At 43.8% G+C, this 285,702-nt stretch overlaps 7 protein-coding genes, 1 long non-coding RNA gene and 1 pseudogene across 24 annotated transcripts; 5 read left to right on the forward strand and 4 right to left on the reverse strand.

Moving 5' to 3' along the window:
- Positions 1–2,379: 2,379 nt before the first annotated feature.
- Positions 2,380–9,619, reverse strand: Rmi1 (RecQ mediated genome instability 1). 6 transcript variants are annotated; one of them, XM_021179971.2, is made up of 4 exons: positions 9,374–9,619; positions 7,802–7,889; positions 5,377–5,465; positions 2,380–4,562 (listed from the first exon to the last, which is right to left on the reverse strand). In XM_021179971.2, exon 4 carries the CDS (start codon positions 4,531–4,533, stop codon positions 2,683–2,685), a length of 1,851 nt encoding a protein of 616 aa, XP_021035630.1. In that variant the 5' UTR covers positions 4,534–4,562; positions 5,377–5,465; positions 7,802–7,889; positions 9,374–9,619; the 3' UTR covers positions 2,380–2,682. The 6 variants fall into 6 exon arrangements, with proteins under 6 accessions (XP_021035630.1, XP_029324203.1, XP_085687157.1 ...); XM_029468343.2 differs by having other exon boundaries at positions 7,802–7,892; XM_085831031.1 differs by lacking the exon at positions 9,374–9,619 and adding an exon at positions 9,138–9,338.
- A 38-nt stretch (positions 9,620–9,657) lies between these two features.
- Positions 9,658–20,907, forward strand: Hnrnpk (heterogeneous nuclear ribonucleoprotein K). 3 transcript variants are annotated; one of them, XM_021179974.3, is made up of 16 exons: positions 9,658–9,770; positions 11,734–11,818; positions 12,153–12,250; positions 12,942–12,998; positions 14,371–14,414; positions 15,269–15,341; positions 15,909–15,980; positions 16,482–16,595; positions 16,868–16,996; positions 17,376–17,683; positions 17,793–17,847; positions 17,996–18,079; positions 18,277–18,292; positions 18,371–18,453; positions 18,776–18,945; positions 19,665–20,907. In XM_021179974.3, the coding sequence occupies exons 2-16, from the start codon at positions 11,761–11,763 to the stop codon at positions 19,696–19,698; spliced, it is 1,395 nt and encodes a 464-aa protein (XP_021035633.1). In that variant the 5' UTR covers positions 9,658–9,770; positions 11,734–11,760; the 3' UTR covers positions 19,699–20,907. The 3 variants fall into 3 exon arrangements, with proteins under 3 accessions (XP_021035633.1, XP_021035635.1, XP_085687158.1); XM_021179976.3 differs by lacking the exon at positions 9,658–9,770 and adding an exon at positions 10,002–10,099; XM_085831032.1 differs by lacking the exon at positions 9,658–9,770 and adding an exon at positions 10,002–10,099 and having other exon boundaries at positions 19,725–20,907.
- Positions 20,908–27,299: 6,392 nt separating this feature from the next.
- Positions 27,300–31,476, forward strand: Qng1 (Q-nucleotide N-glycosylase 1). Its single transcript, XM_021180639.2, has 4 exons — positions 27,300–27,703; positions 28,115–28,374; positions 30,131–30,326; positions 30,704–31,476. The coding sequence occupies exons 1-4, from the start codon at positions 27,373–27,375 to the stop codon at positions 30,934–30,936; spliced, it is 1,020 nt and encodes a 339-aa protein (XP_021036298.1). The 5' UTR covers positions 27,300–27,372; the 3' UTR covers positions 30,937–31,476.
- Positions 31,477–55,639: 24,163 nt separating this feature from the next.
- Positions 55,640–134,421, forward strand: Kif27 (kinesin family member 27). Of its 5 annotated transcripts, XR_002379511.3 has the most exons (19): positions 55,640–55,813; positions 59,343–59,725; positions 64,950–65,150; positions 66,375–67,333; positions 73,211–73,354; positions 80,599–80,805; positions 84,253–84,422; positions 85,251–85,354; positions 87,217–87,372; positions 89,202–89,407; positions 92,512–92,709; positions 99,704–99,817; positions 101,684–101,860; positions 119,115–119,330; positions 127,224–127,430; positions 129,071–129,269; positions 131,106–131,270; positions 133,331–133,426; positions 133,958–134,014. XR_002379511.3 is itself a non-coding variant. In XM_021180420.3 (18 exons), the coding sequence occupies exons 2-18, from the start codon at positions 59,428–59,430 to the stop codon at positions 134,419–134,421; spliced, it is 4,185 nt and encodes a 1,394-aa protein (XP_021036079.1). In that variant the 5' UTR covers positions 55,640–55,813; positions 59,343–59,427. The 5 variants fall into 5 exon arrangements, 4 of the variants coding, with proteins under 4 accessions (XP_021036079.1, XP_021036080.1, XP_021036081.1 ...); XM_021180420.3 differs by lacking the exon at positions 133,331–133,426 and having other exon boundaries at positions 133,958–134,421; XM_021180421.2 differs by lacking the exons at positions 55,640–55,813; positions 133,331–133,426 and adding an exon at positions 55,841–56,153 and having other exon boundaries at positions 133,958–134,421.
- LOC115029118 (small nucleolar RNA SNORA42/SNORA80 family) lies at positions 87,907–88,044 on the reverse strand (annotated as a pseudogene).
- LOC110308079 (uncharacterized) lies at positions 120,701–141,517 on the reverse strand. Of its 2 annotated transcripts, none has more exons than XR_002379514.3 (7): positions 141,366–141,517; positions 138,626–138,721; positions 134,144–134,440; positions 133,903–134,035; positions 129,706–129,843; positions 126,194–126,240; positions 120,701–121,337 (listed from the first exon to the last, which is right to left on the reverse strand). It is a non-coding gene; the product is annotated as an uncharacterized LOC110308079 (long non-coding RNA). The 2 variants fall into 2 exon arrangements; XR_002379513.3 differs by lacking the exon at positions 120,701–121,337 and adding an exon at positions 125,755–125,967 and having other exon boundaries at positions 141,366–141,516.
- A 6,759-nt stretch (positions 141,518–148,276) lies between these two features.
- Gkap1 (G kinase anchoring protein 1) lies at positions 148,277–186,653 on the forward strand. Of its 2 annotated transcripts, XM_085831033.1 has the most exons (12): positions 148,280–148,546; positions 153,188–153,445; positions 153,992–154,135; positions 158,047–158,124; positions 161,613–161,736; positions 166,340–166,362; positions 174,926–175,078; positions 177,729–177,830; positions 180,776–180,839; positions 182,950–183,020; positions 183,438–183,515; positions 186,345–186,653. In XM_085831033.1, the coding sequence occupies exons 2-12, from the start codon at positions 153,230–153,232 to the stop codon at positions 186,390–186,392; spliced, it is 1,101 nt and encodes a 366-aa protein (XP_085687159.1). In that variant the 5' UTR covers positions 148,280–148,546; positions 153,188–153,229; the 3' UTR covers positions 186,393–186,653. The 2 variants fall into 2 exon arrangements, with proteins under 2 accessions (XP_021036055.1, XP_085687159.1); XM_021180396.3 differs by lacking the exon at positions 177,729–177,830 and having other exon boundaries at positions 148,277–148,546.
- A 17,152-nt stretch (positions 186,654–203,805) lies between these two features.
- Ubqln1 (ubiquilin 1) lies at positions 203,806–242,280 on the forward strand. 2 transcript variants are annotated; one of them, XM_021180090.2, is made up of 11 exons: positions 203,806–204,174; positions 221,390–221,541; positions 223,807–223,922; positions 226,514–226,776; positions 227,658–227,816; positions 227,939–228,182; positions 235,089–235,231; positions 237,503–237,586; positions 238,743–238,858; positions 239,031–239,196; positions 240,415–242,280. In XM_021180090.2, the coding sequence occupies exons 1-11, from the start codon at positions 204,022–204,024 to the stop codon at positions 240,565–240,567; spliced, it is 1,749 nt and encodes a 582-aa protein (XP_021035749.1). In that variant the 5' UTR covers positions 203,806–204,021; the 3' UTR covers positions 240,568–242,280. The 2 variants fall into 2 exon arrangements, with proteins under 2 accessions (XP_021035749.1, XP_021035750.1); XM_021180091.2 differs by lacking the exon at positions 237,503–237,586.
- A 17,674-nt stretch (positions 242,281–259,954) lies between these two features.
- Idnk (IDNK gluconokinase) lies at positions 259,955–267,229 on the reverse strand. Of its 3 annotated transcripts, none has more exons than XM_021180577.2 (5): positions 267,146–267,229; positions 265,001–265,031; positions 264,671–264,757; positions 261,827–261,870; positions 259,955–261,418 (listed from the first exon to the last, which is right to left on the reverse strand). In XM_021180577.2, exons 1-5 carry the CDS (start codon positions 267,193–267,195, stop codon positions 261,076–261,078), a joined length of 555 nt encoding a protein of 184 aa, XP_021036236.1. In that variant the 5' UTR covers positions 267,196–267,229; the 3' UTR covers positions 259,955–261,075. The 3 variants fall into 3 exon arrangements, with proteins under 3 accessions (XP_021036236.1, XP_085687160.1, XP_021036237.1); XM_085831034.1 differs by lacking the exon at positions 267,146–267,229 and adding an exon at positions 266,857–267,071; XM_021180578.2 differs by lacking the exon at positions 261,827–261,870 and having other exon boundaries at positions 261,091–261,418.
- Between the last annotated feature and the right edge of the window lie 18,473 nt (positions 267,230–285,702).

The following is a 285,702-nucleotide window of genomic DNA, read 5'->3' on the forward strand; positions in this document are numbered from 1 at the left end:
AAAATCAAAAAGCAGATGACATGCTTCCAACATATGACGACACAGGATACACATTACATTCCAAAATCAGAGGAGAGAGCAGATTGAGGAAATGCTGCGTAGAATCAAGACGGAAAGCCAGCGGGACAAAACCCAGACTCTACATTGCCATGTCTCACGTCAGAACACTCTTTACATCTCCAACTCTTCTCTGCTTTGTTGACTTGGTTGACTGTAACACACTTTTTTCTCATGGGCTGCTTCTACTCCCTGTTAGCAGCTCTCCTCAGCAGGTATTTCATGGTTTTGGCATCTCCAACATCTCAGGGTCTCCAAGACAATGCAAGTTTCACCTTCACAGCCTCACAATGACCTCTCTGAACCTCCATGCAAGGATACCCTTGACACAAACTGGTCTTCACAACTTTCCTTAGTCTTGGAGGGAGATTTTATAACCCTTTTCTTCTCTCCTTGACTCGAAAACCAGAACCACATGACCAAAACTACCAAGTTCTACTGCTTGCTGGGGCTGAAACATGGCCCCCTCATTCAATTACATTTCCACTAGCTTTCTGTTTTCCTTCACTATCTAAACTTGGCTGCCCTGGAACTTGATCTGTAGACCAGGCTGAACTTGAACTCGAGATTCTCCTGCCTCTGCCTCTGGAGTGCTGGAATTAAAGGCTTGTACCACCGCACCTGAACCTAAACTGTTAACTCCTTTTTACAACTCGGAAGTCTAACAGGGTGGGGTCTTCCTCTGAGCCACTACTCCCCTTATTTCCATTTAATTTCCGACTTTTCTTTAATCTGTTCATTTCCTTGAACTCAGTAGTTATCCTCATTCCTCCCCGTGTCCCTTTTCACTACAGACCTTTATAAGCATGGCACTAATAACCACAGGACACAGTCCACACTAGGCAGTTTAAAAACTCTACAAAAGCAATTAATCCAAAACTCCATTTACCTTCAGGCAGATTGGCTTTTTTTTTTCTTTCTTTCTTTCTTTCTTTCTTTCTTTTCTTTCTTTTTTTGACGAGGGCAAAAGGCAGCTACATTCTTTACTAAAATAACACAAGAAAGATCTCTAGGCAATATACTAAAATTTTTCTCTTCTGAAGCCTCTGGAGCCAGGAGCCCACAGCTCAAATCGCCCTCAGCCCACTGTCTTCCATACTTTTATTAGGATTGCCCAATAAGCAGCACTTGAAACATGGTACTGCTTTCCAAAGTCCACGTCCTCCAAACAAAACATGGCCAGGCCCAGTACAGCAACACCCCAGTCCCTAGTACCAACTGTCTCAGGGTTTCCAGGACCACGGCAACTCTTCTAAGGACATTTAATTGGGGATGGCTTATAGGTTCAGAGGTTCATTCCATTCATCAATCTCTACACACACACACACACACACACACACACACACACACTCACTTTTACAATCTTAAAAGTACATCTCCCAAACATAATCTAGTACAGCAAAAGGAACTAGTGTAGTCTCTTTAAAACAATAACACAAATAACTCATATGCAAAGCCAATTCAAAGGATCCTGGAAATGTATCAAGATACTATCTCAAAAGCCAGAGCCATTCCCACAGCTCAGCAGGTAAAGGGTGCAGCAAAGCCTGAGGATTTTACCCCATGAATCCACACAGCAGGAGAAAGCCAAGTGTCACAGGCTGCCCTCTGACCTATATACACAGTAAATGGAAGTTATCTAAATCACAGTACAATTTTTTTTAAATATTCAACTTATTAGAGGTAAAATTACCAATTTTCAATTTCTAACTTTCAGTAATATCTCACTGGGGAACATCAACTCTTTATTAAATTTTATTTCATTGTGTGTACCTTTATGTATGGGAGGGAGCACACACGTTTTGGCATGCAGGTGGAAATCAGAGGCCATCTTGTGGGAGTTTTCGCTTTCCAGCATGTGGTACCAGGAATAGCATCAGGTTGTCAGGCTCAGCAGCAAGCACCTTTACCCAACAAACTGCTGTCAGTCCATCACTATTCTTTATCAATTATAGGTTTATCCAATGACAAGTGGAAAACAAGTTTCTCAGCCAGAGTGGGTCAGCAAAATCCTTCAACAAGGACTGGGGATATCGCTCAGCTGGTAGAGCATTTGCCTAGCATGCACAGGTGAAAACGTACAACCCTAAATCTAGCAGTTGGGAGGTGAAGGCAAGAGACCAGAAACTCAAGGTCACTCTCAGCTATACAAGAGTTTGAGGACAGCCTGCGTATGAGATCCAGTTTCCAGGGAGGGAAAACAAAAAAATAAACAAGACAAACAAACATCCCAAGGATCTAGAGATGTAACTATGGTAGAAACTTGCTAGCATTACAAGACTCTGGGCCAGTATCACCAAAATAAAGACATTCTTTCACATATTTTGATTAAATATCTTTATTTTTAAATGTCATTTATTTAGTACGTGTGCGCGTCTGTCCCCTGCCACCTGCGTAGAGGACTACCAACAGATTCTGGAAGCAGGGTCTCGCTTTTTGCCTCAAGAGACCAGATGGCCAAACTCCGGTCACCACACTTGGCAGACAGTGTGTCTGTCAACCGCGGAGCTGCCCCAGCTTTAAACTCTGAAGCTTTTTCTTACAGAATTCCAAAACTGAGAATACACAAATTAGATTCCAAATATTTACCTGTTTTAAAGTGTGCTCCAAAAGCATTCTGGCAAATTATTTATTCAACCGTTTCTTTAGGTTCTCCACGTGTTCCATACCAACATCTTGCAATTCCAGTACCACCCCTTTACATGAAGAAGGATCGTATGAAATAGTCATCAGGCAACACAAATCGATCAGATCTCGCTGACATTTCTGTAACCCTTCTAGGAATGTTTTATATTTAAGAGGGTCCTTTCTTAATTGTTTCATTTCTGGTACTGAATACCCTATCATACTGGTAAGTATTTCATCTATAAAATCTACATCTAGATATGCAGTACCATCAGAAACTTTTGCAGTTACACCCCAAAAGCCACCAGAACTTGAGAGATTTCCAGTTAAAGTGACAATAAACGCTTTGACTGTCACAGTAGTAACTTCCTTTAGCTTTCTGGCTATTAGAACAGACAAATAGATAAAGGGTGGAGAATGTAAGTCCATGCCAATACATAGATAAGTATTATTCTCAAATGATCTTGAAGAACAAGCCTGGAAAGGGTGGCCATTTTCTTTAGAAATTTGTGAACTCTTTTCTGATAGGTCCAGCTTTCTGTTTAATATTTTATTACTTAAGCAATGTACATCTGAACTGCTGAGAGTCTGTTGTGCTGTATCATCTACTTCTGAAATCTTACTGTCATTTGTAAAATCATGAGCTGAGAATCTCTTATGATGCTTTCTAGTAGATGCACAATCAAAAAATTTGTCTTCATGAATCATTTGTTCAGATGTTTTTTCATCAAAATTGCTGTTTCCTTGTTTATGAAACAAAGCTGTGTGGTTCAGACTACTAGGTTTATGTGAAAAGACCTCCATACATTTACCCGTGTTTCCCTTCAAAGTTAGTGGCTGCGATGCTTTTGTTTCCATCTGTTCTTTCTGGACAGTCTCTTCCAAAAGCAAGGCCTCTTCCAGTGAAAAGTCATCAAATTCTCCATCAGTGAAATGCGTGGGCTGGTTTGGTGGTTTCTCCTTTGGCCTTGAAGGCATGTTACGTCCTGGCTCAAAACCAGCCGGAGTTGTGGGAGCAGTATCTGAGGAGGTGCCTGGGCTGAAACAGCTTCTTCCCACAGCCACCTCATTATTTGCTGCAGACTCTTCACTTTCATCAAGACTTGCCAAGAGTTCCTCATCTGAGGGCCCCAAAACAGCATCTAAACCCCCGGAAACTTTGGGCACGTTGTGACTGGAATTATTTGGAAGGACTGGAACTGTAGGATCAAGTTCCCCAATTAATCTTGCAAGCACTTTCTCTTGGGCATTTTCTTCTGAAAGACCATCTACCTCACCCCCTAGCACCTTCACATTTTCTGGTTTCAGTAAGAGAACACCAAGACGGAACAAAATGCATCCATGAACTAAAATTTTTGTACCTGGAGGAAGACCACTATGGAGAGCTGGGATAGACTGATACTCCATTCCCTGGATGTGTGTGACACCATCAGTGAGCTGTAGCATCAGCATCCGCGAAGGCCTCACTTCCCATGGTGTGGGAGCACTCTGCGTTTCAGCTGAGACGAGATCATTGGTTGTATTCTTTCCTCTCAGCTTCTGTATCTGTGAATACGCAGGCTGACTCACATCAACCAAAGAATTGATCTGTAGAGCATAAAACCCATTCAGTTCTCCCTTTGGCATTTCTAAAATGTCATCAGGTAAGAGAGGATGTTCCAAGTCTCTCAGGTCAGTAAGAAGCCATTGCTCCAACACTTGCTTATTTATTTGTGCCTGACTCAAAGTAGCATTATTATTTTCTTCTTGGATCCAGTTAACACAAGCTTCCAGCCACATTGGAGGCACCTTAACATGCCATGTTGCCAAAAGCCAGGTTTCAACTCTTAATACAGCACTAGCTACACTCATTTCTTTTAAGTAAGAGCATCCACATCTACCTGTAAACAAAAAGAAAAGAGACTCAATATATTTAGTTACACTCATTTCTTTTAAATAAGAGCATATGTGTTCCCTTGAAAACAACAAAAAAAGTGGGCACATTCTCTGAAAACAAAACGGAGGCCGATACTCAAAGCTACACTCATTTCTTTTAAATAAGTGTATATGTCCATCAAAACAAAAAGGTGACTCAATACACTAAACCCAGCGCCTGTAATTCTCAATACAAACAGGCTGAGTCACTACACCCTTTACACTTCTCTTTCCAGCATTAGAAAAATCCTTGACTCTCTACCTGGAAGCTACTCAAACCTTAGCTGAGACAGTATAATAAGAAAGACAAATGATTAAGTTAAGGTGCAAACTTCATGACCTAATGTCAATTCTTTAACTTCTCTAACTCAGTATTTTCATCAGCACCACCATCTACTTTACAGGGCTGCAGAAAAATTGATATGCATGATAAAGTGTAATGCCAGACCTCTGAAAGACACTGGGCTATTACTATATCTTATTATTTTAATAAAATGATACTCATATTCTGTGATTTAAATTTTACTTAATGTTCACTAGTTTCTTCTGACATCTATAATTAACTTTTTATATTTTAACCCTATTAGAATTTATATGACTATAGTCGGCCATCTTACTCTGGGATGAGAGAAGTCTTACTTGTTTACCTAAATATTCTCAACTGTGCTGTCAGGTATACTTAAATCTGATTCTCTCAGTATAACAAAGCAATAGCAAAATACTAAAGACAAATCAATTTAAATAGATATCTATGCTTAACATGTCCATAAGAAAACTTACCACTTAGCAGGCCAGCCTGTGATCTAGTGAAGGATTTCAAGCTGGATGGTCAGTACAGTACTCAAAGCCTCCTCTGCAGAGAAATGACCCTGAAACATAAGATAAGGGGCAGTGAAGATTCTAGAATGGCGCCACAGAAAGTCACTAGCTTATTCCCATGAGTGCAAAAGTAGGATGGTGTGGTTCTGGGGACAGTTAAGTAAAATAAAAACAATACCGGCTAAAAATGGAAATGTAGCTGGGCGGTGGTGGCATACACCTAGCACTGGGGAGGCAGAGGCAGCCTGTTTCCAGGGTAACAGTTAAACTAGAAGATAACTAAGGTAATTAACACAGTGTGTGACCAAGCAGTTCAGAGGAAACTCAGGTACCGGAGGACTTTTTTTTTGAAGCAGTGATATATACCATGGTACAACTTGCAGGACTTGGTTCTCTTTCCACCAGGTGGGTTCTAGGGATCAAAACTATGGTGTCAGACTTAGTGCCTTTAGCTGCTGAGGAAGGCAGCGTAGGAGATAGGGCAGCCTGGGACCGTTAGGCATAATACCCTCTCCCTTGTAAAAGTGTCTTACCACAGTCATGGCAGACAGCAAAGGGTCAGCTAGGACACACAATTTCCCATTTGCTGATAGACAAACAACAGTCCCCTCAGTACAAGAAAAACAACTTGGAAAAAGAGGTCTTTTAAATTGAACATTAAGTTTATATCCTGTAACACACATCTTTTACTTTCCAGAACCAATATTAAAAGATCAGAAATAAAGACAAAAACAAGGTGTATTTGCAGCCTTGGGCTCAATCTCCATGATTTAGGAGGAAAGAGGAGAAGGATGAGAGAAGAACAACAAGAGAAAAGACATTGGAATGCTTATCTGACAAAGCTTATCAATATTTATATATTTGAGGGGGTTTGAATGTTATCAAGCAAAAACATACATTATGTCTATGAAATAAAAGGCTGTGTAGTCTTCAGAGATTTTTAAACATGTTTAAGTGTTTGGGGTGGTATATATGTGGGGAGGTGGCGGCATGTGCACAAGTGCAGATGTTCAAGGAGGTGGGGGTCAGGTCCCCTGCAGTTGGCTGTTACACACTGCTGGGAGTTACTCCAGTCCTCTGGAAGAGCAGTGAAGTTCTTAGACCAGGACCCATCCCTCTAGACCTTCAAGTTTTGTTTTGTTTTGTTGAGACAGGGCCTCTCCTATTATGCGACTTTGGACCTCTCTATGCAGACCAGACTGGTCTCCACTGAGATCTATTCGAACCTGCCTCCCAAGTTCTGGGATTAAAGGAATATACCATCACACCCAGCTTTAACATTTTTTAGGGACTATTTAATGACGTGAAAAATATATTCGTATTTCCTTAGCATAATAGCAACATATAAAGTTATAAAACTTAATCCTCACCACTTTTGTAATAAGAAAAAATACTTTTATTAACCTTTATACCTGATATTTGGCTAATATTACATATTTACATTCTAAAAACTACTAAGACTTAAACAGAACCAAGCCAAGTAGGAAAATTCTGCTAATTACCACTAAGGTTTAGGCATACTTGGCTCAATGATTAATTTTCAATCAGATTCAGATTTTTTTTAATAGAACACCATTCTTAGATACTGTATGTGGCATTCAATCAATAGCTGAGATCTTAAATCAGTAACAAAGATTTATATCCATTTTATGTTTCTATTATTTTCCTTTAAAAAATAAGTTGGGCTAAGAAAGATGGCTTAGCAGGTAAAGGTACCTGTCACTAAATGGAACGATGAGTCTACTTCTATGGTCCAATAGGGTAGAAGAGAACTCTGCACAGGGCTGTCCCCTGGCTCCCACTTGCATGTACAGCATGTGTACACTTAGTCACACCACAAAATGTTTAAATAAATAGCACTTACTTCTAATACCATTTTAACTTGTTAAAGACACTAAGATGATTTTAGAGTTCTGGGAAGGTAATAAACCTTACCTTTTATAGGGATAAAACCGTTATATTACTGTTGACATAAGAAGTAGCCACAAAGCTTGGCTGGTGGCACACGCCTTTATTCCCAGCACTCAGAAGGCAGAGGCAAGCGAATCTCAGGGTTTGAGGACAGCCTGGGTCTACAGAAGAAGTTCCAGCCAGGGGGACACTGAGAAACCCTTATCTTGAGGAAAAAATAAATAAAAATAAAAGTAGAGAGAAAATCCCATTTAGGAGTCTCTAACCCAACTCTGTTCTGTCATCTTGAATATGGTTTCTATCCTCAATACTTTTTAAAACTTTTTTTCATTATATACACATGTGTGGAAGTTAGAGGTCAAGAGAATAAGGTGTGGTCTTCCCCCATCTTGGAGATGAAATTTACATCATCAGGCTTGGCCTTGGTGGCCAATACCTTCACCCACTACTCCATCTCACCTGTCTGCCCTCTTACCTTAGTTTTGTGTTTGTTTCTTGAGACAGTTTTGACTATGTAGCTCTGGCTGACCTGGAACTCACAGATTCACATCTCTGCTTCTCAGCTGCTATGATCAAAGGCATGAACCATCAGTTTATTCTACTTTTCAAAAAACTCCCTCATACATAAAACAAAACCCACAATGTATTCAAGGCACTGTAATAAGCATTGAATTATCAGCACAAGTGGCAAACAGGACAGAACTCGGGGTATGGTGCCTACAGTATTTCAATTATCCCAGCTTGCTACTGAACTGTTGAAATTATATTAAATCTCACAGCTAAGTCATACTGAACCCAAATTGATACTAAAGCACTAGGTTAAAAGGTTACCCAGGAGCCACTAAAGGAAACAAAGTGGCATGGGATTTGTTGTGACACCCAAATCCAGGGCCTCCACACTAAGTGTGCTACACCACTGAGCTACATATCCAGTCTGAGGTTTTAATAAGGAATTGAAAACCTCCAACTCTAAATAGAAAATGAAGGACGGACCAAAGACAGACTTTGATTACTCAAAGAGAAAACCTAAAAAAGTGAGAGAGAAGAAAACAAACGGGTATAACTGGGGGGTGGGGGTGGGGGAGAACAATCCTGCCATGGAATCTAGAGGAAGCAACTTCTCACTAGAGTCTAGTCAAGGCAATTTCTGTAGTTCCCTTTAGATTCCCACTTCTCATTTACAAAAAAGCTGTTAGCGGGGTGGTGGAGGTGGCTATGCAGGCAATAATCTCAGCACTCGAGAGGCAGAGACAGGGGGATCTCTGAGTTCCAGGCCAGCCAAGGTTACACGGAGAAACCTTGCCTCGGAAAAAAAAAAAAAAATGTTGTACTAGAAATACTGACTTGCGGGGCAGTGGTGACACACGCTTTTAATGCCAGTGTTTGAGAGGCAGAGGCGGGAGATCTACATGATCCCACGACAGCCAGGGCTACACTAGGCTGTCTCAGAACGAGACCCCCCTCACCGGATCCTCAAGCCCCAGTCTCTTCTGTCAGTTAGGTAAAGGATGGCTCGACCGCTCTGAGCGATTTACCGGGTGCTGGCCGGTGTGCACATTTTGGGATTATTCGAGGGAAAGGTAGGACAGGGTGCGCTCGCACGCACGCCTCGCTAACTGGAGGTCACCCCCACAGGAGGACATCCGGACATCGGCCAGAGTCTGGGGACCGTGGAGCTCTGCTGTGAGGATGAGGAGGGAGGGGAGCACCCGCAGTGACCCTCCCTTCCCCTGGTGGGCCAGTGGGCCTGCGAGCTTTCTCGGGGAGGGTCCCAGGGAGCGCAGCTGCCCGGACGCGCGGGCATTCCCTACTCGGCGTTCCCGGGGAGTCTGCACCGCAGCGGCCCAACACGGAAGTAAGCCCCGGGCTCCCTGGGAGCGGGCGCCGGTTCCAGCCCTCCCCCGCCCTCCCCGCCGAGCGAGCCGTTAGCACAGCGGGTTTCCCCGGCGCCGCGGAGGGGGCGCAGAGCCCGCAGCGCCTGGGAGGGAGGGGGCGAGCGAGACGCGACGACAGGCAGCTGCGGAACCCGGGCCGAGCACCGACCGACCTGGCCTTCCCGCCTCGCCTCGCACGGCAGCGTGATCCCAGGGCCGCGCGCGCCGCCCGCCGCTCTCCCTCTCCCGTTGCCAGCAGGGTTCTCTTTTCCCTCTTTCACTTCTTCCCGCCCAATCGGGCGCTCACGGGGTGTCCGTCCCTCCTCCAATCGCGCCAAACTCCCTCGGGACTCGAAAATCCCCCCGCGGCCGCCCCCTCCCGGCACACGTGAGCAGCGCCGCCGAAGTCTCGCGAGAGGTCTGTCACTACTCCCCTCCCCCTCACTACAGAGTGCGCGAACGAGAAAGGAGGAGGGCGCTACAGGCGACAGCGCTGCAGACGCCATTATCCTCTGCTTCTCCGCTGCACGGACGTCGCCGTCGTGCTCGTCTCCCACTCGATTGCGGCCTGTAGGTATCGGGGTGGGCTAGGGCTTCGGGGTAGCGAGTCCCCGGAGCGGGTTGGCGCCCCGGGATGGCGGCTTGGGCTATCCCCATGCCCGGGTTTTCTCAGGCCCGCGGCCTTCCAGCCCAAAGGGAGTCGCCGGCGGAAGGCGGGGTTCTCGGCGCCGTAATTGACGCGGCCTCGGGCCAATCGCTTCGCGCTCGCACCACCGCCGAAGCCTGGGCAGCCAATGGGGCGCGACGCTGAGGTGGGAGGGGGTTTGTCCTCGTTCTCTGTCTAGCAGTGACCGACCGTCGGAGGCGGCGCGGCCGGGAGGCAACGGCGGACTCGCGCGGTGAGCGGGGCCGGGCGAGTCGCGCTGGCGGGAGCGGGGTCGGACGCCGTACTCGGCTGTCCGGAGTGGCGTTCGGGATGGCCGTGGCCCGCCGGGGAACGTTGCCCGGGCTCCCCTCCCCCCACCGCCGCCATTTCCCCGAGCGTGCCCCTGCGGTTGGCGTGCCGGCGTTAGGTGGCTTGAGGGACCCGGGAAGGAGAGGCCTGTGGGTTTGCGACGCGGGCGCCCCGTGTGGAGGGAGCGCCGGGCGGTCCGGTGGGCTCGCGGGTGTGGTGTGTGTGCGCCCCTGCCGCCCTCTTTGTCCCTCCACGGCGTGGGCCTCCCTCCTCACCCCACCCCCGGGGTGGGGGGTGCTGCGCGGCGGGGCCGATGGGGCGGCCGCGGCGGCTTTGTCTCGGGCGGTGGGGGAGGTGCGGGGGACGGGCGCTCGCGAGCCCGCGTGCTGGGTGGGGGAGGGGGGTCTCGCGCGACTCCGCCTAGTCGCACGTAGTCGCCATTACGCGGGCCGCCATTTCCTGTCGGATCCGGGTGAGGAGAGGCTCGCCGCTCGGCGACGGTCGCTGGCCGCTGCTTGCCGGCCCGGCCCGTGGGCGGGAGGCGAGCGCGCGCGGTCGGTCTCGCTCGGCGGACCTGTTAGCACCCGCGCGCTGTGGGGACGGCGGCCGCGGGACGAGAGGGCTGGCTGGGCCTGTTTGTGTACGTAGACCGGGCTGATTTGCCTGAACTCGTTTACCCCCGCGGCCGGGGGTTTAGCGGAGTGGCCGGCGGGTCTCGGCATTTCAAGTGGTCTCCAGAGGGATCGGCGTTTGCTGTCGGCGTTTTGGAATAGGAGAAGGCATGAGGGCGATGCCTTAAGATCCTGTGCTGGTGCTTGCTTTGGTCGGACCAGGAGTTGACTGGACCAGTTGTGACGCTTTGGTTGCAGTCTTGGAGAGTTGGGATAGAGGCGAAATTGTTGGGAGATAGCCTTTTTAACGTTGCCTAAAATAATGGTGTTGATGATTAAAGATTCCGTGGCTTTGCTGAATAATTGTGGTCGTTTCCATCTGGTCCCTTAATCAGAATTTTAGATTTCTCTGTCTGAAAGTTTAACGTACCTTGTATTTGCCGCTAAGTTTTTAAAGTTGGCAGATTTCATTGATTAGTATTGTCAGTCACGACCAAAGGCGGGGGGGGGGGATTACTACTAGCCCTACTATAACACTAGTTTTGTGATAAGACGTGGTCTTTTCAAGAATTAGTCTCGTGAACAAAATTATATGTCGGCTAGCTTTTCTGTTGTAATGAAATGAAGCAAGTTGCTGAGGACGGAATTACTGGTCCCCCACCCCCCTTGGGGGAAAAAGGCTCTGGAGGTGGAGGTGGTCAGGGTGTGTTTCATTTGAGACAATCTAGTCTAAAAGAAGTCCATTATACCTGTCTCTCCTCAATTATAGTTTTTTAAAAACAGTTCACTTTTAGGAATATTTTAGTTTCCTCAAATCAGACCTTTTTTATAGACTACTGTAGCAGTAGGATGTCACTTGTGTGCGCTGGAAGCAGAATCTTTTTTTTTTTTTTTTTTTGAAGATTTTAAGCAAAAGAGTGTTTGCTTTCTGATAAGCCAATGTACTAGCTAGCTTCTTTTTCAACAGATTGGTGGATCCATTTAATTCAAGAAAATGGAGACCGAACAGCCAGAAGAAACCTTCCCCAACACCGAAACCAATGGTGAATTTGGTGAGAAGATACTTTAATTATAACCAATTATGTATTTTCTGTTCTGTTACTTTACCATAAATTTTTTTTTGATATGTTCCGTTTACTTCTTACATAGTTTCATTTTTTTCTAGTCTTGAGTTTGTCTGTTACTTCTTGGTTTTTATGAAAAGAAGTAACCTTGCACAGGTTAAAAAGCAGTACAGTTTTTCCACCCACCATTTTAATCCTTTGAAATACTTATTAAAATAAGGTCTTTGATATTAGGGAGACAAAGGCAGGGACTTACAAGGTGGCTTCAATTACCCTTTCTTGGGGGATGTTTCTAATTGAAAATTTAAACTTTAATTTCTAGGTAAACGCCCTGCAGAAGATATGGAAGAGGAGCAAGCCTTTAAAAGATCTAGAAATACTGATGAGATGGTTGAATTGCGCATTTTGCTTCAGAGCAAGGTATAAGCTCTTTAAATTTTGGAGGTTGGTTAGTAGTTAAATAGAAATTGATGGTTTTTCACTTTGAGCTCTGCTTTGGCTCTGGAAACCTTTCAGAATTTTATTACACATTGAATAAAAGTTTTCTAAAGGGTTCATTTGTTTTGAGACCCCTCACAGGTGAGGCTGGCCTTGAGCTCTTGATCCTCTGCCTTTGATTACTGGGATTCCGGGTGTGCACTATCACATTTAGTTGATGTTCTTAATGATAAGCAGATTTCAGAACTGCAGGTAGTGCTGAAATTTTGATGGTGAAAGCACTATTACCAGGGTCCACCACAGATCAGCTAGAGAGATGAGTGGAGTAACTGTAGACACAGGTTTTAGGTGTTGGTTGCATCTTATTTCCCCAGGAAACTAGTTTACTTAAGTCTACCCCATCACTTATTTCAAGTCAAATATAAAAGTAGTTGCTGTTTAGATTCTGTTTGTTTTTTTTTTTTTTTTTTACAAGAGGGCACTTGTAATCTGCGCTTTTTAGGAATTTTATAATCATGCCTGGTGTTCTGAATACTCCAAAGACCATAAAACTATTCATCTTGATTTTTTTTCTTTCTCAAGATTTTCAGTGCTGTGCAAACATAAAAAAGTTAAAAATATAGCTTAAAAATACTAATTTTCTAAATGCAAAATAATTTTTTGTCTATTCCAGAATGCTGGGGCAGTGATTGGAAAAGGAGGCAAGAATATTAAGGCTCTCCGTACAGACGTAAGTATTAAACTACTGAACAAGCAAGCGCATTCATTGTATGTTTCTAGAATTTTAAAGGTTCACATCTTAGAAATCACTGACTAGCTACAAACCATTTGTAATAATTAATGGTTATATAAATGACTTCTGCTTTTTTTTTAAAACCCTGATGAAGGTGGAACATAATTAAATCTTTCATATTTTAATAAGACCCTTCAAAATTAATTCATTTCAAATAAGATAAAACATCTTAATTAGGAATAGAGACAAAGTGTAAAAACCCTTAATTGTACCATTCCTCTTGTATGTGTAAGAGGGATATATAGTCATTTCTGAAAGCCATTGAATATGGCTGATAAAAACTTTATTTCCTTATTTTTTTTTTAAAATCATCTGTTCCACAGTTTGCAACATGGAGCTCATGCTGACTGATTTCTAAATATGGGTAATGAATAGATTAATCTTGGCAATCAGAACTGTTTGCCTAGGATTTGAGTCTTCATAATTTATAGTGGGTTGACTCTTGTGATTAGACACATTAAATGTTGGCAGCACCAGAAGTGTGTGTGTATTTCTAGAACTGATTACACCAAAATTTATTTTTTTTCCTCATACTATACACATTTCTTAATGTTTATCTTGGTAAAATTGAGGCAAATAACTTTGAGTACCTAACAGTATTTCATTTCTCTTGGTAACAGATCTTTGTGTTTCTCTTGATAAACTTTAGATTTTGTTGTAATTTTTATAAATCTGCTTATAAGATACAGGAATGTGTTTTATACCTTATGAAACCAAATCAGTCTTAATATTTGGGGGTTTGGTGTGGGAATTTTTGTTTTGTCTTTGAACCTCTTTCCTCTTAATCCAGATGTTCTGTATAATTATCTGGGTTATTTCCCCATTTTCCTCAATTTCAGTAAACTTTTGAGTCATGACAGGTTTTGTGTCTACCCTCACGAGCCAGCCTGCTACTGAAACATTAAAAAAACAAAACAAAACCTAGAACCATCATTTAAGGTCCTTAAATGTTAAGAAGCCACAGTCAGGTATAGAGAAGTCCATTATTGTGTTAGTCTTCAGAACAACTTAAGCTTGTTTCATTGAGAGTATGAGTATAGTTTGTATTAAATTAAAATTTATTGCTTTTCCCCCTTTTCCCTCTCCTTGTTTTTTTGGCCATATATCTCCGTTGCCCATGTACTGGATCGACTTACCCCTGCGTTGCCCACCATGACGTTGGCCCATCCGCCCCTGAACGCCCATGTGAAAACCCTGGTTGGCTATGCCCAAAAATGTGCTCGTTGCCAAACGGGTACAATACTTGACAACTTCTGATTGAATGCCCATGCCCAATGCCAACATCCACGAACGCCAATGACCAATGCAGTACAATGCCAGTGTTTCAGTCCCAGACAGCAGTGGCCCCGAGCGGTATGTCCCAACAGTTTATGCCTCACTGCCTGATTAGAAAGAGAGAAATGTATTTTATTACCTGCCTTTTATATAATTAAATAGTATCCCCTTAGACGGTGTATTGTTTTTCAAGTTTCTGTCTTATTTTCCCCATTAAGTCCTTTTGTCACTGAACTTTTACCGTGAGTTGCCCACCCAAACGATCCACTAATTTTATTTCGATGGAAGGAGCACAGCTTCAAGTGTTGCATATTTGCTGCATTGTAAATCAAACTGTTACCCAAATAGTCTCTCGCTCTGTCTTTGTGGCCCACCTTGCTTCCCAACATTGTCTGTTCATAATTTTTTCTGATGAAATGCTAACTGGTTCACTTTCCTTCACTTCTCATTTGTACTGTCTTTGTTTTGTCTTGCATTTGTATTTGTTTTCTTGCAGAGCCCATTAAGTAGTCTAATTTCTAACTGGTATTCATAACCTTACTCCAGATACAGTGTTCACCACTTGCATATTCCCCCAAATTACCCAAGAGAAGGTGTGCCAGTATTACCATAACAGCGAGGGTGTCCTTAACTTGGTGGCGGGGAACATGAGAATTCAACTCTGCTTCAATTCTGGTCGATTATTGCCACTTAATCTGAGCCCTTCCAGCAGCCCATTCTCTCTGTCTCTCTCAAAGTCTCCTAATAATGTTATGTCTGTATTGGGCAAAAAATAAAATGCATGTGTAAAATTCATAAATAGGCTACCTTAAATGGGGACTATTAAGTAATTATGATGTTACTTCTCTAAAAGGTTATATGATTACTGATGACAAAACTCATTTTTCTTTTCCACTTTTTTTTTGTATTCTGTGGTATTTGATATTTGGCAGCATACTGAGTATCAGTGCTGATATTGAGACGATTGGAGAAATTCTGAAGAAAATCATCCCTACCTTGGAAGAGGTAGGTTTCTTTTTAAAGTTTTTGGAAAGATGAGGGACGGTGTTTAAAGTTTTATTGGGGGGAGATGGGGGAGGGGAGAAAAAATAATGTATATGTGGCAGCATAATGTATATTTATCTTTAAAATTTAGGCTGGCCATTCCTGAAGTAGTAGATAGGAACTATTTGATCCTATATAAGAGAGTTTTCTTATGTTTGAGGAAGAGAGGGAAATTTAGATCTAATTAGGGAAGGTTAAGGTCTTACTTTTTTAATAGGAAGTTTATAGTTCAGTTCCAGGTTACTTCCATCTTAAGGCAGTTGCAGCTACAGGAGCTTGTCATAGTGTTTGTATAGACAGGAGGAAGCACTGGGCCTATGAGTTCTGCTGTTAGGCTTATTTTCTTTATTAACATTAAGAGTCCATAATCATTTACTGGGTATATGGAGAAAGGATGTTATTACTGTTATTAGCTGTTTTGTATTAACATAGATTTTAAAATATGTTGTAGTAGCTTTACCAATATATGCGACAATAGCCTGATCACGCTAGACACTTAACCTATTATTCTTATTTTTCTACTTTCAGGGCCTGCAGTTGCCATCACCCACTGCAACCAGCCAGCTCCCGCTCGAATCTGATGCTGTGGAATGCTTAAATGTATGTCATAGTGCCATTGAACCCCACTGAAGTATGGAGCCTGGCCCATAGGATCGATTTTCTTTTTAACATAGTGTGCTTTTCCCATCTCAATAGAAAAAGGCTTAAAAATATGATATATGGATGGTCTTACAACTCACTGTTGACCCTGCTCCATGCTGCAGTGGGAATTAACTACATTTGCAAAGTGCTTTGCAGTCATTTTTATTATAGTGTTATTTGAATGTTAATAATTTTGTGGTAACAGCGACATGCTAAATGGCTGCAGTGTGGGTATGGTGTTGCAGGACCTGAAAATAAAATAGTTTTTTAAGGTGGTGCAGATTGTCCTTTTTGGGCCTGGCTATTGAGGATAATAAGCACATAACTGGTAAAGTTATTGAGATAATAAATTCAGGTTGCTTACTGCAACAGTGCATTATGTTGTGCTTAAGCATAAGCTGATACAGTGCTGGGAAAATACTTGCAAGAGAGTAAAATTGTGTATTTCCCCCTCTACAGTACCAACATTATAAAGGAAGTGACTTTGATTGCGAGTTGAGACTGTTGATTCATCAGAGTCTGGCAGGAGGAATAATTGGTGTTAAAGGTGCTAAAATCAAAGAACTTCGAGAAGTAAGAAATTATTTTGTTCTGTTTGATTCAGTAGTTTCTCATACAGAGTTGGTTTTGTGGGTTACTTCCTCAGATCCCTCATCACTATTTAGTTGGGTCTTAAAGTAACAAATCTTAAGTTTTGTTAAATTCTCACCATTTCTAGGTCCTGTGTAGTTGACCACATTCTATATTGAGAGTAATTGGGTTCAAATGTCTGAACTTAGGAAGCCTTGATTTTATTTGATGTGCTAACAACTTCTAATGGGTTTTCTCTTTTGTAAATGTTATAGAACACTCAGACAACAATCAAGCTTTTCCAGGAGTGCTGCCCTCACTCTACTGACAGAGTTGTTCTTATTGGAGGAAAACCTGATAGGGTTGTAGAATGCATCAAGATCATCCTAGACCTTATATCTGAGGTATCTTTGGGATATTTTTATTTCATTCAATTTCATCTAACTACCAGAAATAAGACAGTATTCACAGCATTAATTTTGACATCTCCCTGCAAGTTTTATATTGCCTCCTTTAATATAGTGCCTTTGGTCCTTACTCAAAGATCCCTGTAGTGCCATGTTACCCACTTCTTACAGAGATATCTGGGGTAATGATCCTTCTGTCTCTGACCCACATCCACCTCCCCGCTCCCTGGTCAGTATGTTAGAAATCCTTTCCATCATTGCTTCATTCTGTCCCTGCCTCTGTTACCTTTTGAGATAATAATGGTTGAGGTGGGTTTATTGATAGGACCAGAGCTATTTTTCTTCAGGCTTTAAGGTGCTGTGTTTCTGTTTTTAGTCTCCCATCAAAGGACGTGCACAACCTTATGATCCCAACTTTTATGATGAGACCTATGATTATGGTGGTTTTACAATGATGTTTGATGACCGCCGAGGACGACCTGTGGGATTCCCCATGAGGGGAAGAGGTGGTTTTGACAGAATGCCTCCTGGTCGGGGTGGGCGTCCCATGCCTCCTTCTAGAAGAGATTATGATGATATGAGCCCTCGTCGAGGACCTCCTCCACCTCCTCCTGGTCGAGGTGGCCGGGGTGGCAGCAGAGCCCGGAATCTTCCTCTTCCTCCTCCACCACCACCCAGAGGGGGGTAAGTTTTTATCCAAACATTAACATTAATAAAAGAGGCTGCACTTAGCAGTGTGGGGGGGGCGGTGATTTTAATGTGACCATGTAAACATTGCAACATGTGCTTGCAGAGATCTAATGGCTTATGACAGAAGAGGAAGGCCTGGAGACCGCTATGATGGCATGGTAAGAATTTTGATTTATAAGGGCGGCATGTGTGTTTTTAGAGACCTTATAACCAAACATTTGTGTGAGACTGTAGTACTAAGAGCTTTTTTTAAATTGAAATTATTTTCACAGCCCTCTAAGTTTGGTATTTATGTATGTAATACAGGTTGGGTTCAGTGCTGATGAAACTTGGGACTCTGCAATTGACACATGGAGCCCATCAGAATGGCAAATGGCTTATGAACCACAGGTTGAGTATCATTAATGTTAATAATGTACATATTGGTAATTTACCTTGACTGTCCGTAATAATTGGTCTCCCCTCCCTACCCCTGTAATTTCTTGATTCATTTATTTCCTGGATAAACTGGGTATGGGAGGACTTTTTTTCTAAGCTTTGTGAGATTTTAGAAATATTAAGTAATTTTTTTTTTCTTTTCTTTTTAGGGTGGTTCTGGATATGGTAAGTTTCTTCTTTTTGAAATCAAACATTATTTCAATCTTATTTTTATGTGAACTTGCTGCTCATTATTTAAATCAGACTATTCTTATGCAGGGGGTCGTGGCTCATATGGTGATCTTGGCGGACCTATTATCACTACACAAGTAACTATTCCCAAAGATGTAAGTATTTTTAATTTAGAGTATGTTTAATTCGGGGAATTTACTTATTTGTAGTGGTTGCTGCTTCTTGAACAAAGACTTCCAGTTTAGGATTGAGATAATGTTTAAGAATTTAACGGGGGGGGGGGGGATTTTGAACCTTAGATCAAATGATACTTCGTGACACAGTTTGGGGTTCTTAAAATACACATATGTAAAATTTGTTTCAGGGATTTAAGACTTGATGTTCTAAATAAATTGCTATGAAGTTACTACTTTTGGTCATTGATAAAAGGGAGTAAAATTTCTTTCAAGTCATCATAAACACTTAAAATCTTTTCAGTTGGCTGGATCTATTATTGGCAAAGGTGGTCAGCGGATTAAACAAATTCGTCATGAATCTGGAGCATCAATCAAAATTGATGAACCTTTAGAAGGATCTGAAGATCGGATCATTACCATTACAGGAACACAGGACCAGATACAGAACGCACAGTATTTGCTGCAGAACAGGTCAGTTGACCCTTAGCTTTATGTTAGTGTACACATACTAAAACCTTTAAAAAACTTTTCTTCCCAATTGATTTTTCTTTTAGAAACCATGGTGTTTCCGTCACTTGGGGAATCTAACTTCTAAATATTCTAATTAATAGCTCTGCCTTAATTTTCTTCTGTTTTCTTACTAAAATGAAGACATTCAATACTAATCTTGCTGGAAGAAGCCTTAACCAAGCAAACTTCTCATTTCTCTGGTGAAAACTGCTGCCAAAACCACCACTTGTAATAATTTATACAGAGCCTGTAGAAAATGTAGAAGAGACATTGGATGTTGGCCTAGTTCTGTGTGGAAGACTAGTGATTTTGTTGTTTTTAGATAACTAAAACGACAACAAATCACAGTCTGCCATATGGCACAGGCCACCTCTACAGGACAGATAATGATGGTGCTGTCAGACGCAGCATTTCACACCTTCCTCACGCTTCTTTGTCTTTCCTACCGAGTATTAACAGCTTCCAGTTTCATTTTCTTAACCCTGCACTACTACTGTCTATTAACATTTTCTTGAGTTTTACATTGCTTTAATTTATAGTTGCTATTGCTCTTTAAAAGTTCTTCTAATTGTAATGGACATGTTTATCATTTTAATTTATCATTGAAATTGTCTTAATGTTGATTAAGATGTTTTGAACAAAAATTCTAATTCGTACTTTTTTTTTCTTTTCTTTTATAGTGTGAAGCAGTATGCAGATGTTGAAGGATTCTAATGCAAGATATTTTTTCTTTTTTATAGTGTGAAGCAGTATTCTGGAAAGTTTTTCTAAGACTAGTGAAGAACTGAAGGAGTCCTGCATCTTTTTTTTTTTATCTGCTTCTGTTTAAAAAGCCAACATTCCTCTGCTTCATAGGTGTTCTGCATTTGAGGTGTAGTGAAATCTTTGCTGTTCACCAGATGTAATGTTTTAGTTCCTTACAAACAGGGTTGGGGGGAGGGCATGCAAAAAACTAACATTGAAATTTTGAAACAGCAGCAGAGTGAGTGACTTTTATTTTTTGTTCATTGTTGGTGGTTTTAAAAAAAATTCCCCCCATGTAATTATTGTGAACACCTTGCTTTGTGGTCACTGTAACATTGGGGGGGTGGGACAGGGAGGAAAGTAATAGTCCACATGTCCCTGGCATTTGTTCAGAGCAGTGTGCAGAATGTAATGCTCTTTTGTAAGAAACGTTTTATGATTTTTAAAATAAATTTAGTGAATCTATTTTTGGTGGTCTTTTTTTTTTTTTAAGACAATTTCAAATGGTGGTTGAATTTTCCAGCCCACCCCTAAACTAAACACTAAGTTTGATTTTCAGCAGCTCCTCTGTTGGATATAAGTGCACCTCTTGGATATAGACAAAAGACATTGGCAAATTCAGTTTGGGTGACTTCTTAATGGTTGGAAAGACTTGGCTTGATAAATTTCCATCACATATTCATGCTTATAATAAGCTTGGGATTTTGTTTGTTTTTGCAAATGTTTGCCACTACTTTTCAACAGTTTTCTGTTAGTTGTGGAGAACTGCGGTGGGGAACAATACTACAAGAGTTACGCATCTTAAGTATATGCCAGAAGCCTGATGGGCAATGAGCTTTATTAACCAGAGTAACACTTGGTTATGGAAGTGGCTGATGCTGAATAAATCCTGGTTATTTTTGTTAGATAATTTCTCACCTATAGACTTAAAGCTGTCAACCTGCTAGCGTCTTGTTAGTTGAACTTTGTAAAAATATATATATATACTTGTTTTTCCATTGTATGCACAATGAAAGAAAAAAGATGTACCATTTCTCTGTTGTGTGTTGAATTATGTAGGAAATGTTTGTGAACGATTCAAAAAAAATGGAAAAAGTTCCTGTGGATGTTTTGTGTAGTAACTTGGCATCTGTATTGATAGTTCAAAATCCACATCTAAATAAAACTTCCATGATGTTAGTTATGACGTGTGCCCAATTTGAAAAGGGGTTGATTAATACATGTAAAGTTTGTTGAAGTGTTCCTCTTGTAAGGAAATACAGTAATCTTAAATTATGGGGTTTTTTGTGTGTGTGTGTGAAATGTTTTTTTTTTAGCACTTAGAGACAGTCTTGTTAAAGAAAGTACATAGAAAATTCAGGTAGTTATTTAGACAACCTGTTAGTGCTAAATCATTTTGAGTCATTATACAAGCCTCAAGTGTAATTTATTTTCTGCATTGGAGTGCAGTGAGCAATTAGCTGGTTCACACACGTTCTCAGAATTACCTGCCTTCAGCTCCAATAAGGTGGAGTCATGAATAAGACTGGTATAAGAATGAGCAGGTTTTTGTCAACCCATGCTAAGTATTGCATCCCAAGGGCTTTAGAGGTAATGGTGGCGTACTTAGTTTGTGAAAGAGCACATACTCTGCTAAAGACTAGGAATGCCACAGGGTTAAAGGAGGTGGCCTAATTGGTTGAGTGCTTGGGGCCTTTATGTTCAGCCCCCAGTACCAGGTCAACGAGGTAGGATTGTGCACACCTATAACTCCAAGAACTGCAGTGACAGGTGGGTCACTGGAGTTAAGTCAGCCAAGGAATATGTAGCAAGTCTTGAACAGGGAAATAAAGATGAATGCAATAACTAAAATGTATCTTCAAAGCAATTGTTATGATTTATTGAAGCTTTAAAGATGGAAAGATTAAAAAAATTGTGTGTGTCTTTTGGTGAGAGGTTACGTACACATGGAGTGTGGAGGCCAGAGATCTCCCTGATTTGCTTCACTTCACTAGAAACGAGCTGGCTAGTCTAACTGGCCAGCAAGTGTCTCAGTATCCTGCTTTCTGCCCTTAGCACAGATTGCAGGCTCATTCTGCACCTGGTTTATTGGGTGCTAGGAACTCTTTGAGTTTCACAGCAAGTACTTCTCACCAACTGAACTTTTCTACTAGCCTCTCAAGTATACTAACAGGGCTTTTGGGAAATCTAAACATCTACCAAATGATTCGTGTGGTTTGTTTGTTTGTTTTGGGTTTTTTTTTTTTTTTTTTTTTTTTGTGTGTGTGTGTGTGTGTGTGGTTTTTTGAGACAGGGTTTCTCTGTGTAGCCCTGGCTGTCCTGGAACTCACTTTGTAGACCAGGCTGGTCTCGAACTCAGAAATCCGCCTGCCTCTGCCTCCCGAGTGCTGGGATTAAATGCGTGCACCGCCACGCCCGGCTTTTTTTTTTTTTTTTTTTAAAGACAGGTTAGCTGTGTACCACCTCACCAATCCCCTTGACTGGCCTTTAACCTATGATCCTCAGGCTCCTGAATGCAGAGAATATAGTTTTGTACCCCACCACCAAGCCTGGCACAGTTATGAGATATTAGCAATATTGCAGTGGTTCTCAAGTTGCATTATTAGAACCAACAAAAATAAAGGTGCTAGTTAATCAAAACCATGGGCTAGCTGTCACTTGTCACACAAAGCCTCTGATCCTGAGTTCAGAACCCACAAATTTGTCCTCTGATCTCCACTTGTAGAGATGATCAGAGTGCTCACCCATGTCATACACATACAAAAAACTTAAATTGGTTTAACAAAAGTGAAATTTCAGTGTACATTTTAAAAGGTTTTAATACAAAGGTTTACTACATAGCACAGAAGAGGTAGGAACAGGAAGGAATTGGAAGACTAGCCATGGCTGCATGTGACCCCTTCAAATGAAGTAAATAAAAACTATATCTCAACTAAAGCAGTTAGTGTAGGGTGGAGGGGCTACATTCCTAGGTGTGATGATGAATATTGCCTATGGGAGATAGTCTACATTGGGTAAATTGACATGAGAAGACTCGGCTAAAATGCAAGTACCCCTTCCTATCAAGTCAGACTGAATAAAGAGAAAGTGAGCTGACCATAGTCATCTCTGCTTTCTGACTGCAGAGTTGAGTGGCTAGCTCAACCTCCTGCTGCCATGATAGACTGCAAACTAGGCCAAAATAAGTACTCCCAAGTTTTCTTGTCAGATGTTTCATGACACCCATAAGACAAGTAATGAACATGCTATTTCTCTCTCCCCACCCCCTGTGAGACTGAGTGAGGGCCTGACATGGAGGGCAAGGACTGTTCTGAAGTCTTTTTTTTTTTTTCTCCTTCCACCTGGTTTTTGAGGCAAGGTCTCTTCCTGTCTCTGTTGCTGCACTGTGTACTCCAGATGACTCATTATGTGTGTATATACGTTCTCAAGCATGTAGCTTGATCTCTATATAATATCTGGGGATATTTGGGACCCTAAACAGCAGTTAAAAATAGGCACTGTCAATTTCATTGTACAAACATGATTTCTTCAAGTTTAATAATTTCATTTAAGGAAAAAAAAAATCTGACCTGAAGACAAACTCAAACAATTATGTCCGAGAACTAGGTCCATGAGTACTGAGCTAGCCCCCAGCCCTCTCCTGGAGTGTATTTGGCCTATACTATTTGTTTTCTGAAAAGTTTCCTTACTACTTTACAGTATAAAATACAGTATAATAAATTTTTAAATGAGGAACTAGTCTGAGTTGGGGTGGCTATATTTGCAAATACATTGGAAAATATAAAATGTTCATAGGGTTGACTGATTTTGTCTGGGTGAAGAGATACTGAGATGGGTAAAACATACCCTTAGGATGTTCCTCTGGGGGACATTTCCAGAAACTAGAAGATAGGAAGACTAAATTAATGAAGTACTCAATGGCTTAATTCAGGAATGGACTCAGAATTTAAGTAGATACAGTGGTAAGGCTGTGGAAGATGATGGTTAGGTGGAAAAAGTTGGCTGCTTTGAGGGGAAGGAGAACATGTGTCTTCGAGTTTGGTTTGTAACCAAGATTGGCCTTGGCCATCCTGCTTTCACCTGTGAAACTTTCTTTTATCCTCTTGTTTCCTTTGTTTTGCATTTTTGAGACTGGATCTCTACCTAGCTGTGGCTGTCCTGGAACTCACTATGTAGAGCAGGCCGGCCTTGATACTACAGAGATTCACCTGTCTCCTGCCTTTCTAGTGCTGGGAGTAGAGGCATGTGCCACTACATGTGACTTCTAAACTATTGAAGTGCTTGCCATAGTCTATCATTACAAAAAATAGAAGCACTAGCAGTAATTGCCGTCAAGAGGTTGATGTTTAGAGTTTCTGAATGATGCCCATCTTTGATGAATGTCAGCTGAACTCCATAGCAAAACTTTCTTAAAAGCCAGTATAGAAGGCAGATAAAATCTTGATAACGTCTAGTGTGTTCTTGGTGCTTTACCCTCCCGAGCCAGAAGAGGGCAACATCACCCGGAGCTGCAGGTAGAAACAGTTGTGAGCCGCCATGTAGCCTTAGGAAGCTCGCTCAGGTTCTCTAGAAAAGCAGCCAGTGCTCTTAACTGCTGAGCCATCTTTCCAGCCACTTCTCAGGTTACTTGTCACTATAAACTTGGGAAACTTTCCTGGCTGTGTCCCAGAGGTTCCCACAAGTTGTGTTCTCCTTTTCACCTGTCTCTAGGAGGATTGTTTTGTTTTTAAAAATCTTCCTGATTCCTTGGATGATTCACTGTTCAAAAATACATTTTATAATACGGATTTTGTCATTGTTGTTGAGGCTTTGTCCTGTGATACTAATTTTAGAGAAGGTATCATATCCTGATGAGATTTTTTAAAATGTGTATTTTTGGTTTGTTGGGTGCGATGTCCTGTATATTTCTGTTAAGTTGCTCCATAATGTATTTTAGCTCTGATGTTTATTTGCTTAGTTTTTTATTTGGGAGATCTAACTGTAAAAGTAGGGCATTGAAGTTCCCACTATCCCTGTGTCAATCCCTATGAAGCACTGTATATACCTCAAATTATGTGCTTTATGAAACCAGGGATTACAACATTCAGCCTATGAAGTATTTCTCTTGATAAATCATTTGACATAATATGTGGTATCCCCCTTTTTATATTTTCTAGATAGCTTTGGTTTGACATTTACTTTATCTGATATTTGCTTTGTAATTTATTTTACAGTCTTTGATTTTTTTTTATCATTGCTAGCAAAATATGTTTTAGGACACAGTATATTACTGGCTTTTGTATTCTCTAATGAATTCTATCAAACTTTCAAGGATGATCTCATACCAGTTCTATTCCATAAAGTAGAAAGTGAATGGACACTACCAAGTTCATTCTACAAATATAGTATTATTCTCACACCAAAACCAGGCAAAGGAATAACAATTTAAAAGAAAACTACAGACATCTTCTCTTTAATGAACATAGACACAAAGATTCAACAAAATACTTGCAAACTGAATTTAGAAATGCATTTAAAAAGATCAAATATTATGACCAACTAGGGTGTTTTATGGAGAGGCAAGTTTGACTCAACACAGGTAAATGAATAAATGCAATACACTATATAAACAAACTTAAAAACAGAAACCACATACATAATCTCACTGATGAAAAGTCTTTTTGACAAAGTTCAACATGGCTTTGTGGTAAAAGTTCTGGAGGTGTTAGGATAGATTGGCTCATGCTTCAAACTAATAGAGGCTATATTACAACAAACCTATAGCCAAAATTAAGTGGAGAGAGCATCTCTTTTAAATTCAGGAATGAGACAAGGTTGCCCATCCTTAGTTTTTCAAGATACTCTTTGAAGTCTTAGCTATGGAAATAAGACCAAAGTAAGTGATAAAAAAGGAAATTGGAATAGAATCGAACTATTCCTATTTGCAAATGATGTGTTTCTATACTTATAAGACATTATAGAGGAGTTTGAGAGATGCCCTAAAAGTTAAGAGTACTGGCTGCTCTTCCAGTGGACCCAGGTCTGAACCCAGCACCCATATGGCTGTTCCCAATCTCTTGTGACTCCAGTTCCAGGGGCTCCAACACCCTCTTCTAGCCTCTACAGGCAGCAGGCACACACATGGTACACATATATGCGTGCAGGCAAAACACTCATACACAAAATAAAAATACTTTTTTCTAAAAAGACCTTTATGGAATCTACTAGGAAACTCTTTAATAAAAGCAAAACTTCAGGATAGAAAAATCAGTATTTAAAAGAAAAAACAAAGCCGGGTATGGTGGGCCTATGCCTTCAATCCTAGCACTGAGAAGATAGAGGCAGGTAGATCTATATGAGTTTGAGTCTAGCTGGTCTACATAGTAAATTCCAGGTGATCCAAGGCCACAGAGGCCTTGCCTCAGAACGACAATGAGAAACTCCCAGAGAATAAAAACATACTTTCATATAGGTTCTGCATCTCCAGGCATCTTTTCAACATTGACCAATGTATCTTAAGTATGTTAAGACCTGGGGGTTGGTTTGATACTTTATAATTCCTACTTTGTTCCAGGTAACCCTATAGAGATGACTAGTCACACAGTTTATAATCAATTGAAAGTCTATTCCAGCTGGCTGGGACCACACCCAGGTAGGTATTCAGAGACCTAGGAGGTGTGGTTCCAAGTGTCTAGATCAACAGTTTTTTAAAGGCAAGAAATCACATCCGGGTACTTTGCTTTGCAGCTGTACGAGGGCTTCCCAGAAAGCAAGACCTTTTAGCTAAGATAAGTTAGATGACCTTTGGGCTCCTTGAATACAGTTGGGTAATTACCCACGGGCCTCTTCATCAAGATCAGATTCTTTTTTTTTTTTTTTTTTTTTTTTTTGGTTTTTTTTTCGAGACAGGGTTTCTCTGTGTAGCTCTGGCTGTCCTGGAACTCACTTTGTAGACCAGGCTGGCCTCGAACTCAGAAATCCGCCTGCCTCTGCCTCCCGAGTGCTGGGATTAAAGGCGTGCGCCACCACGCCCAGCGACAAGATCAGATTCTAGTTAAACCTGGAACCGCCTCAGCAAGAGTACAACATGGAGGGACATTTGCACTATCTTGCTGTGACACACCTTGATGGTCAGAATGACTGGCGTTTGTGTCTGGTTCAGACAGTTCCCTTGATTTAGTCTGACAGGCAAACACAGGCATATATCTAGGCCATTGTTTGGTGGTGGGGAACCTCCTCCTGGAATCATTCCCCTTTCCTTGCAAACCTGGGATCACCATCACTCCTGTTGGATGCAAGGACGTCAGATGCAAGGTTTAACTGTGCTGTTCCCTCATGCAGTCAATGTTCCAGTGACTCCTAAACAGTCTCTGAAGTGTGGGGTGTGCTGAGCGGCCCCGTAGCCTGCGCGCCCGCTGCCCTCCGAGGCACCTAGCCTCGGGGTGGCGCCGGGCAGCAACCAGAGTCCCCACGCCCCGCGCGATCCCAAGCCTTCCTCAAAGACGGGAGTGCGACGGGGACGCGACGAGAAACACGACGGCCGAACACACTGAGTCCCTGAGGCCGGCCGGAAGCCTCCCGCGGGGCAACTTCCGGACCTCAGACCCGGAAGTGGGCTCAAGTCCTTGGCCGCGGCAGAGGCCGAGGCTCGGGATTCGAAGGAGCATGGGGCCACCGCTGTCGCCGCGCGAGTCGGCGAGGTTCGTGGCGGAGAACAGTCGCGACGTGCTCGTGGACCACGATGGCGTGCGCAGGGCGGCCGAGCTGCTGCTGCCCGCGGCCGCGGCGTGGCGCGTGGAGCAGTGGAAGTCCCTGCACGAGCTCAACCCGCGCGGGGCGGACGAGGCTGCGCTCGGCTGGGTGTTCCTGGTGGACTCGCTCAACTTCTCCTTCTGGGCCGAGCGGGAGGACAGCAAGTGTGCGGTGCGCTACGGCGGGACGCCCTACACCGGCTACTGGGCCCTGTGCGCCGCCGTCAACCGCGCGCTCGACCAAGGTAAGGTGGGTGCGAGCCTTAAACCTGGGTGGGTGCTGCGAGCCGCGGGAGGTGACCTCTGCCCAAAGCAGAAATCCGGACATAAAGAAGCAATGTATGCCAGTCAGCACAGGAGGCAAAGCCGGTTTTCTTAAAAAAAAAAATCATTAAAAAAAAAAAAAAAGATTTATTTGCCCGGCGGTGGTGGCGCACGCCTTTAATCCCAGCACTCTGGAGGCAGAGGCAGGCGGAGTAGTCCTGTTCTGTGTAGAATTCAGACTACACTAGCCTCGAACCCACATGGATCCCATCCAGCTGATGAGGCCAGCGCCACAACACTCTGCCTTCTTTAACATGAATTTGATTTCATATTTTTTGCTAATTGCAAAAAAATAAAAAATAAAAAAAATCTGTGGATTGCTCTCTTTAAAGGGATACCGATAACCAGTGCCTCCTACTACGCCACAGTGAGCCTCGAGCAGGTGCGGGATATATTTCGTTCAGACACAGCTGTGCCCATGCCTTTAATGGAAGAGAGACATCGGATTCTCAATGAAACTGGGAAAATCCTGCTGGAGAAGTTTGGAGGCTCTTTTCTTAACTGTGTCCAAAAAAGTGGAAGAAGCGCGCAGAAGTTAATGCAGCTGATTGTTGAGAACTTCCCTTCTTACAGGGACGAGGCAGAGTTTGAGGTGAGTTTGTTGCTGAGGGGGGGGGGGGTTTAGCAGGTATGATCATTCTGAGTTAATGCTTTTCCTTCCAAAGCCAGGTTTAAGGCCAGCAACTTAAAATTTAAAGTTTGTTCACTGTGGACAAGAAGCAACAACAAAATGTGCTTGAAATCTATCCCTTTTTATGTTTTCCAATCGGGGATTACCTTTATTTTTGCCTTTTATTCTGTTAAAATGTTTCAGCTTGTCACTCAAAGATGATGAAGCACAAAAAGTTGATAAAGTTGGATGAAAATCAGAATGTAAAATGTATACCAGTTTTCTCTAGGAAAAAAGTATTTCTTGAAAAGCTTGGGCTGGTCCTGGTGGCGCAGGCTGGTAGGATTTGCTGAAAGAGGCAGGAGGATCTGGAGTTGGAGGCTAGCCTAGGATACACATCTTTAGCCGGGCGTGGTGGCAGATGCCTTTCTTTCTTTTTTTTTTTTTTTTTTTTTTTTTTTTTTTTCTTCTTTTAATTCCTTTTTTTTTTTTTTGTCTTATTCTTTTTTTTATTATTATTATTATTTTTGTTCCTCTTAATTTTGATTGGCAGATGCCTTTAATCCCAGCACTCGGGAGGCAGAGGCAGGCAGATTTCTGAGTTCAAGGCCAGCCTGGTCTACAAAGTGAATTCCAGGACAGCCAGAGCTATACAGAGAAACCCTGTCTTGAAACAAACAAACAAACAAAAGAAAGAAAGAAAAGCTTGGTATGTGTTTTCTTTCTTATACACTGTTCTTTTATAATTTAAATTTTCATAATTTGTTTTATGGTACAAAAAATTTAAATGTATGTACTTTTTAAACAGTGAGCTTGGTTTTGATTTATTTATTTTATGTGTGTAAGCTGTGAGCTCTCAGCTTCCTGTACTGTACCTTTGGCCGTGCTCACTGTGTGTTGTGACTCCGTTCCCCTGGAACTGTAAACCCAGCTAAACTCTTCCTTTTCTAAGTTGCTCCTGCTCATGATGTTTTATCACAGCACACACAAAAACAGAGCAACACTCCCCCACCCGGGTTCATTTCTTTTTCAGATATGTTTATTTTTTGTATGAATGTTTGATTGTCTGTGTATATGTGCGCTATGTGCATGCCTAGAACCCAAGGAGTTCAGAAGAGGGTATTGGATACCCAGGAACAGGAGGTAGGACTGATTGTAAACCACCAGTGGGTATTGGTAGCCAGCCTCCTCCCTCCCCAAATTCCTTAGTTGCGGGTTTATGTTTTGTGCACTGGGGTTTAACTTGCATGTGTGAGTGTGAGGGCATCACATCACCTGGGACTGAGTCACAGACACTTGTGAGGTGCCATGTGGGGGCTGGGAATTGAACTTGGGTACCCTGAAAGAGCAGCCAGTGCTCTTAAGTATGTTTAGAAAAGGTAATTTTGAGGCTGGCAAGATGGCTCAGAGGGTAAGAGCACTGGACTGCTTTACCGAAGATCCTGAGTTCAACTCCCAGCAACCACATGGTGGCTCACAACCACCTGTAATGAGACCTGATGTCCTCTTCTGGTGTGTCTGAAGACAGCTACAGTGTACTTAGTTATAATAATAAATAAATCTTTAAAGAGAGAAAAAAAAAGTAATTTCCTAGAAGTAGATCTGGATTGATGGTAATGGGTAAACCTTAAGGTTAAGTAATCAGTTGCTGCTTCTTATGTTTTTATATGATATCATTTTCTGGGAGTTTAAAATTTACTTGAGTAAACCACAGTAACACGTTTTCTCTAATCACCAGGGGAAAAGGATCGCCTTTTACAAACGAGCACAGATCCTCGTGGCGGACACATGGAGTGTGCTGGAGGGCAAGGGAGATGGCTGCTTCGAGGACATCTCCAGCATCACCATGTTTGCTGACTACAGGCTGCCTCAGATTCTCGTGTACCTTGGAGCTCTGAAGTACTCAGATGAGCTACTAAAGAAGCTCCTCAAAGGTTTGCAGCCTCATGTCCCGTTTGCTGCCGTGCTTTACAGACAGCTCTCTTCTGCTTAGGAAGCAGAGCACAAACATGGGGGGAATGTGTGCTGGGTGCGGTGGTAGCTTCCAGCATTGAGGAGATGAAGCAGGAGGGTGGTGAGTTTGAGAGCAGCTTGGACTACAGAGGGAGATCTTGTTAAATTTAGGGCTAGTGCAGGTTTATTTGAGGAATTAGGAAATGCAGACGTAGTAAATGCAGAGTGCAGTACTATGCCCTGCGAGTACTGACACAAGCAAGCCAGACAGCCTCCGTTGCTGAATTTAACTTGTAATTGTATGTGAGTGGCTAGGTTTCTAAATGATTTTTTTTTCTTTCCCTCATAATTCTCGCAGGAGAGATGCTCTCGAATGGAGATAAACAGGAAGTAGAAATTAGAGGTTGCTCCATTTGGTGTGTCGAGCTGATCCGGGACCGTCTTCTGGAGCTTCTTGAAGAAAAGGGCAAAAACTCTCCTGTTGAGATCAACTCTGTTCTTCTGGACTATCACCTGTGGGACTATGCCCGCGAGCACAGGGAAGACATGAAGGGAATCCCATTTCATCGCACACGCTGCATCTACTACTGACCCTGAGCATAGTGACTCCAGTTGAAACCCTTGCAACTTTAGATCCTACAGTCACTTCTCAGTTCTGATTTGCTATAAAGATAGAAATTACCCGCCTGATGGTGGTGCACGCCTTTAGTCCGAGGCTGGTGGACCTCTGTGAGTTCAAGGAGAGCCTGGTCTACAGAGTGAGGGCAGCCAGGGCTACACAGAGGGAAAAAGGAAAAAGACAAGTAGAAGATAGAAATTACAGGAATGGGCAGTTGACTGTCCAGTCACCATTCATTTTTTCCCCTAGGCATAGAAATGTGTGTTCCTATAATCATACTGCGTAGCCTTCAGCGATCGTGTCCATGTCTTTGGTTGGTAGCTTTTCTCCACTGGTAATCTTAGTCGCTCTCTTTTCCTTTTTTTTTTTTTTTTTTTTTAGTGGTCCCGGGGATTAAGCCTATATAACCTTGTGTATGTCAGGCAAGTGCTGTACCACTGGGTCACACTCCCAGCTCAGTGATTTTCTATATGCTACAATAATTTAATATGAAATAGAGGTAGTCCTTGATATATGGACGGTTGCTTTTATAAAAATCAACTGTGAACACTTGGCATGGTGGCACATACCACCGTACATATGGAGGCTATGTAATCTGGGTACTCAGAAGATGGAAGATGGATGGTCATGAGTTCTAGGCCATCCTGACCACTCAGAAAGCAGAAGTAAAAAGACCTTCACCAGTGCAGAGCATTTGCTGCTTTCTGGTGGAGGGCATAAGTTTGGTTCCCAGCACGCACGTTGACTGTTGCTGCCACCTCCAACCAGCAGAAAAGAAGCAATGAAACCGATGTCCTTCTCAAGGCAGTTTATTCAGGAACTTAACAATGTACAGGAAAAAGAATGCCCCGACCTCTCTCGGCCATCCCCCTTTATCCCCTCTCATCCACTCCCATCACCCCAGTCCATGTAGGCACAGTTCATTGGCTCAGGACTACATCTGTCACATCATCCGATCTTACGTTGTGGTGTATGTGGCTATCTTGAGGGATATGAGGAAGTCAGGTGCCAGTCATAAGACTTGGCAGCAGTCCCAAGCGCCATCTTGGGGCTGTGGCCACACCCACTCCTCACATCTCCCCCTTATTCTTTAAATTGGCAGAGAGAATGCCTGTCTTAGGTTGCCCCCTACAACAATGCTCCTTACCCATCATTGGGAGAGAGACAGCAGTGGTCTGGTCCCTGTCTTAGGTTGGTAACTCATCCAGGGAGTCTTACCTGTCATTGACTACTTCTCTAGCATGCCAAGCCACACTTGAGATTGTCACATCTCCACAGCTGCAAAGGCTTGTATCGACAGAGCTTGAGCCCTGTGATGGCAATGTTGCATGCGGCAGATGCACCAAAAGGCCAGGATACTGATGAGCATGCAGCACAGTGCCAATCCACCAACACTGGCCCATTACTTTAGGTGTGACATAGCGGTGGCAATCCAATTTGCAAGTCCTTCAGCCATGGATACCACCACCGGAGTGGAATTGATATGGACTATCCCAAAATCTCTTTTGGGTCTAAACAAGGTCATAACTGAAGGGGCCTGCACGGGCCATGGTAACAATCTAGGCATTCTGGTCATAATAGCTAAAGAAAACAGAGAAAAATTCCAACCAACACATACTATCAAAACAACTATCCTCCTTACATTCTGCAACATCATCAAAATAACTACCATTATAAACTAAAAATACAAAGGAGGCCAAATGCATACAGGCGTGGCTTTAAAGAATACATTCTTCCCATAAGCAAATTGAATAACAGAAGACTCAAATAATACAGATCCATTCCAATAAAAGCTAGCATTTCCCCATGCCGCCCCACCCATCAACATACTCAAAGGAGAAAGATCTGTACAACTCTCAACTTATCCCACACAACAGCCAAACATTAAAGGGATTGCTTGCCCCTCTCTGGGCTGGATTTTGATACGCCCAATTAAACCCTGAAAATGTTTGATTATGATTGGTACTAATATAAGGGGAAAAGGTAAAATATTTTTTCACGGCCCACCCAGCTTTCCTGAACTGGCAGCTGGTCCATGGGGGCAGCGAATCTCGAATACCCCTACAAAAGGAGGCCCATCATAGATCTTCAGTCATCACTGCAGGCAGCATCATCACCCCCAGAAGCAGCTTCATCAGGGCACCTCCGTCCATCTTGAACTACCCTCATCAATCGCTCCGGAACCCACAGCGGCTGGTGATGATCCTGTGGAAACACACAAACAGACCCTCTTGCCCAGTCCAACACAGGATCCGGTCCATGCCATCGTCCACTCAGAACATCCTTCCACATGACTGTGCCTTTGTAGGATGCCTCGGGATTGGCAAACCGTTCCGCATCAGTCAAATCATTTTTATCTTTATTGAAAAAATTCAAGGTAAAGAGAGCAATGGCTTAATCTCTCCCTAGGAGTAGCGCCAGAAGCTACTCCCCCTTTCTGTTTTATTAGACACTCTTTCAGAGTGCGATGGGCTCTTTCAATGATGCCCTGGCCCTGAGGATTGTAGGGTATACCGTGCACCAAGCAGACACCCATCATTTTATTTTTTTATTTTTATTTTTTGATTTTTAATATTTTTATTACATATTTTCCTCAATTACATTTCCAATGCTATCCCAAAAGTCCCCCATAGCGCCCCCCACTTCCCTACCCACCCATTCCCATTCTTTTGGCCCTGGCATTCCCCTATATTGGGGCATATAAAGTTTGCAAGTCCAATGGGCCTCTCTTTCCATTGATGGCCGACTAGGCCATCTTTCGATACATATGCAGCTAGAGACAAGAGCTCCGGGGTTCTGGTTAGTACATCATGTTGTTCCAACAATAGGGTTGCAGATCCCTTTAGCTCCTTGGGTACTTTCTCTAGCTTCTCCATTGGGAGCCCTGTGATACATCCAATAGCTGACTGTGAACATCCACTCCTGTGTTTGCTAGGCCCCGGCATCGTCTCACAAGAGACAGCTATATTTGGGTCCTTTCAGCAAAATCTTGCTAGTGTATGCAATGGTGTCAGCGTTTAGAAGCTGATTATGGGACGGATCCCTGGATACAGCAGTCTCTAAATGGTCCATCCTTTCATCACAGCTACGAACTTTGTCTCTGTAACTCCTTCCCTGGGTGTTTTGTTCCCAATTCTAAGAAGGTGCACAGTGTCCACACTTTGGTCTTCATTCTTCTTGAGTTTCATGCGTTTATCAAATTGTATCTTATATCTTGGGTATCCTAAGTTTTGGGCTAATATCCACTTATCAATGAATACATATTGTGTGAGTTCTTTTGTGATTGTGTTACTTCACTCAAGATGATGCCCTCCAGGTCCATCCATTTGGCTAGGAATTTCATAAATTCATTCTTTTTAATAGCTGAGTAGTACTCCATTGTGTAAATGTACCATAATTTCTGTATCCATTCCTCTGTTGAGGGACATCTGGGTTCTTTCCAGCTTCTGGCTATTATAAATAGGGCTGCTATGAACATAGTGGAGCATGTGTCCTTTTTACCGGTTGGGACATCTTCTGGATATATGCCCAGGAGAGGTATTGCTGGATCCTCCGGTAGTACTATGTCCAATTTTCTGAGGAACCGCCAGACTGATTTCCAGAGTGGTTGTACAAGCTTGCAATCCCACCAACAATGGAGGAGTGTTCCTCTTTCTCCACATCCTCGCCAGCATCTGCTGTCACCTGAATTTTTGATCTTAGCCATTCTGACTGGTGTGAGGTGGAATCTCAGGGTTGTTTTGATTTGCATTTCCCTGATGATTAAGGATGTTGAACATTTTTTCAGGTGCTTCTCTGCCATTCGGTATTCCTCAGGTGAGAATTCTTTGTTCAGTTCTGAGCCCCATTTTTTAATGGGGTTATTTGACTTTCTGGAGTCCACCTTCTTGAGTTCTTTATATATATTGGATATTAGTCCCTTATCTGATTTAGGATAGGTGAAGATCCTTTCCCAATCTGTTGGTGGTTTTTTTGTCTTATTGATGGTGTCTTTAGCCTTGCAGAAGCTTTGTAGTTTCATGAGGTCCCACTTGTCAATTCTCGATCTTACAGCACAAGCCATTACTGTTCTATTCAGGAATTTTTCCCCTGTGCCCATATCTTCAAGGCTTTTCCCCACTTTCTCCTCTATAAGTTTCAGTGTCTCTGGTTTTATGTGAAGTTCCTTGATCCACTTAGACTTGACCTTAGTACAAGGAGATAGGAATGGATCGATTCGCATTCTTCTACATGTTAACAACCAGTTGTGCCAGCACCATTTGTTGAAAATGCTGTCTTTCTTCCACTGGATGTTTTTAGCTCCCTTGTCGAAGATCAAGTGACCATAGGTGTGTGGGTTCATTTCTGGGTCTTCAATTCTATTCCATTGGTCTATTTGTCTGTCACTATACCAGTACCATGCAGTTTTTATCACAATTGCTCTGTAGTAGAGCTTTAGGTCCGGCATGGTGATTCCACCAGAGGTTCTTTTATCCTTGAGAAGAGTTTTTGCTATCCTAGGTTTTTTGTTATTCCAGATGAATTTGCAGATTGCACTTTCTAATTCGTTGAAGAATTGATTTGGAATTTTGATGGGGATTGCATTGAATCTGTAGATTGCTTTTGGCAAGATAGCCATTTTTACAATGTTGATCCTGCCAATCCATGAGCATGGGAGATCTTTCCATCTTCTGAGATCTTCTATAATTTCTTTCTTCAGAGACTTGAAGTTTTTATTATACAGATCTTTCACTTCCTTAGTTAGAGTCACGCCAAGATATTTTATATTATTTGTGACTATTGAGAAGGGTGTTGTTTCCCTAATTTCTTTCTCAGCCTGTTTATTCTTTGTGTAGAGAAAGGCCATTGATTTGTTTGAGTTAATTTTATATCCAGCTACTTCACCGAAGCTGTTTATCAGGCTTAGGAGTTCTCTGGTGGAATTTTTAGGGTCACTTATATATACTATCATATCATCTGCAAAAAGTGATATTTTGACTTCATCTTTTCCAATTTGTATCCCTTTGATCTCCTTTTGTTGTCGAATTGCTCTGGCTAGGACTTCAAGTACAATGTTGAATAGGTATGGAGAAAGTGGACAGCCTTGTCTAGTCCCTGATTTTAGAGGGATTGCTTCAAGCTTCTGACCATTTACTTTGATGTTGGCTACTGGTTTGCTGTAGATTGCTTTTATCATGTTTAGGTATGGGCCTTGAATTCCTGATCTTTCCAAGACTTTTATCATGAATGGGTGTTGGATCTTGTCAAATGCTTTTTCCGCATCTAAGGAGATGACCATGTGGTTTTTGTCTTTGAGTTTGTTTATATACTGGATTACGTTGATGGATTTCCGTATATTGAACCATCCCTGCATCCCTGGGATGAAACCTACTTGGTCAGGATGGATGATTGTTTTGATGTGTTCTTGGATTCGGTTAGCAAGAACTTTATTGAGGATTTTTGCATCAATATTCATAAGGGATATTGGTCTGAAGTTTTCTATCTTTGTTGGGTCTTTTTGTGGTTTAGGTATCAGAGTAATTGTGGCTTCATAGAATGAGTTGGGTAGAGTACCTTCTGTTTCTATTTTGTGGAATAGTTTGTGAAGAACTGGGATTAGATCTTCTTTGAAGGTCTGATAGAACTCTGCACTAAACCCATCTGGTCCTGGGCTTTTTTTAGTTGGGAGACTATTAATGACTGCTTCTATTTCTTTGGGGGATATAGGGCTGTTTAGATCATTAACCTGATCTTGATTCAACTTTGGTACCTGGTATCTGTCTAGGAACTTCTCCATTTCATCCAGGTTCTCCAGTTTTGTTGAGTATAGCCTTTGGTAGAAGGATCTGATGGTGTTTTGGATGTCTTCAGGATCTGTTGTTATGTCTCCTTTTTCATTTCTGATTTTGTTAATTAGGATGCTTTCCCTGTGCCCTCTAGTGAGTCTGGCTAAGGGTTTATCTATCTTGTTGATTTTCTCAAAGAACCAGCTCCTTGATTGGTTGATTCTTTGAATAGTTTTTCTTGTTTCCACTTGGTTGATTTCACCCCTGAGTTTGATTATTTCCTGCCGTCTACTCCTCTTGGGTGAATTTGCTTCCTTTTGTTCTAGTGCTTTTAGGTGTGTTGTCAAGCTGCTAATGTGTGCTCTCTCTAGTTTCCTTTTGGAGGCACTCAGAGCTATGAGTTTTCCTCTTAGAAATGCTTTCATTGCGTCCCATAAGTTTGGGTATGTTGTGGCTTCATTTTCATTGAACTCTAAAAAGTCCTTAATTTCTTTCTTTATTCCTTCCTTGACCAAGGTATCATTGAGAAGAGTGTTGTTCAGTTTCCACGTGAAGGTTGGCTTTCTATTATTTATTTTGTTATTGAAGATCAGCCTTAGTCCATGGTGATCTGATAGGATGCATGGGACAATTTCAATATTTTTGTATCTGTTGAGGCCTGCTTTGTGACCAATTATGTGGTCAATTTTGGAGAAGGTACCATGAGGTGCTGAGAAGAAGGTATATCCTTTTGTTTTAGGATAGAATGTTCTGTAGATATCTGCCAGATCCATTTGATTCATAATTTCTCTTAGTTTCACTGTGTCCCTGTTTAGTTTCTGTTTCCATGATCTGTCCATTGGTGAAAGTGGTGTGTTGAAGTCTCCCACTATTATTGTATGAGGTGCAATGTGTGCTTTGAGATTTACTAAAGTTTCTTTAATGAATGTGGCTGCCTTTGTATTTGGAGCATAGATATTCAGGATTGATAGTTCCTCTTGGAGGATTTTACCTTTGATGAGTATGAAGTGTCCCTCCCTGTCTTTTTTAATGACTTTGGGTTGGAAGTCAATCTTATCAGATATTAGAATGGCTACTCCAGCTTGTTTCTTCATGCCATTTGCTTGGAGAATTGTTTTCCAGCCTTTCATTCTGAGGTAGTGTCTATCCTTTTCTCTGAGATGAGTTTCCTGTAAGCAGCAAAATGTTGGGTCTTGTTTGTGTAGCCAGTTTGTTAGTCTATGTCTTTTTATCGGGGAGTTGAGTCCATTGATATTAAGAGATATTAAGGAAAAGTAATTGTTGTTTCCTGTTATTTTTGTTGTTAAAGTTGGCATTTTGTTCTTGTGGCTGTCTTCTTTTAGGTTTGTTGAGGGATTACCTTCTTGTTGTTTCTAGGGCGTGGTTCCTGTCCTTGTATTGGTTTTTTTCTGTTATTATCCTTTGAAGGGCTGGATTCGTGGAGAGATAATGTGTGAATTTGGTTTTGTCGTGGAATACTTTGGTTTCTCCATCTATGTTAATTGAGAGTTTGGCTGGGTATAGTAGCCTGGGCTGGAATTTGTGTTCTTTTAGTGTCTGTATAACATCCGTCCAGGATCTTCTGGCTTTCATAGTCTCTGGTGAAAAATCTGGTGTAATTCTGATAGGCTTGCCTTTATATGTTACTTGGCCTTTTTCTCTTACTGCTTTTAGTATTCTATCTTTATTTAGAGCATTTGTTGTTCTGATTATAATGTGTCGGGAGGTATTTCTTTTCTGGTCCAGTCTATTTGGAGTTCTGTAGGCTTCTTGTATGTTCATGGGCATCTCTTTCTTTAGATTTGGGAAGTTTTCTTCTATAATTTTGTTGAAGATGTTTGCTGGTCCTTTGAGTTGAAAATCTTCATTCTCATCCACTCCTATTATCCGTAGGTTTGGTCTTCTCATTGTGTCCTGTATTTCTTGGATGTTTTGAGTTAGGATCTTTTTGCATTTTACATTTTCCTTGATTGTTGTGCCAATGTTCTCTATGGAATCTTCTGCACCTGAGATTCTCTCTTCCATCTCTTGTATTCTGTTGCTGATGCTCGTATCTATGGTTCCAGATTTCTTTCCTAGGGTTTCTATCTCCAGTGTTGCCTCATTTTGGGTTTTCTTTATTGTGTCTACTTCCCTTTTTAGGTCTAGTATGGTTTTGTTCATTTCCATCATCTGTTTGGATGTGTTTTCCTGTTTTTCATTAAGGACTTCTACCTGTTTGATTATGTTATCCTGTTTTTCTTTAAGGATTTGTAACTCTTTAGCAGTGTTCTCCTGCAATTCTTTAAGGGATTTTTGTGCTTCCTCTTTATTGTCTTCTGCCTGTTTAGCAGTGTTCTCCTGCATTTCTTTAAGTGTGTTATTAAAGTCCTTCTTGAAGTCCTCTATCATCATCAGGAGATATGCTTTTAAATCCGTGTCTAGCTTTTCCGGTGTGTTGGGGTGCCCTGGACTGGGCGAAGTGGGAGTGCTGGGTTCTGATGATGGTGAGTGGTCTTGGTTTCTGTTAGTAAGATTATTACGTTTACCTTTCGCCATCTGGTAATCTCTGGGGTTAGTTGTTATCGTTGTCACTGTTTAAAGATTGGAGCAGAAGCTGTGTTCCACTCACCAGCAGTCCCAAAATCCTGTGGCGGGGGTCGTGGGTAGCTGGCGGGTGTCAGGCAACCCTGCGCTCCCGCTACCCCGGCGCTGATCCGGCCGATGAGGCCTGTGGCCCTACTCAGGCCGGTTTCTGCTTCCCTAACTAATGTAGTCTCAGGTCCAGCGCAATTGGATTGGAGCAGAAGCTGTGCTCCACTCACCAGAAGTCTTAAGATCCTGTGGCGGGTGTTGTGGGTAGCTGGCGAGTGTCAGCCGACCCTGCGCCCCAGCTGCCCCGGTGCTTTTCTGACCGGAAGAGGGTTGTGGCCCTATGTAGGCCGGATTTCTCTCTCCCCAGCCAGAGCAGTCTCAGGTCCCGCGTGATTGGACTGGAGCAGAAGCTGTGTTCCACTCACCAGCAGTCCCAAAATCCTGCGGCGGGGGTCGTGGGTAGCTGGCGGGTGTCAGGCAACCCTGCGCTCCCCCCATCATTTTACAAAAGGAAACAAAAGAAGCTGAAGTATAAGCAGGTCCATTATCAGTCTTAAGCTCTCAGGGCTGACCCCATGCACCCCATGCCTCAAAGCAATGGGCAATGACATGGTGTGCTTTTTCACCAGTATGCAGGGAGGCAAACAACACCCCAGAGGCTGTATCTACAGAAACATGAACAAATTGCAGTTTACCAAATTCTGAAAAATGAGTCACATCCATTTGCCAAATGTGAAGGGGAAGCAGGCCACGAGGGTTTACTCTCACACTCGCCTGAGGCAATAGGGGGGCACAGACTTTGCAAGCCGTAACAATATCCCTTGCCTCTGCTCTAGTAATATGAAATCGAGAAGAAAGTGTTTTGAATTTCACATGAAACTGTGAATGAAATTCATGAGCCAGTTCTACAGGTATCTGAATCAAAAAGGCAGAAGCAGCTCTAGCAGCTTTACCAACCAAATCATTGCCCTCTGCTAAAGGGCCAGGCAAACCTGTATGACCTCGAATGTGTTGGACAAAAAAAATGGAGAACTTCTATTTAAAATTAAGGATTGCAATTTATTTAACAAATCCCCTGTAGTGGATCGAAAATTCACCTTCCCCACCACTTCCAGCACTGCTAACGAATTAACCACATACTGACTATCTGAAATTAAAAGATTCAGAATACAATTCAAAAACTTTTATAATTGCTTTATAATCTGCAACTCAATAACTTGGGGAGAAGCAGGGGGAAACTGTAAAGTTACTGGTGTAGAGCCATGGACCAAATATGCTCCACAGCCTGTCTTAGACCCATCTGTAAAAATTAAAGGGGCATCAGGCAATGGCATTCGAGAAGTAATTCGTGGAAAAACAACTGAATGAGCTTTAATCAGCTGCAAAATGGGATCCTTAGGGAAATGATTATCCATCTTCCCCATAAAGCTACATCTCAAAATTGCCCAATCATCGACAGTAGCTGATAATACTTCTATTTGCTTCATATTATATGGAACAATCAATTCCTGAGGGGGATTGCCAAAATATTGAATACATTGTTGTAGGCCAATCAAGGCCAATTGTGCTACTGAGGCAGGGTAATAAGACAAGATTTTTGCGGGTGAAATCTTGGGATGTATCCATAGCAAAGGGGCGCCCTGCCAGAGGTCTCCAGTAGGCTGGGTCTCTGAGGGTAGGATGCACAAAATAATAGGACTGAACAGATCTCTTTAATGCTGCTGTTTGAATACCCTTTTTGACCAAACTTAACGCTACGCAGGCAGAATCAGTAAGCTGTCAGGGAGAATTTAATTCTATATCTCCCGGTAAAATATCATGTAATGGTTGTAATTGTTTGTTGGTTGGGCCCAAATAGGGACGTACCCACTGTATATCCCCCAATAGCTTTTGAAAATCATTCAATGTCCTCAAATTATCTGTCCGAATCTGAATTTTCTGGGGAGATACTTGACTATCAAAAATTTTTGTTCCTAAATAATTCACCACTTTTCCTTTCTGAACCTTTTCTGGGGCTACAACCAATTGCTTTTCTTTTAATTTTTGGATCACTACACTATATGCGTGTTCCAACATCTCCTCTGTGGGTGCAACAAGAAGTATATCATCCATATAGTGATAACACTTCAACCTAGGAAATTGATCTCTTACCCCTTTAAGAGCAGAATCTACATAAAGTTGACACATGGTGGGGCTATTAGCCATGCCTTGAGGCAAAACAACCCATTCAAATCTCTCATCAGGCTCAACATGATTAATAGAGGGCCCTGTAAAAGCAAATCTGACTGCATCTTGGGGATGCACTGGAATGGAAAAAAAATAGTCCTTAATATCTAAAATAATTAAAGGCCAATTTCTAGATACGGCAGAAGGAAGGGGTAATCCCCTCTGTACAGATCCCATAATTACCATTTGTTTATTAATTTCTCTCAAATCATGTAATAACCTCCATTTCCCTACTTTTTCTTGATAATAAAAATCAGGGTATTCCAGGGGGAAGTAGAGGGTCTGATATAGCCAAGGTTCAACTGTTCCCTAACCAGCTCTTGTGCTGCTGTTAATTTCTCTGAGGATAGTGGCCACTGAGGAACCCACACTGGTTCCTCAGTCTTCCAAGTAATGGGTAGAGCTCCCTCAGTGGCCCCTAGGAAAAACCCAAACTGGCTCTGTCATTCTTCCTCTCAACCGGTATCAGGGATAGTCTACCTTGTAAATAGTGACCCAAACCTTTACCAGGCTTATATCCCGAATGCAACATCATTCACTGGGCTTGGGTGCCATATGGTCCTTCATTGGTCAGTTTAAAACCCATCTTTTTCATCAAGTCGCGCCCCCATAATGAATGAAATAGGGACGGGCAGCACATAGGGCTGGAAATGCCCCGAATGCCCTTCCTTGTCACGCCAACTTAGATGGCGAGAACTCATTTCTGGCATCTGAGCATATCCAAGTCCTCTCAGGGTTTGCTCTGATCGCTGACGTGGCCAACCAGAGGGCCAATCCTTGACGCTGATGATACTGCAATCTGCGCCAGTGTCCAACAGCCCAGAAATAGATTTTCCCTCTATGATAAGCTGCAATAAAGGTCTTTCATCTAAATCTAGGGAGCAAAAAAATGGCAGAAGTGCCAGTAGAGCCAAATCCCTTGTCCCCTCTTTCTTCCTCCTTAGCTGGGAACTGAGAATGACAACTGGGTAATAAAAGCAACTGAGCTATGCGATCTCTGGGGGAGATGGCTACTATGCCCCTAGGTGAAGAGACCATGATCTTGACTTGTCCTGTATAATCTGGCTGCACTTTTACTTTCACTTTTTCTAAACTGTCCGCTATGCTTTCAAGTCATCTTCAGACATGTCCCCTTCGCTAGAACTGCTTTTGGCATCAGACTTCTGTGATTTCTCCTCTCTTACTTGGTTCAAAGCCTCATTCCCCTTCTGCAGCTCAGCTCCACATCTTCCCTTGTCCTCTATACAGTTGCGAACTAACTTCCATACTGGTAGAAACCTTTTTTCGAGGATTCCCTGTTCCTCTGCAAACTTCAAATCTTTTCCTAACTTCTCCCAGCTCGGTCAGGTAAGGAACCGAGACTGGTAACCATGGGGCCACCTGATTCACTGCTTTCAGAAATTTTTCTAGGGTTTCCTTTTTCAGCCCAATTCCTTTCACCTTTAGGAGGTCTTTCTTTTTTTTTTTTTTTGGTTTTTCGAGACAGGGTTTCTCTGTATAGCCCTGGCTGTCCTGGAACTCACTTTGTAGACCAGGCTGGCCTCGAACTCAGAGATCCGCCTGCCTCTGCCTCCCGAGTGCTGGGATTAAAGGCGTGCGCCACCACCGCCTGGCTAGGAGGTCTTTCAAGGCCTGATGAACAGAATGTCCTGATATTGTATTTCCCATAGTGCCTGGTGTAACTTTAATTGTCTCACTCCGAGAACCTCAATAGTCCCTAATCCAGGAACCTAATAGTCTCTAACTGAGAACTTGAATCGTCCCACTTACCTGGGAGCTTACCAGCTGGCTACCCTGACTGCCAAGAGTTCTGGACTTGTCACGTCTCTCCGTGCGGGCCACCACTTGTCGCTACCGTCTCTGACCAGCAGAAAAGAAGCAACGAAACCGATGTCCTTCTCAAGGCAGTTTATTCAGGAACTTAACAATGTGCAGGAAAAAGAATGCCCCAACCTCTCTCGGCCATCCCCCTTTATCCCCTCTCGTCCACTCCCCATCACCCCAGTCCACGTAGGCACAGTTCATTGGCTCAGGACTACATTCTCACATCATCCGATCTTACATCGTGGTGCATCTGCACAATGCAGCTCAAAGTGGTTATCTTGAGGGATTTGAGGAAGTCAGGTGCCAGTCATAAGACTTGGCAGCAGTCCTGGGCGCCATCTTGGGGCCGCAGCCACACCCACTCCTCACAGTTGACCACTAACAGCTCCTGGTAACTCTACCTCCAAAAGAGTCAGTGCTCTCTGCTGGACTCCACTGCACATAAGTAATATAAAAAGTCTTTTTAGAATAGGGTCATGCAGGCAGTGCAGCTGGGGGGAGTGCTTGCCTACCATGCCAAAGGCCCTGAATTCAGTCTCCATCAATATGTGCAACAAGTGTGGGATGTCGCCTACCAGGAATCCCAGCACCGAAATGACAGTCAGGAAGGTCAGAAGTTTACTATCATCAGCCCCAGCCAAACTGGCCAGCCTAAAATACTTTAGGCCTTGTATTACTTTTAATACAGCATTTTAATTCATTGAGAATTTTTTTTACACAGCTTTGATCATATTTACTCTAACTCCTCCCAGATTCACCCTCACCTCACCAACCCCAAGACCTGGTCTTAGAAAAAAAATAAAATAAAAAGCTCAATCTTGGCATTTTATTCTGGGCTTTTTATTGGTAATGGTAGTGAGTGTTGAACATAATGGCTCTTCGGTTTTGAATATCTGTTAGCTTAAGTGTTTTTAGACTTCATTGGAATTCAGTTCAGATCTTTGAAACTTTGCTTAAACCTGGAATGAGATATATCATAGAATTTGCTACAGGGTGGTGGTGGCCCATGTCTTTAGTTCCAACACTCAGGAGGTAGAGGCAGGCAGGTCTCTGAGTTGAAGGCCAGCCTGGTCTACAGAGTGAGTTCCAGGATAGCCGGGGGCTACACAGAGAAACTGTGTAGAACAAAGTTAGACTTTGCCAAGAGTAGTTTGAAAGGGTTTACCACAGGATGATATACCCTGTCACAGAGGTGGGCTTAGTGCACAGATGAGCACCTGCTAACTTAGGTCCCGCTCCACCCCTCCCTTCTCGAGGCAGTTGGCTGAACCCACAGGTGCAGAGTGCAGGGATGGCTGACTTTACCTTTGAAACTTACTGTAACTGCATAAACCTGGAATAGGTGCTCTGTGTCTAAGCGCATTGCTGTCAGCTGCTGGAAACTTGTGACAGGGACTGCATGTGAGTAGCTGTGCCTGTCCCTCCTCAGCGGCATGTGACCCTATGCCCATCCAGAGGTTCGGTGGAACAGTATCAGCAAGTCACTGCCATCCTGTCTCCCTGCCAGTGATTGTCTTGGTAATGGGGGATGCAGCTTTGTCAGGAAGGACACAGGAAACCCCCTTCCTTTGAGGGATTTGCTGTCAAAGCATGACAGCTGGGACAACGGTACTCTTCGTTTTATTCCTTTCAATCTTAGGAACTGAACCCAGGGCCTCTAACATACTAAGCAAGCATTCTACCACAGAGCCACACCCTTACCCTGTTGTAGTCGATTTGAGAACCCAGCTCTGCTATGCCTGTGGTGCCTGTCCTGTGAACTTTGTGCTTGAGATAAGAACAGGATACATTTTTTGTGGGGCCATGAAAGGCAGCCTGTTTTGGTTGAATGAGGCTTGCTCCGGAGACCCAGTAGAAAACTCTACAAGGGATGGAACAGTGAGCCATGTTCCCAGAGACAGGTGCCTGACACCACAGAGCCCCCAACTCCATAATTCTGTGACTATCTGTCATGCAGAGAAAACCCCAAGCTCCTGGCATTCTGGCTAGACTCTACCCTCACAGTTACCTGACTATAGCCAGGTTTGCTCTGCCCCACACTTAACCTGGCAACTGCAAGATAGCCCAGCCCACAATAAAAGGAACTGCTTGGCCCCTCCTCACTCTCTTAAACTCTCACCTTTCTTACTCTAATCTCTAGCCCTCCTTCTCTCTCTCCTTTTCCCCTCTCTCCACATGGCCATGGCCAGCCTCTCTCCCTCTTTCTACCTTCTGTCTTTCCCCCTGGCTTTCTACAATAAAGCTCTAAAACCATGGACTGTCTCTGCTCATCAAGACCTAAAAAATGGGATAGGCTTTCCCCTTACCAGCCATGTGTAACCTCCCTCCGGAATGCCTTCCTGTGCTCCAGCCATAGACCGGACCAAGGACTCTCGTCTGCATGGGAACCACCCAGTGTCCCCTTTTCATTCCCTCTCCTCCTTTTGGTCCTGGAGATGACCAAGCTGCCCCCAGGGCCTCCATTTTGTTCTCAGCTCTTCTGCAGTGTCCAGTGGCATCTGGGATGCCTGAGACTGAGAACCTGTTATCTCTGGCCTCTGTGAGGCCCAGAGACCTCGGACTGCCCCTTGTCCACCTCCCCTGTGGGCTGGGTCCGTGGCTTCCCACAGCCAGACACCCACCCAGGGCCACGTGGAAAGCATGCGGCAGTCCTGAGTCTGCCCGCCCAGAGCACTGAAACTCCAGTAGGACATGGGTCTTCTCCCACTCCCTTTATTCCCCCACACCCGCTGCCCTACACATTTTCAGTTCATTTTCTTTCTTTTTTAAAGTTTTGTTACTTATGTATGTTTGCACACATACTCGTGCATGCCCTGGCACATGTGGAATTCAGAGTGTAGCTTGCAGGTGTTGATTCTCCTATCACCATGGCACTGACACTGGCCGAACCATCTTCCTGACCTTCAGTTTGTTTTCTGTAACTCGAAAGGATTTTAACTGATGGCTCTCAAGTTCATCTCTGTACTCTTTCTCTCTGAGACAGGAGCTCATTATATAGCCCTTGTCGGTAACTCACTGTATAGAGAAGGCTGGCTTCAAACTCAGAGCTCCATCTGCCTCTGCCTTCTGAATGCAGGGATTAAAGGTGTGCACCACTGTGCCCAGTATAAATATTTCTAAAGATTTAGCAAATTTGTGTGTGTGTGTGTGTGTATGCTCACCATGTGTACGCAGGTACTTGCAGAGGTCGGAGTTGCTAGACCGAGTTGCCTGTAACTGGAGTTACAGAAGGTAATGAGCTGCCTGATACAGGTGCTCAGAACCAAACCAAGGTCTTCTGAAAAGAAGCAAGCACTCCGAACTGCTCCAGCTCCAGCAGAACGGAGGCACACTGTATTCAGGCCACTGAAGTGGAAACTTAAGGGTTCTTTGGAAAGTCGGTTGGGTGGTGTTTTGCTGGGGGAAACACATGAAGGAACGTTTTGTTAAAGTGAACACAGGTGAAAGGCTAAGGCAGCCTCGTGAAGGAACGTTTCACTGAAACAGGCAGAGGAGAGAGGATTGTTCTGCTAAAGCAAGCACATAAAAGGACATGCGATGAAGGATTCTTTGCTAACAACACACATGTATTGGTCTGCCTTCCATTGCATAGTTGAGCTGCATTTGTCTGGACACCATAGAGAGAAACACCAAAAAGCTTCTGGTGGCGTGCTGCAGTTTGTTGCTGCTTCCAGGGATTTGGCCTGATTGGACGTAACATGCTGAGGCAAGGCACGTGGAGGACAGGTGATGTTTGGAGGGTATAAATAGGACTCTATGGAGTGACGGAGATAGAGCTTGGCTTGCTGGTACAGCTAGCTGTGCAACGCTTACGGGTTTTGTGTCTTCCCTGAACTTTGCTTCCCTGAGAGGCACAGCTAAGAACTTCTCCTGGAGTCCCTCCGGGTCCCTGCTGCTGACTTGAGCTGAGGCTGAGGCCTGGCTGTCTCTGCTAGGTCATGTCACCGCTGTTGCTAAACCAACTCTATCGAACTAGACTCCTGGTGTATCCATGATGTGTTTGTGAGTGGATCGAGCTGCTGCTGCCTGCTAACCTGTGAGCTGAACTGCCGATTTCCAGAAAACACAAATGGGAGTTGCTCCAAAGAACCTTTCTAAACAGGTCTACTTTCTCCCTACCCCATAGCCTTTCTTTTCCACTACTTCTGGTGGGTGGTGGGTTACAAAGAAGATTAAAGTGTTTAAGAACCATCATTAAAAACAAGATTTAGCCGGGCAGTGGTGGCACACGCCTTTAATCCCAGCACTTGGGAGGCAGAGGCAGGTGGATTTCTGATTTCAAGGCCAGCCTGGTCTACAGAGTGAGTTCCAGGACAGCTAGGACTGCACAGAGAAACCCTGTCTCGAAAAAACAAACAAAACAACAACAACAACAACAACAAAACAAGATTTAACAAAATTAAAGTTACAGACCACTTTCAGAAATTGTCTGTTTTCTCTAGACAGACTTTGAACTCTGTCATAGCAAATATGTAAGGCTATTTGTAACACGAAGTAGCCTGGCTTCCTTCCAAATCAACATTAAATTTGTAGCATTCAAAGTCTGTCAACAAGAAGACCATCTGTAGGAAGCCATGGTGGCTCATGGTTGCAGTCTCAGAATTCTACAGGCAGAGGCAGGAGGATGGCCATGAATTTGAGGTCAGTCTGTGTTATGTAATGAACTCTACTGTAATCCAGCCTGGTCCATGGTACAAGGCCCCATCCAATAGCGATGATGACAACATCAGTCAGCCTATGGGGACTGCAGGATTTCATGTCTCAGGCAGTAAACTCCAAGATTTTCCAACATAAACTGATTTTTATACTGTAACGAGCAGCTATGAGACCCACTGTTCTTTTCCCCATTCCACTGTTGTCAGGACAGGCTAAAGTTTAGTCGGCACAGAACTCTAACCACTATTCTTGTTACAGGGCTGAAATTCAAATGTCACAGTCTGATTGAGTTGTGTTCTTTGTTTTTGAAAGATGTATTTTACTTTACGCGTATGAATGTTTTGCCTGCTGGTAGGTACATGGACTATGTGTGGTCAGAAGAGAGCATTCATCTGGACAGCGGGAGACACCATGTGGGGGCTGGAATCAAACCCAGGTCCTCTGCAGGAGCAAGTACTCTTAACTGCTGAGCCAGCTCTCCAGCAGCCAGTTCATCAAGTTCCATGAAGCCTGGGTTAAAAGGAAGAAGGACGGGAAGTGATGGACTGGAGGCGTGGCTCAGCAGTTCCTGCACTGGCTGCTCTTGCACAGGAATTGGGCTCTATTTCCAGTACCGCGTGGTGGCTCTCAATCATCTGTGCCTCCAGATCTAGGGGATATGATAGCCTCGTCTGGCTTCCTGGGGCACAGGGCAAACATGGTGGACATATATATGCAAATGAATATCCACATACATACAAATAAATCTTTTAAAAATTAATAGGTGATCATGGTATGGTATCTGAGAAGCCTAGAAACTCTTACTTTGAGAACAAAACATAGTATTTGGAAAGCAAACAAACAAAAAATCTATAAATTCATAATTCACATACTCCAAGGAAAGAAACTATAACATTTGTTTTGGGGATGTTGGTAAGGACCAATTCCTCACCATCACAATTGATAAATAAAAGAGAGAGAAGAAGTATTGGTCCACCAATTCCTGTACAAACACCATTTTAGGTTAACTGTGTAGAGGGAAGCCTTTATTATAGAATAATTTGAGCTAATGAATGCAAATGACTCAAGTGGCAGTAGTGGCAGTTGCTGAAGCACATGCTTTTAATCCCAGCATGTAGGGGAAGGGGTGTGTGTGTGTGTGTGTGTGTGTTAGAACCAAATGGGTTTTTGTGAGTTCAAGGCTAGCCTGGTCTACAAGTGAATCTCAGGACAGCCAGAACTACATAATAAGACCCTGACTCAAAATCACCAAAAAAGAAAGAGGAAGAGGAAAGAAAGGAGGAGGAGGAGGAACAGGAGATGTTGGTCAAGAAAAGAAGCTCACATAACTCCAATCAGTGAGGTTTATTGTAATGAGAGGTCCTTGGGGCCAGAACTGGGCCTCCATGTGGGAGGGAAGCATTCAACACAAGTGTATAATATATAAAAGGAAGTGTTAGATGCAAGTATACAATACATGGAGAGACACATTAGACACAACTCTACCACATATGAAGGGGAAGATTAAGCATAAATCTACATTATATTAGGTACAACTATACATCTGGAGGCTGTAGTTGTATGAGTGAATAGGAGTGGCATTACTTGAAAGGACTGGGAGATGTGGCCTTGCTGGAGTAGGTGTGGCTTTGTTGGAGTGGGTGTGGCCTTGTTGAAGGAGGTGTGGCCTTGTTGGAAGAAGTATGTCAGGCTGGGTCAGGCTTTGAAGTTTCAGGTGTTCAAGCCAGGCCCAGTGTCACCCTCTCTTCCTCCTTCCTGCCTATTCAGATGTAGAACTCTCAGCTGCTCTGTAGTACCCAGTGTCCCTGCATACCACCATGCTTCCCCCGCATGATGACAGTAGACTAAACCTTTGAACTGTAGCTAGCCCCCAGTTGTATGTTTTCATTTATAAGAGTTGCTGTGGTCATTGTGTCATATCCTAGTGACAGAAACGTTAAGTAGGGAAGAAGGAGAGGGTTAGACTCAACTATACAATATTGGGAAATCCAAACATGATGGGGCCTTAAGGAGAAGGGTGGACTTCCCTCCCAAACCTGGAGAGGAGCTTCAATAAGAATGAGAAGGGGGGCTGGAGAGGTGGCTTAGCGGGTAAGAGCACTGACTACTCTTCAAAAGGTCCTGAGTTCAATTCCCAGCAACCACATGGTGGCTCACAACCATCTGTAATGGGATCCAATGCCCTCTTCTGGTGTGTCTGAAGACAGCTACAGTGTATTCATATAAATAAAAATAAATCTTTAAAAAGTAATAAAATAAAATTGATGTTATAAAGCAAAGGATTTACTAATAGACTTGCTCAGGAGACATTAAGTCACACTAGTGATATTTAGCTAAGGGAGCCCTGCATCCTAAACACCTGAAAGGTAAGGAGTGTGCTAACCAGGCCTGTTAGAGACTAGGGAACGTGGGGTGCAGGGAAATAAATGTTTATCAGCCAGGATTCACCAGTCATTAGGCCCTGGTTCCCATACTAAAGACATACCTCTAGGGCAACTTAGGTAGGGTCACCACTGTCCTAAAGTTCTGGTCTGCCATTAAGTTCCCTGTGTTCTTATCCGGGAAACATAATTCTGCCAGGTGAGCAAGATGAACCTTGGTAACAAGTATTCGAAAAGAGTAACATTGGTAATTGGTAATAATTGGTAATAATTCCAGTAATATGTAATATCTTTGCTGCATAAATCTCCTATCTGTCTGAGTGGCCAGACTTTTAGTGCTCTGTAAAATTATTCAAAAGTGTAACCTGGGGCCAGAATCTGAAAGAGATTTAAGATTCACAGTGTTTGTGGGATGTGTAAGCCTAGAGTGTATATAATTTAGTAAAATCTGTTGAACATGCAGCTCTTCCTTGGGTGTTAGCCTAGCCAACAAAGCACCACTAAAGAGATTTCCCTTAGTTAGTCTCTAAGTGTGTGCAATGATTTCTCAACAGGAAGATGTTGGGAGCAAGGAGGTAGATAATGCTCAGTCGGCATAACTAAAATTATATTTTATTATGCTGAAGGTCTTCACACGAGCTTCTCAATCCATGTGTCTAAGTACCATTCTAAGCCTGTCTCCCCATGGCTGCTCACCTGTGTGATATATGGAGCTTAGGTCCAGTCTCTAGTAATAATCTCTGTAATTTTATTTATTTATTTATTTATTTATTTATTTATTTATTTATTTATTTGGTTTTTCAAGACAGGGTTTCTCTGTATAGCCCTGGCTGTCCTGGAACTCACTTTGCAGGCAAAGCTGGCCTCAAACTCAGAAATCCGCCTGCCTCTGCCTCCCGAGTGCTGGGATTAAAAGCGTGCACCACCACGTCTGGCTTGTAATTTTAATTTTTTCAAGTCCTATTTTAAATGATGGTTCTTAAACTCTTTAACCTTCCTTTTATCCCACCTTCCACCAGAAGTAGTGGGAAAGAAAGGATATGAGGAAAGTGGGCCTTGTTTAAAAAGGTTTTGAGCAATTCTTGTCTGTGCTGTCTGGAAATCAGTAGTTCAGTTCACAAGTTAGCAGTAGCAGGCAGCTTTATTCACTCGCAAACACCTCATGGATACAACCAGCAGTCCAGTTCGGTAGACTGGGGATAGCAACAGCAGTGACATGATCTGGCAGAGACAGCCCGACCTCAGCCTTAGCTGGAGTCAGCAGGAGGGACAGCAAGAACACCAGAAGTGCTCAGATGTGCCTCTCTCAGGAAAGTGAAGATCAGCAAAGATGTGAGACCCACACTCACTGTACCAGCAAGCCAAACTCTGTCTCCAGTCACTCAACTGAGTCCTATTTATACCCTCCAAGCATCACGTGTCCTTCACGTGCCTTGCCTCAGCACGTGCAGCTAATCAGCCCAAATCCATGGAGTCCAACAAGTGCAACTCAACTTCACAGTGTAAGGCAGACCAATACATACATGTTGTTAGCAAAGAATCCTTTGTCATGTGTCCTTTCACGTGTTTGCTTTGGCTTAACATCCTCTCTCCTGTGTCTGCTTTAGTAAAACGAGTCTTATGGGGCAACGGGCTACATGCAGACAGCCTGGTTTCCAGGCGAGGCTAGATCTTGAACCCTGGGACCCGGTGGTGATAATTCACCTACATGGGACTGAAGGAGTTCTCTCATGTCTCCTGGACCCTGGCTCCTGTTGAAGTTACTGCCCCTACAACTCCCACAAGAAAGGCGTGGCTATCAGCCAGGTAGGAACAGCACCAAGCCTTCCCACATGCAAATAAGGTTTCCCCCAAACTCACAGTCCAAGCCAATGAGAGGTGCTTGCTGTCAAACCCTGAATCACCCCCAGAACTGTATATAAATTCATGCAGGGAATTAAAGATATGCTAGAACTATTCCTTCGTCTGAGTCTTTTGTTCCAAGAGCTGTATGTAACACTTGGGATGAGATCTTCTCTCCCGAAGAGCCACTGGAGGTCCTGCCGCACTCCTCACTGGATCACTGGATAGTCAGTTTTTTTGTCAGCCCAGCCAGACCCGACTCAGTTCAAAGCAGCTTGGAGTTACTGAGCAAGCAACCTGGAAGGAAGGCGTGGCAGAGACTTTGTCTCCCTGCCTGCACTCACTTCTCATGCTGGAACCTTCCCACCTGGCCTGGACAGAGATCTCCGTGGAAAACCTCTGGTACCCAGGCCCCCAGAGTCTGTCTTAGTCTTTCACCTGTGTCCACTTCAGGAAAACACTCCTTCCTGTGATTGCCCCAGCAAAACACCATCCAACACAACTGACTCTCCAAAGAACCAGTAAGTTTCCACTTCACCTCTCTGGTTCAAGGGTCAGAATCCCAGGACTGCCCTCTTCAGCAGCAGGGCAGATCAAGCTCCCATCTCTCCAGAGTCTCCAGCCATCCTGAAGAGGTGAAGAGAGGTTCATTGCTCTTGGTCTCTGTTTATGACAAGTGGGTGGGGGGAGTTTTCTGATAACCCCTCTGTCCCATGTGTACAAGACATTTAAGATGACTTTTACTTTGCGATTCTTTACAAAGTTCATGTGGTGTCTTTCACAGAGGTGGGTACTGTTGGCTCAGAGATTGGAGGGCCCAAGGTTTAGGGTCAAGAAGAATGGTTCTGAACCTTCCTCATGCTACATACGACCCTTTAATACAGTTCCTTATGTTGTGATGACCCCAAACCATAAGATTATTTTTGTTGGTGCTTCTTAGCTGTAATTTTGTTACTGTTAAGAATTATAATGTAAATAATATCTGATATGCAGGTTATCTGATATGTGACCCCTGTGAAAGGGTTGGTTGTTCAAGGGGTCGTGACCCACAGGCTGAGAACCACTGGTCCAGGGAGACTGAGACAAACATAATACCTGTGGGTATCAGGATTGGCCTGGCTCACTTGGGCCATTGTAAAGCACATGTGACTCACATCACTCATAAGGATGGATGCTAAGGTCTTGAAGTTTGTAATGCTCAAAGTTTTAGTGGTAAGGGGTGTGGGATAAGAAAAACACCAATTCTGGAAGATGTGGGCACAGACTGGCTCGACATACAGCAAAGGATTACTAGGTTGTAAACTGCATGCATTCCCAGCATTCCATGAGGCAGACAGATTAAACATCTCCTTCCTTTGAAGCATGCCTGTGAGTGTAACTTTCCTGACTTCTCCAGTGTTTATCTGTGTGCACAAGCGCATTCTGCCCTCTATAAGGTCCAGTCTCATCTTCCCTGCCTGCAACTTGGGGATCACGTGTGCTCCACTGCCGTGCCTGCCTGACACTGTGTCCCCTGCCACAATGGTAAGGGGCTAACCCTCTGAAACTGTAAGTAAGCCTCCAGTTAAATGCTTCCTTTTATAATTGCTTTAGCGGAAGTGTCTCTTCACAGCTATAGAACAGTAACAAGGACCAGCCCAAGATAAATAACTCACAGAGACCCATAGCAAGAGGAGTTTCCATTGGCTTGACATCTTACAGGCTTCAGTCCATAGCCAATTGTCGCCACTGCTGCTTTGAGCTGTGGTCAGGCAGCATGACACAGTAGCTAGTGCATATAGGAGCAAATTGTTTACCTCATGACCAGGAGGTAAAAGAAAAGGGTGAGGATGGCACCTCATTAGTTCTCCAAGGACAGACTAAATGGTTGATTGGCTGTTGTATAGGAAATTTCTTATCTGATCAGCTAGATTTCTACTGAAAACCAAAGCACACTACACTGCAGGCTGCATTCTACTGAGTTATGAAGTTGGTTGTCTAAAGAAGAAATCCTGGAAAGTGAACTCTGTGCCTTGTGCATTCTAAACACGTGCCCAATCACTATACCACACCCCTTTGTGCCAGTGCAATCGACTTAGGCAAAATCTGGGGATGGATAGATGGCTCAGTGGCTTAAAGCACGCAGAAGACTGGGGTTCCATTGCCCACAGCCACAGGTATAGCTCACAACTATCTGTAACTCCAGTTCCAGGGGACCCAGTGCTTGCTTCCGGCCTCTGAGAGCAGGCATGCATTGGTACACATATGTGCCAACATTAAGAAGTTAGACTAGAATAAGATCAGAACTACCGAGTGTTCATGAAATATGTTTTTTTTTTGTTTTGTTTTGTTTTTGTTGGTTTTTTTTTTTTTGTTTTGGGTTTTTTTTTTTTTTTTTGCTTTTTTGGTTTTTGGGTTTTTTTTTTTTTTTTTTGGTTTTTCGAGACAGGGTTTCTCTGTATAGCCCTGGCTGTCCTGGAACTTACTCTGTAGACCAGGCTGGCCTGGAACTCAGAAATCCACCTGCCTCTGCCTCCCAAGTGCTGAGAATAAAGGCCTGTGCCACCACCGCCTGGCTAACGTTTTTTGTTTTTGTTTTTAAATATTATTTACTTACTGTACATATGAGTACACTGTACATGTCTTCAGACACACCAGAAGAGGGCATCAGATCCCATTACAGATGGTTGCGTGTCACCATGTGGTTGCTGAGAATTGAACTCAGGACCTCTGGAAGAGCAGTCAGTGCTCCCAACCGTTGAGCCATCTCTCCAGCCCTCACGAAACGTTTGTTTTCATTTATGTAGTTATACATATATATTGATTCATATAGCAGCCTTTTTCCCCCTATACTGTCTCAGGCTTGAACCACTCTGTTGGCTTTTCAAATTTATGTCTGTTGAGGGATCAGGTCAAAGTTGAAAGCCATTGTCCCGCCCACACCCCTTTTTGTCCCTGAGAGGGTATCATTATGTACATCAGGCCTTGGTTTCAGGTTCCTGCACCATATAAGTAGTGTGGTGGCAAGTGCCTGGGGACCTCCAGAGAAGCAGGATTAGAGACACTCAAGTAGCCTGTGCTACATAAAACCTTGTTTCAAAACCGCACTACCTGAGGTAGTAGCGGAGTACCTAAACTCAACCTGTCGCACGTCCCGTGTGTGTTTCCTGGGATTTTCAGAGAAGGATCCTGGGGCAGGCTCAGCTAGGGACTCCACCAAAGGAAGGGTGGCCGCGGGGCGGAGCCTTGGGGCGGGGCGGAGCCTGGGGCGGGGCGCGTTGGAGGCGGAGAGTGCTGGCAGGTTTTGCGTGAACCTGGGCCTACGTAGGGCGGGGACGGCTTGGGGCGGAGCCAGCGGGGGGCGGGGTCGCTGAGAGGTGGCGGGAGGCGTGCTGCGCCGTTGCCTTGAGAACTGGTGACAACAAAAGGCGTGGGTGCGGAGGGCGGAGGAAGGCCGCGGCGTGGGGCGCTCGCCTGCGAAGACCTGGGCTGTCCGGAGCCGGTCGGTGCGCCCCGGGCCCGACGGGCGCGAAGCCGGCGGCACCCGGCCTGCGGCCCCGTTGAGGGTCGCGGACGCGGCGGACGGAGCGGGGCGTCCTGAGGTAGCAGCGGGGGGCCTGAGCGCGGGCCGGAGGGCAGCGGGGCACGCGGCTGCGGCGTGAGGAGGGCGCCGCCGTGAGCCTGTCCTCGCGAGGGAAGCCTCGGGCGGCGAGGCGCTGAGGGACGGTGCCTGCCGCCCGCCCGGGTCTGTTTCCCGGTTTTCTGGCTCACACTCAGGCTCCGTTATGCAGTCGTGAGTTGTTGCGAGCATCGTTTTTTGCTGGGACGCTTCTCAGGAAAGAAGTGACAACCCGTGGACCACAACTTCTAACTCCCGCCACCACGTCCGTGGAAGCCGGTAGTTGAAGACCTCATTACCTAGCAAATGACATTTACCAAATGGTAAATGCTTACCTTGCATTTGGTCACATTTTAAAAAACGTGTCCTCAAATATTACCAGCCAATCAGATTTCCCTGCTGATTTTTATTTATTTATTTTTATATTTGACAGTATACAGGACTACATTGAATCTGAAAAGTAACTGTCACAGGCTTTAAAAAATGGACTGCATGTTGTTTATGAGCCATATATGTATGCACCATATTACTTTTTATGATTATGGTAGGCAAATTCTGACCGCTTATATGGCCACACTGTTTATGTCAACATTACCTTCACAAAACCCAACGAAGTGGAAATACTCCAATTAGAACTCAGATCCTCCTGCCTCTGCCGCCTGAGTTCTGGGATTAAAGGCGTGCATCACCAACTCTGGGGCTAGTTGGTATTTTTAAATAAGCAATTTATCCAAAGAAGTTGGGATCAGCTTAACATAACCTTTTTAATAAGAATTTTTATGTGTGTATGAGTGTGAGCATGTGCAGGTCAGACAACAGTTTACAACTGTCAGTTCTTTCCCTGTACTATGTGGGGTCCAGAGATTGAGTCCAGATTACCAGGTAGGTGGCCACACATGCTGTGGTGCTGAGCCCTCTCATTAGCCCAGACAGCAACTTTTGCCTTACTAAGATGACATTAAAAAAAAAAAAAAAGTGACCTAATCTGTATGACTGTTGTGCAGACTGCATCCCAGAGGGGTTTTGTTTCTTTTAAGAGTGCTTTAGGACGTAAGGGTTTATGATACACACGAGTATTTTGTTGTTGTTATTGAAGATTTGTTAAGAATTATTGAAACTGCCAAGTTGTGCGTGTCTATCTGTGTCACCTCCCCAACTTCCATTAAAGATAGTTTGTTGACTCTGGGCTATTGAAGCCCAAGGGACCTGAGATTTTAGTGACATACAAGATTTTTGTTGTGAGCCTCTTCTGGCTGTTCATTTTTAGTGTAGCTGAGTTTTGTTTTGTTTTTTAAGGTTAGTGGATATTAATTTATCATGGTTACATTTCCAGAGCTGTTAATGTGTGGAAGCCCACACCTGTAGTGGCAATGCTGGAGAGGTGGAGGCAGCAGGACTGCTCTGAGATCCAAACCAGAGTGAGAAACTGTATAAAACCAAAGTGAATATTTCCATACCAAGTAGTTCAGGAAGTGTTATTTGCTGTCCAACAGCCTTCTAGATTGGTGATAATCTTAAAACCCACTTTTCCAAAGAATCTTTCCCCATCAGACTGGTTGTTTTCACCATGGTCATGAAACAAGTCCTCTGGAAACCAGAAGAGACGTCTTAACAGCCAGCCAAATAAACCAGGGCACCACTGCCAAACCAAGGGAGGCCTGAGCCTCACAAAGTCCTCGCTGCTACACACTTGAGTTACTGTGAGAACACTGGGCACAAACTGGGTGAAAGGAAGTCATCCCTGGGGTCCCATAGAAAGAAAGGCACCAGAAACTGTTGGTACAAAACACTTGTCACCTTGAGAAGGAATAAGAAATAGTTGTAGCCAAATATGTGTGACCATGGCACAATGTCAGAATCTAGACTTCTAAGGCACTTGTAGACGATTATCTTATGGTAGCTGATGTAAGGAATACTCATTCTGTTTTTACATATTTTTTACACATTGTGTGTGTGTACACATTTATGGAGGTCAGAGGACATCTGTGGATGTCTGTTCTTCCACCATGTGGATTCAGAGATCACATTCAGGTCCTCAGGTTTGGTAGCAAGTGCCTTTACAAACTGAGCCATTTGCTGTCCTGAGAGCCCCACCTTAGTTTTGGGAAGGACGGTTTCCTGCGGAGGGGATCCTGGCCTATCTAAAATGTGGGTGTCAGGCTGAGCAGAGGCAGCTTGCATCAATTGCTCTCTTCTGGCTGTGGATAGAACATGGTCAGTGGCGGCAAGCTGCTGCCTAAACTTCCTTCCACGATAGACTGCATTTGTTTGGGCTGTTTTAATCACAGTGCAGGAAAAGAAGCTAAGGCATTGTTTAGGAGTAGAAGACACCATTTGCCTGTTTCAACATTTTCAAAAGTTAAGTTCCCTGCATGCACCGGGCTTGGGAGTGAATGATAGAGCATGTGTGGAGGTCAGGACAACTTTGTGCAGGTGTTTTTCTCTTTCCACCTTCCCATGCTTCCCAGAGCTTATGTGGGGGAACCCTCTACCTGCTGAGCCATTTCTGTAGCCTGTAGTGATTGCTTTTAAACTAATTATTTTAAATTATACTGACAAAATTTCATCATTTAATTCTGATGTTTGCGAGATGAAATGCTATTTTCAATACCTTCAAGTATGATACAAATAATTTGCTTTAAATTTTATGTATTTATAAATTTTATTTCCCTCCTTCTCTTTCTTCCTTCCTCCCTTTCTTTCTTTCTTTCTTTCTTTCTTTCTTTCTTTCTTTCTTTCTTTCTTTCTTTCTTTCCTTCCTTCTTTCTTTCTTTTTTTCTTTCTGTTTTTCAAGACAGCTCTTGCTATCCTGGAACTCACTGTGTAGACCAGGTTGGCCTTAAACTTAGAGATCCACCTGTCTCTGCCTTCCAAGTGCTGGGATTAAAGGTGTGTGCCCCTGCTACCTGGCTAAAATGTATTTATGTATTATGTATATATATATATATTATGTATAGGTGTGTGCCTATATACATTTATGTGTACCATGTGTGTGCAGGAGCTGGAGCTGCAGGTATTTGTGAGTTGCCTGATGTGGGTGCAGGGAATTGAACCAGGTCCTCTGGAAGAACAGCCAGTGTTCTTAATCTCTGAGCCATCTCAACGCCTTCCCAAGTATTTACTTTTAACATGTTTATAACTCCTGAGTTCTCTCCTCACCTGGATTTCCTAACTAATTAATTATTCCTAACTGTAAATGTTCATTATTTAGATGAATGAACTAGGAAGCATCACACTCTGGACATAAACAGAGGAATTCTGTGTTTTTATCCTTTAACTTTATAATTAACCAATTCATAGTCCCCAGTCCCCGCAACTATTTTGAAGCAAACCTAAATGCTGAATATTTTCCTCATTAAATTCCTTAAGCATTTTACAAGTCAGATCAACTTTGTAATATAATTTGTACTGGTAAAGAATCTGCTCAAAATGACTCTGCTTTGAAACATGAATGGTTTTTATGGCATTAATGCAGCTAGTAATTAAACTATATCTTTTATTTTGATATGCAGGAGTTCAGATCTTACATAAAATGGATGTTTCTCACATGTTATTGAACACTAAGTGCATAATCTATTAAGTAAAACCCAAGCTGCCATGGAAGAAATACCAATAAAAGTGGCTGTCCGTATCAGACCTCTGCTCTGCAAAGAAGTTCTACATAATCATCAAGTCTGTGTGAGGGATATCCCAAACACCCAGCAGATTATCATTGGGAGAGATAGAGTTTTCACTTTTGATTTTGTTTTTGGCAAAAACTCCACTCAGGATGAAGTTTATAACACATGCATAAAGCCCCTAGTGCTGTCGCTCATCGAGGGCTATAATGCAACTGTTTTTGCATATGGACAAACTGGATCTGGGAAAACATATACCATCGGAGGAGGCCATGTTGGTAAGACTTTCAAACTCTCAGTGTTTTATAGCATGAATCAAGATTTCATTTCTTTTATGACTGAGCACTGGGCTGTTTACTTGACTTTGCCTTGCCTCCCGACTTAGCTGAGACAAACACTGGTGTACAGCCATCTGTTTGAGTCCATCATAGACCTTAACATTTTAAATCTTGTTTTGTTTTTATGGTACTGGAAATAGAACTAAGTTGCTGACTAAGCACCACAATACTGAGATACATCACTAGCCTTCTTTTTGCTTTTTTTTTTTGTTTGTTTGTTTCAAGGGAAAGAGTCACTCAGCTGCCTATGCTGGGCTTAAACTTACTCTGTAGCCCAGGTTGTCCTTGAAATTAGGATTCCTCCACCTCAGCCCTCCCTCATAGAGTTGGGTTTGCACTAGGCCCTCCCCTGTCATTGCCTTTTAAAGTTAATTTTTGAAGTTATCATAAAAGTAATAGGCTTGTTTCCTCATGGCCTCTTCATATAAATATGTCATTATGTTTTCCTCAGTGAGCCTTCCTCACTACCCTCTCTCATATCGCCATTGTCTTTAGTCAGTTCCACGTCTGCTTCTTACCACATGTTCCGTTGCATTAGTTCCAAACTCCAGAAACTGGAGTTTGAGGTAGTTGCCAGTGGATGCTACAGTCAAACTCACATCCTCTGGAAAGCAGCAGTGCTCCTAACCACTGAGCCAACTCTCTACCCTGTCGTTTGTTTCTTGATGGTGACCACTCTGACTGGGATGAAATGGAATCTCAATTTTAAAAAGAAATTTGTAATTAATTTTATTTCTTTGTGTGTGTGTGCACACGTGCGTACTTGCATGCATGCACCCACATGTGTGCAGGAGCCCATTCAGTCCAAAAACAGGGCATTGATCCTCTGAAACTGGAGTTGTAGGTGGTTGTAAGCTGCCATGTAGGTTCTGTGAATCAGACCTGAATCTTTGCAATACCATTAAATACCCTTAACTGCTGAGCCATCTCCAACCCCCACGCTTTTAAAGGGAGAGTCTCACTGTGCAACCTTAGGTGGCTTCTAACTCACAGAGATTCTCCTGCTTCTGCCTCCTGAGTGCTGGGACTACAGATATGCAACAACACACTCAGCTCAAGAAACTGTATTTCATCATTGGCTAAAGATGTATACTTTTTCAAATATTTATTGGCTATTTCAAATATCTTTTTTTTTTGTTGTTGTTGGTTTTTTGAGACAGGGTTTCTTTGTGTAGCCCTGGCTGTCCTGGCACTCACTTTGTAGACCAGGCTGGCCTTGAACTCAGAAATCCGCCTGCCTCTGCCTCCCAAGTGCTGGGATTAAAGGCATGCGCCACCACGCTCGGCTCAAATATCTTTTTAATATTTTATTTTATTGTGCTGGGATGTAGAAGACTATTTTCTTACAAGTATATAATGTAATTTGAGTGTATTCTCCCAACATCCTGCTACCCACCTCTCTTGCTCTTCTCCCTTCTCATCAATCCTCTTTATCCCTAGACAGTTTCACTTCTCCTTTCATGTCTTCTCTCTATATATGACACTGTGTATCTACATACATATATGACACTGTATGTATAAACCATGTTTGTTATCCATTCCTCTACTGATGGATACCTGGGTTGATTCCATAACTTAGCTATTGTAAATAATGCTGCAGTGACCCACGTTCAAGTGTCTCTGGAATCTGTTAACTTGGAATCTGTGGGTTAAACACTTAGAAGTGGTATGGCTGGGTCACATGGCAGGTCTGGTTTGCTTCTCAAGGGCCTTGCATTTTTCTGCTCTCCATGATGTTCAGACTAGTTTCATCCCACCAGCAGTTACAGGCAGGTATGTGCTGTCTGCACCCTCGCCAGCACTTCTTATTGTCTTGATGACTGCTGTTCCAGCAGGGACTTCTTTTGAGAGTGGTCTATTCTGTTCATTAGTCCATTCATTGATGGGATAAGTTTTGAGGCTTTTTGTGTATTTTAGATATTAATACCTATGTGCTGTATAGTTGAGGCAGATACTTTTTAATCCTGTACTCTATTAACTCAAGAAATTGTTTACTTAGCTGTATGATACAAATGTTAATTTTATGTAATCTGTCACTTTGGGGAATAATTTCTATGTCATAGTTCTTTATAGAAAAACTATGCCTATTTATATCCTTAAATTTTATTTATTATTGAGGGTGCATGCCATGGCATATGAATGGGGTCAGAGGACAACTTTCAGTGTGGTTAAGGATGATGTTGAACTTTTGATCCTCTTTTTCCACCTCCTGGTGCCCAAGTGCAGATGTGCACCCCTGTGTCCAATCCGTGTAGTGTTGGGGCTTGGATCCAGAGCTCCATGTACATCAGCAAACACTCTCCAGTGAATTGCATCCCCAGCCCATGGAAACTGATTTTTAAATTCATGTGCATCAGATATGAAACTGTCCTCTGGGACTGTCTATCCCCTCCCCCACTCTGTCTTGGAGTCATATATTCTGACTTCTATAGCCATTGAGATTCATCTGTTGAGATAATAATCTGTTGAGATAATCCTAAAGTCATCACTCTGCTAACTGCAGTGGTTGGTCTGCTCTTATTTCTTACCTCACTGGACCCATTAGCACATTCTCCACCTGGTTTCCAGTGACTGACCACATTCTTGGTCCTTCTCCTATGATGCTGGTCCCTCCTCAGGTGCTCTGGCAAATGAACTAGTATGAGAAGTGCTCTGGAGCTCAGGAGTTGGCTCTCCCCCAGGCACCTTTGTCTTTGAAAACATCTTGTCCTTAGTGGTCACAGCCAGGCTTAGTCCATTGCTTGCTGTCTGTACACAGATGGCTTCCAGTTATTTCCAGATAACTGTTAAAGCTCCGAGGACACAGATTCAACTGCCTGATTGTCTTAATAGGTTAGGAGAATGTGCTGCTGTCTCTTCCTCCAACCCACTAGAACCAATGGCAACTGCAGTGACTCTGGGCAAACCCTGCAGTCGTCTTGACCAGCACTTTCTCTCATGTCACATCCTGTCTGTCAGAAACTTTTCAGTCTGGTTTTTTTGTTTTTTTGTTTGTTTGTTTTTTTGTTTTTGTTTTGGTTTTTTTTTTTTTTTTTGAGACAGGGTTTCTCTGTGTAGCCCTGGCTGTCCTAGAACTCACTCTGTAGACCAGGCTAGGCTGGCCTTGAACTCAGAAATCCACCTGTCTCTGCCTCCCGAGTGCTGGGATTAAAGGCGTGCGCCACCAATGCCCGGCTTCAGTCTGATTTTTAAAAGATTATTTTCATGTGTATGCATGTTTTGCCTACATGTATGTGTGTGTACGAGTATGCCTATTGCCAGTGAAGACCAGAAGAGGGTATTTGATCCCCTGAGATTAGAGTTATAAATGAACCACCATCTAGGTGTTGGCAACTGAACCCGGGTCCTTTGGAAGAGCAGCAAATGCTTTTAACCAATGAGCCATCTCTCCACCTCCTCCGTCCTTCTGTTCCTTCCCCAACTCCACCACCCCTGCATGATAAGGCCTTACTTTGTAGCTTTGGCTGGCCTCAAACCCTTAATAATCCTGTCTCAGCTCCTAAACTGTAAGGTTGTAGGTATGTGATGTCACATGCAGTTGACAGAAAACCTTAATGACTTTTCAACATAAGTGCAGGTTCCATCTTGATACCATATCAGGATCTGTTAAATTTATCTTCCAAATCCCCCAGATAACAAATTGCTACAGTAGCCCCTGAAGTGGTCTTTCTACCCATACACCTGCAAAAGACAGTAGTGAGGACTGTCCTCCACTTATTTGTAAAATTTCAGACCATAATGTTACTGCTCTCTTTGTGACTCTGACCTCAGCCACAAGGAATCCAAGAGGGCAGCCATCCACCAGGATTTCCATGGTTTTCAGTGTGCCACCCCTCTGACCTCATCTCTTGTCTGTCTGTCCTTGCCCCTGATCCTGGCTGTGCTGACCTTTGACCTTGTTTGTGATCACATCATCTGGTGCTTTAACATGTGTTCTTCCACTCTCAAGTCCTGCCCTTGGCCTTAGTCTTTGAACTTGCAGTCATGGCTTCACACATGCTTTACCCCGCCCTCCACTCACTCTGCTTGTTTTTTGGATTCATCTGTGTCTGCTTTTGAGATCGCCTTGCTCTGTCCAGGTTGACTATGAGTTCTCAGCCCTCATATCTCAGTGCCCCAGTGGAATTTTAGGAGTCTATCACCATGTGTGGCTAGCATTTTAATATGCCATATAATTTATAGTTTTTATTCATTGTTACTGCATGTTTGTAGAATTCTACAACATTAGGGGATTTTCCCTTTATTTTTTTGGTTGTGCCAGAGCCCTAGAATGTTGTATTATATATAGTAAATACTAAACACATATTTGTTAAGTGGATAAATTCTTCATAAGGGATACCTGTGGACTATATGCATGGTGTGTGCATAGTAAGTGCACACACACACGCACACACACACACACACACGTATCTTTTTTGTCTGTGCAAGCACATGCAGAGGCTGGAGGAGGATGTGGATGTCCTGCTGTGTCACTCTCAACTCTGTTCCACTGAGACAGGGTCTCTCCCTGAATCTGGAGCTAGTAGACTGGTGACTATCCAACCTGGGATGCTCCTGACTTTCCCTTTGGAGTTACAGATGCCCTTGTGCCATGCTTGACTTTTTACATGGTTTGTGGAGCTCTCACCTCAGGTCCTCCTTCTACTGTATAGACAGAGCTCTTACCCAGTGAGCCATGCTCCCAGCCTGTTGCCTCTGGATTTTATAGTTGTGTGGTCTATCCCTGGATAAGTTCAATTAATAATATACTTTTTGAGATGCTGTCTTGCTATGCAACCCTGGCTGGAACTTAGTATGTAGCACAGTCTGTGGCACATGCCTCTCTGTGACAGCACACTCTGTGGCACATGCCCCTGGAGCCCAGGGTAAAAAGTGCTGCGGATGTAAAAGCACACTTGATCACACTCCATGTTGTTTTCTTGGGCATCATGCTGGTCTTTTTTGGTCACAGGTTTTAGTCCATTACAGAATCATCCATGGTTACTAATTGTGAACTGTGCCTCTGTCTCTTGAGTGCTAGAAGAAAAGGTATGTGCCACCATGCCTGTCCAAGTTTAACAATTCTTATAATAGAAATATAAGAAAAATATATTAAGCATAAATTCCAGATGTAGCCTTTGTTTATTTCAAGACTCAGATGTGCTTTCTATTTCTGAATTTTCAGCATCAGTTGTGGAGGGTCAAAAGGGTATCATTCCTCGAGCTATCCAAGAAATATTTCAGAGCATCTCTGAAAATCCTAGCATTGACTTTAAAATCAAAGTGTCGTATATAGAAGTGTATAAGGAAGACCTAAGAGATCTTCTAGAGTTGGAGACGTCTATGAAGGACCTTCACATCCGAGAAGATGAGAAGGGGAACACAGGTGAAGTAGCTCAGTGAAACTCTAGCATGCCTTGGTAAGACCCAGGCACCTGTCAGGATGCCAAGAATAAAGGATGAATTTGGTTTTCCTCTGTGCTCATAGTCTTGTTTTGCTATGCTGGAAATCCATCCAGGGCTAGGAAAGTGCCGTGCCACAGAATCCACATGAAGAAGCTTCCTTTTTTTTTTTTTTTTTTTTTTTGGTTTTTCAAGACAGGGTTTCTCTGTATAGCTCTGGCTGTCCTGGAACTCACTCTGTAGACCAGGCTGGCCTCGAACTCAGAAATCCGCCTGCCTCTGCCTCCCGAGTGCTGGGATTAAAGGCGTGCGCCACCACGCCCGGCGTTTGTTTTTAATTTTAAAATATTTGGGGACAGAGTATCATTATAAATTGCCTGTACTGGCCTTTAACTCACTTTCACAGACTGGCTTTGTTTGAACTTTGAATCCTCCTGCCTCAGCCTCATGAGTAGATTGGGTCACAGATCTGTGCCACCAGGCATGGCTCCTGTTTTCATAGAATAATTACAAATCAAAACACGGAAACAAAGCATTCTTTCTGTTTTGTTTCACTTTGTTTTTCTTGATTCTGGAGCTTGAGCCCAGGGCCTCACATGCACTTTGTACCCACTCTGCCTCTGAGCTCTGTAACTCTAGCCCCCCCACCCCGGCCCCAGAGGCTTTGATTTTTTTTTGTTTTTGTTTTTGTTTTTGGGTTTTTTTTTTTTTTTTTGGTTTTTTTTTTTTTTTTTTTTTTTTTTTTTTTTTTGTTTTTGTTTTTTTGAGACAGAGTTTCTCTTTATAGCCCTGGCTGTCCTGGAACTCACTTTGTAGACGAGGCTGGCCTCAAACTCAGAAATCCGCCTGCCTCTGCCTCCTGAGTGCTGGGATTATAGGCATGTGCCACCACACCCGGCCCCAGAGGCTTTTAATGTCATTCATTCTAAAGAATTCATTATGATGTTTGACCAAAAGCAAGAATTGGATCTTAACAAATAAAATACATCTTTTAGAGTTTAAATTTGAGTCCTATTTTAAAAATAATTTCTGTTGGAGTTTTTCTGCAATTATTTAATGATATTCACTGATGTTGTTATTTGAATCATTACTACTTTTTAAAAAAGGTTCTCTCTTTGGGTTACTTAGCAAAGGGTAACTGTTGTGGGATTAATTTAATTGTACTGGATTTTGATGAAACTTTGGTTTTAAAACTTTGTGTTTTAAGTGATTGTTGGGGCCAAGGAATGCCAAGTAGAGAGCGTGGAGGATGTGATGAGTCTCCTGCAGGTAGGGAATGCGGCCAGGCACACAGGCACCACCCAGATGAACGAGCACTCCAGTAGATCCCACGCCATTTTCACAATAAGCGTGTGCCAAGTTGAGAAGAACGCAGAGGCAGCTGAAAACGGAGAGTGGTACTCACATCGGCATATTGTCTCCAAATTCCACTTTGTGGATTTGGCTGGATCAGAAAGAGTGACCAAGACTGGGAACACTGGTGAACGATTCAAAGAGTCCATTCAAATCAACAGCGGGCTGCTCGCTCTAGGAAACGTAATAAGTGCCCTTGGAGACCCACGCAGGAAGAGCTCTCATATTCCATACAGGGATGCTAAGATTACCAGGCTTCTGAAAGACTCCCTGGGTGGTAGTGCCAAGACTGTCATGATCACGTGTGTCAGCCCTTCCTCCTCGGATTTCGATGAGTCCTTAAATTCTCTCAAATACGCGAACAGAGCACGGAACATTAGAAACAAACCTGCTTTAAACTTAAGTCCCCAGGCAGACCGAATGGATGAAATGGAATTTGAGATTAAGTTGCTTCGAGAAGCTTTGCAGAGCCATCAGGCCAGTATCAGCCAAGCTAGCCAGGCATCTTCAGAGAATGTTCCTGACCAGAATCGAATCCATTCTCTGGAGGAACAGGTAGCTCAGCTCCAGGAGGAATGTCTGGGGTACCAGGACTGCATAGAGCAAGCATTTGCCTTTCTGGTGGACTTAAAAGATGCTGTTAAACTAAACCAGAAACAGCAGCACAAGCTACAGGAGTGGTTTAGCAGGACTCAGGAAGTCAGGAAGGCTGTCCTCACCCCATTGCCTGGAAACCAGGGCATTGGGAACCTGGAAGAAGGACCCCAGCATCTGACAGTTCTCCAGCTGAAGAGAGAACTTAAGAAATACCAGGTACTTAGACATTACTAATTAATCACTGCATTTTTAAGACTGTGTCTTGCTATGTGACTAGGCTGGAACTCAGTGTGTAGACCAGTCAGGCTGACCTAGACTCTTTCTTTGTTTCTTGTGTGCTGGGATTATAGGAGGGTATGCTCTGACCTAAGAACCCCCATCCCACTCTGTTGACAATGGGATTAAGCACATAGCCTTCATATACTAGGAAAGTACTCTGCCTTCTGAGACATCCCTGATCTATTTTGTCTTCTTTGAAATAAGATCTTATTCTATTGCTTAGGCTGGTCTGGAACTTACGTGCCCAAGCTGGCTTTGAACTCGGGGCAGTCCTCTTGCCTCTGCTTCCTAAGTGTTGGAGTTATGGGTGTGTGCTTTCATACCTGGCTCACAGATAGGACTTGTTTAAGACTATGTTCATTTGGACAAGTACATTCTAAAAGTTATTTGGGAATTTCCAAAGTTCTAAATTTTTTAAAGAATGTTTATTTACATCTGTATGGGTGGAGTGTGAATGGCATGTGAGAAGTACAGGCATGTGATTGCAGAGGTCAGAGGACAGCTTTTGAGAGTGGTTTTCTCTTTTAAGAATTATAGAAAAATTAGGTGGTGTGTTGGTACATTTTTTTTAAATCCCACCACTAGGGAGGCAACCTCTGTGAGATCTAGGCCATCCTGGTCTATACAGTGAGTAAGGCTTATCTTTAAAAACACAAAAAAAGGCAATAAGTATATGAAAATCTCACTTGCTTTTCTTCTTAGCATCTCTGTGTGTCTCATTTCCTATTCTTTCTCAGATTTGTTCTTTGTTTACTTCTTTTCTCCTATGATGTGATCAAAGTACATTTTAAGGTACATTTATTAAATAGAACCTTGTGAACTTTCATACCAATTTAGAGGATCAAAGAAATATTTTTACAAACAAAATTAAGTTATATTGTACTGAGTTTTCTTCTTTTGTATGTGTGTGATTGCTGAAACCCAGGGCCTTGAACATGCTAGGTGCTCACTGTATCCCTGAGCTATGTATGCCCTTGGTCTTTTGTTGTTGTTCCTTCTCTCTTTTCTTTCTCTCTCAATCACTCTCTCTTTCTCTCTCTCTCTTTCTCTCTCTCCTTCTTTCTTTCTTTCTTTCTTTCTTTCTTTCTTTCTTTCTCTCTTCCCTCCTTCCTTCCTTCCTTCCTTCCTTCCTTCCTTCCTTCCTTCCTTCCTTCCCTCCCTCCCCTTCCCTCCTTCCTCCTCCTTTTCTTCTGCTTCCTTCTCTTCCTCCGTCTCCTTCTTCCTCACAGTCTCATATGATAGTGCAGACTTGCTAGGAACTCCCTCAATATTTTAGTCATGTCTAGAACTTTGAATGATCTCTGCCTCAGTCTCCCAAGACCTGGAATCACAGGGATGAGCCACCATGTCTGACTTTCAGGTCTGTGGTTGTTTTTGTTTTTGAGACAGGATTTCATATAGCCTAGGTTGGCGTCTAACCTGTTATACAGCTAAGGATGGCCTTCAGCTTCTCTTCTTCCTTTTTCTACCTTGCAGCTCTGGGATTAGATGAGTACATCAACTGCACCCAGTTTATTTAGTACTGGGAATCAAACTCCGGGCTTTATGCATGCTAGGCAGGCACTCTACCAACCGAGTTACATCCCTAGGGCACCACTGTTGTTCTTGAAAGAAGAAAATACTTTATCCCTTGAGTTTGGGTTATACACTTATTTATTATATTTATATATTCTTTATTTGGGGGGATTTTATTATTTGCTGGGATTAAAGGCGAGGTATGTGCCATATACCTCTCTATATACTTGATTTTTAAATAATGTGGGTGTATACATGAATAAATATATACTGTGTATATATTTAGTTGAAAATTACTTCCTCATATTTAAAAATTACATTTATTTGTGTGTGTTGCACATGCATGTGTATAGAAGTCAGAGGACAACTTACAGGAATCAGTTTTCTCCTTCCACCATGTAGTCCCAGGATTGAACTCACATCCTCAGGCTTAGTAGCGGTGCTTCACCCTTAAGCCATATCACTCACGTCTTTTTAAATGAACATTATGTATAGGAGCTAGTAGAGAACAAAACAAAGTCAGTTTGACTTTTGTGAATTTTTCCAGCAAAATCCCACAAGGGGGCCGTGAGTTGTTCCTTAAGTAACAGCGCTCTGCTTCCGTGGTATTACTGTTTACCTTTTACATTTTTTGTGTGTTTTTTCTTTGTTTTTAATTTCTTTATCCTTTTATATATGGGGGTATTTTGCCTGTAGGCGCTTGCGTGCGTGTGCGTGTGCGTGTGCGTGTGCGTGTGCGTGTGCGTGTGTGTGTGTGTGTGTGTGTGATGCCACAGAGGCGAGAAGAAGAAGGCATCAAATCCCCTGGAATTGAAGTTGCAGAAGTTCTGGGCTGCCTGGATGCTGGGGAGGGAAGCCATGTTCTTTAGAAGAGCAGCCACTAAGTCATCTCTCTCCAACCATGTTTTTGTTTTTTCCAAGGAAGGATCTCAAATAATACAAGATAGCCTTGAATTCTATACGTAGAACTCCAGTTCTAGAGGATCTGGAACCCTCAAAATGGCATGCATGCAGGCAAAAAACATCAGTGCACATAAAAATAAATAAATCTAAAGAGAGAGGCAGGAAGGGAGAGGGAGGGAGGGAGGAAGGAAGGAAGAAAACAAACAGAAGGAGCTGGTGCATGCCTGTCATCCCAGCACTTGGGAGGCAGAAGTGAGAGGATCATGAACTCCAGGCTAGCCTGCACTGCACAGTGAGTTCCAGGATAGTGTGGGGTACATACTGCCCTGTGCCACCATGCCCACTTTTTTTGTTTTTCAGCAGGAAACCATCATTTAAAACAGAACATTTTTAGTTACAGGTTTCAGCCAAATACATTTTTACATGATCCGGGAGAAAACCGTTTCACATGGGACATGTGGCAGGCACACACCTGCCATCCCAACACTCAGGAGGCTGAGGCAGGAGGGTCTAGGGCTGCTCATGGAGCCAGTCCGGAAACAAACGAACTAATGAGAGCTCTTCTTAAACTTTTTAAATTCAGAGTGTGTTTTCACTTTTAAAGTTTGAAATTTCCCAGCAGACCTTTCAAAACATGGACTGTGTATATAGCTTAGGGACAGGCACCTGCCTGTGATTCGTGAAGCCCTGGCTTTGATCTCAGCTCTGGGAACAGCTTAGTAGAGCTGCTTACATTTTTGATGTCTTTAGTGTATGGCTTAGTAGAAGACACTTCTGTTTTCTTGTGCTTTAGCAAGATCTTGTCAAAATTATAAGGAAATCTACCCTTATGTAGATTTATAATTTGCAGGCATGAGTATTTCAGTAACTTTTGAGATAAACCATGGGCATTCTTTCATACTACACCAAAACTTAATAAGTAAAAATTTTCTTTGTTGACAGGCAAGGAGTGATTGAAATTATTTTATTATATTATGATTTATAAAATAAAACTTACTGGTCTCTATCTTGACCTTTGAGTGATTCTTTTCTGCATATGATTTTGAATGATTATATAATTGTCATTTGGAAAATAATTTAGTGTAAATATTCCACATGTTTAAACACTTTCTACATTTCTTAATATCACCAGTGATTTCACTAGCAAAGTCTGTAGCATTTATTGGGAGCCATCAAGCTCACAGTGGTAGAAATGGTTTCTAAAATCTTAATTTTTTTTTCATGAAACTTGAACTTTATATTTTATAACAAATATATTAGTTACTTTTTTGTTACTGTGATAAAAAATATCTGCCAAAAGTAACTTTTAAAAGGCCAGTTTTCTCTTGGCTCAAGTTTGAAAGTATAGTCCATATAGCAGAAAAGGCATGACAGTAGGAACAGGAGGCCGCTGGTCACACGGGCCACCGTCGGGAACTGCAGAGAAGGTAATGTTGACTCTACTCATTTTGGTTTTTGTTTGTTTTTTATAAATTCTGGGATGGGTCTTCTTCCTTCGGTTAAACTTTTTATAAACACCCTCATAGACACATCTGCAGTTATATGTTTCCATGGTGATTATAAATTTCCTCTTGTTGACAATGAAGACCAACCATCACAATTCCATCCTTATTAATTTGATATCCATTATTTTAGGTCGTAACATTTCATCTCTATTTCTAGGTCTCATTTTCATCTCATAATACAAAATATATTTGGTTATCTCTAGACATCCCCACACTGCTCAAAAATCTGAAGTATCTTCTGAGCCTTGATGTCTTAACTGTCAGCTCCTACAATTCAGTATTTACAGAAGGGAGAAAGTGGTCAGAGACAGGAAACGGGACCAAAGCAAGACTGGAACCCAGCAAGGAAGACATAAAATCCTACAGCTTCATGTCCAGCATCTGGGCTTATGATGTGTCACCTGGGCTAGCAAGGGCCTCCGTACCACATCTCTCCAGCTCTGCTGCTTCAGTACAGACAGCTTCTCTCTTAACACCTGTCTCACTGTATGTCTGTTGCTTTCCTTAATCAGTGTCCCATGACCCTGGCATCCCCAGTATCCTGGGATTCCATTACAACTTAGCTTTTCTGACACCTGTCTACCTATTGACCACTCAGGGACCCCTTGCAGGGAATTGGATGGAGCTATACATTGAATGGCCTCAGTGACTTTCTAAAGCCTTGGTACGAGTCTCCATGACTTTCTTGCTCCTGTGTTTGTCATGCCTGTAAGATCAGTGTCTCCTGGATGCTGCTTCTAAGTCCTGCTGCTGCTGCCACCGCCGCCCGAGGTGTAGCCTCTGGTGCTGACCGTGATGAAACGGTTCCTAGGCGGTTGTTTTCAGAAGGGAACCACTTGAGCAGCAATCTCAGTGCTGGCTCTCTTCTCTCAAATGAATTTCCATTCTCAGAAGACGGAGCCTTTCTTAGGTAGAGTTGTGCCATCAAGGCACTTTCCCCCTGCCCCAGGGCCAAGCACTGTTGCTGATGGCGCTAAACTCCTTAACAGTGACAGCTGCCTTCCCTGCTGAGCAGTAAGTACAGTTTTCCAACAAGTGTGTGCTCTACTCGTTGCTTTCTCTCTCACTGTAGATCTGGATGAGAGTAAGGCGGGATAACTGTGCCATAGCCTGAATGCTATCCTGCTTTGACAAGTTTCTTCACTAAGCATATTAGTCCGTTGCCTTGAGTTCAGCCTCACTCAGGTTCCCATGACAGAATGCAGGCTGCACCTTTGTCAACTTGAAACAGTTCCCATTAGAGCCCTTGTTTCCCTTCAAAGTCTCGTAAACATGGTCTCCACTTGTCTGGGCCCACACTTCTTTGGCATTCTGGTCTACCAAACTGCTGCTGGGACATTCCAGATCTAAGTGTAGCATTCTAGGGTTCTCTACCTCAGTTTTCCAAACTCTCCCGTAGTCCTCTGGCAAACTAGGTCATGGGATGAGGTTCATCGCAGCAACTGGTGCTAAGATTTTCATCACACTTCTTAGTCCCAGTTACTTCTGTTAAGTAGTCTTCTTGTTGCGGGGACAAAATACCTACAATAGCAGTCCAAAGAGAGGAGGATTCATTTTGGCTAAAAGGTTTGAGGTCCGGGGCAGCCATGGTGGCAGAGCTGAGGCTACTGGTCAAGTTGCACCTGCAGTTAGGAAGAAGACAGATGATGTTGGTGTTCCCAGCGCTTCCTCGTTTCTATTCCCATGAAATGGTACCATTTGCACGTGGAATCAATTCCCATGCAGACACAGTGATAGGCACCTCTATTCTGCTTGTCTCAAAAAGAATCTAGAAAAAGCCAAGTAAGAAGGATAAGGAAACCTTGGCCGGTGTTGTCAAGCTATCAGTGGACCTTACACCGTTCTGTAGCACTCTCAGGATCTGCTGAACTCTGTCTTCTTCCCTTCCCAGTGTGCTCTGGCCGCCGACCAAGTGGTGTTCACGCAGAAGGATCTGGAGCTGGAGGAGCTAAGGACCCAAGTGCAGCTAATGGTGCAGGAGAACAAAGGGCATGCCGTGTCTCTGAAAGAAGCCCAGAAAGTGAATAGATTGCAGGTAGGCTCAGCGCATGTCGATCTATAAGTGTAGCCCTGCTGAGCAGACGGGCACTCAGACCATGAGCTGGTGCTTTACAGTGGTGCACTACAGATAGGGAACTGTGGACATGGCAGCTCAACTACTTGGCTGTTTGTTTGTATTTCCTCTGTCTGTGAAACAGAAGCCCAGCAAACAACAAAGCTGGTTTCCCGTTAAGGTTTAGGGTTTAAAAAACAAAGAAAATATCTAGGGACTTGATTGGCACGCCATGCATTAGTTATCTTTTCTCCAGACTTTTCATTCATTTTTGTCAAGTTACTAGGCAGTGTGGTATTAAGGACTGAAGGCAGGGCTGGCACTGTAGGACAGTGATGAATGCCTCACCTGGTATGTGTAAGACCAGGGGTTCAGTCCCCAGTGACAAACCCCAAGAAAATTGGAAGGTAATCACAGGATTTAATCTTTTTTTATTGTTTTAAGATTTAAGATAGGATTTCTCTGTGTAGCCCTGGCTGTTCTGGAACTAGCTGTGTAGTCCAGTCTGGCCTTGCCTCTTGAGAGCTGGTATTAAAGGTGTACACTGCCTCCACCTCCCACCCCCTCTAGAAACATTTAAACTTTTTAAATTTATTATAGAATATCCTCTTACACTACATGAGTGATTTGCTCTTCGATTTTAGTTAAGTCTTCCAGATTTTCTATGTTAGAATTACTATGAGTAACACAGATTGTTTGCCTAAGGCCAAGTATGGTGGTGCACTCCTTCAATCCCAGCACTCAGGGATCAGAGACTGGTGATCCCTGTGAAATAGAGGTGAGCCCAGTCTACATAGGAAGTTCCAGGACAGCCTGGTCTACATAGGGAGTTCTGACCAGCCAGGGCTACACAGTAAGACTCTGTCTCAAAAATGAAACAAAATAATTTGTTCAGACTAGTGTCCTAATATACTTCCCCTTTTTACTTTAATTTGATTTTTATATAGAAGAGACAGAGGTCCAGTTTCTTTCTTCTAAGTGTGAATGTCCAATTTCCTGAGCACAATTTACTGAAAATACTGTTCTTTCTCCAGTGTGTATTTTTACTGTTTGTCTTAGTTAGGGTTTCTATTACTGCAACAAAACATCGTGACCAAGAAGCAAACTGAGGAAGAAAGGGATTCATTGACTTAACACTTCCATATTGCCGTTCAGGATGAGTTCAGGATGAGTGGCAAGCCCGGCAGGCACCTGGGGGCAGGAGCTGATGCACAGGCCATGGAGGGGTGCTGCTTACTGGCTTGCTCCTCATGGCTGCTCAGCCTGCTCTCTTATAGAACCCAGGACCACCAGCCCAGGGATGACAGTGCCCACAATGGGCTGGGCCCTCCCCCAGCAATCACTAATTAGAAAATGCCCTATATGCTTGCCTTCAGCCTGTATCCTATGGAGGCATTTTCTCAGTAGAGGTTCCCGCCTACCAGATGACTCTAGCTTGTGTCCTGTTGGCATAGAGTAGGCAGCACCCTGACTGTAGGCACTCTGTTCCATTGTCCTGGGTAACTTACCCTACAGCAGCACCCTGAGTGTAAACACTGTTCCATTGTCCTGGGTAACTTACCCTACAGCAGCACCCTGAGTGTAAACACTGTTCCATTGTCCTGGGTAACTTACCCTACAGCAGCACCCTGACTGTAAACACTGTTCCATTGTCCTGGGTAACTTACCCTATAGTTTAAGTAAGCACATGTTCTGTGTCTTCATATTGTAGCATGACGTTGATTTGAAATTGGGTTTTTTAAATGTCTCTATCTTTGTTCCTGTGCTCACAATTACTTTAGTTATTCAGTCTTTATAGTCACATACAAATTTTAGTAGTGTTTCTTCTACCCTTATAAAGAATGCCACTGCTATTGGGATAGGAACTGCATTGAATATGTAGACTACTATGGGCACTGTGGTGTAGTAATTATTTTCTTCCAGTGCAGGACCGTGGAAGGCCATTTCATCATGGTTTTCCCCTTCAGTGCCTTTCACTGGACTCTTATCATTGTCACTGTAGAGGTTACTTATTCACTGTTTGGTGATATTTACATTTTTTGTAGTTACTATGAATAAGATTATTTTCATGACCTTTTCAGGTATTTTGTTTTTATAAGTTGATTTTGACAATTTTTTTGGTTGAGTGTTTAACTGGTTGTTTTTTGTTTTTTTTTGGGTTTGTTTTGGTTTTTTGAGACAGGGTTTCTCTGTGTAGCCCTGGCTGTCCTGGAACTCACTCTGTAGACCAGGCTGGCCTCAAACTCAGAGATCTGCCTGCCTCTGCCTCCCAAGTGCTGGGATTAAAGGCGTTTTTTTTTTAAATCATCATCAGGCTTATCAGTTAAGAGCTCCTCCTACTCTTGCAGAAGACCTGGGTTTGCTTCCCAGCACCCGAGTCAGGCAGCTTAGAACTGCCTGTGACTCCAGCTTCAGGGGATCTGATGCCCTTGAGCTCCCACAGGCTTCCCGCACCTAACTCATGCAGGCAAACATAGATGCACATACATCTTTAAAGATAAGCAGGAGTAGTGTGATCTCCACCTGTTCTTCTTTTTAACATTTTTATTTAATAATATTTTTACAATCATTTGTATAGACTGTATCGTGATCATATTCATTAGTCATCACCCTCTTAGCCCTTCCAACTCTTCCTGACACGTTTTCTCTCAACTATCCTCCTTCCTACTCCCCACCACCACCCTGTATTGTGTGTGTGTGTGCGCGTGCGCGTGCGCGAGTGCTGCTGTTCTATGCCGCGGCTGAGTGTGGTGTAGGATGCCTAATACAGTATGCCATAATGCTCCTCTACAGTCTCTGGCTCTTGCTATCTTTCCAACCCCTCGAGTGATGTCCCTGGGCCTAGGAGATGTCATTTTTGGGCTGAGAACTCAGCAGTCACTAGTCCTCAGCACCTTGACAGTTGTGAATCTCTGCATTGATTGTCACTCTCTGCAGAAAGAAGCTAATGTCTACAGGGCCGTTTGTCCATCTACAAAACATCAGCAGTATGTTCTCTCCTAAAGCCTTGACCTCCTCGGCCATGGCTGTTGGTCACGTTCACTATACTAAGAACTATTTTCTTCCTGTGGAGTGGGCCTCAGATCCAACTGTAAAGCAGATGGCTACCCCAAAACATACTTGCCTGGAAGGTCAGATTGTAGCCCAGAGGGCTCAGAGCCAGGAAAGACTGTGATGGCTCTTCTCCCGTAGCAGCATACGTAGCACCTTGTGGCACGGTGAGAGCTAGGTCTTAGGGTAAGGCATCCAGTTCACTTCTAGCTGGATTTCTCTGTGTTTGGCCAAGTGTGGTGCCTTCAGCATTAGGCTCCTCTCTCATTTTGATAAGTAGCTAAGAACAGTAGCAATGAGTCGTATCTGGGTAATAGCTCATAGTCTGGGAGCCCAGTATGTGCACAGTGACATTTGCTTACAAATCTGTGGTTGCTGGGGGCAACATCATTAGCTCTATTGAATACCTCCTCCAGTCATGCTTTTTTAAAAAATTGGTTATTTTATTTATTTACATTTTAAATGTTATCCCTCTTCCCAGTTTTTCCTCCGCAAACTCCATATTCCCTTCCCCTCCCCCCTTGCTTCTATGTGGGTGCTCCCCCACCCATCCACCCGCTCCCGCCTCACCGCCCTAGCATTTTCCTACGCTGGGGCATCGAACCTCCACAGAACCAAGGGTCTCCCCTCTCTTTGATGCCCGATAAGGCCATCCTCTGCTACATATGTAGCTGGAGCCATGTGTACTCTTTGGTTGGTGGTTTAGTCCCTGGGAGCTCTGGTTGGTTAGTATTGCTCTTCTTGTGGGGTTGCAAACCCCTTCAGCTCCTTCAGTCCTTCACCTAACTCCTCCATTGGGGTCCCCATGCTCAGTCTGATGGTTGGCTGTGAGCATCCGCATCTGTATTGATTAGGCTCTGGCAGAGCCTCTCCGGACAGCTATACCAGGCTCCTGTCACCAAGTGCTTCTTGGCATCAGTGTCTGGGTTTGGTGTCTGCAGATGGGATGGATCCCAACCCTAAGTGGGCAGTCTCTGGGTGGCCTTTCCTTCAGTCTCTGCTCCACTCTTTGTCCCTGCATTCCTAGGGGCAATTCTGGGTTAATATTTTTGATATGGGTGGGTGGCCCCATCCCTCAACCAGGGGCCGTGCCTATCCACTGGATATGGTCTCTACAGGTTCTCTCTCCCCTTTGTTGGGTAATTCAGCTAATGTCATACCTGTTGGGTCCTAGGAGCCTCTTGCTTTCCTGGCATCTGGGACTGTCTAGTGGCTACCCTCAGTTCCTCCTTGCGCACTTCTATATACCTCTGTTCAATTTCCTGACCCTCTGCACTTCCCCCCCCCCCGCCTCCTCCTACATCTTATCCTGCCCCCCTTTTTCCCTCCCCCTGCTCAATCCCTCCCAGGTCCCTCCTTCTCTCTGCCATCCGTGATTATTTTGTTCCCCCTTCTAAATAGGATTGAAACATCCATACTTCGGTCTTCCTTCTTTTTGAGCTTCATGTAGTCTGTGAGTTGTATCATGAATATTCTGAGCTTTTGGGTTAATATCCACTTATCAGTAAGTACATACCATGTGTTACATCCTGAGTGTTACCTCACTCGGGATGATATTTTCTAGTTCCATCCATTTGCCTGTGAATTTCATGACGTCTTTTTTTGTTTGTTTGGTTGGTTTTTTTGTTTTTTTTGTTTTTTTTTTTTTGAGACAGGGTTTCTCTGTGTAGCCCTGGCTGTCCTGGAACTCACTTTGTAGACCAGGCTGGCCTCGAACTCAGAAATCCGCCTGCCTCTGCCTCCCGAGTGCTGGGATTAAAGGTGTGCGCCACCACGCCCAGCTTATGAAGTCATTTTTTTAATAGTCGAGTAGTACTCCATTATGTAAATGTACCATATTTTCTATATCCATTCCCCTGTTAAGGGACTCCTGGGTTGTTTCCAGCTTCTGGCTATTATAAATAAGGCTGCTCTGAACATAGTGGAGCATGTGTCCTTGTTATACGTTGGAGCATATTTTGGGTGTATGCCCAAGAGAGGTATAGTTGGGTCCTCGGGTAATACTATGTCCAGTTTTCTGAGAAATTGCCAGACTGATTTTCAGAGTGGTTGTACCAGCTTGCAATCCCACCAGCAATGGGCAATGGAGGAGTGTTCCTCTTTCTCCACATTCTCACCAGCATCTGCTGTCACCTGAGTTTTTGATCTTAGCCATTCTGACTTGTGTGAGGTAGAATCTCAGGGTCATTTTGATTTGCATTTTCCTGATGACTAAGGATATTGAACATTTCTTTAGGTGCTTCTTGGTCATTTGAGATTCCTTCGTTGAGATTTCTTTGTTTAGGTCTATACTCTTTTTTTTTTTTTTTTTGCTTTTTTGAGACAGGGTTTCTCTGGCTATCCTGGAACTCACTTTGTAGACCAGGCTGGCCTCGAACTCAGAAATTCACCTGCCTCTGCCTCCCGAGTGCTGGGATTAAAGGCATGCACCACCACCGCCCAGCTTCTATACTCCATTTTTAATAGGGTTATTTGGTTCTCTGGAGTCTAACTTCTTGAGTTCTTTGTATATATTGGATATTAGCCCTCTATCAGTTGTAGGGTTGGTAAAGATCTTCTCCCAGTCTGTAGGTTGCCATATTGCCCTTTGCCTTACAGAAGCTTTTCAATTCTATGAGGTCCCATTTGTCAATTGTTGATTTTAGAGCCTGAGCATAAGCCATTGATGTTCTGTTCAGGAAAATTTCCCCTGTGCCCATGTGTTTGAGGCTCTTTCCTACTTTCTCCTCCTCCTCTTCTTCTTTTTCTTCTTTTAAAAGAATTATTTATTCATTTTATGTATATGAGTATGACTGTGTACTCACCAGAAGAAGGCATCAGATCCATTACAGGTGGTTGTGAGCCACCATGTGGTTGCTGGGAATTGAACTCAGGACCTATGGAAGGGCAGTCAGTGCTCTTAACTACTTAGCCATCTCTCCAGCTCCCCCACTTTCTCTTTTATTATATTCAGTGTGTCTGGTTTTATGTGGAGGTCCGTGATCCACTTGGACTTGAGCTTTGTACAAGGAGATAAGAATGGATCAATTTGCATTCTTCTACATGCCGACTGTCAGTTGAACCAGCACCATTTGTCGAATATGCTGTTTTTTTTCCAGTGGATGGATTAGGCTTCTTTGTCAAAGATTAGGTAACCATAGGTGTGTGGGTTTATATATGGATCTTCAATTCTATTCCATTGATCTACCTGCCGTCTCTGTACCAGTACCATGCAGTTTTTATCACTACTGCTCTGTAGTACTGCGTGGATTGGCAGGACCTTGACCTTCTGCTTCCACCACGCAAGTGTTGGGATTGTAGCCACATGCTAGGAAAGGTCTGTCAACTGAGCCAAAGCCCCAGCCTTGTTGGATACATTTTTGTTAACATGCTTTTTTGTGGTTTTGTTGTTGTTTTTAAGGCAGGGTCTTACTGTGTAGCTCTGACTGACTTGAAATTTGCTATGTAGACCAGGCTGGCCTCAAACGCAGAGAGATCCAGCTCCCTCTGCCTCCTGGGTTCTTGGATTAACACAGTGCCACACTGGTTGGTGCACCTTGTGCTTGTGAGACACATACTGAAGTCAGAGCTTTCTGAACTGGCCATGCTTCTAACTCAGATCAGCCACAGACCAGACACATTCTGTAAATGGCTCATCCACCTTCAGGTTCCAAATCCCCAGTCCTACCGCATCCGTTCACTGGCTCCTGTCTGTGCTTTGGGCTTTCTTTGTTACTTAAAGTTTCACTTTGCTAATTTCCCACTTTCTGTGTCCTTTGCTCTAATCTCCTAAGAGTAATACTTGTGCTTTTCCAGCTTTGTCTGGTTGGTCTTTATTTCAGTCATAAAGTTCAGACTTGTATACAAACAGCTAACTAAGTAGATAAAAATCACAGTGTCAGATTATCCAATCATAGCTAGTGGGGCATCATTATCATTTATTATTCAGCAAGTTTCTGTAGTTTGGGGATATAACTCAGTGGTACAGTCCTTGCCTAGTGTGCACAAGGCCCTGGGTCTCGGGCTGGCACTGAAGAAGAAGGTTCTTAGCAACTAGAGCAGTACTAGTTACTGATGGGCACCAAAGGGAAGCGCTGAGGTTCCATTAGACAGTTGTGACAATTTAACTTGGAGCTTTTTCATGATTGCATGTATATTGAGGTTCTCTGTTTCTCAAACACCTCTCTTCTACACAGAATGAGAAGATAATAGAACAGCAACTCCTTGTGGATCAGCTGAGTGCAGAACTAGCAAAACGCAGCTTGTCAGTGCCCACCCCAGCTAAGGAGAGCTGTGGGGACGGGCCTGATGCCAGGGCCTTGGAAAAGAGACCTCATACAGCTCCATTTGGGAGTCACTGGGGACACTATGTTTACATCCCATCAAGACAGGACTTCAAGAAGGTAAGTCAGGCCTGGCCTGAGTCCTTTGAGATGTGAAAGTTACAATACCAGAGTGTTTGTAAGTCTTAGATGAAGCCACTCTACACTTCCCAGCAGGTGTGTGCACACTTCTCACCATCGCCCCAGTGTTCTGCATTCCCTAAAGAAAGGCACACACACACAGCCTTATATTTTAAATACCTTAAACAGCTCAGTGGCTGGGCCACTCCCTAATTCCATGTGGCTAACATACCCTCCCCTCCGGTTCCTGAGTTAATACCTACTAAATCTATATAGATGTTCCTTGCTGTCCTGAACCCTGCTGGGCAGCCCTTCTGGGACTGCTTCCCCCCAACCCCCCTCGTACCTACATTTCAGCTGTCTCTCTTCCTGCACCCTTCCTGCATAGTTAAGTTCAATGGAGTTATGAGTTTGTCCTGTAACTTCTCAGATTGAAGTGAGGCCTGACTGGGAGATTGCTTATCTAACTTGTCTTTGTTTTCAGGGTGAAACTCTTGTGTGGTTTGGCATTCTGAGCGACAGTCAAGACAGCATAAGCATTATATGAAGTATAGATTTAGCTTTTATCTGTGAATATATACGTGCAAACCTATGTCTATGTAGGTTTATCTTGAAAATGTTTATTTTGTGTGTGTGGATGTTTTGGCTATGTATGTCTGTGTGTATCATATGCTTGCCTGGTGCTGTGTGGGCTGGAGAGGGCATCAGATCCCCTGGAACTGGAGTTCAGACGGTAGCTGCCATGCATGAGTTGGGAACCACATCCAGGTCTTCTGCAAGAGCAGCTGGTACTCTTGACCACCGCACAGCTCTCTGGCACCAAAGCAAACTTTTGTGGAATAAATCAACAAATGTACTATGAAAAAGACCAAATTATCAGACTGAGTTTTGTTTCTACTTACGAATGTTATGAGTGGAAGTAGTTTGTGTGAGATCTCTGTAGTAAGTTAGGGTGAGAAGTAGGTGAGGCGGCGGGTGCAGGGAGGGGAGGCTCTGTGTCAGGTAGGCTCTGCGTTAGGCAGGTGCAGATGGGGCTGAACCTGAGCCAGTGCAGCTCCTTAGAGAAGCGTGGGGACCCTCATGGGATGCGCAGAGTTTATGAGAGCACTGCGTCCAATAGCACTGCCCCACCGCATCCTCACCATAAACCCACAGTACCTGCTATGTCCCAGGCTCAGGTGACAGTGCCCACCACAGCACTACCCCATGGCATCCTCACCATATATCCATGACTCCTCTGTTATGTCCCAGGCTTGGGTGCTTCAAGGTCAGTAAGACAAATGCTATCCTTACTGGTAGCTTTTCAGGTTTAAATGCTTAGGTTTTATATTTTAAACCATTATAATCATTAATTTCAGTTTTGTTTTAGGAAGCTACTAACATTTTCTTTTTTCTTTTTTTAATTAGATATTTTCTTTATTTACATTTCAAATGCCTTCCCAAAAGTTCCCTATGCGCCCCCCCCCCCGCCCTGCTCCCCTACCCACCCACTCCCACTTCTTGGCCCTGGCATTCCCCTGTACTGGGGCATATAAAGTTTGCAATACCAAGGGGCCTCTCTTCCCTGTGATGGCCAACTAGGCCATCTTCTGCTACATATGCAGCTAGAGACATGAGCTCTGGGGGTACTGGTTAGTTCATATTGTTGTTCCACCTATAGGGTTGCAGACCCCTTCAGCTCCTTTTCTTTATGGTTGAATATGTAGTTAATTTCCATTGACTATTAGGCCTTTGTATTACTGTGACCAAAAACTAAGAAAAGCAACTCAAATGAGGAGAGCTTTATTTTGGCTTATGGGCTCCAGGGGTTTAGTCCTCAATTACTTGGCTTCTGGTTTCCAGGCTCTTTGTGAGGCAGAACATCATGGCCACTAGAGCATGTGGCAGAAGAGCTCCATTGCTTCAGTGGCTTGGAGACAGAGAGAAGGGAACTATACAGGAAGACCAGAGGGTCTCTCCCTTGTACCTCAATCCTCAGCACTAGGAGGCCGCCTAGAAACCTTTACTCCCTGTCCACCTCATTGTTGACAGTCACTAGGTGACCAACCATAGGAACACAGAAATCAGATGTAAGCGGATTGGTACCAAGCACACACTTTTGGAATGAGTATGTGAGGACTCAACTGTCAGCTAATTGAATTTTTAAGTTTTCAGTTTTCTTTGAAATTTCTACACATGAGTATAATAATGTCCATCCCTTTCTCTCCCTCTCCAACTCCCCCAGGACCCCTGTCACGTCTCCTTTCCAAGTACATGTCCTTCTATAATTATTTACTTACTTAATCTACTAAGTCTAGTTAGTGTTGCCCGAATGTGCATGGGCAGGGGCTCACCCACCGAGGTGTGTGGAACCTACCAGTGGCCACACACCTAAAAGAAATAGCCTCTCCCTCTCTTAGCATTCACTGTCTGCCGATGGCTCCTCGGTGAGGGAAAACTACTGTGATACCTGCACCCTGCTCTACATGACAGTTGTAATAGCTTATGCAGTGACTCGCCCTAACACTGAATGTCTTCTGAAGATTTCATTATTTACTTTGTTTTTGAGAAGTCATCCTGTTATTTTTTTATCGAGAGGTGAGGGACAAGGAAATAGAATCTAGAACAAAAGTATAAAAGCAGTTTCTACTCCGTGTTTCCAGAGTCATTTTGAGCACTTAAAATACATTTTCAGTAGAAACATTATAATATTAAGTATTCCAAGGTAGCCCATAAAATTTACTTATTGTATAATAACACTAAAATATCATTTGGAGCATTAATTTAGTAATGTCTGTCCTCCGCATGTATCAAGGATGATTGAATGTGTCTAATTTCCAGAGTTGGAATGTTGTCATAACAGGGAGAATGTAGATGTGAGATTTCCTGTGTTGGGATTTGGGATGGAGGGACTTCATATCCTGCAGTACACCTGCACTTCCCCATGGGTTTGATCTGGGACAGTTGAGTTATGCGCACTTCTGCTGGGGACCATAAGCCATTCCAGAGAGTAGGGGTGTCTTCATGCTTTTCTAGAGCTTTAGCTTGACTGCTGTCCTCCATAAAACCTTCACTGAAAGTAGAAGAGAAGGAGCTGTATGGTACCAGAAAGAAAAATGTATATCTGTGAAGTATAGTATTATGGAATTAATTTTGACATTTTGTAGGGAACATATTTTCTTGTTTTTGTTTTTGTTTTTCGAGACAGGGCTTCTCTGTGTAGCCCTGGCTGTCCTGGAACTCACTCTGTAGACCAGGCTGGCCTCAAACTCAGAAATCCACTTGCCTCTGCCTTCCAAGTGCTGGCATTAAAGGCGTGCGCCACCACTGACTGCCTGGCTGGGAACATATTTTCAGTGATTGAATACATAAGAGTACTTACCTATATCTCCCCCCAAAACAATGTACATCCTAAGATAAGAGTTGACATTAAAGGATTGCCTCTTTTGTTGTTTTGTTTCTTGCAAGGTCTGCTCAAGTCCTCCTGTATACTCTCTGGATCAAGTATTCGCTGGGTTCAGAACTCGAAGTCAGATGCTGATGGGTCACTTAGAAGACCAGGATGAAGTTCTCCACTGTCAGTTTTCTGACAACAGTGATGATGAGGACTCAGAGGGCCAGGAGAAGCCCAGAGTTAGGTATGTCGCAGAGGCTCTTGGTAAGCATTATCCTTATAATTGGTGGTTTCTTCATTGCAGTGGATAGTTTCCATTAAATCTTCTGTCATCTTCACTTATGAAGAAAATAGTATTTGAACAGACGTCTTTTTTTTTTTTAATTTTAAAAAAATTATTAACTCGGGGCCTGGAGAGATGGCTCAGCAGTTAAGAGCACTGACTGTTCTTACAGAGATCCTGAGTTCAATTCCCAGCAACTTCGTAGTGACTCACAATCATCTGTAATAGGATCTGATGCCCTCTACTGGTGTGTCTGAAGACAGCTACAGTGTACCCATATGCATAAAATGAATAAATAAATCTTTTTAAAATTTTTATTTGCTTTATTTTATTTGAATGTGTGTTTTACCCACTTGTATGTCTTTGTATCACCTGCCTGCCTGGTGCCTGAGGAGGCCAGAAGAGGGCTTCAGATTCTCTGGGTCTGGAGCTACAGTTGGTTGCTAGTGGCCATGTAGATGCTGGGAATTGAACCTGGGTTCTCTCTGAAAGAGCAACAAGTGCCCTTAACCACTGAGCCACTAGACATAAGCATTCAGAGAGGATTTTTTGTTGTTGTTTTGCTTTGTTGTTGTTTGATTTTTGTATTCTGCCACAGTGGCTGCAAACATTGAATCTGAGTTGGAGGTAATCCTTTTATTTTACAGAATATCAGTAAAATGTGCTTGTTCCATACAATTACCTTTAAACCCATTCTGTTCCCTTTTAGAGGATCTAATTTGAGAGCCTGGGGAATGCTAATGAGGAAGTTGCCTTTAATCCTAATATTCTAAAAATGTTCTTTTTTAGATCTAGAAGTCACTCATGGGCCAAAAAGCCAGGCTCTGTTTGCTCCCTTGTTGAACTGAGTGACACTCAGGCTGAGTCTCAGAGGTCCTACCTGGGGAATGGAGGTAGGTGTCCTCCGATAGCACAGGTGTAGGGGTTGGTTCTTCAGCGGCCATTTACAAAGCACCCAGGCTCCCTCAAAGCCAGACATGGGAGTAGAGCTTCCCCTGCTGCTGAAGCACATTTCACAGCCTCAGTTCCGCCTCCAGTTTTCCAACTTACTCAGTCCTTAATAATCTCCTTGGTTTGGTTTGGTTTCTAAAACCTGAGTGTATTTCTATACCTGCAGTCTCAGCACTCAGGACTCAAGGCAGTGAGAATTCAAAGTAACCCTGGATTACTTACCGAGCTCCTGTCTCAAAAACAAAAACAGGTTTCCACCAGTCAGCTGTGTAGAGACAGAAACTTTGGGGACAGAAATTTAGATCAGACTTGCTCTGATTTGTGCTGGGTTGCTGATTACTGTGAATGCCCTGTGGGCAGCCCACTAGGAGTCTGTCTCCTCGGGTCAGTGCTCCATCTTGCTTGAAGCCTAATTAGTGTCCTATATGCTAGTATTGTTTTTATTAAAAACAGTTATGTAATCAGTAGTAATCAAAGAAGAAGGAGCCATGAATTGGAGAGGCAGCAACAGGGGGCGTGGAAGGGGCTGAGTGGGGGAAGAAGGGAAGGCAGTGGGGAGGACAGTGAAGAAAGATCATAGCATTTTATTTTAATTCAAGTTTTAAAACTGAAAAGAAGTTTTTAAACTCATGTGTGTCTGTGTGCCAGTTTGTGCACATGTGCACAAATACCTGCAGAGACCAGGAGTGTTGATATTACAGTCGTGAGCCACGCTGTGTGGGTATGGGGAATCAAACTCGGGTCCTTTACCAGGGCAGCAGCGTGTGCGTTTCACTTCCAAGACACTTTGCCAGCAAACCTAATAAGATCTTTTAACTTTCACATTTTGACCTGTAAGGGGGTTAATGCACAAAAGTAAGATTATAGAGAATTTAATATTAAAAGTGTCAAATTATGAAAACATGCTTATAATATCTATCAAAATTAAACTAAAAATAAAACTAATGATAACTTTAGTATGTAAAAGCAATAAATGTAAGTGCTAGTCAAGTATCCATCCTTGAGGCATTTGTTACCAGTCTACAGTCACAAAAGAAACTCAGGCCAGAATGCATGTGCGTGCCAGACCAGTTAGGAAAGGAGTGAGCAGTCACAGTGGCGGGCTGTGCATGCTCGGACCCTGATACCCTCTACTGCAGCAGTCTTGAGGGGCAAGGTAGCAGCCTCCATATCTACCTCAGATAACTACCTAAAGGGAACTAAGGCTATTCTTCTAACCATATGAGGTATGATAAAATATATGCATAATATATATAAAGAGTATATTTTAAATTAAAAACTTAAACTAAAAACTTCCGGAAGCTGAAAGCTTAGGTGTCAATTGCCACACATGCTCCCTGTTTGATTCCCCTCCTGTTCTTCTCCTGCTACCCCTATGTGTTGGTTAGATGAGAACAGCCCCCCGTAGGCTTATTTCAGTACTTGGGCTCCAGTTGGTAGACTGTGTGGGAAGGATTAGGAGGGGAGACCTTGTTGAAAGAGGTGTGTCACTGGAGATAGGTTTTTAAAAACTCACACCATTACCACTGTGCTCTCTGCCTCATGGCTGTGGGTGAAGGTGTGAGCTCTTGGCAGTCCCTGCTGCCATGCCTTGGCTCTGCCATCAGGCCTCTAACCCTTTGAAGCTGTGAGCCAAATTCAATGGTGTCTTACATAAATTGCCACCGTCATGTGATGGTTTCTCACAGCAATAGAAACATAACTAAGATACTCTAGATTGGGTTTGTTCTGTTTTTAAATGTTCCAAAATTCTGCTTCAGTTAAATATTTTATACACTGAGAGCTTTGTGTTTTGGTTTTAAAGATTTGAAGATGGAATCTCTCCAGGAGAGTCAAGAGATAAATTTACAAAAATTAAGGACTTCAGAACTCATACTTAATAAAGCTAAACAAAAAATGAGAGAACTTACAATTAACATCAGGATGAAAGAAGATCTGATCAAAGAGTTAATAAAAACAGGTAACAGCATCTTATCCTTGTGTGAGAAGAAAGAGCGTCTGAGACTGCCTGTGATGTGGGATGTGCACTCCAGGTCTGCAGCTCATAGCTGTCCTCAAGGCCAGCGTGTGCAGGCGTCTGTGAGGCCAGGACTCACCTGTGAGCTGTTATAGCGAGTGTGAGCTACAGTGTGTTGGCTGAAACTTCATGGCACTTTATGTGTATACCTTAAGGGAACACTTTTTTTTCCTTTTTCCTGTAGAGCAGGGGATTAGACCCAGGAATTTAGCTGGGCCTCACCTCTGTAATCTCAGCACTTTAGAGGCCAAAGAGGAGGATTTCTGTGAGTTTAAGGCCAGTCTGAGCCAGGTAGTGAATTCAAGGACAGCCTGGGCTATAGAGTGGCATTCTCTCTGCAATACAACAACACTAATAGCAAAACCAAGGCAAAAGCAGTTTGTGTGTGCCGGACACTAACTGTGCCAAGTAAGCCAGGGCCTAAGAATAATCACTTTTAATTATTAGTCAGTGTTGGCTTAATTCATGTTTTCCCCCCACTGTGTGACCCACTGTAGTTCCAGCAGCCTGCAGGCACAGAGGCCAGGCAGTGGTTAAGAGCCACAGTTTGCTCTAGCATGGGACACTGTGAGAGGCCCAGGGGCCTTAGTTCAGTTTTAATTATTTTTTCCATATTGGGGATTGAACTCAGGGCTTTGAGCATACTACACAAGAACTCTACCAATGAGCTATCTCCTCAGCCTGATAGTTTATTGTTAACACTAAATGCTGTACTTTAGTTGTAGGTAATTTTTATTTGTCTGAAACTATAAAGATTTGTCCTTAAGAGTTCTTTTCTTTGGTAAACCAAGTTTTTGTCAGGCTGTGGTGGACCCAGGACTGTTGGTCTTGTCTTTCCCAGCAGTCTCAGTTGTATATATTAGTGTTAGATAGGGATAGAGTTTTAGAAGGAGATAGTTCACTATGTATTTAGGTTGAAAACTCCATTTAAACGATTTTAATGTCTGTTGCATGCATTGGTTCTACTAATTTAACCATCAGCTGGGATTTACTGAGAGAATAACAGAGTAGTTCACAGAGCTGGGAAGGCTAGAACACAGCCTGGAGACTTAGAAAGTGAGCATCTTCAGGGCCTGAGTTTAAATCCCAGGATCTACCTTATAGAAGGAAGAACTGACTCTTAAAGTTGTCCCCAGGCTTCCACTGGGGACATTTGGGACACACACACAAATAAGTAAGTAAATTTAAAAATATTTAACTATTTCAATGAAATGAAAAAGAATAGTTAGATCTGTATTAAAGGATGCTTTAAATTTTTAAAATTATATTTATTTGTTGTATATATGTATATACATGCCACAGTATTGATGTAGCATGTGTGTATACCACATGGAACTGGAGTTGTGAATGGTTGTGAGCCCCCATATGGGTATTGGGAAATGAGCTCAGGTTTTCTGAAGAGCAGCCAGTGCCCTTAACTGAGGAACCACCTCTCCAACCCCCTCATATCTTAGCTGCAGCTTGATGCCCACAAACCTCAGTTACAATCTGAGAGGGTGTAAACAGCTCACTGGGTAACTCACACCCATTTGTAACTCCAGCTTCAGAGGATCAGACGGCCTCTTCTGACCCCAGTGGGTACCACACACATGGGCATTGACACATAGATCTACACATACATTAAGAGGGCTGGTGGCAAGCTGGGTTTGCTGGAGAGCCTGGAGGTCAAAGGCCTGCTTAATGATATTGCTCAGTTGTAACCGCCACTAGTTTTAGAGTACAGGGTTGGAGTTGGAGTTTGTAATTCTTGTCCCTGCTGTGTCTCGGTGAAGGTAACAATGCCAAGTCTGTGAGCAGACAGTATTCTTTGAAAGTGACAAAGCTGGAGCATGAAGCTGAGCAGGCAAAAGTGGAGCTCACTGAAACCCGAAAGCAACTGCAGGAGCTGGAGAGCAAAGACCTTTCTGATGTTGCTTTGAAGGTAAAATTACAGAAAGAGTTCCGTAAAAAGATGGATGCTGCGAAGCTGAGAGTTCAGGTAATTTATAAAATACAACCCCGTAACCTCACAGAGCCACCTTACTCGTGTTTGTTTAGTTTAGTGTTTTTGAAATAGTCTCATTGTGTGCAGCCCTGGCTGTCCTGTCCAGGCTAGCTGTGAACTCAGAGAGTTCAAGTTTGCAGAGTGCTGGCTTTAAAGATGTGCTCCATCACTCCTGGCCAAACGATCCTTTCTTAACTCTGAATCCCGCTGGGCTAGGATGGAGTCAGTGGTAGAGGGCTTACCTAGTGTGTGAGAGACCCTGGTTTTGATCCCTGGCACCACAAAAGGAAAACAAGTCTCCCTTTGAGGATTCTTGTATTGAGAGAAATGGAATTCAATTTGTAATCATCAGAACTGTATGACATTTCCTCTCACCTAGAGTGTTCATTACTTAGTGTATTTTACAGTCTGGGGAGTGTATTTCTTTACTTAATAAACATTTAATCTTGGCATAAAATAATACCTATAATAAGACATAAATTTAGCAAAAATTGTGTCCTTTTCTGAAGGACACAAGAGAAACAGTTAAACAGCACATATACAGCATCAGGGACCAGGTGACACTTTGTAGACACTCTGCAGATATGAACTGTTTCCGTTTTTGAAACTGTAATTGGTTGGGTTAAAAGGTTAGTCACTTTCAGTCCTACAGCACAGACTTCACTTCCACATGCTTTGGGTTTAGCAATAACTTCAGAGTTACAACTTCTTTCCCAGGGTTGAGCAGTTCTTTAATAAGCATGTGTGAGACCCTAGGTTCAGTTCTGGGGAAACACACACACACATGCACGGTCTACTCAGTAGGAATATTCTATAGAGAAAGATTTTTGTGCAAGGAAGCCATTTTCAGATGTTTAGAATGTGCTTGCAGTTCTCTCTGTTTCTTTTGTTTTGTATTTTTTGAGACAGAATCTTCTCTGTAGCCAAGCCTGTCTTCCTTACCCTCCTCCTGCCTCAGCCTCTTGAGAGCTTGGATAAAAGGGGTATGCTTACCCTCCATTCTGTCTGTTCCTCTAGTGTCCCCATTGTAGGTAGAGTTAAGCTATGATTGACCTGTTCAGAGCTTTATTACTGTTTGGTTTTTTGTTTGGTGCTGTTTTATGGGTACTAGAAACATCAGAAGCGGGGGCTCTTTTGGTGTGCTCACCTCTGTCTCCCAAGAGTGAGAGGTCCTGGCACACCAGAGAAGTAGCAGCAGATGCTTATCTTGTTGCAAACAAATAAAATAAAAAGTAATAAAGCTCTGAATAGGCAAACATATTTTGCTTTTCCTGTTTATGCTTTTTTTGCTGATGATGCTACAAAGGGGGAAAAAAGACACAGAAGTAAACTTCACGGAAAAACATCTAATTGAGCAGAGGATTGAAACAAAGTGTGCCCTTTTAGAAGACATACTTCCATACATTACATTACTGGTTATCCAGTACCAGGCAGTCAAGTCTGAAATCATGTATACAAGTCACATTATACGGACTGAGCAGGTTATAGTTATAGATTTAGGAGTGTGTTTGTGTGTGTGTGTGTGTGTACATATTTATGCAACAGCAATTACAGAAATGAATGGAGACCATTAATTAGAGATCAAGAGGGAGTGCAAAGGAAGGATTGGAGGGAGGAAAGGAAGGGAGAAAATGATGTCATTATTTTAATTTTATACATACACACACACACACACACACACACACACACACACACACACACACATGAAAAAAATGCAAGGAGCCGGTATGGTGGTATACTCTTATAGTCCCAGCATCCAAGACAGTTGAGGATTATGAGCTCCAGCCCAACCTGGATTCCTCTGTCTGAAATAAACAAGATGTCCTGGAAATAATACTACCTCAGTCTACTCGATGCTTTGCAGTGCAGGCAACAGTCTCTGACTAATGGCGGTCCAAGATTTTCTTTAAATAAAACTGCCGTAAACTTTAATATTTGCATGGATATTTAAATTAAACCAAAATAGGTTTATGTTAGTAATCTATTTCTAAAATTAAGGTAATGATTACTTATGACCCACATAATGTATTAATATCTCCCTTAATTCTTTTTGCTTGTTTATCAGAGGCTTGCTATGTAACCTTAGGTATTCTAGAACTGGCTTTGTAGACTAGGCTGGACTTGAACATGTGGCCATCCTCCTGGTTTTGCCTTATAAAGCTAGGAGAGCCACCACTTCCTATCCCTTACCTGCTTACAGTCCACAGCACAAGTCTTGGATGTGTCATTTGTTTGCCTGGGAGTAATTTGTTACATGGTGATATTTAATACTACTATAAACACTTGGAAAATAGGAGTGTGCCTTTAGTGCTACTAACAGACCATCTTGAGTGTAGTGGACTTTCGGGGACATGACCAATTCTACTCAGCTTCTTCAGAGGATCAATGGCTCTGAGGATAAACGGGAGGGGATTCACTTACATGCACATGTCTCCTTATACCTGCCTAGCCCTGGTTCATGCATAACTGTGTCATGGGACAGGGTTTGGGCTCTGGAATAGCATCATTTTATATATAAACTCAGTTTTGTTCTCTAGTTTTCATCATATATTACATATACACCCATATATATTTCACCGTATATATAAATCATGCATGTGTATGTTTGAGACAGTGTCTCACTCTCTAGCCCAGGCTGTCCTGGAACTTGTGATTATCCTGCCTCAGCCTTTTCAGTGTCAAGATTATAGGTGTGAGCCACTGTGCGTGTGTGTGTGTGTGTGTGTTACAGAAGACACTGTAAGTGGATTGCAGATTAGGCAGTAACTAGAATACTTTATGCCACATATATTTTAAGTTAGAATTCTTCATAATAAAAGTGGTTGAGCTTCCTGATTATTAACATAAGTTTCATCATTTTTTGTTTATATGTCTGATGAACGTGCAATGTTTTCAATTACAAAATTAGAAATGAGAGCTCCTGTCTTAAAAATTAAAAAAAAACAAACTGTAGAGACGAAAACATGTGCTAGTGAACCTGTCAAAAATACATGTAAATGGGAGAAAATGGCTGCCCTTACTGCTGAATGAAAATATTGTGCCATTAGGAAATGAGAAAACAATTCCTTCTTATTCTGGAGTATTCTGTGTGGTCTCAGGTCTTACAAAAGAAGCAGCAAGACAGTAAGAAGTTGGCATCACTGTCCATCCAGAATGAGAAGCGGGCCAGTGAGCTGGAGCACAACGTGGATCACCTGAAATACCAGAAAGTGCAGCTGCAGAGACGGCTTCGAGAAGAGGGCGAGAAGAAGAAGCAGCTGGATGCAGAAATTAAGAGAGATCAACAAAAAATCAAAGTAATCTTGTCCATAGTTCCTGCTAAGCATTGTGTGAAACACTCGGGCCTGCGCTTGGCCGGCCTGTCCAGTGTCTCTTGCCTCCCGTTTCTCAGCACTGTCCTTACTCACGGAAAGCTTGGCTTAGCCACACAGTAAACGCTGTTCACTCAATTCTGAGTACTGTCGTGAAGGTTTGACACCACAGATAAGTTACAAGGATAGAAACTCAGGTCTTTAGTTAAGAATATCAAACTTTTAAGTTTATAAAGGTAACTTGTAAACAATGTTATTGGTAAAGGCCTGCTCATTTTCCAATTGCTTTAGCACTCAGCTCCTGCTGCTAACACAGGAGGTTCCAGTGTAGGCGCGGTCCCAGGCAGTGCGTGCACACCCAGTGTGTCTACGAGGTGGCTGATGGTAGGGACCTGTGTCAGCCTGGGTCTGGAGCAAGGCTGGCATTGTGTCTGCCCCATGCATGCATCTATGCTTGCATGAGATACGTGGGAAAGCTGTCAGCCTCTCTGTCGGTTCCTATCTAATGGGCCTTCATCACACTTTGCTCCCAGGACTCTCTGGAAAGGGATGATCCTAAAAGCACTTCCCACTCTGTGTGCCTGGCTTTGATTTGTTGAAACAGCAAACAGAGCCCAAAGCTGCAGCACAACTAGAACCTCCCTAGGACTTTTCAAATTAAGACTTCTTTCTAGAGTGGTTCTAGAGTCTTGGTGGAAAGAGGAAGATGCCATCTGTTCTTGCGACACAGCTCCCTCCACTGTCAGCAACCCAGAGTAGAAGTGGACCATTTGAAACACAACACAGAACCTAGTTGTGGAGCTTGAAAAGCATTCGCCCATTCTTACAGGTTTTTGTTATTATAAAATTTTTATTTGGATATAACTTCTTTACCATACAATGGATTTTATATCATTAAATTTTATTTTTCTTATTATTTTTCAATTTTAGTTTTTGCATTCATTTTTCTCTGTATGAAAATGTGGGTGTGCGTGGGCCACAGAATGCATGTGTAGGGGTCAGGAGCAGGTGCAGGGGTCTGCTCTTTCCTTCCACTCCCCTTACATGTGTCTTCAGGCTGGTGACAAGCACTGCATTTCCTGAGACAGCTTGTTAGCCTCACCAGTCTTAATAAAGTATGACATATATGCATAACACCTCTGACAATATGTACGATATAACACCTACAATATAAAACACCTCGGACTATATGTACAATATAACACCTCTGACAATATATGTATAATATAACACCTCTAACCCTTATCACTTCTTAATTCTGGGCATTAATTATATTCACAGTGAGGTACAGCCATCATATTTATTTTTAAAACTTTTTAGGGCTTCAAAAGGAAACTGCAACTATTTGTATAATTTACTTACTTGTATTTTATGTACACTGGCATTTTGCCTATGTGTTTACCTGTGTGAGGATGTCAAATTCCCTGGAACTGGCATTATAGACAGTTATGAGCTGCCATGTGGGTGCTGGCAATTGAACCCAGGTGCCCTGGAAGAACAGCCGGTACTCTTAACCACTGAGCCATCTTCTGGCCCCATGGAACTCTATGAATAACCCTCAGTCAGCACCTCCCTCAAGCTTGTCTCTGTGGACTTGAGTTTTCCATGTGTGTCTTGTAAGTGGGATAATGCATCCTTGGGTATCTGGCTCATTTACCTGGAGTGTTTCCAGGGTCCATTGTGTTTAGGATTGGTCAGAGTCTTGAGCTCCTCACTGTGAAACCAGGTGTAGTAACATCTGTACCCTAGCTCCTGAAGCTGAGACAGGGGCATTTCTTGCATCCAACAATTTGAAGACATCCTGGGAAGCCTAGCAAGACTATCTTAAAAACAAACAAACAAACAAACAAACAAACAGCTGCAACATTTTATTTTTCCTTTTTTTAAATTTTTTAAATTTTTTTTTGGCACAAGGTTTCCCTAGCTGTGCTGGAACTCAGTGTAGACCAGGCTGGCCTCAAACTCAGAAATCTTCCTGCCTCTGCCTCCTGAGTGCTGGGACTTAAAAGTATGTGCCCCACACCCAGCCTTGTCCATTTTTTAATTCTTGCCCATCCATGGACGCTTGGGTTGTAGTTTATAGTGTTGTGTGTAATGCGACCGAGAGCATTGACATGGTATTTACTCTCTTTTGAAGTTCTCAGCTGTTTGAGGAGCTGGCCTGGCTGGTTTCCATAGCAACAACAGCAGCAGCAGCAGCATTTTGTAATGCTGCTACCTACCAGTAATACACTACAGATTTTATTATGGCATTTTATTTATTTATCTTTATTCTTCTCCCATACATTACATCCTGACTGCAGTTTTACCTCCCTCCACTCTTCCCAGTTCTCCTTCCCCAGTCTCTCCTCCCCCACAGATCCACTCCTCCTTCATTTTCCTTCAGAAAAGAGCAGGGATATCAATGGAACAGGAAATAACAACTTACAATAAGACTAGGCACATACCTCGCATATATGAAGGGTGGACAAGGCAACTTAGTAGGAGAAAACAGTCCCAAGAGCAGGCAAAAGAGTCAGAGACATCCCCTCCACTCCCACTCTGAGGAGTCCCACAAGAACACCAAGCCACACAATCATAGGTATGTGCAGAGGACCCCGCTCAGGCCCACGTAGGGACAGTGCGTGTCACTTGAGTCTCTGTGAGCCTCTCAGAGCCCTGCTTAGTTGATTCTGTGGTGTTGTGTTATCCTCGACACCTCTGGCTCCTACAATCCTTTCTTTTCCTCTTCCAGGGGGTTTCCTAAGCTCTCCCTGATGTTTGTTGATGGGTCTCTGCATCTGCTCCCATCAGATGCTGGGGGAGGCCTCTCTGAGGATGCCTGGGCTAGGTGCTGATCTATGAGTGTATAGAGGAATACCATCAGGAAGCATTTTGTTGACTTTTTTTTTTCAGTCCTGTTTGGTTCTCTCCTAGGTCTTTGGGGTGTCCAGCCTCTGGTTCCTAGACATCCAGGCAGTGTCAGGCATGGGCTCTCTCTTGTGACATGGGCTGCTCAAGTTGAACTAGAAATTGGTTGACCACTCTGACAATTTCTGTGCCACCATTGCTCCAGCACATCTTGTAGGCAGGACAAATTGTAGGTTGAAGGTTTTGTGACTGAGCCCCACCGCTGGGAGCTTTGCCTGATTACAGAACATGGCCAGTTGAGGCTCTGTACTTCCCATTACTAGGAGCCCTCATTAAAGTCATCCTCATAGATTATAGGGAATTTCCACTGTACTAGGTTTCCACATTGCCTCCCCTTCCCAATGTTCCTGAATTCCAGTCATCTCTCCAAGTACTCTCTCTCTCCACCCCACCCCATCTATCCCTCCTATTCTTATCCCCACCTGCCCCCAGTCTACCCTCAAAATCTATTCCCCTTTCCCAGGGAGATCCATCCATCCCCAACTTGAACACCTGTTACTTAGCTTCTCTGGGTCTGGGGATTGTAGCATGATTATCCTTTACTTAACAGCTAAACCTACTTATAAATGAATACATACCATGCTTGTCTTTCTGGGTCTGGATTACCTCACTCAGGCTGACCTTTTCTAGTTCTATTTGCCTGCAAGGTTCATAATGTCATTTTTTTAAGAGTTGAGTAGTATTCCATTGTGTATATGTACATTTTCTTTATCCATTCTTTAGTTGAGGGACAACTAGGTTGTTTCCAGTGTTTGGCTATTATGAATAAAGCTGCTCTGAACATAGTTAAGCATGTGTCCTTGTGGTATGGTGGAGTATCCTCTGGGTGTATGCCCAGGAGTGATGTAGCTGGGTCTTAGGTAGGTTGAGTCTCAATCCTCTAAGGAACCACTATATTGATTTCCACAGTGGCTGTACAAGTTTGCTGTACAAGTTTCTCTTGTTCCAACATCCTTGCCAGCATGAGTTGTCACTTGTGTTTCTGATCTTTGCCATTCTGACAGGTGTAAGATGGAATCTCAAAGATATTTTGATTTTCATTTCCCTGATAGTTAAGGATGTTGAACTTTTCTTTAAGTGTTCTTAGCCATTTGAGATGCCTCTATTAAGAAATCTCTATTTAGATCTGCCTGCAACCATTTTTAATTGAATTATTTGGGTTTTTTTTTTCATCTAGTTTCTTGATTCATTTCTGTGTATTGGATGTTAGCCCTGTGTTAGATGTGGAGCTGGTGAACCTTCACCACCGTTTTGTGTTGTAACAGGCATTACAGTATAAGGTAAAGGCAGTTGTCTCTGTAAGGCACACCTAGGGGAGAGGGAAAGGCACTGCAGAGGTTCACTCCCCACAGTCAAGGAAGCTTCTTGCAGCATCCTGAGATTGCTGGGGGTACAGTAGGATAAATGATGACTGAATCAGAGCCCAAAGAGCCAAAGGTTCACTGACACAACTCAGCACATCATAGAAACTGGACTGGCTCTGCAGATGCGTTGTCTCTGTGAGTTCAGCTTTGTACCACCATCCATGCCACACTAATGCTGGAAACAACAGGGACTTACAGACACCCGTCCAATCAGAGCTTATGCGGAGACACAAACATCTCTCTTTTATAATTCTTAATTCTCTTGAATAAGAATGAAGTTCATGGGCTGGTGAGATGGCTCAGTGGGTAAGAGACCCGATTGCTCTTCTGAAGGTCCAGAGTTCAAATCCCAGCAACCACATGGTGGCTCACAACCATCTGTAAGGAGATCTGACTCCCTCTTCTGGAGTGTCTGAGGACAGCTACAGTGTACTTACATATAATAAATAAATAAATCTTTAAAAAAAAAAAAAAAGAATGAAGTTCATTAGATTTCCCCTGTATTTCTTGCCCTAGGATGGCATCTCTGTATCTGGTCATTGAGTGTGTAGATGTCTTTTGCTACCTCTAGAGTTGATGGTATTGCTGGCTAGAGTCCACCCACCTAATCCTGTTTAACCTTCGGCTCCTGGCAGTGGAGTGCTTGCTGGCATAACTTCCCCACTGCTCTGGCTTCTCATTGTGAGCATTGTGGGTGTTTCACCTTCCCTCAGTGGCCTGGCCACTTGTATCTTGTATCCTTGTTTATCTCAATGGCATGCCTGCATACTCTTCTGCTCAGAATCTCTACCCCTGTCTCTCTCCCAGCCTGCCTGTATGCTCCTTCACAGAGCTGAGCGCCCCCTGTGGATAAGGCTGTCACTCTGGGTTAGAGCCCCCTTTGCTCCCCCATCCCTCTCCTGCCCTATCTGTGCCAGAACTCAGGCGAGGACAGTTACAGTACAGATATTTGCTACTTCTGTTTGATTGTTTCATTAAGAGAATTGGGAAGTCTTGATCTTTTCTTTGACTTCTGTCCTGATAGCACTTCTGAAATTATCTCTGAGAAGCAGTCTTACTTCTACATTTGTCACTGCCCAGTGCTTTTGTAAAATGTAAACTAAGAGAATGAAGTAGAAGTTTACTAATAACCCCCCCCCCCCACACACACACACACACTTTCCATTGCTTTCTCTACTTATTTGTTTTTAATGGTAGGAACTCACTGTGGAGCCCAGACTGGCCTCAAATTCATGGTGAAAGGCAAGGGGCAGGTGTGTGCTGCCCCTCTGCCCAGTGTTCTTCTTAGACAAATTCTCTCTCTCTCTCTCTCTCTCTCTCTCTGTGTGTATTTTTTTCATTTCTACTTTATAACTGTAATTTTGTTACTGTTATGAATCATAGTGTAAAATTTTTGTGGATAGAGGTTTGCCAAAGAGGCCATGACCCATAGGTTGAGAGCCACTGTTTTAACTGATTGAAGTCGGTAGATATAAAATTATCAGATGGGATTGCTATCTAAGTATCTAAACACTTTCAAGTTCTATACTTACCCATCATCAATGAGTAACAAATAAACCCATGTTTAACTAAATATCTGTTCACATCTTACTCTGAGGTCATAAATAGTTCTTAGGCCTCTGGAATAAAAAGGCCAGGTCCCTTTGGTCTCTTCCTCCCTGTATTTCTTTTCTGAGTTACCATATATGTGATCCATCTTATCCTTGGCCTCCTCTGGCCCGTGCTTCCCTTCCTGATCTCCAGGTTAGTGGCAGGGACAGTGTGAGCATGGTTTAGTCCTTATGATGCCAAGGGAATCGATAGAGCTGGAGATTGCTCTCTTCAAGGCCTTGCTCTGTCCCGTCTCACAAGGCTCTGCAGGCTTCCATTAAAAACAATGCTTATTTTTAATTTCATAAAAGTGGGTGTGTGTCTTTGCGTATGCAGATGAACACGTCTGCCCACAGCACTCAGCATGTCTGATCCCCTGGAGCTGGAGTGACAGGTGCTGTGAGCCACCACCTGACTGACTTGGCTTCTGGGAACCAAACTCAGATCTGCAAGATCAGCACACACGCTTAAGCCAGAATTATTCTGCACTGGAAATGTGCATTCTACTAGAATAAGTTTAGCCACACCCAAGGCAGGTAGACAGCATGGGTGATTGTGAGGGTCACAGTCTAGGAACGTGCTGATTTGTAACACAAAGAATGAAAAAAGGGCTCGGGCTGGAGAAATGGCTCAGCAGTTGAGAGCACTGACTGCTTGTCCAGAGGTCCTGAGTTTGAATCCCAGCAACCACATGGTGACTCACAACCATCTGTAATAGGATCTGATACCCTCTTCTGGTGCATCTGAAGACAGCAACAGTGTACTCACATATGTAAAATAAATAAATAAATCTTTAAAAAAGAGAAAAAGAAAAAAGGGCTCAGTTGAATCAGCAAACCCTGACTTCATTGCCTCCAGTGTAAGATGACCTCACTCTGTGACTTATTTTCACTCTTGTAACAAGGCATGTGAATGCTAAGAAAACCACTCCAAGCCTGTGGGTGTAAATTCAACAGAACACACTTGGCTCACATGTGGCTCTGGGGTCTAACCTAGCACAGATAAGGAAAGGGAATGTGGGAGAGAGAAGAGGGGAGAAAAGAGAAAGATAATTTATCTGCATATGTACTGAGAGACAGCAAATCGAATACAGCATCTTATCTCTCTGTGTCCAGGAGCTGCAGCTAAAAGCAGGTCAGGGAGAAGGTCTGAACCCCAAGGCTGAGGACCAGGATGGATTTAACCTGAACAGAAGAAAAAGTCCTTTCAGAAGTGGGGACCAATTCCAGGTCAGTCGGCTCAGTTCAGTGTTGGTGAGTGTCTAGACACAGGTTAAAAATAGCAGATTTGTGTCTCTAGCAGAGATGTAGCACAGGATAGCCTAGTTGGCCATCAATGGGAGGAGAAGCCCCTTGGTCTTTTGAAGATCATATGCCCCAGTACAGGGGAACGCCAGGGCCAGGAAGCAGGAGTGGGTGGGTTGGAGAGCAGGGGTGGGGGTATAGGGGGCTTTGGGGATAGCATTTGAAATGTAAATGAAGAAAATATCTAATAAAAAATAAAGTTGCTTTTTTTAGCTTTGCAAAAAAAAAAATAGCAGATTCTGAGTAAACTCTTCAAACATTAGATTTTTTTTGCCTGCTTATAAAATGTCCTATATTTCTTTCAAAACACTTTATTAAATTATTTCTCATCCAGAAATGTGTTATCTTTATATGTTGGCATGATTTATTGGAATATTATATGAAATCCATGTTTACTAGATATATTTATTCCAATAGAGACAGGTGTATTTCTAAAATCCAGAGCTCTCCATTCAAACAGAACCAAATTGTGTATGTACTATAACATATGAAAGAGTTTTAGTGTCATATTTAAAAAAAAAAAACTATAACCCATTAACTAATTTCAAAGGTCAAAGAAATTAAAAATATTTGAGAAAAAGAATACTTAAAATTATAATTATATTCAGAATACAAACACATCTATTTAAGTTTTGAAAAACATTATTTAAACTTTATAAATTTTATTAGTGAAATTTAGAGTATGGGTATATACCATTTTGCACTCTGAAATACTTTCAATGACTATAACTGTCTTTTTTCTCCTGGGAACCCCACTCACAGTTGTGAAATTTATAAAGGCCTCTTACTAAGGCTAAACTCAAGTATTCGAGCATTAACCGTGCCACTCCTGGCAATCGCAGAGCTGCTGCTACCGCAGACTTGAGTGTTGCTTGGGTTGCTAGTCCGGACAGGATCACCATCACAGGTCTGATGGGCTTTGCATCTCAGGCATACTTGCTTCCTTGTCCTGTTGTTGCTCTGTGATGGGGTCTCAGGTAAGCTCAGGACACCCTGGAATGTCCTGAACTTCTGATCCTCATACTTGCACTGGAGTGCTGGGCCGCAGGATGGGATTCCCTGTGTGCTTCCTCAGCGTCTGAGCAGACATTTCTAGGATTCTTTCATGGGGCCATGGAGGACTGGAAATTAGTCCTAAGCTGACTTTCTATTTATCTGTTGTTTTCATGACTTAATGTCATTTCAGTGTGCTTGTGACTGAGTGGATCTCAGTCATGTTTTTATACTTATACTTGCTTGTGGTGTTTAATAACACAATACTAATATACACACTTCTTACATCCTTCTATCCTTGTACTTTATTTTATAGTATTTGAAGTTGACAAGCTACAGGGTGGATTTGTTTTTTCATGGAGTATTTATTCCAGTGTTGATAGACTAGGGTATTTATTTACTTACTCATATGACCTTGTATCAGATGCCATCTGCAGGCCAGGCAGTAGCACAGAGATTAGCCACAGGGAGCTGACCTGCAGCAGGCTGACTTGCAGGCTGGAGAGAGCCTCCAGTGGAATCCTGGGGGAAGCATGGCCTCTCCACGTGGAGGTGGGGTTCCCAACCTGAGTTAACAGAGTGCTTTGTCAGCACAAATAGCTCAAGTGTAACACAGTGGGGTAATACAGTTTAAGTCCCTATAAGACAACACGCAGCATGTTAGGCAGAAATACCAGTCAGATGGCAACATGAATTGCTCTGATAGTTTTACTGTTTATTTTAAAGATTTTAGCCAGTTAAATGATGTGATTTTTATGGTAAGAGGAGAAATAAGTCACAGTATTTCTTTAAACATAGAAATTGGATGAGCAAAGGAAGTGGTTAGATGAAGAGGTGGAGAAGGTCCTGAGCCAGCGCCAGGAACTGGAAATGCTGGAGGAAGACCTGAAGAAACGCGAGGCCATCGTCTCCAAGAAGGAAGCCCTGCTTCAGGAGAAGAGCCTCCTGGAAAACAAGAAGCTGCGATCTAGCCAGGTACGGTGTCTGTCACTTCATCCTCTCTAACAGGTAAATCTGGAGCCAGATAGATGGCTGAGTCCCAGCATACTCGGTGGCTTCCAACTCCCGTCCTAAGAGCACTCTGGCCTGCTTGGGCACCAAGCATACACATGGCCCACAGACATACACTCAGACAGAACGCCTCTAAACATAAAACACAGGGAAATTAAAAGGTAAATTATAAACTTAGTCATTTCCTAAAGGTAAGTAAGGGCCAGAGTTTATATCTCAAGAACCCACATAAAAGTGGGGTCCTGAGAAGGTGGGGTGCTGGCCAGCTGATCTGGCCAAATCACTGAGTTCCAGATTTAATGAGGGGCTCTGTCTCAAAACCTATGTGAAAAAGCCATTGAGGAAGACACCTGATATTGATCCCTGGCCTTGAAACACATGCACACATGCGCATGTGCACACACACATACACACGGATTGGGGGAGGGGGAAATTGTTCTTACTGTGCACTGCTCCTTTATCAAATGCCTATCATCAAAGTGTTGCTGGGCTGAAGTAACACATTCAATCTTCCTTCAAATGTGACTTTTCATTAACTTTATATTGTGGTAAAATATATAGAACATAAAGTTGACCTTTTTTGTCTTTTTCTTTACTAGTGCCTTTATATAGCCTGGTCTGGCTGTGAACGTGGGTCTCACTCAGTGTCTGGTGCTAGGATTATAGGGATGTACCTGTGGTCATGGTCACTTTAAACTTTACTTTGAAAACTTTTTTTTTTGAGTTTACAATTCAGTGGCATTAATACTACAGTGTTGTATGACTGTCACAACTATATATTTCCAAAACTCTATTTCCCAAAGAGAAAGTCTATAAGCTTACACAGTAACTCCACCTCCTCTGTCAGCCTCCATTAGTAACTTCCGGGAGATTTCAGGTATGTTGTACTATGTGATATCTGATAGTGGACTTTGAGCTGGAAAATGTCTTCTATATGTCACCACCACCCAAAATCAGGAGTTACAGGATTCATGTAAAAGAGAAATTTGTAGAATGAAGATTTATTTTAATTATAAAGACTTGAGAAACATCATAAACATCTGAAAGCCAGTTAATTAAGTAGTTTTATGAACAGGTTTGTCTCTGTTTCAATTTTTTAAAAAGGAATCGTTGTAGAAGCAAAAGTAGCAGGAACTATTTCTTGACTTATCTGCGTGTATTTTTCACTAATTGCATCTGAAAATGAAGCTGACTTGCTCAGACTTGAAGATACACTTTCACTTAGATCTGGTATCAGACCCAGGCTGAGTCCACACCCGGGTCAGAGAACAAAGGGCCAGTGCCTGCCAGTAAGCACCTGCTCCCGGGGCTCTGAGTGATGGCGGTGTGCTCAGAACACTGCTGCACTAGGAGCTATATTTGCCTGTGCTGTGTCACCCCGTTTCTCAGTTCAGCTGGTCACTGAGCACAGAGCTTGGGCGGCCCCTCTGGGGACCATGATTGCATATCTAGACATCTTGCTTAAACTGTCCCTCAAAACATGGAAAATATCAGCAAAAGGTTATCAAATCATAATTAATTACAAATGAATAATAGAAGAAGCAACCTAGCCCTTTACAGTACATTCCATGTCTCAAGAGAAAGAAGAAAATAAACGGGTGTGGAGGGAAGCATTTGCTTAAAATATGTTTATTGATGAGCTGGAAAAAGAGAAAGCATTAAAAAGCTGCTTTCTGATTTTAGACAGTCGTAATTTTTTTAAAAAAATTGTTTTTTTTTTAAATTAGATACATATGTATATATGTCTGTGTGAGGGGTATGTGCAAGGGGTGGACAGAGAAAGAAGGTGTTAGAGCCCCTGGAGGTAGATGTGGGTACTCAGAACTTGAATGGTTTTAAGCACTGAGCGTCTTTCCAGCCTTGGGCAATATAATTTTAAGAACCAGACACACCCTGAGATGAGCAGGAAGTATAAATGAATGGAAACCGGCATACAACCTGCCTACCCGTGAGCAAACACATCCGGAGCAGGGAGGTCAAACAAGGGGAGAGAAGTGTGCGGCTGTTATCCCACATAAACAGGCCCCAGCATTTCAGGAGGGACCTGTTCTTGGACAAGGGGACATCGGCCATGCTTTCCACAAAGCTGAGGGAGCCTTGAGCTTTGCTTCTGCCCATTGGAACACGGCAGAAACGGTGAGAATTGGTTGGGTGTGTGCTCTCCAGAACTTACTGGTCAATTAAACATGAGAGCAACATGCCCTGGCTGCAAGGAGAACAGATGAGCACTCTCATTACTGTACATACCTGACGGGACCTCTGCTTCCCCAACTGGAAGCCCTAGAGCAAAGAACTGCGCTTCTCTCTGATAGCTCCCACATCCACTAGTGATGGCGGCTCACCTCCCCAGGATTTGGCTCATCGCTAACTGGGTTTTCTTATCCTGGAGCACTCAGAACACATCCTTCTTGGGCTGCAGCACTTCCGGCTTCACCATCTGTGAAATGGGAGAACACCAGCTACCTCACAAGAAGTTATTGAGACTGAAACGACCATGAATGGGGTAAGCACCTCTGACACTCGTTCCTGTCAGGATGTACTGTGCCATCATAGGCCAAAGGCAAGAAAGCCAGCTGAGAAGCTAGTGGATGGAACTAGAAAATATCATCCTGAGTGAGGTGACTCAGACCGAAAAGCCATGCTTGGTATATATTCACTTATAAGTGGATATTAACCATAAAGTACAGGATACCCATGCTACAATCCACAGACCCAAAGAAGCTAAATAACAAGAAGGGCCCAAGGGAGGATGCTTGAATCTCACTCAGAAGGGGACAGATGCCTAGCATGACTGTCCTCTGAGAGGCTTCACCCTGCATCTGACCGAAACAGATGCAGAGACCCACAGCCAAACATTAGATGGAGCTCTGGAAGTCTTGGGGAAGAATTGGGGGAAGGATTGAGGGACCCAGAGGGAATAGCATCTTCACAGGAAGACTAACAGAATCAACTAACCTGGACCGTTGGGGGCTCCCACAGACTGAACCACCAACCGAAGAGCATACATGGGCTGGACCTAGCTCCACACCCCATAAAAGCAAACTGACTCAAAGGCTATAGAAGATAAAATGACAAGGCACAATGGAGAGAGGGCCAGAATTCTAGACAGGACAAGAGAAAAGAATTAAGGCAAAGAAACACTTGAGAAGATCAACTCAACAGTAAAGCATTGCTTAGTATGCATGAAGCCCTAGACTTATACCTAGCAGAGAGAAGACGATGATGGGAACTTACCTAAGACAATACAAATCAGGTATTGTATTCAGAGTAATGAAGTAACACATCCCAATTTGATTTCTAAGATATAATACAAAAATAGTAGTTAAATATACTGAGTACTTGAGACTTGGCACTACCCTGGGGTTGGGTTTTAGCTCAGTGTTAGAGCCTCTGACTAGCAAGGGCAAGGCCCTGGGTTTGGTCCTTAGCTCTGCAGGAAAAGAAAAGAGTTGGCACTATCCTAAGGATTATAAATTACATTGATCAAACCTCAAAGAAAAAAAAAAAAAAAAAAGAATGAAAACCACCGTAATTCCCTGAAAATTTTAACAAATTGCAGACCTTATCCATTTGATTCTTTCTAGAAAAGAGGGCATTAAACGATTTCATTTTTCTAGTGTTTGAGGACTATTCATGCGACTTTGTATGATTCAGACAAGGACCATCCCAGGTTGAATACCTCTCTAAGATGACAGAAAAGAAAAATACATGTGTACAGTTAACTCAAGCCAAGCATGGTGTCAGCACTTGCAAACCTGAGATAAGGAAAGACTGGGAGCTCTGGGCCCACCTGGGCTACACAGGAATACTCTGCCACAAAAATAAAATAAAATAAGGTACAAATAAATAAATACAATTGAAGTATATCTCAGACCTGTCAGTAAGAGCCTGGCTGCAACCATTTTATAGTATATATATATATATATATATATATATATATATATATATATATATATGTGCCCAGAGGCCAGAAGAGAGTGTTGGCTCACCTGGGGTTAGAGCTACAGATGGAGAGCCACCTGATGTGGGTGCTGGGAACCAAACCTCAGCCTCTGTCCCACAGGAAGTGCGCTTAACTGCTAACTCATCGCTCTGCCCACTTGTGTTGTGTCCGGCCAGCAGATCACAGCCTGGGTTCTAGCCTGGAAAGGCATTTTGGAAACCTGGAAGAGAAGAGGGGCTAGGCGGCGAGAGAAAGAAATGTAGCTAAGACAACATTCTGATCAAAGCTCCATTTTTACTATTTCCAGACACTCAGTTATAAAGGAAGGGGGAGGGAACCCGATTTCCCGCCAAACAATCTCGGGGTCCAGTAGCAGGACGAACACGTGTGTGCCTCCAAGCAACAAAGCGACGGGGTTCAGCAGTAGGCGTGGCAGGACGAATGAGCAGGAAGCTCCACCCTTGAGCAAGCAGGTTCAAGCAGGTGGGGGAAGGGAGACCACATCTCCTCCCATTAGTTAACAAAAAAATTAAAAAAAGAAAAGGCTGGCCTGAGGCAGAAAAATTATCTATGTTCAATAGTTCTGCCTGAGTTCTTAGGGCTAAAGAAAAAACCTGTTTCTGTGGGATTCCCTAACTTTTCTATGGTAAACTGTATCTGGCTAAGACTGTCCTTATTATCCTAGTAAACCACTAACAACAGAATAGTGCTGGGCTGTAGGCTCTGACTTTATAATGCTAATTAGTGCTGAATAGGTAACTACCTGGTTGCATTTTAAGTAGGGCGTTGGAACCCTGGCTAAAGAATAGCACTGAGTTGATATTCCTCCGCAATTTTGGATGACAGGCAGGGAAACAGGGAGAAGGGGTAAGACCAGCTGGCTCCTTAGTACAAGGCCAATTGGCTTTTTTATTTGGGTGGGAGGCAGTGAAGGGCTTGCCCTTTCGACAGTACGGTCTCCAACCTCTCTCCCCCCTATTAATTAAGTCTAAATAGGCAACGCTTAACTGAGGTGATCAAATGATTTTCTTATCCGTAGATGAGTGGGCCTTTAACCTTGACTTGGGTGGACATTGACCAGATTCCTCCCGTGGGTTTTATAACGACCCACATCTGTGGCTCTTGGTATCTTTTGGGGAGGGGAGGCAGAGCCTTAGGTATTTTTGGTTTTTAGCTGGATTTAGATACCAACCTCTTTTAAATCAAGTGTGTCGCACAGGGAACTCAGAAACGGTCAAGCTGGACCTTTCCCCGCAGTAATCTTTTGTGCCAAGCGGTAGCCATACTGTATTCGTAAGATCACGAATCAGTATGTGCAGGTCTGAGTTCTGCGCAGTCTCTATAGGAGACTTGTCAACCTCAGATTTAGCAAGGCCTAGACAAGAATTATGTCATTAATAACACCACGAATTGTGGCTAAAATAGGAGCTGGAAGTCTTTCCTCCTCATCTGTTATTCCCAATAGCCTGAGGAACTAAGGACACCTTGCAGTAACAGCAAGGGTGAAAAGCCAGAGGCCACCTAAGGGACTAAGCCCGTCTATCAAAATAAGAACTAATTTCTGTAAATATTAGAAATTTTTACTTTTCTAGCTCTCTTGGTAAATTTAAATTCTATCTCAGACTGAAAGCCACGTGCTGGAATGTCCTTGGAAGGGAGTTAGCAGTAGTCACCTGTGTGCTCTTGGGGGAGGGGAAGGCACGCCTGTAGGTCCAGCTGGAGAATGTAGATTGACCTACTTGAAAAAAGAAAGAGATCTAGACAACGAGAGAGTAGCAATGTAAATTTTTTTTTTGGAGAAGTCTAGGTACTTTATTCAGTTGCAAATTGTAAGGCTAAGGCTAGTCTCCGGCCTCCTGTGCAGGAGCTGGCTCAGAGAGTAGCAGGAAAACAGCTTTTTTGGGAGCTTTAGTTTTCAGCTGAATTTTAAGCAAAAGAGGAATTTTAGTCTTCAAGGTGATACTTATAAGTAGATTTGGAATGTGCGTTCATCTGACTAATTAATCTCTCTGGCAGCCACTGTGCTCTATCTTTATCTCTTGAAAAAACACAAACCGAGCCCCTTCCCCAGATTAGAACCTGATCCTTTTATTCGTTAGTTAGGGGTCTTTTCATTTTATTAATCGATAAGAATTAGAAGTAACTGGATGCCAGTGGCTATCCGCTGTAGACTGACCTTTAATATCAGTTTGTAAAAAGTTTAGGACAAATAAGGTGAAGGCAAGATGAGCCTTTGGTGACCTTGGGGGATATGTTCTGAATTAACTTTGCTAGGTAATTTAGAATATAGGAATCTCTAATAATTGGACTGAATATTAGACCAGTCTAAGATTGAGTTAGAATGGCTGGTCACACTGAAGAAAAGTGAAAAATCATTATGACTCTATTAAATGACTAATTTTACTAAGTCTGAATATACAGTCTCTGATGTACTATTGCCATAAAGTTAAAAGGCTAGAAGTTAGTCTAAACTGGAAAAATGACAAGCAAGGATGGATCTAAAACATGAATTTAGCCGGGCGTGGTGGCGCACACCTTTAATCCCAGCACTTGGGAGGCAGAGGCAGGCGGATTTCTTAGTTCGAGGCCAGCCTGGTCTACAAAGTGAGTGCCAGGACAGCCAGGGCTACACAGAGAAACCCTGTCTCGAAAAACCAAAAAAAAAAAAAAAAAAAACATGAATTTAATCTTTTAGTCTTTTTAATCAGGACACTGAGTTAACTTACCTGTCAGCTTGGCACACGAATTACTAATATGCTTTTGCAGCGTTCTGTGGAGAGAACCGGTTTTTTCCTTTTTTAATAAGGTAGCTGTTTTAGGATCAATCTATAAGCCAATAAGTAGATCCTTTTAAGATACTAAAAAGCATTTATTAAATTTGACATTTTAATCTCAAAATTTGAAAATAAAGGTATGTTTTAAATAGTGTGCATGGAAATGCACTAAATAGTATATATGGGGATACAATTTCTCTCTTTTGTCTTTTAAGAGGTTAAAGTTTAAAATTTTACAATATCTAACCTTTTGAATTAATAACTTGTTGGACAAAACATTTTAAATACTTGGCTGTAAAGGGGCAGTGACTAATTGCACTTTCAATCATTTTTTTAAGGAACGGTTGTAACTAGAAAGCTTGAAAAGTTATTAAGAGTCACACGTGCATAATTTATTTATTAATTAGAAATATGTATAAGCAATTGCAAATTTGAGAATTAATAGTATCTGAGGGACGAACAATTTTAAGTAATTATGAGCTCAGAGATATAGCATTGACTATTAATATACAAATTAAGGTTTGATTGTTTAGCAATTTAAAACACCATCTACAGCACACAACCAGATTATTTGTGCTGGGAACAGGGGCAACTGTGTGTCTTAAGACTTTGCCCCACAGCAGCTAGTTGGGCCCACGTGGGCCAACGATCGGCTGGGAGGATGAGAAAAATGACTTTACAATAATGTTTTTTCTGGCCAAAGAATTGTCTTGGGCACAACTAATTTTTTAATTACCAATTAACAACAATTATAAAAGCTTTTTTAATTTTTTGTAAAACCTTTTGTAGTAAACTAAAACACTAAGTAATAAAAGGATACTGTCTCTGAATCTTTTGGGTGAGAGCAAGGATTTAAGGTAAACTTCTCTTGAGAAGCATTAGTTAATAAAATATTTTCCACTTAGGAAACAATATATACTGAAAGATTAAAACTTTTGGCTTCTTGTAAAGAAGCAGAAACAATAAAAATTTATCTTACATAATGTAAAGCTATATTAGCCATACCTAGAGGCAAAATTTCCTAGTGATTACCAGTTTACTAGAAGCAAAGATCTTTGAATTTAAGCATTATTTTAAACATCTGAATAGATCTGTAACACTGTTAAAAAGAAATTTTTTTGAACACAGGGAAAAACTTTTTTAGGCATTGTTTGCAAAACAAAAGAAAGGACACAAGCCGCTCTGGGGCTGCCCAGAGCCCTGTATTGACTCAAAGGTAAAATACTTTTTAATCTGAGCATCAACCTTAAATTTGCAATCAAACTGCAAGCTGCAGTCAATGGAACAATGGCAGTTTTAACCATAATTTTAAAGTTTTTTTGTGCAAGGTTAGGATAATACCTACAACTTTGGGAAAGCAAAACCTAAGTTTAAAACAATTTATCATCTTTAAAATCAATATTAGAAGCATTACTATCATATTACGAAGTTTGGATGTCAATACCAATGAATACCTATTAAAGCAAGCTTTAATGCTTTAATAAAGAGGCATTGCTTTAAATCTTATCTTAAATTTTACTATTTAGGATAGGAACCACATTAATCATTATCTAAACTAGAAATATCTTAGAGACCCAGCCTCTAGGGCTGCCTTAGGCCACGTGTCAGAAGGACTCTAAACTTGAGTTATCAAATTTAACATTAAACATCTGTAGCAATGTAACAATTATTAATCTTAACCAACAACTTATGAGCTGAATGTGAAAACATGCAGAGCACATTTTCAATAAAAAAGAACCAAATGAAGCAGTTAATTTTAGGCCAATCAGAGAATATTAATTTTTTGTAGCTACAATCATAGAATAAAAAAAGCACTTTACCATTGTCAAACACATTAATCATGAACCATTTATCAGATTTTTTACTCCGAAACTAAGAGGCTGTGCACTCGCTGCTTTTTCCTAAAATGAATAGTTTTTCCAGCAGGGTCCCTCCTGTCACATGTCTGGTTTTTGGCTGAAACACGTGGCAGCTCTTGGCTTTGCAGATAAAGTTTTTTATACCATCTTTATTATCCAACATAAAACATAGAACATTCATTCATACAGACTGGACACGAACATACATGAATACGAGAACAGATTGGTGCACCAGACATTAAACAAGACACAAAAAGGGGGCAGAGTACTCCTGCTATTTGGGACAATTTCCTCCCTCATGATGCAGTTTTTATAACTGCGGCAATACGCCTGATTATTAATTTCCTTTTAATAAACCCTTTCCTTTCTCACACCTAACAATGTAGCTTTTTCGAGCCACGGCCTACCGCCTGTGCCTAGCTCCTCTTAAGCTTCACTGCTGAACCTAAGTGAACCAGCACTCGGGTTTAACGCTGTCTCAGCTTAGCCCATACCTTCTCCGGTATGAATTTCCTTTATCCTTTAATTATTCCATGGAGCTCCAAACCAGCAGTGTCTCTTCCAAAAATCCTTTGCCGTTTCTCAGCCCCTCGTTGGGCGCCAAATGTTGTGTCCGGCCAGCAGATCACAGCCTGGGTTCTAGCCTGGAAAGGCATTTTGGAAACCTGGAAGAGAAGAGGGGCTAGGCGGCGAGAGAAAGAAATGTAGCTAAGACAACATTCTGATCAAAGCTCCATTTTTACTATTTCCAGACACTCAGTTATAAAGGAAGGGGGAGGGAACCCGATTTCCCACCAAACAATCTCGGGGTCCAGTAGCAGGACGAACACGTGTGTGCCTCCAATCAACAAAGCGACAGGGTTCAGCAGTAGGCGTGGCAGGACGAATGAGCAGGAAGCTCCACCCTTGAGCAAACAGGTTCAAGCAGGTGGGGGAAGGGAGACCACACACTTGTAAGTTGTGATCTCTTGAATATTCCACCTAAAACACAGCAGAAAAAGGAAAAAAAAAACCCACATTAATAGTAAAGATATTTGAGCCTTAGAAAACAATCAGGAAGCCGGGCGTGGTGGCGCACGCCTTTAATCCCAGCACTCGGGAGGCAGAGGCAGGCGGATTTCTGAGTTCGAGGCCAGCCTGGTCTACAAAGTGAGTTCCAGGACAGCCAGAGCTATACAGAGAAACCCTGTCTCGAAAAAAAAAAAAAAACCAAAAAAAAAAAAAAAAAAAAGAAAACAATCAGGAAAGTGAAAAGATAGCTTAAGGAGTGCAGGAGACTACTTGGAAACTTTATCTGATAAGAGATTGAGACTCCAGAGAGTTAAGTTGTATAATAAAAGGATAGCCCGCCTGCTACTCTAGCACTCGGGAGGTTGAAACAGGAAGATTATATAGCACAAGTTTGTCTAAAAGAAAAACAAAATAAAAGGACCTAATTAAAGAGCAAAGGATCAGCCGGGCGTGGTGGCGCACACCTTTAATCCCAGTACTCCCGATCAGAATCGAGATCTCTGAGTTGGAGGCCAGCCTGGTCTACAGAACAAGTACCAGGACAGCCAGGGCTACACAGAGAGACCTTGTCTTGAAAAACAAAAAGTCATAAAGGGCAAAGGATCTGAAAAGACTTTTCTCCAAAGAATATATAACAGTGACCAGTGCCCATGTAAGAAGGCTCTCAGGGTAATCAATACAGAGCGAAACCTTACACAACCTCCTGCTCCTTGTGATGTCCGGCTGTAATTAGGAAGCCAGGTTAGAAGTGTTGCCAGGGGATGGGAACTGGTATTACCTTGGATGACTGTCTCGGAGTTCCTCCAGAGGGTAAATACTCAGATATGTTGTTAGCCAGCCATTCTTCAGGCATATATTCAAGAGAACTAAAAGTATATGCCCATATAAAAACCTCAAGGTTTATAAAACAGCTAAGTAATAATAACACCACAAGTGTTCATCAGCTGATAAATCAATAGACTGTGACATATTGGGGATTGGTATTAGAAAGCAATGGGTCATTGCTATCTGCTACAATATGAGGGGGCTTAAAAATGCATGGTAGTGAAATAAGCTAGTCACAGTATGCATTGTGTGACACCATCCTGAATAGGCAGGTCCAGAGGAAGCAGAAGAGCCTAGGCTTGGGAAGTGGGGTGAGGATGGGAAAATGGAGGGAGGGACTTAATGGGTTTCCAACGGGTGACAAAAAGACTCTAAAATTGATTATGGCTGTATAATTCTGAATATACTAAAACCCTTCACCATACTTTAAATAGATGAATTATATCACACATGAACTGTATCTTATTCAGAATAACTGTAAAGTCAGAACATGACCCAGCAGAGCCTAAGTGAGACCCCAAAATTCCTGAGCTGGAAACCAAGCAGGGGAGTGGTGTTGAGGCTGGAGAGTTCTATAGACGGTTAAGGACACGCCTTTACATGAAGGACAGCTGTGGTGACCTGCAGGTCACTTAGAACCTCATAAGGCAAGCAAGCGGGAAGCAGGAGGGAGGCCCAGGATGGAAGCAGGGCACCGTGGGCAGTTGTCTTTTCTCACAGGATGCTTTGTTTTCATGAGAGGGTAGGGATTAGTCAGAATGCCCCACATAAGGAATGCGTGGAGGTCCACATGCAGGCTCTGAGGCCTCTGTTTCCTAAGCCTGGCTTGGACACAGACCACATGCTGTCAGCCGCTTTACCTATCAGCCGTTTTCCAGCCTAGTGCATGACTCTTAAATGCTACCAACATTGCCTGGCATGGTGTTCCATGCCTTCTATCCCAGCACTGGGGAAGCAGAGTTCTGTGAGTTTAAGGCCAACTTGGTCTACATAGTGAGTTCCAGGCCAGCCATGGCTACATAGTTTTCTCAAAAATAAAAGCAAACTCACCAATGTTTAAAACAAACACTTCAACTGAAGGAAAAAAGGAACTGGCAGATATGAAGACTAGAATGTTGCGGCCTGCCCGCAGTCCACAACACGAACGGTTCAACTGAGAATGGCAGTTCGAGCTGAAAAGAGAGGAATCTAGACGGGGCGGAAGAAAGAATGGAGCTAAGACAACATTCTGATCAAAGCTCAATTTTACTATTTCCAGACACTCAGTTATAAAGGAAGGGGGAGGGAACCCAATTTCCCGCCAAGTAACTCAGGGTCCAGTAGCAGGACGAACACGTGTGTGCATCCAGGCAGCAAAGGCAGGGTCCAGCAGTAGGCGTGGCAGGACGAATGAGCAGGTAGCTCCACCCTTGAGCAAGCAGGTTCCAGGCTGGGGGAAGGGAGGCCACATCTCCTCCCATTAGTTAACAAAACAAACAAACAAACAAAAAAAGAGGCTGGACTGAGGCAGAAAAATTATTTATGTTCAATAGTTCTGCCTGAGTTCTTAGGGCTAAAGAAAAAACCTGTTTCCGTGGGATTCCCTAACTTTTCTAATGGTAAACTGTATTTGGCTAAGACTGTCTTTATTATCCTAGTAAACCACTAACAGAATAGGCTCTGACTTTATAATGCTAATTAGTGCTGAATAGGTAACTACCTGTTTGCATTTTAAGTAGGGCGTTGGAACCCTGGCTGAGTTTAACTAAACGAATTTAGAATAACACTGAGCTGATATTCCTCCGCAATTTTGGATGGCAGGCAGAGAAACAGGGAGAAGGGGGTAAGACTGGCTGGCTCCTAGTACAAGGCCAGTTGGCTTTTTTTTTTTTATTTGGGTGGGAGGCAGTGAAGGGCTTGCCCTTTCGACAGTAAGGTCTCCAACCTCTCTCCCCCCTATTAATTAAGTTTAAATAGGCAATGCTTAACAGAGGTGATCAAATGATTTTTTTCATCCATAGATGAGTGGGCCTTTAACCTTGACTTGGGTGGACATTGACCTGATTCCTCCCGTGAGCTTTATAACAACTCACATCTGTGGCTCTTGGTATCTTTTGGGGAGGGGAGGCAGAGCCTTAGGTATTTTTGGTTTTTAGCTGGAGTCAGATACCAACCTCCTTCAAATCAGGTGTGTCGCACAGGGAACTCAGAAACGGTCAAGCTGGACCTTCCCTCCACAGTAATCTCCTGCGCCAAGCGGTACCCATACTGTATTCATATGATTATGAATCAGTAGCGCAGTTCTGAGCGATGCGCGGTCTCTATATGAGACTTGTCAACCTCAGATTTAGCAAAGCCTAGACAAGAATTATGTCAGTATTAACACCATGGATTGTGGTTAAAATAGGAGCTGGAGGTCTTTTCTCCTCATCCCTGTTATTCCCTAGCCTGAGGAACTAAGGACACCTTGCAGTAACAGCAAGGGTGAAAAGCCAGAGGCCAGCTAAGGGACTAAGCCCATCTCTATCAAAATAAGAACTAATCTCTGTAAATATATGAAATTTCTACTTCCCTAGCTCTCTTGGTAAATCTAAATCTTATCTCAGACTGAAAGCCACATGCTGGGATGTCCTTGGAAGGGAGATTAGCAGTACCACCTGTTTGCTCTTAGGGGCGGAGAATGTGAATTGACCTGCTTGAGAAAAGAAAGAAATCTAAACAATGAGAGGGTAGCAATGTAAATTTTCTGTTTGGAGAAGTCAAGGTACTTTATTTAGATGCAAATTGTAAAGCTAAAGCTAATCTCCGGCTTCTTGTAGGGGAATTGGCTCAGAGGAAAACAGCGTTTCTGAGAGGTTCCACTCCCAGCTGAATTCTAAGCACAAGAGGAATTTTAGTCTTTAGAATGATACTTACGAGAAGAGACAGAATCTGTGTTTACCTGACGAATTAATCTCTCTGGTAGCCACCGTGCTCCATCTTCATCTCTTGAAAAAACACAAACCGAGCCTCTTCCCCAGATTAGAACTGGATCCGGACCCTTCCATTCATTAGTCAGGGTGTCCTTCCATTTTACCAATGCATAAGAATTAGAAGTAACTGGGTGCCAGTGGCGTTCCGCTGCAGACTGACCTTTAATGTCAGTTTGCAAAAAGTTTAGGACAAATAAGGTGAAGGCAAGATGAGCCTTTGGTGACCTTGGGGGATATAGATGCCCCTCTTTTGTTTTAAAAAGCCAATTCTTTAAGGTGCTATGAGCACGTTCAACTATTCCTTGTCCCATGGGGTTGTAAGGAATTCCAGTTTTATGTTTGATACCGAATTCTTTACAGAATGCAATAAAGATTTTACTAGAATAAGATGGCCCGTTATCTGTCTTAATAAGCTTAGGCAACCCCATGGTATTAAAGGCTTGTAGGCAATGATCAATTACGTTTTTTGAAGCCTCTGAAGCTTAATCTCAAACTCTAACTCGCTTAGCCGTGTGTCCCTATGAGTAGCACCTCCCGAAGTGGTGACTATAGGTGAAGCGGGAGATTCGCAAGAGGACCAATTCTCATTAAGGTAATGGGCAATTCCTCTATCTGAGTGATTTTTGTTAAAATTCAGTCCATCATCAGAGTTTCCACATTTATCAATTTTTGAGTTAAGAAGATCTTTTTCTGAGGAGGCCTTCTCTGATAGGCACTCCTCCTGAGATACCACAAGCTCCGCCTGAGGGCAATTTAGCCCTGGAGAAGTTGCATCTTTTATAGCATCATTTACAAGCGCCCAGAGGCCTAGGGTAAAATTATCTGTCTGAGCGATATTCAAGGCCTCACCAACTTTCTCCCAGGTTCCACAATCTATCATTTCTTCTTTCTTGAACCATGGACAACAGCTATCTATCTTATCTAAAAAAATTCTTACTAATTGTACTTCAAGCCTTACTCCTCTGGCCTGAAACAACTCCTGAAAACTAAAAACAACCGCCTGATCCATGACTTTAAACCCTTCCTTCTTCCACCTAAGCAGCTTTCTAAAAAGCTGCGGCACACCGCCTGTCTCCGTATCTAGTTCCGATTAACGAACTGCTGACCCAAGCAGAAACAGTGTTGGGTTAGCACTGATTCAAACTTGATTCGTATCCTACCGCATCCTCAGCAACACTTTACAAAACTGAAATTTTAGGCTAGCGCTAGCATGTGTACCTGTCCGTTGCTCCGATGCTCCGATACGAAGATCCTTTCCTTTCTTGTGGAGCTCCACACAGCAGTCGTTTCTCTTAGCATCCCTCTGCCATTCTTCAGGTCCCAGTTCTGGCGCCAACTAGAACAAGAAACTGAAAAAGAAAAAAAAGAAAAGAAAAAAGAAAACCTTGAGTAAAGACTTGTATCTTCAATGTGGTAAAAAAAAAAAAAAAAAAAAAAAGAAAGTTCTGTTGTCATGAAACAGGAAGTACAGGTCATTAATGACATAAAAGAACTATTAGGAATTGAAAGGGTAAACAGAAAAAAATTATTTGAGTGTAAATTAAAAGAAAACTCACTAGAAAATAAAAAGTGAAATATCTCAAATAAATCTGAAATTCTGAAATACAAATAGGAAATCCAGAATGAGAAAACAGGAGATATCAAACACATGGTGTAAAAAGTTTCCAGGCCTGGGGAGATGCTCAATAGTGAAGAAGCCGTGTGGATCTTGCAGAGGACTTGGGTTCCATTCCCAACAGCCACATGCTGGCTCACAGCCAGGGAACTTCCCTTCTAGGGCATCCTGTGCCCTTATCTAACCTCCTTAGGAACATAAATGCTACACACACAGGCAAAATACGAATTCACATAAAATAAAAATAAATCTTAAAAAGAAGAGCTTCTCAATACAGCACAAGAGTCTAGACTGAAAAAGCAATCAAGGGCCCCGCCCAGTGAGAGCCCAAGGCAAAGCACTGGGAAAGGTTTAGATGGAAAACCAGATCTTCAGTACCTCCAGATAGAAGGAACTGGGTCACTTATCAATCTAGGCACCAGAGCAGCACTAGTCTTCTGCTTCCTTCATTGAAAGTTAAAAGATCCGAAGCCGGGCTGGTGAGATGGCTCAGTGGGTAAGAGCACCCGACTGCTCTTCCGAAAGTCCAGAGTTCAAATCCCAGCAACCACATGGTGGCTCACAACCATAATGAGATCTGGCGCTGTCTTCTGGAGTGTCTGAAGACAGCTACAGTGTGCTTATGTATAATAAATAAATAAATCTTTAAAAAAAAAAAAGATCCGAAGCCATCTTCAGATTTATGAGGCAAATTATTTCAAGTAAAAATAAATAAATAAATAAAAGCCTCTTCTTAGCCCTAATTCATGTGAAAGCAGAGTATTTCCTGTGGAACCTGCCTCGGGAAACTGCTGGGGCATGTGCTTCAGGAGCCTGAGTGAGCACCACTCAGTCTGAAGCCGGGACAGCACGGGCATTCCCCATGAGCCCCCAGGAGAACGTCAGCTTGAGCAGGATCTGCAGTGCGGCAGCTCCAGGTGAGAGGTTTCAAGAAAGAAAGACACTGAAATGTCTCAGTGGGTGAGGATGCTTGTCACCAAATTCAGTGTGTCGCCCAGAGCTCACATGGTGGAGGTGGAGAAGGAAGTCTATAAGTTGTCCTCTAACTTTCATACTTACGATGTGGCATGTGCACGCATGCATGCACACACACTAAATAATGCTAAACTCAAAAGATTATTGAAAATGTTTATTGCTGACTTTGATTAAATGAACAAAGTATGAGATTTTACAGTTTTATTGGAGAAGAATTAGCTATCAGGTACAAAAAAGATGTATCAAGTAGAAGTATGATCATTTTTATAGATACATCAGCTGTGAAATCAATGGTTACACATTCATAATGAGCTAAATGACTACTGACTTAGCCAAAAGCTCTATGGTAGCTCACAGTGGGAAGACAGAGGAGGGGAGGGGCTCCCGCAGTACACAGTACCTGAGACTGAACCAACTCAAGTGGCTAAGGAGACTCGGCTTGGGGAATGGTTCTCCTCTTTATTATATAATAAACTTTATAATAGTTTACATGTGTGTTAGAAACCATATGGAAGTACATAACAATATTTTAAGTTATAATGAACATCTCCATAAGTCTGACCAGAATCTTGTATTTTCTGACCCTAATAAGAATAAAAAAACTATGCTGAAAAACACCAAATATTCTTAAGAAATTATAACAGTTTTACCATGTAATGAGTGAAGGAATAAAATAATAAGAGAAAAAAGAAAATTACCTCAAGGTTTTGAAAGAGTCTAAGTGTTTTACCTGCACTGTGTGTGTGCAGTGCCCAAGGAGGCCAGAAGGGCACCAGACCCTCTGGGACTGGAGTTAGACTATTGTGAGCTGCTGTGTGAGTGCTGGGAACGGAACCCTAGTGCTCTCAAGCACTGAGCCACCTGTCTGGTCCCCATAACTTCAAATAACATTTAAGATTTTAGTTAATGAACTCCTTTAGAAAGTTTTATAAAAGATAAAAATAGAAAAAGGAAATTTTTAGAAACTTTAGAACATCAATACATCAATAAAATACTAACTGGTTGTATTTTTTAGATATCTGAATTTCTTTTTTAAAGATTTATTTATTTATTATTTGTAAGTACACTGTAGCTGTCTTCAGACACTCCAGAAGAGGGCGCCAGATCTCGTTACGGATGGTTGTGAGCCACCATGTGGTTGCTGGGATTTGAACTCCGGACCTTCGGAAGAGCAGTCGGGTGCTCTTACCCACTGAGCCATCTCACCAGCCCGATATCTGAATTTCTTGTAACCATTTTCTATCTGGTGGGTTGTGTCTTTCTAGGCCTTAAGCACAGATGGTCTCAAAATATCGGCTCGCCTGAACTTGCTGGACCAAGAGTTATCTGAGAAGAGCTTGCAGCTTGAGAGCAGCCCGACTGAGGAGAAGGTGAAGATTTCAGAACAGGTCCAAGCGCTTCAGAAAGAAAGGGATCAGCTCCAGAGACAGAGGAACAGTGTGGACGAGAGGCTCAAGCATGGGCGAGTGCTGTCCCCCAAAGTAAGTCAGTATTCCCTGGAGCTGGAGCTGCTGTATGAGGACGAGTGATGGAGGGCAGTCACGTGATCATGAACCTGATAAACCTGATAATCCTTAAGACTTGGTCAGCTAATGAGTTCCTCTGGCATCTACCTGGTATTATAAGCCTTGGTTGATTAGACAGATCTCTTCCCACAGTGGCACCTGCATGTATCCTTCCTGACATTGCCAGCCACCTCCCTCCCGCCCCCCATCCCTTGAGCGTGGCCTCCTTAGCTGCTTCTCACCTGGAGTTGCAGATCACAGGAGTCTGAACAGCAGAGCACATAGCCTGTGCTCTCACACCTTGAGAGGGATACACATGTGCAAGCATGGATGGCCTCCCTTTTACCAGGTGGTACCCACCTGCTGAGCACCTCATCTGTCACCTCTGTATCTTTGGTAATGGGGCTAGGTGCATGTGACTTGCCTGTCTAGTGAAAAAGCTGGTGTTTTCAGCAGAAATTCTCCACCATCCAAACAAAACTATAAATCTCAGTTACAGTTTTCATGTGAGAGGGAATTAGCATTTCGATGATCCAGTCATCCCAGGAAGGGGAGCAGCTGGCAGCCTTGGGCCTCACTGAATCTTGTGTTTTATATCAGGCAAGAGAGAGGACATTAGAGGGGCTTGTGGAGAAACAGCAGAAAGATGTCACATATGTCTCCTGCTGAACCACCTGATGACTGTTGGCTGAAGGAACAGGCATCCTACATACCTGCTTCCCCAGTTCATGACTTAACTTGGGTCACTGTGCAGAGGCTCCTAAAGTGTTAATCTGGAGCCCTGAACTTTTAACGCTGAAGGGATAAGCACCTGATACACAGCACACTAGAGCAGTAAGGAACTCTGTCCACCCAGGACTGTTGCTAGGCCATGCAGGAAACAAACAAGTAAACAAAACTAAGTACTGCGCTCCCCTTGAGCTCTATGTATGACAGTGTTTACACAAAGTAATCAGAGTCACCTGGGAAGCTGTGCTAATGATCACAGTGAGCTGCAAGCAGAAGATAGACTTGAAAGCCTGATACAGCATGTGGGTAGGGCATTGTGAGATATGCCTCTTGGTACTGAGGTGGGCAGATTGCTGCAAGTTCCAGGTAGGTTCTACGCTAGCCAGACTTACATGGTGAGATCCTGTCGCAGAATACAGCTTGCATTTTATGTGGAGTTCTGTGGCAGATAACACTATGGACTTGTGGATACCACCATACATAGTACCTCCCTGGACAATACTGGACACAGTTGTGTTCTATTTAGTCTTGTGAGCATCTTTGGTTTTCTTTCTGCTCTTACCAAGAATAATATTCTCACTGGGCAATGGTGGTGGGCAATGGTGGTGCAGGCCTTTAATCCCAGCGGCAGGTGGATTTCCCTTCTGTTGCTGGGATAAAACACTTTTTAAAAGCAACTCATGAGAGGAGAAAGTTTATTTCACCTCCCAGGTCACAGTCCATTGCTGGGAGTCAGGGCAGGAACTTAAACAGAAAGCACGGTGGGTGCTGCTTGTGGCTCACTCTGGTTGGCTCTCTCTCTCTCAGTCCAGGGTGCACTGCCCACAGGATGATGCTCCTCGAAGGGAGCTGGGCCCCTCTGCATTGTTGACAGTTCCCCCAGGTTCGCTTACAGGACAGTCTGATGTACACAATCTGTAAACTGAGACTCACTCCCTTCTCAGGATGAGGATGTGTCAAATGGACAATCAAAGCAAAACTGCAACAGGACATCTCTTAGCAGCTTAACAAAACACACGCCAACTTTTAAAGTCCAGTCTAAAAAATTCCAGTGCTTTAAAAGTTCAAGGTCTTCTTTGAAAGTTAAGCCTCGTAGGCTGGAGCGCTGACTCGGTGGTTAGAGCACTGTCGCCTTCTAGAGGGCTGGAGTTTGGTTCCCAACACCCACTTCAGGTGGCTCACAACCACTTTTAACTCCAGTTCCAGGGAAATCGTCTTCTGGCCTCTGTGAGCACCTGCACACGTGTAGCATACCTACACATAGACATACACATACCTATTAAATTAAGATTAAAATAAAAAATCCAGAGTCTCTTAACAGTGAGCTCCTACAGAATAAAAGTTCCACACTTTCTTACCCCAGAAAGGAAACCGTGGGGCATATAAACAGTCAGCAGGGTAGATCCAGACCCTGTAGTTCAGCATCCGGCCCCTAAGACTCACTCAGTCACAGCCATTTTCCAGCTCTGAGCAGCTCCAACGGTCCTGTTTCTTCATCTCTGCCATCCGTGCACACGGGCTGCTCTGCTCACAGCTGTGACTATACTCAACAGCCATCCCACACACAGGCATGCCACACACAGGCATGGCACACACAGGCATGGCACACACAGGCATGGCACACACAGGCATGGCACACACAGGCATGGCACACACAGGCATGGCACACAGGCATGGCACACACAGGCATGGCACACAGGCATGGCACACAGGCATGGCACACAGGCATGGCACACAGGCATGGCACACAGGCATGGCATCTCTAACATCCTCCACTACACTGAGGATGCGCCTTCCCCAGTGGTCAGTCTCTCCTGGCCTTTCTTCAGGGACTTTGTGTCCCTGCCACATGGTACCAGGCTTCACCTACTCTCCATGTCCCCACAGTCTTGCATTTTTGTGCTTTCAAAACCAGCACTGTGTGGGAACTTTTACAAATTGCCAAGTTTGGCTGCCAGCTTGAGATGTAGTATTGTCCCCCTTTGGACCACAGCTTCTGTGTACTGACCCTATGCAAATATTTCTTTATTGCCCCAGTAGAACACATTTCATTCAGTGGTATTGATCTCTTATTAATCATAACTGATTCTCAGCCCCAACTGATCAGCATATTCTTTTCTTCTTTTTTCCGAGACAGGGTTTCTCTGTATGATCACTATATTCTCGTTCCATAATATCCCACAATGGCCCCATCCCACATTTTCACAGAATCTTGACTTCCCTGTGATCCTCACATCCCAGGCCTCCACTCTCTGCATTTCTCTTGTCATTCAGAGATTCCATGCAGCTTTTCCAGGCCACAGTGCCAAGGCCTTTACAGTCTTCTCCAGCCCCCACGGTGAGGCTCGGCACAGCACGCCACACTTCCTGGTGCAGTGCCTGTTATAGTCTCCTTTCTGCTGCTGTGATAATGCTGCGATGGGAGCTCAGAGGGAGGTACATTTCAGCTTTTGGTCACAGTTCATCTGTCACTGAGGGAAGTCAGGACAGGAACTCCACAGGGACAGACATCATGGAGGAACACTGCTTGTTGGCGTGTTTGCTGCCTTATACTCTGCCTGCTGCTCGAGACAGTGCCACACAGATCTGTTCTCAGGTCAGTCTCATCTGGGGACTCCCCCCACCCCCACCCCAGGTGACCTAGCTGTATCAGGTTGGAACTTAAATCTAACTGGAACCTGAGAACTGGACCCACCTACCTCACTGTACTGGGGGCCTGCTAACCTCCCGCTTGCCTGCTACCTGACTGCTTGTCTGCTCCCGACTTCAGGTTGGCTTTGTTATGTTGCTCAGGTTGAAATGCTTCACATCTTTCCTCGCTAGGCTCATTTCACTAACTCAGTGTGCTCTGTTTCTGTCCGTGCTGCTGCAGATGAGTTGTCTGTAGTAAGTGGTGTATAGGAAAAATGTAAGACCCTCTATTCTTATCTTTTACATTTTACTTCCATCGTCTATATTTAAACATTTGTTTATACAAAATATACATATAATGCAATTCTTGCTTGAAAGCTTTGTTAGTCTTTTGTTTCCCTTCTTTATTGAAAGGAATGTATGGTCTAAAACATTTAGAAACTACTGCCTTACACCCCGGTCTCTGGGAAGCCTATAGAAAAGTGATGTCAGGACCCACCCAGACCTGCTGTCTCAGAATTTAGAAGTAATGGCCATATGCTAGGAACTAGCATGAGTAAGAGAACTCAGCCATGCTGAGTAAGAGACACCCACAACCGTATGCAATGCTTCACTTTGACCACAACCGTATGCAATGCTTCACTTTGAGTTTTCACTCTTTTAAAATTTCATTGTGTGGAGTGTGTGTATGTACGTTTGCATATGTATGCATGCACATGCTTGTCTGCCACAGCACATGTATGGAGGGCAGTGGACAACTTGGGGGCACGCCTTCTTAGCTAGGGTTTCCATTGCTGTGAGGAGACAGTATGACCAAGGCAACTCTTACAAAGGAGAACATTTAATCGGGGCTGGCTTACATGTTCAGAGGTTCAGTCCATTATCATCATGACCAGAAAAATGCATGGAAGCAAGAGAGGTAACTGGAGAAGTAGCTGAAAGTTCTACATCTGCATAGACAGGAAGCAGGAAGAGAGGGTGACCTCAAAGCCCGCCCCCCAGTGACTCACTTCCTCCAACAGGGCCACACCTCCTAACAGAGCCGCTCCCCATGGGCCTGTGGGGGCCATTTTTATTCAAACCACCACATTCCACTCCCTGGCCCCCACAGACTTGTAGCAGGATTGTAATGCAGAAATCATTCAGTCCACCTCAACAGTCCCCAAAGTCAATTGGTCTCAACACTTTTTAAAAATCCTGAAGTCAAGCCGGGCGTGATGGCGCACGCCTTTAATCCGGCACCTGGGAGGCAGAGGCAGGTGGATTTCTGAGTTCAAGGCCAGCCTGGTCTACAGAGTGAGTTCCAGGACAGCCAGGGCTACACAGAGAAACCCTATCTCAAAAAAACTAACAAACAAACAAACAAACAAAAAGAAGTAGGAAAAATCCTGAAGTCAAAATATATTTAGAGACTTATGGCAGTCTCTTTAACTGTTACCTCCTGTAAAATCAAAATGAAAGGGCAGATCACATACTTCCTACATACAGAGACACAGGATATAATCACCATTGCAAATGAGAGGAAAGGGAGGAGAGTGGGAAAACATTGATCAAAGCAAGACGGAAAGCCAGCTGAGCAGACTCCAAACTCTGCATCTCCACGTCTGATGTCAAATCACTCCAGACTCCAACTCCTCTCTGCTTTGTTGACGTTATTGACTGTAACACACTTCACTCTCTTGGGCTGGTTCCACTCCCTGTTAGCAGCTCTCCTCAGCAGGTATCACACAGCTCTGGCATCTCCAATATTTCAGGGTCTCCAAGGCAACCCAGGCCTCACCTTCACAGCTTCACACAACGGCTCTCTAAGTTGGCAGCTTAGCTGGGCGGGGCCTTGCTCTGAGGTCACCGATCCCTCTATTCCACTTAGTATCAGGCTTGTCTTTAATCTGTTTACACTTCCTGGTGCCCCTTTCTCCTCAAAGTGGACATTTTGTATCGTCCCTTAATCCCCTTATTCCTTTTCATTACAGATCTGCATAAGACTGGCCACTGATAACCACACAACACAGATAGATTTTTTTATACAAATGCAGAAAGCAGCCAAAGGGCAAAATATTGAAAGAACAATTTTTAGGCCATATATTAATATTCTTATCCTCTGAAACCTCTTGAGCCAGGCCCCATAATTCAAATCCCCCTCAGCACCAGTCTTTGATGCTCCTATTAGAGCAGCCCATTAAGGCCCACTTAAAGCACTCACCTGCTTTTCTAGTCCAAAGTCCACATTCACCCAAACAAAAGCATGGTCAGGCCAATTACAACAATACCCCAGTCCCAGGTATCAACTTCTGTCTTAGTTAGGGCTTCTATTGCTGAAAGAGACACTATGACCATGGCAACTTCTATAAAGGAAAGCATTTAATCAGGGGTAGCTGACAGTTCAGAGGTTTAATCTGTTATCATCATGGCAGCAAGCATGGCAGCACACAGGCAAACACAGGAGGTGCTAGAGAGGTAGCTGAGAGTTCTACATCTGCATAAGCAGGCAGCAGGAAGAGAGAGTGACACTGTGGGCCTGGCTTGAGCATCTGAGACTTCAAAAGCCCGCCCTGCAGTGACAATCTTCTTCTAGCAAAGCCACACCCACTCCAGCAAGGTCATACCTAGTAATAGTGCCACTCCCTATGGGCCTACGGTGACCATTTTCATTCAGACCACTACAGGGGAGTCAGTTATTTACCCTTGTCTTGTGGATTCTAGGAAACAAACTTAGGTAGTCAGGCTTCACAGTAAAAAATTTTACCTACTGAGCCATCTCACTGTAGTGGGCAGTGCTCAGAGCTCTATAATAATACTGCTTTATCTCACTGGAGTGAGCAGTGCTCAGGGCTCTATGATAATACTGCTTTGTATTTTCTCAGCTGTTTCTTAACTTACATTTGAAACTGCAGAAACTAAAATTATACTTGAATTGTTCTCAGCCATGTTCTAAACTGTTCTCAGAAAACCTTTTATATTTATTTTTTATAGAATATAATAAGAGTATGAATTGAAAAGTCAGATGTAGTCTATTTAGATAACTCACTTCTATGTCTTGGCTCCTTTTATTCATTCATGGAAGTACCTTTCAAGAGTATTTAAAGTGGCTTTCTTCCCCTCCTCTTACAAATGTGATTATTAGGGCTGAAAGGGTGGTCTTCGTGGCTAGGGAGCTGAGTTCAGCTCCCAGCACCCATGTGTGGCCATGCACAGGCACCAGTAACTCCAGCTCCGTGACAGTCACTGTCCTCTTCTGGATTCTGCAAGGCACCTGTGCGCACCCATAAACAATGCACAATCATTTAAAATTACAAAACTTAATCTTTCGAAATATGATTGTTGTGTTTCTTTTGGGACAATTGGCATACAGTCAGAGGATGGTTAGCTACTGCACAGAGAAGTGGCTATTGCATGTCTCCCCCACTGTTCTTCCAGAAGATTTTATAAGATAACATTCTAAAGGAAGTATGCAACTTCCTGCTGGATGAAGTTATTACCTGTTTCGTGAACTGGAGAAGAGGAGGGCTGGAAGTCTAAACAACTCCTAGAAGTGGTGGGAAAAATAACAGACATATGGAAATAGTTTTGAATTTTTCATTAATTCGTTCAACAAATACTAAGTTTAAATATACAATAAACGCCATGCTAAGCAGTGAGGAGTACAGGCAAGGCCATCTCCCTGCCGAGGCTTGCTCTACACAGGCACAGGAACACAGAGCCACACCCAGATTTCCGTCTGTCCCCTTCCCATCTTCAGCTAGTATAACCTCGGACAGCTCGAAGAACCATTTGGTTTTCTGACACAAAGAGCATATTGGCTGATGTTATGTTGCAACCATTTGAAATAACCCTTCCTGGAAATATTTTTTGAAGGGGGTTAAACAGGGTTTCATCATGGAGCCCTTGAACTCTTGATTCTCCTGCCGTAGCCTTCTAAATACTGGAATTTTGGACACACACATCTATGTCTGGTTCATTTCATAGAACTCTTAAGAAATGTTGCAGCTCCCTAAGCCCTGGCTGCTTCTGTTCCCTCTGCTGCATTGTCCCACAGACTGTCCTTGTCACTAGTTCTCAGTGGGTTCCAAGCGTCCTCTCCTCCTTTCCCAGCCCTGTGCAGTTTTGCTAGGTCTTTGGGGGCGGTGTACAGCAGCTCTATGAGGCCTCATCAGGACAGACTCTGTGCTGCTCTAGGAGTATTGAGGGACAGTCTATGAGCTGAGGCTGTGTCCTTGTGCCTCCCTTGGATTAGGTAATCAGGGTGTGCTGCACAGCCATGGGACATCATAGAACTCGCCTAACTTTTGCATCTTCTATTTAGATATATGCTACTATGAAGACCTGATGGCCGTGTGTCATACATGCACTAACACGTGATACATCATATAGCTTAGCTAAATCTAAATACCATGTTCTTTCCATGTAGTGAGAGTTTAAACTCAATCACATGGTAAAGTCTGATCTAAGCGCATGGCAGAGGCCAGGTTTTATCTGTTCTTTAAGATGAATGTTTTTCATGACCTCTAGGAAGAACATCTTCTTTTTCAACTGGAAGAAGGAATAGAAGCCCTGGAAGCTGCGATTGAATTCAAGAATGAAAGCATCCAGAGTCGCCAGAACTCACTCAAGGCGTCATTCCAGAACCTCTCTCAAAGTGAGGCAAATGTTCTGGAAAAGCTAGTTTGCCTGAATATTACTGAGATTCGAGCTATTCTTTTCAAATATTTCAACAAGGTATGTTTCTAAGGAACACCACTTTTTTTAGGAAGGGTCAAGATGCCTTGTTTGTATTGAACTTTTAAAGGAAGTGACATTCCCAAAGATGTTATGGCCAATTAAATATAAGCACAGGTTCCCTTTATGGACCTGAGTGTTGTGAGGAAGTTTGTGAATTAACCAAATAAGCCTTAGCGTTGAGGTGTTAAACTGAAGGCCCCTTGTAGGAGGTCTAGAGATTTACCTGACTGCCTTCCTGGTCCTTCTTGATTCTCAATGTCAACACTAGTTAGGAAGTCCAGGGGCTGCAGTGCTGGGTTGCCTTCTGCCGTGCTGGTGAGTAGGGGATGTGTGCCACATTGGTGGCAATGACAGTATTAAGTTTTATTAGTTTGAATGTGCTTAAGTCAATCAGATTTTATTTTAAAATGGCAGTTTACTGTTAGAGGTATTTTGAAACATTGAGAACTATATTAATGTTTTCTCTAATATTTTTCCACTTGAAATTTATTTTATGAAGAATAGCTTTTCCCTAAAAATATAGTGAGTTAAAGAGAGTATCTGACAATTGATATTAACTAAAATAAAGACTTTTTCAAAGTCTAATTGTGTGAAATACAAAGTGAGTGAGAAGCTCAGCAAAGCAGCCACACCTGTAACCCCAGCACCAGGGGCGGAGCAGCAGGGGCTCTCTGTGGGTGTGAGGACAGCCTTGTCTGAAGGATGGCCAGAGGCTCAACAACAACAACAACAAAAGTGAACAAAATATTAAGCAGTCTCCTGAGGCTGGAGTAACCCGTCAGTAGTCAGCAGCTATTACTGATAGACTGTATGTAGTCGGCATGTGGCCTAGGCTTGGAGACAGTCTCTGATGGCATCCTGAGGGTTCTTAGCCAAGGGGTGTAGCTAAGGCCACATGAGTGTTGTTTTTAATGGGAGTCATTTGAGACTCCTGTCAGGATCTTCAGCACAGACCCTGTCTACAGTACTCTGCGTCCTTACCAACACAGCAGACCTCAACACACAAAATGCAGTGGCCTGAAGCAGAACTGCGGCATTAAAGGTTAAATTACTCTTTCACTTAAAGACAGAGTGATATGTAGATGTTGCAAGAATATAAACATTCCTCTATAGCTGTGTGGACTATAAAAATAGTTACAAAATTATAGAAAACCATGGTGGCATGTGTCTACAGACCCCGAGCACTTAGGAGGTGAGTTCAAAGCCAGCCAGAGATACATAGTAAAACCATGTCTCCAAAACAAAAGGAACCAGGAAAAAGAATCATGTCCTCTGAACTACAGAATCATGTCCTCTGAACTAGAGAATCATGTCCTCTGAACTACAGAATCATGCCATCTGAACAACAGAGCCTTATCTAAGACGCTTCGGAAGGGTGACTATTAGTTCAATACTGTATTGAAAATGAAAGTATTACTGATTCAGAATTCTGACAAACTCAAAAGGTTGTTGGCTATTATTTTGTAGTTATATTTAAAAGCATTTGCCTAGGCATCTATCCAGCACCTGTTAAAAGGCACTTACGATACTATTGAGGTTAAATAGCTTCACCTTCATGTAGTCCAAGAAAACTGGGCAATCTATTATTGTGTTAGGTACATAAGATACACTTAAAAGATTAAAAAAATCTTTGATAGGTAATTAATTTGCGAGAAACGGAACGTAAACAACAGTTGCAGAATAAAGAGATGAAAATGAAGGTTCTAGAACGGGATAATGTGGTCCATGAGTTGGAATCTGCGTTGGAGCAGCTGAGACTGCAGTGTGACCGGAGACTGACCCTCCAGCAAAAGGAGCACGAACAGAAGATGCAGCTGCTCTTACAGCATTTCAAAGGTAGCCCCTCCCCCTGCTGTCAGTTACTCAAGGGGTGGGGGGGAAGGGAGCAGGGCCACAGTGTGCCCCATGTCACTGTTCTGCTGTGCACAGTCACTGCTTACAGATGCTCTTGACCTTCACACACATGGCTACCGTGTTTCCTATCATTCTGATGTAAGATGGCTTATGTTTGAAGTGCCATCCCTTTGCCTGCTCCCAGACCCCCAAGAACTCCTGAAATCCTGTTGGTCTGTTGTTGGTCTGGCTTTTATGTGGAAATGTAAAACAACTTCTGGCATTTTCAAGTACAGATGAAGTGATAGGCTCTGCTGTAATTTTTTTAGTTGAGTATAAAATTCTATGCATTATAGGTCAAAATTGATAGGTTTGTAGCATTCTTAGCGATCAGAAGCCCAACAATAGAGGAGCTGCAGTCAGAGTCTCCTCACATTACCTGAGAGCACGCTAGTGCCCAGACAGAGGCAGCTCTCTCACTGCTGGCTGGCTCTGTTTCAGCTGCAGTGTAGCCGCTCAGCCTTGACGCTCAGGAACACAGAGCTGACGTGACCTAAGGCAGTTTAAAAGAAGCAACCTGAAGAAGCAGAAAATTGGAAAAGATAACTTTGGGTGTGGAGGAAATGACAATAAGTTAACTTTACAAAGTTAGTTAGCAACTGCTTTGCCTCGTGAGCAGAGTTCCCCTTGGTAGGACCCCACACCACTGCATTCCGACACGTCCCATTCTTTCTGTACTTGTGCTTAATGCTCTCTGAAAGTGATGATGGAGCAGAGCTGCTGTGAGCTTTAGATGACCAGGATCACATAATAGGAGCTCAGCTAGCAGAGTGCTCCCAGTGTGCGTGCAGCCTGAGTCCGTTCTAGCACTCTTACACCCATGATACTGTGTCTCTAAAAAGTCATTAAAAATTAAATTGTTTCTATAGCTACACATAAAGATTACACACACTAGTTAAAATTACTAACAGTTTGTGAGTTTTCTAATTTCAAGTGCATTGTATAGAAAATAAAGTTGTGTGCTTTGACTGGTTGGCCTTTTTGGTTTTGGTGCTGAAGATGAAACCCTGGGGCCTGGCACACGATAGTCATGCACTCAGTGAACCACTCAGATGCACTGGGCTTCACTTTAAAGCAATCTGATGGCTAAGTAAGAAATAAGAATAGCAAATGAGTGAAAACAATAGAGCCATTCTGTGTGTGTGGTCATACGAAGGAGGCCTAAGAGTGCCTGATACCAGATCATTACTGAACAAAGGTGCACACTCACAGATACTAACTACAAGTCTGACATTACCTGGAGCAACGATCAGAGCTCCCCAACCCACTCTGTAGTATTTTTCCTTGTGATTTAATCTTTCTAGACTCATTATTAATACCTTTTCAGTTTGTGGGGTTTTGATTGTATATTTCTTGGGTCTCTAAACTCAGATGTAAGACTTTCTATACATTCATAGTCCTAATACAAACTTAATGTAATCTTTGAACGTGGACGACTGGCTGAGCCTCACACAGGTTTGCTGTTTAAGAGGAAATGCCCATTCTTGGTAAGTAAGCCTCGTCAGCAGCAATGGCAAACCCCTGAGCTGGGAAGAGGAGGTGTCTGTCAGAGTGGGCAGAGAAGGAAGTGAGGGGGCAGTCCTGTTTAAAAAAAAAAAAAAAAAAAAAAAAAAAGCTTATAGGCAAAAGATTTCATACTGTGGCTGAAAAAGATCCCTTCAGGTAACAGAGATATGTAACATACTTGTGACCCTCCGGTGAGTCTGGAGCTATGCTAAAGTGAAATTTTGAAAATTCATTTAAAGTCAAAGTTAAATATAAATAAATGTTGCTTTGTAGACCAAGATGGAGACAGCATTATAGAAACACTAAAAAACTATGAAGATAAAATCCAACAGCTGGAAAAGGATCTCTACTTCTATAAGAAAACCAGCAGAGATCTCAAGAAGAGACTGAAAGACCCCGCCCAAGGAGCAGTGCAGTGGCAGCGCACACTGACCGAGCGTAAGGCTTCTGGTGTCCCTACCATCAGCTGAGACCCTCCCTGATTGTAGTGGAGCACTACCCAAGTACAAGGTTGTGAGGGTGAGGTGAACAGACAGTGTTCATGTGAGACAGAGCCCACAGACTGCTGGGAAAGTGAGGGTGAGGTGAACAGGCAGTTTTCATGTGAGACAGACAGAGCCCACAGACTGCTGGGAAAGTGACCACTGGGGTGGGAAGGGAATGCTTGTGGGTTTCTGTTTCTCTTTTCTTTTTGGTTTTCTGAGACAGGGTTTCCTCTGTGTAGCCCTGGCTGTCCTAGAACCTGTTCTGCAGACCAGGCTGGCCTTGAACTCAGAGCCTGCCTGTCTCCCGAGTGCTGGGACTAAAGGTGTGCACCTCCACGTGATCATTTTGTTTTCCCTGGGAAAAGCTTTACTTACTATGGAAAATATTAAGATCAAATTTGAAAATGAAGGTACAATATGGCTAAAGTATTGTTTCAAAGGATATACTAAAACCAAATAAAGGTTGTTTCAAATACTATCTTGGGGTAGTATACATGCCGGGCCTTGAACCTCTTCCCCTTTCCTAGGAGTTGGGCACTGCACCTCACCTGTGCCGGCAGCACTGTGCTGTTGTTTCCTCAGCTCAGACTTTGACTCTGCCCTGAGTTCTCAATGTAAACCATAGCTGTGCAGGGCTCGCTCACCTCAAGCTTAACACGGCTCTTGCTGCAGACTTGGTAACCTTGTCTTACCAACAGCTAAGGAGTATACTTGACTCTCAAATAGCAAAGATATGTAAAATGTCAATATATAAGCTACATTAAAATAATCATAAAACTGTAGAAAATGATCTACTATGTGCCAGTGGCTTTTGCTGCCTTTGACTCTTAACCTTTAAGGTCCTGTCTGATATTTTTCTATATCATAGGAATTAAGCCTTCTTATTACCAAGAGCAATTTTATGCAGGAGATGCCGCGAGGTTAGGAGCAATGGGGCCCACATGGCGCTCCCAGCCCCCTGTAACTCACTCCAGAGGGTCTTACACGTTGTGGCCTCACACAGACGCACACACATACACACAATACATAAATAAACCTTTATTCAACAAGATTTTTAAAAACTGTACAAAGAATAATAATACAAATGAAAGTAAAAGTATGTATTTCTAAAATCTGGCATGACTTCCAGAATTTAAAACACTTGATCAAATTCAATAATAATTAAATGTGCATATGTAAAATTAACCCCTTAATAAATAGAATGATTACCATGACAAAGTACTCTGCAAAACTCAGAAATTCCTGGAAGGTAATAATATATTGTTATCAACAATCAATATTTCTAAAATAACTTGACCCAAAATTTGAAAGTTAGAAAGTTATATAAAAGAAATACTTATTTCTAGCTGTTTTTAAAAATAATTTCTGGGGCTGGAGAGATGGCTCAGATGTTAAGAGCACTGACTGCTCTTCTGAAAGTCCTGAGTTCAATTCCCAGTAACCACATGGTGGATTACAACCATCTGTAATGAGAGCTGGTGCCCTCTTTGGCCTACAGGCATACGTACAGGCAGATCATAAATCTTTTAAAATTTTTTATACCTAGAGAAAATTAACATATAGACAAGCATATTCTAATTTATAATCCAGGGCTTAAAGCAACTGAGTTTAACCCCTGGTACTGGGGACACAAAGATGAATTTATTGAAACCCCTCCACACCAGAAAACATGAGCTAGCCGTAGATACAGATCTTCACCTGGAATTAGAACAGATACAAAGTTGCCCATAGGCAGTGACTGCTAACATTTGCCATCTATGCTAGTCACTGGGAAGCTTAGCTTAGCCTCTGGGCTGCCATTGGTGCCTGGGGAAGGCAGCCACATGTCAGACAGAGACAGACTCTCAGCCAAGGCTTGGGGAAGCCCACTAGACTCTGTCCATTGGTATTTATTGTGTGTGCGTTTATGTAGGGATGGGGGTCAGAGGACACAACATGCAGCGGTCAGTTCTCTCCTTCAGTGGTTGTAGGTCATTTTAAAGCCAAGCTCCAGCTTAGATTCTGTCTTCACAGGGCTGAAAGAGTACTGAGCACTTGGAGGGGATGTGACACCCTCTCCTTGCCCCTCAGGCACTCCTCACACATGGATTATACCCTTCATAAATGCAGGTAATATACATAAAAATAAATAACTCTTCAGGATAGAGAGCTGGCTTAGCAGTTAAAGGCAGAGCCTAGGCTTGGTGCCCAGCACCCACATGGCAGCTCTGAGTCGTCCGTAACTCTCGTCCCAAAGGGATAAGACACCTTTGCTCTCCGGGCATCTTGCATACACATTAGGTGCACAGACAGACATGCAGGCACACACCCATGTATAAAGCAAATAGTGAATTACATTAGACTTAGAAAGTAATAATTATTTCTTTAAAAAGATTTCAGAGACACACAGTGCTCATAGGTTTATAGAGAGTACCAAAATTATAGATGAGTTTTCAACTTTAATGGGTTAAAGATGTTTATAAGAGAATCAAGACTGCCCTTGAGGCACACGTCTGTCTGTCTGAGGAAATCATTAAGCAGGAGTTTGCAAGTACCACATCTTTAGTGAGAATGATGTAGTTTGTAGGGTGCTGTGGCAAAAATACCTGATTTTCAGAAGATGGTGTTCGCTTGTTTTGTCTTGTGTCCGGTTCTCTGTAGATCATGATGCTGGAGATGGAGTTCTGAATCCAGAAGAGACGACTGTGCTTTCTGAAGAACTAAAATGGGCATCTAGAACTGAAAATACAAAGTTGAATGGAAGCGAAAGAGAAGTAGACAATTCTTCAAGCAGCTTAAAAACCCAACCACTGACCCAGCAGATTCCAGAAGATGGCCCAGACTCACTTCCAGTCCATAGCTCGTTAGCGCCCTCTAGTGGCCAACTTCAGAGCATTGCCGATAAAACAGAGGCCCGTCCATTTACACACTCTCAGAGTCCACCACCACACCAGTTCCAGCCTGTGAGAAGTATAGGACCGCTTCAGGGGGTCAAGCCTGTCAAACTGTGTCGCAGAGAATTACGTCAGATTTCTGCCGTGGAGCTGTCTTTGCGGCGATGCAGTCTTGGAGCTGGGGGCCGGTCAATGACTGCTGATTCCCTTGAAGACCCCGAGGAAAGCTAGTGATTTCAAAGCACAGGCCCTGAACAATAAAACTTCTGATTTAGTAAATGTGTGGAACGATGCCTTTTCTGACTTACAGAACTAAACCTCAGGGTAGCGAGCTCTTTCCTGGGACACAGGAATGGGGTTGGCACCACTCCTGTGTACGACAGTGTATGTGGGGGCTTTGTTATTTCATAAATGCATTTTTGAGTGCTTGTACACTGAACGATTTCTACTTGTGTGTATAAGTTCCTTTCCTGACATACTTGCTTTATTTTTTATGTACATTTTAAGAACAAAATTAGACTAAAACACCCTTCGGATGTATATTATTCTATAATATAAAGACATATTATAGAAGTACATTATAACCCATAGTATTTGAATGTTAAAATGCAAGTGTGTTGCTATTTTTAAGCTGCAGATAAGCCCTGACTGTGCCAGAGTTACCTACCTAATGAAAATGTTTGCCAGAATTAAGCCTGTGGGCTGAGGTGCATTGCAATTGTTGGAACTTAGTGGGTCAGCCTTAACTCTAACATGGTAGCTTTTCATTTTTATAGTTATTTTTTATAGAATGCAAATTTTCACCTTTATCCTGTCTTATGCATTCTACATTACCTCTCAGACAATGCCAGAACTAAGAGAAATGTCTGCAGCTTCCTGGACAGGGAAACTGATCACGGAGCAACACGCGTTATTAATCATCCCAAGGAAAGAAGCTGTGTGTGTGTGAGCGTGTGGCCATGTGGGGTATGTGAGTGCCGCATCCTCTGATTACACACACACACATATATATGTATATACATACATATACACACATACACACATATATACACACATACACATATATATACACATACATTCACATACACACACATATACACACACACCATACACACACATATATATACACATACATTCACATACACACACATATACTCATACACACACACCATACACACATACACACACATATATATACACATACATTCACATACACACACATATACTCATACACACACATACATACACACATATATACACATACATTCACACATACACACACATATACATACACACACACATATATACACATACATTCACATATACACACACATATACTCATTCATACACACACACACACACACACAGGTCTGATGGTTTCCAGCCTTGTAGGCTCAAGGGCATCGGGGTATAAATATGTACATGAAATCTTGCTAAAATATAAATATCTCTAAGTTTTTCTGGATCAATTAAATGAGCAATCAGTTCTTTCCTACTGCATTTATCTATGACAGGCAACATCTCATTATAATGCCCTGAAGTATTGTTTTGTTTCTTTTCCATACTTTCACATTACACCAAAGCTGGTTCTTAGACTAATCAGAGCCAGTGGCAAAACCACCGTTATGGAAGCCTGTGCAGCTCCCACTGAAGTCTCAACACCTACTTCCTCACTGAATCCATTGTTTAAAGTGTGCCTGTGTCTATACATATACACACATACACATAGTGGTGTGTGTGTGTGTGTGTGTGATGACAAAATGTAAGTGCCTTCAACAAAACCTAACAGTTATATACTAGGTGAGTGTGGTGCCACATGTCTTTAATCACAGAAGTCTGGAGGCAGAGGCAGGTGGGTCTCTGTTCTCCTGGTCTACATAGCAAGGACAACCAGGACTATAGAGAGAGACCCTGTCGCAAAAAAACAAAACAAAACAAAACAAAACTATCATATATTAGTAAATATCTTTTTATTAATGAAGGTCCTAATATAAATTTAAGATTAAATAACATGCTGTGTCTTAATAAGCAGTTTATAAAAACTTTTTCACTAACAAAGCAATAGTTACATAAGACTACAGTGATTTCATCAGATGATACAAATGTAAACTGGCCACCAAGTAACAAGGGCATACCTTCCCCATTTCCTATTAAACATTTCATTTGGATCTTGCACATGCTTTGATAAATTTCATTCCCATACTCAAAAATATATAAATAATGTCGCAAACAATATAATGTAGGTGTAAACAGTTCATTCTAGTTAGGTCAGTTTGCCTAGCCTCGAACTATAAGATACCTTCTCCCCGCTGTAAGGACAGTTAGATTTTGTCACTTGAGTTTCCCAGGGGGTGCTGCTGGTATGTGCATGTATGTGCTTGCTCATGCATATTATGCATGTGTCTATGTATGTATATTTATGTATTGTGTGCATGTGTGTGTGTGTGTGTGTGTGTGTGTGTGTGTGTGTGCCTGTGGAAGTCAGAGAGTAGAACTAGGTGCCGTCCCTTACTACTTCCCACATGATTTCTTAGACAGGGTTTCCCATTGAACCTAGTCACTATTTAGACTAGGCTGGCCAGCTAGCAAGTCCAAGATGCACCTGTCTCCTTGCCCCAGGCCCCAGGCTGAGGTTATAGGCAAACACCACCACACCTGGCTTTTTGTGGGTGCCAAGGATGTCTGAACTCAGATCCTCAGGCTTAAGCAGCAAGAACTTTACCCACTGAGCCATCTCTCCAGCCTGACTTTCTCTATATATAAAATGCATTGGGTTTTTTATTTTGTTTTTTAGAGACAGGGTTTCTCTGTGTAGCCCTGGCTGTCCTGGAACTCACTCTGTGGACCAGGCTGGCATCGAACTCAGAAATCCGCCCGCCTCTGCCTCCCAAGTGCTGGGATTAAAGGCGTGTGCCACCACTTCATGGCTTGTATAAAATGGGTCTTCTGTTGTTCACTATGCTTTCCACATGCAACAGAGTATTCGAAGGGAAAATGCTCTGCCCCTGTAAAGTGTTCTTTCCTCCCCTGACTCTGGAGTGTTACTTGGGAGCCATGGGTAATGGTGACTCTATCAGGTGCTTTTGCACCCTGACCCCTGGTGCTGGGGTGAGCTCAGGGCTGTGGGTACTCTGCAGCTCCTACATGCTCTGCCTCTGAGCTGTGGACACTCCGCAGCTCCTACATGCTCTGCCTCTGAGCTGTGGGACACTCCGCAGCTCCTACATGCTCTGCCTCTGAGCTGTGGGGACTCTGCAGCTCCTACATGCTCTGCCTCTGAGCTGTGGGACACTCCACAGCTCCTACATGCTCTGCCTCTGAGCTGTGGGGACTCTGCAGCTCCTACATGCTCTGCCTCTGAGCTGTGGGACACTCTGCAGCTCCTACATGCTCTGCCTCTCAGCTGTGGGGACTCCACAGCTCCTACATGCTCTGCCTCTGAGCTGTGGGGACACTCCGCAGCTCCTACATGCTCTGCCTCTGAGCTGTGGGGACTCCACAGCTCCTACATGCTCTGCCTCTGAGCTGTGGGACACTCCGCAGCTCCTACATGCTCTGCCTCTGAGCTGTGGGGACACTCCGCAGCTCCTACATGCTCTGCCTCTGAGCTGTGGGACACTCTGCAGCTCCTACATGCTCTGCCTCTCAGCTGTGGGGACTCCACAGCTCCTACATGCTCTGCCTCTGAGCTGTGGGACACTCCGCAGCTCCTACATGCTCTGCCTCTGAGCTGTGGGGACTCTGCAGCTCCTACATGCTCTCTGAGCTGTGGGCACTTTATGCTCCTTGAGTTTGATTTCTCCTCTGGTGTCATGTTTTGAGTGCGTCAATCTTTTGTATCCCTATGAACTCAGAGTGCAGAGTCATCAAAAATAATTATGATTGTAATGACATGGACTTTATTTTCGTTCACTACTGCCTTGTTTATACTAACCTCCAGCAATAAACTTATGCTTATTTAAGAGCAGGTGCCTTTCATGACTGATTACAATGGAATCAAGTCAGTATTGAGGGCAGTTCTGTGCTCCACACGGGCTCTCACATACTAGATGTGAGCAATAGGCAGAGTATCACAGCCTGACACTGAAGGGGAGGGAGGGCCGCTCGTGTCCACAATATGCTCAGCTTCTTTGGAGTTTTAAAAATATTTATTACATATATTTTACATTTAAAACTATGACGAGCTGTAGACTATCTCCATTTTCATAACACTTTCAACACTTACAATATGTGAGAGAGACTGAGGCCTGCTGCAGTAACTGTCTCCAGCACACAGAGCATGCTCTGGTTGGAGCCTAGGCTATGGGGTGGTGCTTTATCAGGGATGATGATGGGTACCCTCCACCCTGACAGCTTTATCACTGCAGCTGCTGCTGCTGCTGCTGCTGACTGACTGACTGACTTCTCACAGGACTGTAAGAGATGCACACCTCACCTGCACAGGGTCGCTGCTCATTTCTGTCTCTCAAGATGAGCTGCCCACAGGCACCCAACACTGGAAATGGTGATTGATGGCTTTGGTGTCCTTTGACTTGAACCGGGCAGGGGAGAAATCAGAACAAGAGAAGTTATATAAAGGAACCTCAGAAAACTCTGATGACAGTTATAGCATCTGTTTTAAATGTTTCCGGGAGTTTTCATTTGCACCTCCCACCCCACCCCAAGGCAGGCAAGCTGTATTTGTCTCTTAATATATTTTTAATATTTTTTTATAGGAAGGTCTGTGTGACAGGGCCCCAAGACCTCAGTGTGACTCACACCATACCGAAATACTGATCAAGCTGTAAGAACGCAGCATGTAGACAGCACCACGCACCAAAAAACAAAAACAAAGGCCTAACCCATCAACGCCCATAGTTCTTGGAAGGTTGTAGTTCTGCTTCTAGCTGACTCTTTCTGTTAGCTGAAGTATGTCAACCTAGGACATGGGTTTTGTGTTCAAAGGCTCACTCTGAGAAAGACTCAGACATACCCTGGGATTCCAAACACCAGTGTAGTCACTAGCTGGCTTACTAAAGACTTTCTCTTGGCTTAAACCCATGTCTGAGCAGTCTCTGGTAGATAACATAACAGAGACTTCTACTGGATTCTGGATCCATTGCTTTGAGAGACATCGTTTTATAGTCTTCATTTCACTGTGTCAGATCCGTTACGCTCAAGGAGTCAAGCCACTCAGGAAAGGAAAAAGTTTAAAACCTTTTTTTTTTTTTTTCCCCCGAGACAGGGTTTCTCTGTGTAGCCCTGGCTGTCCTGGAACTCACTCTGTAGACCAGGCTGTCCTCGAACTCAGAGATCTGCCTGCCTCTGCCTCCCAAGTGCTGGGATTAAAGGCATGGGCTGCCACACCCAGCCAAAGCCTTTTTTAAAATGCTTGTCATTAAAGTAAAACAAATGAAAATTACTTTAAAATCATTCATGTCTTATAGTTTTGAGCTTATTATAGTAGATACAAAATAAAGTATGATTTTTGAAATCCAGATAGGTAAATATTGTTCACTTGATTTTATTTAAGCTGTCTACTTTTTTAAAGTGTTGGGGAATCAAACCCAAGGCCTTGTGTGTCACCTGACCCCATCTCCCCAATTCCCAGCAGCAAATTAGAGGCACATGGTGCTTTACCCTTCATTCCCCACTGGGACCCAGGTGACAGCTGAGAAGATGCGTAACTAGGGGCAGGAATGGAGGGATAGCACAGAAAGGTTTACTTCAAAATATTTCATAAACCAGCCCCCCCTCCACTTTTTAAACATATTTGGAGAGGATTTATTTTATTTCTCTGACAAAAGGACTAAACCTTAACATCAACATCTAGATATCTCCTTTAGACTCCTATGGAAGACACCCACAGAAACCCCTCCTACAGAAGACTCACTGGACTAGCTCTTTGAAAATACACAGCCCTTTAATCCCCACACTCAGAAGGCAGAGGGAGGCCAATCTCAGAATTTGAGGCCAGCCTGGTCTACAGAGCCAGTTAGAGGTCAACCAGAGAAACCCTGTCTCGAAAAAGTACAAAAGAAAAAAGAAGAAAACAATGCCCAGTTTTTATACTGGTTTCTTTAACTGTGGTCACCACTCACTCAGGATTATAGAAAAGCCCATGACAGAAGTGAGCGAAACTAGAAGCCCGCAGCACTAGAAGCAGCAATGTCAAAGGGTTAGGTGATTGTAAACAAATTGATGATTCATTTCTACTAAACCGTACAATCTCAATTATTTTGCTTACTTTCCCCCTCATTAAAGATGTTCATTTGTGATTACAAACCAGTAGCCATTTGTCTGCCTAGAGAGGCGGAGCTTGTCCTGCTGAGGATTTAGCAGACTGGTTACTTTTTAGCATTGCCTGTGCTCTCTGGTCAGGAAGAATAGGAAATGAGATCACTGTCACGCCCGGGCCACTCCCTGAGGTGAGTTCCAGCATCTCAAGGCTGGTAGCATCTGAACTAGTTCTAGGCCTTGGCCTAAGAGCATGTCCTCTCACTGGGCATGCAGTTAAAACAACTCCAGTTTTTCCAAACTACCAGTAAGCCATTTTTCAAAATAAAAAAAAAATTATCATTTGTTTATTCTTTAAAAAAAAATGAAATATTTCAAATGCAACATTGTAATCACTTTCATGAGAAGGAAACGGGCATTTTAAATTATATATGGCAGTCTGTTGCTTCCTAGAGAAACAGACAAACACACATTCAAAAGTAGTGCCCTGGTGCTTAGGGTGAGCTTCACGTTCCCAAAGTTGCCTATTTAAGTGGAATAACTTCCAGCACTCACGTGATACAGCATTTTCTAAATGAATTGCTCTCCAGTTCATATATCTTAACAAGAGAGATTACCATATTCCCTGCATTTTCATGGGACTTCTGTCAGGAAAATATTTAAAATATGCTAAGTCCTCCTCAACAGTCATAAGTCATACTTGGTTACTCTCCTTGATTTTTGAGTGAAAAGCCACATTTTTACTGGGATTTGAACCAGTCTTGTGGGCCACTTGTTATTTCTTCCTTTAGCAACGGTGACTTCAGAAGGACTGAACCGCAGCTGGAGTAATGACATTCCCTGAAGCTGAAGAGGCTCATTTCGCAGCTAGGTAAGCAGGCTGCCAGCACGTGGCCTTCATTTGGCGTGCCCTCATCTACACTCAGATACAGAAGAAATCAGAGCCAATTTGATGTTACCATGGTAGCTGTCCGCTGTCGGTTTTCAGAGGGAGCTCCTTCCCATTAGTGTGTGTGTATCTGTGATGTTAATACTCCACTTCTCTACCAGAGTACCCGTGACCTGAGCAGGCAGACCCTCAGGAGGCGACCTGGGGGTAGTAGAATCTACAGTCTGAAGAGTTCTGTGGGATTGTGAACCAATAAGGAAGGAGGAAGACTTCTGTATACTTCCTGAGGGAGGGAGGGCTGTGAGAAGAGCTCCGTGTCAGAGTGATTGCCTAAGTTTAATCCCCAGTACCTTCCAGTAGAAAACGTAGTGTCCTCCGTGAGCAGCAAGTTAGATGGTAAAGAGCTGACTGATTTTGGTTGGCCAAGTTATGCCAAACCTAGACGCCTCAGGACCAGAGACAGTGACCTGCTTAAGTTTTGGGTTTGATAATTAGTTTGAAAGACACAGTGTCTCTATGTAGCCCTGGCTGTACTGGAACTCACTATGTAGACCAGGCTGACTTTGAACTCCCAGAGACTGACCTGCCTCTGCCTCCTGAGTGCTGGGGTTAAAGGTGTGGTCCCCCATGCCCAGCCTCTGCCTAAGTTCTTTTTGTTTCATTTTAAGTTTCTTTTAAGCATGTTACCTAATACCATCTTCCCCCCAGTATACACATCCAAGTGGACACTTGGGCGAACTGTCACAAAATACAGAACATGCCTGCCACTCAGGTTGAGAGACCACCTCAGCAGCTCGCCTAACTCTGGAGCTTCTCAAACTGCTACCTCCCATACTGGAGTGTTCTGAAAGGGGGCAGCTGGCTTTGTTGAGGTTTCTGCTTTTCCTTTTAAGTGGATTAAGTTTTAAGAAAAACATGAATGTTTTTCTTAACAAAAGAGCAGACAGTAGAGGTTTCACATACCTACCAAACTGCACACATGCAGATATCTCTAAAGTGTCAAACCTACCGGCTGCCAAGCTCTCATTATGTAGCCCAGGCTAGCCTTGAATTTGCAGTCATCAGCCTGACTGCTGAGGTTACAGACGTGAGCCACCATGCTCACTCATAGAGCTCTTTATTACCCAACATTCAGTTATATGAGCATTCACTATCTGTGTTGTATACTCTAAGAGTCTACACAACTGTAAATCAGTGTCGTGTCGTGGATAACAGGTTCAGTACTCTAAATAAAAATCCTGTGCTCTGCCTAGTCTACCCTCATTCTGTGCTAACTCCCATCAGTCACCTGTTTTACAACTGTTTCCATAGTAGTTGTTCATCTCCTGCCCCCGAATGTCATGTAGCTAAAATTACCATGTAATGTGTAGTATATATCCTCACAAGACTGTCTTTTTTCCATTATGTAAAGATCACACAAACATCGCCTACAGTGCTTCACATATCAGAAGTCAACTGCATCACCCTGACGACCACAGAGCCCCCCAACTCTCCTGTATAATAGATTAGCTCTCCACAGTAAAAGATTCCTTCAGTTATACCTCACGCTCCACAGTAGGGCAGCTACAGTTCTGCTTTCTGCACTCCACAGTCCCTTCCACCTCCGCTTCACTGGCTAACAGATGAAACTGGTAGCCTTCCCGTGACCCACCAGAGTTGGAAAGTTTCATTCGAAAGGCTCAAACACATCATTGCCACCATATGCTGGAGATGCTACCTGCCAGCATCAGGATGGACCAGCTGGTCTTTAGTCCTGGCACGGTCTTCTTCCTGGAGGCCCCACCATCCAGGCAAAGGAGCTTCATTTCCTTCTCTTTAGCTTCTATTAACTTGACCCTCATGTTTTTATATTTCTTAATTTGTGTCCTTATTTGCATGGAGTACTTCTCTCTGATAATTTCCTGGATAAAGCAGACGGGAGTCTGAATATTTAAGATTTTGGCTGGAAAAATGGCTCAGCTGTTAACAGCACTTGCTTGAACTGGTTAGTTTACGGCAGTCTGACACAAACTATAGTCAAGCTTCCAGTAAGATCAGGCTATAGGCAAGCCTGTAGGGCATTCTTATTAGTGATTGATGGGAGAGGGCCCAGCCCATTGTGGGTGGTGCCATCCTTATGCTGGTGGTCCTGGGTTCTATAAGAAAGCAGGCTGAGCAAGCCAGGGGAAGCAAGCCAGTAAGTAACATCCCTCCATGACCTCTGCATCAGCTCCTGCCTCCAGGTTCCTGCCCTGGTTGAGTTCCTGTTCTGAATTCCTTCAATGATGAACAGTGACATGGAAATATAAGCCAAACAAACCCTTCCCTCTCCAAGTTGCTTTCGGTCATGGTGTTTCATCACAGCAACCCTAACTAAGACACCGCTCTTCCAGAAGACCAGGGTTCAAGTCCTAGTACCCACATGGAGGCTTACAACCACCTCTAACTCCAGTTCCACAGATCAATACACTTCTGGACTCTGAGGGTACTGCATATGTGGATGTATCCAAACACCCATCCACATAAAATGATAAAATAAAAATTAATTTTAGTTTAAAAAAAACCCTGACATCTTGGTGCTGGAGAGATGATTCAGTGGTGAAGAGCACTGGCTGCTCTACCGGAGGACCCAGATTTAATTCCCAGCAACCACGTGGCAGTTTACAACTGTCTGTGACTCCAGTTCCAGGGGATCGGGTGCCCTGACACATGTAGGCAGAATGCCCATGCATTTGAAGTAAAAATAAAAAATAAAAACCTGACATACATCTTGTTATGCCTAGGCACTAGTTCTATACGCTATCTTATCCTTTTCATTTCACCTGTTTGTCCGAGTAGGCTGGTCTTGCATGCAAGGGGCTTCTTCCGATGATGTTCATACCCTCAAGAGTTTACCTATACTAGAGAGTCGGTGACAGAACTCTAACGAAATCTCTGGTTGTGTGGAAAGCTTCACTGTAAGAGATTAAAAGAAGACTCACACTCCTCACCACAGTGAAGCAAACTTCATATTTAGAGATCTCTTCCTTTGGGTTAGCTGGTTCCCACTCCATGCTAATCAGCTTTGTGTTACAGTGAAAAGTGCCTAACTCAGACAACTTACAAAGAGTACATATTAATTTTGGCTCAGTTTTGGAGGTCCCTGACTGGCTGATTGACTGGCTGGCCCCGTTGCATTTGGACAGGAGCACTTACCAAGTAAAACTCACTTCATTGCTCAGGACAGGACTAAATAAGGAGAGGTGTGGGATTCCACTGCCTCCAGGAGCTGCTGCCATTGGCCTAAGGGCCTTCCACCAGGCCCTACCTCTTTAAGCCACCTGCCAACAGCACTGCCTTAACAAAGCCTTTATACATGGGGGTTTTAGGAGCAAAGAGAAACTTTTATATAGACACACGCATGGGAGAGTCTGATATTTCATAGTGACAAGGATATGTTCTGAAAGCCACACGGTGGGCTGACTTAGTCACCGTACAGCACAGAGGCCACTAACACAGACTAAGGCAGCCGAATGTCATTAGACAACGTTTCCTTAGCTGGCTGATGTTGTTTGCTTGGGTTTTTACTTCTCTGAGACAGAGTCTCGATTGCCTCAAATTCTCTTTGTAGCTTAGACTGGCAGCAAACTCACGATCCTCCTGCCTCCACCTCCTCTAAGTATGGGATCTGCCCCTGGCAACTCCATCTTAGGAGATGGACCACTGTTGGGTGTGGTGTGGTGTGAGCCAAGACAGTGCGTGGCTACATACAAACAATATAACGTGGCTATTCCTTTCAAAAGCCTTTCTGCTTCTCAGTTCTTTGACCCTTTCCTCTCTTCAAAGGCCCTTGGACCCTGTGGTCCTTCACCGTTACTCAGCTATTATCATCACAGAAGTTGAGGTGGTCAGCTTTTATTTATTTATTTATTTATTTTGGTTTTTCGAGACAGGGTTTCTCTGTATAGCCCTGGCTGTCCTGGAACTCACTCTGTAGACCAGGCTGGCCTCGAACTCAGAAATCCGCCTGCCTCTGCCTCCCGAGTGCTGGGATTAAAGGCATGCGCCACTACTGCCCGGCGGTGGTGGTCACCTTTTGAAGAGAGATTAGTTCTGGCTCACAGTTTCGAGTGCTCTGGTGTTTGCCTTTGCTTTGAGGCCTGTGGGGAGCACCGTGGCAGGGAGCTAAGCCCTAAGTTGCTCACTCCACAGCCAGAAAGGAACAACAACAACAACAAAGACTGAAGTAGGGTCCAGAGTCCACTCATCTTTTGAAGCTACCCTGGAGGTACTGTGCACCAAGCCTTTACTGGACTTACCTCTGGGGAGCCCTCAGGATCTGAGGTGCAGCACTCAGTCCTTCCCACGCCCACTTCCGGCACCCTGGCATTACTAACAGCTACAGATTCGTTTTCTCGTGCACCCTACTCAACTGTGCTGTGTTTAGGACATTCCCTATAGGACCCAGGTTCTTAAAAAAAAAAAAAAAAAAAAGTAACCTGGTCAAATGCACCAGTTTAGAAACCTTACTATATTTTCAATTTTATGTTTGCAGATGCTTGCCTGCAGTTATATCTGTGCACCACACTCGTGGCCACAAGATCTGGAGCTACAGGTGTTTGTGAGCCATCATGGGGGTGCTGAGAATCAGACCCACACAGGTCCTCTGAAGAGTGGCAAGTACCCTCAACCACTGAGCCATCGCTTCAACTTTATGGTATTTCTAGATGCTCCTTCCTCTCTCGGCCTTCCAGCCTACCACGCCTGAGTCAATGCAAATCCGCGTCGTTCACTTCAGAAGGGGAAGCTCTTCCTCCAGGCACGTTGCTGGGGTTCTGCCAATTAAGGTAAAGGGTCCTGCCTGGCAGTGGCAGGCACAGCTCCTGCTCATCTTCTATGGGAAATAGTACACAGGAGCATTAACCCGAGGAGGCTGAGAAAAGGAGTCTGTGTTCAGGGGCATGAGCTGTGATAAACGATTAGCTGACCTTGCTCTGGGGACACTCTGTTCTTGATCTATCAACCCACCCACTTACTCCAACGTGCCCTGAGTGTGTGAGCAGGGCTAGGACTGTCTCTAGGCAACCCCGAGCCCGAAAGTAAGAGTCTCTAAAGCCCTCCTCAGTGAAAACACGGCTGTTGTGATCGTGGCAGCCAGTCACAACCCACACACGTGGTTTTCCCGCACCCTCCACGGTGTGTGGTTCTGACCCACACTCCCTGGCCCAGCTTTGACGAGACTGAAGTCCCCTGCTTTGGTGCCTTACCCAAGTGTCCCTTCTCTTCCTCCCTGCCCACCCCCCACTCCTCTGTTGACTTTCCTCATCTAGAGCTGAGCTTCCCAAAATCCGATGGGGTCACCTCTTGGAAGTTCTTTGAGGTTGCAGATTCTAATGGGCAGGTCTGTGTTAGGCCAGAGATCCACACGTTTCTAACAAACTTGCTGGTGGCACACATGTGGTCAACCTTGGGGTAGCAAGACTCTAATGATGATGTATTTCCAGACTGAGTCGGCCCCCTTCTCTTATGGCAATATGCTACTAAGCTGAGGAGTTTCCAATCCTTGTGTGTTGTTCATGCACATGCTGGGAGGGGCTGTGGTTATCATTCCTCAGGTGCTATCTTTTTGTGGAGAGTGGGAGGGTAGCTAACAAGACAGAGGGATCCACCTGTTTCTGCCTGTTAATCTTTGGGACCAGAGCTTGATACCACTGGGAGCTTTTACATTTATTCTGGGGCTAGAACTCAAGCTATCGACTGAACTATTCCCCACACCTAGTGTACTGTCCAGGTGCAGTTCTTTCAGCTGTTTTAGAACTGCTTCAACTGCTTATGGCCACCTATTTAGCTGCCTTCAACCCCGGTTCTATGTAAACCGATAAGTAGCTGCATCCTCCTCTTCCAAGTGTTCATGCTCCCTCTTACAAGCAACCGGGTCTCAAGACCTCATTTCTCTCTTCCCAATCAGATGTTCAAATCCTGTAGAATGCACCTCCACATCACTTCTCAATCATTTAAAATTCTTCCTGCCTTCCTTTATCTCAAGTCTTGCCCCATCCTCTTGGCCCCGACCCCCGGATCAATCTTTCTGTGTAACCACTGGCCTTGGACTCACTTTCTGATCAGCTTGCCAAGTGTTGGGGGCTCATAGCCATGTGTCCTCACCCCCGATAGCTCATCTGTTATTACCGTCTGCCTGGTCTACACAGGGCTGCCAGTTTTCCATCTCTAACATCTGCAGGAGTTACAAAGCAAAAAAAGCCTTCGTTTCTTCCTTCAAACTTCTAAACCCTAAAACATCAAATATTGCCTTAAACATCAATCCTTACTCTTGGAACTCGGCCATCCCTCACCACCGCCGCCCCTCTCCCCCATTTTTCAGTCGTCTCTGCCACTTGTCAACACCTCCAATCTCATTGTGGAACGCAGCGTCCAATGGCCTCCATCCAAGGCCCCGAGGTCTCCCCGCAAAACCCCACCTCTTCCCAGGCCAAGTCCAAAAGCCTCCTCCCTCGCGCTGCCCCAAAGATGCTCGCAGTCCTCGGATCCCGAGTAACATTCTATTTTTCCACCGGACCCTAGGGTGATCTGGCGTCTTCTGCGATTCTTTGCTTCGCTCCCCACTGTGTCCCCCACGTCTACACCCGCGGCGGTGACTCGCGCGGGACAGCGACGGGCAGCCCGCACGGCTGGGCGGTAGCGGACGGGCTTGCCGGTAAGCCGCTTAACTTTGCAAAACTAAAGCGGCCCGGGAGGTGCTCCCGCGGGAACCCAAGGCCGTCCGGCTGTTTGCCTCTCGTGCAGCACCGCCCTCCCTCGCCAACTGGAGGTCCGCCTCCGCCCCCGGGCCTCCCCACAGCCTGGCGATCCCGCCGCGCGCCGCCCGCGGCGGCCTAAGCCTCCTCCCGGAAGGCCTCCCACCTTCCCGGCTCCGCGACCCCGAGGACCGCGGAGCCGCCGCCTACGCGAGCCGTTTGGACCCTGCGCGGCCCCCGTAGCGCGGCTCCTCCAGCAGGTGGTTCTGGTCCTCCGCGGTCCGTCCCCCGCGGACCTCTCCTCGGCGTCCGCGTCCGCCGCGCTGCGACCCTCGGCAAAGAAGTCCCGCGCGCCAGCCGGCCACGGCGGGCGCCAGGCCTGCGGGTCCGCCCCGCCCCGCCCCGCCCCGCCCTCCGCGCGCCGCCGCCCTCCGCGGGCCCGTTACTGCGGACGCCCCGCGGCCCGCGCCCAACGCCTGGGGGTAGCGCGGGAGCGGCGGGGAGACGGGAGCGGCCGCGCCGCGGCGAGGAAGGCCCGGTGAGTCCGCGGAGCCCCGCAGCTCGCGGCTGAGGGGACGCGGCCGAGTGCGGCCTGAGGCGGGGAGCCGAGCAGAGCGGAGCTGAGCGGGGCTGAGCTGAGCGGGGCCGGGCGGCGGGAGGGCCGCGGAGGCTGCGGGGGAGTGCGGGCCGCAGGCCTGGTCCGCCGCGGCCGGCCGCGGGAGTGACAGCAGGTGCGGCCGCCCGCTTGGGGCTCCCCGGGGCGCCCACCCGACGCCGGTGTCGCTTGCGGGCTTGGACGCCGCGTCTCGGCAGCGGCTGGGGCTCGCCCAGCCCGCCGCGCTCTTTCTCCGGGTACTTCGCGAACAAGTTTTGGAGCACCCGGAACCGCTCGTGCGTGAGATTTGGCTTCGGTTTCCCAAAGGAGGAGAGAGGCGCCGCTCGCCCTCCCTCCTTCCCTCCTGGCAGCCCGAGGTAGACGCGCAGGCTCTCGCACAAGCCTCTGCTGTCGGGACTTCGAGCAGCTACGCGCGGCGGCGGCGGAGGCAGCGGTGGGGTGCCAGCCTTGGGGTGTCTGTAAACGCGGAGCAGTCGGGGCAAAAGTTTATCCCATTGTCTGCCCCGCTCACTGGCGACATTTCTCAGGGGATGTCGGTCGAGAGTTCTAGCGAGAGGCAGAGGCACTGGAAAAACACAAGCATTGTTCTTCAGCCTCGTCTGTTTATTTGAAGGCGCTTGCGCCCGCCTGTCACGGGAATGAAGTTAAGCTGTAGCTCCAGAAATACTGGAGAAACTGCCGAAAGATCGTAATGCTGTATTGAGAATCTTCCTAGAAAGCCTAGGGTTTCCCTACACTAGCTTATGTCACTAAAATCGGTTAGTCTAAGCCTCTTTAATGTGATTTTTCACTAAAGATTGAAATACACCTGTATTAACCCTAGGGGCTTCTAGCAACCACTCTAGAGCGAGAACCTACACGTGGATCAGAGGGACGTTGTGTGCAAGTGAAAATCACCTTTGCACTTCATGACTGAATTCCTTAGTACATGTCTGCAGTTTGCTTTTTGTTTTTGTTTTTAAGAATTCACAACCCACAGAAGTTGAGAGCTGTGGATTAGAAAAGGAAGGCTGCACCTAGCCAGTGTGTGTGTTGCAGCGTGGGGTGGGGGTGGGGGTGGGGGGTGGAACTCGGGGTATGCCTTTAAGTTTATGTCATTTGCGATAAGTGTGTTGGATGCAAACGTTTCAGGACCGTTGGTCCTCCATCCCTGTAACCTTAAGTTCTAAGAAGTCCAAATGACAGTCAAGTAGCCAAGGAGATGAGTGAGACCAGTCCATTCCTTTTCCTCTCATTTTGTAATTCGTGGGGACAGTGCTTGGCATCAAACCCAGGGCCTCATGGAGTTGCAAGTCCTGTTTGTGTTTGATCTGTTAGAGTCCACCAAGGCCTCTCTAGCTACACCAACTGGTGTACACCTGTGTTCCCAAGACTCAGGAGCCTGGGACAGGAGGATTGAGAGTTTGGTCCCAGTGCAGGCAACACGGTGAGAGAGCTGCCCTCTCAAAGCATATGGCCATATTAACTGATGACATTGACATCGCATAGTTCCGTTTTGGATCAAGCTAGGTGGTTGATCGTGTTGATCGACACAGTCACTACTGTTCATTTTTTAAAGGACTGAAATTATGTACTTGAGTTCCCCCAGGCTCAATTCTTTCCCGACACTGATGTCATAGAAGAAGGCACTCATCATGGCAGTGGCCCTTCATAGAGACCAAGGCCTCAAGAAAACAGGCCATTCATTTATAAATCTTGCTAGATGTAGCTTGGCCTGTTCCTTAGTAGCAACAGTTTATCTCACACACTCAATTTTTAAAAATCAGCAGTTTGACACAAAATCCAAAGCTTCCTACAAAAACAAGATTCCTAGGGGGGGAAAATGAGTTGTGGAAACACTTTGTTGTGACGGCGCTGTTAGATGGTGTGTGCTCTCCACCCTCAGTGTTCTAGTTCAGAGCACAGATTCCAGTGCACACTTAGGTATGGCACTGTGTGCTTGGAGAATATAATTAGGCCTCAGTAAGCTTGAGGTCATGATTAACTTATTTAATGTTAATAATGTTAATTAATGTTTCTTCTTTTTTTTTTTTTTTTTTTGCTGAGACCGTTTTTTTACTGTGTAGCCCAGTTTAGCCTTGAACCTATGACCTTCCTGCCTTATCCCTTCCAGTACTGCAGATGTGCCCATTACAACTGGCTGATAAATTTATCTGTGCCAAGTCCTTGATATATATATTTGGAAGACAAAGAAGAGACCTGTGTTGTTCAGCATCTTTAAAATCAGGACAGTAGGGAGCTAGATACAGTGAGAGCGATTGAAAGGAGTCCATTGAAGAACAGAAGTAAGTGTAAGTGCAGGAACATTAACGGGAGCCAGTAGTTAACGAGAAGGCAGATCAGAATTGACTTGCAATAGGGCTAAATTTGAAGAACGGAGAAGTTTTAAGTGAAGGACACAGACGTTCCAGACTCCAGGAACAAGTGAACACTGAGCAATCTGTTTTCTCACAGAACAGGGAAAGCGGGAGAAATCACTGTAGAATGTAAATGAATTACTTTTTTAATAATAATATAGCCATAAATTAATCCAGCAGCTGTATTTCTTTGCTTTATGCCAGTCCCCAGTAACCACACAGAGTAACAATACTTATTTAAAACTAGTTTTCAGTAGCCGAGCAGTCAAATGATTATGCCAATCTGGCTCCCTCCCAACCCCATCCCATGATACGTGCATATTATTACTGATGTGGCTTTTTGGGCTTCAGGTATGTTTCCATGATCTCTTTCCAGACCCCTTCCTTATGGCTTTGAATCCTCCATCCTCCTTGGGTTGATCTGCATCTCTTTCAATTCTTGGTATAAGCATTACAATGCTGTGTCTGTATTGAAACAAGACCTGAGCAGAGACAGGGTTTCTCTGTGTAGCTTTGGCTGTCCTGGAACTCACTCTGCAGGCCACGCAGGCCTCAAACTCACAGAGATTCAACTGCCTTTGCCTCCAAGGACGAAGATTAAAGATGTTCACCACCACCACCACCACCACCTGGCATGAATCCTGGTCTTAAAAAGGAACACGGACCCATGAACCCCTGTTATTTTAGCTTTGGAAGAATGAGTAGAATAATGTCTTTGATATATTTACTATGTTAAATATTTAACATGCTGACAGTAATTTATTATATTGTACTATCCTGACCTTTTTTTTTTTTTGCCTACATGCACGTGCACGCACGTGCGCACACACACACACACACACACACACACACACATGTGTAAACCCTGAGAAAAAGGAGTCATCATTGTTTATGAACACTCCCTTGTACTCCTTGTACTCCTTTGTTCTCCCTTTGAAACACTTTTAATATTTTAGCATTTTGAGCTGCTGAGGGCTGTAACCTTCGTAGCCAGTGTTCTTTGTCTTATGAATGAGTATTGAGTTCTTTTCTCGGTTGAAAGATTTATTCTGTTTCCTTGTGGTTTGCCTTTTGTAGTTTCACTCATTGTGGGAAACTTCTGTGTGTCCAGTGTGTCAGTCAGTCCCTGCTGCAGTTGTGGGTCTTGGGGAGCCCAGGCCTCTGGGCTCCTTAGGCCCCTGATGGATTTTGCTGCCTCTGTTCCTCCTGCCTGCCTGCCTGCCTGCAAGCTTTTTTCTTTCATTTCTAGATGGGGCAAATGTTGGTGTGAATTTCAGAACATATTTTACAGTGGAGTCATTGTGCTTAGTCACATTTTAAATAATTGTGCCACATCCTAAGTCCTCTTCAAGAGGTATTTTACAATATTTATGAACATTTAACTCACACAAGGCATTGCAGTCAAATAATAACCAGTAACTCCCGACATTTAAGAGCTTATGCTGCTACCGTATACAGTTTACACATACTGATTACTAAGAGTCTCACCAAGGCTAAGAGCAACACTGATCTAGTGGTTGGCTTGCCTTTTCAATAAAACAGTAGTCTATACCTGCTGGGGCCAGTGACCGCGTCAGCCATAGGCTTTTGACAGCTTTGACAGTAACAGGCATGAATTTCCTGGTTGAGGAAATTTAAGTCCTTTCTCTTTTCTTTTCTTTTCTTTTCTTTTTTTTTAAAGTTGTAAGCATCAGTCTTTATAATCAAATTCAGCATTTTGATGTTAGAGTGTTCTTTTCTATTCTTGTCTTGTTTTCTTGAAGTTGGGGGTGAGCGTGCAGCTGCAGGAACGGCCTTCGTGTATGATTACGGATGCTGGCCCTCCTCTCAGGGCTGGTGATGTAGCATCTGTCCCATGAGTGTGTATACACCACAGAAGTGTTTCAAGAAAAGTTAAGGACTTTTAAAACCAGATGTGGAAATGAGCATTGTGTATTCATTATAGTCCTGAATTGTTAGCTGTGAAATAAATAAAACCTACATATTCTTTTGAATAACTTTATTTTGTTTAGTTTAGTTTTAAAATGTTAATGCCAGTGGGATTGTGGGTACAAATCCAAGTACTACCAAATCTGATGTCAGGGGAAATGTATTTTATATGTTTGGCTGTTGGAGAAACTAGAATAATTTTCTTCAATGTGTTTTCTCCTCCTCTTCCTCTCCCTCTTCTTCCTCCTCCTCTGTCCTCCAACCCCCCACCCCTTAGGAGTTACTATTGAGTAAGCGTTTAAGCCCCCAGTTCTGAGCCATGGCCTCTGCAGTCCTCAGCTCTGTGCTCACAACTGCCTCTCGCTTTGCCCTGCTACAAGTGGACAGCGGCAGTGGCTCTGATTCCGAGCCTGGGAAAGGCAAAGGCCGGAGTAATGGGAAGTCTCAAACTCTGGGAAACAAAGCAACCTCAAATGAGAAGAAACGGGAGAAGAGAAGAAAAAAGAAGGAACAGCAACAGAGTGAAGCAAACGAGGTAGCCATGCCATTCTGTGTCCCGGGGCTGAGAGCACATGACAGAGGTAGCCATGCCATTCTGTGTCCCGGGGCTGAGAGCACATGACAGAGGTAGCCATGCCGTTCGTTCTGTCGTTCTGTATCCCCGGGGCTGAGAGAACATGCATCACCTCTACTGTGCCTGTCACAGGACACAGCTTCCTGGTGAATGTACACCTACCTGAACTCACATGCAGCCAACACTCACAGATGTTTTTCCTGACTGGAGCAGCTTGTGTGTTCATGCTATAAAATTAAGAAAGAGACGTCTTAAAGAGGAGAGCCCATGCCTGTGGCCCCAGCTTCTCAGGAGACTAAGATGACAGGGTTGCTTGAACAACCCTGGATAGGATAGTGAGACTTTGTGTGATTAAAAAAAAATTAATAAATTTAAAAGTAAAGATAAAATCCACAAGTAACTTTCAGTTGTGTACGTTAATATGAGTATTTAGACTAAAAATATTTTAAAATTAAAATCACTAGTACTGATACACTGAATTTAATATATTTTGTGCTTATTTCTTAGCTCAGGAATCTTGCTTTCAAGAAAATTCCCCAGAAATCCTCCCATTCCATTTGCAATGTTCAACATGAGCTTTCATCGCCAAACCCAGCACAGAAGGAGTCACGGGAAGAAAACTGGCAAGAGTGGAGACAGAGAGATGAACAGGTAGTGCTGAGGACACAAGGCTCCCGTGCTGGTTCTCAACCTGATGGAGGGTTGAGATGGCAGCACACCTGAGTGCTTGCGCGACAGTGCTGGGTGGTTCCTATGTGCAGCTTTGATGAAACCTGTGGCCTGTGTGTGTATTAAGGATGTTAGATTGCTCAGAGCAAAGCAGTTGCAGGTTTTCTCTGTGGGTTCTGCGAGTCAGACCTGGGGCCTTTGGCGCTAGGCAAGGCCCTAGGCACATGCTCTGCTCTTGACCTACGGCCCTGGCCCGGGTTGGTTTGTTTGTTTTCAGTTCATCTACTGTTTGTAAAGGAAAGCATGCTAGGAACGTAGAGAAATAACTTATTTCAACTTTCGAAGGGCTGGAGAGAGTGGTTATAAAACACTTGTTCACATTTTTTAAAACTCAGATTTATAGGGTTACAAATCTCCTGTTAAAAATATCTAGTAAGAGTGGTGATTACACAGAGACTTTGGGGTGAAACTTCCTTTGTAACTGTGTGAACCTGCTGATGGTATGTTGCTTCTGTTGACCTATTACATGCATCTTATTCTATATCTCTTAAGTGGTCATTAAGAGAGTACACATGAGGGAAGGAAGGCACAGAATGTGTGTGAGAATGTGAGAATGCATGTGTGTGTGCATGTACATTCATAGGAAAAGAACATTGTTTATTTGCATATTTAGTAAACTATAATTTGATCCATAGAAAAATGGGCATTATTTTCAGACAGATATTTTGTCCTTTAGTGGATTTTCCTATTGTTCTTGTGTTAGCATTTTAAAAGAACTAGACAGAGCTGGGTGTGATGGTGCACATATGTAATCCAAACATCTAACCACTTAGAGAACTGAGGCAAGAGGCTCCTGAGTTCCAGCCCAGCCTGGGAAACCGGGCAAGAGCCTGTCTCTAAAGCAATGAAAACTCCCAGAGGCAGACAGCAAGTGAGAAGAGTGAACACGCTCCTCATATAAACTGTGTTCAGTATGTTCTCTTTAGGCTCGCACACTGTCTGAGACTCAGTATTGTGAGTACCAGTCATTACAGAGGAGCCATACAGTAACACTGCTGACGTTTCCCCATAGTGACACGCTGGTAGACAGTAACAGGAGTCACCATTGTCGTCATCAGAGAGAATTTCTCTCAATAGCTAAAGAGAAACTGATGTAGGAAAATGACTCAGATTTACACCAAAAGCAGTGTGTGACCTTGAACACAGCCTCCAGCACCTTTCCTTCTCCATATTTGCTGTCACCGTGATCAGGTGGTTCTGAAAAGAAGACAGATCACATAGTTCAGGGCCTGGAGGAGTTTGTACTGTACTGTGTGTGTTGTTGAGTCCTGTAGACAGACCCAGAGCCTTAGAACTTGTGCTTAGAAGGAAACAGTCTAGTCTTGTGCAGTGTACCAGGATGGGCTTTAGTGTCCCATGAGATGGAGCACTTTGTGAGCTGTTGTAAGCATTGTATGCCAGCATTGCTGTTCCAGAATTCTATTCCATTTTCTACCTATCAAAATTATTTGTCCTTTTAAAAATTTTTATAAAGATTTATTTATTTGTATATGAATACACTGTAGCTGTCCTCAGACACACCAGAAGAGGGTATCAGATCCTACTACAGATGGTTGTGAACCACCATGTGGTTGCTAGGAATTGAACTCAGGACCTCTAGGAGAACAGTCAGTACTCTCAGCCTCTGAGCCGTCTCTCCAGCCCTATTTCTGTCCTTTAAGTAGCAACATAAAATTTAGTTTCAGAGAATACTCAGTATATCCTAATTAAGGTTCCTTTTTGGTTTGAAATTTTAAGTTTCACTCATTTTTGTTTACTTGTATACTAGTTTGTTAATAAAAAAGCAAACTTAAGGGATAGGTTGGAGTTTTGCTTGATGCTATCATATACTTTATCTTTGCTTGCTTATTATGATTTAGGCCAATTGTCAGCACACAGTGCAGGCAGGCAGGCAGGTAAGGTGGCCGGACTTTAAACTGTTAAAGTTAGACACAGATTCTAGGGAAAGCCACTGGTGTTTGGTTGGTTGGTTTTTGTTTTTTTCTACTTCAAATTTCATTTCTAGGCCTAGTGGATCTATGAATTTTTGACCCACGTAGTCTATGTACTGAGTTCCAGGACAGCTAAGGATATATAGTGAGACCTTCTCTCTTAAAAAAAGAAAATAAAACAAAACACACACACACATACTTTATTTTTTATTGTTTTATCAGAATGATCTGCCTTAACAATTTTAATTCTGTGAGTTACTGGAAGATCATAGTATATTGTAAGACTTCCTAATCTGACCTGCTCTCTGACTCATTAAAACTTCAGCCAAATGTATGTATGCTACATAGGAAATAATCAAAGTTTCTTCCCACAATTAAATGTTAAAAATAGGATTACAGTAGCAAATAACCAGCTTTGTTCAGAATAAATTTAGATTTGTTACTTTTTAAAAGACCATCACCTTATTTTAACTTATGAACAAATATTTTGTACTTAGTTTAGATATAGACATTGATTTTTTTTTTGTTTGGTTTGGTTTTTCGAGACAGGGTTTCTCTGTGTAGCTCTGACTGTCCTGGAACTCACTCTGTAGACCAGGCTGGCCTCGAACTCAGAAATCCGCTTGCTTCCGCCTCCCAAGTGTTGGGAGAAATTGATTTATACTTTTTTTTTAATGTGGCAAATATACATAAATTTTAATTTTAGTTTATTATTTTTTATTATCCATATAATGACTTGGGGAGGGTTAAAGTATTTATGGGGATTTAGCCTGTATGTACATAAGTATATCACATGTGTACTTAGTGCTTACTGAAGCCAGAAGAGAGTATTAGATCCTCTGGAACTGGAATGAGCCATCATGTGTGTGCTGGTAATGGGTTCTCTGCAAGAGCAGCCAGTGCTCATAACCACTGAGCCACCTCCCAGGCTCCTAGGATTCAATTGTAAAGTGCGTTTCCTGCTAATAGTTAATACTTCTCAGCCTCCTGGGCTTATTGTATGGATTGTAGTTTATTGTGGACTTCCTTAGATTGTTGTTGCACGCAGTTTTCTTCACCAGTTTAATTCTCATTGAATTTCAGTTAGTGTTTTTCTGTGTAAAGCTAACTTGTTCTACTGTTTCTAGTCGTGGCAAAGGATTAAATGAGATGCTTTTTAAGGGGTCACTCCACTTAGAAAGTTTAATTTGTAGAGTTTGATGTTAACAGTTTTCTAGTTTTTAAGATAGCCTTTACCCATTCCCTTTCACATTGGTTTCTATCTTAGTCTGAATATTTTTAAACATTAAACAGCATAACAATTCTTAATAACTTGGGCAAAAATGTATTGAGGAGTAATTAAAACCTGAAGACTTAGGCCGTAGGAAAGATGGAAACTAGCAAGTTCTGGGACACTCCAAGGCGAGGCTAGCAGACACCACGTGTGGGGTGACTGTCAGGTGGGTACCTTCCTATCTGAAGACAGTGCCTAGAAGACTGGAAAAGACCTGGCTCACCACGTTCCCTGCCTGTCACTGCTGGTCACTCAGCCTAGCTGTTTGTATGGCATCGTGTTAGAATGGTTGGGATGCTTAACTGTCCTGTTGAATCACAGATATCAGAATATTTTATTCACAGTAATAAGGGATTTTGGAGAGAAAAATATGAGATGTCTATAGCATATGTAGACACGGATGTGTGCTCAAACTAACAATGAATGAGGAATCATAAATTTCAAAAAGGAGTTTATGCCTTTATACAGTACAAGGTCCCTAGGGTAGCATGGTTAAATAACTTAGGAAAACTGATAAGTGTTCATTTAAAGTACATTCATTTTCTTTTGCTGTCTGTATTGTCATATATCATGGTTATTTTAAGAGTATGCTATAAATGTATGGTTATTGTAAAACATTTTTTTTTTAGCTGACCTCTGAAATGTTTGAAGCTGACCTTGAGAAGGCGTTGCTGCTGAGTAAGCTGGAGTATGAAGAGCACAAACAGGTACTGACGTGACGGTTGCTACTGACACAGTTACCAGCCAAAGGATTCACCATGTCTGCATCGACAGAGCTCAGGCCGGCCTGCCTGAACTCACAGAAAGTTGCTTCTTTAGGGCTGGGCTGTAATTTGGTGTTAGGCCCTGGATTTATCCTCTAAAACTACAAAAAAATAATGTTTGCCCCCAAAATCCATGAGAGAATCCACAGCAGGGTCCATGACAGGGTCTGTGATGAGGTCTATAGCAGGGTCCCTCCCTCCTCAGATTTGAGGGGACAGAAACAAGAGAGCCATGCTTTGTCTGATGACTTAGAAAGGTGACTTTCTCTAACCCAGATGAAGCAAACAAAAGAATAAGAAGGCCACATGACTTAGCTTCATCCTAAATGAACATAGACAGTAAGTACATTTAGGAGCTTTGAGTGAAGGTCGGGGGTCAGGTGTGTGATATATATATATAAAATTTAAATCAATCTAGGTGCTGCAGTATACAGGAATCCATTAAAAGGCTCCCTACCAGGGAGGAACAGCAGTTCAGAACATAGAGCTCACCTCCTAGACTGTGCTTTAAGCTCAGCGAATGTTGTGAGCACTGATTTCCGGGATCTTGCTGCTCTGACTAGAGGGATATAAAGTGAGATGTAGTATTGGTGTCCAGTTCCTGTATCTAAATTGTGTGAAATTTGACTTACATGACATTATACTTCTTAACATTTGCTAGGATTTTGTTGTTTTCTTAGATTCATTCAAGTTGATCAAGAATAACTACCCCGCCCGCCCGCCCGCCCCCCCCCCCACCCCCCATGATTGAGGCCTTTCTGGCTGTGCTACAGTCCACTAGTATCCCTATCCCCGGACAAAGAAAGAGAAATTAAAGCACACTGCAAATGATTTTACTACAAAAAAACCCTTGCCAGTCAGGTGGTCTGCTGTATCCTGTCCAGTCAGGTGGTCTGCTGTATCCTGTCCAGTCAGGTGGTCTACTATGTCCCATGTGCTTTGTTTTTCATGTTCTTCTTCACTGTATGCTAAGTAACTGAAGTGATTATTACCAAAATCAAGACTGGAGAGATGGCTCAGTGCTTAAGAGCACCGACTACTCTTCCAGATGACCTGCGTTCAGTTCTTAGCAGCAGTATGGCCACTTAGAACAACCTACATACACATGCAGCCAGAACAGCCATATGCAGAAAAATAAGTAATTTCCTTTTCAAAGAAGGGGTGGGAGAAGAGTCTTGATAGCCTAAATGGTCAGCGTCTACCGAGATGAAAATGAGACTACCATAAAGTGAGTGCACTGCTTTACTCTGATTTCAGTGAACTTGGAGGTTAGGCTTGGCAAGGGGCTCCTTTATTTCTGAATTCGTGCATATGATTTTCATTTTAATGATGAGCTATTGTAGGATGAATGTCTTTGTTCTGGACCTGCAACAATTAGGTGTTTTAGGAGTGGAGCAAATGGTGTTGGTAAAATGTCATGCTCCCAGACCGTTTTCTTGCTAAATTCATAGGCCTAGTACTCCAAACCATTGCTTTTTGTCAGACAGTAATGACTCTGAGAGAATGGAAGTGCTGCTTTTGTATGTGAAGGCTACTTATGTAATTATGTTAATGTGTTCATGGAGTTTGCAAGTCAGTATTTCAATCAAATAACTATAATAGTTTATATTAGTGTGTGTGTGCACTCATATACAAGTGTGTAGGAAGGCCAGAAATCAGCATCAGTCTCTCTCCATCTTCTTTTGGAGACAGGATCTCAGATAAAGCTGGGGCTCACAGACTCAACTAGACTGTCTGGCCAGCAAGCCACGAGTTCCTCCTTTCTACCTCCCCAACTCTGGGGTCACAGGTGCTCAGCACTACTCAAGTGTTTATTTTTATATGAGACTAAGAATTGATTTTATGTAACAAATAATGTAAGTCTGGGCCATCCACTGACGCATGCCTATAATCCCAGCACTGCTGAGGCAAAGGCAGGAGGATGGCTACAGCTTTAGGCCAGCAGTGTGGGCTATACAGTGTGTCCTAGGCCAGTTTGGGCCACAGAGTGAACTCCTGTCTCAAAAACAGAAAAGAAAAGAAAAAAAAAATCAGGGATGTTGTTTTCTGCCTCTTTTGTTCCTCACTGGCCAGGTGCTGGCATAGGATGTGACGATAAAGACTATCTCAGCCCTTGAGCTCAGCGAAGGAGACAGGCAAATGGTGCCCTTGGAAGACTCACAATAAAACAGTTTCTTAGTGCCTTTGGTAGGGATGGGACTTTTCAAAAACAATTGTCTTAAAATCTTTCTGGACTTGTTAGCTGTTCATAAAGCAGACCAGAAGGAAGTAGGCACTCGAAGGGAAGGTGTATCAACATGACAGTAGCTAATGTGCGAAATACTGCATAGGAAAAACTAACTGAGTGACCTGGGAAAGCTTCAGTGGGCTAAAAGACAGTGTCAAACACACGTGGTGGGCTTGCCTTCTCTTAGAAGATACTGGATATTTTTAACTTTTAGATTGAGTTCAGGTTTTTATTTTAGAAACCCATGCTATAAGTATAGAAAGTGAATTGAGGGACTAAATTAGAGATTGTCAGTGTCCAAGCAAGAGAAGAGACCTAGTAACTAACAGAATGGTTCATTAGCATATATGATGTGACGTGAGAGTAGACAAGAAAAAAAAATGAGACTCATAATTGACAGGTGTTGGAGGGTGGCATAGCCGAGCACATAAAGGGGCCTGTGAGAAGGTGGGGAAGAAACACAACATGGCAGAGTGTGCTGAGCCCTGCAGCTGATATCTGAACATAGAGAGAGATCAGGGGTGTGAAGTGCAGACTTTGACACCAAAGAGCATAGAAGACCAGGGGGAGAGGGCTGGGAAAAGAAGCCACAGTGGAGACGTAAGTGTATTAGAGATGGGTGAAGAAAGCCATATACGAGTGTCATGGAGTCGGGGGCTGCTCTTCAGTGGCCAGTGTTGGTTCCCAGCACTCACAGGCGGCTCACAACCACTTGTAACTCTAGTGCCCAGAACCCAGTGTCATCTTATGCCCCATTTGGGCTCAGACATACATTCAGGCAAAACACCTATCCACAGAAAATAAAAACATCTTTTTAAAAACTAGAGTTTATTTTTAAAAGAATATAGTTTTAAAAGAAAACTGATCTAAATTTTAGTGGTAGAAAACAACGGAATCTCCATTTCAGGGGTATGAGATTAGAAATTAGAGATTATTCTCTTAAATGTGCTCCTGAAGGAAAGAATAAGTTGGCAGAGGTGGGATTTATAAACCAGTCTATGCTTTTACTTTAATGCTTTCAGTTGAGAGGATGGACAGTAACTTAGCAGGAACTTCCATACAATTTAGCTGAAATTGCATGAAAATCAATTTCAAAAGGCCTAAGCTTTTTGTTTTTTATTTGCCTGTGCTCTGTCAGAAACATTGAAGAGTTGATGTTGTGCTTTACAAACCAAACTTAATCGTTGTTGGTAATTCTTTCTAGGATTATGAAAATGCTGAGACTGCTTCAACTCAGACAAAAGGTATAAATAAAAAAGATAAAAGGAAGAACCACCAGGGCAAGGACAAACCTGTCACAGTGTCACTCAAAGACTTCCAGTGTGAAGGTAACGTATGTGCGTCCTGCCGTGCCACAGCCACTTTCGCCTGATGGCTTTGTCTTTTTCCTAAATCTGGACTCTTGTTACTCAGGCTGACTTCAAACTCAGTGTGTAGCGAGGGCCCTCCTGCCTCTGCCTTGAAGTCACAGGTATCCCATGTCTAGTTTATGTGGTGCTAGGTCAGACCCAGACGCTTGCTGATGCTGGCCCAGTCTCCAACCTGAAGTAGCCCCCACCCCATTTTGAGTCTTTTTATAGCTGTATATGTTTCGAGTATTCTTCTAATTTTGTTTTTGTTTGTGTACCATTTAGAGTATAAAGATGTAACCCTGTGCTTTAGTTCATCCGGTACAGCTGCGGTAGGCTAACTAATGGCAGAGAGTTTCCAACAAACAGAAGCACACTGGCTCATAGTTCTGGAGGCAAGGAAGTGCAGTGTCAAGATGCCAGAATCTGTCAGAGGGATGCTTGCTGCTCAAAGGAGTGAGAGAGAGACAAAAGGTCCTGTGTGACTTCTTGGGAGATGAGAACAAATATTTATTCACTCAGGAGAAGGCACCAAGAACAAACCAGAAAAACAGTTGCCTCCAAGCCTCCAAGTTTAGCTTGCTGAGCCCGTGAGTTTCCAGGCTTTTCCTACAGAAGCATGGGTGAGAGGTCACCTGTAGGACAGCCTAATTACCTCAGCTTGGGTAACAGCTAGGCTCAAACACAGCACCCTGGACCTCCGCACAAGCTCAGGCAGCTCTGTGTAAGGGATCTCTGCTGGTCATGTAACCTCAGGTATAGGCCGTGTGGGGCTTGCAGAACTGTAGGTGTCTCCTCTTCCCTCTAGGGAGTTCTATCTCTAGGTTACTTATCATTTCATTCTCATAACTTTCCTGTCTAGCTCTTGAATTCATTTTATAATTTTCTTTTCTTTTCTTTTCTTTTCTTTTCTTTTTTTTTTTTTTTTTTGGTTTTTCGAGACAGGGTTTCTCTGTAACTCTCTGGAACTCACTCTGTAGACCAGGCTGGCCTCAAACTCAGAAATCTGCCTGCCTCTGCCTCCCAAGTGCTGGGATTAAAGGTGTGTGCCACCACTGCCCAGCTATTTAATAATTTTCTTGTATAGGTCTTAAATCCATTTGTTTGGATTTTTGGTGGTGGTTGATTTTTAAAGTGTGGCTCTGAGGTATTTTTGGCAGTTCAGGAATCTGGGCATCCTTGGTCTCTGTACTGAGACACTGTCAGCATGTGGCGGTTTCCAAGAGGAATCTTCTGTCATGGTTTTGAGTGTCTTTGTTGTGTTTGTGCCCCTTCTGGAGTGTATATGACCCTGTCTGTTGTTTTACATGTATTTCATGTGAATCTTCTCTTGGCTTTATGATGGGGGGTGGGGAGGGAACGGTGTGGCTCTCCTGACCTCCTCCCTTGTGCTTCCTCTGTGCATGTGTGGTGCAGAGCTGCACCCCTTTGCTGGTGGACTAAGGCAGGCTGAGTTCCAGTGCCCATAGTCTCTGGCTCTTGCTACTCTGGGCAGTAGCAAGGGAAGGGGAATTGTATACTCTGTCCAATCCTCTGTCTCAGATCCCTGTCCCCAGGCTAGCACTTGTGTGAGGTCTCCTGTGCTGTCATTCTTCCTTGGCAGTTGGGTTCAGCCTCCTTTGGGTGCCTGCAGTGCATGCATTCCTTTTGAGGCTTATTAGAGCAGGCGTCCTTCCCAGTGCCTTCCGGCAGGAGCTATCTCCACGTGGGACGTTGGGTTGTCCCAGCAGGCTTTCTTTTGGGAGAAGATATCATACTTGCCTCATTTCTATTTCCTATAGCTCCTTTATTTCTCTCGGCACTTTTTTTTTTTTATCATAGCTGTTTGCGCCCAGACCCCTGCTCTCAGACACTCACTCACCATCTTCCTGATTTGTGTGGTGAGCGTTTCTTAGAACACAAATGCAGTGTTTCCAAAACTTGGACTGTTCATGGTGGGTTGTTTGTTTCCCAAGGAACAGAGGCTGGGATCAAGGGTCTCTTGCTTAGTATTTTTTCCAATGATAGTTATATTTGAACATGAATTTTACAGGGACAAAATTTAAAACATCTGCTTGGAAATAACTATTTGAGGGCTTAAACTTTAAATCAGTCAGTAGGACTCTGTAAAGCTCAGTAATAATTTACCTTGTTGTAGTTCTGGATTTCCAGAGGTCCGGAGTTCAATTCCTAGCAACAACATGATAGCTCATCATAACTATAATGAGATCTGGTGCCCTCTTCTGGCCTGCAGGGATACATGCAGGCAGAATGCTGTATACATAATAAATAAACCTTAAAAAAAAAAACTGCTTAAAAGGATAAAGCAAATAATAAATAAATAAATAAATAAATAAAATGCAAAAAAGGATAAATGCTGTCCCAGCAATAATTTCAGAAACTAAGTATGAAAAATCTAAATACAGTTTTCAGAAACTAGCTTTTCTGTGAAACTAAGAGTAAACTTGGAGGTTTTGCTTTCATTTGAGGATCAAGAAAGTTCTTCCTGGGGTTGGAGAGATGGCTCAGAAGTTAAATGCTTGTGTCTTTTACAGAGGAGCTGTGTTCCAGTCCCAGAATCCATGCCAGACAGCTCACAACTACCTCTAACTCCACTTCCAGGAGCTTTGGTCTCTAGTTGCATCTGCACACACACATACACACACATACTCACATACACACACTCACACACACATACACACACTCACACACACACACACACTAAATCCTTTAAAAAAAAAAAAAGGAAAGTTTTCCTATAGGCTAAATAACTTACTTTGGTTTAGGGATAAAAGACGTGCTAAAGTAAAACATATAAGTTTACCGAGAGTAATTAGTTTTACACGATACTTTTGGGGTCTGTGGGGATGGCTTGGCAGTTACGAGGAGTGAAGGCTTCTGTCCCAGGAGACCCTTTTTCAATCTCCTGCACCACAACTGTCTGAAATAGAGTTCCAGGGGGAGCAGTGCCCTCCTCTGACCTCCATATTCTGACCTCCGTAAGCACTACTTGGCAAACATGCTGGCCAAAAGTACACACATAAAGTAAGTGGGTAGGTTTTTAGCTCTGTACATTTTTAAATTTTATTATTTTTATTGTATGAATGTTTTGTCTGAGTATGTATCTGTCACCACATGTGTGCCTGGTCCCTGTGGTGGTCAGAACAGGGCATCGGATACCTCCTAGAACAAGAGGTAAAAGCAGACTCAAACCCAGGTCCTCTGCAAGCACAACCAGTGTTCTTAGTCACTAAGCCATCTCTTCAGCCTTAACTTTTTTAAAAAGAAAGAAACTTCTTTAACATTTAGGCAGAGGTATGAAAAGAATACGTATTAGGGCTGGAGTACAGCACTCTTTGTGGTGGGCTTACCTGCCTGCCATTGCAGGATGCTCTGAGTCTGAGTCCTCGCACCACATGTACCTGGCTTCATGTTGTGCCTGTGAGCCAGCACTGAAGAGATGGAGGCAGGGGCATCAGAAGCTCAGCTTCATCCTCAAAAGTCAGCCTGGGACACATGAGACAAAACACATACCAAAAATACTTTTTAAAACTCCTAATTTATTTCCATGTGATTCCTTAAGTTGTGAGCAAACTTCTTAGCTACATTGAGAGTATAGCAAAGAGAAGCTACATAGCTTTTTACAATTTGTGTTGGTCACAGTTGTGACCTTCCCTTGGATTATGGCATCCTATTGCTAAGTAGAACATACCAGAAAAATTAGTTTGATGTCAATTAATGATTTTGAGGTTGACTGCATTTTGTACTGTACTGATGGACAAATGATGTAGAAAATGAGGCAGTCTTTCTAATTGTTGGTCATAAGAAAGGTATTCTGTCAGATTCTTCTTTGAGAGGTGATAATTGCTTGTAGGCAAGAACATTGTTAAGTAGATATCCTGATCACCTAACTTAAAGCAAGTACCTATTATCCTGATCACCCTTAAATTACAGGCTGTGGCCTTGCCTAGTGCTTTAGGCTGAGCCATTCTCTCCCTCCTCCTGCTCTGCTGTTCCTGCCTGGAAGAGCTTTGTAGAGTTTCTGTGCCTATGGTTTGCTTCATCTGTAACTGTTAGTGTTCTGTTGTTGAATTCTATAAACACACATCTGTAAATATGTTAGGAATTTTATTACAGTACAATCAGATCACTTTGTTCATCTTAAAAATAATATAGCTAATAGCTTTTAAGGCCATAAATTACTATCATAGTTTTTATTTCATTCAACAAAGACAGTAATCTGAACATTTTCAGTTAATAGCCATCTGATTTTAGACATAGATTTATCTCCTCTATTTTCTGTCCTCTGAAAAATACATATAACCAGGTAACTGAGCTATATATAAAACTCACATGCTTAAAATTTAATTCCATCCCTTGGTGCAGTGGCATCACTAGGATATAAAATGTAGTCCTGAAACTGAACACAACTAGCAAGTCTGTGCTAGGTTTTAACATCCTAAGCCTAATAGTAAGTCAGATATGAATCTTAGAAAACTCTGTGTGTAACACTTTATAATTCAGCAACTTTTTTTCTTGTTGAAATATTTGTATTTGTTAATTCTTTCCTGTAAAACTTTACTTTTCTTTTTTTTATTTACAGATCATATTAGTAAAAAGGCAGAGGTAAGTTTTACTATGATTGTCCTGTAGTCTAGAAAACACTGAAGAATAGTATTTTAATGAATAGCAGTAAGTCTTTTTATAGAGACATGGCCACTTAAAAGGTTTGTCTTCACTAAACTCACTATATTTCTGCTATTATAAGGATATAAATACATTAGAAAAAAAGTGATTATTTACATAAACTACAGTTTCATTTGACATTACTATCCTAATCTGTATGAATATATAATCTTAAAATTCAAAAAAGTGACTTAATCTCCAAATCTGTATTTCAATTTTTGCATTTATATGTGTGTTTATTCTTTTATATTGAGGAAAGCATGTGTGTTCACAAGTGTATGTGTGTTTGTAAATGGCTGGGTGGAGGCCAGGGAGCGAGTAGAGATGTCGTTGCTGAGGTGTTCCTCACCTTTGTGGGCCCACACAGAACAAGAAGAGAACGGACTCTTACAAGTTGTCCTCTGACCTCTACGTGTGTCATGGGACACATGCCACCCTGCCTGTGGCTTATCCTTCTAGATGTGGTGACACATAGTTACAGATTTCACACCTGGGAGTCTATAGTTTAAGGCTAGCCTGAGCTACATAGCAAGTCCCTGTAACAAAGAACTAAAATAAAAAAACCAGAATAAAAAACAAAAACAAACCCCCAAAAGGCTGACAAGATGGCTCCGTACATAAAGGCGCCAACCCTGACAGCCTGAATTGGGTCCTTGAGACCTAGCTGGTGGCAGGATAGAGCTGACTAATATCACCTGTTACAAAGACTTGAATTTGGGGTAAGGGGAAAGCATGTGTAGATGGACGATTGTGAAGATTGTGCAGTGTGATGTATTGAGAGATCTTTACATTGTAAAGCTGGATGTCTGTCTCATAAGAGGTTATATGGCACCCTTAGAAATGGGGTAGCAGTGAGAAAGTGTTAGGCAGGAGAGGTGGCTCAGCGGAGCCGAGTGCTGCAGTGCAGGCATGAAGGCCAGACTCAGCTGTAAAAGAGCGTCCTGCATGTACCAGCTCTGAAACGGCAGAAACAGGAGAACTGCTAGACAGTTAGCTTACAGCCCAGCTGAGCTGGTACAAGCTCAAGGTTCAGAAAAAGACTATCTGATGTCCAGTTCTGGCCTCTGCACACATGTGCAGAAGCACTCAACTATACACAGACACATACAAGATCAGGTGGCAAGCTGCCACTGATACACTGCTCTAGAGAAACTTACATATACCTAGGAACATGTACATACGTGTTGATATTTGTGTGTGTGATGGCCAGGCCTACCTTTACATCTTACCCAAGAAAAGACTTGGGACCAATCCAGATGCTTATCTTTAGTAATGGTTTGTAAAGTAGTGAAAATACTCAAGGATAGCAAAACTTACAAAGTGTGCTCAAAACCAGTGCTTAACCTAGACATAAGTCAACCCTCAAGAGGGTATCTGTGCTACACGAGGTTCAGGGATCAGCCCTGTAAGTGAAAGGATGCTGAGAAGAAGTGGTTGGGCAGCTGGATGTTGCTGATAGTAGAGCATTTGCCTTCTGTGAGTAGGCCTGGGGCTGATTGCCAGAAAAATCTAGGGAATAGAGGTTCTGTCTGACAGCCCACCTGGTCCCTCTAACAAGAACGTGTGAGGAGGAAAAGTGGGTTGTGGAGAGGGGTGTTTTCTAGACTAGAAGAATCCCTAAGACAAGCAAGCATCTGGGTGACATGAGACACACAGAGTGAAGTTAGGCTTTAGTGCTGCTTGCATAATAAAACTGGAGGTGATAAACAGTAAACTCAGGGTCTGGAGTACTTTGTGGAGGCACGATGAGTATGGGAGAATGCAGAGTGCAGGCACAGATAGGCCATGCTCAAGTCTTCAGGAGGAATGAGCTTGTGGGTGGCTTCTTTGCAAGCAGTTTTACTAGCTAGAAATGTGGCTCAGTAGGAAAACACCTGCAGCCAAGCCTGGTGACCCAAGTTTAATTCCCTGGGACATACATGACAGAAGAGTGCTAGCCCTTGCAGAAAACAAATTCTTCTCTGGCCTCCATTCCCTTCAGTAAACAAAATACAATTTAAAATAGCAGTTTTTTATTGAGTTATATAATTTGTAATAAATTTACCATTGCATGTATGTAACTAAGGCATGAAGACAAAGAATCAAATCTAATGTCTTAGATATATTAAACAATTGCTCTGCCACTGAGCTAGACTCCCAGCCCCATTTATAACCTGAAGGAGGTGGATGGGCGTGAGCATAGTCTAGATGTAGAATTGTCTATAATCCCAGAAGTCCCCTGTCCTCCCCTCTTGAGTCCCTGGCAGTGACTATTCTGGTTTTGATCTCTATAGATTTGCACTTTCTGGTAACCTCTGAATACCCCAGTGTGGTCTTTTATGATTGATTATTTTCACTTGGCATAGTGTCGTTAGCTTGATCCAAGTTGTATTATGTGTCAGTAGCTTCTTCAGTTAGACGTAGTTGCACACTGTATCCCAACACAGAGGAGGCAAGGCCATCCTGGTCTACATAGTTCTGGACCAGCCTGCACTACAGAGTGAGACCCTGTCTCAAACAAGCAAGTAATAGTTCATTTAGCTTTATTGCTGAATTTATTCCATTGTGATAATACTTTTATTCAGGTAGTTTGGTGTTTGTGTGGTTCTGTGTTTTTATTTTCTCTCAAGTGGCTATCTTGGATTAAAGTTTGTAGATTGTATAGTGATCTTTACTTTCTTTTTTCAGAGGTAGGGTTGAAATTGTTTACCTATTTGTCATGTCCTAGAGATCAAACCCAGGGCCTTAAGCATTTACTACTGAATTATATCTGAAGACATTTTACCTTTTTCAAACATGATCTCACTAAGTTATCTAGACTGGCTTTGAACTCTGTATCTAGGCAAGCCTTGAACTGGTGATACTCCTGCCTCAGCCTTCCAACTAGCTGGGATTATAGGCCTACAACAGGAGACCTGGTTGAAATGTCTAACTGTTTAAGAGCCTGTCAGATTGTTTTAGAGAGTAGATGTGATATTTACTAGTCTTGCCAGTGGTGTGTAAGAAGTTGTAGTTTCTACACACCCTTGCCAACACCGAGTGGAAATGTAGTGGGTCTCACTGAATTTTAAACAGATTTTCCTGATAACTGATAAGTATGTTTTCATGGGCTTGTCAATAATCTTTGAACAGTCTTCTCAAATCTTTTGCCAAATTGAAGTATGTTTTATGGTCTGTCATTCAGAAATACTGGGGGGCTAATATTTTGGGGGGATAGAAACACTGAAGAGAGGAGTAGCAGTCAAAAGATGGCTGGCAGGGTGGGTGTGATGGTTTGTATATTCTTGGACCAGGGAGAGCACCATTTGGAGGTGTGGCCTTGTTGGAATAGGTGTGACCTGGTTAGAGTAGGTGTGTCACTGTGGGTGTGGGCATAAGATCCTCACCCTAGTTGCCTGGAAGTCAGTCTTCCACTAGCAGCCTTTGGATGAAGACATAGAACTCTCAGCTCCTCCTGCACCATGTCTGCCTGGATGCTGCCATGCTCCCACCTTGATGATAATGGACTGAACGTCTGAACCTGTAAGCCAGCCCCAATTAAATATTGTTTTTATACAAAAAAATCATGGTGTCTGTTCACAGCTGTAAAACCCTAACTAAGACAGAAATTGGTACCAGGAGTGGGGTATTGCTGTGATAGGCCTGACCATGCTTTTATTTGAAAGAATGTGGATTTGGGGACTTTGGATTTGGAACACAGTGGAAAGCTTTAAATGTGGCTTAATGCGTCATCCTACTAGTAATATGGAAAACTTTGTTGCTGGGAGTAATTTAACAGTGTTGACCTGGCCCAAGAGATTTCACAGAAGAATTTCAGAATGTGGCATAAAGACTGTTTTTGTGATATTTTGGTGAAGAATGTGGCTACTTTTTGCCCTTGCCTGAAAAGTCTGCCTGAGGCTAAGGTGAAGAGACTCAGATTAATTGCATTGATAAAGGAAGTTTCCAAGAAGTCCAGCAAAGACTTTTGTTTTCTGGTCAAGTCTTATGAAGAGAAATTTGAACAAGCATAGCAAGCTTAGAAAGGAAAAATATAAAATATATGGTTCGAGTATTAAAGGGGTACCAGGAAGTGAAATGGAGCAAAATCCTGTGTTCTAGGATAAGAGATTAAGGGTGTGGGACCTTTGGGTAAGATCTTACTCAGCTAAATCTGGATCTAGGTATGGTGGTACACAACTTTAATCTCAGGAGACAGGCCTGCTGATCTCTTCGTTCAAGGTCGATCTACAGAGCAAGATCCAGGACAGCCAAGCTTAGGCAGTGAAGGAGTTGGAAAACAGAAAGCCAGTGACAATGTAATAGTACAAGAGGGTCATGTTCTAATTCCTGCAAGCAGCAGAACTTGGCAGCTTCAGCCATGTGGCTCTGGCTCTAGAGTTAAGAATGGAAGGAACTTTTGGGACAATTGATGCTGGTTAGCTGGAGCTAAGAAATTAACAATGATTAAGAAGAGACCAGCATCACTGAGGTGAAATCTTCTGGGAATTATTTTCTGGGAGCACAAAGAAGTTGTGTTTCAGAGATAGCCAAGGTTGTACCTCGTGCTGCAGCTGGACTTAGTAATATGTAAGAGTCACCTAGGTGGTACTGGCTTTGAAAGCGTGAAGGGGTCATGAAGAACAGCTGAGGCTTGGCACTGTGAGAGGCCATGGAAGGCCATTGGTGAAGGTGCAGCCTCAGTTGTAATTGATGGCTTAGGACTGAAGGGGTCATACAAAGGATTTGAGGGTTGGCACCATGAAGAAAGCCTATGAGAGGCTATTGGTGAAGCCTAGTTGGAGTGGAACACCCCAGTGTATTGGAGATGTCAGTACCATGAGATGATCACTAAGAACAAAAGCCATAGTAGAATGTATCAACCTGAGCTTAGAGTGCTACAGAGGGCAGAGCTGGAGAAGTGATGCCAGCCCTTAGGAGGAGCCCAAAATATCAGGTGGAATCCCAGACACTGAAACAAGAAGCTGTAACATTGAAATTGCCTGGGAGACTCAAAGATGTAAGACAGTGGGCATGCATGCCCTTGCTCCCAGCATAGAGGTGTAGGTCTCTGTGAGCACAAGGCCAGCCAAAGTGAAGGGTGAAGAGTAAGATCGCTCTTTTTTTTTTTTTTTTTTTTTTTGGTTTTTCGAGACAGGGTTTCTCTGTGTAGCTCTGGCTGTCCTGAAACTCACTCTGTAGACCAGGCTGGCCTCGAACTCAGAAATCCACCTGCCTCTGCCTCCCAAGTACTGGGATTAAAGGCGTGCGCCACCACTGCCCGGCGAAGAGTAAGATCTCAAAGCCTCAGTCATGCAAACAAGGCCACTGAACAGTGTAAACCCAGATGCTGTTAGTGTCAGCAGCAACTGCTCCTGTCATGGACACCGAGCACTGTTTAATGCTTTAAAGTTGACAGAATATGGTAGTCTTACGAAGCAATACTTGGAATTAGGTTTGTGCCACTTGGCAGTGGCTCCTGGTCATCACAGACCTTGATTATCAGTGGGACATGTGCTCTGTGCTGGTGTCTATGAGACTCAAGTAAAACATCGTCCACATGCTCTATAGAACATGAAGTTCTCTACAGGAAACTAATGCTTTTCTACTGATACACAAATTTTCATTCAGACATTTCCCTTTCTTGGGTGATGTGCAGGTAAACACTAAGCAGCCATGAATTGAATTGTGTGTGACTGTTTATAGAGACAGTAGACTTGATAAAGCTCAGTCCTGTAGCCAGAAGACCAATGGGGACAGGAAAAGCATTTCCTTTGGTCTCTGCTTGATAACAAGAAGAGGGGAAATCCTACTTCACTAGAGAATGTGTAAAATCACATCTCTTTAATACTGCCTTTATTTATATACACAGTTTATGTCAAAATGGCTTTTAAATGCAGCATAAAACAATGCAAATATAAAGCTGTAGTAGTGGAGTCCATTTGAAACTGAGAATTGACAGTATTGAGAGTAGACATAGAGTCCAGAAGTAAAATTTGATATTTATATTTGCTTGATTTATGACTTTGAGAGCCAAGACAATTCAGTATGAGGAAATAGTCTTCTCCTTGAATAAATATCTCTTTGCAGAGGAATGCATTCAGATGCCTTCTGCATCTACAGAAAAACTAACAGCATGGGTCACAGGAGTGTATGTGACCCTAAAACCAAGCCAGCACCCAGCCACAGATACCATTGAGGTCATGCATAGGTTTGAGCCCCAACACCACAAAGGCAGCTCTAAGTCGCAGGTTTGCTAGCTGTAGGAGCTAAAGCTCTGCATCTTAGGAGAGAGAGGTGAGTGGTGAAGTGCTCACCCAGCACACGTGCCATCCCAAATCAATCCCTAGTTTAAAGAAAACTAAAGCTTTTGTGTTGTCTAGAGGACATCATGAAAACTTTGCTAAGACAACTCTTTTTTTAAATTTTTTATTAGATATTTTCTTCATTTACATTTCAAATGCTATCCCAAAAGTCCCCTATACCCTTCCCCTGCCCTGCTCCCCTACCTACTCACTCCCAGTTCTTGGCCCTGGCGATCCCCTATACTGGGGCATATAAAGTTTGCTAGACCAGGGGCCTCTCTTCCCAATGATGGCCGACTAGGCCATCTTCTGCACTAAGACAACTCTTATAATAAGAGAAAATATTTATAATGTTTAATGAGATGTATATTTAAATATTTAATAAGAGAAAATATTTATAATGTTTAATGAGATGTATATTTAAATTAAAACACACACATTTTGTATGTATACATGTTCGTTTGTGTGTGTGTGTGTGTGTGTGTGTGTGTGTGTGTTTGTGGGGGCCAAAGGGTCAATGTCCAGTGTCTTCCTTAATTGCTCCTCATCTTCTTACTATATTGGGGGGGATGTGATGGTAAACCACTTTATTCACAGACTTACTTGAAAGTGGAAGGCATGGAAGAGATCCATGGACTCTGATGTCTTTGCAGCACATATTTGTCTGGCCTCTCTGCCCTAACTGGGATGATAGCCGGTTGTCACTCTGCTCAGCTTTTTACAATACATAAATTATTTCCCTTTACATCTATATTTCTTTTCTTTTTTAAAAAATATTTATTTATTTATTATATGTGAGTATACTGTTGGTGTCTTGAGACACCCCAGAAGAGAGCATCAGATCTCATTACTGATGGTTGTGAGCCACCATGTGGTTGCTGGGATTTGAACTCAGGACCCTCGGAAGAATAGTCGGTGCTCTTAAGCCATCTCTCCAGCCCTACATCTATGTTTCTTGAAAATATACATATATGCCTGGGGGACAGGTAGTACATAAGGCCAGGAGATGCTGTCAGATGCCCTGGAGCTAGAGTTACAGGCTGTTCTGAGCCACCCAAATGGATGCTGGGAACTGAACTCGGGGCCTCTGCAAGAGCAGCACACACCTTAACCATGGGGCCATCTCTCTAGCTAAAAGTAAGTAGGCAAGTAACTCAGTTAAAAACTGAGCAAAGATTGTAAGTAAACATTTCTCAAAAAGGAGTCTACAGTATCCAGTAAATCATAAAACTAATGGCCTACTCCATCAGCCATAGGGAAACTCAGTGCAAAGCCCTGATGAAGTAAGTGTTCACATCCATGAGGGTGTCTGCAATAGAAACATGACAACATAGTGCTGAGAATATAGACATAAATAGAATATAGTTAGAGCTGTCCCATGTTGCTGACAGGTTTGTAAAATAATGAGCTGCTTGGAGCACTAGCTGGAATATCTCAGAAGGTTAAATGTAGACTTTGAGACCACCCAGTAACCTTGCTCCTAGGTATATGTCTCACAGAACTGGAAACATACCCATAATCATCTTGTATATAAGTGTTCATAGCAGCACTATTCACAGCAGACCAAAGAGAGCTGTCCATCTGCCAGTGACAAGAGAATGACAGTGTAAAATGGGGTACTGCGGGGGAGAAAATGAAGTACTAATCCATGCTGTCACATGGTCAAGGCTTGCAAACATATTGATAGATAAAGAAGTTTTGAGCAGAAAACACAATATTCTGTTTATATGAAATGTACAGAGTAGATACGTTTATAAAGACAAAATTAGTGCTGCCTAGGGCGGAGAAGAACGTTTGAGAAAGAGTGACTGTGGATGAGTGCAGGCGAGGAGAGTGTAAAGCTGTTGGTGGTGACATCTGATACGGCAAACTGGAACTTTTCAGTGATAACGGAGTGAACTGTGTGGTGCGTGTATAACAAAGTTGAAAAGCCAACAGTGCCTGGGCATGTTGTGCCAGAGCCTTAGTTTCAGTGTGTGAGAAGTTTGGCACGAAAATCACAAGTTCCAGACCACCCTGCCTCTAAAAGATGTCAGTCATAGGAAACGCCAAAATAGGAAGAAATAAGAAAGAGACACTTGTCAAACATGCCCCTCCTGCTTGTCTTCTGGAGGCAGGGTAGAGTGATGCGTTGTCTCCTAGCAACCTCTCTTTTCTTTCTCCTCCTAGTGACTCGTGAGGCTTAGTGAATGTGTATATATTTGTGTTGAATGATAGTAATTCAGGATTTATTTTGACAGGAATCGAATTCTGCTCAGACTTTATCACACGATGGGGGATTCTTCAATAGACTGGAAGATGATGTTCATAAGATTCTGATTAGAGAAAAAAGGAGAGAACAACTCACAGAGCACAACGGAACAGATAACTCTCCCGCTCCAGAGCACAACCAGGCATGGACAATAACATTCTCTTAAAGTCACAGTAACTCTGATTGTCTAAAGTAACAGTTTTAGGATATTATGTTAGTCTTTATTCTGTAAAGAATAATGTGAATATGCAGTTAATTCACCAACAAATATGGAGCACACGTGTACTGTCTGTATAGTGAAGACCTGGTGCTGGAGAGAAGGAAGCTCCTGCTCAGGCACAGAGCAGTAAGTACTCAGGTGCCCGCTCTCTGGGTAGAACTGAGTTGAGTCTGTAAGTGTAACCAGATGATTGCTATAAGGCCGGACGGCAGCGAGGTATAATAGAAAGAGAATGGATGTTGAAATCAAATCAATATAATAAAAATATTAGTGTTGTAACTCATCTATGGTCTTGCACTAGGAATATAATTGTTTCCTTTTTTACATGATTTTTAGGAGAGTTAGAAACTATAATTTAAAATGCTTAACGGTGTATTGTACACGGTATACATTTAATCACTGTTTTATAGAGAGAGTTGTGAGTATAAAAATCGGCACATTAGTGTAATAGGATGGAACAGCAAGATGGATTTCTGCAGAGAAACTAAGGCTTGAACTGAGGGTTAGCAGGCCAGGATCTGAACATGAGGGAGGAGAAATGAGGATGTCTTCATTAAACTACAGACACAGTGAAATAAAGAGCAATTTAATTCAAAGAATGCTGTGTGCGGACAGTGAGGTAGATCAGGAAGGCTGTACAATACTTAAAGCCTAACTTATGTTTTAGTCTATAGACAGGAAAGAAATTTTGGAAATTTTTGAGCATAGTAAACCTGTATTTAGTAATAATTTTATTGCTGAGTCTAGGAAAACTTAAAAGATTTTGAGTATGCATAGGGCTAGATAATGATCAGTTGTAAGCAGACAGGACAGCATAGTGTACTGTACAGAGTGCAGAGTGCTATAACCATCTGAGAACAGTGTAGAGCCAGACTGCTGGCACACACCTTTAATCCCAGCACTTGGGAAGCAGAGGCACATGGAGTTCTGTGAGTTCAAGGCCAGCCTGGTCTAAATGAGAGAGTTCCAGGATAGCTAGGAAATGCTATCTTAAAATACACAGAGGAAATGCTGTCTTGAAAAACCAGAGAGATAGATATGGCTTACACTGTAGTAATTCTACACATGGTTGTTGTGGTGGGTTTTGTTGATTTATATGTGTGTGGGGGCATTGTTTGTTTGCTTTTGGTTTTTCAAGACACTTTTCTTCTGTATAGCTTTAGCCGTTCTGCCTGCTTCTGCTTCCTGAGTTCTGGGATTAAAGGTGTGTGCCAGCCTCCCACCTCAGCTCTACACATGGATTTGTGAACAAACGTCAGTTGTTCATATAGTGAAGTCAGTCAAAACAAATTAACTGTACCTATAGAAAATAACATGGAGAATTCAAAAAAGTCACTAAATAATAGTTCAATTAGATTACTATATGTATTCAAATAACCCAGATGTGGTGTCTCAGGACTATAATCCTAGTGATTAGAAGGCTGAGAAGTATCTTCTGACCTCCATGTGTGCCTGCATGCATAGGGACTGGCGAGCATACAGGAAGGGTGGGTGGATGGATGGATAGATAGATAGATAGTGTACATACATATCAGACAAGATGGCAGACTAGAGAATAGCTCCATGCAAGCCAGTGAACCTTTAAAGAAAGTCAGAATAAGAAAAAAAAGTAGACTGTCTTCCATAGAGGGAACAGCTTTGGAAACCCACAAAAGAAATGAAAGAAACCTGGGAAGAGCTGAAGTGCGGGCAGGGGGCGGGTGGCAAGCACAGGGAGCCAGCAGAGCTTCTGCACTAGCCCTGTCTGGAAGGAGGGAAGCAGAGGCCACTTCCAAAGGCAGTTTGCTTTTCCGTTGCTAAGTGTACCAGGTTCAGGCCTTCAAGAGAAGGCAGGTCACCTCCAGACAGGAAGATGCTCAAACCAATAGATGAGAAAATCATAGCCCAAAAACACAAGACCCTTCTAACCCCAGCTACGGAGCTTATAAACAGTGAGATGGGTGCAGGCCCAGACAGTTATTTCAAACGTTTTCAGAGAAAGGAGGTGACCTCTGTCCTGCTTGGGTTTAACTTGTAGGCTCAAATAGTCCTCTGGTTTTAGCCTTGTAGGCACTGCCCAGCAGTTTGTCTAATGTTTAAACCTTGGCTTATATGAGCTTGTTGATGCGAAGTATTGCACTAGACATGTTTCATATGACAAAAGTGTTTCAGTCCCTTCCCCTGCACCTAGAGACTACTCATTGAGCATCTGTGTGCATTCCCCTTTAGGAAAACAGAGCCAGGCCTGATGGCACACACCTTCCATCCCAGCATTTGGGAGCCAGACACAGGAGGGTCTCTTAAATTCAAGGTCAGCCTGGTATATAGAGTGAGCCCCAGAACAGTGAGTTCTCAGACAGCCAAGGCTACACAGGGAAACCCGGTCTCAAAAACCAAAAAAAAAAAAAAAAAAAACCAAAAAACTCACTTGCTTTCTCTGTATGTAACTAGGATCATATAATTGAGTGAAAGTAGAGATGTAGTAATTTAAAATTAAGTCTTTATTTTTCCTCTTAATCTTTTTGCAAAGGGCTGTTATAAACTATGCTGGATGGAGCAATCTTGGTCAAAAGCAGTGTTTTTCTTTTTTCAGGAAGTAGGTCTAAAAGATGGAAGAATTGAAAGACTAAAGTTAGAACTTGAAAGGAAAGACGCAGAAATTCAGAAGCTCAAAGCTGTGATCACTCAGTGGGAGGTGTGTATCCACTTATTTTGTAAAAGAAAAGAATTATGGCTGGACAGTGGTGGCGCACGCCTTTAATCCCAGCACTCGGGAGGCAGAGGCAGGCGGATTTCTGAGTTCGAGGCCAGCCTGGTCTACAAAGTGAGTTCCAGGACAGCCAAGGCTATACAGAGAAACCCTGTCTCGAAAAACCAAAAAAAAAAAAAAAAAAAAAAAAAAAAAAAGAAAAAACCAAAAGAAAAGAAAAGAATATGAATTTATATTTTCTGGGTATTTATATATTTATTATTCAGTTATTAGAAACAGTCTTCTATCAGGTTTCCTAACAGATTACTCACTTAGAGTCTGAATGATGGCATTAATTTTGTTATAAAATATATTATGTAGAATACATAATTTATTATATGTATTTAGATATATAAACCATTTTAAGCATGTGGTTCACTAGCAGTATTTAGTTAATTTTTCTTTGTTTTGAGTCAGGATCTCACGATGTAAACCAGGCTGACCTCAAAATCACAGAGATCAACCTGCTTCTGCCTCCCAATGCTGGGATTAAAGGTTCAGTGATGTACTTTCCCATTACTGTGTGACCATTACTGCTGTTTCCATGCAGAAACTGTAGTAATTAAACTGCTCACAATTCCTAGCCCATTCCCCTAACAACAATTCACCTCTGTGAATTGCCTGTTCTTGATCTCTCATTTAGTGAGTCATATAGTTTTTGTCTTTTTCTGTCTGGTTTCTTTGTTTTCTTTTTAAGATTTATTTATTCTTTATTTATGAATACACTGCAGCTATCTTCAGACACACACTAGAAGAGGGCATCAGAGCCTGTTACAGATGGTTGTGAGCCACCATGTGTTTGCTGTGAATTGAACTCAGGACCTCTGGAAGAGCAGTCAGTGCTCCTAACCGCTGAGCCATCTCTTCAGCCTGGTTTATTTCTTTTAACATAATGTTTTCAAGGTTCTTCCCTGTTACAGGATTTACAGAATTTGATCCATTGTCCTACATTCTCTTACATGCAGAGAGAGACTACATTTTGTGTATGGGTATACAGATATCTGCGGTCATGCTTTTAGGTCTTTGAGTATTTTGAATAACTTAAGAGTGGATTTGCTGATTATATAATTGTTTTGGCTTTTTCTGTGACTTCCAAGCTTTTCTAAAGCAAATGTTATTTTACCAGAAATGCATAAGGATTCTAATTTCTCCATATCCTTACTAATCCTTTATATACAATTGTGTTCTTTTAAAGATTGATTTAAAATTCTTATTTGTGCATATGTGTGCTTGTATGTATGCCATGTGTTCAGTTGCCATGGAATTCAGAAGGGGTTGCCAGATCCTCTGGAGATGAAGTTACAAGTTTTTGTGAACTGCCTGATGGGGGTGCTGGATCCAAAATAGGGTCCTCTGAAAGAGCAGCAAGTGTTCTTGATGTGAGCTAGCTCTCCAGCCCTTACAGTTGTCTCTAACCACAAACTTATGAAGCATTCTCTTGCTACTCCCCAAGCATCATTTGTCTCCTACCTAATGTTAGCACACTGATTCCTCACTGTGCTGTGTCAGGCTTCTGGGGCTGGGGCTGGTGCGTGCGTGCACATACGTATGTGTGTGTGTGTGTGTGTATGTGCCGCAGCTCTACTTCATCTGTTTCTTAAGTACTACACAATAAATAATTATCAGCAATTTAATTGGATAGAGTACTGTTTAGTAAAAGTCACCTTTATAGAATTTAAGATATATTTAAAACCAGGTGGTGGTGGTGCATGCCTTTGATCCCAACACTTTGGAGGCAGAGACAAGGAGATCTGAGTTCAAGGCTGGCCTGGTCTACAGAGCAACCATGTCTCAAAATATAATAATAATAATAATAATAATAATAATAATAAATAGTATATTTAATATATTTGAATCTACTGGGTCCGGGCATCATTCAGTGGTATCTGCTTACCTTTTTGTATTTAGTGAGACCCTAAGTTGGACCCCAGCACTGTGGAAATAAAGATGAAACTAGGAAATTTTGCACATACCTAGTAGATGGGGGAGAGTAAAAGAACAAGTTTTTACATTGATATTCTTAGGTTTTTATCTTTTTATAATTTAAGATATTGTTTTCACTAATTATTGCTTATTAGTATTTGAAAGTGTTTCAGACTACTATAGGAAAGTTCAGTGAAGACTGGGGAGATAACTACCAAACATTCAGATGATGCGTGTGAGAGCGCATTTCCTTTTGTTATGAGCGTATGATATATCATTTATGAGGATTAGAAGAAGCCAGCCATGTGGAGAGAGGAGCTGAGGAGTCCAGCAGCAACGAGCTCTGTCAAGACTTGATAGTGGCTGGGCAGTGGTGGTGCACATCTTTAATCCCAGCACTTGGGAGGCAGAGGAATGGGGATTTCTGAGTTCCAGGCCAGCCTGGTCTACAGAGTGAGTTCTAGGACAGCCAGGGCTACACAGAGAAACCCTGTCTCGGAAAATAAATAAATAAATAAAGACTTGACAGTGGTGGCTATAGAGCAACACAGGGGTTCTGATCAGACTGCAGGCCAGCACTACCAAAAGCTGGGGCCATTTTCTTTTTACTTTTATTGGAATTAGTTGGAATTATTTGAAGTTTTTATTTAGGGAAGAAAGAAAAAAGGATCCTTCAGGAAATCTTAATATTTTCCTGACTTTTAGCCTTTCTATTCTGAAATCTTTTACATTTAAATTTGTCCTTGTACTGTTGTGTTCCAGGGATCAAAGACATCCTCAGGCTCTACGTTCTAAGTCATCTTGCTTTCAGAGGCTTAATTAAGTAGTCTGTTTACATCCTATACTATGATTATTTCATAAATGATTTGTTTTTAAGGAAGCATAGAATGCACAGCCCAATAAATTTAAAATAGACCATGATTTATCATTTACTTTAAAAATTAAAATTTCTTTCCTTTGACTATTAGGCAAAATATAAAGAAGTAAAAGCAAGAAATGGACAATTACTGAAAATGCTTCAGGAGGGAGAGAGTAAGTGACACTTGTGACACACACACACACACACACACACACATATATATATATACCATATATATATATATAAATAAATATATATATATACATATATATATATACACCATATATATATAAATAAATATATATATATAATGTGTGCTTGTAACCGGGCGTGGTGGTGCAGGCCTTTAATCCCAGCCCTCGGGAGGCAGAGGCAGGCATATTTCTGAGTTCAAGGCCAGCCTGGTCTACAAAGTGAGTTCCAGGATAGCCAGAGCTATACAGAGAAACCCTGTCTCAAAAAACAAACAAAAAAACGTGTGCTTGTGTGTGTGTAATTCATGTGTATATGTGTTTATGCATATGTAATACATATGAATATGTGTATACATATACAGTGCATATGTGTACATACATATATAAATATGCATATGTGTGTGTGTATGTATATATATACACACGAATGTGTACTTTGAATATGCCTGCTGCCAAAGATAGCAGGAGAGGAGGGTAGACCTCCCTGAACTGGAATTACAGCAGTTGTCAGCTACTGTAGGGCTGGAAAGTGAGCCCAGGTTCTTAGTAAGGGCAGCCAGTGCTCTTATCTGCCGAGTCACCTCTCCAGCTCCCTCGCTGTATTTCTTTGAGATGGGGTCTCACTATGTAGCTCTGGCTGTCCTGAAACCTGTGGTGTAGACCAGACAGGGGATGGGCTCCTCTGCCTCTCCAGGGCGTGGTTAGAGGCACGCACTGCCATGCTCAGCCTTTGTGTATGTTTTTAGAATTAAAGCTAATACTAATATCCAAAGACAAATCGTCAAGTTCCATGTTTTATCAACACAACATAATAAAAAGTTCCCCAGTGTGATATGAGTTGGATAGTTTGTTGTAATATTATCTCTATAAGGCCTCTAAAAGCACATTTGCCACTATTCGTGTAGAAGGTTGAGGTTCACGTTCTTACACATTACTGTGCCCAGCTGGGCCATGAAGATACACAACTTTAATCCAGCACTCTGGAGGCAGAGGTGAGTGGATCTCTTAGTTTTTGGCCAGCCAAGGCTGCATAATGAAACCACTGTCTAAAAAAAAAAAAGGAAAAAAAATCTTGCTTTTAAGATTAGCCAATGAGACGATGCCGGGGCCTAGCAAACACAGGAGTGGATGTTCACAGTCAGCTATTGGATGTATCACAGGGCTCCCAATGGAGAAGCTAGAGAAAGTACCCAAGGAGCTAAAGGGATCTGCAACCCTATTGTTGGAACAACATGATGTACTAACCGGAACCCTGGAGCTCTTGTCTCTAGCTGCATATGTATCGAAAGATGGCCTAGTCGGCCATCAATGGAAAGAGAGGCCCATTGGACTTGCAAACTTTATATGCCCCAATATAGGGGAATGCCAGGGCCAAAAGAATGGGAATGGGTGGGTAGGGAAGTGGGGGGCGCTATGGGGGACTTTTGGGATAGTATTGGAAATGTAATTGAGGAAATTATGTAATAAAAATATTAAAAAAAAAAAAAGATTAGCCAAGAAGCCAAGTGTAATGGTTTGTTTCTGCAATCCTAGCACTTTGGAGACTGAGGAAAAGAGGATCAGATGTCCAGGGGCCAACCTGGGCTACAGAATAGAATGGCAGCTGAGCAGGTGAAGCTGAACTGTTCTATCAAACACAGGAAATTTGAGTTTGATCCCTGGAACTTACATGATACTGACTGCCACAAGCTATCCTGACACATGTGGACTGTGGCATGTGACATGTGCACACATACAATAAATAATTAGTAACATGACCTAATAAATAGATACCCAAGATATTTCATATTTTTCTATGTAATTTTTAAATTTTTCTTATATATCTGCCCCTAGTTATGGTAAATTGAAATATTAATCATATCTATGCAATTAACAGTTCAACACCACAGAAAATTTTAAATTACTTTTTAAAAACTTTAACTGTAATACTGACCAGAATTTGATGGTGAGAGATAAGAGCAGTCAGGCTTCAGGAGAACAAGCATTAGGCAAAGAGGAAGAAGCCATTGTTCTGATGCTCTGTGCTGGTCTGTGTCTCCTCAGCCCTGCAGTGCTGAGGCAGTAATGCTGCCGTTCTCCTTTCCCACAGTGAAAGATAAGGCCGAGATACTTCTGCAAGTGGATGAGTCTCAGAGCATCAAGAACGAGCTGACGGTCCAGGTGAGGGCTGGCGTCTGCTGGCTGCTTCCTTAGGCTCTTCTGAGGTCTTGATTGTTATGTCCAACTAAACAGGAGTACTGCTCTTAAAGCAGGCAAGGAAGGATTCACTGTTATTATGTTCTAGCAAAGGGTGTGCTTGTTTTATTAACCATGGTAGGTGTGTCCTAAGGAGTGTGAAAGGTAAGGCTAGTGAACATGAAGGTAAGCAGCAGGCGAGCTTCCCTGTTCTCCTTCACAGCGAGCAAGCAAGCGAGCGTGTCCTCCTGGTCTAGTGCACTCCTGCAGAGTCTCGTGGGAGTCATGGGGAGAGCATCTGATGCTGGCAGTTGTCGGGTTTTATCACAGTGGAGATGTTCAGAATTAATGTACTTTCCAAAAAAGACAACAAGTTTGTTCTTACTGATTATTTGGTTGTAGGTGTCTTCACTTCATGCCGCACTGGAACAAGAAAGATCTAAAGTGAAAGTATTACAGGCAGAATTAGCCAAATACCAGGTATGTTTTTATAATTTTGACGTTTTCTTTATACATTCAGAGTAGATGCAGTAAAAGAATGAATGTGCTATTTTATTTTTAGGCCATAAATTATTCACTAGATAATATTGATGATTTTTGTAAAAAAGGGGGAAAAAGAAAAAGTTAGCTCTGTGTGTGTGTGTGTATTGGGGTGGGGGGTGGTTGCTGTGCCTGTGGAGTCAGAGAGGATGCTGAATCCCCTAAATCTGGGGTTGGAAACACTTGTGAGCTTCACAGCCTGGGCTGGGAACTGAACTCAGGGCCTCCTGAGGATCAACAAGTCTTGCTGATCACTGAACCATCTCTCTAGCTCCTTGTCATTGCTTTTGGTTTTTTTTTGGTTTTTTTTTGTTTTTTTTTTTTTTTTTGGTTTTTGAGACAGGGTTTCTCTGTGTAGCCCTGGCTGTCCTGGCACTCACTTTGTAGACCAGGCTGGCCTCGAACTCAGAAATCCGCCTGCCTCTGCCTCCCGAGTGCTGGGATTAAAGGCGTGCGCCACCATGCCCGGCTCGTCATTGCTTTTGTTATTGGCCAGATAATGTATATTTTCAAAAATACAAAAGTAATTCCAGATATTGGTATATATAACAATAACCAAAGTGATTCAGGAAATGCGTTAGAGCTATGTGGACAGTGTGTGTCGCTAATCATATAACAGGAAGGCACAGGTGACACATAGCATTTGGGTGCTGGTTATCCCACTGTAGATGTCCACCCTTTTAACTGACACGTGATATGGAGTGGAGCCTTGAGAGTGGGTGACCTTTCACCCATAGGTACTATACGCACTCACTGTTATTTTGATATTTTAGATTCTACTAGGCTTAGGAAGATATTTCAGCTCTTCTCTTCCTGTATGAAACAACTGAAAGCAATGTCACTGTTTCCCATTAATAAATGTGTCAGATGTGTCTTTACATATTTACACATATATGTAAAACATCAATGTGGAATCTTGGACCATCTGCCACTGGTAGCATAAAGAACATAAAAAGTATTTAACCCAGCCTAGCATGGTGGCACACACCGATAATCCCAGCACTTGGGAGGCAGAATTTTCTGTGAGTTCAAGGACAGCCTGATCATAAGGAGATGCTGAAAGCAGATCTGTATGTCTCTTAGTTGAATTGGTTGTAAGGGTTTGGTTTGGTTTGAATTGGAGTGGTTTTGATTTTTTGAGACAGGGTTTGTCTGTGTAACAACTCTAGCCATCTTCGAACTCACTCTGTAGTCTAGGCCAGCCTTGAACTCACAGGAGATCTGCCTGCCTAACAATGCTGGAAATAAAGGCGGCCCAGCTTGTTTTGTCTTTTAATCTCATTGGGTTTTTCACACTGGCAGTATCGTCGTCAGTGATGTTATCCCAGTGTGTTAGTGGTGATTCTCACCACTGAGAAGCATGGTAAGAACTGTAAGATACACACTGGTCGTCCTCAGCACAAGGTAGCAAAGGAATGTTTTCTAAACTTTGTTTTCCTACTAACAAGAAATAAATTCCTTTTTAAAATGTTATTTACACATTTAATTATCTACAAATCAGAACAAATTTTTCCCTAAATGAATAAATCTTTTTGGCCCTCTGCATGGTCAGGAGTAAATAACAGCATTCATATATTTGAAGAGGTTTTGGTTTTTCTTTAACTCAGAAGCCTGGTGTATTTGACTCCAAAAGGAAAGCTGTAGTGTGGAAAGGGAGAAAGAATGGAAGGTAGCTGCTGTGGTCTCAGAGGAGCCTGGGCCCACCACTCCCCTAACAGGGCTTAGAAACATGTTTAGTGTTCGCTTTCATTTCATGTGTGTGAGTGTTTTGCCTTTACTCCCAGCCTGAACATCAAAGTTCTGTTGCTAGGGCTCAAGAGGTGGCTTAGCAGTTAAGAGCACTGATTATTCTTCCAGAGGACCTGGGTTCAATTCCTGGCACCCACATGGCAGCTCACAACTTTCTATAACTTTAGCTCCAGGAGATCTGACAAACTCCTCTGGTATCCCTGGAAGCCAGGCATGAAAATAGTACACAGGCATACATGCAGGCAAAACACCTATATGTAGAAAATTTAATATTTTCAAAATTCTAATACTGTTTAATTAAGAATAAAACTAGGGGTTGGAGAGATGGCTCAGCCGTTAAAAGCACTGACTGCTCTCTTTCAGAGGTCCTGAGTTCAATTCCCAACAACCACATGGTGGCTCACAACCATTTGTAATGGGATCTGATGCCTTCTGGTGTGTCTGAAGACTGCTACAGTGTACTCATATAAATAAAAATAAATAAATCTTTAGAAGAACAAAACAATACAGAACTCGAATTATAAATTATCAAAAAACAACTGAATTACTAAATTTGTTGACTATATGAAAAGAACTACTTTGTTTGTTTTGTACGTGTGTGTGTGTGTGTGTGTGTGTGTGTGTGTGTGTGTGTGTGGTTTTTCAAGACAGGGTTTCTCTGTATAGCTCTGGCTGTCCTGGAACTCACTTTGTAGACCAGGCTGGCCTAGAACGCAGAAATCCGCCTGCCTCTGCCTCCCGAGTGCTGGGATTAAAGGCGTGAGCCACCACTGCCCAGCTGTTTTGTACTTTTTAAGGTATTTAGGATAAAATGGGCTCTGAAGAAATGAGATATTTGTGACCTTATTGATTCAGCCTAAACAGCTCTGTATAGAAGTACTATTGCTTTCTGTCTTGTTTGTTAAATAACTGTGAGAGCTGGGAGTAAGGAAATAGCTATGCTTTGATTTTGTGTGCTCATAAACTGACTGCCCAGAGACGTGCATCTTCAGTAACTAACGTGCAGTTTCTCCTTAACAGGGAGGCAGAAAGGGGAAAAGGAACTTCGAGCCTGACCATTGCAGGTGATCGTAGCCTCGGAGGCCAGCACAGAATTCTTTCACACTTTTGCAGAAATGTGTATATTTAATGCTGTGCGACTGCTAAACTGCAGGTTTTTGTTGAAGGAACTAAAAGCAACTAGTTCACTCATAGTCTACAGTTTTATGTTCTTTTGGCTTAAAGTTAAAAGAAAATACAGAATACCAGCAGAACTTGATTATTGTTTTCTGTCTAAACTTCTTATGACTTTAGTTTTTCATCAGTCAATAAAATTAATTTACTCTTCCACGAATCTGTGTGATCTTTACTGTCTCCTGAGCAGTGTGGCACCTTTGTGTGCTAACCCCTACCCCCAAAGGGCAGCAGCATGAGGACAGAGAATGTGGCTGCTGTCCTCATGTCCGGTGGGCAGAGTAAGAACAAGCACTGGTTATACGTGCCTCCAAGAGTACTCACAGGGCTCACGTGTTCCTCCGCACAGTAAGGAAGGTTATAGGAGGTGATGTTTACAGAGAGGTTTTCCTGAATATTTGTTGAAAAGCATTCCCAACAGAAGGAATACAATCTGGACTAGAAGATTTGCTTAATCAGCAGGCTGGCACAGCAACAGTGAGGAGGCTGTGAGAGGGGAGAGCAACAAATGACCCTTGATTGCTGTGGATTGTAGCATAGTTAGCTGCTTTAGTCTACTCAGTAGGACACAACTGTAATTTAGTAAAGTTCTATCTTTGACCTTTGAGAAGATCACTGAGTGGCAGGGCACTGTGTGGTAGCAGAAGTGAGCATGTGAGCACTGACCATGTGTGTGTGTGTGTGTGTGTGTGTGTGTGTGTGTGTGTGCCTAGTGCCCATGGAGGCCAGAAGAGGGCATCAGATCCCCTGAAACGAGTTAGGAATGGTGGTGAGCCACCCCGTGGCTTCTGGGAACACAGTTGAGACAGGTCCTCTGCAAGAACAAGTGCTCTTGCCTACTGGGCCATCTCTGCAGCCCCAAGATCCCATTTCTTGACAGGCTTTCCTTTTTGGTGTTTTAATTTACTGAGATGGTGCAGGTCACAGCATGGGTGCAGAGGTCAGAGAGCACCCTGAGCCACCCTTCTCCCCTTCCACCCTTTGGGTGCTGGGTTCTCAGGCTCAATGGCCTTGAGGACCCTTATCCCCTGAAACTTCTCACTCACTCCGTTTCTTGACAGTCTTTGAGAAATAAAACAGTGATAGAAATGTGCTGAACCACTGTCATAATTGCTTACCTCTCTCTGCCTCCTCCCATGAGGTTCCATGAGCCTTGCAAAGAGCTTGGATTCATCATCCCCTGGTCTGTCGTACAGCATAGCATAGAGCAGGCACTGCAGCAGTGTTTAGTTAATAAAGAGGGCATTCAGGGAAAGGAAAATACAAATGATAAAGTATGGCAAAAGAGTAGAAGCCTCGGAAGGTATTTTATGCCAGGCCTCTAACCGTGGCCACACACACACTCTAACCATGGCCACACACACACACACACACACACACAAGGTATTTTATGCCAGGCCTCTAACCGTGGCCACACACACTAACCATGGCCACACACACACATGCGCGCAGCAGTGAACAGGAAGCACACTGCTGAGTCACACGTGCAGCCCACTGGACCTTCATTTTGACTAAGGCATGGCTGTTCACACAGGATAGCGATGAGAAAGGCAGTGTGCAGAGATAGTTGACAGTCCATCTGGAGCTTCAAATTACGAAGTCAACATAATTTGATAAGTGAAGGAAAACCATGAAAAGCTTACCTGAGAGTCCTGCTGTAATCAGGCTCCTTAAAGGAAATTCAGTTTAGGCCAGGTGTGGTGATGCACAACTTTAATCTCAGCAGGCGAGAGTCAGAGTCAGGTGGATCTCAGTTTAAGGCCAGCCTGGTCTGCATCTCGGTGGTGGGCGGATAGTGAGAGAGTTAAAGTTTCACAAATAAAAACAAGATTTCAAACCCGAGTGCCGTTAATAACGTACTTAGAAGCAGAGTGGGAGAAAGCAGGTTGCTGGCCAGTGAGGTGGCTCAGCAGGTACAGGTGCTTCCTGTCAAAGCTGCTGGCTTGAGTTCAATCCCCAGGACACACACAGGAGAAAAAGGACAGAAAACTAACATATAAAAATCAGTAGCCCTCCTATATGCTGGTAACAACCATTTTAAAATTCATAAGGAAGCACAAAAGACCCCGGAGTAGCGAAAGCAGGCCAGTATCTTACCTGATTTCTTGTAGTATAGACAGACCTACAGTGGCAAAAGAGCAAAACGCCCCTATGAGTGGAGTAAAATAGAGGACCTAGCCATCAGCCCACAAGCGACAGCACCTGATTTTTTAGAACAATGCTGAAATACACATTAAAGAAAGGACAGCCTCTTCCCCAGACATTGCTGAGAAAACTGGATGGCCTCAGTGGAACAAAACTAGACCCCTCCCTCTTACCCTGACTAAAATAAGTCAACTCCAAATGCCTCAGAAAGAACTTGAGTGCTGAAGCTGAAATCGTTTTAGGGGAAAAAAAAAACGAGTATTTCAAGACAGAATCATAGGCAAGGACTTTCTGAAAGGTATTTCAGTTTGGGGAATAAGATCAACCACTGCTATCGACCTCCTGCACTAGGACCTTCACAGAAAAGGAAAAAGCTTTTAGAGGAGACTGCCAAGTGAATGTATTTGTTTGTCTTAGAGGATTACTATCTAGAATTGAAACAAGGTAGGCCGACTCTATGACAAGTTTCAAATTGGCAGTTCAGGAGATTCGACCTAAATCTCTGTTTCCAAGAACTGGGCAAGTCCAGGCTAGCCCAGGCAACTCAATTACTGAAAACAAACAAGCAAATAAACAAAATAACAACAACAACAAAGACAAAAATCCAGGCTTCAGGAAGCTAATCAGAAACTGCCCTGCCATCAGAAGTAGCCCGACACCTGGCCTGAGGCAAGGGCCATGGTTCAGCTACAGTTTACAGCTTCCTCCCCTGTGCTCCAGTACTGGTTCTGGAATGTCCTTAGAGATAGAGCCACCAGATTAAGATAAAGGTCAGGTACCCTGGAATTTCCCTAGTGTGCTTTAAATCAGGCCTGCGGACTCCCTCGGGTGTCTCCATCTTAGAAGATGGTAGACCCCAGCATGCTGGACTTGTGCAGAATAAAACACTCTTTACTTTTGCATACTATGATGGAAGTTCAATGAGTTGGGGTATCAGTCTTTGGTAAATCATGGACACGTACAGAATATTCACAGAAGTTAAAAATCGATGGGCATAGTACAGAAGAGTTTATTTAGGGCATGGGAAGGGGAGTTGAGAAGAGAGTAGAGATGGGGGGGGGGAGGTTGGGAGGGAGGAGGGGAAGGGGAGAGAGGGAGAAAAGGGATCAGAGAGAGAAGAGAGTCAGAGACAAGGGGCAAAGAGAGCAAGGAAAGGCCAGTCGCTTTCATAGCAAGCCAGCCAGGTAACTGTTGGGCAGAGCCTAGAACACACATAATTAAAACTAATTTTTAAATGTAAAAAAAAAAAAAAATAGCATTTTCATTTCACCCCAGCCATTACCGCAGTCATTAAGAAAACAAAACCAAGAGGGGAGAACCAAGTCATTAAGAAAACAAAACCAAGAGGGAGAGGGGTGTAAATGATGCTAATGTGGTGTGAGATTCTCAAACAGGAAAAACACTATTTAAAAAAATGCTGGTGAGGATGTGGATAAAGGAAACCTTACGCGCAGCAGCTGGGGAGGTGAACCAGTGCAGACACCACAGAAGTGATGATGGGGGGTGGGGGTGGGGGCTCAGAAACCTGAAGAGAGTCATCTACATCTGACCCAGCTGACAGCCTCACTGCACCCCAAGTCGGTGTCTCACAGAGGTCTCTGAGAATCAATGCTTATTATAGCACCAGTCACAGAGTCCAACTATGGAGCCAGCCTAGGTGCCCAACAGCGGAGGATGTGAGATATGTGTGTGTGCTCAGCCACAACGGATGAAGCTACATGGTCTTAGGCAAAATGGATGCAACCAGATACAATCGTACTGATTAAGCCAGCCTCGGAAGGGCAGATACGGTATGTCCCCCCTTGTGTGTTGTTCCTGGAATTTAGATAGATGTATAAAACCATGTACCTGTGGCCTGAGTGGAGAATGAGGAATGGAAAGGGGGAGATAGAGAGCTACCGTGGGGAGTGCTCCAAGTTCCTTATATAACTGTATGAAAATGTTCTTATGTAACGCCATGCACAGTTAATGTATACAATGAAAAGGAGAAGAACAGCAAGATGATGTTATTGCCCTCTGTTCTCGTGTGCGCTGGGGTGCATCCCACACCCCCACAATGGTGTTAAAGTGGAATAGTGCACTACAGTTAGGAGGGAATCTAGCAGCTCCCTGATTAGATTTGTAGACCAGGAGAGAGTCTGTGCCTTAGCATTCTAAACCTACCCCAAAAGCCACGGTGGAAGGAATTCTAGGCCCTGGGAGGGAACTGCGTCACAGAGCTGGGCAAGCTGTCTTATAAAGATGTATGTTTATGCCCGTGGGCAAATGCTACTCTCAGCCTTAATTAAAACGCTTTTTCTGGGGTTGGAGAGATGGCTTCATGGTTAAGAACACTGGCAGCTCTTCTAGGGGACCCAAGTTCAATTCCCAGCACCCACATGGCAGCTCGAAACTTCTCATATTCCAGTTCTGGGTGGTATCTGGCATCCTCACACAGACACAACCACCATACACAGAAAAATTAAAATTAAATAAATAAAAAGAAAAGCTTCCCAGGGACTGGTGATGAGTGCAGACTCATAGGGTTAAGAGCAAGTGGTAGATGCAGTCCAGTCCTGAACAAGACACAGATAATCCTCTGTGGGGCTCAGGGAACATCAGAGAAGAGTGGGTAGAAAGACGGAGAAAAGATCGGCAGAAAGGCTGCAAACTGTTATCTTCTGGACAAGGCACAGCCATTGCCATCACAAACTCAAAGCAGCTGCAGATACCTCCACTGGCTCTGCATAGGAAACAGCTAACAGAGTCATCTATGGAGGGAGGATGAGCCCAGGGCCCCACCCTCCACAGATGAAGTATTTGTTACTGATAGACTTCTTGCCTTTCGCATACACATGGATGACCACACAGGCTCCAATGGAGTTTCAATCCAGTCGTCACACAAATGCCCTGGGTAAACTACATGGGTCATGAGCAAAGCGAAAGCCAAGAATGTTGGGAAGGACGGATAGTGATGGGAGGAGTAAAAAAAAAAAAATGGAGGGAGAAGAATACTTTATATACACATAGGAAATTGTCAAATAATTTTTTTTTTAAAAGTTCTGCTTCCCATTCCAGAAGCCCCAAGTTACTAAACAAAACTCCCAGTTCTGGTTGAGCTATGTCTCCAGGAGTTGTTAGCCATCGCACCGCACCTGCTTGCCCACCAGAACTGGATGGTAAGGCCTCCCTTTTGTGAATGACAATCACACATCTTGGTTGCAGAGCATCAAGAAGCCATGTTAGAAGCAAACAGGAGGCTTCCTTGATGCTGGCAGGCCTTTATAGTGCCAGAAGTTGCTATGTAGGCAATTCAGGGGGTAGGGGAAGTCAGAAATGGTATTTCCCAGCTTTGTACCTTGCAAACTACAATATCAAGTTGGCAAGCAAAACAGCTCAGTCAGACAACAGGTTCTCCAGCACAGGAGTGAGGATTAAAAAGAAAAACAGACAATTAGACAACATTGTAGCATGATCCCATCAAGTTCTGAGGCTGTGGTTGGTTTTGTTTTGTTTTTTTTTTCCCAACCTGCTTTTATACCATTTTAATTACATGTAAGTAATAAGGTCTGTTCTAGGTTGAGGAACAAGCAAGACAATAAACAAAGTCCTGTCACTCGAGTGACCTCTGATTCTAAGGGCTTATCAGAATGACCAAGATATCTCTGAGCCTACTTCCCTGTTCTAGCCCAAAGTCATATTCATGCCTGAAGTCTACTTCTTTGTTCTAGTCTAAAATGAGATTCTTTTGTTGTTGTTGTTTTGTTTTGTGTTTTTTTGGGTTTTTTTTTTGTTTTTTTTTGTTTTTTTTTTCCGAGACAGGGTTTCTCTGTGTAGCCCTGGCTGTCCTGGAACTCACTCTGTAGATCTGGCTGGTCTCAAACTCAGAAATCTGCCTGCCTCTGCCTCCCAAGTGCTGGGATTAAAGGTGTACGCCACCACACCTGGCTAGTCATAAAATTAGATTCTTGTCTGAACTTACTTCCCTGTTCTAGCCTAAAATTAGATTTCTGCGTGAGCTCCCTTGTTCTGACCCAAATTCAGATTCCTGCCAAGCTGCCCCAAAAAGCTCTCTACAGTGCTTACTGAAATAACATTGGCACAGCTGTTATAGGGGTTACCAATTGGTTTCTGATTGGCTCTGAGGTCCATTCCACTGGAGGGAATTCATGCCTACTTGTAGTGACAATTTTGGAGTTTTGTTTTCTTTGAGAAAACACAGAGAATACAGGAATTTGTTTTTGTTTTAATCCCAAGTTCGGGGATGTGGGACTCCTTTAGACTGTCCTCAGCAGCTGACTGTGATTTGCCTCATGCTCTAGCAGAGGTGTGGTTTTGCCAGCTGCAACTAGTTTTTGTGGTTGTCTGATGTTTGGAATTCTGGGAACTTTTCAGAGGATTTATAAATGCTAGGACTCAGAGGTGGGTGGGTTGTTGGTTGTCATAGTTTATTAAGTAATTAAGTGCAAAGAAAAACAAGAAGAGGAAATTAGATATCCTAACCCCAAAGATCCAACTTACCCCAAGGGACTCAATGCCCCTAAGCAGCAGGAAGTAATCTAGTGATAATCTCTCTGCTTTCTGACACCTGGCTTTATTCAGGGATCTCTTCTCTTCCCTCTCTATCCATTTTTCCCCCCACTCCTATCTGGTGTTGTGGGGGGGGGGGGTGAAAGGGTGGAGAAGGGTGGAAATAAGAAGAACCCACAAAGTAACCAAAGACAGCTACACCTAGTACTGTGGACCTTGTGGAAGACCCATGGCTAGGGCGCTCATAATCACTTTTATTTTCTGAATGACGTGGTGCAGTTCTCGGTCTTGATCAAAGATGCTTTCAGTAGCACATAGCAGTTAATGAAGACTCATGGTCGGTGAAGATACCAAGAGCAAGTGACTGCTGTGTGCTCAGCCTTGAGAGAGAGATACCCACCTCACACATCCCACAGCAGGGCTTAGAAACCAGTGAGAGAGCAAGGTCAGAAGGAATGTAAGAGCCGGATGGTGAGGGTCAGGGCTATGAAATGACATGTCTGTGGCACACATGAACTCAAAAGAGCTGCAATTGTCTGAATAGGGCTTATATAAGACTCAGCCCCTAAGCATTCAATCCTAGAGGGGAAGGAACTCCTGGGGTCCATCCAGGGAACCCAATGGCAATCATGGGTTGTTGGGGGGAGAGGGGAAGGAAGTTCATTGTCTTTGGTGAAGTGAGCTTTGGTGAGTTATCCATGTTCTGGTGGCTAACCTTAAACCATGCCCATGGTAGTGACACCTGTTAAACCCCTGAGTCTCAAAGCAAACGCTAAGACAGGAAAGTGGAATGGGGATTTGAAGCAGGAAGTGCAGCTGAAAGGGGGCTGACAGGGAGGGGGGAGGAGTACGGTTGGGTTATATTGTATGCATTTACCAAATTGTCACAGAGTAAATTGATTTTATAAGTGGTGTCATTAATAAAATCTCTTTCTCTTTCCTGTCCTTTTGGCTTTTCTCCCTGAGGCAAAGCTGTTGACAGTTTGTCTGTGTCCTTCGGCCTCACTTGGAGGGTTCAGCTTGGTCGAAGCCTTATGGAAACACCAAGCAGCCGAGGCACTTTGGTCTCAATGCTGACAGAACAAAACCATCCATTGTTGCGCTCAGAGCAGGATTGAGGGCTTAGCCTCTTACCTCTAGCCAATCGTGCTGGCCAGCTTTCTGTCAGTTTGATACAGCTAGAGTCAGTCATTTTTAGAAAAGGGAACCTCAATTGAGAAAACATCTCCACCAGTTTGGCCTGTGGTGCATTTCTTTTTCATTGATGAGAGATGTGGGAGGAGCCAGCTCACTGTGGGCGGTGCCACCCCCGGGCTGGTGGTCCAGGCTGCTATAAGAAAGCAGACTATGAGCAAGCCATGAAGGGCAAGCCAGTGAGCAGCGCTCCTCCACGGCCTCTGCTTCAGTTCCTGCCTCCACGTTCCTGCTATTCTTAAGTTCGTGCCATATATTTCTTGTACGACTTGCTTTTGGTCACTGTTTTATTACAGCAATTGAAACCCTAACTAAAGGTTTATGAAGCCTTTTTAAAAAATTGTTTTTAAAGATTTATTTATTATTATCTCTAAGTACACTGTAGCTGTCTTCAGACTCACCAGAAGAGGGCTTCAGATCTCATTACAGATGGCTGTGAGCCACCATGTGGTTGCTGGAATTTGAACTTCAGAACTTCGGAAGAGCAGTCAGTGCTCTTAATCTCTGAGCCATCCTCCAGCCCCTTTATGAAGCCTTCTGTATTTGTCCCCACTCTTGGGTTGCTTTTGTTTTGTTTTGGTTTGATTTGGTTTTTAGAGACAGGGTTTCTCTGTATAGCCCTGGCTGTCCTGGAACTCACTCTAGACCAGACTGGCCTCGAACTCAGAAATTCACCTGCCTCTGCCTCTGCCTCCCAAGTGCTGGGATTAAAGGCGTGTGCCATCACGCCCAGTTGGTTGTTCGTAAAGTCAATGTGTCTTTTTTGTTGTTGTTGTTAAACTTTGTGAGATTTTTACAGTCTGGCAGTTGGAGTACCTTTCATTGCAAAGGTCACTCCCCAGTGTGTCAACAGTCAGGGAACTTAGTGATCCTCTGTACCCCCTGTCAGGCATGTGGTATTGTTCGGTGTTGGGATATATGTGTCAGGGTCACTGCAGGACAACCTTGATTCTGTGCCCTTCATTGTTACTCCACTCTCTTTGGTATTAGTTATTTTAGTCACCAAATGTGGCTGTCCCCAGAAAAACAATAACCTCTTCTTAGCCACTCTCTAGGTGATGATAATGACAAAAGAGGTAGCAGAAGAAGTGTATACTCTGAAAGTCCAGGATTGCTCGGGAAATCCTGGAAACACATGTTTCTTTTTTCTAATGGCAACCACAGGCAACTCACTCAAAGAAGGCGCAAGGAATCTGAATTTTATTCTGAATTTTATTCTGGCTCTTGATTGACAGGGTCTCAGATCATAAGCTAATGAACGCTTGGTTGAGAACTGCCTCCTAAATGTTCCAATAGCGGTCAGTGAAGACCAAAATCCTCATTTTGGTCTTATGGGTCTCCTTAAGTATTAGGAATATGTAGGGAAAGCATTTCCCGTGCTACAGGAATGCCACATTTTGGGCCTTGGAACTCTCAAGAAAGGGAGCCTCTGATTTTTAGAGCTATTTTAATTTTGGTGAGGCTTTCTGCTCTGGAACTGGTTCAGTCTGCCTTATGCCATCAGACAGCTGATGACAGTCAGTCCTCTCAGATTGTTCTTAAGAGTGAGACCAAACTGTCGCAAGTTTCATGACAGTGACTACCACCCAGAGATAAGTGATGGGCCTTGAGTCCTGCCCTCTAAGTATAAGATAGCAGGGAATGGGCTAACTGTCCCTGAGCATCTTCTCCACTAGTGTCCCTGGCCACCCTTTGCCAGCATTCTGTAGGATAGATGAATGCTATTTATTGTGTGGCATAGTCACAATGCTTTGAACCGATTGCTGTTAGGCAGTCTTCCCATAAACAAGAAGTAGACTGAATATCCAAACTGAGGGGTAGTTATCAACCATCTTTTTTTTTTTTTTTTTTTGGTTTTTCGAGACAGGGTTTCTCTGTGTAGTCCTGGCTGTCCTGGAACTCACTCTGTAGACCAGGCTGGCCTCGAACTCAGAAATCTGCCTGCCTCTGCCTCCCAAGTGCTGGGATTAAAGGCGTGCGCCACCACGCCCGGCTGTTATCAACCATCTTGGAGGTCCTGCCTACCTGTACTTCCCAACTGATGTGGGTTAAAATTTTGGCCTCTGATTAGAATCATTTTCTTCCCAGGCACATCATGTACATCACCAGTACCATGTTACACAAAAGTCAGCAGTAACATCTCACTCGGAAGACACAGGGACTTAAGCTCGTTACACAAGCCTCAAGAGGTTACAGACCTCTTGTAAGTAGAAAACTACCTAAAGATGAGGCTGCTTGGGTCACTTCAAGGAGTCTCTCGGACTGGTTGGTAGTTGTTGCGGGAAATCGTAAAAAAAAAAAAAAAAAAAAAAAATAGAGGTAGCATGGTCCTACACTTGTGTCTCCGTGCTTGTGCCTCTGCCCCGGCAGCCTAGCTGGCCATGCTCTGGCCAATTTACTTTATCTCGTGGAGATTCTGACTGTGAACTCTACAATCTTTCCACCCAGTTCATAGGTTTCCACTGACAAGTTGCTACCACGCCAACCCTGTGCTCCAAATCCCCCACAGCCTTTGTGGAGCACCTCAGGCAAACCCATGCTTGGCCCCGATACCTTTCTCTCTTGAACCCAGAGGAGCTGCCATGTGAAGGAAAACGTAACACAAACTGAGTTCAGAAACAATGGCAATTCAATCTCTGGGCATAACAACAAAATCTAATCTTGTAAACCTTATTAATATCGGATTCCTCTGGTGGCGAATCCTTGTGGATCTGCCATGGTACCAAGAACCGCTTACCCACCTGCTGTCCTGTTCTAAAGGGAACTCTCTCCTGCTACCTCTCTTCCTCCCTCCAACCCAGAATGCCTACTCGCCCAGGGATTGGCTCCTTTAATCATTAGCTGATTGGTTCACAAGAACAACACCAGGCCCATCTACAACAGGTATTTATGTGAATCTTGAATATGTTATTCCTACCATATGAACTAACCAATTGGAAGAGATGGGACAAAATTTGAGCTTCATTTAACTGGAGTGATGAATGATGATGCCACATTAGCCTTGGAGAGCATTTAAGTTAACCACAGTTGTGACCCGGTCATGACAAAGGAAGTGAAAACTCTGGTACATCCAGTATCTGGACTAATGCTTTGCGGAAAATCAATACAGACACAATAACTAGGAAGTAGTTTCTGATGGTTCATGGTATTTGTTCAGAGAGCCGGGCCTGGAGCACCAGGGAATACGGTGGTTAACTCTGCAAACGGCTCTTACCCTGCTAAGAGCCTGTGGACAGGACAGTTGTAGCCGTATTAATGCAGAGTGAAACAGTGGATTTGTTCCACAGTCTGGAGTTCAGATTGATCAGGTACCAGAAGACTGTCACACTCATGGGAAAGTGTACCATCAGTCAAGACAGCAGCCAGTGTGTGGTGGATGTTTTAAATACAATTTTTAAGGGGCTCCTCCTGCTTGCATGTTACTGTGTGTTCAAAACTTTTCCTAGCTGGGCGGTGGTGGCACACGCCTTTAATCCCAGCACTTGGAAGGCAGAGACAGGCAGATTTCTGAGTTTGAGGCCAGCCTGGACTACAGAGTGAGTTACAGGACAGCCAGGGCTATACAGAGAAACCCTGCCTCAAAACAAAACAAAACAAAACAAAACAAAACAAAACAAAACAAAACAAAAAAACACCAAGACAAACCAACCAAACAAAAAACCTTTTCCTGGGGAGATACCACATGCACACGCGTACAAACACACACACACCCTACCTACCCATCCCAGATAGTGATCCCATGGCAGAGCAAATAGGGATTCCACCAAAGTACATTTTGGTGAACCAATGAGTTTTATTGGGGTTACTTACAGGAGCAGAAATGACTCTAAGACAGCTGTATCACCAAAGCTCACCCTAGTGGGGTGACATCTCACAAAGCTGGGAACCTGGAGCACACCTTACAGAATGCAGACAAGTCAGCAGGTTAAAGAGTGTCCTTTCAGGGTTGGGGATTTAGCTCAGTGGTAGAACACGTGTCTAGCAAGCACAAGGCCCTGGGTTCTGTCCTCAGCTCAGGAAAAAAAAAAAAAAAAGTGTCCTTCCCCGGAACTTCAGTTGGTCTAAAGGTCTTTCAGGCAGCTGTCCTGGTATCAGTCTTCTTTGAAACTTGTCTGAGAATGTTCTTTGCAACTTTGTTCCTATTGATTATTCTGGCAGAGTGGGGGACCTAAGGAATTTGGAAAGTTTCAGGGATATCTAGAAATTCTGAGAATTGTTTACCTTCCTAATTAAAGCGTTTACTGCAGGATAGAATATTTCAATCTCAGAAGAAACTGTTTCACGGCACCTGTGGGTGTCTAGTCTACAAAGTCCTTGACTACATTATTGTATGCAAAGGCCACCTGCTGATCTTGGTGGGCCAGACCTCCTTAAAACGAAAGAAGGGCGTGGTGGCGCACGCCTTTAATCCCAGCACTCGGGAGGCAGAGGCAGGCGGATTTCTGAGTTCGAGGCCAGCCTGGTCTACAAAGTGAGTGCCAGGACAGCCAGGGCTATACAGAGAAACCCTGTCTCGAAAAACCTAAATAAATAAATAAATAAATAAATAAAAAATAAAAAAATAAAACGAAAGAAGGCAAATAGGGAGCCAAAGGTGACAGCGAACTAGAGGTTAAAAGATGAAACCATCGGGAGGCAGAGGCAGGCGGATTTCTGAGTTCGAGGCCAACCTGGTCTACAAAGTGAGTTCCAGGACAGCCAGGGCTATACAGAGAAACCCTGTCTCGAAAAACCAAAAAAAAAAAAAAAAAAAAAAAAAAAAAAAAAGATGAAACCACAGTCACAGAATGTGAGTATCCTCTAGAAACCAGAAAAGACAGAGAATGGATTCTCCCCCAAGTGTGCCAGAGGTGAAAGCTTTTCCTTACAGACCTGCTTTCAGTCCTGAAGACCTCCGCAGCTTTATTATCCTAGATCTGCCTCATAAAACAGTTTGAAATTGTATTACTGCAGAGCATCTACCATTTCCACACAGCTCATCGGCTTATGGTTTCCATAATATACAGCAGGAGAGTCCTTACATAGAGAAGCTCAGGAAACATTTTAAATCCAATTGCTTGGAATAAATCTATCATCTGGGGAAAAAAAAAGGTATTAGGCTTGCAATTTTGAAAACCAATTGGACCAGAGCCAGAGCCTACCTCCCAGGGCAGTTACATTGTGTTCCTCGCTTCCAGGAGAACCAGTCTTGCGACTTCAGTGAGATGGGAGGTTGTGTTCCCATGATCAGCAGCACTGTGCTTGGAGAAAATGTCACAGAAAGATACACTGGGGATATTTTCAGGCCTGTTCCCAAATCCCAAGTAAATCCCAGTTAGCTAAAAAGCAAGAGTGTGAAATACTACTAAAATTAAATGTAAGTTTATAATGGAATCTTGGCAACACTACAGACTAGGAAAACACACTAAGGTTTATCTGGAGTATTACACAGACTTGGAACTAAACTTTCAATAAAATGTGGGGTTTTTTGTTTTGTTTGTCTTGCTTTGTTTTTGTTTGTTTTGAGGTAGACCTCAAACTCTGTAGATGAGGATGGCCTGGAACTTCTAATCCTCCTGCCTCTACTGAAGCTCTTGGGCTTTATTTTATACAGATTGTAGAGTAGGGAGGTGCCCCAGTTAGGGTTCTATTGCTGTGATGAAACACCACGACCATAAGCAACTTGGGGAAGCATATGGTTTATTTTGCTTATACTTATACATCATTGTTCATCATCTAAGGATGTCAGGACAGGGATTCAAACAGGGCAGGACCCTGGAAACAGGAACTGATGCAAAGGCTATGGAAGGGTGCTGTTTCCTGGCTTTCTCTTCATGGTTTGCTCAACCTGCTTTCTTATAGAATCTGGGAACACCAGCCTAAGGATGGCACCACCCACAATGGGCTGGGCCCTCCCTCATCAATTACTAATTAAGAAAATGCCCACAGCCCAATCTTACAGAGGCATTTTCTCAATAGAGCCTCCCTCTTCTCTGGTAACTCTAGTCAGTTAAATTGACATAAAACTATCCAGGACAGGGAGCAACATGTCCATGTTACTTTTATCATCTATTTGACATGCATATGACATTGTATTTGTTTTTTTTTTTTTTTCCAAGACGGGGTTTCTCGGTGTAGTCCTGGCGGTCCTGGAACTCACTCTGTAGACCAGGCTAGCCTCAAACTCAGAAATCCGCCTGCCTCTGCCTCCCAAGTGCTGGATATTAATTCTTATACATGGGCTTAGAATAAACTTGCTAAATGGTGCTCAATAAATTCTAGATTAACTCATTCTGTTAAGGAATGCTACCTGCACCCTCCCACTCCACTCCATCCACACAGGTTTCTCTGAATAACCCCCCCCCCCAGCTGTCTTAGAACTCAAACTTGTTTTGTACACCAGACTGCCCTTGAAATCACAGATCTGCCTATCTCTACCTCCCAAGTGCACAGACTGAAGTTGGGAGCCACTATCTAGGAGCTGGCTCAGACTAGCTTTTGAGAGCTGAATGGTCTAATTTCAGGTGTTTTATGACCCAGGTGACCTCCAGTTGGTAGTTTAAAATGGACATTTGCAAGGAAATTGGCAAATGCCATCCATCAATCTTTGATTCAGTATTTTGGAATTGGGTTCAACTAAATGTAGAACAATTGAAATATGTCCGTATAATTGCTTCCAGAACAACCATTTAATAACACCCCCATCCCTGCTGCCAAAGATTCAAATAGACATCTAGACCAAAGATCAGCAAATCAATTCCTGCTGAATATTTTGGACAGGGCCCACAGGGCCCACTGGACCCCTATCTTTGGAGAAAGTTAGAGATCCTTTATCCAGAAAATTCCCATCCACATTGCCAAGGGTCCTTTATAATTTGATTCTGACAGTCATGGAGGTTAATATCATGGAGGTTAATTAATGACACCTTATCTTCCTAACTGTGATGGTTGATTGTGATTGCCAACCTGACTAAATACACCGAAGGCTCATTGTTGGCCATACCTCCCTGAGAGGTTTCTCTAGAGAGAAATGATGGGAGGGATACCCAGCATGAGTGTAGGCAGCACTATCCTAGTGGTCTGGGGTCCTGGGTTGAATAAAAAGGCAAAGAGGAGGAACTTGAGTGTAGGCATTTCCTCTTTCCGAATCTTGGTTCACAGTCCTGTGAACACAGCAGCAGGCTGCTCCCATGCCAAGTTTTCCACACTATTTTATTTCCTCAAATCCTGAGCCCAAATGACCCTTCCTCCCTTAAGTTGCTTCTTGCCAGAAAACTGATTAGAGCAATGAATGAGGAAAGTAACTTCATAAACCATGCCTTGTTGCTATAATTCCTTCCCAGGGGACAATATAAGCAATGGCTACCCCTTCTCCTAAAGTCTCAACAACAAACCAAAGCATGATTCCACCAAAGTTCACTAGAAGAGCCCAAGTTTATTGGACTTCCTTACAGAGCATGGCGAAGGGTTCCTTACAGGGACGTGGGTGCTCCAGGAAAGTCTTTATGCAGCAGGGATGAGGGCCTCAGCCACATAGACGGAATCAATCTCCTCTTCTCTTCTCTTCTCTTCTCTTCTCTTCTCTTCTCTTCTCTTCTCTTCTCTTCTCTTCTCCCCTCCCCTCCCCTCCCCTCCCCTCCCCTCCCCTTTTCTCTCTCCTCTCTCTCTCTCCCTCTCCCTCTCTCTCTCTCCAAACCCCAGTCTACTTTGACCTATTTACTCTAGACCTTCTTTGTGGCTACTTGCAATTAAGAAAGCATTGTAAACAACAGGTGGTTGAGAAAGGCTGGATACTTCCGTGAGGGTCTTGTGACCTTCCCTACCTCCAGCAAGGGGTGTGGTAGTCTGTAAGGCCAGCTGGAAGGAGCCTTTTCCAAGAAAGTGCAGCTGAACTACCCAAGATGGCAGTTGCTTGAGTGGCTGGAAGAATTCTTATTCACAGCATGCCGTAAACATTAGAGATTTTCAGAAATAAAATATAGACAATTTCAAGGGTATTCTATAAACACACCAGTGGATGTTATCTACAACTAATTTATTTATCAGAGCAGAACAGATCGGGATTCTAAAGGAAAACGGAGTGAAGACTTTCAGGGAAATGTGATGTGAAAACAGAAAGTTAGACAGGGAAGGTGTGTGTGTGTGTGTGTGTGTGTGTGTGCATGTGTGTGGTTCATCATGGAAGGCAGTCTGGGTTAGTGCTCAGGGAGAATACAGCATGGAGGGAAACCATACAACAGGGGAACTAATAAAGTTGGAAGGAAAGATAAATGTATATATATAAATATACAAGAGAAAATTCCAAAATCCTTGCTTGCCCAATGGAGGAACTTTCTACCCCAAGAAGTAACAATTTTCTCACACTTAGACATAACGCTTATAACTTCTTCCTGTGATTGAACAATGCTGGCAGAAATTTAAGTGATATCAATTGACGCTTGTATCGCCATTTTATACTTTGAAACTCTGACCCAGATTTCAAAGAGCTCTGCTAAGAAGTGTTTATGCAATCGTAGTTAATCATAGTACAGGGTTCGATGGCCCAAGAGCAGAACTATGGAATGTCTTTGCATATTTGGGTCACGGTACACTGTCAAGAGTTCACATTTGTGCAATGCTGGTTAATATAAAGAGCTGGACTGTATTACACGTTATCTTTACGAATAAATGACGTGGGATCCATACGTGAAATAACTTATGTGTGCCTACATTATGCCGAAAATACTTTTTCAACCATTATCCCTGATGCCACCTCAAGCCCGAGGTGTACAGTAACTTAATTGGACAGAATACAAAAGGCTCACATCATCTAGGCTAACTCCTACCCGCTGGGTGGACAGTCCTAGGCATTCTGTTTCTGCCCCCACGCAGCTTGGAAGATAGACAATATGGGTTGCCCTATCTTCTGACCAAACCGGTTTGACTCCAGGGAGAGAAGCTCCGGCCTCACTGAAACAGTGAGCACCTGCGGATGCATTGGTTGCTCACTGGCGTCTGTTTCGCGGTCCTTTAAAGACCTTTCTCCATGGGTTTAGCTTTCAAGCCCTGAGCACAAGACAAGGCAATCGCAACTCCTTCCACCCGGGCGCCAACACTACGCTTATTAAAATAAAGTAGCTCGCCGCTATTTCATAAGCCGACGCCCACGGGGACCAGGTGGGGAGGATACCGGGACCGTGAGCAATGGGCCAGACGTTTCTAGCAATTTCGCTGGCCGTGACGTCATCTTAGCGCACCATCACGGTGCCTGGCAGAAACCCCGTTTGCATTTCTTTCAACGAAGAACGGGAGATGCGAAGTGGGTTAAGTTCTCCCGCCATGCCCAGCGCTCTATCGACCTGGAGGAGCCCGCGCTTCGTCCGCCGGCTAGGAAAGGATCGAGCGCTGCCATGCATGAGTCGGCTCCTTGGCCAACGCGCTACCCGGCGTGCCTCGCGCGGCCGGCCGCCAGGAGTCGGCGCGGCTACCAGCGCGTTACCCAGAGTGCCCTGCGCGGCGCCGGCGACGAGCGTGGGGGAGGTGCGGGAGGAGGAAGCGGCGGCGACGCGGAGAGTCCCCGCGTCCACACGGCAGCCGATCGCCCACCCGGGGCCTGCACCGGCAGCCCGCGTCCACGCACCCTCGGCGGCCCCGCAGCCTGTCACGCCTCGCGGACCCGGCCGCAGCCCGCAGTGTCGCGCTCGCCTGAGTCACCGCCATGGCCGAGAGCGCAGAGAGCGGCGGCCCACCGGGCGCGCAGGACAGTGCGGCCGACGGCGGCCCCGCAGAGCCCAAGATCATGAAGGTCACGGTGAAGACGCCTAAAGAGAAGGAGGAGTTCGCCGTGCCCGAGAACAGCTCGGTCCAGCAGGTGAGGGCGCGGGCCGGGCGGCCGCCGCGTCGCTGACGGGGCGGGAAGGGCGGCCTGGCCGGGCGGCGGCCCCGGGCAGCTCCGGTCGGGCCCCGCTGGGTTCTGCTGCGTGAGCTGTGCGGGGCCGGGCCGGGCGAGCCGCGCGGCCTGGGCTGGGCTGCGTCGCGGCCGCCGAGCTCCGGGCCCCAGGACCCCACTTCTCACAAAGGGCCGGGCGCTGCGGGGCGGCTGGGCGCGGGCGGCGCTCGTCCTTTGGCCAGGCTGGGTGGGGGTCATTGTTTCACCTGCCTGCTAATTGGGGAGATTTAGGAGTGAGAAGCACGTGAAGGGTTGGTTCTCGGTTTTGAATGCTGAACTCCTTCCCATCTTCGATCCTCCTATATAAAAATTATGACGTGGAACTTGTTTTCAGTCACATTGTGATAGCTCACGCCTGAAAGGAGAAAAGTAAATGACTTTGATTCATTGGCGACATGCTGTTTCTGTTACAATACTTCCGTCATCGCTTAGCTGCCAGTCATCCGATAGGTTATTGTTTGATCTTTAGGGAGACGAGACAGACACCTAGCTGGGTCTTAGCGTTTGCAACAAACCTGCAAGAAAGCACAGTCGGTGATAAGGGGAATTCTTATCAAGTGATTGCTTTAAAGTCTATTCAGGCAAACAAGCCTTGCAGTTAATTAAGAGCCTTGGGAGAACCAGTCATGTATGTTTCAACACAGTCTAGGGCACTTGAATTGTTGACAGTATCAAACATTGTAAACAGTCTTATGCGAGGAAGCAAAGTATCAACCACTGGCATGTACGTTTAAGTTCTCTCAAGGTTTATCTAGTTCCAAAGGTGAGGTCGGGTCTTTCTGAAGCAGGAGGGTGTGTAGCACCGTTGAGAGAAACTCGTGTTGCTTGAATCGTTACCATTGTTTGTTAACGCTGCTATAAAAAACTTTACCTTCTTTATATTTCCAGCAGGTCTGTATGTCACCCACAATTGACATTTTCCAGCCTTTTCTGCATCATGCATCTCTCATGTCTAAAAATACACTTTAAAGTTGTAAATAATCAGTATTACCCTTATAAGGTCCGCAGGCAGCATGCATGTTAGTGGCTTGAGAACAACTTTTTTTGAAAAATGGTATTCCACTTATGTTTGAGGCTCGATGATGGGACATGGTTGCCTTTGCTGGTTTTCGCAGATCTGTCTACACCTGTATCAGCCAAGCACGTGACAGCTGAAATCTGTTACAGTTGACTACACACTTTTCGTCTTCCGTTTTCTCTTCAGTCCAGCTTTTGTCACCTCTGTGAAGATTTTTATTTTCCCAACAGAGTTTGAGTTCGAATAAGCAGAGTCCTCTGTAATGTGGTCTTTTGGATAACGCTTTTTTTATTCTTTGTCTCACTCAGCATACTTTTTTGAGATTCATCCTTGAGGAGGTCTGTACCCCTCCCACCACAGAGATTTGCATACTAGGCACAGCCTCCAGTCTACCACTGAAGCAAATCCTGAGCTCAGTACTTAACTGCTCAGTGCCTTTCCATGAATGTGCCATAATCTGCCAGGGTTTTTTCAGCTGGTTGTAGTTCTTGAGAACAGCAGCAGCCTCATATAAATCCTTTAGAGACCATATGCTTTTTTTCTGTATTAGAAGAGCTCTGGTTACACTTTAGATCTTTGAGTTTTTTGTTTGTTTGTTTGTTTTTGGTTTTGTTTAAAAGACAGGTTTCCACCCCGTAACTCCAGCTGTCCTGGAATTCTGTGTGTAGACCAGGCTGGCTTCAAACTCATCTGCCTCCCAAGTGCTGGTATTGAAGGCATTCACCACCATGGCCTGCCAGTTCTGTTTAGTTTTATAAGAAACCTGAAAAGTGTACTATTTTGCAGTTCAGTCAACATCATATGGGTGTGTGCTCCTGTCCCTCTGTCTCCTTGGTAATATTTGGTATGAGCAGGGTTTCTTGTTCTTGCTGTTGTTTTCGTTTCTCTGTGAAGCCCTGGCTGTCCTAGAACTCACTTTGTAGACTAGGCTGGCCTCGAACTTAAAAATCCGCCTGCCTCTGCTGAGATTAAAGTCATGCACCACCACTGTCCTGCCGTTTTTGTTTTTTGTTTTTTTTTTTTTTTGTTTTTTTTTTTTAAGATTTATTTATTTATTATATGTAAGTACACTGTAGCTGTCTTCAGACACTCCAGAAGAGGGCGCCAGATCTTGTTACAGATGGTTGTGAGCCACCATGTGGTTGCTGGGATTTGAACTCTGGACCTTCGGAAGAGCAGTCGGGTACTCTTACCCACTGAGCCATCTCTCCAGCCCCGTTTTTGTTTTTTTAATTGTAACTATTTAGTGAGTGTGTGGACATAATTAAATTATGAAGCTCTTGAGTCTTCCTGAGAGTCCCAGTTTAGTTTTCCATCTTCCTGGCAGCTTCCACATTTTATTTTTGGACATTAGAAATAATGCTTTATAAGTAGAAAATTTATTTAGGTGAGCATCTATAGGTTTGTGGGTTCTTTGTTTTTGTAATAGTGACACTAGAATTATAAATTCTGTGGAAGCTTATGTTTTACTATGCTGTAACTAAAAATGACGTTAATGGATAAAAGTAAGGCTTTCCTAAGGTAACTTATTCTAATGTTGGTTAATGTTTAAAATTTTATCTGTTGTTTTCTGTGGGCGCAGAAAATGTGATAAAAGTTGAAAGCATAGCCTGCACCACCAACTGAAAGGACATCAAATGCTGGCTGAGTCTGGGGAGTGCACTTAGAAACACGTGCCAGAGTTCGATAAAGCAGACCTCAGGTGCTCATTCGTAAAGTTCTTTTCTTAGCACAAGAAAAGGTCTGCCATTCTGTAAGTTAGACTTTCCTTATAGAACTTACTAGGTTTGGTATTTGCTATAAAGTTTGTCCCTGAGTAATATTTGAAGGCTGTAAGATATCCTTGCAAATGGTTAATAGCAATTGTGATTGGGACTGAAGTCAGCAATGGAGCATGTGGTTCAGGAGACCCTGGGTTGAATCCTCAGTGTACCCCACATTCTCTCTAATGTAATGGTAGGCCGATGTTGTCAAATGTTTGATTCTGAAAATTCTTAATCTGGGAGGGGGAAAGGAGGAAAAAGATAATATTGAAGGCTTAAGCTGTTAGGTAAATCACATTTTAAAATGTTATTTAAGTTAGCACACAAAGGAATGAGTTCATCATGGCAAGAAATTCTCTCTTTTTAAGAGTCTGTGTGTGTTAGAGAGAGACAAAGACAGAGTGAGTGAGCGAGTGAGTGAGCAGACCCCAGAGCCTCAGGAAGGAGTGTGGACATCTCAGGTGCCAACCCCTGCCTTCCACCCTGTTCTGTGATCAGATCTCCTTGCTTCTTCAGTAGTCATAGGCAGCTGTACTCCCTCTCCTAGGATTTTTTGTTGGTAGCCCCCTTGTGAGCACTTTGTTTTTTTCGAGACAGGGTTTCTCTGTGTAGCCCTGGCTGTCCTGGAACTCACTCTGTAGACCAGGCTGGCCTCGAACTCAGAAATCCACCTGCCTCTGCCTCCCAAGTGCTGGGATTAAAGGCGTGCGCCACCACCGCCCGGCTGAGCACTTTGATAACAGGCTGGGCATTACTCGGTCTGGGACTTTGAATTCCGTCCTCCTTACATTTGTTTGGCAAGTGCTTTACCCATTGAGCCATCTCTACAGGTTGAATCCTCCATTTTCGATTTAAAATCTCAATGTGTCTGCGTAGTGTAGGCTATTTATCAATGTTATTTATGTGAGTGTGTTATTAACTAGGTGAAATTATCTTAAGCCTCCTTGGTAATTTGTAAATTAAGTTGGTAATTTCTATTTATTTAATTTTGGGAAAGGGTGTCACTCTGTAGAGCAGACTGGTCTGGAGCTCCTTTTCCAGTATGTCTACTTGACTGTTGGAATAGTTTCTGTGGCTTCTGTTGTGTTTTTCTGGATAGCATCTTACCCAGAGGCTGGTTTGAAGCAGTGATGCAGGCTATGCTAAGGAACAAACATGTCCCCGAGGTTAGTGTTTTGCAGCCTCTAACAAATTTGCCAAAGAACTGATTTAGTGATTCTAATTAAAGATATTGCTTAATTTTCCTTTAAAACTTAAGAGACCATACAGTTGACTTTTTTAAGCCATAAATTGTGTCATTTTAAGAAGAGCATTCCTAGGCTTGTATAACTATCACCTCCAAAAGAAACTCTGTTCTTCACTGTCTGGGTTTAAGAAACCAGTTCTCTCTCCCTGCAGAGCCCAGGCTGGCCTTGAGTTGGCTGTCTCCGCCCCTGCCTCCCCAGAGTAGGATTATGGTTTTGTCTTGTGTCCACCTTACGGTGTTTTTATAGATCATCCAAATTGTAGTCTAGAAGGACTTTCCTTAGAACAAAACAAAACATTTATTTATTGCTCATATGTGTGTATTTGTGTGTGTTGCTGTCAGAAGATAATTTTGGGTCCTCAGGATTGAACTCACGGTGCCCTGTGTGACATCAAACACCTTTACCCACTGAGCCATCTCCCTTGCCCCAAGTATTTCCTGTGTTGTGCCTAGTGATATGCCACTATATGGATGTATACCACCTTTTATTTCTTCCCTACCTGCTGGACATGTGAGTGTATTTTTGTTATGAATAATGTCTCCATGAGCACTCATGATTCATGTGTTTTTCTGTGGACATATGGTTTCATTTTTCTTGGGTGTAGACCTAGAAGTAGCATTTCTGGGTCGCATAGTAACGGCGTGTTTAATTCTGGGGGGAATTGCCAAAGTATTTTCTAAACTGGCTGTTCCAGTCCTTTCTCATTGACACTTGCTGTTGACAGTGTGATTATACTTGTCCTAGTGACTGTTGAGTATCATCACTAAGATGCTGTTCAGTATCTCCAATAGCCTTGTGACATGTCCACAGACATGTCACAGTCATTCTGAGATAATAATGTGTTTTTGTTTAAAATGTCACAAATTATTTTTGGCAGAGATTTTGAGATTATGAGATATTTGCAACACACAGGAAAACTCAGCTGTCCTCCATTAGATTCAGGTGATTTTGCAAATTGGGCTAGCTAGATGGATGGATGGATGGCTCAGTGGGTAAAGCCAGTCCTGACACCAGAATCGTTTTTTTTTCCTTTCCTTTCCTTTTTTTGTTTTTGTTTTTTTTTGTTGTTGTTGTTGTTTTGTTTTTGTTTTTGTTTTTTCGAGACAGGGTTTCTCTGTGTAGCCCTGGCTGTCTTGGAACTCACTTTGTAGACCAGGCTGACCTCGAACTCAGAAATACGCCTGCCTCTGCCTCCTGAGTGCTGGGATTAAAGGCGTGCACCACCACGCCTGGCTGAAATGGTGTCTTGAGACACAGATTGCTGTAGTGATGTAATTAAGAGAAAGGTAGTTGCTGAAAACGTTTGAGGACTGGCATCACCAAGTTGCTATTGCTTCTTGACTGAAAATTACATTCTAGCTTGCTGGTAGTCTCCGACTTCTGTATTTCTCCCCTCCCATTTATTCCCAGTGTAGTACTTGAAAATTGTTAATCAGATGGTGGACACTAAAGGTCCATTTATCTCAAAATCTGAGTTAGTGGCAGGGCCTGATGATGGTTTCCTGCTTCTTCATTGTTGTTGATGGCATCCCTCTCCTTGATCTTTTTAGTTAGCCACACTGTGTATCCTTGACCTGTTACTACATTTAACCCTCTGCCTTAGGACTTTTGTACAGCTTGTTCTGGCCTGCCTCCTACTCTTTGTTGGCTTCTACCAATCGTTTACATTGTAGAACAGAGGTCGGTTTCTCAAAGAAGTGTGCCTGACTGCCCAGGCATTACTGGGGTCAGTTGTGGCATTTTCTCACAATGCCACTAGTACATGTATGTGTGTGCCATTTATTCTAGTTCAAAAATGACATAGTTAGGATTATTTAATGCTTCTGTGCTAGGAAGGGACTATGATGTCATTGTATTGTTTCTAGAACTTGGTGCATGGTATAGACTCCCTAAACAGTGTGTCTGTGAATGAATTTGGAACATTTTGTGCAATGATATGTATTTAATATTAAATATCCATTGTGGAGCCTTACTGAGTGAAGCATATACAAATGGATACAGTCCTCGGGAAACCTCATCTCAACCTTCTCTCCCTGAAATCTCCTAACTCAGAACTCTTTCTTTGAGACAGGGTCTTTATGTAGCCCTGGCTGTCCTGTAACTTTCTATGTAGACCAGGCTGGCCTCAAACTCAAATCCTTGTGTCTCTGCTTCCCAAGGTCTGGGATTAAAAATATGCACCAGCATACCCAGCACAGCTTCACTCTTTTAAAGATGTCTGTCTCTGTGTGTGTGTGTGTGTGTGTGTGTGTGTGTGTGTGTGTGTGTCATCAGGGAGTTGGTTTTTCGGCTGAGGAACCAGGGTTGTCAGGCTTAGGTAGCAAGTGGTTTTTCACCATCCCTCTCAATGTCCTTAGTTTTTAAGCTAGAGAGTTCCTCTGACTCGGAAAATGACTTAGTACTAGCCATTTTGTATCAAAGATGGCTTGTAACTGATAGCAGTTATTTTATTAATTTGTCTCTGTTATGTGTACACATGCATGCCAGGGCATAGGTGTGGAAGTCAGAGAACATCTTGTGGGAATTGTTCTCCCCTCCTTCTACCACGTCAGGCCAGTTGAGCAAACTCAGGTCTTCAGGCCTAGCTGCAAGCACTTGCTGAATCATCTCACTGACCCCTGACAAATTTTCGGATGTGTAGAGAAATCAGTTTTTTGCAGAGTCCATGTTAAACTTGTCAGGGATTGCCAACCAGTTCTTCGGGAAAAACAGCGCTGATGTGTAGTGTTTACTTGTTTGTGTGTAGTAAGTAGTCTCACAGTGGTAGATTCAAGCAACCAGTATTAAACTGCTTCAAAAATTACTAAAAATTAACAAGCTATTGCTTAAGGTGGGTTTCTTAGACAGAGGGCAACTATGGCTATGCAATTCCTGTCTGCCTTTTAGAGCCAACTAGACTGGCCTCTAGAAACAAGGTAGACTTTATGTCGCCCTTTACTGAAACTGCAAGCTTCTGCAGCTTGTTACAATGCTCACTGGAAGTCTTTTACTATGTTTCCTGGTAGAATGGTGTGAGGGGGCTGAAAAGCAGATTAAGCCATTAAGAGGGCTGTGGGTTGCTCTTGCAGAGGGCCTGGATTAGATCACTAGCACCCACATGGTGGCTCTCAGCCTTCCAGAACTAGTCTCAAAGGACTTTTTGAGTCCAACACCCTTTTCTGGCCTCTATGGGCACCATGCACATACAATAAAAATAAAAGTTCTTTTTTTAAAAAAAAAAAAAAGCATCATTGAATCATTGGGGCTGGAGAGATGGCTCAGAGGTTAAGAGCACTGACTGCTCTTTCAGAGGTCCTGAGTTCAATTCCTAGCAACCACATGCTGGCTCACAACCATCTGTAATGGGATCTGATGTCCTCTTCTGGTGTGTTGGAAGACAGTGACAGTGTACTCATATAAATAAAATAATTTTAAAAAAAAACAGCATAAAAACATAATTTTCTGGGCAAGCAATAAAGCTGAACTTAACTTTAAATTTGTTAAGGTAAAAGAAAAACTTTTTTTTTTAACAGTTATTGTTGTTGTTTTTTTTTGTTTGTTTGTTTGTTTTGTTTTGTTTTTCGAGACAGGATTTCTCTGTGTAGCCCTGGCTGTCCTGGAACTCACTCTGTAGACCAGGCTGGCCTCGAACTCAGAAATCCGCCTGCCTCTGCCTCCACGTGCACCACCACACCTGGCTTTTAACAGTTTTTTTAAATTAAATTGTGTGAGTGTATATATGTGTGAAGGTATATACACCATGGTGCCACCAAATCTTTGGTCTAGGTCTTTCCACCTTAATTAACCAGTCTAAAAAGACCTTCAGAGTTGTGCAGAGGTTTGTCTCCTAGTCTGTTGTTATCCTGTCAGGGTGACCATATTGACCACCATGACCTTTTCTAAAAGTGAAGGCACAGGTTGCAAATTCCTTATTGGGAATGGTTAAGATCAGAAATACTTCAGGTTTTGCTTTTTTCCTTCAGGGGCGTATGTGCATGCAGCGTCTGCGAACACACAAGCACACACACATCATGCATGCAACAGGGCTTCTCTATATAGCCCTGGTTAACTTTAAGCTTGCTCTGTAGAGCAGGCTCGCCTTGGAGCTCAGAGAAGTCCACCTGGTTCTGCATTCTGAGTGTTGTAATTAAAGACATTCGCCTCCACCACCCAGCTATTAGATTTTTTCTTTTTCTCTTTTTCTTATTTTGGTTTTTCGAGATAGGGTTTCTCTGTGTAGCCTGTGAGTCCTGGAACTCACTCTGTAGACCAGGCTGGCCTTGGAACTCAGAAATCTGCCTGCCTCTGTCTTCCAAGTGCTAGGATTAAAGGCGTGCATCACCACTGCTGGGCCTTATGAGATTTGTGTGCGTGTGAACATGGGAGGTACCCCCAGAAGCCCCAAGATGTCTGATTTCCCTGCAGCTGGAGCTGCTTGATCAGGGTGCTGAGGACTGGGCTCGGCTCCTGCACTGCTCCTGCAAGAGCAACAAGAGCTCTTAACTGCCCTGTGGTCTATTCAACCCCACATCTAATTTCTTTCTGAGAGCTAACTCATGAGTCAGCCAAGGCAGCTTCCCTTTGAGGAGGATGTAAGCAAGGGCTCTTAGCCGCTGCACCTATCACTGTCTTCTATCAGTATGAAGAGCCATGAACTAACATCGCAAATCTGAGGGGAGGTTGGATGGAGTCTGTTGTCTGTGGCAGTAATTGCTAACAGCACTTTATTTCTTTGAGAGAAGGTGAATTCACATGTGTCTAGCAAGAAAATTTTAGAAATTTTCTAATAAGCATCAAATGAGGTGATGTACCAAAAAATTATATACCTGTGCAATAAAGTGATGATTAACAAAGAATTGTGTGTTTGTGAGGGCACATCCACATGTCTCTCCTTTGTTGCCCTCTGTCTTGTTTAGGGTACGAGGTCTCTTATGGAACCAGGAGCTCACGGTTTGTCGAGAGTATCTAGCTCCAAACTCAAGGTAGCCAAGGATGACCTTAACTTCTAGTCCTCCTGTTTGATCTCCCAAGTACTGGGATTGCAAGTAGTGTGCCCAGTTTATGCAGTGTTAAGATTCAGTGTAGGGCCTGTTGCTTACAGATACGAGGCAAGAACTCCACTGAACCACAGTTCCCAATCCCACACCTCTCTTTAGAAAACAGATATTATCCTCTGCCCTCTCTTCACCTATAAATGATTTTCTTTGGTTTGAGTTGTCTACAATCACAGGTGGCTATTGTTCATTTGTTCTTGAATTAGACTAAATAAATGTACAATTGATGCACATTTTGGTTGTTTTCATTATTTGGTTAAACCCATCAACATGTCCAGCCTGTTAGATAAATAGTGGAACTGTAAGGTCTTGGTAATCAGATCCAGTGAATACAATGAAATGTGTTTATAAATCTGACTGGCTTTCACTTCAGCCTGCAGTTTATGCGGCAGCCAGTGAGTCTCTGTTGTAATTTAGTCTGTGGACAAGGAAGAGCACCTTTTCCTGATGTGAGGATCCTGCATCTGGATTGTGTTTCTCACTAATTTCTAGGAAATCTTTGTGCTGTTTGTGCTGTTGGTTTTATAAAAGATGTATTTATTGTTATTATGTGTATGTGTGTACACCAAGTGCATGCTGACACAGATAGACGCCAGGACAGAGTGCTGGATCCTTTAGAACCAGAGTTGAGATGGCTGTGAGCCACCATATTGATTATGAAGGAACCAGATTTATTCTCTACAAGAGCATCTCAGTGCTCTCTCCAGCCCTCTGCTGTTTTGTCTCTGGCTTCTTCACTCTTTAGTGTGTGTGTGTGTGTGTGTGTGTGTGTGTGTGTGTGTGTGAAGTAAAATATTTTTTGTTCACTTAGAAAGTGGTGTCTTTCTTGTGTTTGATAAAATGTCACTGGAGTACTACTTGATAAAGATTCCAATTTTTTACTACCGGAGGATCCAGCAATACCTCTCCTGGGCATATATCCAGAAGATGTCCCAACCGGTAAAAAGGACACATGCTCCACTATGTTCATAGCAGCCCTATTTATAATAGCCAGAAGCTGGAAAGAACCCAGATGTCCCTCAACAGAGGAATGGATACAGAAATTATGGTACATTTACACAATGGAGTACTACTCAGCTATTAAAAAGAATGAATTTATGAAATTCCTAGCCAAATGGATGGACCTGGAGGGCATCATCTTGAGTGAAGTAACACAATCACAAAAGAACTCACACAATATGTATTCACTGATAAGTGGATATTAGCCCAAAACTTAGGATACCCAAGATATAAGATACAATTTGCTAAACGCATGAAACTCAAGAAGAATGAAGACCAAAATGTGGACACTGTGCCCCTTCTTAGAATTGGGAACAAAACACCCATAGAAGGAGTTACAGAGACAAAGTTTGGAGCTGTGATGAAAGGATGGACCATCTAGAGACTGCCGTATCCAGGGATCCATCCCATAATCAGCTTCTAAACGCGGACACCATTGCATCACTAGCAAGATTTTGCTGAAAGGACCCAAATATAGCTGTCTCTTGTGAGACTATGCAGGGGCCTAGCAAACACAGGAGTGGATGCTCACAGTCAGCTATTGGATGTATCACAGGGCTCCCAATGGAGAAGCTAGAGAAAGTACCCAAGGAGCTAAAGGGATCTGCAACCCTATAGTTGGAACAACATGATGAACTAACCACTACCCCGGAGCTCTTGTCTCTAGCTGCATATGTATCGAAAGATGGCCTAGTCGGCCATCACTGGAAAGAGAGGCCCATTGGACTTGCAAACTTTATATGCCCCAATATAGGGGAATGCCAGGGCCAAAAGAATGGGAATGGGTGGGTAGGGAAGTGGGGGGCGCTATGGGGGACTTTTGGGATAGCATTGGAAATGTAATTGAGGAAAATATGTAATAAAAAATATTAAAAATTAAAAAAAAAAGATTCCAATTTTTGAAGTGTGTCGATGAATTTTGACCCGGTGTCAGCCTGTTTTGTTAAATGTGCTTCAAAAGATGCTTATTGAGGAAGTGGATCGGCCACTAGTTTTGTTTTGAGTTGTTTTTTTAAATAATTGTGTGCGTTTGCGCAGGCACATGTACAGGTAGACCAGGGTTACTATGTAGACCTCCATCTTAAAGAGGATGTCTGCTGAGCTCACAGGGGTCACCACATCTGCCTGAGATGCCCCACATTCTTCCCCCCTTCCCTCCAACCCCTGCTGGGCATGCTGAGGATTTAACCCAGCTTTACGTATGGGCTAGGCAAGCACTGGCCCAGCTGATCAGCCACAGCCTTAGCGCTAGTTCCTCTCTTTTTGGCAGTATGAAGAAGTTGTGTTTAAATCCAGCAGTATGGTCCTGGGGACATTGGTTTCTGTTTATCCTACCTGTTGTGCGCATCTCTCCTGTTGCTCTCAGATCAAGTTGTTTGCCTGATTCCAGCTGCCTCTTTTTTAGGTTGACAGGTATATACTATTTTTATGTCCTTTGGAGATTCTCCAAGGATTTTATAAATTGTCCCCATCAGGAAGTATGTGCTACTTGGAGAATAATACATAGATCCTAGAGCTCTTAACTCTGCATGCCCCGGATTCCACACCTTTCTCTTTCTTGGTTGGTCTCTGTCAAATGACACAAGGTATATAAGGACTTCATAAAATTGGCATTGATGAAGAATTGGCTGTACAGTTTTTCACTTTTCTTCCTTCATCCAGGATGGTTTTCTTGTCCTTGAGGGACGCTGTTACAGTTCCTAAACTGCCTGCCTACTGGGTGTCACAGTCTCTGTTTCTGAGTAAGAAAAAGATCCTGTGAGCCGCTATGTTTGTCTTTACATTTTAGTTTAATTCTGGGGGACTTTTATTGGATATAAAACCCTAGGTCACTAATCCTCCCTTTGGAAAAACGTTTATAATTGTAAGTGCAAACAGGTGGGGCCTGGGAGATGGTGCTACTCAGTGGTGGAGAACTTGCCTAGCCTGCAGAAGGGCCTGGGCCTGAGCTTGGTCAGTGGGTTGGAGTCACATAGTAGGTTTGTCAGCTTTTGCTTGGTAATATACATCTAAAGTCCCTCCACATCCTTTCATGACTTTAGAGTGCACTTCTTTTCAGTGCTTATCTGAACGCACTACACATTATCTACTGAGGAATTGACAACTATGAGCGAAACCTTTGTAGATATGCATGAAGGTTATAAAGTGAATAGCTTGTAAATATAAAGGAGTGGTTGCTGAATCTCATTCTGAGAGTGTGTTTAGGCAGTGGCCCTTCATTCTGCAGTCTCACCCCGTGAAGGCTTTTCTGTTGCTCCATACCCTTGCCAGCACTTGGTGTTGTGGGTATTATGAGTTCTGGGTGTTTTAGCGAATGTCTGTTGTTTATCTCTTTGCTTTAGTCTTACATCTCTCTGGTTTGATGGGGGAGCATCTTTCAAGGTAATTTGTTGCCTGGATATCTCTGGTGAAGTGCCTGCTTTGGCCCATTTTGAAACTGGATTGTGATTGTCAAGTTTTATGATTACATTCTTTGTGTCTTTGGACAATAGCTGGTTATCAAATATGCCTTTTGCAAATTTTTTTTTGCCTCATCTGTTCATCTTCTAATTTCTTGAAAGATGTTTTAAGTGGCACACAGTAGGACACTTCAATGGCTAGAGACTGATGAGAGCAGGTTCCCAGCCCCTCTTTTTCTTTCCCTTTTCCTTGCACTGACCAGGGCTTTGAAGACCAGGTGTCCCCAGTGCACAGCTCTGCTCTGTAACTGATTTTAGAGGGAACCCTCTACTGGCTCTTAGTTTAAGGCTGTGCTTGACATAAGTTTGTAGTCACACTTCTGTTTACAGATGAAGGGAGGGGCTTGTTTTGTTTCCTTTGCTGACTTTTGCCATGGAGGGATGCTGTTGACATGCCTTTCTGGTGTTTCCTGTGGCTGTTCCCTGTCAGTTAACCTAGGTGATACTTGACTTACCCACATGTTGATTCAGCCTCCCATTTACAGATGATGCTTTCTAAAGTCATATTTTGTATTCTTTGAAAATGTGTGTTTGTTTCTATATGTATTTAGATCATGCCCATCCAGCCTTGCCTCCCTCCACGCCCCCTAGAGCCCACATGAAACACTAACTAGATCTGATGGTGTTCTCTGTTGAGGAGCAATCCTGTTTTTTTTGTTTTGTTTTGGTTTTGGTTTTTTTTTTTTTTTTCCTTCGCTTCCTTTACTAGTTTTGGTTTCTGAGGGCTGTGTGAAATGAGGTGAGAAATGGCTCTATAAGAGATTGGGTGTTTTGCTAGTTTTCAGCTTTCAAGAAAATGGGGAATCTTGGGCAAAGCTTGCTTGCAAGTGTGAAGACCTGAGTTTAGTCCATGTGTGCAGTCACCACATTCACACACACAAGGAAGGTGGGTGGTGAGCATGCAGAAAGGTGCACAGCACCATTGTGTTATCAGGAGAATACAGGTCAAAGCTGTTGGTGAGGCTCTGGCAGCCTTCCCTCCGGTAGAGCTAGGAGGAAAGTAAGATGAACGGACACCAGCAGTCACCAGGGATGCTGTAGAGATGAGGGAGCTACAGAAAGAAATGGTGATGCAGAACACAGACTAAATATAACTTGACTATGGCCCAGGAACATTGCTGAGGGTATCTTGAAAGGCAAGGTCTGCTGTGGAGGTAGTTACAAGATGTTTCAGTATAAAATAAAGTAGTTCTGTCCGTTACATTGGTGGAGATCACAGATAGGTGGGTACAGTGAAGAGAGGAAATTGCTGTTTCAGATGGTTTTTTAGATATAATGGTTTCTTACTTTTTGGATTTGTTTGTTTCTTTTTGGCTTTCAAGACAGGGTTTCTCAGCCGGGTGTGGTGGCGCATGCCTTTAATCCCAGCACTCAGGAGGAAGAGGCAGGTGAATTTCTGAGTTCGAGGCCAGCCTGGTCTACAAAGTGAGTTCCAGAACAGCCAGGCTACACAGAGAAACCCTGTCTCAAAAAACAAAAAAACCCCAGGGTTTCTCTGTGTAGTCCTGGAACTCAGTTCCTCAGTAGACTGGTCTGGCCTCAAACTCAGAGATCCTCCTGCCAGAGCCTTCCAACTGCTGGGATTAAAGACGGACACCACCACCACCCAGCAGCTTCTTAGGGTTTGGGCTGGAGGAGGACAGTAACCTACTAATACATTCCAAGAGTTTTGATTCAGTGATACTAGGTTAGACACAGAAGTGAGCCGTGAGTGAATGACAGTCAAAGAGACTAAGACTTTAAGACAGTGTCTCTGGTCTGCAATGGTCTTAGTGTCCATAGTCATTAAGTACAGGTACGCTGTTTGGTTTTGTTGTTGTTCTGGGAACTTCAGTGTGCAGTACCCTGAAAATACACTATCAAGTCAGTACCAAGGACCACCCAGACGACTGAGTAGGTTAAGGGTATGAGTGAGTGATACCAAATAGGCAAATTTATAGGCATGAATGTAAATTAGTGGGGCTTTTTGGGAAATGGGGATGGAATTAATGAGTGCACAGGAAAGTGATAGCGGGTACTGGTTTCTCTTGGAGAATGAGGGTGTTCTGAAATTGACAGCCTATTTCTAAATACACTGAAGACTTTTGAATTACACACTTTAAGTGGCCATATTATATGGCATGTGAGCTATATATATTTGAAGACACAGAGTCTTACTGTGTAGCTTTGGCTGTTTTGGAATTTCCTGGGTAGAGCTTCATGCCTCTGCTTCCCTTGAGGTGAGATTAAATGTTTGTGTCACAATGCCTGGTGAAGCTTAAAAACATCCTTTTGTGTTGGAATTTGGAGGCAAAAGTAGGAGTGTGCCTTAGGTCTAGCATCTTACCTTCAAATCTTCCAACACTATAAAGTGCTATAGAACTATACTTGTTTATTAATGTGTGTGTGTGTGTTTGTGTGCTTGTGCGCGCACATGTGGGAACCACAATACAAATGTGGAAGTCAAAGGCTAGTTCTCTCCTACTACCATGAAGTTTCCAGGGATAGATCTAAGGTTGCTGGGCTTGGCAGCAAGCCCATTTATGCATGGAGCCATCTCGATGGCCCAGCCATGGTGGCCAGTTATTTACTTCAGAATGTGAGGGAGATCAGGGCCTTTCTGAGTTTAAGATTAAAACAGTTGATATAGATCAACTTTCTCATTTTATGTATTAAATGCATTTTATTTTATTTTATTTGTTTTGGTTTTTTGAGACAGGGTTTCTCTGTAGCCCTGGATGTCCTGGAACTCACTTTGTAGACCAGGCTGGCCTCAAACTCAGAAATCCACCTGCCTCTGCCTCCCAAGTGCTGGGATTAAAGACGTGCACCACCACGCCCCGCAAGATTGGTTTTTTTGTTTGTTTGTTTGTTTTTTTTTGTCACTTGGAAATACCTAGGCTAAAAAGATTATATATCACATAGCCAAGTCTGTTGGCACACTTGTTTAATTACCTGCAGAAGCTGGTGGATTTCTGTGAGATTGAATCCAGCCTGGTCTACATAATGAGATCCAGGATAGCCAGGGCTATGTAGAGACCTTTCTCAAAAAATCACCAGCAACAAAAAGATTATATAACATATAGTTCCAAATGGGAAGGGGAGCTCAGATGAGAAAGTTCCAGAATATTTACTGTAGTACATTTTACGTGTATATGCTTTTTGGCCTTTTCAAAAGTTTGTTTGTGTATGAGTTGAGAAGGTAGGTTGTAAAATCCATGTTTTTAGGTGACGTGCTCAAGCCTGTGATGCCAGGACTGGGGAGGCTCCACTGGGAGTTTGAGGTCACTCTCTGCTACAGAGTGACCTCCTGTCTCAGAAGCAAAGCAACCACCCAGAATGATAGGTGTATGTGAGTGCTGAGGCTTACCTTGAGAGTCTTGTTCGTATATAAATACATGTGCAGAGTGCTTTGCTTATGACAGGCAGCAGTGTTTTCTCTCACTGCCTTCTTCCTGATGGTCCTGTGACAGTTTTTTTGTTTTTGTTTTTGTTTTTTGTTTTGTTTTTCTCCTGAGACAGGGTTTCTCTGTGTAGCCTTGGCTGTCCTGGAACTCACTCTGTAGACCAGGCTGGCCTCGAACTCAGAAATCCACCTGCCTCTGCCTCCCAAGTGCTGGGATGAAAGGCGCGCCACGCCCGGCTGCTGTGAGAGCTTTGAGCCTTAGATGTGCAGATGCTGAGTTTCCCTCCTTATGACACATTTTAGATTTGAGATATTTTTAAATTAGGGTCACTTACTGATGTTAAAGACAACTTAGTGGCTTCCAGAAAGAAGTATTTCCAGTCTGGAACACTGAACCTTTTTCATTGGATTCATGTCTGTGTAACACGTTTTATTGTGGCAGTGCTGGCTTCTATAACACAGTGGGTAGACTTGTAATGAAGAGATTCTTTAGGTTTCAACTGTGGTGCTCTGGTATAGTCTGTTACTGTGGGTTCCCAGGCCACTCTGAGGTTTTCTGATTTGAATGAAGCCCAGATACTGTGGATATTTAGTAGAGACTTAAGGGATGGTAAGCATTTGTCTGCAGTGTCTTGTTCTTCCTCTGCATTGCAGGCTGTTCTGCTCTCCTGCAGGTTTTCCTGATTTCTTCCTAATATTTCTTCTTTTGGTTTTCAGTTCTAGAAAGCTTTCTTTAACTGTCTTTGTGCTTTCTCTGTTTATAGTTTATTTGAGTTTCTGGAAAAGATTTCCCTGTTTCCTATTTGCTTTTCGGTGGTACTGCTTGGCAATAGGCATTGAATGAAAGAAGTGATAAGGATAGTAAAAATGGCTGCGAATGTGAGCTTGCCAGTGTGTGTGTACTGGAATTCAAAAGAGAGGGGCTAATGATGGAGGTTGGGGGGACAGCTACAATAAGTTTATTAGCAAAGCCCTTTTGTGACCCCAACTACATTGGGTCCTGTTGGCAAAAGGAAACAAACACCATGTCGTCTCCATCTGTGCAGGAACCACAGCCCTGACATCTGGAGTGGGTCCTTCCTGTTAGAGAAGGGATGGTTGCACGCTGAGGAGGAGATGCAGCATGCTTAGTAGGGCCTCTGGAGGAACTTCTACAAATCAGTCTGGGTGATACTGTACAAACTTCTATGTTATTAAAAACACATATATAATTTATTCTTTTATCTTATTTAGTTCAAAGAAGAAATCTCTAAACGTTTCAAATCTCATATTGACCAACTTGTGTTGATATTTGCTGGAAAAATTTTAAAAGATCAAGATACTCTGAGTCAGCATGGGATTCATGATGGACTTACGGTTCACCTTGTCATCAAAACACAGAACAGGTATGTCTGTTTAAATAACCAGTTCAGGCTCTAAGGAGCTTTCCTTGTTAGTATTTAAACCGTTTAAAGTACCTTTCTTTGTATCTCTTGATTGTTTGGTGAAAAACAACATTGTGACTCCATGCCTTCCTAGTATCTGAATGTTTCTGTGGGGAGGGTTGGGATGCAGATCCTGAGCCTGCCCCCATTTAATACTTTGCAAAATTCAGCTGGTTATTATGTAGAACATTTTGAGTTAGGTAACAACTTGGTTTTTTAGCTGTTTTCTTTAGGGAAAGTTTTAGACATGGTTTCTGTAACATGTTAGCAGAGTGTAAATCATTAATGTCTGATAAATTTTTGAAAGAAACTTATTATTGTTCTGGATACCATCTAAAATTTTGTTTCATCATTAGTAAAGAAACTTGATCAGACTTACTTGAATTTGGAATTTTCTTAATCTCATTCCACTATACAAATCATCTAAGATGACGTAATGGAGTAAATGACAGGAGCCTCCTAAACTTAGCATTTTATTAGTATTACCTTTGTGGCTAGCCTTGACTTGCCATGCTGCCTAGCAGGGGTCAGCCTGAGTCTGTGACTGTATTGCCACACTGGGTTTCTTTTAGAGACGGAAGGTCAGTCTAGTCCAGGCCAGGGATGAATTTGCTCCTCCTGCCTTAGCCTCCTGAGCACTGGGGTCACAGGTGCACTCACTCAGAACCGCTGGTCTTATGTTCTGCCAATGCTTCCTTTGCTATATATAGACTGCAGTTGAAAGCATTGCAGTGAAGTATCTTACAAGAGCTTGCTGTAGCATTTGCTCTAGGAGCAGCGTCTCGGTCATGCATAGCCTAGCAGGCTTTGGGCTGTTCCCCTAAGACCTGATGAGGAAGTGTGTTCTTCCTGTGCTCCTGTGTACTTGATAGCTTCTTGCATGAGAGTGGTATAGCACAGAGCACACATACGCGGACATGGTGATTCATGCTGGGATGTGAAGCACGTGTAAGGTAGATTATGATTTCTGAGATGTTGAAGTGAAAACCAGACCTTTGAATCAGTAAATGATGTGGTAAGGTTCATAATCAAATTGGTGTCAGATGAGAGAGACTTCTTTAATAAAGCCTGCTGCTCTAAAGAACTCTAAAGATGGCACCCAGTGGTTAGTGTCAGAGCCCTGGCCAACTGAACAAGCTGGCTCCACTCCTTGTCCTTATTGAAACAGACAACTAATGCTGATGATGAGAAGAAAAATCCATTGAATGTCACACTGAGAAGAACAAGATGGAGACCAGTGACAGCCTTGCCACCCCCTATCTTCTGAGTCATGACATAAGGTTAGGTTTAAATAGAGGGTGAGAGGCATACATAACTAAGTAATCCTGGGAAAAGAGAGGCCCTGCCTAGTGACCCACCTTTGTCTTGGCTTCAGTCTCCTACAAGGTGGCCTACCTACCCAGTTGTCAAAGGAAATCACATTCCAGCTGGCAGGCTTGCCCTGTGGTTGGCACCAGGTCTCCGTCTCCAGCTTTTCCTCCTCCCAGCATGGAGTTGCAGAGAAAGTTCAGCTCCTTGGATCATTATATCAGTAGCCTGGCAGCCAAAGGGGGAGACACGAGAGACTCTTGCCTAGTTACAGAGTGATAGCAGAACCAGCCCACTCAGCCAGCAACTCTCCCCTTTGTCACAGCCGATGCCTTGACAGTCTATCGGCTTTTATGCCTGAACATTGTGTGTCTGTGTGTGTGGGTATGTGTACATGAGTGCCTTTGAAGGCATCTGATTCTCCTGAAGCTGTAGTAGTTATAAGTGGTTGTGAGCCACCTGATGTGGGTGCTGGAAACTCAACATTCAGGAAGAGCAGCAAGTGATCTTAACTGCTGTGCCGCCCTTTGCTGTATTAAGTTTTTTACCTTTAACACTTTCAAGAATGTAAGTTAAACTACTCCCAACACTGTGGAACTAGAAAATAATTTGTTTGAGCTCTGTGGATGGTGGCCTTCTGTGAGGTGATAACTATTTGGCCTTCCTATATAATCACTGTGATTGAAAACAGTGACACATTTCATGTATATTGTAGTCAGAGAAGAGAGGCAGTAGTAGTTTCTTAAAGTGTTACTGTATTCTCAATATTTGTTTGTTATGCTCAGTCATTTCAGGCAAAGTATTGATGGCATTCTGTTTACAAGAGCTTACTCTTCGTTTTTCTGATTATTGAAATTTTAATTCTTTTTAAAATAATGAGTTCTGCATCCTGCATTATTATTTAATTATTTACACTAGGCCGCAAGATAATTCAGCTCAGCAAACAAATGCCCCTGGAAACACTGTGACCAGCTCACCAGCTCCCGATAGCAACCCCACGTCTGGTTCTGCTGCTAACAGCTCCTTTGGCGTAGGTAAGTTGTGCGTGCATGTGTGCATGCATACATGGAGTAAAATGTTCTCTTCCTGCAAGGGTAGTTTAACTAAAGTGACATAAGTCGTTTGACAGACAATCTTACAATCTTATGTGGTTTGCTTCTTTAATCATGTTTTAAAAGTGATTTGGGATACAAGTGAGTTTAGCTCGTATTTATCTTTAGTAAGTGACAAGCCTCCTCTTTATAATAAACGTGATGTAGCCTATGTATATGTATAATCTGACTACCACATAATTGCATCAGAGGATATAGTTAATTCATGCTGAGCTGTGATGAATTCAGAAATAATGGTTTTTAGTTATACAAGAAAGGTACCCGGTGACTCTCCTAGTTGTTTGTTCTTGTTTTCTCTTGTGTTTTGTTTGAAGAAAATCTTGCAAATGTGGCTGAGCTCCCTTAAACTCCTCCCACTCTGGCCCTCCTGGTGTGGAGGCTGTAGGTGTGTGGCATCATCACTCTGGATGGGACTGACCTAGGGGCTGGAGAGACAGCTCTGTTTGCTCTTGCAGAGCAAGTGCTCAGTCAGTAGCCAGCACCCATTCTGAGGCTCAGAACCATCTGTAACTCACATTCCAAGGGATCTGGCACTGTCTTGTGATCCCGGGGGCACTGGGAATGCATGTGGTACCCACAACAAACATGCAGGAAAACATGCAGACATAAAATATAAAATAATTAAATCTAGTACTTAAAAAAAAATCTTGGACTGGAGCACTGACCACTCTTCAATAGAGGTCCTGAGTTCAATTCCCAGCAACCACATGGTGGCTCACAACTATCTGCAATAGGGTCTGATACCCTCTTCTGGTGTGTCTGAAGAGAGCAATGGTGTACTCATATACATAAAACAAATAAATCAACCATTAAAAAAAAAACCTTGGAAGTCCCCTGAACACATGAAAGAACTGTCTCCTGAGTGTTGGCAGTGAAGCATCTTTTCTCTCAGCCCAAGCCACCTTGGTCTCCTCCCTGCCGACTCTTCCCCTACACTGCTCTTCTTTCCTCAGTTGCAAAGATTGAGATTTTGGTGAGGAAAAATGTTGTGAAGGTGACAAAGGTTGGGCTGAAGACTAGCTTAAATGTCTTTACCAGCCCTTAAGGCTGTAGCTAGTAGTTTTCCTTAGGTCTCACTTTCACATATTGGGAACCACACCTTCTGCCCTTTCCATGAAAACTTTGGGGTGACTCAATTATTGTATGCCAATATACAGAACACACGCTTTAGAGCATGGCTGCTGTGTAGCGAGTGCACAGTACGCACACAGATGAGCCTCTGGCTGCTGCACTTCTCTCCTGCCATGACTGCAGGATGGGGCTGAAAGTCCCACCTTTAATCCACTAGGCCGTTTGGTGATCAGCTCCATCTTGGATCATTCCCAGGGTGCTTTCAGTCTTACCCCTCCTCAGTGTAGTGGCCTGTGGGGCCTGCTGTGTATAACAAAAAGGCACTCAAAGTGACTGCCTAAGCTTTTAGGAACCCTGTGAAAGATCAAGAAGGAATAAATGTGTTTTATTATGCTAGAGAGATTTTAAAAATATGTCTGGTTGGTTTTGTTAAATATTAAAGTGAGAATTTGGCTAATTTTGATTGTAGAATGTGTTTGGGGTTGGGGGCTGTCCCCTGTGACAAACACTGGGAAGAAGCAGTTGAAGTGGGGTAGTTTGTTTTGGCACATGGTTTCCAGCTGGTAGACTACTACTGGGTAAAGGCCTGTGGTATGGCAGGGAGGATGCAGTATGAGAGCTGGTCTTCATGGATAGCCGCTGTCTCACTTCTGCCTGCCACCCCAAAGGCAAATGAGAACAGGCAGTTTGAGCTATAAATTGTGCTTTATTTCAGAGCTGGTAATCTGGGGCCACATCTAATCTTCAGCCAGCAAATTATATGGGGTTGGGGAGAACAGAAACAAGGTGGATGATCCTTTCAGAGCTCAGATTTGTCTCTGGTCAGGTAGTCAGCAATTGAGAGTGGGCCAAATGACTATGTCTTTTTATTCCTTTCATTCATCTCCTAGTCCTTGGGTGTCTGGTTTCAAACAGTTCTTGAAACAGAATAATTAGTGTCTGCTGGTATCAGGGTTATATTAACAAGAGCCTCTGGTCTTCTGTGGTTGAGGTTAACTCTGAACAAACCATCAGTAGTGTGTGCTGTAGGCTATTAGCAGGGTGTGCATGCAGATTTCTTTGTCCAGTATGGGAGTACAAGTATGTCTTCTTAATACACATACAGAAGTCCCCTATCTTAGCATCAGGAAGTCCCTTCAAATGTACTGCACTGAATAGCCCATTGAGCTACTGGCTCATTAGCACCATGATAACCTTCATCTGTGTCACCATACCTAAGTGTGTACACTTCACACCTAAGCCGTAGCATAGGAATTAAAGCCGAATAGTATAATAAATAAGTATAATGAATAATGTATAACTTACAATGAATAAGTATGACTTTATAAATGAATGATAGGAATTGTTTTGTTTTTAATGGTTTTTAAAATAAAGAGTTAATGATTTCTTCATCTTTTAGCACTGACTTCTGATTTTCATTTTTTGTTTTTTCCTCTTTTAAGGTGGGCTTGGAGGACTTGCAGGTCTTAGCAGCTTGGGTTTAAACACCACCAACTTCTCTGAACTCCAGAGCCAAATGCAACGGCAACTTTTGTCTAACCCTGAAATGATGGTCCAGATCATGGAAAATCCCTTTGTCCAGAGCATGCTCTCAAATCCTGACCTGATGCGGCAATTGATTATGGCCAATCCACAGATGCAACAGTTGATACAGAGAAATCCAGAGATTAGTCATATGCTTAATAATCCAGATATAATGAGACAAGTATGTAGAAAAGTAGTTCTTTTTTTACTTAAACTAAAGTAAAAAAAAAGTGTTTATGTGTGTGTATGTATGTAAATATAAAATGTCATTTTCTGTGGTTCCAGAGATTGCCTTGTGTATTTATTATAAAGTTAAAGAGAATCCCAACCATTATTTAGGGAAACTCAGCAAAACAATATTAATTTTGTTTGTTTGAGCTCTGAGTTTTCTGCTATGCATGAAAATTCTTTACAAACTCTCCTTAGAGACAGGCTTTTTGTGCTGATTTCTCCTTTGGTGGTGGAGGTGGTGTGGGTCCTGGAATGCAGGGTAGAGAGGTAATGTCAGCACCTTATACATTTGCTCCTTACACATTTCAAATAAAATAGAAAACCATTTTGAGGAAGGAAAAACCCATCAAAAAATATATATATGTGTGTGTGTGTGTGTGTTTTATATATATATTAATTCATTTACTTATTATATGTAAGTACACTGCAGCTGTCTAGCACCAGGTTTCATTATGGATGGTTGTGAGCCACCATGTGGTTGCTGGGATTTGAACTCATGACCTTCAGAAGAGCAGTCAGAGCTCTTAACCACTGAGCCATCTCTCCAGCCTGAAATATATTGTATGAAAAAAATTTTCAGTGAATAGATTGGGTTGGTGGCACACAGCTTTGATTCCAGGAACTGAGCAGATGAGATCAGGCCAAGGCAAGCAGTGCTGGGCAGTTGGGGTCCTGATTTAAAACAAAAAACAAAAAAAACCCAACTGTTTAAAGTTCAGTGTGTCTGCCTAGAACTTAGCACGCGTGCCTCCCACAGGCGTTAGCTGAATGCGGAGGGAAGTCCTTGAATAGGTCCGGTGCTTCCTGTTAAACTGGAGATTTCTTTCTTAGACACTGGAACTTGCGAGAAATCCAGCCATGATGCAGGAAATGATGAGAAACCAGGACCGAGCCTTGAGCAACCTAGAAAGTATTCCTGGGGGCTACAATGCCTTACGGCGCATGTACACCGATATCCAGGAGCCTATGCTGAATGCTGCGCAAGAACAGGTGAGCACTCGTGCCCAGGCTCAGGCCTAACGTAAACAGTCTGTGACTAAGGGTACTGCTATGTGCAGAATGTGGCTGTACTGAAAAATCATTGTATAATTGATGTTTTTTTTTAATTACAGTTTGGTGGTAATCCATTTGCATCCTTAGTGAGCAGTTCATCCTCGGCAGAAGGGACTCAGCCTTCTCGGACAGAAAACAGGGATCCGCTCCCCAACCCGTGGGCTCCGCAGACTTCCCAGAGCTCACCAGCCTCGGCTACCACTGGCAGCACCACTAACACCGTGAGCACCTCTGGTGGCACGGCCACCAGTACCCCTACTGGACAGAGCACCTCGGGCCCAAGCTTGGTGCCTGGCGCAGGAGGTATGTGTGCCTCGCATTGATAACAAGACTGGTGCTGAAACCATTTATGTATCTGTGTGCATCCCTTTTATGAAGACTCTTTGTTGCGGACTTTTAGGGTTGTTTGAGGGGTGGAATTAATATTTATTTATTTATTTAACTCTGTGTGTGTGTGTGTGTGTGTGTGTGTGTGTGTGTGTATGCCATATGTGTACAGGAGCCTCCTGGAAATCAGAAAGAGGTGTCAGATGCCTTAGAACTGAAGTTGTACATGTTATGAGCCATCACTCGGGTGATATGGGTTGAACCAGGTTCTCTGTGAGAGCAGTAAGCTCGCTCACTCTCTCTCTCTCTCTCTCTCTCTCTCTCTCTCTCTCTCTCTCTTTCTCTCTCTCTCTCACTCAACTGCTACTGTCTCTACACCCACAACATGCCTTGATCTGTGTATTCATTGTGATATGATCAAACATAGTTACCATGCTATATAGAACATCTCCAGAGCTCATTCCTGGGAAAATGTAAAAAGGGGAATAACATATTTTAAGATGACAAAATGGTTGCTATTCAAAGAACATATACTGGGTATTTTGGTTTGGAATGAAGTGCCCCTCCCAGGCTTATGTGTTAAAGCCTCAACTGTTGTCACCTTGAAGGAAGGTTTTGAAAATTTAGGAGGTAGGCAGGTCACTAGACAGGCGGGTAGGGTCCTTGCATGTATCTCTGCCCTTGCTCCTTTCTTGGTTGCCATAATGTGAGCTGTCATTCTTTGCCAAGATTTCTCTGCTGTTGTGGACTGATGTCTCTAGAGCCGTAATAAATTCCTCTTAGAAATCCTAGCTCGGGAGGCAGAGGTAGAAGGAGCTCTGTGAGTTCAAGGCCAGCCTGGTCTACAGAGTGAGTTCAAGAACAACCAAAGCTACACACGGAAAAACTCAGTCTCAAAAAAGGTAGGGAAGGGGTGTGACCTGGAGAGATGGCTCAGCAGTTAAGAACATAGACTGTTCTTCTAGCGGTCCTGAGTTCAATTCCCAGCAACCACAAGGTGGCTCACAACCGTCTGTAATGGAATCTGGTGCACTCTACTCATATACATGAAATACATAATTCTTTTAGAAAAGGAAAAATCATATCTACTGTTTTGTCACAGTTACATAAAAGTAACTAGTATATTGGGGGAGTCAAAATTAATGACCCAGGATGTATGAAATGATGGCAGAGTGACTGAAAGTAGGAAGATAAGCCGCGTGTCCACTTAGTGATTGTACTGCGATTGTTAGACACACGCACAGTATAACATGAAGACGTTCAGATTTAAATATCTAACACCTAAGTTGCTGACATACGAATTCAAACATGTATCTCTTGCTTCGTTTGTTCTTTGTTTCAGTCAATAAACGATCTTTAGCTCTAGAAATTCGTAGAAATAGATTACATGGTGTAATTTTGTGTCTGTCTGCACTAGTTTTGAAATTAATTTATTCTGTGTGTATCTCAGATTTGCTGAAAAGTATTTCCTTCTACCTTATGTGTGGCTTTTTTTTTAAAAATCTAGTCTCTCTGTACTTTGTAGATGTAGAGCCATAGGAACTGGTAATGAAGCGTGGATAACAAAATTGAGATTCTTTTCAGATAAGATGAAAGCGCCATGTTGGGTTTTAGCAGAGGCCAGATGGACTTGGAATTGTGCTGTCTGCTGAGGTAGAATGGGGATGCTGGTGATGTGCGTGAACGAAGGCATAGTCAGAGATATGGGCGTGTCCATACTTTTCAGGAAGCATTGGTCTTGATGTCACCCTTAGGTAATTGCTGTTGGTGGGATCCTGGTTGTTGCTGAATATGATTTATTTCGTTCTCTTGAGTTTTGCTCTGGCTTTTTGAACCAAATCTTAGGCCTGTTTGTGAATTGCTGTCTATATGCAGGTGAGGGCAGGCATAAGATAAGGCTAGAGCCTGTGATTGGGCAATGGATAAAGAAGGCGGGCTGAGAGTTCTGTGTCAGCCTGTCTGCTGGGGGATGTGTAGCCTGGCTCTAGAGCCTGGCTGTTGTGAAAGCCCGACAGCATTGCTTACCCAGGAGTGGGTGGCTGGATCATGTGACCGTTTTATGTTCATTCTTTAGGGTGCTCCCTACTGGTTTCCATAGTAGCCACAAAAGTCCATGCTCCCTTGTGCAGTGACTAAGTGCGCTTCTTGCGTACATCCTTGCCAGGGTTTTTCTCAAGCATTCTAGCTGCAGCAAGCTGTAATCTCAAAGCAGTCTTAGTTTGCATTTCTCTGATACCAAAGGATGCTGACCTTTTTTTTCTTAAAGATTTATTTATTTGTTTTATGTATATGAGTGCACTGTAGCTGTACAGATGGTTGTGAGCCTTCATGTGGTTGCTGGAAATTGAACTCAGGACCTCTGCTTGCTCCCGCCCCACTTACTCTGGCTCAAAGATTTATTTATTATTATATCTAAGTACACTGTAGCTGTCTTCAGCCACACCAGAAGAGGGTGTCACATCCCATTGCAGATGGTTGTGAGCCACCCTGTGGTTGCTGGAATTTGAATTCAGGACCTCTGGAAGAGCAGTCAGTGCTCTTAACCGCTGAGCCATCTCTCCAGCCCAATGCTGAACGTTTTCAAGTACTTGTATGTCATTTGAGGATTGTCTACCCAGTTTATTATTGGATAGACTGAGTGGATGATTTGAGGTTTGTTGTTTAATTTTGCATTTCTTCGCGCACACACACACCGTCTGTGGTGTTTCCTTTTCTGAGCAGAAGTGTCTTAAATCTCATGTTGTTTCCTTGCCAGCGCTTGTGATTATTCCCTGTGCTGCTGGAATCCTGCTGAGAAATCCATGCCTGTGCCTATGTCTTAAAGTGGTTTTCTTAGCAACTTAAAGGTATCGGGTCAAACATAAAGGTCTCGATCATTTTGAATTAATTTTTGTTCAAGTTGCAGACACCAAATTCTGCAGGCTCATGTTTGCCTTTGAGGGATGGATTGTGACGTAATCGCTTGGCTTCCTTGCTTCTGTGAGCTCTGCCACTTGCAGCATGCATGCATACATAACTGTTTCTCTGCCTTCACAGCGCCCCCTGGTGGGCAGCCTGCTATCTGAGGTCTCCTCACCAATTTGACTTCACCTTGACCCCTCAAGGTGCTCTCTCAAAGCCTCCTCTCAGGGGCTAGCCTTGGCTCCCTCCCCCCCTCCTCTCTTCTTTTCTCTTTCCTCTCTCTCTCCATCCCTTCCTCCCCCCTCCTTTCTCAAACCTTGATCCAATTTCATGCCTACAAACCAGTACCATGTGGAGGGAAATGCCAAATTCTGCTGACATGATATGTAGCCTGGTTTTCTTGGACATGGCTACAGTGACCTTCATGTGAGGGTCTGTGATGTTAGTTAGCCTGTTTTTAAATACATTGGATTTTGCTATGGTGACCTTTAGATGAGTGGGGTCTTCCCTCAGGGCCTACCCCCACAATACAAAGCCCTAATGGTTCTGATTTCTTTAACAATGGCAATTGCTTCTTTGTAACTGTGAACTCACTCTTTTTTTCTGGCCAAGGCCAAATCTCAAGATATCAATTCACTCAATTCTCCAGGATAAGGCAGAGTACAACCAGATCCTTTGCCATGAAGGAAAGGCCTGTAGCCTGGCTTCCCTTGTGTCCATATTCTCCTGAAACCTCATGAGCGAGACTCCTCCTGTGTACATTTTTTGGAGCATTATTGACCTCAGAACCAAGATGCCCATTAATCAGCATCAGCTCACGGCGTCCAGGGCTTCTCCAGCCCCTGGCTCTGACCTCTGCTGCCTTCCTCTGGCTGACAAGTACACTTTCACCTCTGGGAGTTTCTGATGCTTCCCCCTTTTATCATTCTTTAGCATAAAATCTAGCATTTCTTTTTTAACACATGTCTCACTGGTTCATACAGAGCTTGGTATCGTGTAGTATACCATTCTCTCTCTCTCTAGTAAGTCTCAGTGGGCTTCAAGGTCTGTGTATGTGAAGCTCCTGGGGTTTGTGCTATTGCTGGGAACGTTACCCCTGCCCCCTGACTTCCTGTCCTTGGTTTCCATAGAATGAATTCAGACAGTGGTATAGAAGATGAAACATCCTTAAGAGATGACTGTAAACAGTGGCTAAGGGACCATTTTTGTTGAACAACATGTTTGTGGAGATGGTGTTATTTCTAAAGCCTCTAGGATATAAGTCTTTGCTGGTGGTGGATATTCTGTTGTTCATGTTACTGGCAGAATCACTTGATTAACTTTTTTAAAATTATTTTTATTTGTTTAGATATATGAGTGCTCTGTCTACATGTATACCTCCATGACAGAAGAGGGCATCAGATCACAAACAGATGGTTGTGAACCACCTGTGGTTGCCAGGAATGAAACTGAGGACCTCTGAAAAAGCAGACAATGCTCTTAATCACTGAGCTATCTCTCCAGCCCCCACTTGAATGAACTCTTAAGATAATATAGTTATTATATATAACACATACTTGTTATATATAAATATGTAATAATTATACATCCAGAAGGTTATGCTACATGGTGATTGATGTCCTGTTTCCTCCCAGGGCTGGGAGTACAACTCAGATTCTATTCCTTTAACCAAATATCATGTGACAGTAGATTTCAAAGAGTTAAAGAAGGCCAGGTTTGGTGAAGGCCAGCATTTGAGAGTCAAGGGGTAGAGCAAGGGTGGACTGATCTACAGAGTTTCAGGACAGCCAGGACTAAACAGAGAAACTTTGGTGAGGTGGAAAATGAAAGAAGAACAGACATGTTTTCCACATAAAAGGGACAACTTCACCTTTATGGACCTCAAAAGAACCTTGCTACCTATCTCAGCGTCTTCTCATGGGGCGTTTCTAGTTTTCTCTTCTACAATTACTGCATATCTAGAGACACAGGAGGTAAGGACCAAGCTGGTTCTAAGGTGACTTAAAAGCCTGTTAATTTCTTAGAGCAGACTGGCTATGGAGGTTACTTTTATTAGACCAGTCACTATAGTTACCTTTAAAAAATACCTTTAAAATTTATCTCTCCATCCATGAGTATTCACAGATGTGTGGTGTGTGGCCATGTGGCCACAGAGCCTGTTAGATCGTCTGGAGCTGCAGGCTGCCCGACTTAGGTGCTGAGAACCAAACTGTTCCTGAAAGCACAGAAGCGCTCTGACTGTTGAGCTGTGTCTCCAGCCCCGCAGACACCTTGTTCTTAGCTTTTGAGAGGATGGAAAGTTGGGTGCCTGTGCTTTCTCCTGGGGCCCAGTGACGACTTAACTCTCCTTTTGTGAAGCTCCATCTGTTAGATGGTCCCAACACTTTTCAAAGGGCTGTGTTCCAGGGACCAAGCACCTCTCTCTCTCATGTATGTGGGCTTCTAGGGGTGCCTGCAAACCCTACCAACTGCCAGCACTTGGCATATAAATAAGGAGGAATTGAATCGTGAAGGAAAAGTCCTTTATTACGAAGGGAAAACCTGTAGTAAAGAAAGGATTCTTGTATTTTGGCAGAGGAGTATAATGATATGAAATGATATCCTGGATGCAGAATCTAGTTCCAGACAGTGTCATGAGGTTTCTGAAGACAAGACGGGTCCGTAAACATTGGAGTCCCATCATCTTTAAATGAAGAAACTGCTCTGTGCTCTTACTTGCTTCTTACCTTTGGAGGAAGATGAAGTGTTCTCACTTTAATGGCTCAGAGCAGCAGCTTTAATCAGATGACCTCACTAGGAGGCTGTTGGCTTCGTTTTTGTAATAGTGTGTTATCTACAATGACAACTTTGCAACTTTTAAGTTGAGTCTTTAATGTACCATCTTGATGCTTTTAACACTTAATGTTGAGAATGTCCATCAAAAGAAGTTAAATAGCAAAAACACTTATTTTTTCCAGTGCAAGCATGCATGTCACGGCTCTGGAAAGGAAGGGATCTTAAAGCCGGACTGGACTCGGCAGATCTCGTGTAAACAGTACAGTACTGTTTTAGGACTTTACACAGGAGTCAAGACGCACTGCAGCTCCGGCTGGGTCAACACTAGATTCTTAGCAGCCTTCCTTGAAAATAGTCTTGCCAGCTGGTGGTGGCACATACCCTTAATCCAGCCCTCAGGAGAACTCAAGAGTTTTTGAAGATTTTACTTTATGTGTACGGAAGTTGTGCCTGCACACATGTATGTATACTGTGTGTAGCAGTGTGTGAATGCCCTGGGATGGTTGTGAGCCTCCATGGGAGGGAGTGTTAGGGATGGAATCTGGGATATCTGCAGGAGCAACAGCAAGCACTCTTAATCCTTGCAGTCTCCAGCCCAGAAGTTAACATTTCTCTTAACTGTAAAAACAATACTCACTTTGTAGGCTATATAGAAACAAATTGTGAGAGCCAGATTGCTTTTGTAGGCTGAAGCTTGCCAAATTGTCTTAAGATATTTTTAAACTTTAGAGTGTGGAAAAGCTAACTTGAAACTTCAAATATAGGAACATCACAAACATGGGACTCACAGCAAATTAGAAAGATGAATGGAGATTCTTAAGTGATAAAGGGACACTAGTTCAGAATCCAGAATGAAATGAAGAATTAAATAGTTGGTTAACATTATGCTGGCATTTCCCCCTCAGTGTTATGTCAGAACTCTTCTCTCTTTATTGAAGTAGGCGAATTTGCTCTTTTTGGACCTCTGAAGTGTCACTGTCAGAATTCTTGTGCCTTGGAGCCATTACTGAGTACAGTAAAGGTTGCTCTGAAATGGAGCTTAGTAACTAGTACTGGGTAGCAACTTTATTTAGCTATGAACACTTACTAAGTGTGGAGGGGGGGATGTAAAGTAACAGTATATACTGTGTCTTAAAACATAAATGTGTGTCTTAATCTGGTTTTTCGTTTGTTTTTTTGTTTTTTGTTTTTTAAATAAATTTTTAGCTAGTATGTTCAACACCCCCGGAATGCAGAGCCTGCTGCAGCAGATAACTGAGAACCCACAGCTCATGCAGAACATGCTGTCCGCCCCGTACATGAGGAGCATGCTGCAGTCCCTGAGCCAGAACCCCGACCTTGCTGCGCAGGTGAGCTTGTGGCTGTGCTGAGAGTGTTCTGAACTAAACAGGCCTGTGGTGTCCTCTCCGAACATTGGCTTGTGCTCTCTCAGAACACTAGAGATGTGGACACACTGCACCTCCAGCTTTGGGGGAAGTTTTAGTTCAGATATACTTGAAACAATCTCATGTCTGCCATTTGTTGATGAGATGTACTTTTAAAAACAAACGCAGACATTTTTAGAGAACCTGCTCTGACCACTGCTGCTCCACAGTGTGGTGTTTGCTGCTAGCTCTCGGGGTGGGGGTTGTGATTGGAGATGGAGCAGCAGCACCCTTGCTGTGCCTGAGCAGCTGGAGGGTGTACAGTGAGCACCCATGTAGTCACTGCTGGAAGAATGTAGCTTACAGTGTGCCCTGGGTGCTTACAGCACTCTCAGTTACGTTTAAAAGCTTCTCTTCTTTCATTACAATGAATGAAATGGTTTTTATTTTCAAACTCCTGCAGCCACACTGATACAAGGGTATAGCAGATGTCCTTGAGGTAGGGTCGGTCCTTGGTGATGACTTATGTAACAACAAATACTTAAAGGACAATGCTTCTGGATAATGTTAATCTCAAAACGTGCATGGTATGGGTTGTTGTGTGGTTTTGTGAATTTATTAATTAAGTGCTTGATGTTAATTCGTGCTAAGCATTTTTGTCACTTGGGTCCCTGAGATGTGGAGGTGTGTGAAGTGACCTGTATTTTCAAGTATGTATTCAGTTAACCCTGAGTGTGTGCCTTATCCTCACAGTTCCTCGTTAGTAAGCACACTCTTGTCTGTAGGGGACCTGGGTATTTCCAGCTGTTGTCTGCTAACGGTAAAGCAAAACCCTGGCAGTGCAAGGTGATGCTCTTATGATAGAGTCCTTCCCAGCTTACAGTGTGCTCTGATGCCGCTGCTCACGTTCATAGTGGGTATTCTTTTCAACTTAAATATTTAATTATGTTAAATGTAGAAACTGAATTGTGGAATGGAGGTTCAGGTAAGTGAGGAAAATATAATAAGTATGATAACTAAAAAGATGTGTGAGTGTGTGTGAGAGACAAGCTTTTTCTATACTAGTTGAGTAATTTAAGATGAAAGTAAATGTGGTTACTGATTAACAGCCTCGTAACAAACGAGCATTTGCCTGGAAGACTTAAAAAGAGGCGTCCCTGGCCTGGAGCAGGTCCTGGTAATTTACTGCTTACTCTAAAGCACGCTCTGTATCCATAAGACACCAACTGTTTCCTGCTTTGAAATTAAATAATCCACTTTGAAGGAGGGATGGGAGAAGTCGTTTTTTTAAGACAGGATTTACAGACAGTTGTTATTTAGTATGGTTGCCTAATTGAGGGCAAAGATCATTTCCTCCCCAGACTTTGGACAGGTAAAGGGGCCATCAGTAATCTTCGGGAAGCAATATGCAATTTGTCTTTTTTGAACCTTGTAGCTTCTGGTTTGCTTATTGTGCATGACGGTCTCACCTCCAGGCAGTCACATCATGTTAATACTGGTCATATGTTGATGGCTAGGTGTCCCCCGTTTCTACTGTGGTGCTAGTGAAGTGGAAGCCAGACATTAGTTAATCTCGGTGTTCTTTCTCATTTACCTCTCTGCGGCTTAGGTATCTAAGCACTTCCCCGAGGACGGCTGGTGCTCGTTTGGGCTGGTTTTCACCTAGCAGCTCCATTTCTCTGACAAGTTGATTGCTGCTTTGTGGTTATTCTGGACCTAACAGCAACTGTTAGTGGTGGGCAGGCAGATCCAATGGTCCCAGACCTGGGTGTTCTCTGTGCTTGCTGTTTGTGTGTTGAGGTTTCTAAGCAAGCCATGTTTAAGCTGTTACATATTGATGTTTCTTTTACTCTGTAGTGTAGCAGAAAGCATATCTTCCTAAGAGCCTGGCATTCCCAGGTTTTTTCCTTTCAAAGGCAGAAATTCACCTTTGTTCAAGGAAAAGGAGACAAAACAATTGCTTTTATTTTTTTAGGGCACTGCATGTCATCTATCACCCACCATTCTCGTTGAAAGAGAAGATGCCTGCCTGCCTGCCTTATTTCCTTCCTTCTTCTCTTCTTCCTTCCTTCCTTCCTTCCCTTCATTTCTTCCCCTGAGCTCCTTGTGGATAGAACTTCCCTGACTTTTTTTTATTTCTGTTCTCCCTCCCTTTAAGTGCCAATTTAGGCACTTGGAGGAAGGTAGAAATTAAACCAGGTACCTTACTTGTTTCAGATATTTCCAGTTAAAATTGTTTGAATACTTGCCCCATAGATGATGCTGAATAATCCCCTATTTGCTGGAAATCCTCAGCTTCAAGAACAAATGAGACAACAGCTCCCAACTTTCCTCCAACAAGTGAGTAAGAGAAGATGCTGCTGTCCTTGTAATGCTCTGCTTGAAAGGTTTGGTGGTGAGCGAGCGTGTCCTTCTCCATGGCTGACAGATAGCACAGTGCACAGGAGCGTATGGTTCCACCCTCTAGTAGGCACTGAGCCTGACCCTCCCGGACCGTGTCACTCCTCCTATGAGTTGAGAACTGTGTTGCTTTTGCGCATGAGGATTTAGGGTTCTGAACGCCTTGTTGATATCATAGGCCATTTCCCTTCACTGTGCTAACCTTGAAGTGCATCTTTATACACACTGTACAGTTCGGACTAGTTTTGAGTGATAAGAAGGTGCTGCCCTCAGGTTGGCTTTTGTTGTAATGTCTCATTTTCTTCCAAATTAGTAGAATGTTTGTTCTCTAGGAGTAGACCTCATTTTCTCACAATCAGAATTAGTGAGTTGGTGTTATCACCTAAGGAAGGTTTAAAAACACTCCCCGAGATTGTCACAGTGTTATTTAGAAACATAAAAGTGGTGTTGGTGTTTCTGAGACTGATAGTTGTCGGGGTTCTTACCTGATTGAAACCACCGTTAGGCAGCAGGTCATTACCCATGGTTAGCGATTGTTCTTGGTCTATTATTGCAGTGGTAGACGCTCCCTGCCAGCAAGTCATTACCCACGGTTAGTGACTGTCCTTGGTCTACTGCACAGTAGAAACTCCTTGTCTGTCAGGTATGGGGATTTGAAAGCCAAGAAGCTAAACTAGGAACAATGCATTGATTTCAGGTTTGCAATGGTTGTTTCAGATGGCGACTCCTAAGATTGTTAGAATAGCAGTAGACAAGACATGGATGGTCATCAGGTTACCACCATCTAATAAATTTGCATTTGGAATTGCATAGAAAATGTCTTTCTTCTGTAGGAGAAAGGGGCTATGTGGCTTCTGGGATAGCTCCTTCTTGTCTTCACTCTGGAAACAGCTTTTATGGCAGGCTTGCTAGTAAGTCGAGTAATGGTTTGTGTATGGAATTTGCTGTCAAAGAGGAGGAGGGTTTCTTCTTGGGAAGAAATATGGTGTCTGGGTGTAAAAGGTTTTAGATTTTCTTCCAAATGTTGTGGAGTTGGAAATATGTGCCTGCCTTGCTTTTGGTTCTTTCGTAACCGCTGGGCTTCCTTCCTCCTCAGATGCAGAACCCCGACACGCTCTCAGCGATGTCGAACCCTAGAGCCATGCAGGCGCTGCTGCAGATCCAGCAGGGCTTGCAGACGCTGGCCACAGAAGCTCCCGGCCTCATCCCAGGGTAGGCGCATTTCTCTGAGAATTCTAGAGTTAATATCATTCTGCCTTTTATTTTGGTTATTGAGTTGTTTTTAGTCACTTTTCAAAGTTACATCTGCTTGTTTTTAAGAAAATACACCTAGCTAATATTCCGTTAAGGTGTGACCTGATGGGGTTGCCTGTGCTTTCCCTAGGTTTGCTCCTGGCTTGGCAGCAGGCAATTCTGGAGGCTCTACCGGAACCAATGCACCTAGCACTGCACCTAGTGAAGATACGAACCCCCAAGGGGGCACTGCTGAGCCAGGCCACCAGCAGTTTATCCAGCAGATGCTGCAGGCCCTTGCCGGGGTGAATCCTCAGGTAACGATGCATTTCTCTACCCACCTTGCTCTCCTTTTCAAATTTTCAAAAAAGGCAAAAAGAAAGCAGCAGCCGTTTCCTGTTCAGAGTAATGAAAAGCACATTCAAGGATAATAAATCTAAAAACAAATTTTGTTGCTATAGCATATAACAAAGGAAAGAATTCTTCAATCTAATGGTATAGTATTTAGAAGTAGCCTTATAAAATATGAGTTTTGAAGTAATTTCTTCAAAGCCATTTGAAATAAGTTTTATTTTATAAGAGTTTATCAGGGAGAATCTAAAAACATTGTCAATGTTTCAGAACAGCTCTATCTAAGCTTCCTATTGGAACCTGACCACTGCTCCAGCACTTCCTGTGTGTTGTGGACCCTTTAGTGATAGTTTTGCACCTGTGAACATTTGTTGTCTTTCCTAAGAATTTACCATTAAAGGGGCCTGGAGAGAAGGCTGGCTTGGATGTTGAGAGCGAGCACTGGCCGTGCTTGCAGAGCGCCTAGATGCTATACCCAGTGTGTACGTGGAGGCTCAGAGCTATCTGTAATACAGTTAGTCATCTCCTCTAACTTCTGTGGACAGCAGGCATGCTATCAGGCGAGCTGGTATTGTAATTGAAGTACACTTAGTATTAATACAAAAGAAAGTATCTAATTCTAAATTGTCTGCATGGTTTCTGCTAGTTCACAAGGCTCTGAAGTGTAGTGAAATGTATTAAGCTTGCTTTACTTTTTGCGGGAAAAGAAAGAAGGGGTTTCAGGGAATTAAATCCAAAGCCCTTGTGTGTTCACTACAGCCTATAAGGTTTTTTTAAAATTTGTTATGGTTTAGGAATAAACCATTCTAAAGTAAACTGCTAATCAGCTTTTAAATATGATAGATATTTATAAATTATTAATATGATAGATATTTATAAATTATTTTAAATCATATTTTGCTCATTTGAAGTAAATATGCACTACAAATGTAAGGGTAAATTATAGGCTAACACCTGGAAGTTAATTTTTTTTAAATAATTGCAGATGGTTGTGTATTTTAGGTAAATAACTATTTAATAAATAACCAAATACAGTGGCTTTGTCTCAAGACACAGCAGCAATTTAAAGAAAGCTCAGCAGCCCCGCCTGCATTATTCAGAAAGCAGTTGATGCTTGCAAAGGTGACCTGGGTATAGCTTAGACCGACTCTCCTTAGATTGTGCTTCATTGTTCTTTTCAACAGCTGCAGAGTCCAGAAGTCAGATTTCAGCAACAACTGGAACAACTCAGTGCCATGGGATTCTTGAACCGTGAAGCAAACCTGCAAGCTCTGATAGCCACAGGGGGCGACATCAATGCAGCGATCGAAAGGTTGCTGGGCTCCCAGCCGTCATAGCAGCATCTCTCTATCCTGAGAAAATGTAATTTATTTTTGATAACGGCTCTTAAATCTTTAAAATAACCTGCTTTATTTCATTGGGATTCTGTGCTGTTATAAAGGAAACCAATAGGAAGTATCTGGAGGCAGAGTGCAGTACGACGGGCGGGTTTCTGTGTCTTTTTGGAACAGTGGGAATCAATGTTTCTGGTTAAGGCTGCTGCATGCATCAAACACTTGGCATTTATTGTAATTTTTTTAAAAATATCACCTTTTCTAATTGGGTGAACAAATTTTTGTCCTGCATCTGTCCAACTAACTTGCTTTTTAAACATAACCCTATGGTAGTAATTTATGTAGAATAAAGGCATTAAAAAGCAGATCATTTGCGCGCTCCATGATTTCTGGTACAATATTGCTTATTGTGACTTTGGCATGCACTTTGCAAATGATGCTGTAAGATTTATACTACTGACAATTTTGTTTATTTGTATACAATACAAATTGTTGCACATTTCTAGGCCATCTAAGCAAAATTTCTGTAACTAAAAAAGTACAATAAGGACTCCTAATTGTGTAGAATCTTACAGCATCTTTGATAAACATCTCAGCAGAAGTGCAATTTAGTCTGTGTGGAAAATAAAGAAAAACTAACTCTGGTTATCTCTTAGGGACATTTAATTGTACAGACAACACAATGTAACAATATCTCAGCATTATATAATGGCTGTAAATGACCTTTCCTTGTGCCGACTGGAGGAGCACTGTATCATGCTCTGACGTGTTTGCTGGGGCATCCTGCTCCTCCCCGTAGGTGTCGTCTACGCAGCATTGAGTTTATTGAAATGTCGCTTTCACTGGAAGTGCGGATGTTTCGGTTCTAATTGCCATATAAAAGTAGAGCTGTCTCTTGGGTTTATCAGCTTTCTCATTCATAGGCAATACCTCGATTTTAAATGATTAGTGAGCCACTTGTTTCTCAAGTGTTTGGCTAGTTCTATTAAGAAATAGTTGAATGTCGTGCTGTTCAGAGCCTCAGAAGGGGGTGGGGGAGGGGTGAAACAGAATCTATTCTGGATTGGGCCAGCCTGAACTAGGTAATACTGGCAATTAAGATTCTGTGAAGATTCTATGCATATAGTAGTGTCATTTGGGTGAAAAAGAGCCGTTTTAACAATTTTGAGTACGTTTGGCTATTCTATAGCCTCTTTCTTCCTTCCCCAAAGACGTTCTACTTGCCTAACTCTCAAACTGTTGGGGTGATACATTCCTTTGGGACCAGTTAAAATACAGCGTTAGGGTCAGTGACATATGTGACTGGCTCTGGTTCAGTATTCTCTTATCTTAGGTCACTGTAGTCTCTCTTGTATGGTTGCCCAAAATTATAATGTTAAATAATCTAAAGTGAGTTCAGACAAGTAAAATCAAGGGAAATAGAAGGTGAATTCTATAACTTCTGTAAGTTGCTGGATAGTAAAAGGTTGAGAGACAGGTTGGCCCCAGACTGTACACTTTTCTGACACTTTACCTGGGAAGAAAACATGTACAAAGGTCAGGGTGGAGGCATGACTGAGGAGGTTGGCACAGCGTGCATGTGTGTGTGCTCTCTGCCTTATGCCTCAGTCTGTGGTTGAAAGACTTTGTACTGGTGAATGGCCATATGCAGGTGGGGCAGTGTCAAAAGCAGTTTGATTTATTAATCACCAAATAACAATAAATCTCCAGCTTTTACACCTGGTTGTCTCGCCTCTTTTGTAGAAAAATGTCTTTGTTTTTTCTCAGTATTTCTTAATGTAAAACATACTTGCTTTACCTAGATTCTGTGAAAACTTAAGAGATTTCTTTTGTCTGGGAGCTGGGTAGTGGCGGTGCGCTCCTTTAATCCCAGCACTCAGGAGGCAGGGGCAAGCAGATCTTTGAGTTCCAAGATAGAGAAGCACTATCTCAAACAACAACAAATTTTTTTGTGGGCTGTAGGCAGCCGCACGCCCAAAAGATGGCGCCAACCTCCAGTACACCGGTGCCATAAACAACATCATTGCGCAGGCGCCAGCCCGAATCTGGCGCCAACCCCTTCCGAGCGGGTGTTACTTATCAAAGGGGCTAACAGACTGACAAATCCCAGGAGGACACGTAGCTCTCCCCAGTGCTGGGGTGGATATAGGCGGTCCTCCCCGGGGTTGCCGGAGTTCCCGAGTAGCATGAAGGTGTTCCTGAAATAAAGAAAAGCTGTTGAGAAGAATCCGACCGTGTTGCGTCTTTTCTTGCTGGACAAGGTGAGCACAACAAAGTGGTGGCCGGTACAGGGAACAGAGGATTTCATGGATTCAGAACTCTTCAGCTGAGGAACGGAGGTACCGGTAAGTCTCCCAAAATTGATCCCTGGTTAAAAGGAGGGATATGATTCTCTTGCCCGTAGACCCAGTGTGGGTAGCTCTTAGTGGTTTTTTTTGTTTTTGTTTTTTGTTTTTTGTTTTTTTTTTTTTTTTTTGTAATTCTGGCCTCTGCTTTTGGGTGATAGGAGCAGTTAAGGCAGGTCAGAAAATTTTTATGGAACAGGAAAGTATGTCAGAGGAAGATAGGAAACATATAAGTAAAAGAAAAGGGGCGAAAAAGAGAGAGAAAAGGAAAAGGGAGGAAAGGAAAATTCAAAGGGAAAAGGAAATAATGAGAAAGGAAAGGAAATAGCAAAAGGATGTCCCTCATTAAAAGACTTAACAATAAGTTCAACAAGTTCTGACTCCAGTGACTCAGAGCTTGATAAAGATGAGTAAGCTGACCTAGAAGAAGAGGCAGCTCGGTATGAGAGGGATAGGTACGAAAAAAGGGGGGTTGGCTGGCAAAGGAGTAAAGTGCCGACCGCTCCACCTCTTAACCCTGAGTATACAGTAAAAAAGGAATCCACAAAAGCTGGTAAACAAGGCAGGTACCTCATTGTGCCCAGAGGTTTGGAAGGAAGCTGAACTGACTTTCCCTGTATTCTTAGATGGTCAGGGACAACGGTATCATGAGCCAATAGATTTTAAAACTATTAAGCAGCTGGCTGAGTCAGTCCGTACCTATGGGATGAGTGCAGCTTTTGTAGTTGCACAGGTCGAGGCGCTTGCTAGATATTGCTTCACCCCGGGGGACTGGAATAATATTGCTTGGGCTTGTTTGTCGACCGGACAGTGTTTAGATTGGAAGTCCTTGTCCTATGAATATGCAAACAGTCAGGCAGCAGCAAATTTAGCCACAGGACAAGATCCTCAGAGACATTGGGATGCAGACATGCTTCTAGGTTTAGGACGTTTTGCTTTAGATCAAATTATCCTGAAGCAGTCTATGCTCAAATAAATGAGGTAGCTACCAAAGCATGGAAGGCATTGCCGAACAAAGGCGCAGTCTCAGGCAATCTTATGAAAATCTTGCAGGGTCCCACAGAATCATTTTCAGACTTTGCAGCACGCCTCATTGAAGCAGCTGCTAGAATTTTTGGAGACCCTGATATAGCTATGCCTTTGGTAAAACAGCTAGTGTATGAGCAATGCACTAAGGAGTGTAGAGCAGCTATTACACCCTATAAACATAAAGGTTTAGAAGTTTGGATGAAGATTTGCAGAGAACTAGAGGGCCCGTTAACCAATGCAGGCCTGGCGGCAGCTGTGGTACAATTGGATAGATCTAATAATGATACTTGTTATAAATGTGGCCAGAGAGGACATTTTAGAAGACAATGTCCCGAAAATGAGAAAAGGACTCCATTAGATAAACCTAGACAGCCAGGAATATGCCATAAATGTAGAAAAGGAAAACATTGGGCTAATGAGTGCAGATCAACAAAGGACATAGAAGGCCGACCATTACAAGCAGGATATACTAAGGACATAGAAGGCCGACCATTACAAGCAAGATATAATGGCACTAGGCCAAAAAACGGACAGCGGGGCCCACGTCCCCAGGGCCCTCAAATATATGGGGCTCTTCAGAAAGACCAGATGAGACTTTGGCCGTCTCTCCGTCATCCAAGAGACCACGGAGAGCCACTACTGGCTCCGCAGGATTGGACCTCCACTCTACCACCAGACTCGTATTAACCCCACAGATGGGGGTACAGCCCATAGATACAGATTTTAAAGGCCCCCTTCCCAAAGATACTGTAGGACTATTGCTTGGCCATTCATCTTCTGCTTTAAAAAGATTACAAATTACCCCTGGAGTGATTGATCCAGATTATACGGGGGTTGCGAAAATCTTAGTGGCCTCCCCCAGTGGTATTTCAGCTACCTCTCCAGGAGATAGAATTGCTCAATTATTACTATTGCCAAGTTTGCATAAACATTTTCCAGCAAATAATAAGAGGAGAGAGTGGACTAGGTTCTACAGGTTCTCGGTTCACTTTCTTATCAATGGGATTAGGAGATCGCCCCATGTTAACTTTGGAGGTTGAAGGACAATCCTTTCTGGGGTTGCTAGACACAGGTTCAGATCGCAGTATTATCTCCGCTCAGGATTGGCTGCCAAAATGGCCTTTGCAAACATCATCTCAAAGCCTCCACGGTCTAGGTTATAAGACTGCTCCCCTTATAAGTGCTAAGGAATTAGCTTGGAAACATGAGGAAGGTAAGTCAGGGAAATTTTTTCCTTATATTGTGGATATTCCTGTGACCCTATGGGGTAGGGATGTCTTAACCCAAATGGATCTTATACTAACTAATGAGTATTCCCCACAGGCCCGAGAAACTATGTCTAATATGGGCTACATCCCAGGAAAAGGGTTAGGAAAGTCATTACAAGGCATGACTAGGTCAGTGCCCGCAAAGTTCAAACAAGATAGAAAGGGATTGGGTTTTTCCTAGGGGCCGTTGAGGGTGATATACCCATTACTTGGAAAACAGAGGAGCCTGTATGGGTTCCTCAATGGCCTCTTTCCTCTGAAAAATTAGTAGCTGCCAGAGAATTAGTAGAGGAACAATTGAAATTAGGACATATTCAACCTTCCCAGTCACCTTGGAATACACCCATATTTGTGATTAAGAAAAAATCAGGCAAATGGAGGCTCCTGCATGATCTTCGAGCCATTAATAATCAAATGCAGATTATGGGCCCCATACAGAGGGGTCTGCCCCTACTTTCTAGTTTGCCCAAAGAGTGGCCTATTATAATCATTGATATTAAAGATTGTTTTTTCTCTATTCCCCTTGCATTGTGTGATAGTGAGCGCTTTGCTTTTACTCTTCCTTCTGTAAATAATAAAGAACCTGATAAACGGTATCAATGGATAGTTTTACCTCAAGGGATGGCAAACAGTCCTACTATGTGTCAACTTTTTGTAGGAGAAGTCCTACAACCTGTCGGTGATGCATTCCCAAAGTTAAGGATAGTACATTATGTAGATGATGTCCTTCTTGCCTCAAAGAATAAAGAAAGTTTAGATGAAGCCTATATTAAGCTAGTAAAAGAATTAGAAATGAAACAATTATTTATAGCTCCTGATAAAGTTCAAATGGGAAATTTAGGAGAGTTCTTGGGTGCTCAAATTACTCCACATTTTATTACACCTCAAAAGATAGAATTATGTAAAGATCATTTAAAAACATTAAATGATTTCCAGAAATTGCTAGGTGATATAAATTGGATTCATCCATATATGAGACTATCAAATTTTGAATTAATCCCTCTTTTTGATATATTGAAAGGTGATCCACAGCTTTCGTCACCTCGTGCTCTCACCCCTGAGGCCCGAGTAGCATTAGAAAAGGTAGAAAGGTGTTTAGAAAAGGCCAAACTGTATAGATGGAAAGAGGGAGAGGACATCCTCTTATGCATTTTGAAGACATTCCGTCAACCAACAGGAGTGTTGTGGCAGTCAGGTCCTCTATTGTGGATTTATCCTCATGTATCTCCCAATAAAACCCTTGAATATTATCCCATTGCTGTAGCTCAATTAGCAATTTTGGGCATTAAATCGTGTATTCAACATTTTGGAGCACCCCTCAGAAAATCATTACACCTTATAATGCTAATCAAATACAGATTCTAAGTTCTTTGATAGATGATTGGGCTCTATTGCGCTGTAGTTTTGATGGGGAATTAGGTAATCATTATCCCAAAGATCCTTTGCTACATTTTTTTAGTGAACATCCAGTGATTTTCCCCAAAGTCACAGCATCTAAACCCATATCAGGTGCATTAGATATTTATACAGATGGTTTTAAAACAGGTGTTGGTGCCTATGTAGTTAATTCTCAAAAACCCGTTCTTTTTCAATACAATCCTGGCACCCCACAACTTACTGAATGTAAAATTGTGTTGGAAGTATTCAAAGCATTTAAGGAATCTTTTAATCTAGTCTCTGATTCGGCTTATGTAGTAAATGCAGTGCGTGCATTAGAAATTGCAGGACCCATTAGACCTACCAGCCCTGTGTGCACCATCTTATTAGAGTTACAAAAATTGATTTGGAAAAGAACACATAAATTCTTTATTCAACATATACGAGCTCACTCTACCTTACCAGGCCCTATGGCAGAAAGAAATGCCTTAGTGGATGCTAGCACTCGAATGGAATTTATTTTTCATGCCACCCCACTGGAGCTTGCAAAAGATTTTCATCGATTGTATCATGTTCCTGCTGCTACACTTCAGCAGAAATTTGATATCTCTCGAGCCTCAGCACGAGATGTGGTGTTACAATGTCCACAGTGTGTACAATTTCACCACCCTCCTTATGTTGGTATTAACCCTCGAGGATTGCTTCCTCTAAAACTGTGGCAAATGGATGTTACTCATTTCTCAGCATTTGGAAGATTAAAATATGTTCACGTTTCAATTGACACCTGTTCAGGTGTCATTTTCGCCTCCCCCATGTCCGGTGAGAAATCCCATTGCCTAGAAGCCTGGGCAGCTTGAGGAAGACCAGATAGTTTAAAAACTGATAATGGCCCCACATATACATCAAAATCATTCCAAACCTTTTGCAAAATAATGCAGGTTAGTCACTCTACTGGCCTTCCCTACAATCCACAGGGCCAAGGCATTGTGGAAAGAGCACATCGAACCTTAAAAGAACTCTTACAAAAACAAAAAGGGGGAATCACCCATGGCCAGCCACCCAAAGAACAATTATCTTTAGCCCTCTTTACTTTAAATTTTTTAATTCTGAATGAACATGGTCGTTCGGCTGCAGATAGGCATGCCATGACCTCACCTATCCTTTTTTTTTTTTTTTTTTTTTTTTGGTTTTTCGAGACAGGGTTTCTCTGTGTAGCCCTGGCTGTCCTGGAACTCACTTTGTAGACCAAGCTGGCCTCAAACTCAGAAATCCGCCTGCCTCTGCCTCCCGAGTGCTGGGATTAAAGGCGTGCGCCACCACGCCCGGCTCCTCACCTATCCTTAAACAGGATGTCAAATGGAAAGATGTCCTAACTGGAAAATGGTATGGCCCAGATCCCATTATTTCGAGATCCAGGGGAGCTGTTTGTGTTTTTCCACAAAGTCAAGAACACCCGATTTGGGTACGAGAGAGGCTGACGCGAAAATTACTCCCCCCGACAGAGATATAGATTGTAATAGTTCCGGAAGGACATGTTTGTTAGCAGAGTGTTGGAAGGGTATACTGCTGTGGTTGTGAAATTTCTCACCTTTGTGCCTATAGTAGATTTTGAAATGTTTGCCACCTATGCCCATTAGGTGCCCCTTGTATAAAGTTGTATAAGCTAATTTCTCTCAGTCTCTTGAACAGATTCACCTCTTATCTGAGTAGGAAATTGGTCGGCTAAAGCGGAGCAGTTGTTCAGAAAGCTGCTCCTCCAGATTGCCAAACTCAACAGCACTCGACTGGACGCCGTCACCTTGGGGGACTTCACCTCCTGGATCACCAATGCCTTCTCATAGTTTAAGGAGTGGGCGGGAATTTTGGCCTGGGGAGCAGTGGTCCTCCTGGGTTGTGTCTTTTGTGTCTGGCAAACGAGAGCACGCTCAGTATAAGGCAGTGTTGTACCAAGCATTGATGGCAATTAAAGAGGGCGTCTCCCCTGAAATTTAGTTCCTCTTTTGTAGAGTTCACCCTAGTTCATTTAGCAGTTACTGTCACACAGCACTGCGGCATCCAGAGACGGGCAACTTTCCTTATGCACAGACCAACCTAAGACACGGGGCCCAGTGGTGATAGGGTAACCCTAGGACGGGTAAGGCTGTGACATGAAAGGATCGACCTAAGACAGGAGCCGTAGCCGATGGACAGACTTGCCCAGACCTAGTCCAGCATCATATTATTAAACAAAAAAGGGGGAGATGTAGGCAGCCGCACGCCCAAAAGATGGCGCCGTAAACAACATCATTGCGCAGGCGCCAGCCCGAATCTGGCGCCAACCCCTCCCAAGCAGGTGTTACATATCAAAGGGGCCGACAGACTGACAAATCCCAGGAGGACACGTAGCTCTCCCCAGTGCTGGGGTGGATATAGGCGGTCCTCCCGGGGTTGCTGGAGTTCCCGAGTAGCATGAAGGTGTTCCTGAAATAAAGAAAAGCTGTTGAGAAGAATCTGACCATGTTGCGTCTTTTCTTGCTGGACAAGGTGAGCGCAACAGTGGGCTCTGGGGGTTGTTTGTCCAGCACGGTCTTACTCTATAGCTGTGGCTACTCTGAAATACATTATGTGACCCAGACTGGCCAGGAATCTGCACTGATCCTAAGTAGTGAGATAACAAATGTGAGCTGTCCTAACCTGCAGGGACAGAGTTACTGCAGTGAGCCGTCTAGACATTAGGTCTACTCAGTGTGCTTTTGGCTTGATGTCTTCAGCTCACAGTAGGTTTATTTATAATGACCCCCATGTAAGAACAGCAGCACCTGTGATTGGGATTCTTAGAAGGGCAAAGAAGGCATCGTGTGCGTGCGAACAACATGGCATGCGGGCATGGGGACAGCGAGGCATGCGGGTGTGGGTTGTTCTTGCGCTGAATCCTTAGAACACACAGAGAAACAAATGGGCAGGGTGAAATTTAAGCTCTAAACCTAAGTTACCAGATAGAAGCAGTCAGTCTTTCTAATCCCAAGCCAGGAGTAGTGCCTGTAACTAGGGGGGCGTACAGACTTTGAGGCCAGTCTGGATAAACAGTGGGACCCTAGGTGTCAGAAGAAGAAAGGGAAAAGTATTTTCATCTTGGATTTCAAGTTTGGTTGAAACATAGTAATGAAAGAGATTATTAATTAAACAGGGCCTTACCATATATCCAAGACTGGCCTTGAGCTCACAAAAGACTCCCTGGCCTCTGTGTGCTTTGTTTTAACAAATAGTATTTCTTTTTATTATGGGAAAGTAGCTGCAATAATTAAAGAGCCACAGGGCGGTGGTGGCGCACACTTTTAATCCCAGTACTTGGGAGGCAAGGGCAGACAGATTTCTGAGTTCGAGGCCAGCCTGGTATACAGAGTGAGTTCCAGGATAGCCAGAGCTATACAGAGAAACCCTGTCTCAAAAAACTTAAAAAATAAATAAAATAATAAAGAGCCAGTAGAAATAGGTTGGAGTTGTTACAGGGCCATAGAGTACGTTACAGAGAACAGAAACCTCTTCTGAGCATAGTTTATCTGTAGGCTGGGTCATAACAGTATGCCAGAAACTTACCCTACTCCTGAATTCTAAAGTCATTATGGCTAACAGAAATCTCATTATGTTCAAAGCATCTCTGTCTTGTCTAGGGTTTAACTGCTGTGAAGAAACACCACGACCAAGGCAAGTCTTATAAGGACAACATTTAATTGGGGCTGGCTTACAGGTTCAGAGGTTCAGTCCATTGTCATCAAGGCAGGAGCATGACAGCATCCAGGCAGGCATGGTGCAGGAGGAGCTGAGAGTTCTACATCTTCATCTGAAGGCTGCTAGGAGAAGACTGGCTTCAGGCAGCTAGGAGGAAGGCCTCTCAAAGCCCAGCAACACACTTCCTCCAACAGGGCCATACCTCCTAATAGTGGCACTTTCTGGACCAAGCATATTCAAACCAGCACAGTCCTTACCTGAAATGTCTGGACCAAAATTGATGAGTAGTTTTGGGTTTTAGAGTAGTTACTAATGATATCTAATGGGCACACCCCAAGTTTAATACAACATTCATTAATGGTTCACACATATAAAAGAAGGCAATTTCATACAGTATTTGAAATAATTTTGTGAATAAAGTTAGAGTGCACCGATTCATCAGGAAGTAAAGATAAAGCTATCTCTGCTTCCTGTGTGGACACTGGCTGGCTGACATCACCCTCATTCCTGGCTGGATGCACTGCCGCCAGTGGGCAGTAGTCATTCCCTTACACCGGTTCACACACAAGTCGTGAGACTGCCACTAACGCAGTGTGGGCACACCAGCTTCATTAGAGTGAGACTGCCACTAACGCAGTGTGGGCACACCAGCTTCATTAGAGTGAGACTGCCACTAACGCAGTGTGGGCACACCAGCTTCATTAGAGTGAGACTGACACTAATGCAGCGTGGGCACCCCAGCCTCACTAGAGTCCCCACAGCCACTGTTCTCAGCAAGTATTTCCGTCTCTCCCTCAAGTGTTCCTGTGCCCCCTGTTGTTATTTAGAAATGTCAGTAGCAGCTGAGCAGTTGTAATGGATGCTTCTAGAGATATGGGGAATGTTGCTGACCGGCCTTTTCAAGTGTTTCTTCCAGAGCCGTCTACCTCAGGAGCAACTATTTCGTCTCAGAAGTGTCTCTTTGATAGGCCAACGTGACTTCTGGTAGGAACGCATGCTGTATAGCCTCAGTAAGCCCGGCACATAGTTGAACCATGCTGTCTTGAGGCAGCCCAGAATCCCTTTTCTGAACTCAGTCACCGGGCACGTGTGGTAAACATACATACGTGCAGACAAACTTGTATATAAAGTTGCAGAGTGTAAGCTAACCAAGTCAGGATGATAAGAATCCATGAGATCTCACAGAGGTCAGACCAGCGGGATTTATTGACACATAGCTAATGTTAAAAGCAAGGTGACAGAAGCAGAGGTGGAAGCAGGGACGGGGCTTGGTTTTGACACTCATGCTCAACTAACCGTGACCAATGGTGTTGAAGTGACCAGATAGCTGCAAATCGGGTGAGTTGGGAGGTGAACTCTCAAGTAGAGAAGCTTGGTCCTTTGAGGTAGGTGTGGCCGCTGTCTGTCCCTGCTTTGTCACCATGGATGGAATGTTAACCTTGGATTTAGTAAAAGGCTTCTTACCGGCTACAAATAAGGAGTTTGGCATGGTGGAGTTAGATTGTTGTTATGGGGAACCGACGGGAGGGCATGATGATCCGAAATGATTTGGGTAAGGCTTGGACACACTTGGGATGACACCAGAGCCTTCGTGAAGGCTCGCTCGTGAGTGGGTGTTGACGTTGGTGCACGCTCGTAGCTGGAGGCATGCGTGGGCACGCCTTCTGATGGCACTGACTGACTGTTCCTCAGCCCCGTATTCAGCTTGCAGACTCCATTTGATCTGTTTTCATTTAATATGTAGTTGGACAGTCACAAAGTTTGAGAGAGGAGTTCCATTTACACAACACTCAAGCTAAGTTGCCAGGGAACCTTCTGGAAGGATTCGAGATCAGGAAAGACGGCCTACATTTCCACCTGATTCTGAAGCTGATGGAAACATGTCTGTTGATACTTGGTTCTACAGACAGGCAGGCTGGCCTGTCACGCTCTAACTTGGTAAAATGCTGCGCGTTCCTAAGGCTGACAGTACACTTTATTAGGTCTTGGTTACTGTGAACATAACAGTACAGGGAGGATGTGCTAGGATGTGAGATTTAGAAATGCCTCCTCTTTTTCATTCCTATCTTTTACTTCTTTCTCCCGCCCCACAAGACTGGACACCCTGGTCTCATTCCTGGTTTTAGAGAAAATACCTTTTGTTTTTCCCATTTATCTTATTGTGAGGCTCACGTTTATTGTATACATCCTGCGGTGTGGTGAGGTGTGTTCTGGTATTCTCATTTTTTTTTCTGGGTCTTTTATCTTGGAGTGATGTTTAACTTTGTCAAGACCATAGAGGTGGGCAAGCCATTTCTGTTTGGTTGAAAGGCCTGACTCTTATATTCTTGGAATGGAACTAACTTAGTTTTTCTTTTTCTTGTGGGTGAGTTTTTTTGTTGTTTTGTTTGCTTGCTTGCTTGTTTTTCTGAGACTGAAACATGAAGTAGCTCGCTCTACGTGGCCCAGGACTCAAGAGGTTCATCTGATTCCGCCTTAGTAGCGCTGAGGTTAAAGGCAAGCACCCACTACACCCGGCCTCCTTTATAGCTCTCATTATGTGTGTGCGTGTGTCTGTGTGCATCTGTCTGTTCATGCAGGTGCCTGTCGGGTCAGAAGAAAGTGTCTGGTCTCCTGGAGCTGCAGTTATTTTCTGCCTGATGTGGGTACTGGGAACCCAGCTTTATCCTCAGCAAGAACAGTATGGGGTCTTAACCATTGAGCCATTGTCATGTGATTTCTTTTTTTCCTTTTTTCTTTTTGGTTTTTCGAGACAGGGTTTCTCTGTATAGCCCTGGCTGTCCTGGAACTCACTTTGTAGACCACGCTGGCCTCGAACTCAGAAATCCGCCTGCCTCTGCCTCCCGAGTGCTGGGATTAAAGGCATGTGCTATCATGCCCGGCTAGAATGTGATTTCTAAAATACATTGTTCAATTTGATTAATATTTTGTTGAGAATTTTTGTGTCTATGTCATCAGGTTGGTCTTCCGTGTGTGTGTGTGTCTGTCTGTCTGTCTTTTCTGGGTTTTCTACAGGGCTAACTGAATGGCTTGGTAGCATTCTTTCCTTCGCTCTGTAAGCACCACAGGCAGCTAAGCAGCTGAGCCTTAGGAGACATTCCCCTTTCTACAATAAGTAGTAGTTTGAGAAATGTTGATATTAATTCTTAAAGCCCATAGCCGGGGCCTAGAGAGAAGATTTCGCAGTTAAGACAACTGGCTGTTCATGAAAAGAACTCAAGTTTGGTTCCCTGCACCCACGTGGAGGCTCACACCCACCTGTAACTACAGTTCACCCTCTTCTAACCTCCAGCATGCATGTGGCATGCATACATGTATGTATATACAGGCAAACACATAAAACAATCTTTAAAATCCAATGTTGTATAAATGCTATTCAAAGATACCAGTTTGATGCTGACTTGCTGAGTGACGGTAGGGAGTAGAGTATGCAGTATGCATCATTTTCTTACAAGAGCAGAAAACTCCGTGTGTGCAGTAAAAACCCTAATCTATAACATAGTGGCTGCAAATCTGGTCTAAGGTGTTTCAAAGGTGGTATACAAACATCTGTAACCCCGGCATGCTCCATGGGGAGACAAGAAGCAGGCAGAACCCTCAGAAGATGGCAGATGTGGTCCACGTCTGAGAGCCGAGCCTAAAAATGAGGCAGACAAAAGTCGTGTGATGGCCAACTTTATTCAGAGCATCAGACAGTTTATATCCTGAGGATTAGGCAAAGTTCACTTGAGTCCAAGTTGTATGTAGTCACAGGGTGATCCGTGCTTGGAAACTTGCAAATAACCAAATTGAAGTCTGAAGCAAACCCACTCCCATTCGCTACGTGTGGGTGGGGCATAGGCACAGCCCTATGGAGGAGCGAGTTACAAGCTCCTAGAAATCTCACAGGGCTTCATCCATGGGCTGTTTCATCAGGCTACCACAGCGAGTTTGCCTCTGTGTGGAGAAACTGCAGTGCTGTGTGTGTGTATGTGTGTGTGTGTGTGTGTGTGTGTGTGTGTATGCGCACAGCTGTGCTCCAGGAATACCCAGGATTCTTGTGTGTGTGTGTGTGTGTGTGTGTGTGTGTGTGTGTGTGTGTGTGTATGCGCACAGCTGTGCTCCAGGAATACCCAGGATTCTTGCCCGATTTGTAAATGCCCGATTGTAAATGAACCTGTGGTTATTCATGTCAGAAACCTGTTACTCTCATTGGACTCCTGGCACATGGGATTTCATTACCAAGACCAGTGAGTGGAGACAAACAGAAACCTTCCTTTGATTTGCTTTTGTTTTGTTTTGTTTTTGTTTTGTTTTGTTTTGAGGCCAAGCCTGTCTGTATATAGCCTTTGTGGGCCTGGAATTTACAATGAAGAGTAGGCTGGCTTTGAACTCACAAACACTCACCTGCTTCTGCCTCCTGAGGGTTAAGATAAACAGCCTGTACAGCCATAGCAGGCTGAATCTTTAAGTTCTGTATTCAACACCAGCATTCTCAGGAGAGTTTAACTAACAGTCTTAAACCTGTCTACACCTCTCCAGTCAGTCAACCTTATAAGAGTACAGTGAGTGGAGCCATTGTATTCAGTCTAGCCCCTCTGTCTGGAGGCACAGCCAGACCTCTAAGTCTTGTGACATCTGACCCTCCCTATCTCTGGCATTCTTGGCGTGTCTGGGCTCAGGCGGTTGTCTGAACCCCGAATCTAGCTACCTCTGCCAGTACCAACCTTGTTCTCCAGGGGCATCTGTGATGGAGGGGCGAGGTGGAATGGGTGCTAACAGAACAAACAGATGGTGTGTACAGAGAAACTCCTGTACAGCAGACTCCTTTCAGCAATGGGGGTAGAGATGTCTTTATTATATAGAATAAGGTGGTGCCTTCCTATCCCCCTGTGGCTACCCTGGAACTCGGAGATGCAGTCTCAGTGAGCACCAGTGCAGCAGCCCCTCCTTGTCTGTTTAGAAGGCGGTCTGTCTGTCTGTCTGTCTGTCTGTCATTCTCTATTAAGTTACTTCGTTAAGCTTTATGTTCCAAGCTTTTCATTTATGAGTTGACTTCACCTGAAGTCTTTTGAGGTCATTTGTTACTAAGACAACATATTTCATGTTCTGTGTGTGCTTCCAAATGTATGACTGTGTGCGGCACAAGTGCCGAAGCCTGCAAAGATCAGGAGAGGAGTTGGACGTTGTGGAACTGGAGGTACGGGTGGTTTTCAGCCACCATGTGGGTGCTGGGGACCAAATGTGGGCCCTCTGTGAGCTGGGCACTTGGCACCTACCCTTACTGCTGAGCCATCTCTCCAGCCTCTGTTTGCTGCTGAGTCATTCTCTCCAGCCTCCATTTATCTTTTTTCTTTTAGTGTAGCTCTGACAGACTGGCCTGGAACTCACTCCGTAATTGAACACAGAGATCCCCTTGCCTCTGCCTCTCAAGTGCTGGGATTAAAGGTGTGCCCCTCTGCTGCCTGGCTTCCATCTTTCATTTGTTAAAACTAGGCTTTCCAGTTCTTTATGTAGCAATTCAACCATTTTAATATCAGCCACTGGAGTGTTAAGAGCCAAGACAAAATAAAGATTAATAAAAGAATATAATAGTGGGACTGGCAAGATAGCTCAGTGGGTAAAAGCACTTCTGAAGGTCCTGAGTTCAATTCCCAGCAACCACATGGTGGCTCACAACCACCCATAATGAGATCTGGCGCCCTCTTCTGGTGCATCTGAAGACAGCTGCAGTGTACTTATGTATAATAAATCTTTGAACCGGGGCGAGCAGGGACTGAGCGAGCGGAGTTGACCGGAACGAGCAGAGGTTCTAAATTCAGTTCCCAACAACCACATGAAGGCTCACAACCATCTGTACAGCTACAGTGTACTCACATACATACATACATACATACATACATACATCTTTTTAAAAAAAGAATAGTAAAATATAATAAAAAGGTAAAATGCTGATGTGTGTGTGTGTGAGCTTCTTTCAGGACCTCTGTCTCCATGCATCAGGATCTGCTGCCACTGGCTCCAGTGGGGTTTGTAGCCTGTAACCTGTTCGTTTCCATGCTTCCCGGAGCATTCTCTCTACCCTTCTGTGCACCGAGAGGTAGTAAATGTCCTAACGGACATGTCAAGAGAGGGGTCAGTAGGAGTTGTACATGCAGAAGAGAGGAGGGGACCTTACACTCTGCCTGCTGGCACTTTCAAACTCACCGGGCAGTAGACCTGTGCTCAGAGCTTTCTGTGTCCATTGCAATGTGCAAGCTAACAGAAGGTGGTGATAAGAACTCTGCATTCTTCAGCCCAGGCTTCTCTCTGGTGAGGTATGTTCCAATCTCTCCCTGGGTCTACATCTGGCCCTCCCCCTTTCCATGACTTTGTGGCTGTCTCCATGGCAACACAATGGCAGGGAGTCCCCAGGACCTCTGATATTGATTGCTACTTGTTTTCTGGTCCCTAGAAGGGCTGAGTCTCAAACAATAGACCCTCCCCAATATGGTGGCTAAACTGTATAGCACTTGAGATACGGGGCATTGCATCTTCAAAACCAGCCTGCCACACTGGCTGAGTCACCCTACACTAGATTTAAGGCCTGGAGGAAGTGTGGTTGTCCGTGAGTAGGACAAGCCCCAGCCCAAAAAGCTCAAGTTGGTACTGCAGGCCACTTCTGACTATGCCCTCCATAGCCTTTCCGTTCTGTCACCTCCGCCTGACAATTCCCAATGAGCTTTCTCTCCTTGGACTGCAGACTCCTCTTTGCTACCCTGACTCTCAGCGTCATTGAGAGTGGAGTGGCCCAAGGCCTTGTTAAAATGGCATTAAGTGGGGGAGGGGGGATGGCTCAGCAGGTAAGAGCACTAACTGCTCTTCCAAAGACCCTGAGTTCAAATCCCAGCAACCACATGGTGACTCACAACTGCCACCCCCTTCTGGTGTGTCTGAAGACAACTACGGTGTACTTATGTATAATAAATAAATCTTTTTTAAAAAAGTCATTAAACTGACCGCACCAGTTAAGTCAGTCAACAGGGTCTCGAGGGAAGGAGTGAGGGTTAAAGGAAGAAAAGACAATTAGACAACATTATAAAATGACTGCATTTTTTCCAGTCTGCTTTTTATACCATTCTAGGTCATAGACAATGTAGTCAAGGAACAAACAAAACAATAAACGAGGTCCTGTAGTCACTGTGTCTGAGGGTTTATTGGGATGGCCAAGAAACAAGGAATACAGCACATTCCTCGGATGCATTCATCTTCCTTATTTTTTTAAGATATATATGTGAGTATGTAAAATAAATACAAGTACCCTGTAGCTGTACAGATAGTTGTGAGCCTTCATGTGGTTGTTGGGTATTGAATTTAAGACCTCTGCTCACTCCAATCAACCCTGCTCCCTCTGGCCCAAAGATTTATTTATTGTTATATATAAGTACACTGTAGCTGTCTTCAGACACACCAGAAGGAGGCGTCAGATCTCATTATGGATGGCTGTGAGCCACTATGTGGTTGCTGGGATTTGAACTCAGGGCCTTTGGAAGAGCAGTAAGTGCTCTTACCCGCTGAGCCATCTCACAAGCCCCATCCCATCCCTTTCTATGCTCCATTCTCCTCTGATCTTGTCCAGATAACAGCCAATCTCTGCAGATTCCGCCTGGTGCCCAGTCAAAACCTCACCAGCTCTGGACTTTACCATAATGAATCTCTCTAATGCTTCCTTCCAGTGATGCTATACACAAGCTACATAGGGTTCTGGACCAGGCTGCTCTGCACATGTGCAAGGCTCTCAGGTCGGCTACCTGAACACCCGGTCAAGATGGTTCAGTACACTGACTGCGAAGGCATCAGGTGGTGTTTGCAGTGCTGGGGTCACACTTGGCGGCCTTACACATGCTAGGCAAGTGTTCTCTACACTGAGCTATGTCTGCTGGGTTGGTCCAAGTCTAATGCAGGACCTGCTTTCCTTTCCATCGCGAGAAGAGAGTTGAGCAAGGGAACAGTCCACCCGGGAGTCTTCTCTTTCAGCAGATCTGGACCCAGGTGTCAAGGTTCCTGGAGGACTCTAGCCTGAGAGTAGAAGGTAGCCTGCCTCTCCCTCTTACTCTGAGTAGGGCCACCCAAGAACCACAGATCGTTTTGTGTTGTCAGCCCTCCGGAGCACAGGTCATATGTGTAACTCAGCACACACTTGCTTCGCTGGCTCTCCTTCCTCTACCACCCACTGTGGGGAACTCTTATTTTTATTATTTTATTTTATTTTGGTTTTTTTCAAGACAGGGTTTCTCTATGTAGCCCTGGCTGTCCTGGAACTCACTCTGGCTGGCCTTGAACTCAGAAATCCTCCTGCCTCTGCCTCTCTCTTTGGTTTTTTGAGACAGGGTTTCTCTGTATAGCCCTGGCTGTCCTAGGCCTCTGCCTCTCTTTATTTTTATTTATTTGCTGTTATCTTGAGACAAGTCTCACTGTATAGCTCTAGGCTTGCCTGGAACTCAGTATGTAGGCCAGGCTGGCCTTGAACTCAGAGATCCAGCTGTCTCTGGAATGCTGGGATTAAAGGCAAGCATCACCACACCTCGCCCATGTAGGGAAGTCTTTTATCCTCATCTGAGAATATAAGGTGGCCTGTCTCTCCCTTGACCGCGTCAAGTCTGAAGCCAGGCAGGACATGTGCCAAATAACTGAGCAAAGGAGGGCAAAGGCTTCATGTTTGCAGGGGATGTACGGTCGGTCGCTTTCCTTCTTGCTGTGACCAAGCATTTGGCAAGAAGCAGCCTGAGGAAGAGTGAGCGGGTTGACTATGGCTTTACAATTTGACAGGATGCAGTCCATCATGGCAGGGACTCAGAGTGGCTGGAGCCAGTGGTAACTGGTCACCCTGCATCCACAGACAGGAAGCACGGAGCTCTGAAATCCTTTTCCTTCAGTGAAGGACCTGGGTCCATGGGGTGGTGCTGCCCATATTGGGGTGCGTCTTCCCACGTCCAACCCCTTAGAAAGGGCTGGAGAGATGGCTCAGTGGTTAGGAGCACCAACTGCTCTTCCAGAGGTCCTGAGTTCAACTCCCAGCAACCACATGGTGACTCACAACCATCTGTAATGGGATCTGATGCCCTCTTCTGGTGTGTCTGAAGACACAACAGTGTACTCGTATACATAAAATAAATAATCTTAAAAAAAAAATCCCTCACCGGGTGTGGTAACACACACCTTTAGTCTTACTACTCGGTGAGTTTGAGGCCAGCCTGGTCTATATAACGAATTCTAGGAGATAATATCTCAAAAAAACAACACAAAGGTGATTTTAAAAAGGAGAAAACCCCTCAAAGTCTTTCTTTCCCCACGGTGATTCTAAGTCCCATCAGGTTGACAAGATGATCCGTCACACTGCTCAACCAAAAAGGCAGCTGCTTGTAACCCTATCAGGAAATGGAGGCAGCCTGAGATGTCCGTCAAACGTGTGGACAAACAATGAAATTTTGGGTAGTTGTGGAAAGACCCCATTCTCCCCCAAGCAGGTCCCTATACATATAGGGTGGTGTGTGTGTGTGTGTGTGTGAAAAGGTCTAAAGAAAGGGCAGTAGCCATGAGCAGGAAGATGGCCATCTGGGGAAAGGAAGGGAATCTGCCAGAAAGAAGCAGGAGACACAGAGTGGGGGAAGGGCAGTGAGAATTAGAATAAAGTATAAACACAAATGTATGAAAACGAAGTCGTTTATGGTGGGGCAAGCCTTCAATCCAGCACTGGAGAGGCAGAAAGAGGCAACTGTCTGAGTTTGAGGCCACCTGTAACAACAACCCACTAATAATAATGACAATAAATGAGATTATAGATAGTAAATGACAGAAGATGGAGCCTATGATTTTCTATGCTAACCTAAAATATTTAAAAGTAGTGCCACTGTACTTGGTAGTGTGGCATGCAGTGGGCGGCTCGGTTCTGTTGAGGTTTCTATTGCTGAAACCAGTTTCCGGGATAGCAAATTTCATTCTTTTGTACAGATACAGGCACAAGCAATTGTTCTTTCGCAAGGTAGTAATTCCTAGCACTGATTACAGGATTTCCTCTGGCCATCAGGTTACATTGTACATCAATTTAAACTTCAGTCTTTAACTTTTTTAAAAAAAAAAAGATTTATCGGGCTGGGGAGATGGCTCAGTGGGTAAGAGCACCCAACCGCTCTTCCGAAGGTCCAGAGTTCAAATCCCAGCAACCACATGGTGGCTCACAACCATCCGTAACAAGATCTGGCGCCCTCTTCTGGAGTGTCTGAAGACAGCTACAGTGTACTTACATATAATAAATAAATAAATCTTTAAAAAAAAAATTATTACATCATGAGTACACTGTAGCTGTCTTCAGACACACCAGAAGAGGTCATCAGATCCCATTACAGATGGTTGTGAGCCACCACGTGGCTGCTGGGATTTGAACTCAGGACCTCTGGAAGAGCAGTCAGTGTTCTTAACCACTGAGCCATCTCTCAAGTGCATTTTTAACTTTTACCACCCTCCCCCTGTCCTGTCACAGCTGCACACTGCCAAGCATGCCACAAACTCCTAACACAATCAAACAACGGCTTCTGCCTCCAAGCACTGCGGTTTTTCCCCAATTAAGAATTTACAGTACAGCCCGATCGATGGTGGTGGTGTACGCCTTTAATCCCTGCCCTCGGGGTGGCAGAGGCAGGCAGATCTCTGCATTCCAGACCACCCTGGTCTACACAGAGAAACACTGCCTCTAAAAATAAAGAATTCAGAAGACACCACGGGCGAGGAGCTTGGGAGCAGAGTGCACTCTGCTATGAACGAGATCTTCACTTGAGGGCTTCCATAACGGCAGCGACGATCTCCGGGAGACCTTTGTCCACGCTGACTTGGATGAAGTTTTCGGGAGCTGATGGGGGCTCCAGAATACCGAACTGGGACTGCAGTAACTCGGGCGGCATAAAATGTCCTTTTCTTTGGAGCAAGCGTCCATAAATGACGTCAAACGAGCCGCAGAGGTAGACCACCAGGAGCTTCCCACCGGCCAGCAGTTCCTTTGCTGAGTCATCACTTTTCAGGGGCACATCACTTCCTCCTTGGATCAAGATGTCTCTGTACGTTTTCTTCAGAGCTGAACAGGCTAGAACAACAGGCTGTCCCAAAGCCACATCTCTGTTTTCAAAATATAAGAAAACACATACCCCACCCCCACCCCAAAAAAGGATGAGGGCTGAAGAATGAAGCAATGCAAAGGTTTCAATCGTAGGTGGTGGGGCAGTCTCTGCCAATGTCAAGTGCTACTTGAAAATGGAGTTAAGCAGTGGGCTAAGCAATCTTAAATTGAGGGTCTTTCGTCTGTGAACTGAGCAGTCTTAGGCTCAAGTGTTCTATTCCCGGGCATCAGTTCCTCACCCGTAAAATGGGCCCATCCAGAGCTGTCCCGAGGACGGAGGTTGGCTAGGTACCTGGTATGTGCAAGTGCTAAGTGTTTGTCTCCACCCCGTTGGATGCATCCAGTTGTGGTTTCAGAAGTGATTTTTAATTTATTGGATTATACCACGGGCGGGTATGACGTCATACCTTAGTAAAATGTCGTGCAAGGTGCAAAGCCATGGAATCCTGTCCTGAAATTAGAACAGACTCAAAGTAGCTTCCCCAGTACTGCTTGTACAGAAACAGCCATACCATAGTCACAACAGTCAGCTTTAAAGAGAACTCAGTGGTTATGAGAACTGGGCATGAACAGGCTGCTGGGGGGCCAAGCCACAGGCCTACCACCACAGAAACATTTTCTTGGTTCTGGTTTCGATGGCTCATTTCATAAAACTATAAATTCCCTTAAGTTACAATACTTCATACCCCCTCCAATCCCCCACCGGTGCAGACGTCCTCCCTGTCTTTCATGCACACCTCTGACTTGACTATGGCTGATAGAGTCTTTCAATGCGTCAGATCAGAACCTACAGCTAAGCACTTGATTTGTAGTTGAGTTCTACCCCAGCCTTGGATTATTGTCTTTTAAAAGATTTGTTTATAACCAGGCAGTGGTAGCGCACGCCTGTAATCCCAGCACTTGGGAGGTGGAGGCAGGCAGATTTCTGAGTTTGAGGCCAGCCTGGTCTACAGAGTGAGTTCCAGAACAGCCAGGACTGCACAGAGAAACCCTGTCTTAAAACCACCCCTTCCCCCCGCCCCCCCCCAAAAAAAAACTGATTTGTTTATGTGAGTACACTGTCACTCTCTTCAAACACACCAGAAGAGGGCATCAGATCTCATTTCAGATGGCTGTGAGCCACCATGTGGTTGCTGGGAATTGAACTCAGGACCTCTGCAAGAGCAATCAGTGCTCCTAACCACTGAGCCATCTCTCCAGCCCTTGAACTAATGTCTTAACACACCATTTGAGTTTGCCTCCCCAAATGACTCTGGTTAGCCAAGGTTTCCTACACACTCAAGCATGAAAGGAGATTAGAAAGATGATGCTATTATTCTAAACCTTTTAACTTCCTGGATATATTTTTTCCTTTTTAAGTTTTGTTTTATTTTACGGGAGTGTTTTGCCTGCGTGGTGTCTACGCACACTGAGAGCTTCTGGTTCTCAGTGGGGCCAGAAAAGGGCTGGGGAATCCCCTGCAACTGGAGTCCCAGGCAGCTGTGAGTGCCACGTGGGTGCTGGAAACAGGACCCCAGGCCTCTGCAAGAGCAGCCAGAGCTCTTAAGCACGGAGCCACCTCTCCAGCCTCTCGGGTGTATTCCCTAAAGCAGCTCCTGCGGCTGTGTAGCAGAAGGGGACTCGAGCTTGAAGTCCCAATGTCAGCCAAGAAAGTTCTACTTCCTTTCCTGGGATTCTGTAGGAGTGTTGCCACCCCACAACCCCGTACCCCTCCCCCTTTTTTGCATATGTTTTGGCTAGGGTTTTCCTCGCTGTGAACAGACACCATGACCAAGGCAACTCTTCTTTTTTTTTTTTTTTTTTTTTTTTTTGAGACAGGGTTTCTCTGTGTAGCCCTGGCTGTCCTGGAACTCACTTTGTAGACCAGGCTGGCCTCGAACTCAGAAATCCACCTGCCTCTGCCTCCCATGTGCTGGGATTAAAGGCGTGCGCCACCACCGCCTGACAAGGCAACTCTTCTAAGGACAACATTTAATTGGGGCTGGCTTACAGGCTCAGTTCAGTATCATTAAGGCGAGTGAGCACAGCAGTGCCCAGGCAGGCACCATGCAGGAGCTGAGAGTTCTACATCTAGTTCCGAAGGCAAACAGGAAAAGACTGGCTTCCAGGGAGCTAGGATGAGGGTCTTAAAGCCCATGCCCGTAAGGCCACACCCACTCCAACAGGGCCACACCTCCTAATTGTACCACTCACTGGGCCAAGCTTATTCAAACCACTACAGCATCTAAACAGCTCAAATTCACTTCTCATGGAAGCCTTATTTTTGGTGGATTATAAAACCTTCAACTCAACAGGAAGTACCACCTCTGAGTAGGCTCCCCCAAGGAGTGGCCTAGGATCTGAGACTTTAAGATGACCATGGGTCAGTCAGTCATGAAGGAGGAAACACAGAGAGCAGTAGGACAGTGGACACAAAGATCCCATGAGGAGGAACACGGTCACGGGAGAGACCAAGCGGCTGAGTGGTTCGGATGAAGATGGAGGTGGGCATGACTAAGGAGCTGAGTGGCTCCAATGGAGATGTACCTGACATTTCTAAAAGAGACTCAAGGACCTTAAGATCGGCAACGCGCTGGGAGAGTCTCAGACATGGTGGCATGGTGTGGTGGTTTGAGTAAGAATGGCCTGCAAAGGCTCGGATGTTTGACTAACCGCTTCCCTGATTGATGGAAGTTTTGGGGAAGGATTAAGAGGAATCCTCGCCTTTTTGGAGGAAGTTTGCCCTTGGGCGGAGGAGTTGAGCTTTTAGAAGACGTGAGCATTCCCAGCGTGCTCTCTGCCTCATACCTCAGATCGATATGTAAAATTTCAGCTGTCTCTGCTGCTGAGCCATGCACCACCATCATGGATTCCAACCCTTAGACACCATAAGCCCAATTAACGCTTCTTTTTATTCTGAGATGCCGTGGTCATGCTTTCAGCATAGCAACAGAAAAGAAACTAAGACGCATAGCCACATTGGAGTCTGCGTGATTGCTGTGGTCCTGGAGTGGAATTCACCAGAACTTGGTGGTGGAGGGGAAGTGAAAGGACCCGGGAGGTGCTGACGTCTTCACTGTACGAGCACAAAGGAGCCTCTGCCCACTCGAGGACTGCAGATTAAAAATCCTGCAAAAAACTGTGGCAAGCTGCACCCAGGGAGGGCAGGGTGGGTCACTCCTGGGGCTGAATTCATGGAGGAGGTTCAGATTCTAGGCTAACGGAGGTGGAGGCGTGTTACAGCAATATTGGACACCCGTGGCCGATGTTACCTGGTCGCTCAGTGGTACCCCTGTCGCCATCTTTATCCGATTCTCCTCGGAGTGGTAATCATCGGCATCATAGAATTTCCATCCCAGCTTTAGGAACAAAAGGAAAGATATACGTAGCGTCAGCAAGATGGCCCCTGTGACAGCCACTGGGAGCTTACTGGCAGGCAGGTATAGACACCACTGGTCTGAGCTGCCCCTCTCTCACTGATAGCTCTGATTTACCACTACCAGGAAGAAACCTGGATGACCATGTTGAGGCATCTGCACAAACATAGGCCAGAAGAAAGGGAGGAAGCCGTGGACAAGAACACAGTGGGCAAGGGGAGTTACCTTGGAGGCCAGCAGTGCACCCACAGTGGATCTGTGGAGAGAATACAGACATTGTTATTTCTGCCCAACACGTATGAGTGCCAGCTGTTCTGAGAGAGAGCCTGAGAGATGCACAGCTGAGATTCAGGTTCCTTCGTGGTCCCAAAGCAGCCATGCCCTTAGCCATGGAGTCTAGAGACAGTCTTCACTGTCCTTAGGGATACTGGTGAAGGTGTATTAGCCAGAAAGCAATGCATCATATCTAACTAAGACTCCGAGCTAGAGGTGGTAGCACGTACCTGAGATCCCAACACTTGGAGGCAAAGGCAGGACCATCTCTCTAAGGAGATCTCTGGCCTACACAGGCTGTCTTATGTAGACACTGTCTTAAAAAATAATTACACACACACACACCAGGGAAAGGTTTTTTTTTTTTTCTCAATAATGTTTTGTAGCTCTGTGGTAGATATAAGAAGTGGAGGCAGGGAAATGGACAGTTGGTTCTAGACTGTTGGATAGCACACGGAGATGCTAACTCAAAAACCCAAAACTAGCCAGGTATGGTGGTGCATGCCTTTAATCCCAGCACTAGGAATCAGAGGCAAGTGGATCTCTGAGTTCAAGGCCAATTTTGTCTAAAATATGAGTTCAGGACAGCCAGGGTTCTGTTACTCAGAGAAACCCTGTCTTGAAAAACCAAACCAAACCAACCAACCAACCAACCAACCAAAAATAATAAGAGAGAATGTTTTAGTCCCTACTGCATAAATGTTTATATTTTGAGAGAGAACACTGAATGAATGAAGAAAATTGTGCTTTTATCAAAGATTCAAGAGAGAGGTTTTTTTTTTTTTTCCCCTTTAAATACTACAGAGTTTGGTTTTTGTTGGCCAACTACTCCCCAGGATGGGACCTGCCCTGAAGTGTGGTTGATGTATCCAATGAGAGGGGTTTAATAAAAAGTTTAAATGCCAGCACACTGTAAAGTTCGAGGGCCCGTAAAATCTCAAAGCACTGCTAGCTTACCAGATACACACAATGCTGGAAAGGTGGCTCAGCAGTTAGACCACTAGCTGCTCTTCCGGGACCTCTGGGTTTGGTTCCCAGAATCCAGATGGCAGCTTGCAACCATCTGTATGGAACTCCCATTGCAGGTACTCTGGTGCCCTCTTCTGACCACCGTGTGCACTGCACCCTTATGGTACTCAGACCAAAACCCCGTAGACACAAGACACACAAACAGGAGCAGAGATGGATCCCGTGCCATCAACACCCTCCTCCATCTCTCCTGTAGAGTTCCTCTTAGTTTTTCACCCTGCAGTACCTGTCACTCAACTGAGTTCTCATTCAGCGCCTCTATCGACTCCCCAGCCCCTGAACTCTATTTCCAAATCAGCCCAGTCCAGCCACTCCATCAGAAAACAAACACCGGTGATGCTCTCAGGCTTATCCCCCGGTCTCTACCACAAAGACAATCTGAGCTCGTACTATGGGCTTTGTGCGGTTCTGGACAGAAGTGAAAGGGTTTCTGGGTAGAGTCGTACAACAGCGGGGTTTTTGCCTCTGGGGTTTGTTTGTTCACTCTGTGGTGCTGGGATTGAACCCCCGGCACGACAATCAAACACTCCACCACCGAGTTACTCTGTTGCGTTTCACTTTCAGTTTAAAGAATCTTGCGGTTAGATGGCGTCTATCAAACCAAATGCCAACCGCTTGCTTGCTTACTTCTGAACCTTCCAGCACTGGGCTGAGAAGAAACTGCACATTTTTGCAGAGTTCTAGCAGCACTTTCATATTAACATTCCAGCCTGAGCAGGCACACGATCAAGCTTGATTCTCACTTTTCAAAATCTATTTGGAAGAATCCAGACACTCACCTACTAGGGAGACCATGCACCCAGGCAAAGCTTTGTAAAGACCCAGGGCGACGTTTGCCTCCTGGTTTGGGGTTCGCACCCTCCCACACTGTTCTGCGAGGTGTCACCAGGCCCAGGTTTGTAAGGCTGAGAAGGGTCGCTAGCCACGGTCCGCGGTGACCCTGGGGAGCAGCTGCCAGCGGGGCAGGACAGCAGGGGTCCTCAACAGGGGCTGCAAAGGCATGGCTCCCAGGGCTCAGGCCCCCCACAGCCTCCCAGCTCCCGTCCCCCAGTCCCCCCAACGACCTACTTTCCGGAGCCGCTCACACCCATCACCAGCAGCACCCCGGGTGCCTCCATGTCCGCGCTCCCAGGTCCGCAGCGCCGGCTTCCGGGGCAGGTCCCGCCCAGTTCCTGACGTCACGATACACGCCCCTGTCTCTCCAGCGCTGACCGCTGAGCGCTGCAGCCAGAGGACATCTGCAGGCATTTGCAGGTCATCATGTCCTGCAGCAAGGAAGCCACCGGGATGCAGGGACAGTGGTAGAAACAGACAGTTTACCCACAAAGACAGCAGTGAAAGGACACGGAGTGGGCCGGGAGATCTCTCTCTCTCTCTCTCTCTTCTCTTTCCTCTCCTCTCTCTTTCCTCTCTCTCTCTTTCCTCTCTTCTCTCTCCTCTCTTCTTTTTCTTCTTTCTCTCATCTCTCCCTTCTCTTTTCCTCCCTCTTTGCTCTTTCCTATCTCACTCTCAGCCCGCAGACCCCACCCCACTCTGGAAGCCAGGTCCTCTTGCTCCGGTTCCCCCTGTGCAAACAGCGATTTTATATCAGAAGACATCAGAACGCCGACAGCTAGAACCAGCGGGCCACAGATCGATGCTCGCACGCACACTGAGGCCTCACTGACTCTCCTGGAGGGAGCCTGCAACGCAGACTCAGGAGGGACTCCCACCCAGGACAGGGACAGGTTGCTCTTCCCCGTAGAGGCTTGTGTCAGTGAGACACAAGAAATGGCAACTGCGGTGCGGCTCTCGCTAAAGTTGGCCATGAAGACAGGTGCACGTGGGAGCTGGAAGTGAGCTGCAATCCACATGGATTTCCTCCTGAGAATAAGCAACACCGTCTGGGCTTCTGAACTCTCTCTTAGTCCACGGGCTTCACCCACAGCGACCACCATCCAGAGCCGCTCTTGGGACAACGTGAAGAAGCAGAAGGGACTGGAGAAGCGTGGATGGTGTGGGTGTGTGTGTGTGGGTCGTCTGCATGTATGTGTTTGTACCATGTGTGTGCTTGCTCAAGCCTCAGAAGGCCAAAAGAGGGTGCAGATCCCCAGGAGTTACAGAGGGTTACAAGCGACCCTGGTCTAGTCTGAGCAGGAGCAGCAAGTGTTCTTAACCCTTGAACCATCTCTCTAGTCCCTTTAAAAATAATTTTTATCTGGACAGGTATTTTTACTTTTAATACTCTTTGGGTCAGATGGTACCTCTAGATTTGAGAAAATCCCAAAATGTTTTCCAAATTGGCTGTGCCATTTATGCCCACCAAGCAATGTGTGGGCCCTCTGGTTTCTCCGAGGCACCACTAATGTTTGTTGCTGTTGTTTTTGCTCTAACCATCCTGACTCTCTCTTTAAAACAAGAATTTTACTTTATGTATAGGAGCGTTTTTTTGCCTGCGTATATGTAAGAGTACCACATGCATGCAGTACTTGCAGAGGCCATAGGAGGGCACTAGATCTTATGAAACTGGAGTTATAGATGGCTGTGAGCTGCCATGTGAGTGCTAGGATTCAACCCTGGGTCCTCAGCAAGAGCAGCCAGTGCTCTTAACTGCTGAGCCGTTACAGCCCCATGCTTTCTTTATTCCTGAGACTTCTAAGACATGGCTCTCCCTCTCCTAGTTCTACCTCAATGGCCGCTCTTTCTTAGTTTCTGTATATGTGTCTATTTCCTCTTCTTCTTCTCCTTCCTCCTCTTCCTCCTTTTCTTATTCTCAGGTTCTAAATATTGGAGTGACTTTGTCTTGAGACAGCTTCTCTATTACAGGGTCTTACTATGTGTTGTTCTCTCAAGTGCTTACATACATGTAAATTTCTTCCCAGTACAGATCTTTGTTTTAAAAAAAATGTATGTGAGTACACTGTAGCTGTACTGATGGTTGTGAGCCTTCATGTGTTTGTTGGGAACTGAACTCAGGACCTTTGTTTGCTCCAGCCCCACTTGCTCTGGCCCAAAGATTTATTTATTATTATATGTAAGTACACTGTAGCTGTCTTCAGACACACCAGAAGAGGGCATCAGATCTCATTATAGATGGTTGTGAGCCACCATGTGGTTGGTGGGATTTGAACTCAGTGCCCTTAACTGTTGGGCCATCTCTCCAGCCCCAGTACAGATCTTAATCCCTGATCTCTGTATACCCAACTGCTTGCTTAACTCTTAGTTTGTTTCATTTATATTGGAGACTTAATATCGACAAAACAAAATCCATAATAATGCCTGTCTCCTCTCTCTCAGCCTTCCAGATTTCAGCCAATGAAATTGCTTTCCATGTGGCTGGTCAACTGAACCTCCTGTGAACTAGTCTTGACTGCTTTGTCTTCACCCTGATCAAGGCTATCAACAGATTCCTGTTAGCCCTGCCCCTGCCTCCCCTCCCACCACCTCTGGCTGTGTTTGAAGCCATCATTTCACGCCTTCTACCACAAGCTTGTTCCTCAGCTTCATCTTCTTTTCCCTCTACCACTGAAGGAGACTGCCAGATGGTCTCACCTCTGTCAACTGTCCAGATGCACAGAGAAGCCCTTCATTTAAAAAGTTAAATCTTTAAATTATTTACTTCCTTATATATACAATTAATTATTTATTAAAAAGTTAAGCATTGATTGTAATTATGTATATGTATGTGCGTCTGTGTGTTGACTCTGTGCACATGAGTGCAGATGTACGTGAAGACCAGAAGAGGGTGCTGGTGTTCCTGAAGCTGGAGTCCCCACAACTGTCGCTCCTGTTGTGCCTTTTGCTGGGAATTCTTTTGACAGTCAAACAAAAAGAGGAGCCATTAGAGTCTAAAAAAGGAGTTTCAATTTGGTCTCATTTTAGAAGTCAAAGACTTTCGATTCCATCCACTTACTCATGAATAGATTTATTTGTGGGTGGTGACTATCAAAAATGGAAGAGGTTGGGGCTGGAAAGATGGCTTGGGGGTTGAGAGTGCTGGCTGCTCTTCCAAAGGTCCTGGGTTCAATTCCCAGCAACCACATGGTGGCTCACAACCATCTGTGATGGGATCTGATGCCCTCTTCTGTGTGTCTGAAGACAGCGGCAGTATACTCATATAAATATAATAAATAAATAAATCTTTAAAAGTTTTCAAAAAGAAAAAAAGAAGTCTTGACCAGATAAGGTTTTTTTTTTTGAGGGGGGGTGAGACAGGGTTTCTCTGTTAGCCCTGACTGTCCTGGCACTCACTTTGTAGACCAGGCTGGCCTCCAACTCAGAAATCTGCCTGCCTCTGCCTCCCGAGTGCTGGGATTAAAGGCGTGCACCACCACGCCTGGCTCAGATAAGTATTGCATATGGCTGTTGTGAATTTAAAACCTGCCTCTTCCCTCCCACCCCTTTCTCTTCTCCCCTTCCCTTCCCTTCCCTTCCTTCCCCTTCCTTTTCCTTTGTCCTTGCCCTTAAGTAGGGCTTTGCAAAGGAGACCTGTCATGGGTGAGAGGAAGATGGTGGTAGCCCAGCATAGGAGGTGGGAGAAATCCTGTGTGGTGGTAAGGTGGTCTATAAAATAAAGGATGGTAATGTCACAGTATTATTATTTTTGTGCACTATGATGTTAAAAGGCACAAGGGAGAGAGAGGCACCTGTGTAAAGGTCTCAAGTTCAGACAAGCATGATATTTAAAATTGCAAGGAGTTGCGAGTGTGAGGGAAGCTGAATGCGGGGTGGGGTGGCATGAGGGGGGTGCTAACCAGGGGAAAGGCACCTAGCACAGTAGGGTCCTGTCATGATGTGTTAGTCACATGATAATCACTGCTGTGCCTCTAAAACTGACTACGAAGAGCACAGCATGAAGACAGACTTCTGTTTTAACACCGCACAGGCAATGCTTTTGAGCTCAGCGGTCAACACAAACTTCCCTAGAGATGTGTCTCTTTAGGGAGCACGCCTCAGAAATGCAAGGATAGAAAAGTGGGCCTGTGTCCTTTCTAATTTCAAAATGAGGCATCTGCTCTGGGAACCTCTAAGAGTGATTTGTTAGACAGGGAAGGCTCTATGAAGGAGCAGGGACAAGTGTCTGAGAGTCTGACCCCTCTGAGTGATTTAGGAATGCAGCCTGCCCTCTCTGTGGGGTAGCCTTGTGGTGCAATGTGGAAGGTGTCCCTTTTGCCATGGAGTTCCTAGGGCTCAGAAGGCCCTAGGAGTCTGAAAAGCTGAACAACCACCTCCCTGTAAGTGACCATGAGGCTTCTGACAGAGTAACCTGCCAGGACCAGTCAGAACCAACCTTTAGAAGACTCTTCCTGAGCACTCTGTGCTGAGGGGACTCATCAGAGAAGACTGCTTAGATGTGGGTTTAAGCCAACAGAAAGTCTTCGTTTGCCGCCAGTGACTTTACTGAGTGTCTGCGGGACCAGTGTAGCGCTGGGTGAGATTTTAAGCACACACAAAAGCATACCCTGGTTGTCATACTTCAGTTAAGAACGGTTAGCCGGGAGGGGGACTGCTGATGCCAACAAGCCAGGCTAGTGCGTGGAGAGACCTTCCCGGAACTGAGGACTTTGATGGATTAGGCGGTTGTTTTTAATTTGGCAGGTGATTTTGTCAGTGTGCTGAGTGTTAACTGAATGAACAGTACTTCAATCATGGAGTCAGGTCTGAGGCCTGTAATAGTCTACACTGTGTAAAGCCCAAAATCTTTGCCCTTGGGATAGACACAAATCCCAGGCCTGCCTGAGGCCAGAGTTCCATTCACATCCAGAAAGGTGGTGTGACTTAGTCAGGGTTGCTATTCCTGCACAAACATCATGACCAAGAAGCAAGAGAGGGAGGAAAGGGTTTATTCAGCTTACACTTCCACATTGCTGTTCATCACCAAAGGAAGTCAGGACTGGAACTCACACGGGGCAGGAACCTGGAGGCAGGAACTGATGCAGAGGCCATGGTGTGATGTTACTTACTGGCTTGCTTCCTCTGGCTTGCTCAGCCTGCTCTCTTATAGAACCCAAGACTACCAGCCCAGGGATGGCACCACCCACAATGGGCCCTCCCCCTTGATCACTAATTGAGAAAATGTCTTACAGCTGGATCTCATGGAAGCATTTCCTCAAGGGAGGCTCCTTTCTCTGTGATAACTCCATCTTGTGTCAAGTTGACACACAAAACCAGCCAGTACCGTGGTTTAAGGTAAAACATGAAATGTGAAAGTGGACTGGGCAGTGGTGGCACACACCTTTGATCCCAGCACTTGGGAGGCAGAGGCAGGCGGATTTCTGAGCTCGAGGCCAGCCTGGTCTACAGACTGAGTTCCAGGACAGCCGGGGCACACAGAGAAACCCTGTCTTGAAAAACCAAAAAGAAAAAAAAAAAAGTGAAAGTGTCCATCATGGATTTCTTACACAGAAAAAGACATTTCCCAGTAGAATCCAGGATGCCTTTAATTCTGTCTTCTCCATGAGAAGACAAACGAGGGGGTGGTTGACATGTACTCAGAACCAATGCAGACAAACCAGACTATGTCAAAGAGCTTGCTTTCCTTTTCTTCTCTCTAACCCAAAAGCTCAGGTGTTAGAATCGACGGGACAAGCTTGCATGACATCATTCAGGAGGAGAAGAGGCCCTTTCCCCAGTGTACCCTCAGCTGAGCAGGCATGCGCCAACAGCAGCTTCCCTCCATGGTCTAGCAGCTTGGCTCTGCGTACAAACTCTCATCCAGGTATCTAACTCCTACATGTGTTTATTTGTTTTGTTTTGTTTTTTGAGACATGGTTTCTCTGTCTCTCTCTGAGCCAGGTTTATATCTGGCTGTCCTGGAACTCACTACATAGACGAAGCTGGTCTTGAACTCACAAAGCTCTGCCTGCTTCTGCCTCTCTAGTGCATTAAGCATTATCTCCTAAATCTTAATTTAAGCCCTGAGAGTTCCACTGTGACACACTGTGCATGGACTTTGGCTACACAAGGACTATAAGGACACACTGAGTCCTGGGATGTGGCTCATAGTAGAATATTTACCTAGTACATACAAGGATCTGGGCTCAGAGAACAGAAAAAAAGAACAGGGCAGGTGGCCTTTTTCTAAGTGGGTCACTGAACAATGCACTCAGTGACACCCTTAATCACAGCACTAAGGAGGAGGAGGCAGGAAGAGCTCTTCAAATCTGGGCCAGCCTGGGCTACATAGTAAGACTCTGGGCTTTTTGTTTGTTAGTTTGTTTGGATTTTGGTTTTGGTTTTTTCCAGACAGGGTTTCTCTGTATAGCCCTGGCTATCCTGGAACTCACTTTGTAGACCAGGCTGGCCTCGAACTCAGAAATCTGCCTGCCTCTGCCTCTCTAGTGCTGGGATCAAAGGTGTGAGCCACCACGCCCGGCTTTTTGTTTTGTTTTAAAAATAATGTTTAAAATTATTTTTTTATTTTATGTGCATTGGTGTTTTGCCTTCATGTGTATGTGAGGATGTCAGATTCCCTGGAGCTGGAGTGACGGAACAGTTGTGAGCTGCCATGTGGGTGCTGGCACTTGAACCTGGGTCCTCTGGAAAAGCAGTCAACCATCTCTTCAACCTATTTTTGATCTTTAAAAAGTATAGAGCTCCAATGTGTGTGTGTGTGTGTGGGGTGTTGTTGTTGTTGTTGTTGAGTCAGAGTTTCTCTGTGTATCCCTGGCTATCCTGGAATTCATTCTGTAGACCACACTGGTCTCGAACTCAGAGATCTGCCTGTCTCTGCTTCCTGAGTGCTAGGGTTAAAGGTATGTGCCCAGCTCTAGGTGTCTTTTTTAATTTCATGACCCATCAATATGGTAGAAATTAGAAATTAGGTCAGTGAACACATCTGTCTGTTGACCACTTAGAAAAAGTAATTAAAAATAATTTATTTGAGGGAGGGTTTTCATAACCTAAAAATGTCCCATTCTTCAGGGCTAGAGAGGTGTTTTCCCACGTAAGAAAACTTGCTTATCTTATATGGGATCTGGGTTCAGTTCCCAGCAACCGCATGGTGGCTCACAACCCTCTGTACTAACTTCAGTTCCAGGGGCCCTGACCACCTCTGCAGCCCACGGGTGTGCACATGGTATACAGACACACATTCAGGCAAACACTCACACCCATAAGTAACATTGCAGGAAAAGATGCAGTGTTGAGAGAAAAGCAGATTCACACCTATTACCAAATCAATGAGCTATTTCTTACATTAGAAAAAAGAAATCTTGTGACAGAAATTAGAAAATTATTAGAAATGAAAATGAGTTTGACATAGTTTTAGTCATTGAAAGAGGAAACACAGGAATTACAGAGCAAGAGCATAAGAGCAGGTTTACCCGCCTGAGTGAAGCTGTCTGACTGTGGATGGCTCCGTGTGCACTGCTCAGCCAAGGTTTCCCGCGCAGCACTTCAGTTCTCATTTGAACTTATCTCTATGGTGCTGGAAGACAGAACCTCCACATGATTGACAAGTGCCACGCCACTGAGCCACCCCACCCGATCTCGGCCCCCCAACTCAGTGTGTGTTTAGAAGGGAGGAAGGAGCAGATTCTTCAGGGCTCCCATGTGTGTGGTGAGGAGGCTGTCACTCTTGTCGGGTTGATGGAAATGTGATCAAATTCAGGCATTTCCATTGTATGTGTCCCGGATGAGCTTGGTAGTCATTGTCAACTTCCCTGTCATCCAACATGCTGAGGTTGGAAGCTGGACGGGCTTAGGAAGATGAAAAACTTTATTGTCAGGTCTTTCTGATAGTCACCCCACCAAGATGAAAAAAAAAAAAAACTCGGCATAAATTTTGTTAGAGGAGATAAATATTCCAAACATTTTCAGGTTTTTGCTGGGTTATACGACACTATAAAAAATGAAAGCAGTCAGAGGTGGCCATGCACACCTTTAATCCCAGCACTTGGGAGGCAGAGGCAGGCGGAGCTCTGAGTTCGAGGCCAGCCTGGTCTACAGAGTGAGTTCCAGGACAGCCAAGGCTACACAGAGAAACCCTGTCTCAGGAAAGAAAGAAAGAAAAAGAAAAAGAAAAGAAAAGAAAAACAAAGCAATTTCAGGATAATTAAATATATAAGTATAAACGAAAGCAATGACCTTCAAGACCCCCAAGTAAAAGAATTTATGTGATTTTAAGGGATATATTTAATCTATAACTCTTTAAAGAATTCTCAGGTATGGTCTGCAGAGGTTTCTCAGGAGTTAAAAGCACCGAATGCCTTACCAGAGACCCAAGTACACACATGGTGACTCACAGCCACCAGAACTCCAGGGCCTGGCAAAACATTCACAAATAAAATGAATTAAATCGATTAAAAAACAGAATTTACAGTTAAGTTACTAAGTGTCTTTACCTTAGTCCTGGGCCTTGGAGAAATGCGTGTCCCCTGTATGGGCAGGTGCCAACGAAGCAGACAAGAACCCCTGGTGTGGCCCCGTGAGCAGCTCTTCTGTGGATACATAGTATAGTAGTTGCCTAGTTCTCCTTAACAGTCTCACAGGCTTGAGCACTTCAACAATAGAATTTTATTTTCTCGACAACGTCTGAGATCCAGCTGTCAGCGGGGTCTTCCTGCTCACTCTCCTTGGTGTCTAGATGGCTGTCCTCTCCTCGTGCGTTCCTATAGACTCACCAGTGTGAGCATGTGTGCTCCTGTGTCCTCTTCTTGCATGGACACTAGCACTGCTGATGTAGGCCTATGCTGATGGCATCACTACCTCTTTAAATTCTCCATAGCACCACCGGGGAATGCTGAGGCAGGAAGTGCTTGCGGGCCAAGCTCATGGACCTGAATTCAGTGCCCAGAACCTGTGGAAAAGTCACCAGGAGGAATGGCATGAGCTTGTAATCCTGGTGTTCGGAAGGCAGAGACAAGTGGGTCCCTAGGGCTTGCTGGCCAGCCAGTCTAACCCGCTTGGCAAATTCCAGGCACACACACACACACACACACACACACACACACACACACACACTAAATGAGAGCTGGTGAGATAGCTCAGCGGTTAAGAGCTTCTTCCAGAGGTTCTGAGTTTAATTCTCAGACCTAAAGGGATCTGATGCCCTCTTCTGGTGTACAGGTGTACATGCAGGCAAGAGCACTCAATATAATTAAACAAGATACATAAATAAATTTAAAAATAAATAAATAATAAGACGCAAAAGGAGAACGAGGAGAGGAAAGTAAGCAAATCGGAGTCAAAACTGCAGCGCCAGGATTTATTTCAGGGAGTTAAATGCCTCTTTCACCCCATGGCTTAAACGTCTTTTGAGTACCTCGGTTGAATTAAACTTGTTTCCTTGACTTCCCTATCAGTCCCAGGATCATCCCTGTTCGTTCTGTAACCCACTGTATTCTGTCAGCTTCTCCATCCTCCAAAGAAGCTGGCAGCAGCATAGAGTCTGGCCTCCCTATCTCCCGCCCTCCTTCCCAAGCATGCAAAGTCTTCAGAAGCCGGGAGGTAGCAGGAGGTGCCAGAGCCTGGAGACCCGACTCTGCTCCGGATCGGATCGTATTTACCACAGCTCCGAAGCTATGGTGCGTTGTCTTCTCCGTACCTCAGGTTCCTTCTTGATTCTGTGCCGGACAACACCTGCTTGCAGAGGCTTTTTGGCGACTCTGTAAAATCACATTCTGTGTGTGGCAGTGTTGAGACGCTCTGACCCCAGAAGCTGTTATGTCACAGGCTGGGTCATAGTAACCATAGTAACCGTTGTGGGGCTGGGGCGCGAAGAGCCCTGATGCTGTACCCTAACAAGGTCCTCCACCCCTCGGCTATGGGCTCCGCCGTGTTTTCTGTCTTTCCCTCGGCTCCATCCTGGGAGTTTTTCTATGCTGTTGTTTTATCTCTGCTGTTTGTTTTCAAACAGTTCTTACTTTATTATCTCGGACCTCCTCCTTTTAAATCTTCTATTTATGCCTTCCTCTGACTTTCTTTTGTCTTTTCTTCTTCCCCTCCCTCCCTCCCTCCCTCCCTCCCTCCCTCCCTCCCTCCCTCCCCCTCTTTTTCTTTCTGTTTTGTTTTCAGGTTTTTACATTTTTTTAAAAACATTTATTTGGGGATGGGAGTTTGCACATGTCACAGTTTGGGGACAGTTTGTGGAGGCCAGTAGCCCCCTTCCATCTTATGAGTTCAAGAATTGAATTGTGGTTGTAAGGTTTGGAGGCAAGGACCTGTAGTGAGAATTTTGATGTCTTTAAAAAATATAAATATGGGGGCTGGAGAGATGGCTCAGAGGTTAAGAGCATTGTCTGCTTCTCCAGAGGTCCTGAGTTCAAATTCCAGCAACCACATGGTGGCTCACAACCATCTGTAATGGGATCTGATGCCAAGAGCTGATCTTCTGGTGTGTCTGACAGTGTATTCACATAAAATAAATAAATCATAAAATAAATAAATCTTTTAAAATACCCAAATATGTCATGTGACTATATTTTTGTTTTAATCCCCGGTGTGGGATATGGGGCTGCTTCTAATGGTCCACAGCAGTCTCGGATTTGCCTCTTACCAAGCTGCAGATAGTTTATGTTTAGAATTCTGGGGACTTTTGAGAGGGTATAGAAATGCCAGAGCCCCTAGAGGTGGCGGCGGCTACTCTCCCTGCTGTTGCTGGATTGCTGAATTGCTGGTTGGACATATCCTGACCATAAAGATAATTTGCCCCTAGGAACTCGATGCCCCTAATCCGCAGGAAGTAGTCAAATGAGATCAACATCCCCTTCCCCCCAACCTTCTTTCTCTCCTACCTAATGTTGGGGGGCTTTGAAGGGGTTTCGGTGGAGAAGGGTGGTAGGAAGGGGAACCTGATAAAGAGCCAAGTCCCAGTCAAGGACTCCCACCCCCACCTTTAACCACGGATCCATCTTGCTTGCCCCTAGTTTCAGTTTTCAGGAAGCAATTTCCCTGGGGGGGGGGGGCGGCTGGAGAGATGGCTTAGTGGATTAGGGCGTGGACTGTTCTTTTGAAGGTTCTGAGCTCAATTCCCAGCAACCACATGGTGGTTCACAACCATGTGTAACGGGATCCGATGATTTCTTCTGGTGTGACAGCAATAGTGTACTAACATACATAAAATAAGTAAATTTAAAAAAAAAGAGAGAGAGAGAGAAGTGTTTCCCTAAGTTCTTGAGACCTCAACAGTACACAAAGAACTACAGGCAACCAAAGAATCTTCCTAGGGAAGAGCATACCAACTGGCTCTCTATTATCAAGTGGTCAGCCCTGAAAACACACGCACAAGTAACTTGTGCAGTTGAGCAGGTTATATTTAGGAATATGTATTGGGGCCGGAGAGATGGCTCTCCAGGGAGATATCTGTAAATTCAAGGCCAGCCTAGTCTACAGAGCAAGTTCCAGATGAGCCATGGCTACACAGGGAGACCCTGTCACAATCAATCAATCAATCAATCAATCAATCGATCGATCGATCAATCAGTAACAGATGAGGTGTGGGGGTCAGGCCTTTAACTCGCTTAGGCAGAGGCACCAGGGCTTTCTGTTCTACAAAGGAAGAGCAGCCAGGTGTACCCTGTCTTCTGCTCACCCTCCCTGTTCCATCTTCACAAGCTTTGTTTGAATTGCTAACACTCGTGGGTCCATACAAGAGAAAGTTCTCTTTGTTTCTTTTTTTTGTTGTTTTTCAGTTTTTCAAGACAGGGTTTCTTTGTGAAGCCCTAGCTGCCTTGGAATTCACTGGGTAGAACAGGCTGGCCTTGAACTCTGAGATCCTCCCACTTCTACCTCCCTAGGTCTGGGATTAAAGTTTTTTTTGTTACTTTTCCATTGCTGTGAAAAGATTTCATAACCAAGGCAACTGTTCCAGAGGCTGGGGGTCCATGATCATCACAGCCAGGAACATGGCAGCAGGCAGGCAGGAATGGTGCTGGAGCAGTATGTGAGCTTATATCCAGACCTTTAAAACTCCTATCCTCTAGACAGGCTGGGTTTGTTCATCTGGTAGAAGAACTGTGTATGGATTGTGATAGTGGTAAACTGGGAAAGTGGAACTTGTGAGTATCAGCTGCTGAACTTACTAGAGGCACCAACCTGTTTGGGACCCAGATTCCTGGCACCAGGATCAATTTCAGACCTCCCAGGACTTGGACGATTCTTCTGAAGAAAACTGCCAGGGCCAAGAGAAAAGAGATCTAATCTACACAGCTGGGACGTCATGATGGGGAGACCTGGGGAGGTTGAGGTGGGGTCAGGTAGGGGTGAGAGGCAGCCCCCTTTCTCCTGCAGAGCTGCTGATTGTCCGTGTCTTTGTGTGGGTCCTTAACATGAGCACACGGCTGGGGATTATCAGACACTGGAAGAAATCACCAAACAGACTGAATTCATGCAAGAGTGCACGGTAACACAGGAAATAAAAGCAGCTGCAGGGGGCTGGAGAGATGGTTCAGCGGTTTAACGCTGCCTGCTTTACCAGAGATCCTGAGTTCAAATCCCAGCAACCAGGTGGCTCACAACGACCTGTAGTGAGATCTGACACCTCTTCTGGTGTGTCTGAAGACAACTACAGTGGACTTATGCATAAAAATAAATCTTTGGGCTGGAGCGAGCACTCACTGAGTGAGTGGGGCTGACTAGAGGGAGCAGAGGTTCTAAATACAATTCCCAACAATCACATGAAGGCTCCCAACCATCTGCACAGCTATAATGTACTCATATACATAAAATAAATAATCTCTCTCTCTCTTTTTTTTTTTTTTTCAAGACAGGGTTTCTCTGTGTAGCCCTGACTGTCCTGGAACTCCCTCTGTAGACCAGGCTGGCCTCAAACTCAGAAATCTGCCTACCTCTGCCTCCCAAGTACTAGGATTAAAGGTGTGTGTCACCACTGCCCGGCTAATCTGCATCTTTTCAACAAGCAGAAAACCAATGCTCCTGAAAAAGCATTGCCAAGAAACTACAGAGGCTAGGTCACCAAGGAGAGAAGCTACTTGTGACACGTGTCTGATAAAAGTCTTGGGGTGAGAATGTGGAAAGAGTTCTCACATGTTAATAGTGAGAAGACAGAAACACAACCTTTAAAATAGGCAAAGACTGGGGCTGGAGAGATGGCTAAGAGCACTGACTGCTCTTCCAAAGGTCCTGAGTTCAAATCCCAGCAACCACATGGTGGCTCACAACCATCTGTAATGAGATCTGATGCCCTCTTCTGGTGTTTCTGAACACAGCTACAGTGTACGTACATGTAAGAAATAAATAATAAAAAGAATAGGCAAAGACTTTGATAGAATAATTTACACCAGATGGATAGAATGGCACATAGGCATGTGGGAAAATGCTTAATAAAATTAGATTTCTTAGAAATGAGAATGTCAGGCTTAGTGAGAGCCACCGACATGACCATTAGAATGGCTTTCTAAAATCTGGGCCACACATTCTACACTGGATTTTAGCCAAAAGGCCGAGAAGTGATTGGGCCACACATTCTGCTGGCAGCCTATACAAAGGACATGGAAGAGAAGACGGAAGCGTTCTCTCTTGCCTGCTTGCTCTTGCTGGTAAGTCCATTCCTTTACCAGCATTAGAGCCTACTTCTTCTGGATTCTGTTGTATACTGAAGACCGCCTGAGACATCTAACCTCATGGACTGAACAATTGCTTTCTTGGACTTTCTACTGGTAGACAGCCATTGTTGGACTAGTTGGGCCACAGCCTGTAAGCCATTTTAATAAGTCTTCTTTATATATGGAATGGTTTGAATTTGCTTGGCCCTTGGGAAATGGCATTGATAGGAGGTGTGTCCTTGTTGGAGTGGGTGGTGTGTTTCTTGTTGGAGTGGGTGTGGCCTTGTTAGAGAAAGCGGAGCAACGGGGGGGGGGGGGGGGGGGAACGCTTTGAAGTTCTATGCTTAAGCTCTGCCCAGGGTGGGAGAGTCTTGTCCTGGGTGCCTTCATATGAAGATAAAGAACTCTCAGCTTCTTCTCCAGCACCATGGCTGCCTGGGTGTTGCCATGCTTCCTGCTGTGATAATAATGGACTGAACCTCTGAAACTGTAAGCCAGCCCCAATTAAATGTCCTTATAAGAGTTGCCTTGGTCATGGTGTCTGCTCACAGCAGTGAAACCCTAACTACGACTGGGTTCGGCTGCCCTTCTGCACTTTTAACATTTCTTACATTTTCAGGCTCTGTGCTTTTTGAAGCAGACATTAGAATGAAGAGCAAAAGCTAAGTCCCCAGCCACATCAGTGTGGCCCACCAAATTAAGATGTTTTCCGTGAGCCGGGCTTGGTGGCACTCAGGAGGCAGAGGCAGGCGGATTTCTGAGTTCGAGGCCAGCCTGGGAGTCATCTGGGAAGAAGGAACATCCGTTAGAAACAGTTCTTCAGGGCTGGAGAGATGGCTCAGTGGTTAAGGGCACTGACTGCTCTTCCAGAGATCCTGAGTTCAATTCCCAGCAACCACATGGTGGCTCACAACCATCTATAAGGAGATCTGATGTCCTCTTCCGGGGTGTCTGAGGACAGCTACAGTGTACTTACATATAATAAATAAATAAAACTTAAAAAAAAAAAAAAAAGAAACAGTTCTTCAGATTGGCCCAGAGGCATGTCTGTGGGGCATTTTCTTGATTAATGATTGATGTGGGAGGAGGGGGGCAGGCACTGCGCATAGTGCTTTCCCTGAGCACGTGGTTCGGAGTGGTCTAAAAAAGTCACTGGGCGAGCCACTGGGAGCAAGCCAAGAAGTAGCACTCCTCCATGGCCTCTCCTTCAGTTCCTGCCTCCAGGTTCCTAACTAGAGTTGCTGCCCTGACTTTCTTTCAGGATGAACTATAAGCTGTGTGATGAGACGAACCCTTTCTTACCTGTCATACTTACTTTCATTATTTATTTATTTTTTTCGAGACAGGTTTTCTCTGTGTAGCCCTCACTTTGTAAACCAGGCTGGCCTCGAACTCAGAAATCCGCCTGCCTCTGCCTCCCAAGTGCTGGGATTAAAGGCGTGCACCACCACTGCCCAACACTTTCATTATTTTTTATTAAAGAGATACCATGGCCAAGGTAACTTATGAAAGAAAATGTCTGGGCTGGAGAGATGGCTCTTGAAACCTCAAAGCTGGACCCCAGTGACACACCTCCTCCAACAAGTGACACACCTCCTCCAACAAGTGACACACCTCCTCCAACAAGGCCACAGCTCCTAATCCTTCCCAAACAGTTCCATCAAGTATTCCAACATGTGAGCCTTTGGGGGCCATTGCCATTCAAACCACCACCAAGCTGCTGCTTTTGGTCACGGTGCTTATCACAGACAGCAACAGGGAGCAGTATCCTTGTGAGCAAGCAGGGTTGGGGGGGTGTCCCTGGGACAAAAGCAAATAGTTCAGTTTTCATGACCACGGTGGTGCTTGTTGTAAAGAGTTTCTGAGACTGGAACATCTCGTTACTTGTCGCTGTGACGGGATACAAAAGTGATGCGATTTTAGCCCGTGTTTTGTGGGGATGTAGTCCATCCTGCTGGGAGGAGAGAGGGGCAGCTGGCAACAGCGCATCTGCTGTCAGGAAGGAGTGAGATGAAAACTGGTGCTCTCCACTCCATCTCTCTTTCTTATTCAACTCAAGATCCCGGCCCATGGGTTGGTGCTGCCCTCAGATAGGGAGTTTCCTCATACCTCTGTAGACTTAGATTTAAACACACACACACACACACACAAACATACTTTTAATAAGGGTTCTCAAATGTTTTGACCCTACTTTGAGCCCACCATCCAAAGGTAGGGGAGGAAAGATGGTAAATAGGACAAGGGGATGTGGACCTGCTTAGAAGTCGTTCTTTGGGGATGAATCCAATCAGTGTTGACAGGAATATATCAGCAGGACTGGCGAGATGGCTCAGTGGGTAAGAGCACTGAAGGCTCTTTCAAAGGTCCTGAGTTCAAATTCCAGCAACCATCTGTAATGAGATCTGATGCCCTCTTTTCGTGCGTCTGAAGATAGCTACAGTGTACTTATATATAATAATAAAAACATCTTTAGGCCTGAGTGAGCAGAGTTGACCGGAGCGAGGTCAACTAACATTCAATTCCCAGCCACCACATGAAGGCTCACAAGCATCTGTACAGCTACAGTGTACTCATCTACAGAAAATAAATCTTTTACAAACAAAGGAGGATATCAGCAGTTCATGTCACACAAATCAGCAGTGGTAACTCTATCCACTCTCAAACACCAATCTCGAATCAGCAATAGCAGCTCCGTCTGGACCAATCCAGGACACTCTGCCAATTGGCCCGGCTCCAGGAAAGTGACGAGAAGCCACTGGAGGGCCACCTGAAGTTCTTTGGTGTGTTTCTCTCTATGAAGTCGTGACAAACAATGATCAGCAAAGAAGGCAAGGTGAACCAATGCCATCAGCAGCATCCACTGTCTGCTGGGTTGTATTTAGACCCCTTTCAAGCATCAGGAGTTCTCTCAAGCATCCGCTCTAGCAAGCCATCACATGCCCCCTTTCTAGGCAACGCCCAGAAGAAACACCACCTGTCTGTCTTCAGCAAAACATCCTCTCACATGTCTGCTTCGTAAGGCAGATTTCCAAACTGGGCAGTGGTGGTGCACGCCTTTGATCCCAGCACTTGGGAGGCAGAGGCAGGCGGATTTCTGAGTTCAAGGTCAGCCTGAGACAGCCAGGGCTACACAGAGAAACCCTGTCTCGCAAAACAAACAAACCAAAACAAAAGAAAACAAAATCACATGACACAACAGTGTCTCAAAAAAACCCCGAACATCTCCACTTTGCATCTTAACTTTTTCCCAGAAGCATCCTCACAGGCATGCCTGGATAGTCTTACCTACGTGAGTCTAAATCCAGTCAAGTACACAATAAACGTTAGTCATCGTGTTTTGTAGTGGTGACACACACATTATATCCCAGCACTGGGGAGGCAGAGGACAAGGAACTATGTGAGTTTAAGGCTAGCCTGGCCTATGTAGAGAATTCTAGGATAGGTAGGGCTGTGTAGAGAGTCCCTGGCTGAAAGATAAATAAGATTAATCATCACGGCAGGTGACCTTATGAAACCCTTGCGCAAAGTTGACTGTTTACGGGGCATCATCTGATTCAGGGATACCGTGCAGCAACAGAAATCTGAGAGGCAGACTCTGAGGAGTGTGACATGAGCGTGGGAACTGGCCTTGACTCTGGAAATGTATGCATAGAGGGAAAGGGCTGGGGTGGACACTTTGCCTCCTGCCACTCGCAGACAAGATGCTGAAGTTGCTAGTCTGTGTTTTGATTTCCCCCTTATCGAACATGCACGTGCAACCTGGGGTCAGACAGTGTTTCAGGTGACATTTTGCAACTACAGTCATGCATCGCTAAGCCCCAGGGATCATATGTAACTTTCTAAGAAGTGCTCCATTGGGTGACTTCAGTGTGCGAACATGACAGAATCACTCATACTAATTAATGCTCGGCAGCTCCAGTGTCACTAGAGGGTAAAATCTTAGGGGACTGCTGTTGTGTGTGCCAAAGAATGACAGAAACACTATAATTACTCTGAGGTGCAGTTAGCCAGGCACATTAGTGATACCACAGTGGCAGGATCTTCCTGGGAGTCTTATTTAAAATTCTTGAGAAGCCAAGGGATTTAGAAAGATGTAACATTGACCCATTCAGCTTCCAGTCTATTGTCTTTCTTCGAATTGACTCTTTGTGTACAGGAAGGTAAGATGGTATAGAAGGCAAAGCTTGGGCAACCGACTGTGGTGATAGCCCTGGCTTCTTCAGTGAAAGACTGGCATAGGATTTACCTGTCATGTGGTGCCATTCCCGAGAAAATGTCTACTCACTCTGCATAAGGAGCCAACAGGAGACCATGGTAAGAATACTACCAAGGTCCAATTTGGTAAGCCAGCGAGTTTTATTGGGGTTAGTTATAGAAGTAGAGTTGCCTTAAAGACAGCTTCCTCACCAAGATGCCCACCCCAGAGTGGGCGACAGCTCAGGGAAGCTGGGAACCTGTACCTCACCACACACCTTGCAGGCAGCTGTGGAGACATGTCTTCCAAGCAAGTCTACTGGCCTGAGAACTTTTCTCTATAGAACTTATTCCTCAGAGGTCCTCAGGGGAGAGAGGAGCCTGGTGAATCTGGTGAATTTCAGGGACTTCCTGCAGTTACTGTTGTTACTGTTTTCTGAGTTAAAGTAGCTTCCTTGCAGGACAGAATGCTCCCCCGGTGTCTTAAGGAGCTTCCCTCAAAGTTGGAAGGTTTTATCTCAGAGGAGATTGCTACCCAACAAAACCTTTCTGGCCCTTGTAAAGATTCAGCAAGGCAAGTGTCAGTCTTAGTCTAAGGCAATGGTTCTCAGCCTTCCCAATGCCCTTTAATGCAGCTCCTCGTGTTGTGGTGACCCCCAACCCATAAAATTACTTTTGTTGCTACTTCATAACTGTAATTTTGGTATTCTTGTGACTCATGTTTTCCAGTGGCTTAGGTGACCCTGGAGTGGGTCATGACCCACATGTTGAGAACCTCCGGTCTAAGGCGTTCAGTAAGATTCCAGTGAATCTGTAAGACACAGCAGAGAGCAGCGGATCATCTTGTATCTGTTAGGATCTCAATGGTAGACAATCTGGTTGATATGAAAGCTCCTTTATCTTCTGGGCATGTCTCCTTGCATTTGACGCCAGTTTTGGTTAGTAGAG

Source organism: Mus caroli, unplaced genomic scaffold, assembly GCF_978045245.1.
Source record: "Mus caroli unplaced genomic scaffold, Mus_caroli_1 scaffold_15, whole genome shotgun sequence".
In the NCBI taxonomy this organism is placed as follows: Eukaryota; Metazoa; Chordata; class Mammalia; order Rodentia; family Muridae; genus Mus; species Mus caroli.

Bases quoted from the DNA above. Each gene is read 5' to 3' on its own strand.
- Gkap1 (XM_085831033.1), top strand. From the start codon at position 153,230: ATGGCCTCTGCAGTCCTCAGCTCTGTGCTCACAACTGCCTCTCGCTTT. The intron at 153,446-153,991 runs GTAGCCATGCCA...CTTATTTCTTAG, and splicing joins AACAGAGTGAAGCAAACGAG to CTCAGGAATCTTGCTTTCAA. The intron at 175,079-177,728 runs GCATGGACAATA...TTCTTTTTTCAG, and splicing joins CCGCTCCAGAGCACAACCAG to GAAGTAGGTCTAAAAGATGG.
- Idnk (XM_021180577.2), bottom strand. From the start codon at position 267,195: ATGGAGGCACCCGGGGTGCTGCTGGTGATGGGTGTGAGCGGCTCCGGA. The intron at 265,032-267,145 runs GTAGGTCGTTGG...TTCTCTCCACAG, and splicing joins GGTGTGAGCGGCTCCGGAAA to ATCCACTGTGGGTGCACTGC. The intron at 261,871-264,670 runs GTAACATCGGCC...TTCTAATTTCAG, and splicing joins GGGTACCACTGAGCGACCAG to GACAGGATTCCATGGCTTTG.
- Ubqln1 (XM_021180090.2), top strand. From the start codon at position 204,022: ATGGCCGAGAGCGCAGAGAGCGGCGGCCCACCGGGCGCGCAGGACAGT. The intron at 221,542-223,806 runs GTATGTCTGTTT...TATTTACACTAG, and splicing joins GTCATCAAAACACAGAACAG to GCCGCAAGATAATTCAGCTC. The intron at 228,183-235,088 runs GTATGTGTGCCT...ATAAATTTTTAG, and splicing joins CTTGGTGCCTGGCGCAGGAG to CTAGTATGTTCAACACCCCC.
- Hnrnpk (XM_021179974.3), top strand. From the start codon at position 11,761: ATGGAGACCGAACAGCCAGAAGAAACCTTCCCCAACACCGAAACCAAT. The intron at 15,981-16,481 runs GTATGTCATAGT...CCCCCTCTACAG, and splicing joins ATGCTGTGGAATGCTTAAAT to TACCAACATTATAAAGGAAG. The intron at 17,684-17,792 runs GTAAGTTTTTAT...ATGTGCTTGCAG, and splicing joins CCACCACCACCCAGAGGGGG to AGATCTAATGGCTTATGACA.
- Rmi1 (XM_021179971.2), bottom strand. From the start codon at position 4,533: ATGAGTGTAGCTAGTGCTGTATTAAGAGTTGAAACCTGGCTTTTGGCA.
- Qng1 (XM_021180639.2), top strand. From the start codon at position 27,373: ATGGGGCCACCGCTGTCGCCGCGCGAGTCGGCGAGGTTCGTGGCGGAG. The intron at 27,704-28,114 runs GTAAGGTGGGTG...CTCTCTTTAAAG, and splicing joins CAACCGCGCGCTCGACCAAG to GGATACCGATAACCAGTGCC. The intron at 28,375-30,130 runs GTGAGTTTGTTG...TCTAATCACCAG, and splicing joins GGGACGAGGCAGAGTTTGAG to GGGAAAAGGATCGCCTTTTA.
- Kif27 (XM_021180420.3), top strand. From the start codon at position 59,428: ATGGAAGAAATACCAATAAAAGTGGCTGTCCGTATCAGACCTCTGCTC. The intron at 80,806-84,252 runs GTAAGTCAGGCC...GTTTCTTGCAAG, and splicing joins CAAGACAGGACTTCAAGAAG to GTCTGCTCAAGTCCTCCTGT. The intron at 129,270-131,105 runs GTAGCCCCTCCC...GTTGCTTTGTAG, and splicing joins GCTCTTACAGCATTTCAAAG to ACCAAGATGGAGACAGCATT.